Source organism: Sciurus vulgaris, assembly GCF_902686455.1.
Source record: "Sciurus vulgaris genome assembly, chromosome: 7".
In the NCBI taxonomy this organism is placed as follows: Eukaryota; Metazoa; Chordata; class Mammalia; order Rodentia; family Sciuridae; genus Sciurus; species Sciurus vulgaris.
In genome coordinates this window covers 46,655,400-46,943,757 of record NC_136467.1, presented here as the reverse complement: position 1 = coordinate 46,943,757, position 288,358 = coordinate 46,655,400, and the positions used below count along the sequence as shown (strand labels likewise).

The 288,358-nt window shown below is 35.7% G+C and overlaps 3 protein-coding genes and 1 pseudogene across 6 annotated transcripts; 3 read left to right on the top strand and 1 right to left on the bottom strand.

Moving 5' to 3' along the window:
• Positions 1–60,497: 60,497 nt before the first annotated feature.
• Positions 60,498–257,204, bottom strand: CEP85L (centrosomal protein 85L). 3 transcript variants are annotated; one of them, XM_079149012.1, is made up of 14 exons: positions 257,170–257,204; positions 214,736–214,855; positions 193,773–193,931; positions 167,229–168,016; positions 122,988–123,109; positions 114,625–114,742; positions 98,517–98,696; positions 87,450–87,602; positions 85,561–85,715; positions 82,087–82,204; positions 80,676–80,726; positions 68,145–68,252; positions 66,101–66,341; positions 60,498–62,636 (listed from the first exon to the last, which is right to left on the bottom strand). In XM_079149012.1, the coding sequence occupies exons 2-14, from the start codon at positions 214,803–214,805 to the stop codon at positions 62,473–62,475; spliced, it is 2,427 nt and encodes an 808-aa protein (XP_079005138.1). In that variant the 5' UTR covers positions 214,806–214,855; positions 257,170–257,204; the 3' UTR covers positions 60,498–62,472. The 3 variants fall into 3 exon arrangements, with proteins under 3 accessions (XP_079005138.1, XP_079005137.1, XP_079005136.1); XM_079149011.1 differs by lacking the exon at positions 257,170–257,204 and adding an exon at positions 217,263–217,429; XM_079149010.1 differs by lacking the exons at positions 214,736–214,855; positions 257,170–257,204 and adding an exon at positions 213,365–213,762 and having other exon boundaries at positions 60,499–62,636.
• Positions 117,873–119,880, top strand: LOC306666764 (T-complex protein 1 subunit zeta-like). Its single transcript, XM_079149016.1, is given in 3 exon segments — positions 117,873–117,998; positions 118,000–118,029; positions 118,032–119,880. Coding segments are annotated over 3 exon segments (1,593 nt in total). The 5' UTR covers positions 117,873–117,953; the 3' UTR covers positions 119,550–119,880.
• PLN (phospholamban) lies at positions 151,462–160,985 on the top strand. The gene is made up of 2 exons (XM_079149026.1): positions 151,462–151,618; positions 160,459–160,985. Exon 2 carries the CDS (start codon positions 160,555–160,557, stop codon positions 160,711–160,713), a length of 159 nt encoding a protein of 52 aa, XP_079005152.1. The 5' UTR covers positions 151,462–151,618; positions 160,459–160,554; the 3' UTR covers positions 160,714–160,985.
• Positions 170,479–182,830, top strand: LOC306666771 (mitochondrial import receptor subunit TOM22 homolog; annotated as a pseudogene). Its single transcript has one exon. The product of its transcript is annotated as a mitochondrial import receptor subunit TOM22 homolog (transcript).
• Positions 257,205–288,358: the final 31,154 nt, after the last annotated feature.

The following is a 288,358-nucleotide window of genomic DNA, read 5'->3' as shown; positions in this document are numbered from 1 at the left end:
GACTACATTTTCTAAGTTTCACTGAACAAAATAGGGTGACTATAAGTTCTTACTGGTGAAACACGCTGGGAGAGCAATGACCAGAGCAAGCTCAGGAGACAGATCTTGCGGAAAACAGAGCCACTGCCAATCCAGGGGTATGGGTGACACACAGAACAGAGAGCTATTCATCCTGAAATATCTCCCAACTGCTATAGGAGAGATGCATGTCTGGATTGTCAAGGCACACTATGGAGTCTCTTTGTTATAGAAACTAGTGTTACTGTCTCTGATACAGAAGTAGGTAAATGAAGTAGTGCTATCATAACAAAAATCTAATATGCATGGCAGTGATTTCATAGTCAGGCGTTGAGTAGTAAGAAAATGGATAATATAGGCTGGAAAGCTGGAAGCATTTGTATTTATGCAAAACATTTGCCTGCAACTACTGAGTCAACATCTCTAGGGAAAGTGCTTAAATGAAACTGGATATTTGTGTGTGCGGCCTGTTCCTTGCTGTTTTTAGCATTTCTTTATAAAAAAGAGAATTTAGTTAAATAAAGAAAAAAAAATGTTGGTTTACAACCAAGAATGGAAGGAAATAGAAAAAGTATGAAAATTTACATGCATATACATGCATTTGTTCATTCAACTAATGTTTCAGGCACTTGGACTGCATTAATGAACAAAGCACACATAGTTTATATTCCAGTTGGAGAGACATACAATAAGCCATACAGATAATAAATTATGTATGTAGCAAATATGCTTTAGAAAACAAAATCAAGGAAGATGGTAAGGATAAAAGTGAGGGATTTTGAGTAGGATGGTCCAGGTGACCCTAAATGTAAAAGGCAGTATTTGAGTAAAGACCTACAGATGCAGGAGCTAGATGTATAGATGTCTAAGGAAAGTGTGTTCCAGGTAGAGGGATCAGAAAGGCCATGAGGAAATGCCTAGGATATGCAAGGAAAACCAAGGAGGCCCAAGTGACGGGAGCTCAGTTAGCGAAGGGAGTTGGCAAGTAAGTTATGAGTCACAGAGGAAATGGGGCAAACCTCATGCCTTTGGTTTTTATTCTGGTGAAAAGAGAAGGCTTCCAGGGTGTGGGCAGAGCAACAACATTTCAAAAAACTCACTCTTGCTATGGGGGAGTTGGCAGAAACAGATGAGTAGAGATGGCAGAAACAGATGAGAGGGGGCGGTTCTAACCATAGCCCAGGCTGGAGACAATGGTGGCTTAGAGCAGGGTAATTGCACAGGAGGTCAAAAGAAGTGAATGCAGGTTAATTTTTGGTGAGATGATTTTGTGGAAAGAATTGGAAGTAGGTTGGGAAATAAGTGAAGAACAAATGACTCCAAAGTCCTTTAAAAAATAAAGTGAAATTATACAGATAAAATACAAAGACCACAGCCAAATGAAGGTCAGATTCTCCAGTTATTACAGGATTTTCACAAATCATGTCAGAACCATGGTTTAGGCCTAAGGCCACAACAGAGCTGCCCAGGGCCCCACAAATACCACAGTTCTCACCACTGAATTAAACTGGCCCTCCAGAAGCTGGAGAACTTAAGATTTTCTTTGATTTCTCATGAAGGGTACTTGCGGGGGGGGGGGGGGTGTTGCATAGCACATAGAGCTTGCAAGAGCCATGTGAGCCCAGTGTATGTAAGAACTAGTGATCCCTCAGAGCAGAAGAGGATCAGGGTCCATTCACCTTTCAACACATTCCTCTTCCCACAGTAGCCCACCAGATAGGGTGCTCTCACAATCTCCCAATTCCCACCTTCCTCCCTCCAGAAGAATGAGAATAAGGTGGAAAAGGGACTAGCAGATTTCCCTAGAATCAGAGAAAATGAGAAATGGGTCCCCCCCCCCCCCCATAACTATCAAGATTATTAAACTCTACTAATAGAAATATATTTAGTTTTAGAAGAGAATTAACCTTCAGGGTATGTCTTTAAAACATCATTTCTGAATGCATTATATGAAAGAATTAGGTTGTTCTTGTGTTCATAATATTCTTCCTTGCTTTGCCAATGAATTTCTCTGAGAAGCAGCAATGTTATAAAAACATTCTAAATCTGGGAGCAGACTTAATTCAGTTCATCTTGATCACTCCACCTCCGAGGTGTAGAGCCTTAAGCATGTTATTTAACAGCTTTAAGATTCAATTACCTGGCTCTAATAGAGGAGTAATGATACTGAATGAATGAGATTGCATGTGGAAGGTAAATTTCAAAGGGTCCACCTGTGGAATGCACCAACCAAGGTTAGTTTTTCCTTAATGCAGGAGTCTCAGAGGCGATGTGCAAAACCAGCTTTCTGACAGACTTGGGAAAGAGCTGTCCTCATTGAAACACTGACTTTCATCTATGAAACGCAGTTTGCCAAAGTCGAAAGGGGAAACTTTGCTTTCCATTCGATCGCCTTTGGCTTCCTTTTTGGACTTCTGAAAGTTTGTTGACTCCAGGCACAATGCTCCCGATGAAGAAGAACAGTCTGTGAGAATTCAGAACAATGATGAGAAGAATCATCTCAAGAAATAACTATTCTTGTGCTGCTGTCAGCCCTCTCTCAGTTGCCAGTACATCAAATAAGTGAAGCCTGCGGTAAAAAGGAAAGCTTCACAGAGGTTTGTTCATAGAAGCTGACTTGCTGGTAGGCTACATTTCTCCACGATTTTCCAGTCTGATATTTTTATTAGTGATATTTCAGTGATATGCAGTTGATTGCAAATTTTTCCACCAACACAATACTGGCTCAGAGCTCTTACTAATTATGAGAGATGTCATGGAGAAACATGATAAGGGGATTTCAAATACTTTGATTAAAATGACATTCACAGAATTGACATTTAAATAACCATTTGGTTCTTCTTTCATGCTGTAAGTTAACCCATATTTTGGGCTGTATCTGAAAGAAAATTTGGAGAATTCCAGGAACAAACTACTAGCAGCAGTAGCAATGTGGGCAGCAATCTATTTATAAAATAGTCCTTAGTGTTTAAAGAAAAAAATCCTGTTGCTATATAGGGAGCTTTATTTTTAAATGGGATGAACATACCAGGAGAGTAAATTGCTTCATAACATTTTTTGACATTCTTCAGTACTTCCCCACAGACATCTATACCTTTGTGTAATGTGATAGAGAACAAAAAAGTACTCTTTGGAGTTTAATAAAAGTTCTTGATTTTCTTCTCAAGTCAGCTGATTTTTGACTTGGGAAACAAATGCCTCAGTTTTCTCCATCATAACATAGGAATAAGTCATAAGATTATTCCACAGATCTAACAAGAAAAATGTTAGAAACTGTCTAGCATTAGGACTACTATCTAGCAGGCAATCAATAAATGGCAGCTATTACTTACACAAATAGTTATTAAAAATTGTTAATCTTATTTTGAAGGTCATTTCAAGGACAATGCTATGTAAAACCTGTACCAGACAATTTTGCCTATTTTGTTTACTACTCCATTTCTTGTTCCTAAAATAGCACTTGGCACATAGTAGGTACTTACACTTTTTTGTTGAATAAATGAGTTAGCCGATGCAAGTGAGTGTGGTAGCAATCGCTGATCCCTCCCTACTTCTTCACAAAGGCTCACCTGAATATCTATATGGGGAAAAGAAATCACAAGGTCATGGAAGTCTAGGCTTTTATGCTGCCAGTACTCAGGGATTCACCTCATTAACTCAGAAGAACTCTTATTAATGGTACATGTACACTTCTGCTTTATCCTCCAGGAGGCCTGGCTACACTCAAGTCCCCAGTCCCATAAAGGTATTACACTGCACCTTGCTAGGGCATTATAATGTGTCTAAATTCATCCACTCTAAAATCTCTGCTCTAAATTCATCCACTCTAAAATCTCTGCCGTGGTCCTAGTGTTACATCATTTCTAATGTAGAGTCAGAACCTCTTATGGTACAAATGGCCTCCTGACACACGGGTTCACTGTCTAATTCCCAGGACTTGGTCAAACTGGACTCCCTAAGCCAACCAGAGCAAAACAGAAGAAAAAAGGGAACAAGTTCATTTGACCACTGGTCTCTAGAACATGGGAGAATGCAGAATTTTCCATTCTCCTCTGAGATTACAGAGATGAATTCAGGGATCCCTTGTGGGTCATCTCCCTACACTCCTTCCACAGCTGGGTTGGCTCCCTGCTTCCTTTGCTCTGCCTAAACTTTTGTTTCCTATTCTCGGATTCACAAAGTAGGGAGCTCCTTTAACAAATGACAGTCCTATACTATCCCCAATGATCCCACTTCTTCCCTTGCTTTGTCCTGCTTTTTGAGCCCAAGGACCAGTAACTTCAATTCTGAGCTTACTGGAGTACAAAGCTCTCACCTGCAGTTGGCAAAAAGCACTATTTCCCCACCCTCACAGTGTTTCCAAGACTGACATCTGCAGACTTCAGTGAAATTTTGTTCAACATCTCATCACTCAGAGCTGAGACAAAAGCAAATAACTTCCATCCAGAAACATTCTTCTGAATGAGGATGCAAGGGAATGTATAAGGATGACATTTTCGTCTCAAAAACAGTCATCTTTCCTCTACACAATACCCTAATTTCTGCTGGGCACAGTGGCACATACCTGTAATCCCAGGGGCTAGGGAGGCTGAGGTAGGAGGATCATGAGTTCAAAACCAGCCTCAGTATCTTAGTGAGACTGTAAACAACTCAGCAAGACCCTGTCTCTAAATAAAATATAAAAATGTGCTGGGGATGTGGCTCAGTGGTTAAGTGCCCCTGGGGTTCAATCCCTAGAACCAAAAACAACAACAAAAACAAAAAACTAATTTCCCACCGATTTCTTACAGTTTATAATGAAGACCTAACAAACCATGTTTTTTTAAAAAATTTTAAAATTCATATTGTGGGAACTTCAGAGATGGGGAGCTTTATTACATATACTCTTGAAGCAGAAGAATTCATTTGAACACATGAAGCTAATCGTTTCCCTGTCGGAAGGGGGCCCCCTGTTTCATGAGCTGCCATTGTTACCGGTTCCTAAGATGGCATCTGAATTTAAAAGGAATTTTCTAATTTATGAGCCCTGTCTTTGTGTCCCTCCTGACTTAGATGAAGTCACTGAGCTATCTTTATAACTCCATCATCCTTTCCCAAGCAACACACTGAGCAGCTATAAACAGAACATTAGGGAAAGCCAAACCCACACAACTAAGGGGGAACTGGGTTAAACACTGGTCTACACAATCAAAAGTAACCCTAATGAGTTAATTAAAGAGAAGAAGCTCTGTTGTCTGTATTTCTATTGCCTGTGACATTATTCTGTTGCCCAGAGAACAAGTGTTCCAAGTATTAGCACTTGACTCCCAAGGTGAGATCATGATTTATACATTTTCTCTCTAAAGAAATCACTGGCTATGAACAGAGGGAAACCCCCACACTTTCTAGTTTATCTGTGAAAGTGATTTGGCGCAACTTGCAATTTGTGTGGGTGTCTCCAAAAGGTCAGAGATGAGAGTTGTCTTCTACCCCAGAGTATCTCTCATCCTCACTTTAGTTTCCTGTACACTCTAGATCCCAACACATATTCACTAAAAATAACTTACTTGGCAATCTGAGCTCTTCTTTCTCTGAGTGCTTTTAGCCTGTCCACTTGGGCTACAGGAATTCACAGCAGATGTTATCTCGGAGGTAGATCAAACACAAAATAAAATCTCTCTGACCTCTTTCTGGCCTCTTCCCTGGAAAAGGAAGAGAAGCTGCTTGTTAGTTAGCAAGTCTTTGAACTTGCACGCGTTCTTCCCTTGAATTTTGAAGAGTGGTTCCGCAGCAAGTTGCTTTGATTCCTTTTTTATTTCCATGTCTATATGGAAATCTTGATTTTAACTGGTGATTTGACTTTTCTTTTTGTTGCTGTTCCTTTAAAGTTTTATTTTATTAATTTAATAGTATGTAGTTTATCTACTTTTGGTGGGAATGTTTTATATGAAGTTTTTTTTAGTTTATCTAAAAGAATATTGGTAAATGATAAAGTTCTCTCCTCTTTCAGCAAAATCAACTACCAGTAGACCACCAAAGTGTTGTTATAAGTTAAGAAAATAGCTCTTAACTTTGTATTTAAAAATAGAACAGATGGAAAAGCACTTTGTCCTATCAAATATAGAACATGGATGATAATCAACATTACCTGCATCTGACTAGGCAAATATATAAAATACCAAAAGTAGGAAGTAACTGAAAGAGTGTAGATTTGAAATCAGAGGAGCTAGGCAACGACAGCCAAGGTATCAGAACCATTATTTTAGAAGTATATAGTATACACTTGCGATTTAACACATTATATGTAAAGAAAATGGAATATGTACTCAAACATCATCACTCCCTAATTATTTTTTTCAGTTATTTAAAGATTTATTTAATGCATTTTCCAAGGAGTGTTATTTTAGATTTATAGACAGTTGTCCTTTCAAAGATAGTACTGATATATGTTCTTCAAATAATGTTAATCCCTCTATGACTGCGGACAAAGGACTTTACCTTTTTAATTCAGTTTATGGTTCTATAATTCAAAGGAGATTAGACTGGGTGAATATAAAAATCTCTTCTAACTAGAACTTCCGAGACTCTGCTATTAATAGTTATTGAATGAACTGATGTTGGAGAACAAGAGGCAGCAGTGTTTGCTGCCTCAGGTTTGGGCTGGGCTATCTTGGCATTGGCAGGGTTACTAGTATGACAATATCATCCCTGCTCAGGTCAGGCTAGGAATTTATGAGAGGAGAAGGCAGATTCCCAACTACAACCATTTCCACTTCCCATTCATCTTTTTTTTAAAAATTGGTGCACACTAATTTTACAGAACTTCCTAGTTATTCTACTATATTCACCATTATCAATGCTCTACACTCGGTCTACATATGCATTGTATTGGTGTGGCAGAAATACCACACAGTGACGTATGTCTTACTGTGCGTCTCTTCTCAGGCCTTTGTGTGGTGATATGAGGTTGGCAGATTGAAATAGGAATGTTGGAATATTCACACCACAGAATTTAGCAAATACTACAAATTTTTCTCTCAACTTCTGGTTGTTTCCAACATTTACCAGTACACTGCTACCCAGCAGAATAATGCTCTTTCAAAGTGTAAATAGATTTCAAGGACCTATTCTGGAGGTGATGGCTTTGGACACTTCTTGGGTTTTTGTCTTCTAGCACCCTTCGCCCGCTTCATTGTCATCATTCTTTTCTCTATGATATGATGCTTCCTCATTCCATTTGGTTGGGCCAAAGGGCAGGAGTTCATGAAATCCATCCCTTCCTTGCCTCAGGAGTGGGCTCAAGATTTGAGTCTGATCAGCCCTAATACTCCATAACCATGGCTATTGGTTTAGTCATGTACACATGAGCCAAACTGGCACAGGATCCTCCTTGAGATGTGATAATCGTCGCCAACTAGGATGAAGAGCGGCAGATGCAGGCTTAAGGCTGTCACTGGCCATCTTTCCCTCTTTGGATGATACATGAAGGGAAGCAAGACCCTAGTGACATTATTTGAAAGCTTAATTGAAGCCAGATGCGGCTTAGAGTTCCCAGAAATAAGAGATCTCATTCCAACTAAACCTAAGCTTAACCATCTAAAGTTGTTCTTTAGAGGCTACCTGAGCCAATATAATCCCTTTCTTGCCTGACCAATAAGCATTTTTATCATGAGTCCCTCTGTTAAATGCTATAACTTATGATATGTTCATGTGGAAAGTATTGTTGGTTCTTCTTGGATTATAGTGACTGAGATGCATGGAGGGGTGTTGAGATCTGATCTATATCTATATCAGATCTGTAGACTAATAAGATGTTCTTTAAAAGACCTTTTATTATATTTATTAACAAGAATTTTGTGCACATGGAAAAGATTGTATTTTTTCAGAGAATAAATATTTTATTATTAAAATGGTATCAACTGTGAGATGCAGAATTATCTGTAGTATCTTTTGCATACACCTGACTCTCTGTGCCATATCCATGCATGCACATATGAAAGCTCAGTCAGATTCATTCCTCCTTCTCAATCCCCTTGATCTACTCTACTGATATTTCCTCGATTTTGATGAAATTCCCACTTCCTTTTTTAAAACCTTTCTCTAAAGACAATCTTATACATTTAATAATTTTTAAAACCTACTATGTATTTACCTGATACTCTGAAGTTTAAAACAATGTATTAGCTTTGCATTACCTTCAAGAAAAGCTGAGATAATTAATTTATAAAAGGTTTCATTTAACTCACTGTTCTGCAGGTTCTTGTCAAGATCAGGTGGACTCACTGCTTTGGGCCTGGGTTAAGGGTGCCAGTAGAAATAACAGAGAGTGTGTTGTGGAGAAAACCCACTTACCTTAATAACTAGGAAGTAAGGAGAATGGGGGCAGGATGGACCAAGGCCCAATGTTTTGGTTTCAATATTGGGTGTCCCCCAAAAACTCATGTGAGAAAGTGAAAGAAAGTTTAGAAGTGAAATGATTGAGTTGTGAGAGCCTTAATCTAATCAGTGAATTAATCCCCTGACAGGAATTAACTGGGTGGTAACTGTAGATACATAGGTTATGGTTGGAGGAGGTGGGTTGTTGGGGGCATGCCTTTGGGGTTTATATTTTGCTAGTGGTAAGGGGAGTCTGTATCTCTCCTTCTGCCTCTCCCTCTCTCTCTCTCTGTGCTTCCTGGTGCCATGTTCCCAGCTACCTTCCTCTACCATGTTGTTCTGCCTCACTTCAATCCCTAAGGGATAGACTCTGCAGTCTATGGACTGAGATCTCTGAAAATGTGAGCCTCCTATTAAACTTTTCCTTCTTAAAATTGTTCTTATTAGGTCTTTTGATCACAAACAATGAAAAAGCTGACTGAAATACCCTATGATCCCCTTCTAGGGCACACCTCCAATGATCTAAAAGATTTCCCATAAGACTCAAAATAAGGCTTCACCTCTTAATGTTACCACCACCTCCCTGGGGACCAAACCTTAATACATGGGTATTCAACATCCAAAGTACAGCAAAAGGTAAGGACAATGCAATACCTACCGTTGTATCCCCAGGACTCATTCCAGCATCATATGACTATAGTAAAAAAACTTGTTCAAGAAATCTTTGATGGTTGAAGAGCTGCCTTCTGAAGGCTGTGCATTCATCCATACCAATATGGTGATTCAGCAATTTTATGTAGCACCCCACAGTTTTCTTTGTGAGAAAGACATATGGACAATGTTGTTGGATGTGAGGCAGAGTAAACTGATTCAACAAAGTGTTCTAGCTCATCAGTATGCCATTTGACCTTGAGAGCTGAACTTGTGTCTCTGTATACCAGAAATCTCATTTCTAAGACTCTGGGTTCAAGGGAACCAACCAAGATAAATATCCTATCTTGCTTTAAAATAAGCTAGAAAAGGTTAATCCATTGGCTATTTACAAAAGAATTTAACAGCTAAACCTCTTAGGCTTTTGGAAGTTTCAAAACTACTTTTCTAATATATTTTACATCTACCCACAACAACATCCAATAAGAAGAGCACTGTCCTCATCTCTGTTGGAGATGAGAGACAATCTGTTGGGGGAACAATAGCCTCTCCTTTTATATTTCCATGGAGTAAACATATCTAGATCTTTTTTTTTCTGTCAATTTACTTGTTTTTCCTCATTGGAATAAAAACAAATCCATCTGGGAAGACAGAGAATGAGCTGACATGTATATAATGAGGTGACCAAGGTAAGAATAAATTCAGTAAACTCTGGTTTCCCCATATGAGGAACTAGAAAATATGTGTGCCCTGCGGGAATGACTCCCCCTACAGGAAGGGAACAAGGTCCAAATTGGGAAGAAACTAGGAGACACGAGACCTCATTCTAACTAAGCCTAAATTCAACTATCTAATACTATTTATTAGGGGCTACCAAGCCAACAAGGCTGAAACTACATATGGTATATTCCATATCCTTTTACTGTGTTGATTAGGAACCCTGAAGTTGAGTTATTGCTGGGTGATTAGCACCCTACCTACCAACATAAGGCATTTTGGCCTGGAAAATTCATACCTAGTCATAAGAAGTAGCATTTGAGTGGCAAAGAACTGCATGGGGAGCCAAGAATTTTAGTGTTTTCTACATCTGGTATCCTTGGAGTTTAAGTGATTAATTGGCATGACCCCACAAGATTTATATTTTCAGTATTAATTAAGCTTTGCCTGGTACCTTAAGGCTCAGAGTCCAGTCTGTTTAGAAAGGAAAGGATTCATTTTGGGATCAAGACAGAATTTTCTAGAACCTCAAACTGGGTGAGAAAAAAATATGTTCTTGTGTGGAGAAAGAACCATTCCTGGGTTTGAGAGGGGGTCTTTATGGAAGTTTTGAGCAAAATTGTAGCTTCTCTTCTTTACAAAACTCAGAGGACAAGGTCCCTGCTTGATAAAATTTATCTCAGGGCCATCAGAACATACAAAGATAGGCATAAGTGGAAGGAAAAATTCTTGATAAAATTCTTTTTAGAAGTTCCTTGTCAACAAAGACTATAGCTATAAAATGGACAGAAGATAATCAAAGTAGTGGTGGTGTAGTTCTTCTGACAGCTGTTCGAGACTTTTGTATTCCTATGCAAGGATCAAATTCTGCTCCATTCCATTTTTTTTTTAACTACAACAAGGGATGAAGATGAAATTTGAAGAAAGTAGTCTGAAATGGGTTGACAACAGGCATCTAGAATCATCTCTACCATGTTGCTTCAATTTGGATCTAAATTAATTATATATGTCCTGAACATGATTATAAACTTCCTGTGGTCAAGGAAAGTATATTTTATTTAAAAACAAATATACTAAGGAGAATAGTTCCTTTGTGGTACAGGATACATACCAACAATTTGAGTTGAAGTAGTAAAAAAATCTCAGTGGAGTTATCACATCCCAAAGAGGCTATTTTGGAAGCCTATTTTGGACAAATCTTATCTCTAGGCAGTTATTTTTTTCAGAACCAAAAAGAAATAAGAGCAGTGTAAAAAATCATGTTTGAATCTTAAACAATCGGGGTAAAAATGAGAAGAATACTATAACTCCTTAGGTGAAAAGTTAGTCTCAGAGGCTAGGCTAGTAAACTAGGATGGGAAAAAGGAGGTAAGCCCTTTGTTGGATGCTTTTAAAGGTAAAACCAGAAAGGAGAAGAGCACTGTTGTTACCAGATTAAGGAGTTGGTAAGTGTCTTTACAGTATCCCATCTACAGAGGTCTATTTGTATACCTGCTCCCCAGACCTCCTTGTCCCCACTCTCAATCCTACTGCTCCTATCTTCCTGATAATCAGACAAATCATTAGCTGCCAACATCAATCAGTAGAGAACTGCCTTTGTGGCCATTTTTCCCTCCAGTCAAAATGCAGAACCAGGTGAGGTTCTCGAAATTCTGCTCACTAGGATGATTTTCTACTACTCTCTTTCAGTATCATCCCATGGAGTGGAACGGGGATTGGTCCTATAGTGCCACACACATCATTTTGGTATGGTCATAATATCATTCACCATCATCTGCAAATCATACCCAGAATTTTTCTCTTCAGTTTTGGCCAGCCTTTGAAGCCATGTTGTGGGGGTTGAGAGAGAAGTTTACGTAGTAGGAGTGAGAGACCATGGCTTTTGGGATAATTGGGATAATTTGCATTGGGATAATTGTTCATGCAAATTAACTGTCCCCTTAGGACTTGCTTAAGCCCAGTGGCTAATATAACATTTTCATTTGACGTCAAAATGCTGCTGTGTCAAACTTTATGGTGGGTCAGAAAACATCCAGTTCATGTTCAGAAAATTAGGCCTCACAGAAATGTGTTGACCTGTGGCCAGGTACTCAGTCTCTACTAATGCCCAGTCACAAACTGGTTCTCAAGAGAAAATAGTTGTCTTCAGAGAATGGCTTACCTTTGCTCCAAATCTTAAAATCTGTGCTGTCATTCAACTAATACAGGTTTGCCAAAGTTTCTGCAGCGTCCCTATCATCCCTGAGGACAACACCATCAGATCTGGTGGCTCATTCTTAAATTTCTGTGGGATTTATTTCTTAACCTTTGTCACATGTTTACTTTTCCAAGATTTTTAGAGCAGTTGCTACAGTTTCTCACCAGATCCCATCAGTATAATACCATTAATGCAATTGAATAGCCATCATTCAATCCATTCATTCATTTCTGTGGCAAGGAATAATGAGCAAGGTCTGTATGGACCAGATTCAACTTAGAGCTGGAAAACTGATATGACCTGAAGGTCAAATAGTGAAAATAGAGAAATACCTGACTTACCATGGTTAGATTTATGATTTTTAGATTTTACAATGGTGTGAAAGCAACATGCATTCAGTAGAAACTTTACTTCTGATTTTAAGTTTTGGTCTTTTACTTCTGTAGCCATACACAAATAATATTCTCTTAAAATGCTGGCAGTGGTAGCAAGCAGCAGCTCCCAGACAGCCATGTGATTAAAGGGTAAACGACCAATGCTCCACAGAGCACTGCATTGCTGAGCCATTTATTCAACAGGTTGGGTACGCTAAATGAATTTTCAATTATGATATTTTCAACTATCAGGATGTGATCCCATCCCCATACAGAGGCGCATCCAAATAATGCCAGATTTGCCAGTTGAAAGCAAACTGCTCTGACAGTTTTACTAATTGATATAGCGGGAAATGGTCTCACCAGATCAATAGCTGCCTTCTAGGTGCTTAGGGGACAGGTTGATTTGCTCTAGAAATGAAGCAACATCTGGAACAGCAACTATAATTTGAGTTAGCATCTAATTAAATTTATGATAATCAACCATCATTCTCCAAGATCTATCCATCTTCTTTACAAACCAAATAAATAATGGAGATTTAATAGAACTCACCATGTGAATTTTCCAAAATCTGTATGGTGGCACTAATGTCTGAAACCTAAAAATAAAGTAGTATTGTTGTTCTATTACATGGGAAGGAGAAGTAGTTTTAATGGCATCCATTTAGCCTCTTCTCCCATCACAGCTTACTTTACAGGACACAGAACACATTTTGGGTCTCTGCCAGCTAATGAATATGTCTTCCAACAACAAATCTAGAACTGTAATGCTGGAATCCCTCCAAAAAATTTGAACTAAGACAAGGAATTCAAAAATCTTGTCCTGGTAAACCTACATCAATAAATCCCTTCCAAACAAACATTACATTCCTCCATCCTCATCCAACACCCTTAGGATCCATCCCCATAAATGTTTCTCAGATTTCTGGTGATATAAATGGGAAATTTTTGCTTTTGTAAAAACATGTGTGAATTGCATATCTTTGTAGGGCACATCTTATATCTTACTTGAGGCCTAGCAGAAACTATGTCTTCTTACATAGGTCAATAAACAATGAACTATGGTAGAGGTAAGTCCTGAGGAAGATTGCTTATCTCCTCAAAACAATTGCTACTTCTTTTGTCTTCTACAGCAGACAGTAGAGGAAAGGCTAATTTCTATTGGCAAAAGAGGCTTGGTGAAATTTAGGGGCTTAATGTCCTAATTTCAATAGAACCTTCCTATATGTCACAATCAAATTTTTAGGACCCCACTCCTTCCCAATCAGTGACCTAATTTAACATATTGGATAGGTTGATAATCCAATTTGTCTTATAATTCAGTCATTAACCAAGTTAAACTTTGGGTTTAGCTTTTAGAAATCTTGGCCTTGTGTTTATAAGAGGAATTTTTCTTAGGGCGTGATAAAAATCTTTCTACTTCCTTATGTATTCATATGGGAATTTAAAGCCTTTAACTCATCATTTTGTTTCTTCAAATTCCCTGTTGTGGTATTATAAGAACCAACTCAGAGAACTGAACCCTTTGGGTTTGTTCCTCTGAAAATACTTCCAGTACCAAATTCAGTATAAGTCAGGATTTGATTAGAGAAGAAGAACCACTCTGAGTGATGTAGAATAAAGGGTTTGTTGTAGGGAATGCACATTACACGTTGTGTCTGGTGGTGGATTTGATTAGTTACAGATCAGCAGGGCTGGCAGTTAGAGCTAGACATAAAGTGGATGAGAACAGGGACAAACTGAAGTGCACAAAGATGAAATGAAATCCTCGAGGAAAAACTAGAACCTGAGTCTGTTTCTAATTGCTTCCAAACTCTACAAAATAGATGACCTAGCAGGAGCAGCTGGTATCTTTGTTATGAAACTTCAACACACCTGGACCAGGTCTCGGAGACGTAAAAAAAGGCAGCAGGAGCTGGAGCGGCTGCAAGTCTGCATGCTGTTGGGCACCAGCAGGGCCAGTTGGCAGATGTGTGAGACACAGATGAACTGCCACAATGCCCAACACCCTGTACTACTTCAGAACACAAAAATGGATGCTTATTCACTCACACCTTCCAAATTTCTTGGAAATTTCCCTTGTTGGAAAGCACAACTCAAATCATACAGGAAAGAAAATACAGGGAACCATGTCCCCAGCTTAGCTGGTGACCAAGGACCAAGTCACCAGAAGGAAATTTGGAGGTGCTGGCAGTATATTTTTCTCTTTTCTCAGATGGGCAGGGTGTGGTTGGGGCTCCTTATTGACCTGTACACTCACAACTTATGCGATTTTGTTATTAGGTAATTTGAGTGTTTTTAAATGTTTTAAATCATTTACATATTATATCAAATGGTTTTAAATGTTATTTTTATAGATGTGAAATTTCTCCCCTTGTCCTCCTATTTCCACAAAGAGAAGAGCAGATGACTTCTGATTGAGTCTATGAGAGAACAACCACTGAAATCTACTCGGAAGGGACAGTAGTTTCTCTCCACCCCCTTCTTGCTCCCTCCCTGGGAGAGGTGACTAATTCAATTGGTCTATCACACCAGCAAAAACAGAAACAAGACACCTTTTGCTCAGTCTGTCCTTGGCCTTGACCTACTTATGACCAAACATGGTAGGGATTTATACTTCCAGATCCACACAGTAGGCCCCTGAGTTGGGTCCTCCTTTCTTTCACAGAAAGAGTAGCCATTGTGTGGTTTCTTAGCCTATCACTGGGGTGTAAGTCAGAGATACCCTCTCGATTGGCCCAATTGTCTTTAATTCACAAGGAAAACAGGAAACTCCATCCCATGTCAGCCTTAAGTCCAAACCTTCTTCTTTAATGCATTTTTATCACTATTAAAGCTGAAATTTCAGTTCCCCTTTGACTCACTGCTGTGCTTAAATTGAATCAGCAAGAATTCCACCAGCATTAGAATCTGGGATTCTGATATAAGATCCAGAGAAAGTCTCCAAATGGTGGAGCCCCACAGAATCAAATGGTAGCAACACTGAATACAAAGTTATCGATCTGGAAACAACTGGCATCTGATGACAGGATTTAGCCCTGATGAACTATTTGGGGCCAGGATCCTAAGACTCATAACTTCCTATCACTAAGATCTGACAAACAGAGTATACATCCAAATATCATAAGTCAAATAAGAAAGAGGATCATTTTTTCAAATCTGTGAAAGTCTCCTACAACCTCCAGAGCAGAGCACTCTGACAAAGTGGTGATTGAAATATAGCACATCCATTCCAGCCTGCACAGAATTCCCAGTATTGTACTGAATCCAGTTAATAGGATCCACACACTCTCAGACTTGCCTAAAGAAACAGGGGTGCATTTGAAGAGCAGATTTTTAATCCTTTTATCCAAGTCCCTGACAGGACTCTTCCAGGACCTTCGTCTTATCCAGGTATATTTACTGCTTGGGACAGAAAGCAGAAGTGTAACCCTTGTTCCTGGACCTGGAGGTGCAGGAAAGGAAGTGAAAGAAAATGGATGTCTGGAGCCTGAATCTTTCTTCTGGGCTCCAGTTATTCTCCCACCAGCAGTCTTCATCCAAATTCAATAGATTTCAAGTTCTGGCCAGATTGCCATCTTTATATCTATTAGGGAAGGAGAAAATAAAAGGGTAAAAAGAGGCAACATTTCCAGTTCTTGCATTTACCCCAATGAGGAAAAGGAACAAATCCAAAGGAAACAAAACCTCTAGTAAGAGTCTAGACTACAGAGTAGGATTTTAATTTGAGAGAATAAGATCAGAAAATGTAGGTTCAAATGTTTAATTAACATAGGAGAAACAGACTGGTGTGGTAGATCTAGGTAGCCTCTGGTCCTACCAAGTGAGCTATGCTTTACTAGCACTTCCATCTCAGGAGGGACCTAGATGCAGCCTCACCTTTGAAAGTCATTAGGACATGGCACATGGAGGCATGGGGTCACCACTAGAGCTTAGTACTGAATTCCTAAGCAGAACTTTCCTCAAGGCCATCCAACCCTCCTTTGTTGAAAATTAGAAAGCTAATCAGATATCATCCCAACTTCTAAAAATGTGGCCCCTTAGACAAATTTGCCCTGAAGTTGGTATTGTGCAGACCTGTGACAGTTAGGGGACAATGAGAGTCACAGGTAATTCTTTACAAACCTAATATATTTCTGCAGGAACTGTTCATGTGGTATTAAAAACCAGTGGAGGCTTTTAACTTTTATTTTCATTTCATTTTTATACATCCCAGAGTGCAAAAAATCCAGAAAGCACATTTCATGGTATAAAACCACAAATTCCTCTTTAGTTCAAGAAACCAAAAGACTGAGACCCCTGCCTTCTGATGGATGCAGAAACTAGTGCGGTCTCAGCTAAGACTAAAGCAGGTCCAGCAAACAACTCTTCTGGAGAGGACAGAAATCAGCCAAATTCTTGCCAAAAATTATTCTTTTAAATGCTAAATCCTAAGGTGGCAACTGCAATTTCATCTTTCCCTTTGTAAGTAGAACCTCCTTCTATTTCCTGAGAGGCCAAAGCACTACTCTTTGCAAGGTGATTGATTTTTTTTTTTTTTTTTTTTTTTGTCAGAAGCCAGAATTTAAAAGGGGCATCAAAATCCAGGCCTGAATCCAGGAAGAAGAAAGTAACACTGCCTATTTTTATCTAGAGATGAGACATTCAAATTTTCAGTATATTGATGGTATATTTGCCTAAGAACAAATTTAGGAAGTCTGATTGCATGATACCTCCTGTCTCATGATTATCACCTGCCTCTGTACATTTTGATGAGATGGTATTGGCAATTAAGGGAGCAGTCACCAGGGACTGCTTCCACCACAACAGTTCAGTTAAATTAAGCAGCACATCCATGGTATTCTTTCTCATGGTGACCTGGACTATGGCTATCTACTCCAGGATGATGAAATCTCTGGGAAGATCAAGCGCTTGTGGTAGGCCGTGGGGTGTTCCACATGACTGATCATGCTGAGATAGGGACTTGCCAAGGAAGAAGTGGAAAAGATTCTTGTTTGATGGGAGAAGTAGGGGGTGCAGCTGATGGGGGAGGTACAGATGAAATGTAAGATTTCTGAAACATTCTAGAGATCAAAATGGGACTTCTGAGTTTCAGAAGTTTGTTTGGGAATAACAAAAAATAATGGCACCTGTTCTTCATTGTAGAAGCCTTTCAAATTATGACTAAAATGAAAATATCTTCCCTTTGACGTATTTTCAAAGACTTCAGTATAAATATAGTTGCATCATTGGAAATTTCTCATGCTTAAAGGGAAGCATAAAACTATTAACATGGAAAAAGTGAAATCTAAACCACCAAGCATTCAAAAGATATGAAAATGATATTTAACTTTGAGATTTAACTTTGAATGGACTATCAAGTCTTCTTAAAAAGTGCTCTAATGATCATACACCCTGGTATGTTCATCATATCTCTGTAAAGAAGGTTATAGCTTTATAGGAATGCACACCAGTTTTTAACTTCAGCATTAGAAAGGAGAATTGATTATTAAAGGAGAATTGATTATTAAAGGAAAGAGAGCTGGAATTTTGGATGGAAATCCAGAAACGTAAATAAAGTACAGTCTGGGGAACACTTAAGACCACAGAACCTAAAATTATTCTGTGAAGCCCACTGTCTTTATTTTCTACTTATTCTTCATTACAAATCTCCATATTATCTAATTATACAATATGTAGCTTATTAAATATTCTATCTTAAAACTCCCCATCCCATCTCTTCCTTTACCAGAGAAAACTGGAGAACTAACTTTCAAATATAAAATGTCTACATGGTTGCTAAGAATATAACAAATATTCGTTTTCATCTTCATGAAAATCATTAAAAAAAAAAAAAAAGCCTTTGGACAATAAACTGCCGTAGTTGTTTTCCTTGTATCCTAAGAGCTTAGAATAGTGCCTAGCACATAGAAACTGCTGGTCTTAACCAGAAATCCCCAGAAAGCAAAACCAGAGATAAAGACTTTAAGTTCAATTACTTTGCAGTAAATGAAATCCCAGGGGAGAAAAAGTGAGGATAAGGGGCTTGTGAGGCAGAAGGGAGAGCCATTCTTTAAACTTCACAGCACTAAATATACACATTTGCTCCATCTCATGAGATCATCCTCTGCTATCCACAGAAAGTACAGCTCATGTCAATCCACAGGGGGATAAAAGAAGAGCTTATCCACCAGTCCCATCTCCTGCTGGTACCTCTTGCATTTCTGAGTTGTGCATGCTTGAGGGCTGCACAGGAACCCCCAGAGTCTCTGTGGTCAACAGAAGAGCAGCAAGCTCTTCTGAGTGGGCTCATTGTATGTGGGGGAGGAAGTAAGAGCCCACAGAGAAACAGGTGAGGAAGAGAGGAGCCGAAGTGGTAGATAAGAGGAATCTGATACAATATGTAATAAATATCTGCTGAAAGAATGTGGTTTTACTACCTAATCTTAGTTGTTGATTGAAGAGAAGTAAAAAGGCAACAGTAATCCATCATAATCATCTGTAGTTTAGTGAAGACACAGGCTTTGTTTGGGAGCTCATTGCATGGAAGAATTTTAGTATTTGCTTATTTCTAATCTCTTTCCAGTTGTCAGCTTAGTGTAACTAGAACTGATTAACTAGTAACAAAAAGTCATGGATGATGCACCTGCTCCTCAATTGAACTAGAGAAAAATTGTTCATAAAAGCATGAAGCACCTCATACATTTCCATGAGCATTGCTGTTAACAAATATGTGCTAGGTGAGCTTTTGTGCTTCTTCAAATTAACCACTCTCTCATGTGCTGATCCTTCCTCCATCCCCTTAGCATTTTATTACTACAACTCATCCTTCAAAGCTGAGTCAGGAAATCACAGCTTCTAAAAACACCTTCACACTCATTCATATTCTCCCTCTGCCTCTCTCTTCCTCTTTCCCCCCTGCTTTCTCCCTAATTTGTTCTAAGAGCTTTCATGCGACTCGGTTTTACTGCCATTGCTGTATCCCTTGTATTCTATAGTAAGATTGTCTATTTCCTCTCCAGATTGTCAGCTCATTCTGTGCTGGGACTTAACTTCCTAGGACCTTGCACGTAGGAAGCATCCAATAAATTTCAAGTGAATGAAAGAACAGACAGGTGGCTGAGTGAGTGCAGGGAATTTGGGGAAGAGAAAGGAAGCTGATTGCAATAGCTGGCTACCCAGGGAAACCTTGGAGGAGTGGGACACGGGACTAGACACAGAAGGAAAATGAAACCCATGAATGTGGAGAGAAGCAAAATGAGATTCCAGCTGGCTTCTGACTATGAGGCAGAACTGCACTCAGCTAACTCTCTGTAGTTAGGCTAGAGCAGAAAGATCGAGAGTAGGTCGTAGAGAAGAAAATTGGAAAGTCAGAGCCAGATTGCAGAGGGCACAAAATGCCAGGCTAAGCAGCTTTGTCTTTTCCCTCTATTTTAGGCTCTCAGGATTTGGGGGTCAGTAGACAAGACGACCACATGGAATTGTAAAATGGTTAGTAGAAACTAGGAGTAGGGGGTGTGCACCTTTAGTACCACCTACTCAGGAAGTTGAGGCAGGAGAATCACTTGTGTCCACAAATTCAAAACGAATATGGGCAACATAGTGAGACCTGCCACTCCTACCCCATCTCAAAACAACAGCAGCAACAAAGATGGCTGGTAGATGGGTGGAATTAGAATTGGGAGAGAGAAACCGATAATCTAGAAGAAAAAACTTCTCCTTGTCAAGCTATGAGCCAAAGAAGTAAGACAGAGTTTGGTTTTGGAAAAATAATTTCAGAGGGATTTAAGGACTATTTATAACTTTAGCAATTTCCTATCCCTTGCTTAGGGTAACATTCTCCAAGATGTGACCCAGCCTCCACAATCTACCCTTGTTTCTTCATCTCCTGCCAAATGGAACTGTTTACTGTCTTCATACATGGCCACTATTGCCTCATCTCTGGGAAAACTGTGGTGCCTGGAATATTCTCCTTCCACCCACTTCCTTCTGTCAAAAAAAAAAAAAAAAAAAAAAAAAAAAAAATGACCTGCATTTGACCTCTCTCTTCTAATACTACCTCATCCATGATAGAAAATATGTGTAAAAAAGTCACTCCCCAGTGACACATGTCACTTCTGCTTGGGCCTTCTGGAGACAAGCTGTCCCACTTCACACATCTGCTGTATATGTACAGGGGTCAAACAAATGACATCTCTCTTGATTTTTACGTATGGAGAAAGAATAAGATGTGGTGTAAACAAAGTATACATCAGAAGACCTGGATCACAATTCTGTTCTTTATGTACTGAGTCATTCACAACCACAGCTTTCTCATAGGCAAAATAGACAAGTTGGACAATATCATCTTGAAAGAACCAAATACAGCACTCTGTGAGTAATAATGAGAACTTCATACAGCACAGGGAGATAGATACACCCAAGGCTGACAGTGTGCCACCTACAGTGACTGGCACTGAGGATATGCCCAGTAAATATTTCTTGACTGATAAACTACCCCCTCCACACACTCTGACGACTCAGATGTCTATACTTGTCTCTATTTGGAATTGACTAAGTGTAATGCTGAAGAATCAGAGCTGACTGATGATATGGCAGTAACTATAGTATTTAAAGCAGCTTCTCAAACTCTGGTATCCATATGCATCACATAGGGATCTTGTTCAAATGCAGATCCTGGTTTAGTAAGTCTGAGTGACTCTGAGAGGCTGTATTTGTAACAAGTTCCCAGTGATACAAATGGATTGTTCCTGGGCCACATTCTGTTATTATTATAATTATTAACATATTAATCATACAAATGAATGGGTTTCACTATGACATTTTCATACATTATATATTGTGCTTTGGTCCTATCCACCCTCCTTTCTACCTTATTTTGCCCTCCACTCTCACTCCTGTCCCCAACCCCTTCCCCTCTCATAATGGTCCCTCTTCAACTTCCAAGTCATCTTTTCTTTTTTTAGTTTCCACATATGAAAGAAAATATGTGGTACTTTCTTTTGGTTTCTGACTTATTTCACGTGATGTGATATATTCCAGTTCTACCCATTTTCTCACAAGTGACATGACTTCATTCTTCTTTATGGTTGAATAATACACACACACACACACACATACAGATGGTTGAATAATACTTATGTATATACACATATATGTATACATATATATGAAGTATTTTTACATATACACGTATAAAATATTTTCTTTATCCACTCATCTGTTGACAGGCATAAAGGCCAATTCTATATCTTGGCTACAGTGAAGAGTGTCACAATGAACATGGGTATGCAGGTATCTCTTTTATGCTGCTTTAATTTTCTTCAGATACATAACCAGGAGTGGGATAGCTGGTTCATACGGTAGTTTTAGCTTTAGCTAATTTTAGCTTTTTGAGGATCTCTAAACTATTTCCATGGTGGCTGAACTAATTTTCATTCCCACCACCAGGATATATAGATTCCTCTTTCTCTACCTCATCAACATTTATTTTTTGCTTTATAGCCATTTCAACTGAGTTAAGATGAGATATCAATGTAGTCTTGATTTGCATTTCTTTGATGGAAAAGGATGCAGGGCATTTTTTCTTATATTTATTGGCCATTTGTATTTCTTTTAAAAAGCGTTCCCATTTTGGATTGGATTACTTTTTTGTTTTATGTTTTTTGAGTTCTTTGTATATTTGGGACATTAATCCTCTGTCAGATGAAGAGCTGGCAAAGATTGTTCTTCATTTCTGTAGGTGGTCTCCTCACTCTGTTGGTCTCCTTTGCTGTGCTTTTTAATTTGATCTAACACTATGGGTCAATTCTTGCTTCTCTTTGCTGAGCTATTGGATTCTTATTAAGGGAATTGTTGCCTGTGACAGTATCTTGAATTGTTTCTTCTTGTTTTCTTCCAGTAGTTTCAAATTTTCAATCTTACATAGGTCTTTTTTTCTTTTCTGTTTTTTTCCTATTTGGGTTCACTTATGTACAGGGTGAGAGATGAAATCTAGTTTCAATCTTCTACATGTAGATATCCTGTTCTCCAAGTAGAGGTTGGCTATCTTTTCTCTGTGTTTTTTAGCTGAGACATATGGGTTTATTTCTGGATCCTCTGTTCTAGTGCATTGGTCTATACATCTGTCTTTATGTCAATTATCAGTCTGTCTTTGTTACTATGGCTCAGTAGTACAATTTGCAATTGGGTATTGTGATACCTCTTTTTGTTCAGGATTGCTTTGTCTATTCAGGGTCTTTGGTGTTACCTTTGAATTTTAGGATTGTTTTTTCTACTTCTGTGAAGAATGTCATTGGTGATTTGGTGCAGATTGTATTGGATCTATAAATTGCTTTCTGAAATATGGTCATTTTAACAATATGAACTCCACCAATCCATGAACATGGGTGGTCATTCCCTCTTCTTCAATTTCTTTCTTCTGTGTTTGATAATTTTCATTGTAGAGGTCTTTTACCTCCACGTCTAGGTTTATTCCTAGGTGCTTTATTTTATTTTATTTTATTGACTTATCTGTGGTTATTTTGAATGGAATTGCTTTCCTGGTAGCCTTTCTTAGCAAGTTTATTATTGTTGTATAGTAAACCTACTAATTTTAACATATTGATTTTGTATCCTATTACAGGCATAGGAGTGCGGGCCTGGAAGCCCAGCTACCAATGAGAGGCAGAAGGCTAAGGAAAGGGGTTGACAAGTTCAAGCACAGCCTGGACAACATAATGAGACCCCATCTCAAAATAAATAAATAAATAAAAATGTAGTATTAAGCTGTGTGGTGCCATTCTGTGATTCCCAAAGTAAGGTCACAGTCAGAAATGGGAAGTGAGAGTCTTTTGAAGGACTGTTAACCTTTAAGAGCAAATGAAATATAATTCCATAGACTTCCATTTTTAAATACCAATAAGTACTGCTTAGTAGTAGAAGTTCCTACTGAGAAGGCTTGATTGTCTTGTAGTGGTTGGTAATTATGCAAAGTGCCTTCATTCACCCAGCAACTACTATAAAGCATTTCCTGTGTGCCAGGTACTGATCTAAGGATTGGGAGTACATTTAAACAGAACAAACAAAAACTCCCTGCTCTAACAGATCTTACATCTCAACAGGAGAAAATATAAAACAAGACACATACATACTTGGAATTCCCTACACCTTTAGGAAAATATACTTTATTGTATATCATCAGTATTAAACTGATTTCAATACTGCTATTTTTGCCTTTAAGTTATAAATTAACATTGGTTTGCCTGCAATTATCAAATTTAATGGTGGCCTCTTTTGTTGAATCCAGTGGAGAGTAGTTACACATGTTTGCACTGGTGACCTCTGCATTTCCATTAGCTAGACTTTCAGGTATGCATGCATTGGAGCTTCAAATATAAATTATCCACACCCTAATAATTTCTAAATCAGACAGACCTATTGTCTTGTGATATTCTGCTTGACCAGTAACATAACTGTAATCATTGGGTCCCCTTCCAACAGAAGGAAGAAATGAATAAGGTAAGTGCACCACAGTTGTACTCAATCCCAGAATGTTTATCAGGGAGAATCATTTGGAGGTTGAGATTTGTGAGGATGCCAGACATAAGCAAAGATAGCTGCCACCGGGAGTTTTCCAATTATTATTTTACGTATCATGATTTTTCTCTTTGGCTTATCCAGGTACCTCCTGAGTTTCTTTATCCCTATTCTCTCTTAGTATCAGGACATCTATTATTGGTTTCATTTTCTCCTTGCAGATTAGTTAAGGTTTCTTTTCAAGTCTGAATACCTAAAAATTTTGAATGTTACCTCTACTTTGTGCTTGGACCAAATTAAACAATATGACACATCATCCTAGTAGCAAGTCAGACTAATAAATGTCAATTGTCTTCTTTAACTTTGAAAATACATGGTCCTTTAAAAATCCTACATAGTAAAAAGATATAATTTATTTTCTTGGTATGTGGTATTGAACTCAGGGGCACTCAACCACTGAGCCACATCCCCAGCCCTATTTTGTATTTTATTTAGAGAGAGGGTCTCACTGAGTTGCTCAGCACCTCGTGATCCTCCTGTCTCAGCCTCCCGAGCCACTGGGATTACAGGCGTGCACCACCATGCCAGGCTGAAGATACAATTTTTATAAATTAAAAGTATTTTAAAAATAAATTACTGTTGTTGAGAACAATTGAATAAGTACAATCATTCTTTGTTATGAAATTAAATGAATGGTAAGGTAATGTTTTAAAAATATAACGTTCATTTCTTTTTTGGCTAAAGGAAGTGTTATGGTATACATATGAAGTGCCTCCCAAAAGCTCATATGTGGGACAATACAAGAATGTTCAGAGCTCAAATAACTACACAGCTGTAACCTAATAGTGAATTAATCCATGAATATGGATTATCTGGGTGGTAACTGTAGGCAGGTAGGGTGTGGCTGGAAGAGGCTGGTCACTGGAGTGTGCCTTGGGGTTAATATTTTATCCATGGTGAGTGGGGCTCTCACACTCTGCTTGGTGGTTGTTGTGTCCTAGGCCGCTTTCCTCTGCCATGCTCTGCAGTCTTGATGTTCTGCCTCACCCTAGACCCAGAGCTACGGAGGGGCTAACCATGGACAAAACTTCTGAAACCATGAACCAGGATAAACTTTTCCTCGTGTAAGTTCATGTCAGGTCTTTTGGTCACAGTAACAAAAAGCTAAATAAAACACAAAGACATAGTCATAATTTTTTTCAGAAAACTGAATAAGTACCCACTGCCCTGGGAAAAAAAGGTCAAATAATTCCAACCCATTTTCCTACAATCCCAAGTTAGTCTCTGGTAGAGTAACTCAGGCCAAGTCTGCTAGTTGGAGAGGACACCACAGACTTCCACATGCTATGGGAGGGACGTTGGTCAGTGGCTCCAACTCCACAGGGGCATAGGGGCCTGTGGGAGCGTCTGGCAGCCAGGAGTGATCCTTCTGCTGCAAGAACCCTAGGATCTGGGCAGCCTGTCAGTGTCCTGCATGGACACGGAGGCAGAATTTACTCCCCCTGAGCCCCACTATTTCCTAATTTCCAGAGGGGGAGGAGGGCTCAAATGAAAGATGCTCTACGCTGATAATGAGGTGGAATAGGAAAAAAGTATTAAAAAAGATAGAAAAGCCAGGTGTGGTGGATCATACCTGTGACTCCAGAGGCTGAGGAGGATCACAAGTTCAAAGTCAGTCTCAGCAATTCATCAAGGCCCTAAGCAACTTAGTGAAACCCTGTCTCAAAATAAAAAATAAAAAAAACTGTTGCAGATGTGGCTCAGTGGTTAAGTAGCCTTCAGCTCAATCCTTAGTACCAAAAAATAAATGATTAAATAAATAAATAATGGTAGAAAGGATGAGAAAAAAGGAAGGACTACAACTTTATTCAAAAGACCTTTTGCTGAAGGTCCTCATATCTTTACTCCCCAAGTCAGTTATCTTTCCCAGACCCAACATTCCTAAATTCTGGGAAACCTAGAAATCTGTACTTAAGGTCTTCAAGTTAACAAAGGAAGATATAGAACCTATAATATGGGGTACGTTTCCAGAAACCTATAATATAGGTCACTCTCCCAATGTATCAATAGATCAGATAATGGAGAAGATGTCAATCTAAGGATCCTGAGAACTGCCAGGTCACCATAAACCCTTCTCTGATCCCTAGACTGATGTCTTCCCATATACCTTCCCATGCACACCCCTCACCAAGTTTCCTTTAAGAGTCTAAGAACCCCAAAATTTCCTCTCCATCTTAAGATGGTCACATTCTCCCTTGAATGTATATTCCAAGATTTCTTAAATAAATCTCTTTTCCTCAATAATTGATTCATGATGAAATTCTTTTCAGGACCCCATGGTCCTAACTTGAGGTTCCCTCACCCCCGGGACCTCCTTGGACCCCCACTGTTAGTAGTGACACAAACATTTCATCATTAATTGAGAAAATGTAAATGGAGGGAAGACAAAATTTTACCTCCGCCTTCTTAGGATTTGATGTACTAGTGATTGAGTGTATTACCTCATCAAGGTGTAGGGAGGAACTCTTACATATTCATTGGTTAAGTATCAGATATACAAGCTCAAAAAACAGATCATAGGCTGCAAAACAATCAAGTCAATAATGAGAAAAACTTAAAGAGGCATACTTCAATAAAGTAGAAAATAAACCAGCCAAGTAAAGGTACCTTTCTTAGAGAAGCAATCTCAACATAACATGCTTATTACTGTATTTTACAAATCTATTCCTATCTGTCTCAGCCTTGTATTGTCTAATTTTCAGGAGCTGATGAGGAAATGTCACATTATCTGGCTTGCATTCTAGAAGAATTTATCAAAGTCTCCTATGCCCCTCAGCCTTAATAATGTCTGGTGATGCAAATGACTTATAACCTAAAGGAAAATACAAGCAGAGACAATTTTGCAAGGAAATTTGTAAAAAACAAAACAGGATACTGAGTATTTTCAATGAAAACTATGCATTATTTTGAGCACACTCTTCCAGGCTAGCAGATTTAATCCTTTTATTGCCTTTCAGCTATTTCACAACTTGTAAACTGTAGGTAACTGGTAACAAAATAATTGTCTACTGAAAATTTTTATTCATCAATCAACAAATTGTGTCTCCCGGCAGTTCAATTAACTTTCCTTCCCCCATGATAAAAAGTCAGTTTTACCATGTCCTACAAATTCATTTCAACATTCTTGATTTATAAATGTATTTGTTCTTTGGATTTTCTTTTGAATCAGTTGTAATTTTGTCCCCAGTTCCCTCATTTAATTAATGAGTTAAATAAAATCTTTGACATATGTTCATTTTATATTCATATGAGTCATGTTACTTTTCTTGGAAAATTACCCTTTCCGAGACGTATGAAGCAAAACATCATTTTCAAGTTGAAAAGAAGCCTTCAATTTTTACTTAAAATTGAATCTAACCATTAGATTAAATTTAAATCAATTTACATATTCCCGTTACGTATTCCTAGCATAGCACCCTTGAATGAAAGCATTATTCCTTGCATAGATGGAGTGACAGCCCAAGACCATTAAATGTGTTGTTTTTTTTCTCCACTTCCCCACTTTTGATAAGTTCTGGCTGTAAAGTTTTCCAGAACAGATCTATTCCATGGCAAAGGAAAAGCTGGGGTAGAATTATAGAAAATATAAATTCATTTGACTTGCTTTGCAAATCACCATATCGAAGTCAAGACTGACAACAATGTAATTCTAAAAATAATTAACTGCTTGCTGACAGGGAAATAGTTATCTCTGAACAATAATTTCACAATTTACATGTCACAGAGAAGTAAGGAAAAATAGGGAAGGGAATGAACCCTCTAGCCAATACAGAGAGAGAGAGACAGACAGACAGACAGACAGAGACAGACACCTAGGACAAACTATATACCCCAAATGCCCAAATGCATGCCCCCAGGGACCCACATCCAGTCACCCACACTACTTAGCGCAGCACTGATCAAGATTCTCGTAAGCCAATAATTTCACCTCTAAACTCTCTTACATTGATTTACACATGATCTTTTGGGAGACACCTATTTTCTAACCCATAACAAACTATTTCATTTTGAACTGAAAAATCAGATAAAGACACTTTCTAACCCACCATGCTCACCAATCCTTGGTGTCCCCATCATATTCCATCATATTCAAGTTACATATACTCCATTAATACACTGTCTATTCTCCACCACAACTCTTATTCTTTCCCCAGATCTGACCCGGGAGTACCTGAACTGTTACTTAACGTTTTGTAGACTGCCAACATTATTGAGGGCAACTGTTTAAAGATGCAAACTGAGCTTAACTATAGATTTGGATACTGTGCAAAGGATATTTATGGGAAGGCTTGAGAAGGTGGTTCCTCTTTCTATGCAATAAGAGATTGGACATTTTAGTCTAGTCCAAGAAATATTAAAATGCATGTGTTTTCAAATACACTAACTATAAACCTTCCTCTGGATTCCTAAATAACTCTCATGTATTTTTGAATATTCCTTCATAAAATTACCCATACCCTTTAGTTTAGATGACTTAATAAGACGTCTAAATGCCAAAAATTCTAGTATTCGCAGACAGTGGGTCACATGATTTACTTTGCCAATTAAATTATAATAGAAATTAGTGGATTCAAATTATTCAACTGTCTAAAACTCCTTTACAAAATCTTCCCATACCATATTGATGAGAGTCATTATTCAATGATTATTATCTTGGCTTCCTAATGCTAGAAATAACTTCATTAATCTTAGCAATTGCGTTTAGTAATGATCTGAACACTGGTGGAAGAAATAAAAACAAAAACACTGACAATGACAGAGAAAAATAGTCAATCTTTGTTTCTTTAAAAGAAATGTTGAGAAAGTGAAATTACTAAAAGGAAATATTGTGTTTATTTAATGCACACTACATGCAAGACACTCTCAGGTACATGAAGATAAGGAAGATATGGTTAAACATAATTCCATCTACATCGAATTTTGAAAAGTAGAAATATGAAGGAGTAACCAGGCATGGAGGTGAACACCTGTAATCCCAGTGACTTGGGAGGTTAAGGTAGGAGGATCACAAGTTCAAAGCCAGCCTCAGCAACTTACCGAGGCCCTAAGCAACTCAGTGAGACCCTGTCTTTAAATAAAATACAAAAAGGGTGGGGCGTGGGGGTGTGGCTCAGTGGTTAAGTGTTCTTGGGTTCAATCTCCAGTTCAAGAAAAAGAAAAGAAAAAGAGAAATAAGAATAAGGAAGTTCATTCTGAAAGAGAAAGAAGCATTAAATTGGCTAAAAATAATTTGGTATTTTTTGAGCAGAACTGAGGATTTGATTTGACCAGTGTCAGATTGGTGAGAAAGAAAAACTTGAAGATAGGACATTAAAAAATGGAGTGTCATATCAAGGTTTTCCTTACTGGAAAATGGGGCCTCCCTGAAGGAGTTGAGAGACTGGGTAGGGCTGTCATTTGAAGGTTATTCATAAGCAGAACCACAGATAAATTAGAAAGGGATGGACCTTAGTGAGGGAGACATGCTTTTGAAATGGTCTAGGAAGGAAGTCGTTCTTATGTGGTAATAAACAGTTCTTGTAAGTATAGGAGCCGATTCTAGAATAACTGCATCCTGCATCTCCATAGCAAAGCACTGGAAGAGGTTGAAGGTACCAAAAGACAATCCTTGGCAAATCACATTTTAACCAACAAAAGGGGCTGGTAGAGAGCCCATTTTTAAGCTAAATTTATTTGAAAACTTGAAAAAATGTCTTATAAGATATGATTACTAACGATTTTGGGATTTTAATAGGAATCATATTAAATCTTTAAAAAGCTTTTGGGAGTATGGCCATTTTGACAGTATTAACTGCCTATCCTGGAGCGTGGGAGGTCTTTCCATCTTCTAAGGTCTTCTTCAATTTATTTCTTTAGTGTTCTGTAGTTTTCATTGTAGAGGTCTTTCACCTCTTTTGTTAGATTGATTCCCAAGTATTTAAATTTTTTTGAGGCTATTGTGAATAGAGTAATTTTCCTAATTTCACTCAGTAGACTTATCACTGATATATAGGGATGTTTGATTTATGGGTCTTGATTTTATATCCTGCTAGAGATTCCTTGGAAAATTTGGAATGGAATCACCATTTGACCCAGCTATCCCACTCCTCAATTTTTACCTAAAGACCTCAAATTAGCATACAATAGTGATGCAGCCATTTCAACCTTTACAGCAGCTCAATTCACAATAGCTAAACTGTGGAACCAACCTAGATGCTCTTCAATGAATGAACAGATAAAGAAAATGTGGGTACATTTACACAATGGAATATTACTCAGCCTTAAAGAAGAATGAAAGGATGACATTTGGTGATAAATGGATGGAGCTGGAGAATATCATGCTAAGCAAATAAGCCAATCCCAAAGAATCAAATGCCATACATATGTTTTCTCTGATATGCAGATGCTAATTCACAGCAAGGGAGGGGCTGGGGAAGAATAGAGTTACTTTGAATTAGGAAGAGGAGAGTGTAGGGTGGAGAGGGGGCATGGAGTAGGAAGGATAGTAGAATGAATCAGGCAATATTATCCTATGTGCATATATGACTGCATGACCAGTGTGATTCTATATCATGTGCAACCAGAAGAATGAGAAGTTATACTCCATTTATGTATGATGTATCAAAATGCATTCCACTGGGATAAAGAAATTATGGTATATATACACAATGGAACATTACTCAGTCTTAAAGAAGAATGAAATTATGGTATTTGCCAGTAAATGGATGAAACTGGAGAATATTATGCTAAGCGAAATAAGCCAATCCCAAAGAACCAAAGGTCAAATGTTTTCTCTGATATGCGGATGTTAATTCACAATAAGGGGATAGGGGAGACTAGAGATATTTTGGACTAGGCAGAGAGGAGTGAAGGGAGAAGAGGAGGTATGGGGATAGCAATGATAGTAGAATGGAAAAAACGTTATTACCCTATGTATTGTATGATTACATGACCTGTGTAACTCTACATCATGGACAACCAGAAGAATGAGAAGTTATACTCCATGTATGTATAATGTGTCAAAATGCATTCTACTTTCATGTATAACTAATTAGAACAAATTTTTTAAAAGTCTAAAAAAAAAGATTTTGGCTTCTAGTTATAGCAAACTAGAAAATCAGCTCACCAATTCCAACAGAAAACAACCAGAAAATGCTAAAGACATCAGAAAGCTTATCATTTCGTTAAAAAAATTTAGTCAACTATTTAGTTGAAAAACCAAAAGAGGGTTTCTGGTTTTGGAGCATCCATGTCCCCTCTGCCTTTAGAGCTAACATTTCTGGAAGAAAGATCTCAGAGGAGAGCTTTCTTATATCTATGAAATTAGAGCATGGGTCAGCAATGTTTTCCTATGAAGGAGGAGATAACAATTTTGGCTTTGAAGGATATATGGTCTCTGTTACAATTACTAAATTCTACCACTGTAGCAAAAATGTAGACCTAGGCAATAGATAAATGAACAGGCCTATCTGATTCAATAAAATTTTATTTACAAACCTGGGTGGCAGACCAAATTTGGCTGGTGGGTCATAGTTCACTAATCCCTGAGCTATGAGCTAAAAATATTCATAGCTCTCTCAGGAAGGGAAGGCCTGGTAAAATCCTGGGACTCTGTTGGGTGAACTGCTTTCCCAGCAGCTCAGCTCAGATTCTTAATCTAAATCAACTGAATTTCCATTTTGATTAAGATGATTTGAATTCCTAGCACCCCTAGCCCTAGCAGAAGCAAACTTAAATCCTACCCAGAATAATGTAACATTATTTAAAGCCTCAAATTATGTCTATAATATTTTCATGTTCAACAATCCAATTGTGATTTAAAATAATCAGGCATATGAGGAAACAAAATTCTAGTTAAGAAAATGATGAGGAAGAACAGACAGTAGAAGCAGACTCATTGGGGGAACAGATAATGGGTTTTAAAGTAGTTAAGTTTCATATGCTGAAGAAATAGAAGAAAGTTGAGAACGTTACCAGGTGTTTTAGTCAGCGTTTTCCTCTGTTGTGATGAAAAGACCAACCAGAAAAATTTTAAGAATAAGTGTATTTGAGAACTCAGTCCATAGACACCTGGCTCCATTCCCTGGGGCTAGAAATGAGGGGGGGGGGGAAATGGCAGAAAATTATGGTAGAGGAAAGCAACTCACATGATAATCAGAAAGCAGAGAGAGACTCCCCTCACCAATTCAAAATATATACCCCAAAGTATACCTCCAATGACCACTTCTTCCAGTCACACCCTACCCACTTACAGTTACCGCTCAATTAATCCTGTCGGGGATTAATTCACTAATTGGGTTAAGGCTCTCATAACACAATAATTTCTCCTCTGATCATTTCTCCTCTTGCATTGTCTCACACAGGAGCTTTTGGGGTACATCTTACATCTAAGCCATAACATTCTGTCCCTGGCCCCAAAAAGCTCATGACTATCTCACATTGCAAAATGTATTTTGTTCATTTCCAAGAGTTCCCATAGTCTCAACAATTCCAAGATTGCCCAAAAGTTCAAGTCCAGTGTCTCCTCTGAGACTCAGGGCAAGCTCCCATCATGGGCTCCTATAAAAATCAAAACCAATTTACAAATAGCCAATATAAAAAGGTACAGAGTAAATATTTCCATTCAGAAAAAATAGGGGCATAGAAAGAAGGGGTGGGACCAAAGCAGACTGAAATCCAGTTGTGCAAACAAATCCTGTAGTTCTGTGTTCAGCATCTGGAATACATTGCATTATGATGTTCTCTCCAAAGGCCTTGTGTAGATCCAGCCCTATGGCCTTACTGGTAACAACAAAAGTGGCCTTTCTATTGGCTTGTCTTTGCTCAATTCCTGCAGTTTTCCTAGGACAATGTTCAATATTATTGGCATTTCTTAATCTTGGGGGTCTCCACAGCAACTTTGGCTCCCTCCTCATAGCTTCACAATTTGCCCTCTCAGCAGGTGCCTGCAGGGACTCTGACCCTACTGCACTTTGCCTGACTTCCTTTGAAATTTTGGCAGAATCCTACTCGATCCCCTAACTCCAGCGCTCTGCATTCCTGCAGAACCAGCACCACATGGTTGATGCCAAGGTTGCCCTCCATCTTGAGCAGTACTAAGCCTCCAAGGATCCTGGTTGCAGCAGCCTCTGAGTGCCTGGGTAGTTGAGCATGTTGAAAAACTTCCTAGGACCCCTGTGAAAGAATGGTACTCCGCTGTCTCTTCTCAAAGAATTTTTACTTTTACTTCCTTGAGTCTGATATGGATATGATCTTGCAAATTCCTGAGATGGCCTCAAGTCATCTTTCTTATTGTCTCTGGGCAGTCTTTAGCATTTCTGTAGTGGCAGTAATGTCTTTAACAACTTCACCTTCCTCAGGCCCAGTTTTACTCCTGCCTCTCAAGTTTTTCAAATATTTTTGCTCTACTTTCTGCTCCTGAATATCACAATAAATTTGACTAAAAGCTGCCAGCAGCATCCATGCCACTGCCTGAATGCTATGCTGCCTAGACATTTCTTCAGCCAGATTAAGAAGTCCATTATTTTTTAAATTGGCCTAATAGAAAGTCTCAGGACATGGGCAAACTGCAGACAACTTCTTAGAACATAGCATGAGTGGCCTCTACTCCAAATTTCAATAGAGTTCTCCTTCTCTGAACCCTCTTTTGGCCTATCTTCACTGTTCACAGTCCTATTGGCATTCTGATCTTCTGAGTTCCCACCAGAATTGGCCATTAAGCTCCACTTACAACAATCTAAAGTATTTTCATCTTGCACTACTACACATCTCAATATTCCTCCAACAGATTTAAAAAAGCTCCAAAAGCTTCTGAACCACATGGTCAAGTTAGTCCCTGCAAGGGCCCCACTCCTGGTACCAATTTCTGTTTTGGTCAGCTTTTATACTTCTGTGATTAAAGACCTGGCAATAATAATTTTAGAGGAGGAAAAGTTTATTTGGTGCTCATGGTTACAAAGGTCTCAGTCCATACGTAACAGGGGTTCACTTGATGCTTTGACTACATCCCTTGTTGCTTTGAAACTTCCATGGTATTTTCTTTTCCCCACCCTTTTCCCTGATTTTCTCCCTGATCCTCTTTTCCCTGATCTTCTCCTTCCTGATCTCTCCTCCTAATCTCATTTTCTCTGAATCGCCTCTTAAAAAAACCCTGTTCTCCATTATGGGCATAATCACAGCCTTTGGGACAGGAGTCCGCCATATTTCTCCCTTGCTAACAAAGCAATAAACCATCTTTTTCCTTTTTCTCAAAACTATGTCCTCCTTATTGGATTGGCATCAGGGACAAGGACCAAGATTTTGGCAACACATAGATAGCTAGCTCCATTCCTTGGGGCTTTAGACAAGACAGAGCAACATGGCAGAAGTGTATAGTGGAGGGAAGCAGCTCACATGATGGTCAGAAAGTAGAGAGAGGTTCCTCTTGCCAGATTCAAAATATATACCCCAAAGGCAAGACCCCAATGCCCCACCTCTTCTGGTTACACCCCACCTGCATTCGGTTACCACTCAGTTAATTCTGTGAGGGGATTAATTCATCCATTAATTGGGTTAAGACTCTCATAACCCAATCATTTCTCCTCTAAACCTTGCATTGACTCATACATGAGCTTTTGGGGTACACCTCACAACCAAACCATAACATCAGAAAACTAAAAATTCTAGAGAAGTGTCAAGTGGAAATTTTAGAAATAAAAGATACAATAATTTAATTTTGACATGGTGAATTAGAGGAAGATTGTCTTCCTAGTTGCTCCATGGTTTGGGATTCAAGCAGTGGGAATACTGCTGCTCTGTGAGATGGGTAGGTGAGGGATTTTACTAAAACTCAATACGGATCCATCAGAGTGTCTAAAAGACTTAGAAATTTGGGTACAATAAACAAAGAAGAAAGACAAAAATGGAGCCAAGCCAAGAAGCAGCAGTAGAAGGAGTAGAGGTGCTGGCTCACCACGGAGGGAGGGAGAACACAGAGAGAAAAACAATGGATAGATTTAGTGTGGAAAATCCTGAGATCAGAAAAGCAGCATGCCTTTAACTGGTATAGAGTCTATACTGTGCACTGGTGCTTGAAAAGTGCCCTGTCTTTCCCAACTGGCTTCAGAGAGTAGGGTGGAACCATCTTATATAGCAACACTGTCACACTATCCAGACAAATGCTTACCATGTGGCATAGGGTATACCTAAAAGATCATAAGTGAAATAGGTAGACAAGATTATACCCAGATGGATTCAAGTGAGAAGAGAGAAGGGGAGTCCAATTCTCTTCTTCTTTGAGGCTGGCAACTCACATGACCAGCTGAATCAGGTCAGGAATCTGAAGAGGTGGTGTAAGACACTCAGGGACTAAACCTTGGAAGGCTGTGTTCTTGGGCAACAAAGTGTGTGGAGCATTGGTTCCCCTGGCACATGAGTAGAATTCTTGGGAGGCTCCTGATACCCAGACTCCCAACAGAAATAAGCAACTGCCAGGCCCTAGGGGCATGGTGGTCTAATCTCCCAGAACAGACACCACTGAACAATGTCCCTGAGGTCTGATGAAACCTAAACCCCACCCACTAGAACTCCCTTTATAGAACTTGGCAGCAGCCTTCTCCTGAGAGTACATTGATCTGGTTTGTGCATACAAAATTCCAACCAACAGTACTTCCTATCCTATCCTACCTTATACCTATAAGAAGGAAAGTTGGAACTTATTTGAAAGAGCTTCAATCTTAGGCCTCTCCAACTGGCAGCTTGGTGAGCAACACAAAAAGAAGTAGTTAACAACCCTTAGCCCTTGCTTTCACTCTTAGTACCTAGCTCAAGAAGAAACTAAAAGAAATACATTCAGACACAGAAACCAACTATTTTTGTCAACTATTTTATTACCATAGTGGAAATAATTCTTTCATTTTTCACTAAGAATCTTTTTCCTTTTTTCTTTTGTTGGTGTGTGTGTGTGTGTGTGTGTGTGTGTATGTGTGTGCATGCACATGCAAGCAATTGATTTGTGGACATATATGCTCATACATATTTGTTTCTTTTTTTCTCATTTTTTAGCATTTTTAAAATGTAGTTATTTTTCTTTGTCTTGTCCTTTTGAGAATTAGGGTTTTGGTGTGCAAATTTTGGTTTGGTTTTTGTATTGTTTTCATTTGTCTCTTTCCCTTTTTTCTCTTTTTCACTTTTCTGCTCTTGCTAAGAGCCAAATTTTATTTTCTTTCTTTTATTCTCCCTTTACTTTGTTACCTCTTTTTTTTTTTTCACTTTCTACCTTATAACCATCACATGCTACATCTCTTCTTCATTCTCCCCATTCACTTTTTGAGACTATAAACTCTTTGCTACCTTCCTATTCCATTTTCTTTTCCTTTAATTAACTGTATTCTTATCATCTTTAGCATTAATTGGTTTATATAACTACTGTCCTCACAATTAGTGCTGTTACAATTATTACTGCTGTGGATGGCATAGTTGACACCTGTTTTATATTTTAATGCCAGATATGTTTCATGGTTACTAATTGTTTTTGTTGTTGGCTATTGCTAACTCCATGATTTATGGTTTTGTGTGACAGTTAACATTGTAGATGTCATAGTAGGAATCAGATATTTATTTTAATACTGTATATGGCTTGCATTTTTTGTTGCTATTGTTTGTTTCTAGCTATTCTATGAGGTATCTGGAAACTACAGGGACACAACAAGTTCACAGGGTAGAAACTCTCCTATTGAACAAAACTTAACCAAAAGGCAGCACACCTTGCTCCACACACAAATTAATGACACTCAATCTTCAGTTATACTTTAATACAAAGAATAGAAGAGAGAAGAACCCAAATTAATGAGTAGGCCCCAAGTAGAAATGGAGAGTGGTGGGCCCCCAGGTTCCATCTACAGACATCCACTGCTACAGCAAAAATGGAGAGAATTAACACAAAGGTCATGGATACCACACCTATGAGGGGGTCTCCATCTAGATCACCCTAGGAAGCTTTGGCAACTGAAGATTGTATCCTAAAATGGTCTACCCATGAGAGTAGAAGAGAAATGCTTCCCAACAGATGTACAAAACCCAACACAGGAATATAAGAAGTATGGAAATAAAGGTAAAATAAAACCTCCTAAAGTTCATAATTTATCAGCAAATGACCCCAAATATATGGAAATGGGTGAAATATCAGATAAGTAATAAAAAAAAAATCATTACGAAAATCATCAATGAATTCCAAGAGAATACAGAAAAACAACTGAATGAATTACAGAAGTCAGTATAGGATATAAATTAGAAATTCAATAAAGAGATAAAAATATTGTAAAAGAACCAAACAGAAATCTTGGAGATGAAAAACACAATAAATCAAATAAAATATTTAGTCGAAAGTCTCACTAATAGAGTAGATTATACTGAAGACAGAATCTCAAATCTGGAAGACCAAGTGGCCAGTCTTGAACATTCAGACAGCATTAAAGAAAAAAAAAAATAAGTAACCATGATAAGATTATACAAAAGTCTGGGACAATATGAAGAGATGAAATTGAAGAATTATTAGAATTCAGGATGGTTCTAAGATGTGGGCTAATAGAATGGATAAGCTTTTCAGGAAAATATTAGTAGAAAATTTCCCAAACCTTCAGAAGGAGATAGATAACCAGATACAGGATGCATTCAGAACACCAAACAGACAAAATCAATAAAATTCTGACAAATCACATACAAAAATATATTGAAAAAATAGTGAAACCACAATCAAGTGAGGTTCATCCCAGGAAGGCAAAGTTGGTTCAACATACCGAAATCAATAAATTTAATTCATCACATCGATAGACTTAAAGACAAGAATCATATGATCATCTCAATAGATGCAGAAAAAGCATTTGATGAAATACAGCATCACATCATGTTCAAAACACTAGAAAAACTAGGGGTAGCAGGAACATACCTCAACATTATAACAGTTATATATGCTAAACCCAAGGTCAGTATCATTCTAGGTGGAGAAAAATTGAAGGCATTCCCTCTTAGAACTGGAATAAGACAAGAATGCCCTCTTTCATCATCCATGAAACTGTAGCCAGAACAATTAGATACAAGAAAGAAAATAAAGGTATATGAATAGGAAAAGAACTTAAACTATCACTATTTGCTGATGACATGATTCTATATTTAGAAGACCCAAAAAATTATAACAGGAAAGTTCTAGAACTAATAAATGAAATCAGCAAAGTAGCAGGATATAAAATTAACAGCCATAAATCAGCTTACTACAGTGATGCAGCCACATCAATGTTTATACGTGCTCAATTCACAATAGCTAAACTATGGAACCAATCTAGGTGACCTTCAACAGATGAATAGATAAAGAAAATGTGGTACATATACACAATGAAATATTACTCAGCCTTAAAGAAAAATAAAATTATGGTATTTGGTGGTAAATGAATAGAGCTGGAAAATATCAGGCTAAGGAAAATAAGCAATCCTAAAAAACCAAAGGTTGAATGTTTTCTCTGATATGCAGATGCTAATTCACAATAAAGAGGGGTGGGGTTAAGGAAAAATAGAGTACTTTTGATTAGGCAGAGGAGACTGAAGGGAGGGGAGGGGCATGTGGATATAAGGATAGTGAAATGAATTGGATATTATTACCCTATGTACATATATGACCATATGACCAATGTGATTCTACATCATGCACAACCAGAAGAATGAGAAGTTATATTCCATTTATGTATGATGTGTCAAAATGCATTCTACTGTCATATATAACTAATTAAAACAAATAAAAATTATTTAAAAAATAAACCTCTCCGTGACACACTATAATTAAAATTCCTAACATACAAAACAAGGATAGAAGTTTAAAAGTCTCAGAAGAAAACTGTAAGAAACCAGTCAGAACCATTCCTGGTTTCACAGCATAAACTCTACAAGCCAGTGGCGCTTGGAACAATGTGTTCCAAGTCCTGAAAGAAAATCACTGTCGACCCAAACTGCTATATACATCAAAGCTAACATTCAAAATCAAAGCTGAAATAAAAACAGGTAAAGGAGAAACTAAAAGAATTCATGGCTATTAAACTGGCACTAGAGAACTTACTTAAAGAAATACTGCAGACAGAAAAAAATTCTTAGGTTCAAATGAGAATAGGGACACAACATAAAAGAACCTCTGAGATGCTGGGAAAGGCACTTCTAACAGGCAAGTTTTTAGTTATGGGTGCCTACATAAGAAAATCAGAGGGATCCCAAATAAACAACATAACCATGCATCTCAAGGTCCTGGAAAAAAGAACAAACCAATTCCAAAACCAAGAGAAGAAAGGGAATAAGATTAGAGATAAAAATCAATGAACTTGAGAATAAAAGAAAAAAAAATACAAAGGATCCATGAAAGAGTTGATTCTCTGAAGCGTTAAACAAGATTGATAAGCCCTTAAACAAACTAAAGAAAAGAAAAAGAGAAAACCAAATTAATAAAATTAGAGATGAAAAAGAAGAAATCATCACAGACATCTCAAAAATCCAGCAGATCACTAAGGACTATTGTGAAAAATCACACTCCAATAAATTGAAAAACCTAGAAGAAATGGATATATTTATAAACAAATATGATCTGGCAAAACTGAATCAAGAGGACATTGAAAATCTAAACAGATCAAGAACTTGTAATGGGATAGAAGCAATAACAAAAAGCCTTCCAACAAAATAAAGTACAGGACCAGATGGATTCTCAACTGAATTATACCACAACTTTAAAGAAGAACTAATGCCCTTACTCCTCAAATTATTACATGAAATAGAAAGGGACAGAACATTTCAATATTCATTGTATGAAGCCAGTATCACACTCATACCAAAATCAGATAATGATACAACAAGGCAAGAAAGCTGCATACCAACATCCCTGATGAACTTAGATGCAAAAATATTTTATAAACTCTTAGAAAATCAAGTTCAACAGCATATTAAGAGGATTGTACACCACAACAAAATTGGCTTTATTCCAGAGATTCAAGGATGGTTTAATATATATAAATCAGTAAGTGTAATTCATTACATGAACAGAATTAAGGACAAAACTCACCTAGTAAACTCAATAGATACAGAGAAAACCTTTAACAAAATTCAGCACCCATTCATGATAAAAACATTGACGAAACTAAGGAAGGAAGGAACCTACTTCAACATTATAAAGGCTATATTAAAAAAAATAAAAACCAACCTGATAGTAAATAGGGGAAAACTGAGAACATTTCTTTTAAAATCCAGGACAAAACAAGGATGTTCATTCTCACCACTTTTGTTGAATATAGTGCTAGAAATTCTATCCAGAGCCATTAGGCAAGAAAATGAAAAAATAGGATAAAAATAGAAAAGGAAGAAGTCAAATTATCACTGTTTTCAGATGATATAATCCTATATCTAGAAGATCCAAAAAATTCCACCAAAGACTGTTAGAGCTAGTACACATATTTGACAAAGTACCAGTTTACAAAATCAACATATGAAAAAGTCAATAGCTTTACTATATACATACCAACAATGAATCTGCTGGGAAAGAAATAATGAAAACAGTTTCCTTCACAATAGACTCAAAATAAATCTAGCAATAAATCTAACCAAGGAGGTGAAAGACCTCTACAATGAAAACTATAGAAAACTGAAGAAAGGTATTGAAGAAGACCTCAGAAGATAGAAAGTCCTCCCATGTTATGGATAGGCAGAATTAATATTGTTAAAATGGCCATACTATCAAAAGTAATATACAGATTTAACGCAATCCCTATCAAAATACCAATCACATTCTTCACAGAACTAGGAAAACCAGTCCTAAAATTCATTTGAAAAAATAAGAGACCTGGAATAGCCAAAGCAATTTTAAGACAAAAAAGAAATGCTAGAGGCATCACAATATCTGACTTCAAATTATACTACAGAGCTATAGTAACAAAAATTTTATAAAAATTTTTAAAATTCTAACATACAAAACAAGGATAGAAGTTTAAAAGCCTCAGAAGAAAACTGTAAGAAACCAATCAGAATCATTCCTGGTTTCACAGCATAAACTCTACAAGCCAGTAGGGCTTGTAGAGACCAGTGTTACTGAATAGAATACACAGAGAAAAACCATACTACTATAATAATCTGATCCTTAATGAAGGTGCCAAAAACATACATTGGAGAAAAGGTAGCCTTTTTAAGAAATGGTGCAGGGACAAGTGGTTATATAAATATGTAGAAAAATGAAACTAGAACCTTATCTCTCACCCTGCACATAAATCAACTCACAATGAATCAAAGTCCTTGTAATTAAACCAGAAACTTTACAATTTCTAGAAGAAAATGTAGGTTTAACTCTTCAGCATATAGCCACAGGTAACAACTTTCTCAGTAGGACCCTAAAGCACAGAATAATGCCATGAGTTAATAAATTGGATAACGACAAACTAAAAAGCTTCCGTATGGCAAAGGAAACAATTAGGAATGTGAAGAGAGAACCTACAGAATGGGAGAAAAATTTTTGCTAGCTCCTTTTCTGACAGAGGATTAGTATTTAGAATGTACAAAGAACTCAAAAAAATTAACACCAAAACCCCAAATAACCCAATTAATAAATGGCAAATGAATTAAACAGACACTTCTCAAAGGAAGAAATACAAATGGCCAACAAATACATGAAAAAAAAAGTTCAACATTATTAGGAAAATGCAAATTTACCAGGTAGGGAAATGCAAATTAAAATTACACTGAGACTTCAACTCACACCACTCAGAATGGCAATCATCAAGAATACAAATAATAAATGCTGAAAAGGGTGTGGAGAAAAAAGAGAACTTTACACTGTTAGTGGAACTGTACAACCACTATGGAAATTCATACGGAGGTCCCTCAAAAGACTAGTCATTGAAACACCATATGACCTAGTTATACCATTCCTCAGTATTCTGAAGAATTGAAGTCATCTTATAACCTGCTACTTTACTGAATTCACTTATGAGTTCTAAAAGCTTTCTGGTGGAATTTCCTGGTTCCTCTAAATATAGAATCATGTCATCAGCAAATAGGGATAGTTTGAGTTCTTCTTTTCCTATTTGTATCCCTTTAATTTCTTTGGTCTGTCTAATTGCTCTGGCTAGAGTTTCAAGGACAATGTTGAATAGAAGTGCAATGTTGAAAGAGGACATCCCTGCCTTGTTCCAATTTTTAGGGGGAATGCTTTCAGTTTTTCACCATTTAGAATGATATTGGCCGTGGGCTTAGCATGGATGGCCTTTACAAAGTTAAGGAATGTTTCCACTATCCCTATTTTTTCTAGTGTTTTGAGCATGAAGGAATGCTGTATTTTATCAAATGCTTTTTCTGCATTTATTGCAATAATCATGTAATTCTTGACTGACTTAATTCTTAAGTCTGTTGATGTGGTGAATTACATTTATTGATTTCTGGAAGTAGCAGGTTATAAGATCAATGCTCATAAATCTAATGCATTTTTATACATAAGCGATGAATCTTCAGAAAGAGAAGTTAAGAAAACTACCCCATTCACAACAGCCTTGAAAAAAATAAAATACTTGGGAATCAATCTAACAAAAGAGGTGAAAGACCTGTACCTGAGAACTACAGAACACTAAAGAAAGAAAATAAAGAAAACCTTAGAAGATGGAAAGATCTCCCATGTTCTTGGATAGGCAGAATTAATATTGTCAAAATGGTCATACTACCAAAAGTGCTATACAGATTCAATGCAATTCCAATTAAAATCCCAATGATGTACCTTACAGAAATAGAGCAAGCAATCATGAAATTCATCTGGAAGAATAAGAAACCCAGAATAGCTAAAGCAATCCTTAGCAGGAAGAGTGAAGCAGAGGTATTGCAATACCAGATCTTCAACTCTACTACAAAGCAATAGTAACAAAAACGACATGGTATTGGCACCAAAATAGACAGGTAGATCAATGGTACAGAATAGAGGACACAGACACAAACCCAAATAATTACCACTTTCTCATACTAGACAAAGGTGCCAAAAATATGCAATGGAGAAAAGATAGCCTCTTCAACAAATGGTGCTGGGAAAACTGGAAATCCATATGCAGAAGAATGAAACTAAACCCCTATCACTCACCCTGCACAAAACTCGACTCAAAATGGATTAAGGACCTCGGAGTCTTTTTTTTTTTTAAAGAAAAAGTAGGTCCAAATCTTCAACTTGTTGGCTTAGGATCCAACTTCCTTAACAGGACTCCCATAGCACAAGAAATAAAAGTAAGAATCAATAACTGGGATAGATTCAAACTAAATAGCTTTCTCTCAGCAAAGGAAACTATCAGCAATGCAAAGAGAGAGCCTACAGAGTGGGAGAAAATCTTTGCCACTCATACTTCAGATAGAGCACTAATTTCCAGAATATATAAAGAACTCAAAAAACTCTACACCAAGAATACAAATAATCCAATCAACAAATGGGCTAAGGAAATGAACAGACACTTCACAGAAGAAGATGTACAAGCGATCAACAGATATATGAAAAAATGTTCACCATCTTTAGTAATAAGAGAAATGCAAATCAAAACTACACTAAGATTCCATCTCGCCCCAATTAGAATGGCGATCATCAAGAATACAAGCAACAATAGGTGTTGGTGAGGATGTGGGAAAAAAGGTACACTCATACATTGCTGGTGGGGTTGAAAATTAGTGCAGCCACTGTGGAAAGCAGTATGGAGATTCCTCAGAAAGCTTGGAATGGAACCACCATTTGACCCAGCTATCCCACTCCTCGGCCTATACCCAAAGGACTTAAAATCAACATACTACAGAGATGCAGCCACATCAATGTTCATAGCTGCTCAATTCACAATAGCTAGATTGTGGAAACAACCTAGATGCCCTTCAATTGATGAATGGACAAAGAAACTGTGATATATATATATATATATATATATATATATATATATACACACACACACACACACAATGGAATATTACTCAGCCATAAAGAATAATAAAATTATGGCATTTTCAGGCAAATGGATGAAATTGGAGACTATTATGCTAAGTGAGTTAAGCCAATCTCAAAAAAACAAAGGACGAATGATCTCACTGATACGCAGATGATGACACATAATGGGGGATGGGGGGTGGGAGGAGGGCAAGAATGGAGGAAGGAGGGACTGTATAGAGGGTAAAGAGGGGTGGGAGGGGTGGGGGGGAGGAAAAAATAACAGAATGAATCAAACACCATTACCCGAGGTAAATTTATGATTACACAAATGGTATGCCTTTACTTCAAGTACAACCAGAGAAACAAAATGTATCCCATTTGTTTACAATAAAAAAAAAAAAAGAATTGAAGTCACCTTACTGCAGTGATACATACATACCCATGTTTATAGCAGCATAATTCACAGTAGCCAAACTGTGGAACCAACCTAGATGTCCATTAAGGAATGAATGGATAAGGAAAATGTGGTATATAGACACAATGGAATTTTACTTAGCCATAAAGAAAAATGAAATTATGTAATTTGCAGGAAAATAGAAGGATCTAGAGGTCATCATGTTAAGCAAAATAAGTCAAATTCAGAAGGTCAAGGGTTGTATGTTTTCTTTCATGGGGGAAACTAGAGTGGAGAAACAAACAAAAAAAGGTGGCAGCAAATCTCATGAAAATCAAAGGGAAGCCAGAAGAGGAAAGGGACCAAGAGTTGAGAGGTGGGAGGGAGGTGGGGAGTGCTGGGGATTGATATTGGCCAAATTAGATCATTGTATTCTGTTCAAGTACAAATATGTAGCAACAAATGCCATTATTATGTACCTCTATAATGCATAAATACAAAATGTGGAAAAAAAATACAATAAGTGATTTAAGAATTCAATATATGGATTTTACAGATAATTCAATATAGCTCAAATAAAAAAGAAAGAATAAATTGGAAGATCCATCAGAAGAGAACATTCAGAATGAAGAAAAGAAGATCAAAAGTATAGTAAAAAGGTAAGGACAAAAAATGGAAGGTGTACAGCCACAAGAATGGGTTCCTAATTAGAATAAGTTATACTCTATTTACAGTATGTCAAAATACACTCTATTGTCACATATATCTAAAAAGTACAAATGAAAAATTTTTAAAAATGGAAGCTACATATAATTGGAGTCATCAGGGAGAGGAAAAATTGAGACCAAAACAATATTTCAAGGAGTAATAACACAGACATTTCCAAAGTGAACGAAAGATATCAACCCACAAATTCAAAGAGCTGAACCGAATCTAAGCAAGAAAAACAAAAAATAAAAAAAAAAAAACAATACTAAGTATGGACTAGATGCATAGTAGTAAAATTCCTGTAAAGCAAATAAAAGAGAAAGTAATAAAAAGAGTCAGAAGGGGCCCCAACTAAAAACTAGCATACCATATTCAGTAACATTCTAAAGGGGTTATACATCATGGCTAAGTGGAATTTATTCCAATAAGTCAAGGATGGTTCAAAATACAAAAATCAAATAATAATCTTATTAACAGAAAGAAGAAAAAAGAATTCCCACATGGTCATCTTGGTTGATGAAGATTCAACAAAATCCAACACCTTTGAATGATGTAAACTTACTCAAAAAATCAAGAACTGAAGAAAACTACTCTCTTCCTTCACTCACTCTTACTCCCTATGGGGGAAGTTTACCAGATTAAAGTGCACTTGGTTTTAAGGTCATATTTGACCTTAAACTAAATAAACTAAATAGTATACCACTCCTTCAAGACTTCATCTGCTTTTTTCTCCAACACTCTTCTTGCTGATCATCTTTTCCTCCTTTATACATCTTTTGCTGCAGCTCATTCTTCAGGACTGCCATTGCATGCTCAATTCAAGAGGCTGCAGAAAAGTCTGCAAGTTCCAGTGTTCAGCTTTCTCAGTTGAGAAAAATGAATTTTCTACTTGACAATGTCCATGTAACCTGCCTGCACATCTGTTGCCTGGATAACATGGCCTTCCAAAGCTGAAGCAAAATGCTTGAGGTTTCTGAGTCTCTGCTTCTAGTGAATACAGACATGTAGCATCAGCAGCATGATAGGACTTGAGGAGTCCAGAGAGGTGTTCCCTGTAGGTAATGCTGTTGGTGCACAGTAACATGCAACCTGAACACTGCATCAGGAAATAGTACAGGCACAAGTCTTTCTCATCAGTCTACAATAGATCTTGGTCCTGTGAATATCTCCATTGTGACCTCATTCTTTGCGAGGGCAATGACCTTGGCCTTGCCCCATTATGCCTTTCTGCATGAGGAGGTCAGTCTTGGCAGTCTGTTTATTCTCTGTATGTTTCTTAAGAAGGATTCCAGCAGGAACTTGATGTACCAGGATCAGCATGGAAGAAAAAGCAAATATCTGCATCTTTGGGTTGTAATGGTAATCACCGAGCATCTCTAGCAACTGAAAGAACTCAACAAAATGGCCCAATTCAGCCATCTTTTCAGTGAGCTGAGCAGGTGAAGGCTGCACAAATGAAGGTGATTTTCTTTAGTTAACTCCTTCAGCCAGCCCAGAGTGGTGATCACAACCTCAGGCTGGGAATCAGCATCCTCTGCTGCTTTTGCATGATGTTCTACCAACTAAAATAGCAGTTTTAATTTCTGTAAGCTTGGCAATATCATCACTGAATTGTTTGATCTACATGGCAAGCTCTGAAATGGGAATCAGAACCAGCCCTGTCTGCCATAGTTGGCATGCCCCTCTGAAACTCATGTTCAAACTCACTCCCCAAATTCATATATGGATGGTATTTGGAGAGAGGGATATACTTGGGATTAGATAAATTCATCAGGGTCAGCACCTCATGATGGAACTGGTGCTTTTTTAAATGAGGAAGAGCCAGGAACTGACATGTTTGCTGTTTTGTTATGCAAAACCCCCTACCATTTTATGATGCAGCAAGAAGGCCCTCACTGCAGCTAAACAAGTGCCAAAGCCATTCTCAGCCTCTAGGCTATTAGTCAAGAAAACTTCCGTATACATTATCCAGTACCAGGTATTCTATGACGGTGAAAAACACAATCTAAGACGCCATCTAAACAGATGATGCTTTGGATATGCTTTACGGTGGTGACTTTGTCAACTCTTGTTTTAACTTGTTTTGTTTTTTTTTTTTTTAATCAAGTTTTCCTCCTTGTTCTCTGAGGACAGGCTTCTTTTTGATATGGGAAGAAAGCCTTTCACAAGCATCAACATCACAGAGCACACCTGGCTTGAGACAGTAGCTCTGTGCTCGGTTCTGGCTTGCGAGGTGGTGCTCAGACCTTAGCTTCAGTGTCCAGGGCAGGGCTTCGCTGGCTTCCTCTTGAGGCAATGCCCAGATTCCACTGGCCTAACTTAGTTATCCATCCTCAGTTCTAGTCTTGGTTCTGGGCTCTGGAGGTGGAACTTGGTTGTAACTGGAGCTGGGCAAGCTGCTTCATCTAGATCTTTTGAGGATTTTGGCTTTATACAGATGTTTTCATTCTAAATCCCTACCTCCCATAGATTGAGGCCTTACCACTTATTCTCCATTTGACTGTTAAAATCAAAGCTGTTTCAGATTCACCAAAATAAGGAAATTTATCCTCATCAATAATGGTAGATACCCAATATGATAAATGAGAAATAAAATACAGCATCCAGATAATTTTTTTTTTTTTGCTAAAAATGTTTAACCTGAACCTAATCATGACTTTTAGAAAATCAGACAAATCAGGATTGTACCTGACTATGTAAGGTAACATATGTCAATATTTAAAAAAAAAAAAAATTCTCCACAAAGACTTTTGTGCTTTTTTTTCTCCTTTCCTTTTCTTTTTGAAGAAGATAAATCAGGGGTATCACGAGTCTTTTTCCTGAGTGAAGTAAATACCGGACTCATCAATGATATAGTTTAAAATGTGGCTCTAGAGGCTCCAATTTAATTTTTAAACAGCTAAAAACCTTCAAATATCTGACATCTAATTTAAAGCAATTTGGGTCTCAGAGTAAGGGAAATGGAAATAATCAGGACAGATGTAAAAAATCAGTTAAGGTAGATTTTTTTAAAAAGTTGACAACTGTTCGAGGACATAGTATAGAAGATAGAATAATGGGTCCCAAGATGTCTACATTGCAATCCTCAGAAACTGTGAATACATTAAATTACATGGCAAAGGTATATTAAGGTTGCAGAGAGAACTAACATTAGTGCTAGAGTTTGGGTCTGAAATGTCTCCTAAAGGTCCTAAAGGCTTAGTCCGCAGCTTGGGGCTATTGAGAGATGGTGGAACCTTTAAGAGGTGGGGCCTCATGGGGGTATTTTAGTCATTGAGGGCATGCCATTGAAGGGGATATTGGAGGCTTGACCCATTTATCTCTCCCTTTTCCACTTCCCTGCCATGCTGCAAATGACTTGCTCCACTTCACACTTCTGCCATCTGTACTGCTTCACCATAGACCCAAAGCAATGGTGCCAATCAATCATGATCTGAAAACCCCAAAACTGTGAGCCAAAATAAACCTTTCATAAGTTGATCATCTCAGGTATTTCTTATAGTAATGGAAAATGGACTAAGTAGTTACCAATCAATTCACCTTGAAATATGGAGATTTTCCTGGATTATCTGGGTGGGCCTTAATGTAATCACAAGGTTCTTAAAAGGGAAAGAGGGAGGCAGAGGAGAACCAAAGAAATGGTAGTGTGGAGCACAGCGCTGGGTCTCGGAGCAACCACTGGGGCTCCGGCAGCTGCCCAGGGGAGGAGTGGCAAGGAGAGCTGTGTGCACTCAGAACACCGGGGCCTGCCCTGAGGAGGAGGAGGAGGAGCGTGGCCGCTTGGATTCAGAGTGACTGCACCAGAGCTACAGGCGATTGCCAGAGGAGGGGCTGCGTGGCGAGCTGTTTGGACTCAGACCACTTCTGAACACGGGGCCTGCCCGGAGGACTAGGAGGAGGAGGAGGAGGAGCGTGGTGGGTCGTTTGGACTCGCAGTGACTGCATTGGAGCTCCAGGTGGCTGCTCAGAGGAGAAGGCGAGTGGTGAGTTGTTTGGACTTAAAGTGACAGCTCCTGAACACAGGGGGGCTGCCTGGAGGGGAAGCACAGTGGGTCGCTTGGTCTCGAGTGGCCGCACCAGACCTCCAGGTGGTTGCCCAGAGGACGCGTGCAGCAGGTCACGTGGATTCAGAGCCACTCAGAGCGATCGCTCCTGAACACCCGGGGGGTTATTTGGAGAAGGAAGAGGAACGGGGAGGGTCACTTCGACTCGGAATGATTGATTGCCCAGGGCTACAGGTAGTTGGTGGGAGGAGGAGGCACACAGTGAGTTTCTTGGACTCCTAGTGACCGCACCGGAATACTGGGCGGCTGTCTGGAGGAAGAGGCGTGTGGCGGGTCTCTGGGTCTCAGAGCGATTGTACGGGGCCCCAGGTGGCTGCTCAGAGGAGGGGCCGCATAGCCAGGCGATTAGAAGCAGAGCAGGGTTCCAGGATCTAGGAGGCTTCTGGGTGGAAGAGTCGCACAGAGACAGGCTTAGGGGTGGAGCGAAGGTTCCAGGACTGCGGGCAGATTCTCTGAGGAGGGGCAGCCTAAGGAGATTCATCTGCGAAGGGTGAGGCTCCCAGGCCCAGGAGGTAGGGCCGGGCCCCTGGGAACTTTGCAGAGGAAGGCAGCCCAGCCCAGGCGGTAGCTGTAAATTGAGGGGAACCTCTAGGAGGGAATTGACCAGAGACACCTCCCAACCGGGTGAGTCTTCCCTGCCGGGTGAGGTTTCCCCACAAGGACGGTAAAACCAGACACTCAGGCCCAAACAGGCCTTGCCTCAGCCCGCAGCCTAGGTCCCCTTTGGATGACCATTGGTCAACAAGTGGAGGCACCTCTGCCCACTAGCAGGGATTATACCCCACCTGAAGGCCACCACTCCTAGAGAGCACCTAGGAGCTTCCTTGTGGAGCAGCTTCCTTGTGGAGCACCGCATTATCAACTTCCTCCAAGACTTCAGCCTACTGAAGGCTAAGAGGGGATATATATAGAAATCTTCAGGGACATTGTAAGTCAATAGAGGAAATCTGCAATATCTCAGCGGTCCACTGATACCTGAACAATATGAGAAAACAAGGAAAGAAAATGCTGCAAACAAATCTAGATGTTACATCAATAAAACCCAATGACAGCATGGCAGAAGAAATGATAGAAAAGGAGTTCAGAATGTTCATAATTAAAATGATCAGAGAAGCAAACGATGAGATGAAAGAGCAAATGCACGCACTGAATGATGAGATGAAAGAGCAAATGCAGGCATTGAATGATCGCACCAATTGACAATTAAAAGAGCAAATACAGGAAGCAAAAGATCATTTCAATAAAGAGTTAGAGATATTGAAAAAAAACCAAACAGAAATCCTTGACATGAAGGAAACAATAAACCAAATTAAGAACTCCATAGAAAGCATATCCAGTAGGATAGAACACCTGGAAGACAGAACCTCAGACATTGAAGACAAAATATTTAACCTTGAAAACAAAGTTGAACAAACAGAGAAGATGGTAAGAAATCATGAACAGATACTACAGGAATTATGGGATATCATGAAAAGGCCAAATTTAAGAATTATTGGGATTGAGGAAGGCCTAGAGAAACAAGACAAAGGAATGAACAATTTATTCAATGAAATAATATCAGAAAATTTCCCAAATCTGAAGAATGAAATGGAAAATCAAGTTCAAGAGGCTTATAGGACTCCAAATACACAAAATTACAACAGACCCACACCAAGGCACATTATAATGAAAATACCTAACATACAAAATAAAGACAGAATTTTAAAGGCCGTGAGGGAAAAGAACCAAATTACATTCAGGGGGAAACCAATACGGATTTCAGCAGATTTTTCAATCCAGACCCTAAAAGCTAGAAGGGCCTGGAACAACATTTTTCAAGCCCTGAAAGAAAATGGATGCCAACCAAGAATCTTATACCCAGCAAAACTTACCTTCAAATTTGACGATGAAATAAAATCCTTCCATGATAAACAAAAGCTAAAAGAATTTACAAAAAGAAAGCCAGCATTACAGAACATTCTCAGCAAAATATTCCATGAGGAAGAGATGAAAAACAAGGAAGCAAATCAGCAAAGGGAGGAATTATCCTAAAGGAATTGTCAAATAAAGGAGGAAACAAGTTGTGTCAAACAAATAAATAAATAAAATTTAAAAAATGAACCAAATGACCGGGAAACCAAATCATATCTCTATAATAACCCTGAATGTTAATGGCCTGAATTCATCAATCAAAAGACATAGACTGGCAGACTGGATTAAAAAGAAAGATCCAACAATATGTTGCCTGCAAGAGACTCACCTCATAGAAAAAGATACCCATAGACTAAAGGTGAAAGGATGGGGAAAAACATACCATGCACATGGACTCAGCAAAAAAGCTGGATTATCCATCCTCATTTCCGATAATGTGGACTTCAAGCCAAAGTTAGTCAGAAGGGATAAAGAAGGTCATTTCATACTGCTTAAGGGAAGCATAAATCAGCAAGATATAGCAATCATAAACATCTATGCCCCAAACAGTGGCTCATCCATGTATGTCAAACAAATCCTTCTCAATTTCAGAAACCAAATAGACAATAACACAATAATACTAGGTGATTTTAAAACGCCTCTCTCACTACTGGACAGATCTTCCAGACAAGAATTGAACAAAGAAACCATAGATCTCAATAACACAATCAATAATTTAGACTTAATGGACATTTATAGAATATACCATCCAACCAAGAGCGAATACACTTTCTTCTCAACAGCACATGGATCCTTCTCTAAAATAGACCATATATTATGCCACAAAGCTAATGTTAGCAAATACAAGAAGATAGAGACACTAGCATGTATTCTATCAGATCATAATGGGTTGAAGTTAGAAATAAATGAAAGAGTAAAACACAGAAACTATTCCAACATCTGGAGATTAAACAATATGCTATTATATGATGAATGGATAACAGAAGATATTAGGAAGGAAATTAAAAAATTCTTAGAGGTAAATGAGAACAAAGAAACATCATATCAAAATCTCTGGGACACTATGAAAGCAGTACTGAGAGGGAAATTTATTTCATGGAGCGCATTTTATAAAAGAAGTAAAACTCAACAAATAAACGACCTAACACTACAGCTCAAAGCCCTAGAAAAAGAACAGACCAGCACCAAAAGTAGTAGAAGACAGGAAATAGTTGAAATCAATGAAATTGAAACAAAAGAAACAATACAAAAAATTGACAAAATAAATAGTTGGTTCTTCGAAAAAATAAACAAAATTGATAAACCTTTAGCCACACTAACAAAGAGAAGACGAGAGAAAACCCAAATCACTAAAATTCAGAATGAACAAGGAAATATCACAACAGACAGGATGGAAATACAAAACATAATTAGAAGCTACTTTGAAAATCTATACTCCAAAAAAGTAGAAAATTTCGAAGACATCAACAGGTTTCTAGAGACATGTATTGCCTAAACTGAACGAGGAGGACATACACAATTTAAATAGACCAATTTCAAGTACTGAAATAGAAGAAGTCATCAAAAGCCTACCAACAAAGAAAAGTCCGGTACCAGATGGGTTCTCAGCCGAGTTCTACAAAACCTTTAAAGAAGAGCTCATTCCAATACTTCTCAAAGTATTCCATAAAATAGAAGAGGAGGGAACCCTCCCAAACTCATTCTATGAAGCCAATATCACACTGATACCTAAACCAGACAGAGACTCATCAAGGAAAGAAAATTTCAGACCAATATCCTTAATGAACATCGATGCAAAAATTCTCAACAAAATTTTAGCAAATCGCATACAAAAACATATTAAAAAGATAGTTCACCATGATCAAGTGGGTTTTATCCCAGGGATGCAAGGTTGGTTCAACATCAGGAAATCAATAAATGTCATTCACCATATCAATAGACTTAAAGTCAAGAATCACATGATTATTTCAATAGATGCAGAAAAAGCATTTGATAAAATACAGCACCCCTTCATGCTCAAAACACTAGAAAAAATTGGGGTAGTGGGAACATTCCTTAACATTGTAAAGGCCATCTACGCTAAGCCCATGGCCAATATCATTCTAAATGGTGAAAAACTGAAACATTCCCCCTAAAAACTGGAACAAGGCAGGGATGCCCTCTTTCACCACTTCTATTCAACATCGTTCTTGAGACTCTAGCCAGAGCAATTAGACAAACCAAAGAAATTAAAGTGATACGAATTGCAAAAGAAGAACTCAAACTATCCCTGTTCGCTGATGACATGATTATATATTTAGAGGAACCTGGAAATTCCACCAGAAAACTCTTAGAACTCATAAGTGAATTCAGTAAAGTAGCAGGTTACAAGATCAATGCCCATAAATCCAACGCATTTTTATACATAAGTGATGAACCTTCAGAAAGAGAAATTAGGAAAACTACCCCATTCACAATAGCATCAAAAAAAATAAAATACTTGGGAATCAATCTCACAAAAGAGGTGAAAGACCTCTACAATGAGAACTATACAACACTAAAGAAAGAAATTAAAGAACACCTTAGAAGATAGAAAGGTCTTCCATGTTCTTGGATAGGAAGAATTAATATTGTCAAAATGACTATACTACCAAAAGTGCTATACAAATTCAATGCAATTCCAATTAAAATCCCAATGACGTACCTTACAGAAATAGAGCAAGCAATCATGAAATTCATCTGGAAGAATAAGAAACCCAGAATAGCTAAAGCAATCCTTAGCAGGAAGAGTGAAACAGGGGGTATTGCAATACCAGATCTTCAACTCTACTACAAAGCAATAGTAACAAAAACGGCATGGTATTGGTACCAAAATAGAAAGGTAGATCAATGGTACAGAATAGAGGACACAGACACAAACCCAAATAAATACAATTTTCTCATACTAGACAAAGGTGCCAAAAATATGCAATGGAGAAAAGATAGCCTCTTCAACAAATGGTGCTGGGAGAATTGGAAATCCATATGCAACAGAATGAAACTAAACCCATATCTCTCACCATGCACGAAACTAAACTCAAAATGGATTAAGGACCTCAGAATCAGACCAGAGACCCTGCAGATTATAGAAGAAAAAGTAGGTCCAGATCTTCAACATGTCGGCCTAGGACCAGACTTCCTTAACATGACTCCCATAGCACAAGAAATAAAAGCAAGAATCAATAACTGGGATAGATTCAAACTAAAAAGCTTTCTCTCAGCAAAGGAAACTATCAGCAATGTGAAGAAAGAGCCTACAGAGTGGGAGAATATCTTTGCCAATCATACTTCAGATAGAGCACTAATCTCCAGAATCTATAAAGAACTCAAAAAACTCTACACCAAGAATTCAAATAATCCAGTCGACAAATGGACTAAGGAAATGAATAGACACTTCACAGAAGAAGATCTACAAGCAATCAACAAACATATGGAAAAATGTTCAACATCTCTAGTAATAAGAGAAATGCAAATCAAAACCACCCTAAGATTCCATCTCACCCCAATTAGAATGGCAATTATCAAGAATACGAGCAACAACAGGTGTTGGCGAGGATGTGGGGAGAAAGGTACACTCATACACTGCTGGTGGGGCTGCAAATTAGTGCAGCCACTCTGGAAAGCAGTGTGGAGATTCCTTAGAAAACTTGGAATGGACCCTCCATTTGACCCAGCTATCGCACTCCTTGGCCTATACCCAAAGGACTTAAAATCAGCATACTACAGAGATACAGCCACATCAATGTTCATAGCTGCTCAATTCACTATAGCCAGATTGTGGAACCAACCTAGATGCCCTTCAATTGATGAGTGGATAAAGAAACTGTGGTATATATATACAATGGAATATTACTCAGCCATAAAGAATGATAAAATTATGGCATTTGCAGGCAAATGGATGATATTGGGAATATCATGCTAAGTGAGATAAGCCGATCTCAAAAAGCCAAAGGACGAATGATATCGCTAATAAGTGGAGGATGACACATAATGGGGGGGAGGGAAGGGTTAGTATTAGGGTTAGAGTTAGGGTTAGGGAGGGGGGCAAGTATGGAGGAAGGAAGTACTGTATAGAGGGAAAAGAGGGGTGGGAGGGGTGGGGGGAAGGGAAAAAATAACAGAATGAATCAAACAACATTGTTCTATGTAAATTTATGATTACACAAATGGTATGCCTTTACGCCATGTACAGAGGAACAACATGTATCCCATTTGTTTACAATAAAAATAAATAAATAAATAAATAAATAAATAAATAACAACAACATCAAAAAAAAGAAATGGTAGTGTGAGAAGGACTCTGTCCAACATGACTTGTTTTGAAGACAGAAAAATGGAGCCTCGAGTCAAGGAATTTGATGGTCTCTACAAGCTAGAAAAGGCTTTTAGAAAAACAAATTCTCTCCCAGACAGTCCACAAAGGAACAGGGTGCCAATAACTTGATTTTAACTGACACCCACTTAAGATTTCTGACCTCTACAAATGTAAAATAAATTATGTAAAACTAATAATTTGTTGTAATTGGTTACAGAAGCATTAGAAAATGATTGGATGTGAGGGAGAAATCACTAGAAATGATTCTTGGAATGAAGGTGCAAGACATAGTGCAGCCCACTAAAGGAGCAGGTTTTGGATGGAGTGATAGGAGGCAGACTAGTGGGGATTAGAGAAACCTTGTTCTGCTTCTTACACGCTCTTCCAACTTAGTCAAGATGGGTCACCTCTCTGTGCCTCAATCTGAGGTGGGATAATAATAGCACCTACTTAATTGGATATCATATTTAGGGATAATTTATGCAAGGTCCTTTCACCTGGCATGTGCTCAAGTGCTGGCTAATAAAGAATAATGATGATGATATATAGAAGACACACTGTGGTGTATTTTAATCACCACGGGTCATTAAACAACTTTAACCACTTGTTTTATGACTAAATGCTTTTGTCAGTGTAGGAATGAGAATTAAATTAACTTGCTTCCTTGTTTAGATGGGATGGCTACTGTACTATTTATTATTTCCCAGGTTTGTGCATATATTTGTATTCTCAAATTTAGATGCAACTGCATTCATTTTTAAAATGGTAATTTGTCCCTCTTTTTTGCTAGACCTTAGATTTGTCCTTACCAAAGCCTACATAGCTGGAATAAAGTAGGATGAGAATGCTATGCTTTAGAATACCAGAGTTGCAAAAGAACCATGTCCCAGTCTATGGCCTGAATCCACAGATGTGGAGATTAATGAGATGAGATGGAGGAAAACGATTTCACAAAAAGCTCCATGCCCCTGTGTAAATAAGATGCCTGCTCTGTTACTGAAGTCTGGTTTGAGATGAATCCCTGAATAATTAACAAATAATGGCATAAAAATTTCAGCGTGAGGTCAAGTACTTCCCATGAGTTGTGGAGCCATGGAACAAGGTTGGCAGCATGACAAAGGACATTACCCCAGAGGGAGATGTAAACACGAGTGCCCCTGGTAAGCAGGTGGACTCAACTTTCCTCCTTTACCCAAGAAAGTATATAGAATGTGAATGACCTCACAACACACAGTTGTAAAATAAGTAACTAACTAAGTTATTTTCAACTCTTGGTCAAGAAATCTTAACACCTCGGGTTGTTTCCAATTTTTGTTATGGAAAAGTTGCCATAAACATATATTTAAATAAATTCTCTATGCATATTTTTTTTTATCTCAAGTGAACATCTGAATGAAGTTACAGGGTAAGTAAATGTTTAGCTCAAAGTTTCTTTTGGGGGGGTAATCAAGAGATACAACATTACGTTTAGAGAAACAAACAGGTTGGCTAAATTTGAAATTTTTTTTTTTTTTTTTTGGGTAGTCATACCAAATTTTTGGTCAAGGACAATTTAAAACTTCTTTTAAAGAAATCTTTTGTCACAATTTTATTTCTCAAACTGGAATTTCTCCTTGTTAACTATTTGCTTTACTCATTCAGTTCTTTGGCATTTGTGCCATTACTAACATTTCATACCGTATTTTAAACTGAGTCTCCGTTTTGAGATAGAATGAATCTATTTGGGGAAAGTTGACATTTTTTTCTTCTGGCAATTGTTATTACTTCATTGAAATATTGAAAGTAGACATTTTAAAAGCTCAAACTATTACCAAAATCAACGGGATGTGCCCCGCCAAAAATTTTTGTTGACTCCCCATTAAAATACTTAAAAAAAACCCACAAAAATAATAATTTCATTTTGAAGAAGAAACTCCTTTATTGACCAGTCTAGAAATATTCTAGATTTTATCTATTCTGCCCTGTTTATAACACTTGATTGCAACTCAGGTAGTCTGTGATGCAGGATTTCCAAAGTGATCCTTTTTCTGATAACTTAAAGAGATGCTTTATTAAAGACTCTGAGAGAGCAATGCCATATTAGCTGAACTGGAAAAAGATGCGGCTGATCTAAATATTAACCAGGAGCAAGGGTCCAGCCTGTATTTTCAGAACAAGGATCTTGGTGCCATCACAGGCCATCTCTGGGCCTAGACTGGCAAACATCAAGGTCGAGGTCAAGGCCTACACTAAGGCTTCATTTCAGTAAGGTTTCAACCCTTGATAAGAATGAGGAAAATCTTATTTTGACTAACCAATCCAACCTTTTAGTAATGTGGAGAATGGAAGTCCGAGTTTTTTGAAAAACTGATTTTTCAAAAATCAGACTAATTTAAATAAACATGAATTTTTAAAATTCATAAGGTGCACATAACGCTATTAACTGAAATGTATACAGGTGTGACTTTGTATTTATGACTCCTGTCATCAGAAAATCTTCATGCCTTTCATGGAAAAGCCCAAGAAAAAGCTTTAGTAATTGAAATTATAAGACAGACTTAAGAGGCAGAAGTCTCCATGTTCTAGTCAAAGGATCTCCTGTGTATTTATAGAAAGATTTTATCTAAAAGTCAAGTCAGCATATTCTTGTCATTGAGAATTCAGGACAGTAAGTCTGGAGTTTCGAATACATTCTTATATTAATAGTAAGCAGTAAGAATACATAAATCTTTTTATAAAAAAATTTATTTCTCTGTAAATACAAATTCCAACATCAACAAACAATAATCCAGTGGAAAAATACTAGCCATTAACATTGAAAACTTTTTTCTTAGTTTAATAAATAGAACTTTGGCATTCAAAATTCTAGCTGTAAACCTATTAAAAGATAAAACCAAAAACAACCCCTTCACAAAAAAGGAGGCAAAAGTGATAGTTCAGAAGGCATAGCCAGCCAGTGGCTTCACATTCTTTTTTACAATAACTGTATTTTGATTAAGTTATGAACACTGTATTTACACATGAGGTATTCTGGATGGTTCAAAAACTGAACCTAGTTTACAAAAACCACCAGTCACAGTGACTGATTATGCACTCTGCTGTGCTTTTAATGTAACCTTTACCTAGCACCTTACTACTTCTTGCCATCACACCAATGTGACACTGAATTTTACAATTATATATTTAAATAACTACTCATATATATCTATGTACATACATATACACACAAATGAACACAATCTATAGGAATTCCTCCCACTGTTCAGCGAGGCTGGGCTCCAAGAACGTGATACTCCCTCTCATGTTCACTAAGATATCCACCTCCTAACAATAAACGTTCTTTGCTTCAAAAAAATCCTTAATCAAGTCTATTTAAAGAACAAGGTGCAACAATCATCATCATTCTTATAGTTCATGTAAGACAGAAATGAACACTTGCTGCAGGCAAAAAGGCACAAAAGGTTCTCCCCGAACGCGGTTGCAACTGTGCTCTTAAAGACTTACTGATTTGAAACCATCTGTATTATAGTCAATATTTCTTTTTAATAAGAAAAATTCCAAAATCTTTCCCCTTCATGATTAAATGTATGATATAATCATATGGCAATTACTGTGAATGGCATTTTGGGGCAAAGTTGGAAAGTTTACTCTTTATAACAAATAGGAAATAGTTCCTCTTGTTTTGTGAACACCGACAAATGTTGAAAATGGAAATAGAACGAATTATCTTTAGCTCTGAGAGTTACAGCTATTGGCAGTCTGAGTGAGCATGGTTATAAGAATTGCTTATTTCTGTAATTACATATCTATGGTGACAGAAATCTAAATAACAGAATACCAATAATCCAAACTCAAGTTATGCCTGAGCTGAACTGTGCTATGTCAAAATATAGTCCAGATAGATGTTCAGTTACTGTGACTCAATGAACTATTACTGATATTTAAAGGACATTTTCCCTTTAAAGTTCCATTAAACATATTCTCTAAAAGATTTCTATTGAGTTTTTGCACAATGACAGAATTAATTTGAAAGCTTATTAGTAAGTCAGAAATGTACAATATTCATTTTAGCAACAATTTCCAGCCCTTGGGATTGTCTCTAACAAGCTACTGAAAGAAAGCCTATTTCAGTTAATAAACTGTCACAACCCAAATAAATTTCACTAACATAATACTGCTAAATTTAAATACTAAATCCTATTTCAAATATAAAATGGGGCCACATTCTTTAAAAATAAGTTCAGGCATATCTTACTTAGTCAATATTTAAACACTTTTTAAAATTAGAGGCCACTAAAAATTTAACAATTTAAAATCATTGTACTTTTCTGACATCAAATGAAGACAGTTATTGTGCCCTTGACTCAGCTAATGTTATGTGGACTGGCAATGTGGGTCTGTCATCGAGATAACTGTTGTTTCATCCCTGCTGCATGTGACTGAGTTAGAACAAGCTTTACTTAAAAACTCAAAAGACCAATAATAAAGTTTATGGCATACACTTCCTAAGAGGATAAGCATTTAATACACAAAAGCACAATGAAAAAGAGGTTTCATGATCTAAATAAATTTTCAAATAGACTTTAAAATTTAGATTAATTTTCATTTCAGGCATGTATCACTGTAATAACTTCTATGAACACCCTAGTAGTTCAAACTGGGGCAACATACAATAGAGTTGCTATTAGCCTATCTTAGTTGGTCTAATCATAACAATCTTTGTTTTTAATGTGGTAACAATATTATTACTGCTCTAACACAACAGGGTGTGGATGTCTTGAGGGAGGGGAGTTTTCTGAAAAATAAAAATAAAAAATAAAAAGCTGACTAAGAATATTACTAGTTTTTCTCTCAGAATGCCCTTTAAAATTTCTACTTATTTTCTAGGCCTCTTTCAAACTTCAGACTCTAGGAAATTATATTTTATTATAATCCAAGATTATATTTAAACTATCATATCTTCATGCCTTTTTAAAACACGAGCATACAATTCCCAAAATGAAATGCATCAGTAACAGTTTAATTTCCTGTTATATTATATTTTTTACCTTAAGATACGTGAGTTAAATTAAATTCTATTTCAGTTTTAGAAAGCAAATTTACTAAAACAAAAAAATCCCAGGCTAGGGAAAAAAAAAACAAAAACAAAAAACCTGCACCTTTAGGAGATTAAAACAAATGATCATAAGTTTCTTGAAACAATAATAAACTACAGAACATAAACTAAAAACTTAGGAGATATTTAAGTAAGAACCTATTGACCCAAATCAGTGATTGTTTGCTCATCTGTTCTATTAGAATGCCTTTATTTCTGAAATTATGGTAAAATGCTGTGAGTTCTACTCAAAGAAAATATAAAATTGCTATTTGTTGCACTTGTGGCTGATCTGTGGTAGATATTATGATCCACTTTTCTGTAAAGGGCCATCTTCACAGATATTAATCCTTGTAAGGCAGAATTCTTTGCATCCATATATATTCTTTTTGGTATAAATTTACTACTTCTTGATTGTCTTCAAAGAACTAACATTAAAAACCGAATGAATACATTAGAAAGCCAAGTTCTTACAAGTGACTAAGTCCCTTCTGAGGTCAGGAACCTTAGGATGCAGACACTATAATGCACTGATTTCTTAGTAGCCAAATCCTATGAAGAGGAGCAGCAAGGACTCAGGGGCACTGAACAGAAGGAAGATCCGTTGTCCTAAAGTGTATTATAGAAGTGTTGAACTATAATTATGTAACAATGTGGTTGAGAGCTGTAAATAAGCCAACATTGTAAACTGAGTTTTCCTGGATAGTCTACTTAAAGGCCTTGCTCTATTATCTTTCTCTGTTGAGAACAGGAAAAAAAAAGATTTCTAGAAGCAGCTTTTGTACAGTATATATGCCTGGCAAGAAAACAGGTATATGGTCGGCTCTCAATCAAACAATATCACCCTGACTGATCTATACACCTTATTCCCACTTCTTTAGTCTTGCCTAAGTGAAACTTGACAATATTGAAAAATCAAACCAATTTATAGGGGACAATGGTGTAACATAACTAAGTATACCCAAAAGAATATAATCAATGCTCTGAAGAACTAAAACATAGACAATGCTCATTTTGAAAGTTTAAAATGCTGCATGTCTGTTTAAAAATCAGTTTATTTCACACTAATACCCTGTCCTCCAGATGATGAACTAACTAAGCCAAGTTCATGGTTCTTAATGAAACCCTGTTCTTAATGAAATATATCTAATAAAGGGAATTAAAATACCAACTAGGTTTAGATTTTGTTTTATGTTAGTGTTAGTTCAGATATAAAGAGTAAGAGTTGGCTTTCTCTTAAAGTAGTAGTAAAATTAAAACAGGTACTAAACTGTTAACATGTAAATGCTGAGACTTTGATAAATAAACTATTATTCCAGAGTCAGATTGTCAATCTTTGTTTAACAATGATCTGAAAACTGGTTCGCATTAATTATATATGGCTTTGTTTATAATGGCATATACAAAATATAAACAAAAAATTGTAAATAGTAAGATATGATAAAATAAGTTCAAATTATGTTAAACTTTCTTATAATACATAAATTATAGTGTGGATGAAAAAGATCATTGCATCAGTATTTCACACTAACTCACAATAACTTTGGAGAAAAAGCTGACCTATCTACAGTACTAAAATCAAACCAACTCCAGAATTTTATCATCTCAGCACAATGATTATTCAAATCATAAATGTTTTTGCCTGCTGAACTTCTATTAGAACATGTGCCTACTGTTGGAACTCTTATTCAGCTAGCCCCTGAAAATACTGAAATACAATATAAGTTTCTATATGAAAGAAATACAAGAATAAATAGTATGTGTTACTCTTAGAAGGTTTGATTTGATATTTGAAATCCTTATGTGAACTTAAAAGCACTTATACACACACAAAACCCCAAATACATATGCATTTGCAAACACATAAAACCTACAGGAGTAAACAAAATCCTATCCCTTTATCTGAAGAGCACTATTCACAAGTTGGTCCTATAATCAGTAGTTTGAAAATATAGATTTGCTTTTTTTTTGTTGACTTCAACACATTTTTCAAATGACAAATTTTTTTTGCCTGATTGGATAAGCCCCTTAAAAATCTCCTCACATTCCCCTTTCCTCTCAATAAATCGACACACACACAAAAATAACCTATGTGCAAGTTATATGTCACTTGCAATTTTTCATTATAACTCCTAAAAAGAAATATGAAGAACTGTAACTCAGCAGCATTTAACAATGGGTCATTATTGCTGTGGGACCAACACTTGATCACTGGGTTATGCAGTTATCTCCCATGTCCTGAGCATAGCGGTCTGATATTGTAGTCCTTAATTCATCAATGTCCCTCCGTAACTGGCACACATCTGACAGTCTTTTAGAGAGTGTTTCTGAGCTGTGGTCACTTTCAGTCTCTTCAGCTGAACAGTTCATTGCTGTGTAAATAAAGCATGGAGAGAATGACTCATTTTGTTTTGAATAAAGACATTTTAGGATTTTCAACTTAATCATCATGGAAACATAATGCTATATGCACTGAATACTAATAAGGCTAAGATTTAAACTATGCATCATTTGATATTAAACAGATCTTTTCTATTTGGTTAAAATTTTTGTTAATTAAGATGTGTTAAATTCATACAGTGATACATACAATTCACATCAACATATATAATCGATGACAATGTTCCAAAAATGAAAAAGGACATACTCAAATGTCTCTTTCCAAATTCAACTAGAGAACCCAGTTTTTGCCATTTGTAAAATCTGAAAATCATTTGCAGAGGAAATAGCTTAACTTTTTATGCTTGAAAAATGGTTTTTATTGGCATGCAAATATTGGTTTTCAAAATACATAGAGGTTTGGGGCCCTACATTCCCAAATAACTGAACTGAGTTGACAGCCGGTTGCCCAATGTCTGAGTAACTAGTGGCGAATCAGCTAGTTTTTAATTATTTACACACTTTGTGAGTATGTCACAACATAAAACCAAGCAGAACCAGTAACTGTGAAATAAACCTTTCCTTCTATCTTATATTAGCCCTGGTAGTTTATTGGAGACATAAGGTCAGATAACTGTTATTTTAACAAACATTAATTGGACATTTCCCATGATTCAGGGGTCATTTTGAATATTGAGGTTAGTGGCTCTTTCTCAATGCTTTACACATGATTTCATAAACAAATGAGCACAGCTGAGTACTGTGGTAACCTGGCCTATAAGCTATAGAGGCACTAAAGGAAGAGAACAACCAGGCCTAACTGAAGAAGTATCAGATACTTATTCACTGAGTGGGCCAAGAAAGCAGAGTAATCAAAACAAAAGAGGCAGAAAATAAATAGTCTGAAATAATTTGAGAAATATCAGTAAAATTAGTGTCCAGCTCTAAAATGATAGAGCCCAAATTATAAGAGAGAAGAATGACAAGAAATAAGGCTTCTGAGGCAGGCAGTGCTATTTCTCTTACAGAGGAGAGTAAGTATTAGGAAACCAGATTCGAGGTTTAGAACACAGATCACTCTGGCAAAAACGTGAAAAATGGATTGGGCAAAGGACTGTGAGTAAAATGGGTGACAGACCAATTCAGGTGAAGGGCTATGAAAACTTGAATTAAAGCAATAGAACAATGGAGATATAATAGCAGGAATAAATGTTACACATAGGGAGGGGATGAAAGATCTTGTAAGGTATTTCAATTTGGGTGAGGGTCACAGCTTGGGCAGTTCACAGATGAAGGAAAAAGCAAGGTGGAGTATAAAATCTGGGCCGGGATGACAGTTGATTGGTGGCACTACTTATGCACTGCAAGGAGAAGGTTTAGATGGGTTCTGTTTAAGCCATGTTGAGAATAGCCAGTTCTCAAATACACACAGGTGAACTACAAGGAGCCCAGAAGAAATATTCTAGGCAGGGAAAGAGATAAACATCTGTTTGGCAGAAATGGTTTAGCAATTACAGAAAACAACAGGACATTTGATAAAAATTATTCAGAGAAAGTATCGAATAAAAAAAAAAAAAAGGGTAAAAACGAAAAACAAAAGAACAAAAAAACAAAAAAGGTTCCTGGAAGCCCCAATACACAAGTGGTAAGGAAATCCATAGAAGACTGAGACTGAGCAGTCACAAAGGCAGAAGCAGAATCTAGAGAATGATGTCATGGAAACCAAGGTAATATAGAATTTTAAGGGTGGGGTACAGTACCAACAGATAACCAAAGGAGTCATGAGATAAAAATTCAAAAGAATCTATTACTTCTGGAAAAATCGCCTGGCTGTTCAAATTTGCATAATACCAAATAAATACAAGGTAAGGATTCCACGTTTGAACTTTAATGACTGGAAGAAGTATACACTGGGTTGAGGGGTGAAAGAGGTTAAGATTCCTGAATCTCCCTTTTGTTCTTATTAGGATAGCTCTATTACTGTAGTATAGAAAACACTAACAAATGCTTTAGTAAAAAATGTAGGTTACAAAATAATTGAAGAGGGGGAACAGTTCTAAGATGGTAGACAAAAATGAGTCTTCTCTGGGTGAGCCTTTGTATCTCGCTTCCAAACGATCATTCCTAATTAAGCCACCCCATGTTCACCTGATAACCTCTTCCTTTTCCTCCTCAAAATACACACCAAAATCCAACTACTCCATAGAACATTCACAGCCATTCCCAAGTAGATTTAGTTGTTTTTCCTCCTTGCGCTCCTATTGTCCTTTGTCCGTGTCTCCATTACAACACTTAACAACAATGCTCTAATAATTTGGTTAATATATGGGCAAGGGCCGCATTCAGTTTGTCTGCAATACCAGTGCCTGGACCACTAAAAGCATCTGATAAGTATTTGCTGAGTAAGTGAATATATACAAAGTGCTTTTTACAAACCCACACTCATATATGTGAACATACATCTATCAAGTGGAAGAGAACATTCTGCTAACACTGCTAAGTACAGGTACATTTTTCATTTAACAAGTGATATACTTAAGAGCATTATTTGATTTGCCAAAATAATTATGAGACAAAATGCTGGAATCTTTTTAATGAAACTGGAAACAGAACTAGTCCTCTCTTCAGTCACATATGAACTATACTCTGAGGCAGTTACTCAATATAGCAAGTCCATTCATAAACATTATTTGAGGTTTTGGTCTGCACTTATCTTTTTTACTGAAGTTTATTTCTTTTCTATTTAAGATAACATGTCAGTATCTACTAATTTGGAACCATATGCAGAGAAAAGCATTCTTGCAAAAGTAGCACAAAAGGAAAGGCCCACACTAGGATTTTACTGTGGCAGTTCTTACAGTTATGTGGAGGAAGACAGAACTGAGGAAGAAAAGTGGGTGGGTGTTACATGGAGAAGGGCAAAGACAACAGATATAAATGCAACAGATCTGTAGGCTATGAAAGCTGGCTGATTTGAAAATACTGGCACTTGCATTAAGTAACTGCCATATAACATATACTGTACCAAGAAGAAAGTATTATCTTACAAACATTTTACCAGCAAATACATGGCTGGGTATTAGTCATACAAGTATCATATGAAAACAAACAATTATTACTTTTATAGAAGAGTACTTAGGAAGTCAGTCCTACTACTACTCCAGGTACATATTTACAGATTTGGCAAAAGAAAAATCTCCAGGCATTTTGCCAAGGTGAAGTTCATATCAACCATGACCTGCTCACTTTTTGTAAGTTATGTAATGAGGTCAATTATAGTAATGAAATAATAACAGGGTACCTAAACCTAAAGATTGAGTCAGAGATTTATAAATCTAAGTAGGAAAGAAGGTAACAAAAATAAACAGAGAAAATACAGTAAGAAGTTCCTGATTCATGAAGACACGTTTCTAACTGTTAAGCAATAAAATAAGGACAAGTGTCATCAGCCACTTACATCTGATTCCCAGTAATAATGAAAGATTAGGCTCCTTGCCCTGAGCTCGCTGATTAAGAATACTGCACAATGCTTTCAAGTCAAACAAACAATAGGACATTTCCTTGAACAGCTGATCAATAACAGTCAAATCAAATAGTGGCCGTTTGGAAAGAACTGTCTGCTGCCTAGATTGGTCTGCTTCCTGATTCTGATCCAATAAAGAGCATGTCTCTTCTGTCTGTCTTTGGTTCTGCAATGGCTAAAAAAAAAAAAAAAAAAAAAAAGTTGTTAGAGGAAAAGTACTCAAAAGTAATACAGGTTTAACATTTTCATTCAAGTCTATAAACAAGTCTATTATCATACTACATGTCCTATTATATGTACATCAACCAAATTCAACTGCATATATGTAGTGTGAAAAGAAATCTTAATTTATATAATGGACACAGTTCCTCTGATTCCTTAGGATAAACCTGAGAGAGAGGAAAAAATACATATCCATAACAGTCTCCAGTTCTAGGATTTCTTGCATAATGAAAATCTTGGTTGTATATGTATTTTTCTACAATGAAATTTATTCTAAGGACAAAAAGAACTACAAAGAAACATTAGATCTCATTCTATAGTTTTACTGTTAATAGCATTAGTTATTTAATTACATTGAAATGAATTTTTCTGTATTGAGAAAAAAGGCATGTTATTAATATTGACAGAAACCAAAAATTTCAGTTTAACAGAAAAAAATACAAATACAAAATTACAGATAGGAGAAAAACTCAGCAATTCTGAATTGTTAAAATAGAGTTGGAAACATTAATATGAACTCCTGACTTACTATACTCAGAATATACTATCCTTATCTCCAAAATTATCACCGTCTTATCCTGCATATTGTTAATTAGCTAGGCATGGTGCTGCATGCCTCTAATCCCAGCAGCGGCTCGGGGGCTAAGGCAGGAGGATTGCAAATTCAAAGCCAGACTCAGCAACTTATCAAGACTCTGTCTCAAAATTAAAAAAAAAAGGGCTGGGGATTTGGCTCAGTGGTTAAGAACCCCTGGGTTCAATCCCTGTTACCAAAAAAAAAAAGAAAATAAATAAATAAAAGACAAGTTTAAAGAGTTAAGGATTGCCTTGCATGTGTGCAAGTCTCTGGGTTTAATTCTTTGCACCACCAAAAAACAAAAACAATACAAAACAAAAACTAGAAGTAGTAGTAGTTTAATTAGCTGTTCACTTAGAACTGTTTTTCAGAATAACCAAATAGCCTGGGGTGATAGGAAGATCTTTTTCTTAATTTTTTTTAACAGATGAATGTCAACTAATAGGTGTAAAAAGGAAGCATGTAATTGGGGGAAAATACCATTAAACATCTCATACTTTAAACAATGATGGGTAAAGGGTGCTGGAAAATTGCATATTCACACAGTCCCACAGATTCCTTGCTATATGCAAGGCCTGTAACTTTACAATGCAAAAAGTCAGGCTGGGGCATAATTTTAACCCACAGAAATCAGTATCTGTATGTCACTTACAGTGATATAATCACACATTGCATATTCACAAGAAAAAATTTGACATGAATTTCGTATCTTTATTTTAACTTTTGGAAATGCATTCTTAAATATATAGGGATGAAATGTAATGATGACAGTTAAAATATGTATTTTATTGTGTAATATGTTCTTAAACACTGGTCAAGTACTTTACCTCAAACCTAAGTGAGAAAGCATGATCTGTTCCAATAATGAACTGCCAACAATTCACCTTCCTTAAGAATTTTCAAAGGTAAATTTGTTTATATTGAATTTATGCCTGATGTTTTTCACTTGGGACCAAATGTTTATATAGCATTTGACTTTGCTGTAGTTAACTATAAGAAAAATGAATGTCTTTAATTTTCATAAGAAACCTAATGAATGTAATTAACTGGCACATCATAGTCAAGACTCCTTGAAAATGTTTCATTAATTAATATGTACAAAATCTAAATAAGAATTGGCTTGAACTTAAATAGGCAGCGAATGATTCTTTCAAGGCAGTCAGAATTTCATCTACTCACTTCAAGCAGTGCTTTTGTTAATCTTTGCAGGTTTCTCTCTTTCCTCTCCAGTTCTTCCATCATCTTTTGTGTGTTTAATTTTTCATTAGAAAGTTTCCCCTGCATAGACTAGAATAACAACAACAAAAATTGTAAAGCAAAGCATGTTAACACATATACAGGTAACAAGGAAAACTGATTCTAAATAATTTAGATGTTTTTTTTTTTTCCATTCCTAGTTTCTGAGAAGATTAAACCTTCACTTTAAAACTGACACATTATTGGGGTTGAGGTTGTGGCTCAGTGGTACAGTGTTTGCCTGGCATGTGTGAGACTTTGGGTTCAATTCTCAGAACCATATATGAATAAATAAAGGTCCATCATTACTTATAGTGAATGGCTCCCAGAAAAAAAAAATCTTTACAAGGAAATTAATCTGTATAAAACACATCAAATGTAAAGTTGTTATTTAACGTTACATTACAAATAATTCTTATTTTTTGGAATGTTTTTTGGTAGATTGGAAGTATTATTAACATAGTCTCTCCCTTCTCTATGTTTACTATGTTAAGTAGTGAACATGGCATTGACCTCAAGCCAAAAAGTTTATTGAGGGACTTCAATAAATTAATCTCTTTCTTACTTCATTATAAAACTATAAATCATCTAGATATGATACTATTGTAAGAAAACCCTGGGTTGACCAAGACTACATAGAGGACATTTTTAGATTACTTTCATCATTTGAGCTGGTTAGTCTGATTTTTAACTATACACTAAAGAAAACATTGCCAAAAAGAGAGAGAGAGAGAGAGAGAGAGAGAGAGAGAGAGAGAGAGAGAGAGAGAGAGAGAGAAAGAAAAGAAATTAAGAAAAAAAAAAAAAAAAAAAAAAAAAACCTTGCATAAATTCTGTAGTTACTAGTGAATTCTAGGTATTTCTATTAATTTTCCCCCCTTTGGTTAGAAAACAAAAATCAATAAACAAATGACCAAGGAAGTATATCTCCCCCCCCCAAGTCTATTTATTCTCAACTCAAAATACTCCAGTATACTGACCACCCAAAACATACAATCTATTATGAAGGGCTTTTTTTTTTTTCCCCCATTATCTTTGGATGGAATAATAGAGAAAGCTATCACCAAGGACTGAAAAAAGGATAAATATAAAGCAGACTTCTTAGTAACAGATATTCAAACTTATTGCTTTTAAATTTCATTTACTAAATAATGAAAACTGTATTTACTAACTCAAAAGTTGGATAAAACACAATAAAACCAGGTAATAATACATTTCCTTTCAAGGAAAAATTGTTCTATATGTGACAAAAATGCAATTCACAGCACATAGAGTATGAGGCTCTCTGAATATATATATTTTTAGAAACTGAAATTCTTTTATAACTTCATTTGATTCAATGGCCTACAGAGAATTATTTACCATGCTGAAGATTTTTGGGCCTGATAAGATTATTTGGCTGTAATCCAAAATTCGAACTAAATTCTCTTAAATTTGTGACTGTTTATTAGAATTATAAAAGAAAAGCATCACAAACTACTCCAAAACTCACTTTTTTAAACATTTATGTATTTATTTATTTATTTATATGTAGTGCTGAGGATTGAACCCAGTGCCTTGCACATGCTAGGCAAGCCACTTTACCACTGAGCCACACCCCAACCCTAAAACTTACATCTTAACAATGAAAATTGACCTGAAAAGGGATGTGTTCATGATGTTGTAATATCTTTAAAAGCTTATAGTGTTTTACATTTTAGCTAATTTAGAGTCACTTTGAATGTGACTAATAATTAGCTAGTGACTCATGGTTCTATGTAAGGCTAAATTTAAATTGGTTATGGATGATGCCAGGCAACCTTCTTCATCAGAAAAGCAGAAATGTTTGGCAGTACTGCTATTTGTCACAAGAAGGAAAATTGGATTTGGGACATAACATCAAGCTTAACATGTAAAATTGGGTGTGTTTAAGGGTGCTTATCAGGAAGCCCCTTAACAGGGGAAAGAGCTCACAGATAGGCTTTTCCTAGAAGGCTCAAACTGTACCATTTCTAGGATAATACCAGGCATGAGTGCTGCAGCTGTTGGACAGTAACCTCTCACCTAAAATTTAATTACTTCTTTATCCTAAACTGTATGAAAAAACATATGTTTAATGGTTGGAAGAAAAAGGGAGAAAAAAAATTAAACTATTCTTATGGGCTCATCAGATTCAAATTAAGACAAAAGAGAATAAAGTCTGATTATTAAACTCCATCTCCAAAATGAAGCTCATGAAAAACATAATGCCATTTCTTATTTTATTTATTTACTACTTTATCGAATGAGCTACACACCTAGCACTTTTTCTATTTTTGAGATAGGGTCTTGCTAATTTGCCCAGGCTGGACCTGATCCTTCTTCCTCACCCTTTTTAAGTAACTGAGATTATAGGTATGCGGCTACCACACCTGGCTTTTGTTGGGGGGAGGGGGTGTTGTTATTGTTGTCGATTTTTTGTAACCATTCTATCCTTTAACAACAGAAGGAGGTTTTGGTAAGTAGTTCCTTTTGGGCATTTTAACCTGAAATCATATGTGCTTTTGAGACATGTTAGTTTTTATAAATGCAAAGACTTAATAACATATTCATTTTGACATATAAATCCATAATATCAAGCTTGTACTTTTTATGTGTAAAAAGCTCTACAGACGTTTTAGTTTTTAATTCTATCAAGAATGAATAATGTATGTTATTTCACAAAGAATTTTGCAAAGCAGTTTTTGAGATACCTTAAGATTTTAAAAGTATAATTGCTCAAAATGGTGGTACAATAACACTTAAATGAAATAACCTAAATTCTTTATACTGAAATAAATATTTGGCTTTGTGAAATTCAAAATAACAATTTTTATAATTCATTAGACACACAGGGGCTTAAAATTAAAAATTTGAATTAAGTTCAAATGTCTACAATCTCTTAAATTCCCAGTTTAATAATATTTTTAAAAATTATGCTAAGTTACTACCCTACTGGTATTTACTATGATCATTTCTGAAGCTGAAGATACTTCTAAGTACATACACTGCTTTGATGTTAAATATTTTGGGAATGCCCCATATGCAAAAAGTTTGAATGGAAGAAAGCCAGTTGTACCTTAGCTAACAGATTTTATCTACTCTATGAACACAAGAAATACTTAGGAAAAAAATAATATTAGTTCTATGACACACACAAACACATACACAAATATAAACTCATGTTCATGCATGCTCACATCTTACAGAATTACATAAATACATTCCTTTATGCAATTACTTATACAAACACTATTTTGTGAACAAAACAGGCAAAATTCTTGGCCTTCATGAATATTTTACTAGAAAGAAAAAGACCAAAGCAAATAAAGTAAATATATTTATATATTTTATATATTACAATTTGATTACTACTGTAGAGAACAAATACAGCATAGTAAAATCTTGAGGATAGAGAGCAAGGACTTATGGAAAAGTGACACTTAAGCAAAGGTCTGAAGTAAATGAGAGACTAGGTTTTCCAGATATCTGGAAAAGAGTGTTTCAGTCAGTGCAAAGGTTTTGGGGCAGATCAGTGTTTGATAAACAGCAAGACAGCCAGCATAATAACAACAGTGGAGCTATAGTAGGATCAGAGATGAAGGCAGCATGGAAACAGTGTGTAGGGTCTCCTAAGTCAGTATAATGACTTTGATTTTTTTACTCTGGAAAAAATAAGGAACCACTATAGAGTTCTGAGTAGACATGATATATTCCAATTTTTGTTCAATAGGATCACTCAGAGTTGAGAACAGACTATGGGCAGACAAGGATGGAAGCAGGAAGAAATAATAGAGATAAGAAACAAAAATGGCTTAGAGCAAGATGACAATGCGAGGAGGTGAATCTAGACGCAACTAGATTCCAGATATACTGTGAAGGTAAATGAATTTGCTGATAAATGTGAGGTAACAGAAAAGCTAAGGATAAGTCTAAGGTTTCTGAACTGAGCACAGAGAAGGGGCAGACTAGCCATTAATGAGTATCTTCCAAATTCAGCATAGTGGGTGAATTTTCTTGTGTGCAAAGGCTTTTGCCTGTTTGTTCTCTAGTTTACCCCCGAGAAAAGTGATCCATGGTACAATCTCAGTAAACAATTATTGAATAAGCTAAACTAATGAGTCAGTGCAAAAGTAACAAGTCAATGCCTAATTTGTTTTTTGCTTTAATAAAAGGCTATGTTCACTCACTCAACAAATATTTACTGAGCATCTTTTTCTGTGCAAGGTACTGTGCCAAATGCAAAATTGGATAAAGACTGTCCATTATAAAGCTCCTAAAACAAATGAATCAGAAAACACAACCAGGCATTTTATTTGAGCTCAAGGAGCTACTAATACCACCATCAGAGTACAGATTGCAATGTATTGAAAAATATATTTCACTTTGGAGACAAAATTTCATTATTATACTTCTAGGCAATTGAATGTAAGGTGTTTTCTACAGAAGATCCTGGTTTTCTGATGTGTTCCAGTTTAAAAATCATTATGGGAAAAGACCCTTCATTTAAAATGCTTTGTTCTTAGGGCCTCCATAAAGAAGGAATCAGATAATACTTTTTTGGTGCATTTTTGCCTTTCTCTTGGAATTTTTCACTTTGAGGAAGCCAAGAGTAATGCATAAACATTTGAAGTCAAAAGGACATGAATTAGAATACTAGTTGTAACCTTGAGTAAACCTAAGTTCAGCTCTTCCATGTATAAAAAAAAGATGTTTTCTTACTTGATGATTGAAGTTTAGACATTACAAATATTAGAGAGCAGAGTTCCTGAAACATGTAATATCATCATTACTTCACTGACACCTTAACAAACACTGTGCTTGGCATCAGAGGTTTTATTTCTCACTTTGACCTAGTGTGGGCAAATATCAAATCCTTTTTCCCACTGGCACAGTGGCATATGCCTGTAGTCCCAGCAACTTGGGAGACTTAAACAGGAGGATTACAAGTTCGAGTCAGTCTCAGACACTTAGCAAGGCCCTAAGCAACTTAGCAAGACCCTGTCACAAAATAAAAAGGGACTGGGGATGTGGCTCAGTGGTTAAGTGCCCCTTGGGTTCAATTCCCAGTACCGTGCCCGCCTCCCCCACCCAAAAGAAACCTTTTTCTCATTCCTCTGGACTCATTTAATAAGGGCAAATTTTCAAAATCCTTGTAAAAGCTTAAAAAACCAAAAACAATAAATATGTAAATACCATTTTTAGTTTCCTATTGATAAGAATCTAAGTCTACCACTCTAATTCCTTTCTACAGTTAGCTATCCTTCTACATTCCGACATCTTTGAAAACAATTTGCCTGTGAGTTCTGCTTTCAGCATGGTGGCATGAGAAACTGCAAGACTTGCCCCGCAACAAAATGGGTAAATATTAGAAAACATTGGAAGTTTCTGGAAATGGTCCTAAGAGCATACAGCAAATGAAGAAACATCTACTTAATAAAACTCAGGAAAGCAAGAGACTGTGATTTGCAAAACAAGACATATCCTATCTTTACCCTCTTTCACAGATTGAGATAGAACTTCCACCCCAGACTCAATAACACAGGGCTCCCCCTCTGCTCAGCTTTCAGGTGCAGAACTATCTTCCCAGAAGAGAAAGGACATCAGTGTTTATAATCTTGCCCCGAGCCACATGTTTCAGGCATGAGCATCCAATATGTGGGGGTTCCTTTCTTCCACCCAGATCATCACTTGCGATGGAGGCTTTAGCTTGGGTGTGGCACCATTAAGAATACTTGGGTCCTGATTATTCTTGCCCCAACTTGTGGGGTGGGGAGTGGGTTTAGGGGTGTTCCATACTGAGCCAGGCAAGTTAAGGAGATAAAAAGATGCTGTCCATTAGACCTCCACTGATAGTTCAGCTCCTAGAGTATGGGTGTCACTCAGAAGATTGCCATTGTCCCCACCCCCACTGATCTGGCTCAAAGATTTTGCCTGAGGAGAAGCAGGCCATAGAACAGGGAGTTCCTGATGTATCTATAAAGGAAATGATTTCAAAATTGCAACAGAGTATGTGGATAAGTAACTAGTCCTTCAAAGGAGCCAGAATAGATTAGTCTGTGAAGCAACTTATGCCACAGTGCATTACTGAAAGCAAAGTAGCAGTTGGCAATTAGTGGGGCTTACTAGCTGGATGTGGTCACAAAAAAATAGGAAAGACTATGGATACATCTACATGAAATGTTCAGAACAAGCAAATCTATAGAGATTTTTTTTCTATAGAATATAAAATATGTTCTAGAATTGATTGTGGTCTTCACTCCATGTATCTGTGAATATACTAAAAAGATTGAACTGTATACCTTAAATGTGTGAACAGTATGTTACGTGAATTATAGCATACATACAATTGTTACTAAAAATTAGCACAATATAAAGAAAAAATAATCTGCATGAATTCCTTTCCATCTAGCTTCTGATCTATGTTCTGGTTTGTAGGTGAGATCTACCAAAACAAGCTGTATTCAACTACATACCTAGGTGTATATGAAACTAAACCTTATTCTCATTTAAGCCTCAATTGCCTCATAGTTCCCACTTTGTGGTCCACCAAGCACGATGAGGATTGTAAAACTTTTTAAAGACTCTAAGAAGTAGAACCACTATCTGGCTATAGCCAAGGACTGCCTAGGGAACTTGTTAATAATGTATAATCCAAACTTTACCCCAGAGATAGTGAGTGATTCATTAGGTTCACAACTGGGACCCAGATAAATATATTTTAAAAAGCATCCCAAATAATTTGAATATCCATATAGATCTGCTGGCTACTCACATAGTGCAAACAAGTCCAAGTATATTTTTTCACAATTCAAGTGAGTTGTATCCCTCTCTGCTAATCCCCATTCCAAACAAAATATTTTTCAAAGGTTAGACACAACCTTTACACATTTTTTCTGATATAATTATGCAAAAACTATAACATGCATATGTCAGACCTGTAACAAATAAAGTTTTCTTCATAAGAACAAAGACTTGAGTAAGCATATTTGGTTGGTAGTTTCAAAAGTATTAATATCTAATGAGAATATTTTTAGTTTTTCATCCATCAAAAAGCTATTTCACACATGTAAAGTGTTGTAAAAATTAAACTTTAGGAAGAAACTTTACCTTAGGACACATTACAACAGTATAATTAACAAAATAAAGATAAACTTTATGCAATAATAAGATGACCTTAAAGAAACTGATATTTATTTAGGTAAGAGATATTATATATTTTAAAAATATTTTTAGTTGAAGATGGACACAATGCCTTTATTTACTTATCTTTATGTGGTGCTGAGGTTTGAACCTAGTGCCTCATACATGCTGTACAAGCACTCTACCACTGAGCCCAGTCTGAGATATTATATTTTATCCATAAGGCATTTTATTGGCTTATGATACATTCCCCTATTTCCACCAAGAAAATCTAGTAGATGAAGGCGTATGAGAGATGTGCTAAAAAATTGTAATAGAATCCTCTGAGAATGTGGAAACAACTTCTCTTAATATAAATAGAACAGACTGTTAACAGTTTTCAAATTACTGGTTGCAATCATTCCTATTAAGAATAACAAGTCTTAAAGACTCTGAACTATCATTCTGGTCTTTTGTGGTATCAAAATAATTCACTGATAACTGTCAATTCAGAAAGACCATTTAAATGTGTAAATGCTTATAATAAGGAAACATTTTAATGTTGGAGAAAACAAACATTTCTGAAATTTTTTAGCTCTATAAACTCCTCTGCCAGAAGATTACAAATATAAAAGACAGTGATAACAGCTAACAAGAAATAAGTTTAGGAAGGTGAAATGTGCTTTTGAGGAATAAATAGGAAGGAAGGTAATGCCCAATGTAGAACTCAATCACAATCTGAATGTAACATTTGTGGAAATGACAGAAGAGGTTCTACTGCAAAATGTCTTTTTTGTATTGTATATGAACAGAAAAAAAAAGGCTTTAGGAGAAGCCTCTAGCTATACTAGTTTCAAGAAAATAAAGAAAGGCACCATTTCTAAAAGATCAATGAGTAAATGAAGTATTCATGACTGGCAACAATTATTTCAACAATGAAAAAAATAGTAGATAAATTTGTATTTTATAGCACTCAACTCAAATTTAGCATATACTTCTATATAAAAAGCACTTTTTCTATATTCAACAACAAATATAGTATTACTGGCAGGAGACCAATTTCTCCTCAAATTACAAAGCTGTGAATCAAACTTATACCAGATAAGTATTCATTTGACTTCTGCTATGAGGTAGTTAAACTATAGCTATACTTTAAGCACAGCACTTTCACTATGAAACAATGTCCTTTTTTTTTTTTCATCTCCTACAAAATTGGACATAAAATGTACATGGCATGAGATTTTATTTTTCCCTTTTGGGATTAAATTTAAACTGCTAAGAACACTTGCTTATACCCAAAGCAATGCAGTATTCCGAATCACTTAAATGATCACTGAACAAATCTGATCTTCTCAGTAGTTTACAGAGAAGCTGTAAAAGGTGAAATTCAAATAATGCTAAGTAACTGGGCATAGTGGCATATGCCTATAATCCCAGTGACTGGGGAGCCTGAGGCAAGAGGATCACCAGTTCAAGGCCAGCCTGGGTAACTCAGCAAGATGAAACCCTGTCTTAAATATATGAAAAAGGTGCGGGATGTAGTTCAGTTTGTAGAATGTCCCTAGATTCAATCTCCAATAAAACACACACATGCACACACATAGGGAAAACAATAACAGCACTGTCTTCGTTTACTAAACACTAAAATGGAACAATGTCCAACCACAGGAAGCAAAGAGCATTCAAACTATAATGGCAGTGAACTTTTACAATGAATTTAATATTACAGTGATAGCTAAATGCAAAATTTATATTAAAAATAATTGAGAGACTCTCTGCTATTGTTAATTATTATTATTATTAATTATTAATAATAATTATTAATTATTAATTAGTTAATTAGTTAATTAGTTAATTAGTTAATTATTGCTATTATTAATTATTGTTATAGTATTTTGTTATCTTGGTTATATAGGAATTTGAAGCAATTAAAAATCAGTATTATAGCACATGGGAAGGACATCATAGTCTACATAGGTATAAAGTTGGCTATCCTTTAAGTAAGCAGATAAGGAAAATCTAGGCAGCTTCAAGAATTAGCTCCTGGGCTAGGGAGATAGTTCAGCTGGTAGAGCGCTTGCCTTGCAAGCACAAGGCCCTGAGTTCGATCCCCAGTACCACAAAAAAAAAAAAAAAAAAAAAAAAAGAATTAGCTACTGAAGGAAACTGCTCTAGGAGATTACCATGCTTATGAGTTATGCTCAATAAGAACATGCAACACAACAAATCTTTTTCAAGTCAAAGTGTTCTTTTTAGAATTTCCAGTGCCAGAGAAATAGTGTTCATTTTTTCAGAATAAACAATATTTTCAGGTTTTTACAATGCACACATGGTTTATAAAAAGATCATCACAAACAACCAAGTAAAAACAAATAAACAAAAACCTAGTTTTTCAACTGCGAGGGGCCAAAAAATAACATGAATTTAAACAAAATTAAGGAAAAAGATATGAGTCATGATTGTCTCCATCTATAATTCATAGTTCAAATACTATCTTGATAAATATAGCTATATTGGTCATAATCAACTTTATTGTCTGTCTCTGTAAGAAAACTATCATCTATTGAACATATTCTTCCTATGTTCATATATGAATACACAACCAGTGTACTACACATCATGTAGAACCAGAAAAAGTGGGACATTATACTCCATATATACATGATATATCAAAATACATTCTATTGTCATGTATAACTAAAAAGAACAAATTTAAAAATTCAAAATAAGGAAAGAAAACTATCACCCATAGATCTACATGGTCAAAATGGATAAATGAGATGGTAAGGTCAAAAAAGAAAAGTAAAAGAGAGAAAAGCAAATGCTACTGTTTCAAATAATAAGACAATAGAATTAATGAGTATATTGTCTGGGCCCAAATATTTGGAAATAAATAGACTCATTAATTTGATTTCAATTCTATAAGTAATTTGAAGAAATAAAGAAATAATTTCTCATTTTATGATCAAAGACTCAATGGCATAAAATTACATATTCTTCTACATATTCACTTACAAATAATCATGACATACATGTTAGTAAAGAAAATATACAGAAGTAAATTGTATTAAAATATCTCCACAAATGAGAAAAATACACATTTGAATTAATACAAATATATACTGAATAACATAAGGGATAGTATGTGATCAACATAATCTTACCAGTCTGGCTATCCAAGTTTCATGCCAAGGTTTATGTGTTGATTTTTCTTAATTTAGATTATGACAACTTCTATTAAATCTACTTCTTGGAAAATGTTACAAATGAAGTAGAAATTCATTTCTTTATGTACTATAAGAAGTCAGATAACTATGAGAGAAATTAATCTTGTGATTTTAATGGCTTATGGAATAACTGCAGTTATTGTTTGTAGGACTATAAAATAAAGGTCATAACCTCTATAAATTAGTCCATTGGGCTCATCATACACTTGCTGAACTGGACTGATATTTGATCAAATTGATAAATCATGTAATATAGTCAAAAGACAAAGCAGACTGTATGAAATTGTGACATACAAACCATTTACCTGTTTTACTTTCATTTAAAGACTAGTAGAATTAGAAGGTATAAAACTAAAAACTTACTCCATAAAATCTACCCAAAGGCCTTTATCACACTCAGAGTAAAATATAAAGTATATGCCCCACGTGATCTGATCCAGGTTACTTTTCAGCATTACCTCTCATCTCTCTGCCTCCATCCCTGCACTCCAGGCTCACAGCCTTCTTGCTGGTCTTGAAGCAAGCACATCAAGCAATATTCAGAACATCTGTTGCTCCCTTTGCCTAGCCTGCTGTTCCCCTGGATATCTTCAAATATTTCTGTTCAAATATTTCCTCCTTTGGAAAAACTTCATGTTCACATTATGAAATGTAACACTTTCTGTCATTGCCTTCTAGTCTACTTAATTTTTAAAAATAGTACTATTTTTTTTTTTCCTTTCCAGAGCTAGGGTTTAAACCTAAGGCCTTGTGCATGTGAGGCCTATCACTAAGTCACATCCCCAGTCCATTAAATACTAAGTTTTTAATAGAAATAATTTTAACAGCCCGTGATATCCTTTTCCATTTTCTCCAACTCATCCCACTAAAACTGATAAGGACTTGTTTTGTTCACTGATGAATTACAAGTGCCAGGTATTGTGCCTGGCAAATAGGCAGTAGCTCAGTAAATACCTGGCAAATGAGTACTTTGGGACTGTGTGTTATGTGTCAGACACTATGCTAAACTCTAAATCTCCAGATGAGCTACCACAGCCTCCATTCTCAAGAAACTTAGAAGGTAAAGACATAAATATGTAAATAAAGTATGATAGTTTGATACTACCAAAAGAGTGATATAAAGCATTATTGGGAAGGGAAGCAAAAGTTAAAAGGAGAGTTGATGGTGCCACTAAGAGGTAGTAAAGATCTGTCTGGGTTTTATAAAATAATGCTTCTGCAGAGTCCTGAAAGCTGAGTAGTTATTTGCCAGATGAGCATACCAAGAAGGCCAGAGGCACTGTCAGGTAACTATAAGAACTAAGATTTACTGGGTCATCAGACATATGTGCATATGCATGGTATGTATACCAGGCATAGGCAGGTAGGGAGGCACTATGAAAGTTGATTGTGGGAACCTCATGCTTAGAATTTAGTGTTCTGCCCATAGATATGAGAGCCACAAGTTACCAGATTATCTTTATCCTTGAGAAGTGTCACACACACCGCATCACAGGGCTGAGACAATGGTGATGGGGGAATGTAATAGAAAATATGGAAAGCCAATTGAAGGAGAGAGGGAGAGAGGGAGAGAGGGGGAGAGGGAGAGAGAGAGAGAGAGAGAGAGAGAGAGAGAGAGAGAGAATAATAAAAATGTTAGATAGTATCAATGGGATACCAGGGAGTAGAAAGAGAGATGCTTGCAGGATATCAATATTTAAGGATGGGGTAGAGAAAGGCAGCTCATTATAAAACTCTGAAGAAATTTTGATGGAGGAAAAGAGCGTAAGATGGATACAGTAGGGTTCTGTAAGCATTTTCAGGTGGCAATAATATAAGAAAATCATATAATTGATCTACAACTCTCCATAGTCTCTTAAGTACTTGATTATTGATGACCTAAATCAAATATGTTTACAGTATATGGAGATATACTATATCCAATTAAAAAGAGGGAGAGGTGAGGAACAGAACAATTTTGTAAGAACTGAATTATCAAATAATTTTCTTTCTAAAAAACTAAAAGATTAATATTAAAAAAATTAACCTTTTCTCAAGTACTATTATATTTCCATACAAACACACATATACTTTAATACTTTGGGGTCAGCATATAGCTAAATTTTAAAAAGTATAAAATATTCCTTACCTGAATTTCTAAAATCATTCTGTTAATTTCATCTTGTTGGCTGTCTATTATCTGAAACACAGGAAATAAATCCGTCTAAGTGAATGAAATCATTTTTTCCCCACTGCTTTTATTTATTTATTTATTTATTTTCCAATGCAAAAGCAAAAGGGTCTTTATTGCAAGCTCGAGCTCGGACTCACAGCGTTCACTGACACAGCAGGTACTGGCTGAGAGTCCCGAGTCTCAATTCAGTGGGATTTTTATGAGCTCCACAGTAGAGCGGGAAATTTGAACAAAGCAGAGTATTCAACTGGCTGATCTTTCAGCATGTGTGGTTTGGCATGTTTCCATTGGCTTAGGGTACCCAGGTCTTAACATTTTGACGTATATGGTTTGGAATGCTAGGCAATGGCTTGTTAGCTCCCGATTGGTTGTTTGCCAAAGGCCAGTCCTAATCTAGTAGCTTTCCTGGAATCGGCAATCTAGGCCTGAAATCTTTCATGCCCTAAATGCAGCCTGTCATGGCCATATGGCTGCGGTTTAGCTCCCTTTTCATTTTCCCCTTTCTCTTGTACCTAGGGGAGCCAATCATGGATCTTGGGTTGAAAATTCAGTTTCTGTCTCCTGTATTGGCCTACATTGAGTTATTGACCAATCTAATAAGGATACAGGAACTGAAGGTAAGCAAGATTAGTAAAATAATCAAGGGTTCCAGAGACAGATGACTTTAATGGCCTCCATTTCCTCGATTTGACCTGATCCCCTATTTCTACACTAACTGCCTGTCCCTAAATCTGGCTGCATTCCTCACCCCCCTCTAATTTAAGGAACTCCTTTCTGCTGTAGGGAAAGGGGGTGACAACCGTTCTGGCTGCTTCGAGTTGGAAGGGGGCAGCGTGGGGCAAGCAGTTTGGAGTTCCCTTTTAGTCAATCAAGGGGTCCAAGGTAGAAGTCTGGTTGTTCCCCACTGCTTTTTAAAAGTACCAATATTTCAAGATGAACAAAGCAAAGCACAGGAAATTATAAATTTATTTAAAAGGGGTTTTTATAAATTTTACAAAAGTATTCATAAGTATCCTTTAAATAGCAACATGACTTAAGATCACACATTTAAACTACAAGTCTTCCTGTAGTTCCCAATAAGATTCTTCTCTATGTAATTTGTAAAAATAACTCTGAGACAGACTTCGAACAGTTTAGAAAAGGAAAAGATATTCTTTTGCTTTGGCATTTATTTAAATTAAAATCATTTACACTTGCTTAAATAGCTATTCTCTTTCCAAATATAAACACTCAAACTCAAAATTTTATAAGGTATTAAATGTCAGCAAAATTACAACTCACATAAAATAGCTATAAATTATATAATCTATATTCCCATACCCATACAGTATTAATTTTGTGTTTACTATCAAAGGCCTCTACTAACCTTACTAGCAGTCTCATTCTGTTCCCTCAGATTATCATTTTCATTCTGAAGCTGTTTTGCATCCAACATGGGAAGGCGGATTCCATCTTCCAGACATCTTTCTACTTTTTGTTGCAAACTGTTTGAGAAAGACATAATTAGATGAAGAAAGTAAGCTCTATTTGCTGATTTGGGCTGATGGCTTCAACATAAATGCTGTCCATCTTAGAGTCTAATATTTTTTAATCAAGCAATAATCAAGACCACAGCAAGTATATGAGTATCCATATTTTTTACAAGTAAGAAAGGCCCATAATTAGCTAAGGGCTTATCATCTTTTCAAAAAGGCAAATCTGAGACCAGAGTTGCTTAGTATGTAACATCTTTAGGCCTCAGTAATGTTCTTCATTATCCAAATAGAAGCTCTCTAGATTAACACTCAGTTCTTTCTTTCTTCCCTAAAAGCAGAGCTCTCCAACTAAGATGATTGTGGCAGGGAGACGATGAATATGGATCTTTTGCCCTTTATTCTAAGTCCAGCAAAAGTTTGGTTGTAAAGATAGTTTTGTTGCCTAAACCTACAGAATTACATTCTCCTGCATTAACAAGAGCAGCACTCAGATATATTTGCAACTTGGTCAGTTTGTCATGTGATCTATGGCAAAGAGTGAACAACAGAAGGAAGCCCCTCTGGCACGTTTAAAAAAAAAGGTGAAAGGGGCAGCAGGGGAGATACTCGAGAAAGGAAGAATAGTAATTTCTGGGTTAAATGAAAACGTATCATTAACAGTAAAGACCAAAATCAAAAACAACTGTATGAAAGCTAGGAATAACTCTACTTCTAGCTTGTCATTTTCTAGTTGCAGAGTCCTAGAAGAGCAATTTCTTATAATTTAGGTTTTTGCATTTTCATTATTTTTCTTTTTTTCAAGCATTATGGCTATCCAAAGCTTTCTCCCTTCCAAAAGCAGAAAATGTCATATTTAGATTGTAGACAAAGATGGTATAATAAGTACTTCAAACATGTTTTATAAATAGTAGCAGCAAAGACATTTATATGTATCAGCATGTAGTCTACTACTTTGTAATACACTGTTATTTATAATAAAAGTACTTTTTTCAATCTGTAAATGAAAAATAATTTCTATTTCAGAGTAAGCTCTTATTCAGTTCAATGTCAAGACACTACCTTCCATCTACTTGTAACATTTCAAGAGTGATAAAATGCATTAAAAATATTGAAGTCTTTCAAATTAAAAAGTGAGCTAGGAATGAAGAAGGGGAAAAACATACTGTGTGATAGTAAATAAGTTTTTTTTTTTTCATGCATATATGTTCAGGAATGTAGATGCTGATTTCAGAAAGTAATAATTCTCTTGAACAGCAGAGAAAACTATTACCACATATTTTAATTTTAATCTCTATTAAAAATCTTTTCATTTAATTTGTAAATTCCAAAAATTCTTAATAATTAAAAAAGTTTAGAAATACTATATAAAAATAGATAAAAATGACATAATTCATGATCACATGAACATCTTGAAGTTCTTCTGAAATTTAAGGACTATTACACAGATGAGGAAACTGAGGGTCTATCCCTATACCCAAAGTCAAGTACACTACAACCATACAAGTATTGAAGAATATTAACAAACTTTGGTTCTTTATATCTACTTGAAAGCAAGAACAATTTTCTAGGATAATATTATCTCAGATAGTATAAAGTTAAAAAAATGGAAAAGGTTTTCTGAAATGCACTATACTACATCTTTCCAAATCAATGACTAATAGGTTCAGTGTTCTCCAAAAACCTAATAAAAGAGAAAGTCTTAAGTAAAAGAGAAGGCATAAAATCATATAAATATGTAAAAGTCACAAGGAACAATATTCAGTTATTTTCAGGTGCTGCTAATTCTGTTCTTAAACTGCCCAGCTTAAGTTAATGATCACAGTGCTTTGTACGTCAGCACAGCTACACTGCTTTCATTTTACCATATCAATGAAAGAAAAAGCTGTATGGTTGAATGAGTGAAGTTCATGAAGGTGTTTTGAGACTAAAGAAGAGGTCTAACATGAAGGGTCATAGAAAAGGAAAATTAAAGTGCAAAAAAGCAGCAAATTGGACAAAAATAAAGGTATGTGATTTGTTTTTTGAGCTGACATCAAGAATACTGAAGACTGAATTATCCCAACAATCAGGGATTTTCTGCTTTAAATTCAAGGAAAAATTAGGTCAGCTTACATTCAAGACTTTGAAAGGAGTAGCAAACCAATATTAACATGGAATTGATATGGAATCTGATTCATTTTGACTTAAAATCTGAAGGATTTTTGAGTTTGTACTTGATATAAATATGGACTGTTTTTCTTACATTTAATTTTTTATAGCTTTTTTATTTTATTCTTGAGGATGGCTTTATTTATTTATCTATTTATAGTGTTGTTATTTGAATGTGAGATGTTCCCCAAAAGCTCATATGAGACAATGCAAGAAGGTTCAGAGGAGAAATGGTTGGGTTGTGAGTCTTAACCTAATCAGTGAATTAATCCCTGAGTGGTGACTGGGGGCAGGTGCCGTGCAGCTGGAGGAAGTGGTTAATTTGGGCCATTCCTAAAGGGCATGCATTTTGTATCTGGAGAGTGGAGTCTTTCTCTGCTTCCAGTTCAACATGTGAGTTGCTTCCCTCTGCCACACTCTTCCACCATGTTGTTCCCACCTCATCTGGAGCCCTGAGGAATGGAGCTGGCTGTCTATGGACTGAGACCTCTGAAACTATGAGCCTTTAACTTTTCCTCTTCTATAATTGTTCTGGTCAGATCTTTTAGTCACAGCAGTGAAAAAGCTGACTAAAACATTTAAGGTTTAAGTTAAACAAGAAAGAGAATTATTTGTTAGGCATATCATAGTTCTCTAGGTGTTCTAGGAATCCAATATTATTTTCCAAGCTTAACTACGCAATCTGAATATGATATTCACTGTATTTCAATATGATATAAATGATATTCACTGTATTTCTAACTGTATTAGTTTAAAGAGTCACATGAGGCAAGAATTGGAAGGTACATGTCAAAACTACCATATCTGTTACCTGCATTAAGGCGAAATGGGAGCCCACTACTTCCTTTTGACATAGCCTATTAAGAGTGCAGTGTGAGTATTTTGCTGGCCCCCTTTTTTTTTGTTATTTAGAATTTTTACTTATGTTTTGACAAAGTCAACAGATGACTTGCATTAATATTCTCGGTCTTCAATTGTCTTTTTTTGTTTGTTCATTTTTTACTAATCTCATCTAAAACCTTTTGCAAGATGTTGGTATATTGCTTCAAAATGTTAAATCAAATCTGAAACAATCTGTTCCAAGGAAATTATACTTCTTATTCTTAACAAGGAGAATAATAAAGTAATAATTACAAATGAATGTATGTTAAGTGAAATTCCGGATAAACTCTGACTAACCTAAAAATAATGTAAAAAATTTTGGAAAGTTTTCTTACCTCTGAATGGAAGATACTAACTCCTTTTCTTTCTTTTTCTGGCAAATTAACTGTGCTTCCTTTTCTTGACATTGCTTTTTAATATCATCAAGCTTTTTTTCTGCATCTAGCAAAGTCTCTTGCAAATTCTTATTTTTTTCTTCTAGGACTTGTAGCTAAAGAGAATATTTTAAAGTTCATAACATGAAATATTAAATATTTATATTAGAAATTACTACTGTTTCTCAAGGATTAACATTGCTAAAATTATGCTATCTACATTTCATCTAGAGTTCTTAACACTATCTCTCCTCTGTGTGGAAGAGAGTTGGGAGAATGGGACTGTGAAGAAGAGAATGGGATTAGACATTTCTAGAAGACTGAAAGAGAAAGGTTTTTACTCAGAACTGTGGTAACATACATATAACAAAATATACCAGCTTAACCAATCCTAAGTGTATAGTTCAGGGTGTTAAGTATATTCACACTGTTGTTCAACCAATCTCTAGAACTCATCTTGCATAATTTAAGCTCTATACCCATTAAACAACTCCCCATCTATACCTCACCCCATCCCCTAGCAATCAGCTTTCTACTTTCTATGATTTGAATACTCTTAGACCACATATAAGTAGAATAGTATTTATCTTTTTGTGACTGGTTTATTTCATTTAGCAAAATATCCTCTGATTAATCCAGTTTGTAGTATGTTTCAGAATTTCCTTCATTCCTTTACAGGGATGAATAATTTTTCACTCTATGATACATAGTTTATAAACCACCTTTTGCTTACCTGCTCATCTACCCATGGGAACTTGCACTGGTTCCATCTTTTGACTACTGTGAATAATGCTGTTATAAACATGGGTGTACAAATACCTATTCAAGACCCTTGATAATAGCTATCCTAATGGTGTAAGGTAGTGCCATCTCATGTTCTTTAGTTTACAGTGCTCTGTTTCTGCTCATGCAACCTCCTCTGGTTCTTAAGTTACTTCCTGACTTTAATATCTTTTGGTTTTACAACTTACAAATTAATATAAAATAAACAAAAGACTACTCTATATATGAGAATATGCAGAATAATGGTACTCCATGGATTAGATCAATAATTCTCAACTGGGAGTGATGTTTACCTTCAGGGAACATTTGGATATGCCTGTTAACATTTTTGGATTTAGAGAGAGGGGAGGGAGCAGTGTTACTAGCACTCAGTAGGTAGAGAACAGAAGGACAAATGAAAGAAAATGTATATCCATCAATGCACAGGGCAGACCACTATAAGAAAATATTTTCTACCCCTGCCAATAGTGCTAAAGCTGAGAGGCCCTGCTTAGGAAGACTTTGAGGAAAAAACTGAAAAGGAGATTTTATGATTTATAAGTAAGATTTTAGGCAGGTGGCCTTCACCAGAATTGGTGGGAAGACTTTGGATTGAGGTATTGTTAAGAAAGGAAAACAGAAGTCAGAGGAGTGAATAGAGGTCAGATTAAGGTCTAAGGAATAATTTATGGAAAGATTAAGAAGAATGAGGAAAACAAATATCTAGGAAGATACCCAAAAGAAGGTCATGAAGAGTCCTGAATCTCAGAGAATACTGGAGAAATTCAGAACTTGGGTACATGCCTGAGTATGTTTGGGGGTAGGGTTATCAGATGGTTTAGAAACTACCGTTTAGAGTAGAACATTAAATGAGAAGATTACCACATAGGTTAATTAGGAATGTAACCACCTATTATTTAACAACTAGAGAGTTCTATGCATGCTTGAATGAACAAAGTTTCTGATCCAAGCTAAATCTTAAAACAGCAATTAAACACAAATTTAATTTGTGATTAGTGAAATTTCTAAAGATTCAAACTATCATGTTTTCATGGAATTTTAAACATGAGAATATTATTTCATGTTACCTGTAGACTCTGACTCTGTACATCATCTAGAGTTGGAAGATCAGCCAGATACTTTTCCAAGGTCTCAATTCTTCTCTGCTTTTCTTTGTTTTGTTCAGATTCCTTCTGGCATTTCTTTTTCAGGCTACTGATGTATCTATCTCTGGTTTTAAGCTAAACAAAAAGATTATGAATCTTCAGTAGTTTTGAGTCATTAACAAAACAGAACCAACATTACAGTCTTGGGCATCACTAAATTCATCCATAGTTTCATGTTATAGTGAAGACCACTACCACCTCAATTAAGATTTACCTTATTTCGTTATAAGAGTCACAATTTTATTTTCAAATTTTTATGTCACTGTAATCATGAATTTTGGGGGTACTTATTTGCTTTTACAAGTGTAGCATGCTATAAATTGCAATCAGGTGGCAGTGATGATATAGTCTTTATTGATAGAAATTTGGCCAAGATTGTTCACATCTTTGTAATTTCAATAGCGTAATAGTTGTCATTTCATAGTTCATGTTTAAACTATGTGTTGAGTCTAAAGGATATTTAAAATAACTTTGAAAACATCACAAACTTGGAATTTTAAAAAGTTATTGCATACCCAGAAAAACACGAAAACAAAACACAGAATATATTTGTTTCTGGAGTAATAATTCCAGTTTCTTATTTTCTGCAAAGTTATATCCACATGCTTTATGTGAACTAATGCAGGAAGACACCTAAAGTAATCAAAGATGTTTTATTACTAACAAACCTTCAAAAGAATTATCATGTTCTAAGCAATGCAACTAGAGCCAGGAGACCTTACCAAATATTAGGAACAGAGAAGACCCTAGTGTAAATAATATCACAACTCAATCAAGACTATTGCTAAGGCAGTGTATCATGACTGAATTTTTAGCACATTTTCTTTAAAAAATAAATAAATAAATAAAGGTGCCTTCCATTGATGTCACTCTAGCACTGATATATTGTGCTAATTAAACATCTACTATACACACATCGTCCATGATCCTAGGAAATCCCAACTTTTACAGGTTGAACTTCAAATTTTTGTGAAATAATTTTTTATCTTACAACCTGAAATACACCATCTTCAATTTTCACATCTCATATTCACACTTCAGATCAATTAAGACCAAATATGTACAAAAACTATTGCCTCAAAGGTGAACTCCAGACTCATATTTACCCATCTTCTATTTAATACTTTTATAGAAACTTAATAGGGTTCTGAAGCATTTTCATAAATGTTTCCATGTTCACCAGGGAAACTAAATGGCAGTAATTAGTAGTATAATATGTAACTTATTCAAATTTTGTCAAAGCTAACACACATGGTCTAGCTTCTTTTTCATGTCTTACCTAATTTATTTCAGGTCTAATGTAAAATACTTTTTATTAAAACAACTCCAATTGGAAAAATTAATCACAACTCATATGGTCTATTGATTTTATCTGTTATATTATGGTTCATTTATTACTTTGGGTAAGGAGGATCACTAATAAAACAGAAAACCCTTTCATTTACAGGGGCTTTCTTAGAATTAACGGTGAGAGTGCTGACGTGACAGTTTAACCTATGGTCTAAGAATAAATAAACCCATTCTAGATAAACTCACAGACTGCTGACCATTATATAATTCCCATTGAAAATATGAGGCCCAGAGAGCTTTAGTGACTTAATGACAAACCACTGAGTCAGTAGGGTTTAAATCTAGATCATCTGACTAAAAAACCATGAATTTACAATTCCTCCATATGACTCATTACCAGATACTATCTTAAATCCAATGTGTACTTGAATTCCCTATCAACAAAGTCTGCTCTTGCCTTCACGGATGACTGAATAAGTTCAGAAGTAAACATAATTTAGCAAGACTATTTTTATTATACATTCTCTGATTTACTTAGGTGTTTAAGTGACAATGCCTTAAAAAGCACTTACTGAAATAAGTCATCCATGCTGTCTGCATGCAGAGGCCCTAGTTTTCTTTTTATTTTGGTTAGCCAATAGTCTTTGCTGTCATATCAGCCTTGCTGTCTTTGATCACAAATTCCTACTAGTGCTCTCTGATGGGATATCATCTACGTTATCTGTTGATCACATATGAGCACGCATAATCAGTGGAGATTTTTTTCAGTCCTACCAACTGATTAGAAGCTTTTTTTTATGTGAGTGTGTTTTAAATGCCAAGTTTTATACTATTTCAGATTAACATAAAGTCTGAACTCCAGGTAAATGAAGTATCACTAATAAATCATTTTTTGGGGGGGAGAAGGAGTATACCAAGATTGAACCCTGGGGTACTTAACCACTGACACAACCCCAGCCCTTTATTTTTTGAGACAGGGTTTTGATAAGTTGCTTAGGGCCTCTCTAGATTGCTGAGGCTGACTTTGAACTTGTGATTCTCCTGCCACAGCCTCCTGAGCTGCTGGATTACAGGTGCGAGCCAACATGCCCAGCTAAATCTTAACTATTCTACTTTTAAAAGGCAAGTTTTTCCTTTTAAAGAGGTATGATCCAATACTGAAATCATTCCTAGGATATAACAGGAAGGTCATATTTTAGAGAGGTTTTAAAGTCTATTTTTCTTTAATTTATTAGAACTGAATAGGTTAATGAGAAAATGTTTTCCCATAAGTTGTTTTTTAATATAAATCATTATTATTAGAACCAACATATCAGTTGTAGAGTTAAACTGTCTTGGATTTTATTCATAGTTTTAAAAAAATTTAGATATAAGCATCTGGATAAATTATTAACCTTCTTTCAGTTTCAGTTACCTCATTTTTAACTTAGTTTAAGAATTTTTTTTTTTTTTTTTTTTCACTTTTGAGTGATGGAGACTAAACCCAGAGTAATGGGCATATGGAGCATAAGCTCAACCACTGAGCTATACCCACCCAAGTTACCTCATTTTAAAAAGGGGGCATAGTAGATACCTCATAAGGGTTTTTATAAAGATTAGAATTAAACAAAAAATGCATTAAATGTACATTTACATGCTCTCTGGCTCATGAAAGAAACCCCCCATCAAAGGGTTATTCCTATTATTATTATTATTATTACTGCTGTGTTGTTATTCACATTAAGTTTTTCTGTCATAAATAAGTCTTGATCATAGTTACAGAAAATAAATACAGAAGGAAATAATGTGATCCAATCTTATGTGGGCCAAAAGTGCTATTTAGCTGATTTTTTTTTTTTTTTTTTAACCAATAAGCCTACTTTCTAGCTTCCCTTCAAGAACTCCAGTCTTATTAAAAAAAAAAAAAAAAAAACCCTCAAAAGTCTTCTCATACAAACACTACGTTCTATACTCATCCCTTCTCTTTATGCTTCCCTGGTATATACATTTGCATTCTTAAGTGCCTCGCTTCACAGAGAAGGGATTCCTCCTTTTCTAAGAGTAACTCCTATCTTGGCATCTGTCATTGACCTTTCCCAATGTCTCTTGGGGACTTGGCTCCGTCATGTACCAACTCTGACACTTTGACACCACCCCACTGCTCTATCTATTCATAGTCCTTTATTTGAGGCTACCTTTTTCTTTTCTCCTTCTTGGTGAAACTTACTTTAGATAATTCATTCATTCATCCATATACCAGGCACTGCAGTAATACAGCATATGTTACAGAGATACATTCAGACACAATCCCTGCCTTCATGGTACTTAAAGAGAAAGATGGAAAAATAATGATTACAAGTTGTGCCTGCAATAAAAAAAACCAATTGCTATATACATATAAAAGAAGGGGTAGAGGTGGAAAACATTAAGCTGACACTTGAAAAATGATCAGGGTGACTTGAAAGTGAGAGAAGACAGTCAAGAATTTACCAGGAAAAAGATTACTTTGTGTAAAGAATCTGATGCCAGAAACAAACAAAAGCCTAATCTGTTTGACAACTATAAGACACAGTGTAACAAGCCACATTTTTCTAGAGCACAATTGGTAGAGCATAAAGTTATATAGTTAAGGACTCCTTTTAGGCCAGGGAAAAAAATTTTGATTTTGAAGATGAGAAGTGACATCAGCAAAATGGCAGAATAGGGAGTTCTGGGTTCTCTTTGCTTCCACCAATACATTGATTCAACAACAAAACAAAAACAAAACAACAACAACACACAGACAAGTTCTCTTCCTATGAAAGAGAAGTTGAGAAGCTTCAGAACTCTGGGTGATTGTGAAATCAGCTCCATCTAAAGCAGGTAGGGGAATTTGAGACATCATCTCCCCATAATCCCTGTCCTCAGGATAGCATAGTAAAATTAGAAGGAAAACTGCTGGAAGAGGAAATAGTTGACTAGACAGTCCACACCCCAATTTTTCTGGAAGCTGCTCAGATGACTGGCTTCAGTATCGCCTCTACTGGAGCACTAGTGGGACCCATTCTTCTCTAGTTGCCTGGGGACCAGGAAGATGAGACATTGTGGTTTAGGGTGGCAGCCCCATAGCCTATTCTTCCAGCTGGGTACACAGAAAATGGGTAAAAAAAAAAAAATTCAGATCCAAGCTTCTCTCTAAGAAGGGAAACACTGGGCAGAATATCTAAAAATTCAACTTTTTGGAAGGCTGCCCAAAAGACAGGCTACAGTCTTGCTTCTTTTAGATACATGAAGGGACCCCCCATAATCTTGAAAGCTTGGGGAATGATAAGAACAAAGAAAGCAGGTTGGACTAGCACAATGGTATGAAAAGCCTCCAAATCCCTGGCTAGGCTGATCGGAGGGTGTTTTCCCATATGAGGCCAATTCATGAAGAATGGAGGGGTAGTAGTTTTACTAATAACACAGTTACCAACCCAAAGAATAAAAAAAAAAAAAAAAACACAGGAATATATTAAAAAAAAAAGAAATCACATATCTTGAAACCACACCCAACGAAACCAAAATATATGAATTACCTATCAGAAAACAGACATACCAATAACAAAGTGTGTGGAAGAAAGACTAAACGTATTGAGATTCTTTTTGATGAGAATAAAGTTGTTATCAGCTTAAAAAGAACTATTAAAAATATAAGATATTTGAAGTGCAAATCCCTGGTAACCACAAAGAAAATATCTACAATGGATATAAAAAAAGGAATTAAAATATATCAGTGCAAAAACAAAATCAACAAAACATAGAGACAGCAAGAGAGAAAAAGGATGAAATAACTACAAAACAAAAAAAGTTAACAAAATGGTAATATTAAATCCTTACCTATCAACAATTACTTTAAATATAAATTTATTAAACTCTAAAATTAAGATATATAATAATTGAATGGGTTTTTAAAAAATTTCCAATTATAAGAAACAAAGTGTCTATCCAAAGTATCTTTTAGATGTAAGGACACATAGGTTGAATAGAGAAGAATATTCCATGCAACTAGCAACCCAAAGAGAGCAGCAGTATCTCCACTTGTAAAACATCTCCCAAGAGACAAAGGCTGTCATTATATAATGGTATGAAAGTCAATTCAACAGTATGGAAAAATACATGTATATAGTCAAAACACTTCAAAACACAATCTAGAAACACAGATATACATTGACAGATGTGAAGGGCAAAATAAACAGAAATACAGTACTATTACCAGACTTCAATAACCCATTCTCAATAATGGATACTACCAAATGAAAAAGAATAAGGAAATGGCAAAATTGAACAACACAATAATAGACCAAAGGAACTTAACAGTTATATATAAAAATGTAATCCAATGTCAGAATAATCATTCTCAAGTGCACATGGAACATTCTCCACAATACAGAATATAGTAGGTCACAAAACAAATCTTAAAAAATATAAATGACTGAGATCACCAGATGTGATGGTGCATGCCTGAAATTTCAGAAACCCAGGAGGATGAAGGAAGGAGGATCACAATTTTGAGGCCAGCCTCAGCAATTTAGTGAGACCCTTTCTCAAAATAAGATAACAGTTCAGTGATAAAGCACCCCTGGGTTTAACATTCCAGTACAGAAAAGAAAAATCTAGAAATCATTCAAAGTCTTTCCCAATCACAGTGCAATAAAACTAAAACGCAACATTAGAAAATGGGAAAATTAAGCAATAATGCAAAAATTAAACAAGTTTTTAAAGAAGAAATTAAAAATTAAATTAGAAAATATCTCCAAAAAAACAAAATGAAAGAACAATAAACCCAAACTTATGAATCAAAAGCAGTACTAAGAGGGAAGTTAATATTTTAAAATGCTTGCATTAAAGAAGAAAATCTAAAACAAAAAACCTACCTTTTTATCTCAATGAAATAAAGATGAAATTAACAGAAGGAAAGAAATAAAAATTAGAATGGAAGGAAATGAAATAGTTAATTCAAAAACAATAGAATAAAAACCAATGAGACCAGTTTAGTAGTTTTTTTTTTTTTTTTTTTTTTTTTTTTTTTTTTTTTTTTTTTGCGGTGCTGGGGATTGAACCCAGGGCCTTGTACATGCAAGGCAAACGCTCTACCAACTGAGCTATATATCCCCAGCCCTAGTTGGATTTTTGAAAGGAAAAAAGAATGAAAAAATCCTTAGACTAAGGGAATAAAAAGAAACTCAAATTAATAATATCAAAATGAAAGAGATGTTATACTGATGCTACAGAAAGAAAAGGGATCATAAGGTACTATTACAAGCATTATATACCAACAAACTGAACAACCTAGAAGAAATGACAATTTCTAGAACCATACAACCTACCAAAACTGAATCAAGAAGACATAGAGGAGGTGGCTCAGTGGCTAAATGCCTCTGAGTTCAATCCACAGTACTAAATAAATAAATAAATGAATGAATGAATATGAAAAAAAAAAAAAAAAAAAAAAAAGAAGACATAGAAAGCTTGAATGACCAAAGACAAACAAGGAATTTGTAGTAGTTAAAAAAAAAAAAAAAAAAAAATCTCCCAACAAACAAAGCCTTGGACAATTCTACCAAATATTTAAAGAAGAATAAATGCCAATCCTTCTTAAATTATTCCAATAAACAAAACAAAACAACAAACAGAAGGAGGAATTCTTCCAAACTCATGTTGAGGCCAGCATTAACAGAATAAAGATTAAAGATTAGCCAGATAAAGATACTACAAGAAAAGAAAATTACAAGTCAATATCCCTAAGAAGACCGATTCAAAAATCCTCAACAAAATACTATTAAACCAAATTATACAACCCATTAAAAGGATTATATACCATGACTAAGCAGGATTTATCCTTGGCATGCAATGATTGCTCAACATATGCCAACTAATGTGATATATATATCATCAAAATAAAAAAATGAAATTGATATGATCATTTCAATAGATGTATAAAATTTGATGAAATTAAACAACCTTTCATGATAAAAGCTCTCAAATTAGTTCAAACAGAACTTACCTCATCTCTCTCTCTCTCTCTCTCTCTCTCTCTCTCTCTCTCACACACACACACACACACACACACACACATACACACACACACACACACACACAAAGTCATTTATGAAAAGTCCCACAGCTGTTACCATACTAAATGGTGAAAAACTGAAAGCTTAGCTTAAAAAATCTGGAACAAGGCAAGGACACCCACTCATGCCTTTCCTATTAAACACAGTACTTCTAGAAGTTCCAGCCAGAGAATTAGGCAAAAGAAAGAAAAAATGCATCCAAATCAGAAAGAAGTTAAATTGCAAAACATCTGTCTGCACATGAGCTTCATCCTGAAGAATCCACCAAAAAAATTGTTAGAACTAAAAGTACACCAAAGATGCAGGGTTTGAAATCAACATACAAAAATCAGTTGCATTTGTGTATATAATAATGACCTATTGGAAGAAAAATTAAGGAAAAAAAATCTTGTTTACAATAACATCAATAATTAAAAAAATTAGAATAAAATTAATCAAGGATATTAAAGATTTATTCACTTAAAATTATAAAACACTGATAAAAAGATTAAAGCAGACATAAGTAAACGGAAAGACAACCTATGTTCATACACTGCAAGAATTATCATTACTTAAATGTTTATACAATCCAAAGTGGTCTACACATTTAATAAAATTCCTACAAAAAATCCCAATGGCACATTTCAGAGAAACAGAAATCAGAATAATTCAAAAATTTGTATGGAATTCTGAAAATGAAAGCAATTTGGAACAAGAACAAAGCTGGAGGTTATCATACTCCCTGATTCCATCACAAAATTCCATTACATTATTACAAAAAGCTTCAATATAGTAATGGCTTTAAAACAGACATATAAACCAAAGGGAGAGAACAGGGAATCAAGAAACAAACCCACTTATATATGGTCAACTGACCTTTGACAAAGATGCCAAGAATACAACAATGTGGAAAAGGTAGCTTCATCAATAGTGTTGAGAAAACTAAACATCCACATGCACAGGAATAAACTGGATCTTTTAATTGAACTACACAAAAAATAAAAAATAAACTCAAAATTGATTTAAAACTTTAAATTAAGACAAGACTCTGTGAAACTAGGAAAAAACACAGGAATTTCTTCTTAACATTGGACTTGGTAATGATTTCTTGAATACAACACCAAAAGTACATGCAACAAAAGCAAAAACAAACAAGATTATATTAAGCTAAAAAAGTTTCTGCACATCAACAAGATGAAAAGATGGCTTATAATATAGGAGGAAATATTTGTAAAATACATGTCTGATAAGGGACTAATACTAATAGCCAAAATGTAAAAGGAAGTCCTACTACTCACAAAAAACAACAAATAACTCAATTAAAAAATTAGCAAAGGACCTAACACATATTTCTCCAAAGATGAAATACAAATAATGAATACAGAAGAAAAATTGTATCACACCTAATAATTAGGGAAATGCAAATAAAAACCATAATGAGATTATCACCTCACACCTACAATGATGGCTCTTATCAAAAAGCAAAAGATTTTGATAAGATTATGAAAAAAAGTTAACCCTTATACACTGGTGGTGGAAATGTAAACTGTTATAGCTGCTCTGAAAAACAGTATGGAGGTTCTTCAAATAATTAAAAATAAAATATTCAATTCAAAACTCCTACTTTGGGATATTTATTGAAAAGAACAGACATGAGGAACTAAAAGTGATATTTGCACTCCCATTTTCATAGCACCATTATTCACAGTAATGATTTCTTGGATAAAACACCAAAAGCTGAGGCAACAAAAGCAAAACAAAAATGTGGGAACAACCTAAATATTTATTAATGAATGCAAAGAAAAATGATGTGTTTTGATGTAACAGTTAAAAATAAACTTCATTTAAATAAAATAAAATAAATGTGGTATGCTGTACACAATGGAATCTAATTCAACCTCAAGAAATTCTTTCATTTATAACAATACAGATAGATGATCTGGATAAAATCATGCTAAATGAAATAAGCCAGTCACAGATGGACAAATATTGTATGATTCTACTAATATGAGATGTCTAAACAAAAAAAAAAGCACAACCAATGGTTGTCTGGGATTTGGGGGAGGGAGAAATGTTTATAAAACTGAGTTCCATGAGATGAATAATACTGTATTGGATTCTAGGCTGCTAATGTTGGAAAGATTTTATATATATTCAGGAGGTAGGCTTCTTAATTAGAACTGGTAAAGTTTCTAGCACTAGTAAGTGAATAAACAAATGAACACTGAAGAAAATTTTGTTTTGTTTGAGAGAAGTAGGGTAGTCAGAAGGCAAATGAAGAACAGTGCTTTGGACATGAAAAGTTTGGAATACCTATGAGACATACAAATAGGAGATGTCAAATAGGTAGGAAGTAAATAAATTGATTTTATTAAGCACTGAGCACTAAGAGCAATAAAAGATGAGAAAGATAAAACCTAAAAAAGTCCTTAAAAATCTTTATCTATTGAATCATCATAACATTCATGACAATTTTTTTAATTAAAACTCTGAGGTAAGAGACTCTTTTAATTCCTCTCACATGTAAACCAGTAAATATTTCCTTTTTTCCTTGGATTGTGTTATATTCTATGATGTTCCTTCCCCAAATACAGAAAAGAAAAACAGAGGTATTTAAGTGAGATCACATAAATTTTTATCAGTTTAGGAAGATGAAAATCTCAACTCACATGTAAATGTGGACACACACAGACACATACACAAAGATATCAACTGAGTTCTCTATTAACAGTGTCAAGTCTGCCTGTATAAATCATGGGGGGCTCCAAGATCACTTGAATGGAACACTCATTTAATAAAATAATAATCTAGGAATATCAAGAATGAAGTCAAAAATAGTTCTGCCACTAAGGTGCTGCCCAAGAATCCATGCTGTTTCTTTTCAATAAATTAGGTATAGGGCTAGGGAGATAGCTCAATCGGTAGAGTGCTTGCCTTGCAAGCACAAAGCCCTGGGTTTGATCCCCGGCACCGCAAAAATAAATAAATAAATAAATAAATTAGGTATAACATGTGTCCTACCTGATCTTTAAATATATGATAATAGAATGTGATAAAATATGTGAATATACTTTTAATAAAGGCAGAAAGGTCAAATAAATACGTGTAGTGTATGTGCAGGTGTTTTGCTTTTAGTCTCCATCAGGGACTTCAGTTTTTTTAACTTGAAACAATGTCCTTATGAATGAAACATCAACTTCATTTCATTCTCTAATCCTTTATGTTCAACATGACAAAGAAAAAGGGAATATAATACTCACCAGAGAAAAGGAAGGCAGTACTGGCACAGGCAACTGACTTAAAAAAGATTTCACTATTAGAAAAGTATAATATACAGAGGATTTTTTAAAATATTTTTATTTGTAGATGGACGCTATACCTTTATTTTATTTATTATATGGTGCTAAGGATTGAACCCAGTGCCTCACACGATCTAGGCAAATGCCCTAACACTGAGCTACAACCCCTGCCCTACAGAGATATTTCTATCCCTCAAGAAAATAAATTTTTCCACAAGTAAACAGGGTTTCCAAAAAGTTGGTACAACAGTAAACACTTTAATATAAATGTAACCTTGCATGACAGACAAATACTCTATGGTGAAGGAATGTTGTTGATCTAATACAACTTTTTCAAAAATGCACACCTTTTCCTCCAGTTTCTTCTTCTCTTCACTGAATTGGTTTATTCTTTGTTTGAGAAACTCATTGAGTTGTAAAACCTCTTTTTCAGTAGATGCAAGCTTCTGCTCAAGTTCCTCTTGCTGGGGATGAGACATTGTCTGCTCTGAAAATGGAGTCTGGAGTGAAGTGTTCTCATATTGTGGCTATTGGGAAAGAAAAAAAAAGTAGGCAGGTAAGACTAGAAGGTTACTTGTCTTGGGGAATACTACTTCTCTGTAAGGTGGGTGAAAGAGGGATTTAGCTAAAACTCAATATTGGACAGTCAGAATGCCTGAGAGACTTAGACATTTTAGGAACATTAAACAAGGAAAAGGGACAACATTGGAGCTAAACTGCTTATAAGAGCAGTGGCATTAGCAGAGAAGGAAGGAAGGAAGTCATTGAAAAATACAAAGGACAGTCAGTATGGAAAATCTTGAGATTGGAGGGGCAGCTGGCCCAGGCTGATCCAGAGGTTGTACGGCACAATAAACTGGTACATGAAAGATGCTTTGTCTTTCCCATTGTCCACAGAGAGCTGAGGCAGGAACCATCCTGAGGCATCTGTACTACAGTGGCACCTACGGGAACAAGGAACTGGGATTCATGAGATTGGGGCTGGGACTATTACATGGGGCTGGCAGACACCTGCTACAAGACTTAGGCTATGCCTAAAAAATAGGCACAGAGAGTATTTTGCCCCAGGGGGAATACAAGTCTTGGGAGGCCAGGGAGAGCCCAGCTCCCTCCCGCATCTGCGTCTGGTAGCTCCATGGACTAGCTGAAATAGATTGGGAATTTGAATGGTGCTTGTGACCATGCTTGGGGCCTGAGCCCAGGAGGCCAGGAAGGGCCTATCCTCAGGCAACAGAAGCTGCGAAGGACTGGCTCCCCTACCCCACAGTGGAACTGTGGGGAAACTACTGGAGTACAGCATCCCAGCATAGAATAGCAGTAGGGTCCAAGAGGTGTACTGGTTTTTGATATCTCCAGATTGCTTGCCACTTCAATAAAGCACCTGGGGCCTCACTAGACATAGCCCCACCTTAAAGAGCTCCACTTATAGGAACTTATCCCATAGAACCCAGCAGTGACTTCATCCTGGGAATGAAGCTGACAATACTGCCCATTACACCCTACTTCATACCACCAAGAAGGGAAGCTGAGAATTTCTGAACTTTAACTGGTATCTTGGTGTGAAACACAAAATAAGGAAAGGATCTGACAGCCTGTAGCCCCTACTCTTGTGTTCAGTACATATCTCAAGAAGAAATGGAAAGCAGAGAGCTAACATATTTTCTCATTGACTATTTTGTCTACCATAATGGAAATAATTCCATAATTTTTCAAGATTCTCTTGTGTGTGCATGCGTACGTGTGTGTGTGTGTGTGTGTATGCTGAATAATTCATGGACATTTATATATATACACATATATATATATATATATATATATATACATATATATACATGTTTTTGTTTCTGTCTTCTCATTTCTAGAATTTTTTGAGAGTAGTTATTTTTCCTTCTTCTGTCCTTTGAGGGTCAGGAATTTTTCATTAATATATTATCTCTGTTTTAAATTGTTTTTCACTTGTATGTTTCCCTTGCTCCTCTTTCTCTTTTTTCTTTTGCTAATAGCCAAATTATATTGTTCTTTCAACCCTTCTTTTTTACTTCTATTTTCTCCTCGCGCCTCACAACCACCATGTCCAACATTTCCTCTGCCTTTTCCCTGTTCACCTTTTGAAACTGCAACTCTTTTCAACCTGCCTATCTCTTCTTTCCTAATTAGCAATATTCTTAAAATCTTTTAGCAATAATTGGTTTACATAATGCCTGCCCCACCACTACTGCTGTATGTAATAACGCTGCAGAAATATACCACCTCATTTAATTTTATGCCAGGCATAATACATGATTGCTTTGTGTTTTCAGTGTTGGAAATTGCTGATCCTACCATTTCTGTTCATTGTACCAATTAATATTGTCGATGTCACAGTAGGAATCAAGTATTGGTTAAATGCTGTATATTGTTTGCATAGTTTGTTGCTATTATTTGTCTCTCCCAATCTTTGGGGTACTGAAAACACACAGGACACTATAAGTTCTTAGGGTAGAAACTCTTCTGCTTCAGATTCATATGGATGGATAGACACACAAACAATATGAAAAAGGGGAAAAACAACCCAGAATGCCTCAACAATAAACTCCACTGACACCAGAGTGGGAGAATTGTTAGAAAAGGAATTTAGAAAGTTCATAATTAAACTGATCTACAAAGTAAAAGATAATATGAGGAGTAAAACAAAGAAAATACAAGAAGTGAAAAATCACTTCAAAAAGGACATAGAGATTCTGAAGAAGAATCAATTGGAGATTCTCAAAATGAAGAAATCAATAAACCAAATTAGAAGTTCAGGGAAAAGCATCACCAACAGACTAGACCACTTGGAAGACAGTTTCAGGTAACAAAGACAAAATATATAATCTTGAAAAGGAAGTTGATCATGGAGAAAAGACGTTAAGAGACCATGAACAGAATTTTCAAGAAATATGGAATATTAAAAGCCAAATTTAAGATTCATCAGGATAGATGAAGACTCTTAAGTACAAACCAAAGCAATGTACAATCTCTTCAATAAAATAATATCAGAAAATGCTTCAAATCTTAACAATGAAATAAAAAATCAAATATGAGGCATCTAGAACTCCAAACATACAAAATTAAAACAAACCCATTTCAAACATTTAACAAACAGAATAAGGATAGAATTTTAAAAGCTGCTGGAGAAAAATGACTGTTCATATTTAGAGGTAAAGCAATCCAGATTTCAGCTGATTTGTCAACCCAGACCCTAAAAGCTAGGAGGTCTTGGAATAATATACACCAAATTCTGAAAGAAAATGGATGCCAACCACGAATATTATACCCAGCAAAATTAAGCTACAGAATTGAAGATGAAGTAAAAATCTTTCATGATAAACAAAAGTAAAAAGAATTCATAATTAGAAAGCCTGCACTATAAAACACAGTCAACAAAATAGTTCATGATGGCAAAATGAAAAACAGTAGAGTAAGGAACTACATTACAAGAATAGTTAATCAAAGAAGTAACTAATTCAAATAAAAAACTAGAAATAAATCAAAATGACAAGGAATAAAATTCATCTCTCAATAATAACACTGAATGCAAACAGTCTAAACTCATCAATCAAAAGTCACAGGCTGGTAGAGTGGATTAAAAAACAAGTCCCAACAATATGTTGTCTCCAAGAGATTCACCGCATAGGCAAAGACATCCACAGACTGAAGGGGAAAGATGGGGAAAAAACATATCATTCACATGGATCTCATAAACAAGCAGGGGTTATTATTCTTTTATGGGGCAAAATGGACGTCAAGCTAAAGTTAATCAAAACAGACAAAAAAGGTCATTTCTTACTGCTTAAGGGAATCACACAAGAAGAAATATCATAAATATTTATGCCCTAAACAATGGAGCATCTTTACACATCAAACAAATCCTTTCCAAAATCAAGAAACAAAAGGCCACATCACAGTAATACTGGGTGACTTTAACACACCTCTCTCATCACTAAATAGACTTTTCAAACAAAAACTAAATAAAGACACTACAGAACTAAACTAATCAACAATTTAGACTTAACAGGCATATATAGAATATTTCAACTATCAATGATTTCAACTATCAATGACTGAACACACTTTCTTCTCAGATCAGAGAACATGAAACATTTTCTAAAATAGAACATATTTTAGGCCACAGAAAAACTCCTAGCAAATACAAAATAATAGAGAATAAATACCTTGCATTCTATCAGATCATAATGGAATGAAAATAGAAATCAATGGTAAGGTAAAAAATGGAAGTTACTCTTAACAACTGGAGAGTAAATAATACACTACTGAATGATGACTGGATAGCAGAAGAAATCAGAGGCAAAATAAAAATACTTAGAGGTAAATGAGAATACATATCATATGTTGTATCATATCAAAATCTCTGGGACACTATGAAGGCAGTTCAAAGAGGAAAATTCATAGCATTGAGATCATATACTAAAAGAATAGAAAGATATCAAATAAATAATCTAACATTACATCTCAAGGCCCTAGAAAAAGAACAAATCAACACCAAAATCAGCAGAAGACAGGAAATAATTAAAATCAGAGCTGAAATTAATGAATGAGATAAAAAACAATTACAAAACATTCATTCTTTGAAAGAATAAATAAAGATAAACCCTTAGCCAAGATAACTAAAGGAAAAAGAGAAAAAACTTGAACTATTAAAATCTGTGATGAAAAAGGAAATATCACCAGACACTATTAAAATACAGAAGATAAACAGAAAATATTTTGAAAATTTATTCTTAAGCTAGAAAATCTTGAAGATATCAACAAATTTCTAGACATATCACCTACCCAAATTGAACAATGAAGATAGAGAACATTTAAACAGATCAGTTTCAAGTAATGAAACTAAAGATGCCATCAGAAGCCTACCAACAAAGAAAAGTCCAGGACTGGATGGATTCTCAACTGAGTTCTACCAGATCTTTAAAGAACTAATACCAATCCTCCACAAATTATTCCATGAAATAGAAAAGGAGGGAACCATTCCAAACTCATTCTATGAAGCTAGTTATCACCCTAATGCCAAAACTGGACAAAGACACATCAAGGAAAGAAAATTTCAGACCAATAACCCTGATGAATATAGATGCAAAAGTTCTTAATAATACTGGCTAACTGCATACAAAAACACATTAAAAAGATAGTGCACCATGATCAAGTGTGTTTTATCCCAGGAATGCAAGGATGGTTCAACATATAGAAATCAATGAATGTAATTCATCACATAAAAAGACTTCCAGAGTAGAATCACATGATTATCTCCACAGATGCAGAAGAAACATTTGACAAAATACAGCATCCATTCATGTTTAAAACATTAAAAAATACAGTGACTGAAGGAACACACCTCGACAATGTAAAAGCTATATACAATAAACCCAAGCCATAATCATTCTAAATGAAGAAAAACTGAAAGTATTTCCTCTAAAAACAGGAAAACAAGGATGCTCATCTTTCATTTTCTATTCAACATAGGCCCCAAACTCTAGCCAGAGCAATTAGGCAAAAGAAAAAAATTAAAGGAAGAAATATAAATAGGAAAAGAAAAACTCAAACCATCTCTGCTGATGACATGATCCTATATTTAGAATATCAAAAGAAAAAAAAAAAAAAACCTCTACCAGAAAACTTCTAAAACTTATAAATGCATTTGGCAAAGTAATAAGATGTAAATTAATACCCAGAAATCAATTGCATTCCTATACTCCAACAACAAATCAGCTCAAAGAGAAATTAGGATAAGCATACCATTCACAATAGTCTCAAAAAAAATTGGAGAATGGATCTAACAAAAGAAGTGAAAGATCTCTATAATAAAAACTACAGAACACTAAAGATAGAACTGAAGAAGACCTTAGAAGATGGAAAGACCTCTCATGTTCTTAGATAGGTAGAATTCATATTGTCAAAACGGCCATACTTCCAGAAGCACTATATAAATTTAATGCAATTTCCTTTAAACTTTCGATATAATATAAATAGAAAAAGCAGTCATGAAATTCATTTGGAAAAATAAGAGGACCAGAATAAGCCAAAGCAATCCTTAGTGAGAAAGTGAAGCAAGATACATCAAAATACCACACCTTAAATTACTACAGAGCTATACCAACAAAAAAGGTATGATATGGGCAACAAAACAGGCATGAGACCAGTGGAATAGAATAGAAGACACAAAGCAACCCCCACATAAATACAGTACTCATACTGGACAAAAACACACATTGGAAAAAAATAGTCTATGGAACAAGAAGTGCTGGGAAAACTGGAAATCCATATGCAGTTGTAAAAAATATTTAACCCCTCTCTCTCACCCTGTACAAAATTCAAAGTGGATCAAAGACCTAGGTGTTAGACTAGAAACCCTTTACCTAATAGAAGAAAATGTAAGCCCAACACTCTTAACATATCAGTTCACAACTGACTTTCTTAATAACACTCCTAAAGCACAAGAAGTAAAATCAACAATCAATAAATGGAATGGCATCAAACTAAAAAGCTTATTTACAGCAAAGGAAACAAGTGTGAAGAGAGAGCCTACAGAATGGGAAAAAAATCTTTGAAGCTGCACATAAGATAGGGTATTAATTTTCAAGATACACAAAGAACTCAAAAATACCAAAAAAAAATAAATAACCCAATCAATAAATGGGCAAAAGAACTGAACAGACACTGCACAGAAGAAACACAAATTGCAAACAATATATGAAAAAATGTTCACTATCTCTAGAACAGAAATGTAAATTAAAACTACACTGAGATACCATCTCACTCCAGTCAGAATGGTAATTATCAAGAATATAAGTTAACAATAAATTAAATTATCAACTGTGACTGCCTGTCTAGAATGTTTGTTTGTTTGTTTTTCCAAGTCGCAGTTTTTCGGCAGTGGTCTAGTTTAAACTTGCATACATAGGTTTGCGTGAAACATCCCAATCCTCATTTTTCTATAAGACCTATGAATTTCAGTATATTGTTTTCCATGGTTTCCAGGTATGTTTATGTTGTATTACAATAGGAACATCTGTGTTAATTTTTAATTTATAAATATTTTTCAGATAGTTTAGGTTCACGGCAAAACTGGAAAGTGCAGATTTCCCATATCCAGCCCCGCTCCCCAGCACACACACAACAAAGACATCCTATACCTACCTCAGGGCACATTTGTTACAATCAAGACCTACATTAACGCATCATTATCACTGAGCATTAATAGTTTATATGCTGTATATCATTTTGGTTTTTGTCAAATTTATAATGACATGTATCCACCATATAATGTGAGATGTCAAAATATCATCACATATCCTGGCTGTATTCACTGTCATAGAACCATACAGGATAGTTTTACTCCCTAAGAATCTTCTATACTCTTCCTATTCAAATCCCTGTCTCCCTTAACCTGGCAACCATTGATCTTTTTATTGCCTCCATAACTTTGCCTTTCCCAGAATGTCACATAATTGGAAGCACAGAGTACATATTATTCAGTCAGTCTTTTTTTAAGAAGACAGTCATCTTCTTTCACTTAGTAATAGTAAAAGTTCCTCCATATGTTTTTATGGGTTGGTAGTTCATTTCTTTATAGTGCTGAGTAATATTCCACTGTCTGTTATGTTTTGTCAACTACAGGACATCTTGGTGGTTTGGCAATTATGAACAAAGATGCTGCCGTGATGTAGAAAAAAAACCAAAGTTCTTACTTTCTACCCTTCAAACAGTACAGTTACTTCTGATAGCACCTATATGGGGTTTGTTTCCCCACATACCACTCAAATGATTCTCCAGTTGTCATTAGCTAGGTATCTGTACTCTACACAATGTCTATGATGTCTATGTGGAGGTACTGAAGAAGGGGTGCAGAGTTACTGGAGGTATTCAGTTACCCCCCCAAGCACGCCACCCACCAGAAACCTCTTACATAGTCAGCTGTCTGGAAGCTCACTGGACTCAGTTCATTTGGGTTTATATGGAAGTTTCATTATGTAGATGTGATTGGTTGTTAAATCATTGGCTACTGATGATCAGTTCAATCTCTTTCCCCTCCTGGGAGGAACGGAGTGAGACTGAAAGTCCCAACCTTCTAATCATGCCTTGAACTTTTCATTGACCAGATTCCATCCTGAAGATGGAATCCACCAGCCACAGTTAATCTCATTATCATACAAAAGACGTTCTTAACATTCCAGAAATTTCAAGGGTTTTAAGAGAGCTATATGTCAGGAAATGGGGATGAAGACCAAATACATATTTCACCCTGTCACAGCTGCTATAACCATCTGTGTGCAAGTTTTTGTGCGGACATAGCTTTCAATTCTACAGAGCACAATTATTGGATTCCTTTGTAAGAGAGTGTTTAGTTTTTGTAAGAAATGGCCAAGCTTTCAAATTCATTTTGCCTTCCCACCAGAGTGAATGCGAGCCCTGTTGCTCCACTGCCTTATCATTATTGTCAGTATTTTGTATTTCAGCCATTATGATACACATATACAGGAGTCTCCTTGTTAATTCAATTCACAGTTCTTCAATGACAAGGTAGACATCTTTTCATATGCTTATCTGCCATTTGTGTGTCTCCATTAGTGAGGTACTTGTTCAAATCGTTTGCCCAGGTTTTAATTGGATTGTTTGGTTTTCTATTATTGAATTTTAAGAGTTCTTTGTATATTTTGTATAATACTTTTCTATCAGGTGCATTTTTTGCAGATATTTTCTTTTATCTGTGACTTGTCTTCTCATTCTCTTGCCATTGTTTTTCACAGAGCAGAAGTTTTTAGTTTTAAAGAAGTTCAGTTTATGTATTGTTTTCTTCATGGATCTTGTCTTTTGTTGTATATCTAGAAAGTCATCTCTTATAGCCAAGATCATTTGAGTTTTCTGCTATTTATTTTTAAAGAAGTTTTCTAGTATTATGGTTTAATATCAGGTATGTCCATTTTGAGTAAATTTTTGTAAAGTATGTAAGTTCTGTGTATGTGTCTTTATTTGGGTTTTTGTTTTTCTTTTTTGTATATAAAAGTCTGTTTGTTCCAGCACCATTTATTGAAAGGACTATTGCATTTTCTTTGGTCCTTTGTCAAAGATCAGGTGAGTATATTTATGTGGGTCTATTTCTCTGTTCTCTGTATTCTGTCCCATTGATCTGTTTGTTTATTCTATCACTGATACTATACTGTTTTGACTTCTATACCTTTATTATAAGTCTTGGGTCAGTTAGTGTCAGTCCTACAACTTTTTTGTTGTTGTTAATATTTTAGTGTTGAATGTTCTGAAAATTCCATATAAACTTTATGATTAGTTTGTTGATGTCCACCAAATAACTTGGTGAGATCTTGGTTGGGATTGTATGGAATCTATAAATCAGTTTGGGAAGAAATGACATAATTGCCAAAATAGTCTTCTTATCTATAAACACAGAATACCTCTATTTAGTTTTTATGTATCTTTCATCAGTTATTTTTAGGTTTCCTTGTGTAAATTTTGTACATATTTTTCAGGTTTACCTAAGTATTTTATCTTTTTTTGCTAATATAAATGGTAATAAGCTTTTAATTTTTATATTCCATTTGTTCACTGTTGACTAATTTGTGCATTTTATACTTTGTATCCTAAAGTTTTGCTAAAATCATCATGAGTTTCAGAAGTTTTTATTTTTTGTCAGTTCTTTCAGATACTCTAAATGGATGCTCATGTCATCCATGAACAAAGAAAATTCTATTTATTCTTTTCAAATCAGTATATCATTTAGTTTCCTTTTCATCTTATTTAATGAGTTAGGACTTTCAGTACAAAAAGCAGTGTGGAGAGGAAACATTCTTTCCTTGTTCCTGATCTTAGTGGGAAAGCTTTTAAGTTTCTTCCCACTAAATTTGATGTCAGCTGTAGATTTTTTTAATTGATTTCTTTAACAAGTTGAGGGATTTCCCTCTTATTCTTCATTTGCCGAGCTTTAATCCCACCTCCCCCCCACCCTGCCCTCCGCATCAGCTTCTTGAGTGCTGGGACTATAGGTGGGTACCAAAATGCCAGGTCTTTCTCGGAGTTTTTAATTATGAATGAACACTAGATTTTGTAAAATGCTTTCTCTGCATTTATTAATAGGTCATGTGATTTTTTTCTCTTTAGCCTATAGTGATGGAGTACATTAGTTGAACCAGCCCTGCATGCCTTAGATAAATCCCACTGGATCATGGTATAGAATTATTTTTATACACTATAGATTTGATTTTGCACCACTATGAGAGATATTGTATATAGTTTTCTAATGAAAAAGTTTAAATTCATTAAAACATAGATCAATGATACATTCTAAATAATGTAGAGCATTACATAATACCTGCAGTTAAATATAATCATCCTCATAAAACACTTTGTCTTTGGCTTTATTTTCTTGTAATGCTTGCATTATTTTTGTCTTATTTGGGTTTTGGGAATTGCTGTTCTCATAGAAAGAGAAAATAAGTACCTCTTTTTCTGTATTCTAGACAAAATTATAAAGAAATATATCATTAATTTGTTTCTTAAACTTTGGGGTGATGCTGCCAGGGATTGAACTTAGGAACTTGCACATTTGCTGTTGTACACTCTACCACTAAGCTACATCCCAACCTTTAAAAGTTTGAATTCATCACTGAACCCACTTGGGCCTGGTCCTTTCTCATCAGAAAAGTGATTACTTACTGATTTAATTTCTTCAATAAATAGTCCTACTCAAATTAACTCTTATGTGAGTTTAGCATTTGTGTCTTTCAAAGACTTATTCAATTTCATCAAGTTTAGCAAGTTTTATGTACATAATAGAATTCATAATAGTCCTTTTTTAATATCAATGGGATCTGTAGTTATGTTCCCTCTTTCATTTCTGACATTAGTAATATGTGTCTTCCTTTTTAGTTAGCCTTGCTAAAGGCTTATCAATTTTGAAAACTGAAACCATCTTTGATTTTTTAAAACTAAATTCATTCTTATTTATTTCTAGTTTCATGGCTTTCTGCTCCAATTTTATTTTTTCTGTTTCAGATTTAATTTTTCTACATTTTTTAATTCCCTAGGATGGATGGAGCCTTAACATGATTAATTTTATATCTCCTTATCTAATATATGCATTCAATCAATGCTATAAATTTCCTTCAAGTACTATTGTACTTGGATCTCACAAGTTTTGATAAATTATATTTTTGTTTTCATTTAGTTGAAAATATTTTTAATCATATCATTAAGAGTTCCTCTTTATCCCACTTATTATTTTGAGGTATATTTTATAATCTATAATATTAGAATTTCTCAGCTATCTTTCTATATTTTATTTCTAGTTTAATTCGGCTCAGTAGACCACAGTTAGATAACTTCTTATCTTCAAATATTGTTAAGGTGTGTTTTATGACTCAGAATGTTGTTTGTTTTAAATGAACTTGAGAAGAATGTGTGATGATACTGTTGAATGAGTAGTGACTAGATATCAATTCATCTAGTTGGTTAATGGATTGTTGAGATCAACTATATTCTCCAAATTTTTTTTCCCTTTTGGGTCTCTCCATTTCTTATAGAAAGTTGTTAAAATCTTCAACTACTACAATGGATTTATCTATTTCTTCTTGTAGTTCCATTAGTATTTTCTTTCATGTATTTTGACACCCTGTTGTTGATTACATATTCCTTAAGGATTGTTTCATCTTTTTAGATTACTGACCATTTATTTTTTTAATGCCTAATAACTTTCCTTGTTTTGAAGTCTGCTTTTTCTGAAATGAAAATCTTCAGAAAAGTAGTTACACAGGACATGTGGCTGGTTAGAAATGATGACCAAAGATTCCAATTTTACTTATTACTCTATTCTAAATCCTTTGGCTGAAAATAAAAAGTACATATTAACCAGAGACTTGAAAACTATACTGAGAGCATTCTATTTACCAGCGGTGTAAGAAAAACATCTGCACAACAAAAATGGGTTCTGTAGGCAAGACAAAAAATGGAAGCTTTACATGAAATTAATGATAAAGAAATCTGAGGTCAGAATGCTGTAATTTCTACATTAGTAACATCTTTTCAGCCTTTATCTGCTTTCTCTAAGTTTCATATATACAGTTACTTCCTCTCTATGGAGAAAGACTTTCTTTCCTTCAGGTCTACGGCAGCTCCCCAGTCACAGGCTCCTTCACAAGTTGTGCTCTTTTACCATCCTCTACACTACTGCTCTTCCCTGTCTTTAGTTTCAGATCGCATTTCTTCTCATTGCACAGATATTCCCCTAAATACATAATCATGCCCAAGCTTCACAAACTGTGACATCTAAATCTTTCACCTCTGGCTCAGACCTTTGGTCATGAAAATCAACCTCATTCTTCATCTCAACCCCAAATTGACAACATATAAGTTTAATTATTTTTCTTATCAAAACCTATTTCTAACATAATAGTCTCCACTGTGATCACTGATACTATAAAAAATTGTCACATTGGATACTAGGCAATCATTTGCTCTAACTCATCACATAAATAAGTCACTAAATCTAATTCATTTGACTGTATTTGATCATGTATGTTTAAGAAACACTCTTCCTTTTATCCTGACCACTGTTTTAAAATTTGGATGTTCATTTAACTTTTGGTTATACCTTCTTGACTGGTTGCCCTGTCTCCAGTACCGTCTATCTTAAATACAGTCTACATTATACTATCAAAGTAACCAAACTTGGATACTTGGGAGATATTTATTTATAAAATATTTATATTAATATCCAAACATAAATTGAGACTGCCTTAAGCAAACCTGAGAAAGGCCCTTCACTCTCTCAGTTCTTTGGTACCATGTGGCTCTCCACTTAATCTCTTCAACCCTTCTCTCATTTTAAACTTCATCCATTTAGACTAATTTGTAATTTTCCAAAGGTTTTATTTCCCCTCATTCCTCCGGGCCTCTTCACATCTTGCAGAGTATGCCTCAAACACTATTTTGCTACTCCTTTCGCCTGGCTAATTCATTTACTTCGCTGGTCTCAGGTTAGATATCACTTCCAAATATGAGACTAATCTGACTTTTGGAAGATTAATTTATACATTCTCAGTAGTGGTTCTCACAGAACTTCATATATAACCACTTTGGGGCCTTTCAACATTTGGTAATTATCTGTTGTTTGCCTTGTTTCCTTTTATACTATATATTCTTTCAAAGCAAAACCAAATTCATTCACATTTATATAACTAGAGATGAAATGATATCTTTTCCATAGTGAATACAAATAATTTTTATGTAAATGGATAAATTTTGTGTATAGTCTTCTATGGGCTTTGAGATCAATGAAGATATAAATTGTTCTTTGCTCTTATGGCCCCAACACTTAACACATTAGATGATTAATGGTTTGTTAAACAGGCTCGTCTGTAAAGGTGGAATTCACTTATTAAATGCTTATCAGAACCAAAGGACTTGGTGGCAAAAAAAAAAAAAAAAGAAGAAAAAAATAGAAGAAAATTATAAAAATGGAAAGAAAAGGATAAAAATGAAAGGAAAGAAAGAAAAGAACAATTCACTAACAAAGTTTAAAAAGTACATTTCATTCAGTTGATCTTTTCAAAGGGTACATGTATATGGAAAAAAAGAAGCCTCTTTCTTCAACTAACAAAAGAAAAAAGGGTCCTTCATATTTATTTATCCCATAAGACCTTCTAACTATAGATAGAAATTTCGATATAAACTATATTAAGTATAAGTCACTCATTAATGCTATTAATTACCACAAAAAATTATCTGGAACATTTTCAATTTTAGGAAAATACATGGTTCTTGTGTAATGTCTACTTTTAAGTATGTTTTCTATTAATTAATAAAAGACTTTTATTCTTATTTTACAAATGGACTTTATTTAGTCTAGAATACACAAAATAATAGAAGCCTAATTTTCTTTTTCAAATATACTGACTAAACTATGAAACAGAAAAATTTGTAAATAGAAAATTCTATACATAAAAAAATTAATGTTCAGATCCCAGATAAAATTATTTTGCTAAAGAAATGTTTTATTATCATCTTATTTCTTCTAACTTTTGCCATTTTATCAGATTTCTCTATTGAGTGATGAAAGTTTACCTTCTATATATTTATTATACCCACCTAGTATTTTTATTGTATTACATTTTACAAACTGTCCTGATATTTTTAAATCAACTTTTAATGATATTTCAATCCTCCACATGATTCAAAATTCTAATATTTTTAGCAATGCCTTTTCCATATCCTTCGGGATAGTTTTCTGACCTTGCAGACTGACATAGAGAGCCCTCTACTGGCCTAGTGTTGGATTAAAAAAAAATTTTTTTTTCTTTAGTTCTCAGATACCTATTTTGACATACTTTTGGTAATATAATTGTGTATTTCAAGAAAAGCACTTATTTAGAATGATGAGGTTATAAGGAGAAATTGATTCTACTAAAAATACCATTAGAAAAACAAATTAGATGAGTTACATAGCATATAAATATGGTTTTTCAAATATCTACACTATTAATCTCAGAACTATATCATAGAACCTTATTATGTGATTGAACTCATAGATGAGATCATATATTAATGAAGAATTTTGATTTATCAGTAATTAAAGTATGGGAAGTAAGATGGAATCTTTGTTTAATGCCTCTGCCTCAGGTAAATCCAACAGTTATTTGCTCTTCAATATTTTTGGATTCCATGTCTTTAATATTTATAAGTAACACACTGAAGATACAATGAAGGAAAAATTCTACTTCAAGTGATTTTTTTTTTAAATCTAGGAATAAGACCTTAACAAAGAGGACCAAAAAATTTTCCAAAAGATAGAAATATGTATCACCAGAAAGTTAAATCAGACCTCACTTTTGATCCCAATAAAAATGCCAACTTCTCCCTCCCTTTTGGGAATAAACCAATCAATATAGTTTATATAGAAAAATAAAAAGTGTTAAGGAAAACTCTCAAAAGTAACAATTGGAGAAAGTAGCCCTTCAGTCACATAAATTTTGTTACAAGGTCTCCTGGATTCTACTGCACTCTAATTACAGGGAAAACTAACCTTGCTTACATTTCTAGTCCCAAGGCCTAGACACTCGTTATCCTAGTGAATACAATATATTTAGAAAAAAATGGATAAATGTACTTTTGCATACAGTCTCTCCCTCTGTAAATTCTAAGATACATGAAAGCAGAAACTATTCTTCACTTTTGTCATCTCAGAATTTAACACAGTGGATGTTTAAAGATTTTTAAAAATTTTTTAAATTTTATTTGTTCTAATTAGTTGTACATGTCAGTAGAATGCATTTATACATTTTGATAGATCATACATAAATAGAGTATAACCTCTCATTTTTCTGATTACACATATTGCAGGATCTTGGGCTCATTTGTAAAAGTGGGACTCATTTATAAAATATTCATTAGAATTTGAGTTTACTGTAGAAAAAACTGGAGGAAAAAGAAATAAGATTATATAAATAGAAAATACGACAAATTTGGAAAAATATATTTTTCAAATGAAAGTATAAACAAAAGGCTAATTTCTTCTATATACTAATTTATTTTTACATATATTATTTATATAAAAACAGTAAGCAAAGCCTAACAAAAATAAGCAAAGAATATGAAAAGACAATTCAAAGAAAAAGATATATGAAGAAATCTTTAACATATAAAAGAAACTTGACATCACTCTTAAGAGAAATATATGTTGAAGCCATATGGAGGTAACTCCCTTCAACCCTGCCTTTTATATAAACATAATAGAAGGGCAAAAATCCCAAAGTTTAGTAACAGACTCTGTTAGTATGGCTGAGAGCTTGAGAAAGAAAGAGGGAAAGTCATATACAATGCTCTCCTGAATGGTGACTTGACAATATCAATAAAAATTACAAAATCATATAACACCTAGAAATTTTATTTCTAGGAATTTAATTTACAAAAATATTTGCACATGAGCAAAAGAATATTTATAAAAGGCTACTCGGAGTATCACTGATTATAGTTCAAATAGAAAATGACCCAAATTTTGGTGAATAGAAAACCGACTGACTAAAAGATGCTATTTCTCTATAATGAAAGTAGTGTTATCTATGTAGTGATATGAAAATAATGACAGCATTTTATATAACTTTGAAAAATATAAAGGAAAAAATGATATCAGTGAGCATATTGGTATCTTTTATATATGTAGAGGCATATTTATATTTGATTACATGGGTGAACTTTCAAACTATGCACTAGAAACTGGTAACAATAGCTTCTGATGTGTGTCAAAAGAACTGGACAGAAGGAAGATTATAGTTAAACACTTTTGCCATACATATAAATATGAACCATGTAAATACATTAATTCAAGATCTTCATTTAAAATGTCCTGATTTTATAAGCATATTATTAATACAATTTACTATTAAATAACAACTACGAAATCCTCTGTAGTCTTACCTGCAAATTAGCCACATAAGAATCTTCACAATTTACATAGTGTCCTAACATGGCATGTTGTGCCCGTAGTTCATTATCCCTTATCCTCTCATGTAGGTGGGTGATTTGTTGCTTTTGCCTGTAAATCATAAATTGAGATTATAAAGAGTATACCTTCTAAGAAATAGTTAAAAGGAGTTATTTTAGTATTCTAAAAACTTTACATGAGAGTTTAAAAGCATTATCAGTTTTAGAAATCATAAGAGGGAATTCTTTTAGACTAATAGTGAAATTAAAATTAATTTATTTATGCTTTGGAGTGTTTATAGTATACTACAGAATGTGGTCTTTAGTAGAAATCCTTTTAAAATTCTAATGTCATACTTTACTTTCTTCTTGCTACCTGACATAATGAAACCTCCTACTCTGGAATGCCATTATTTAAAATCATTATTTTCATTCATTCAAAACTCACACAATGGTTTATACCAACTGAAGTTACTGATAATTCTCATTGTTAGGGGAGAAAGCTATTTTTATAAAGCTCACCCAAACCAATTGCTGTTCTATGTTTGCATCTTCTATACAGCAACCTAGGTTGCATGGCCTACACACAAACATCACCAAAAACAGATTTGCATCTCAGCAGCATATGTGTATCTGGATAGCCCTGACACTTCATTTAGTAAAGTGACCTCACATTAGAATCAGATTCAATGAAGTGCAAATCTTCCTTTTATAGTTCATAATTTATTTAACTTCTAAAAACATGTATTCTTATATATCCCGAAACAGTTATGTGCCAGTACTTTTTAAAAATAACAATAGAGTGGGTAAACAAGAGTGTGGATAGATTGATATTTTCCAAAATTACATACAAGGTAACTTTTGGAACAAGTTGAGTTATATTTTTCAGACTAAAAATATCTTGTTCTACTCAGAGTCCTTTTTATTTTTTTAATTTGCTGTCCTTTAAAAAAATCCACATAGGAAATGTGAAATAGGTAAATTAAGAGGGCTGAGTCATATAACACATTTCAAATCATTTAAAGATTTACAAAGAAAACTTTCTTTCCTAGCTAAGATGTGGCAGCAGGGACTCATTTTGCCCTCCCACCTAAAACGATGAAAAAGCAGAACAAAATATAGGACATAAAGATTCTTAAGACATCAGACACTGGGCAGTAGTGGGGAAAAAATTAACCCTAGACTAAACACAACTCTGGTACCATCTTAAAAAATGAAAATCTACCCCTCAGTTCCATCTCCAGTACGAGAGAGAGAAAGCAAAAAATTTTAAAAAAAATAAATAAATAAAACTCAGAATCTACTGGAAAGCTAGGGGACTATTATAAGAGGCCAAATACATTATAACTGGAATCTCCCAAGGAAAGACTAAAAAGGGAGGCAGAAGCACCAAAAAAATATTCATGTATGTTGAATCAGAATTTTTCGGATTTGGTAAGAATCATACAAATTGATAGATTCAAGAAGGCAGATGAACCCAAAGCACAAACATGAAGAAAACTAAAACAAGGTACATCTTAATCAGATGGCTTAACATCAGTGGCAAACAACTCCCTTTTTTTCTCCCATTTAAGAGGAAATATCTGACCACTGATTTTCTGATTCTGGCTTATTTCACTTGGCATGATGTTCTCCTTCTCCATGTTAACCTACTTAATGGTAAATTAATTTCATTCTTTATGGCTAAGTAAAACTTCATTGTGCATATATACCACATTTTCTTAATCCATTCATTTATGGATAGGCATCTGGGCTGGTTCCATAACTTAGCTATTGTGAATTATGCTGCTAAAAGTATTATAGTTAGATAGTTAACTATAATATACTGATTTTAGCTCTTTTGGAAAATATCAAGGAGTGGAATAGCTGGGTTTTAATAGTGATTCTATTTCTAGTTCTTTGAGAAATTTCCTTACTTCTTTCCAGACTGGTTGTACTAATTTGCAATTCCACCAGCTATGTATGAGTGTAACTATTCCCCCACAAACTCACCAGCATTTATTGTCATTTATATTCTTGATAAATATCATTCTGACTAGAGTAAGGTGAAATCATAATGTAGTTTTGATTTTTATTTCCCTGATTGCTAAATATGTTGAACAGTTTTCAGAAGTTTATTGGTCATTTGCATTTCTTCTTTCGAGAAATGTGTGTTTAGTTCTTTTGACCATTTATTGAAATTAGGAGGGTAATAAGCTTTTTGAGTTCTTTATATATGCTAGCTATTAATCCCCTATCAGAGAATAGCTGGCAAAGATTTTCTCTCATTCTGTAGATTCTCTCTTCATGCTCTTAATCATCTTTTACTATGCATAAGCAAAACTTTGATGCCATCCCACTTACTGATTCTTGGTATTATTTCTTGATTTTTAGGGGTACTGTTAAGAAAATTGGTGACTGTGACAATATGTTGGAGTGTTGATCCTATGTTTTCTTCTCGCAGTTGCTAAGTTTCTGCTCTAATTCCTAAGTCTTTGAGCTGCTTTGATTTGACTTTTGTGCTGGGCTGAGACAGGGATCTAATTTCATCCTTCTACATATGAATATCTAATTTTCCCAGCATTATTTGCAAAAGAGGTTTTTCTCCAATACATATTTTGGCATGCATCTTTGTCAAGTATCAGATGACTATAAGTATGTGGGTTCATCTCTGTGTCTTCCATTGTATTCTACTGCTCTTCTTGTCCATTTTGATGGCAGTTCTATGCTGGATTTTTAATATAACTCTGTAGTATAATTTGAGATCAGGTATTGTGATCCCTCCAGCATTGTTCTTCTTGCTTAGGATTGCTTTGGATATTCCGAGTTGCTTATTCTTCCAAATGCATTTTAGAATTGTTCTTTTCTAGTTCTGTGAAGAATGTCAGTGTTTTTCTGATGGGAATTGCACTGGCTCTATATAGTGTTTTTGGTAAAATGGTCATTTTGACAATATTAATTCTGCCTTCCCATCTTATAAGGTCTTTTTCAATTTCTTTCTTCAGTGTTCTGTAACTTTCATTGTAAAGATCTTTCACCTCCATAATTAGCTTAATCCCAAATATATTTTTTGAGGTCATTGTGAATGGGAGATCTTTCCTGATTTCTTTCTCAGCAGAATCACTGCTGGAGTATAAACAAAACTATTGATTTATGAATGTTGAAAGAGGGCATCCCTGTCTTGTTCCAGTTCTTAAAGGGAAGGCTTTCAGTTTTTCTCCATTAAGAATGATGGGGCGGACCCGGCGCGCCCAACTTTTCCAGAAACCGCTGAAAGCGCCGCCCGGCCACGCGCTGCCGGCTCCGCGTTCTCTGCGCGCCAGTCTTCCTTTCGCCGGGCAGCTATGGCGGCCGTGAAGACGCTGAACCCCAAGGCCGAGGTGGCCCGCGGCGCAGGCGGCGCTGGCGGTGAACATCAGCGCGCGGCCTGCGGGCTGCAGGACGTGCTGCGGACCAACCTGGGGCCCAAAGGCACCATGAAGATGCTGGTGTCGGGCGCCAGGGACATCAAGCTCACCAAGGACGGCAACGTGCTGCTGCACGAAATGCAAATTCAGCACCCAACAGCCTCCTTGATAGCAAAAGTAGCAACAGCCCAGGATGACATCACTGGCGATGGCACTACGGAAGTCCTCATCATCGGAGAGCTGCTCAAACAGGCAGACCTCTACGTTTCTGAGGGTCTTCATCCTAGAATAATCACTGAAGGTTTTGAAACTGCAAAGGAAAAGGCCCTTCAGTTTTTGGAACAAATTAAAGTAAGCAGAGAGATGGACAGGGAGACACTTATAGATGTGGCCAGAACATCTCTTCGTAGGAAAGTTCATGCTGAACTTGCAGACGTCCTGACAGAGGCTGTAGTGGACTCCATTTTGGCCATTAAAAAAAAAGATGAGCCTATTGACCTATTCATGGTTGAGATCATGGAGATGAAACATAAATCGGAAACAGACACAAGCTTAATCAGAGGGCTTGTTTTGGACCATGGGGCCCGCCACCCTGACATGAAGAAGAGAGTGGAGAACGCTTACATCCTTACATGCAATGTGTCCCTGGAGTATGAGAAAACAGAAGTGAATTCTGGCTTTTTTTACAAGAGTGCAGAAGAGCGAGAGAAACTAGTAAAAGCTGAAAGAAAATTTATTGAAGATAGAGTGAAAAAAATAGTAGAACTGAAAAAGAAAGTCTGTGGTGATTCAGATAAAGGCTTTGTCGTTATTAATCAGAAGGGAATTGACCCCTTTTCTTTGGATGCACTTGCAAAAGAAGGCATAGTAGCCCTGCGCAGAGCAAAACGGAGAAATATGGAGAGGCTGACACTTGCTTGTGGTGGGGTAGCTCTGAATTCTCTTGATGACCTAAATCCTGACTGCTTGGGACATGCAGGACTTGTCTATGAGTATACATTGGGAGAAGAGAAGTTTACCTTTATTGAAAAGTGTAACAATCCCCGTTCTGTCACATTATTAGTCAAAGGACCAAATAAGCACACACTCACTCAGATCAAAGATGCAATACGAGATGGCCTGAGGGCAATCAAAAACGCCATCGACGATGGCTGTGTGGTTCCAGGAGCTGGTGCAGTGGAAGTGGCCATGGCAGAAGCTCTGATTAAATACAAGCCCAGTGTAAAGGGCAGGGCACAACTTGGAGTCCAGGCGTTTGCTGATGCATTACTCATTATCCCCAAGGTACTTGCTCAGAACTCTGGTTTTGACCTTCAAGAAACATTAGTTAAGATTCAAGCAGAACATTCAGAATCGGGTCAGCTTGTAGGCGTGGACTTGAACACAGGTGAGCCGATGGTTGCTGCAGAAGTGGGCGTGTGGGATAACTATTGTGTGAAGAAACAGCTTCTTCACTCCTGCACTGTGATTGCCACCAACATTCTCCTGGTTGATGAGATCATGCGAGCTGGAATGTCCTCTCTAAAAGGCTGAATTGAAGCCTCCCTTTGTCATCTGAATCTTGAAGACTGTGGAATGACACTGAAGGATATAGCAGTGGATTTTTGTTCAAGGCTCAAATGATTGTTCAAGGAATTTTCTTCTCCCATATGAAAAAAAAGATTGGGCATATATTGAAATTATGGTGTGAAATTATAATTACAGTATTTTTTTAATTGCACTGAGTGTACATGCATAAAGCAGGTCCTTTTTACCCAGTGAACAGGATGTTTTGTTTTACTTAGTGACATAAAATTACATGTTAGGTAAGCACGTTATCTTCCTTATTAAATATTCCTTGAAAAACAAAACAAAACAAAACAAAAAAAAAAAGAATGATGCTGGCCGTGGGCTTAGCATAAATAGCCTTTACAATGTTGAGGCTACTATCCCCTACTTTTACTACCATCCCCTATTTTTTCTAGTGTTTTGAGAATGAAGGGGTGTTGTATTTTGTTGAATGCTTTCTCTGCATCTATTGAAATCATCATATGATTCTTAACCTTAAGTCTATTGATGTAATGAATTACAATTATTGATTTCTGGATGTTGAACCAGCCTTGCATCCCTGGGATGAACCCCACTTGATTGTGCACTATCTTCTTAATATGTTGTTGTATGCAATTTGACAGAATTTTGTTGATCTTGTATCCTGCTACTCTGCCGAATTCATATATCAGGTAGCCTATTAGTTTTCCTTTAGATATATTCACTCATTTAATCATCATGCTATAAAACTGGATGGAGAGGGGAGCTGCCTAGAGCAACGATCTTCAAAAACTTCACGTTAAAGTGGTGAAACTCCTTTACTGAGGTAGATAAGTAGATCAAAGTGCAAGAGGTCAGGCATTTCACTTAGAATCACCTAAATAGTTACACAATGGTAAATATAATGAACAAGAAATTAGGTTTCCTGTTTTTCTGAGTTGTTTTTGAAATTAAACTACATGTTTTCTCAAGAGATGGGGCACATTTAGGATCACAGTTATTTTTCTCAGACTTTTACTCCACTTTGAATTATCCAATCATCTATTATAAAGGACATAAATAGAGTAAAAAAACATAATACATAAATGCAGGTAACCTGATATTTTCAAAAATAATATCCAGCATATAATTTTTAGGAAAGAGATTTGGAAGGTATGATCAACCACACCATATTTCAAAGTAGAAAGCTCAAGATCTTTACTCTGGTTTCCATCCCACTGGGTGCCAAATGCTATCGATTCTAACTAATAATATTTTGAGTCCATTAGTTTAACCTATTTCCTCAAAAAATAAATGTATCTTTGGTTCTACTTTAAGTACTATGTATGTTACAGAGATTATTACAAACATTTTTATTTTTAAATGCTAGTTATGTTGCTTTAGAATAAAAGTGGCTGATTGAGATTCTATTGTTTTATAGAACATCAAATGCAATTCTGTAATAAACTTGTTTTTAAAAAGCCCAAAGATTATTTAAAATACCGAGTGTAGTAGACTGTTACAAAAATGTCAACATGCCCCTTTACAGTGTGATGTTTTAAAAATTTTTTAGTATGTTCTTATTAGTTATACAAGATGGTAAAATGTATTTAGCATATTATACATATATGGAGTATAACTTCTCTTTCTTCTGGTTGTACATGATATAGAATTACATTGGTCACGTAATCACAAATGCACATAGGATAATATGTACAATTCATTCTACTATCTTTTCTATTTCCCTTCCCTTCATTCCCCTTTGTCTAACCTAAAGTACTTCTTCTATTTTTCCCTATCCCTGTCCCTTTAGTGTGAGTTAGTATTTTCCTGTCAGAGAAAACATTTTTGTTGCTCCTACTAGTCAGTCTACTATATTAGAGATCAACAGAATGTAGTGGAAGTGATTTGACGCCTACTCTGAGCCTAAGCCTCGAGAGTACTTATGCTCAATTCTCTTTCAGAACCCCAACCACCCACAACATGAACAAATCCAGGCTAGCTGGAGGATGACAGACAAGTTATTCTTCTAAGGCTATTCGAGGCCAAAGAGACCCTGACATGTAGATGCCAGAGATGCATGAAAAGTCTAGCTGAAGAAAGGGACAACTAAGCAACTTGAATTATTTTGATTATTCCTTATTTTCTTTCTACAATATATACAATTGAGAAATAAAGATTTCAATAAATTGTTAATAATTATTTGCAATTCCTACTGACATACATAATGGAATGGTAGGCAAAAAAATAATAAAAACTAATTTATTTTAATTGAGGGAAGGAAAATCCATATTAAATAAGTTCTGAATTTGGATCTCTTTAAAACAAATTTTAAGCAAGTCAGTGAATTACATTTAAGTGTTACAAATGCATGTAGTCGGGCTATAATTATTCATATGTAAATGTCATTTCTTCTAAAATAGTTAATATTTTAAGGGATTTTTCCTAAAATCAACTAAAACTCTTCTACAATCTTCATTCATGTATCAGACATGGATATATCAAGTTGTAAGCATATATGACCTCCCAGTATATGTTCTCGATGTTGGGAACATAATAGAGAACAACAAAGTCCAGAAGTCTCTGATCTTGTTTATATTGTAGTAGATGCTTATTAATATTGCTAAATTTCTAATCAATACCTCTTCAAATTTCAACTGCTAAATGTATTTAAAGATTGAATTAGAACTTAAGACTAAAATGTCTTCTACATCATCCCATCATATAAGCACATAAAAATGGACAATAATTAGAATTGATTAAAAAAATTCCTCCTCAAATTATTTCCCAATTGCCACAATACACATTTAATTATCCCAAAAGTATACATAAATGACGTAGAGTCAATATATGTCAAAGATAATAAAACCAAGTACCATTAAGGTCTACTGGTCAGAATAATCAGGAGACTAAGTATAAATTAATTTATTTTTCAGAGCTTTGGTACTCAAACATTCAAAAATTTTGGAATGTCCAAGAAAACTTCCATAATTCTTATTTATAAGTTATTTTAGTATTCATCATAATCATTCGTCAAAATCATTTTCATTGTTTATGTGGTTCAGATCTAACATACATTAAAGGAAATCATGACTTTAATAGCTTTCCAAACTGATAGTTCCTTAAAGGTTAAACAAAGACACTATTCTGTAGCTCTGATAATTCATTAGCTTTGCAACTAACCTGCTGTATATATAGAAAACACAGAGAGGACCTTCCAAATAATAACACTAAAGTGAATGAAGAAGATGATAGAAATCAGGCACACAGGCAGGAGACAAACAAACCTCTGTTCTGAGAGTTCCCGCTTTCCCCTTTATTGGAACTAGATAGAGACAGAGGTGCCATCAATGAATTTGTAAATCATAGTTCTCAAATTCTAAATAGTGGATACAAAGGTATTTGTTTTATTAATCTACATTTCTGTATACCTGCAATATTTAGTAAATAAAAAAACAGACTCACCGATCAATGACAATCTCTTTCTGCCTTAGAAGTCCTTCTTTTATTTTCAGCACTGATTCCCACTTACTGAAATCCTGAAAGCCAGAAGGTGAATAACTTTGTCGAGATGATCCAGTCAAAACCTGCACAAACATATTAATACTATTAGTGTGGTATTTCTAAAGGGAATATATATATGTGTGTGTGTATATAATCTAATATTTTCCCAATAATTTTCAATAAGAACTAGAGAGCTCTCTTTGATTTTTAAAGACTATCTGATATCACATCTGTGATTACAACATAATAAAGAATTTCAAGAAAGTTCCAAGTAAATGTACAAGTCTAATGAAGATTTGATGACAACAGGACATTTAATCTGGCTATAATTGTAATACCATAATGAGATCTGAGTCTCTATCTTATGAATGAATATAGAAGCTTTCTAAAAAGAGATTTTTAAAAGTAGTACAATAATGGCTCAACTAGACAAACATTACAAGGAAAATTACCACAAAGAAATAAATGCAATATTTATAATATTCTGACTTCTAATTGTCACGCATCATATATTATCTTTAATTAAATTAAAATTTCAAAATCAGAACTGTTGTAATAAGGTAGTAAATTATCCACAGAAAATATAATTATTACACAGATATAATTTGGATGATTACTAGTCTCCATTGTAAATTATAGAATTTAGAAAAAAATACTTAGAATTTAAGAAAATTTCAGATATTTAAAGTAAACAAACAACAATAAAAAGCAATATGGCAAACATCCTCAAATTTCTACCAGTGAAACGTTTTTTTCATATTGTTGCCATGTACTGTGTCCATCCTAAAAGATTATGTTGACATCCTAAACCAGAGACCTCAGAAAGTGAACTTATTTGGGTCCAGGCAAGTATAGTCAACTTAAGAAGAGGTCATTAGGATGAGCCATGACTGGCGTCCTTAGAAAAAGGTGAAATTTAGACATACACCCACAACAGGGGAGACTATGTGAAGAGACCCAGAAACGTCATGTGAAGAAAGAGGTCATTAGGATGAGCCATGACTGGTGTCCTTAGAAAAAGGTGAAATTTAGACATACACCCACAACAGGGGAGACTATGTGAAGAGACCCAGAAACGTCATGTGAAGAAAAAAGCAGAGATTGAAGTGATGCATCTACAAGTCAAGGAATAGCAGAGATTGCCAGGAAGCACCAGAAGCTGGGAAAGACACATGGGACAGATTTTTCTGCACAGCCCTCAGAAGGCAAACAAGTCTGCTAACACCTTGATTCATAACTTGTGACTTCCAGAATTGTGAGCAAGACAATAAATATCTGTTCGAGTTACCCCATATGTGATATTTTGTGTGGCTGCTCAAGAAACCTAATACAATTGGTTAAGTCAAATAAAAATAAGTTTCTTGGGAGGCTAAATGTTGGTGTATAAATACCACAAAGCAACTTTAGAAGAATTGAAATGCATGGTACTATTTTTTTAAATAGTACTGGGGACTGAACCCAGGGGTGTTTTACCACTGAGCTACATCTCAGTCTTTTTTTTTTTTTTTTTTGTAGGTTAACCACTAGAATGGGTTTTTATTTGTTTTCCATTTTAAAACCATTACCAACATAATTTATAAACCAAGGAGACATAAACACAAATACATAAACAGATACACAAGGATATGATATAAATAATGTCATGCAAGGTCATCTTAAAGTTCTAAGTATCTTTAGTCTTTTTATTTTTTATTTTGAGACAAGGTCTTGCTAAGTTGCTGGTGGTATCAGTAAATTGCTGAGACTGGTCTAAACTTGAGATCTTCTTGTCTCAGCCTCCCCAGTCGCTAGAGTTATGGGCATGTGACACTGCTACAGTAATATTTTTAACCTTTATTTTTCAGTAGACAAGATCTAATTCTGAGTAACTCACTAATAAGGTTATAACACTCAGTTCTACATTATTAACACTTTAAGATAACTATCAAGTAATATTGGGAAGGGATATTTCATGTAAGAGATAGGATAAAGAGACTAAGAAATCAGTTAATAACAGGACAGATGTTACATATTGCTGTCAAAAGGATATTTTGAGCATGACAGGTTTAGGGGCAGGTTAGTAGAAGATCTTGCTTCTAAATTTCATTCTTCTCCTTAATCTAATATATAACCAGTGCTGGTATCCAGCCAGCATGCGCCAGTATACCTATGTTAGTGAAGTACTTAGTACTTTCACTATGATTGGTAACTCATTGCTGCCTGAACCCCGCCACTGTCCTCGCCATACCCCATAATTTGAAAAAAAGAGCTACTTCCCAATATAAAACGTCCTTTAATACGCATCCCCAAATGGCATCCTTTATGACTGTCTAGTTCTCACACAAGTCAGCCCTCCAAAATCCTCCCATCCAAACACTATCTACAAGTTTGTTATTAAGTTGGCACAGCTAGGATTCAAAACCAGACAGCCCAACAAAGGAGAGCCTGCTCTAAAGTACCACATTGTTACTACTACTTCTATTACAGTCTAATTATCTTAGGTATTCCAAATTTTCTTTTATTACAAGGGCTGGAAAAAAATTTTGAAAGAAATTGTTCTTAGAAGTTAAGAGATAATTCAGTACTATAAACAAAATGGTTATTTGACATTAAAAGAAATCTACTTATCTAAATTCTATATTATCTAATGACTATCAATTTACTAGAAAGTTATTTGATGAAGTTTCATTCGCTGAACTATATGGTTCAAACAGAAATTTATTAAAGCTAGCAAAAACTAAGTATAACAAAGTATCAGCAATTTCAAAAACTCAACATGATATATGGAAATACTTAGAATAATATGGTAAGACATTTACTTCATTTATTTGGAAACTAAAAATAAGCTTATTTTATTTATGCCTATATTAATATATAAAGTATAAACTACATTATAAATTAACTTTAATTCAAATACCAATTTATACATATGTTTGAAGTGCTGGGTTTTGTATATTGTTATCATGCCTAACAAAAACTTCTGAAGTAGCTTAAGAATTTATGGTACCCTCCTTCCAAATATACAAAAACTTTTTCCTTCATTTCTGAATACTACCCTCCCAATCTGTACCATATTACTGAAAGATATGTTTCACCTCATCCATCTTATACCGATTTCAGTAAGGAAAGTACTTAGGTGGGTAGATGATCTCCTCAAGAAGGCATTGACACTACTTTCCACAAGTCACTGGCTAACAATTTTCCCACAGCTAACAACTCCCTTAAGAAAGACCTTTGTTTGTTTTGTTTTAAACGCTACTTGGCATCAAGAAAAAGAGGATTTAAACAGAAGAAACAAGTAGGTCTACAAGAGAAAAGCAGTTGACAACATGATTTGGTTTTAAGGCACTTAAATCACTGACAGGTTGCACTGCTAAAATTCCTGCCAAATACTTTCATGAATATACATAAAACAAAGGGTGAAAATGTATTCTGATTTGTCTTGATCCATACCCTTTAGAAATAAAAAGGATACAAAATGAACTATTAGAGAAGTCAAGATGGTGAACTAGAGGGAGGCTGCATTTCTTGTCACTCCAAAACTCCAGATTCAAGCAAAGGAAATACTGTTTCTTTGTGACACAGTTGTCACTGCTCACAGATCCCTTGCTGTTTACCCCATTCGTCAGCAGTGAGCACATGCCATCTGTCAGCATATCACCTGCCTTTTGAGTGTGGATCACTCACTGACCACTGCCTATCATCCGCCATTTGCCCACCTCTTGCCTGCTCATCACCTGCCTTTCACCTACCCATTGCCCATCTACAATTCATCAGCCATTAGCCTTCAGACTGCCCACAGACCCCCAGTGGATCTCCCACTGCTGCCTGTTAGTCCACTGCCACAGTACCTGCAGGACTGATTACATGTGGCTGCCACCATACTGGGACAACAGCCAGGACCTGCAATTTGCCATCATGGCCCCTGGCATCTCAAGAGAGTGGCCACCTCGGTTTGGGTACTTAGGCCAGGGCCTTAAGATATACTGGGGTACCTGCAGATCTGGTTTCACCTGAGGTCTTTCCTGCTCAGTGTGGTTGTGGCTGCCATCTGGCTGCACCTTTTCAGGGTTGCTCCTTTGTGTGCAAGCATCCCTGTTGGTCTCTCTGCAAGTTCAAAGTTGAGATCTTGGGACTACATCAAGGCAGTGCCTGGGGAAGCTGACGCCCAGGTCCATCAGAATGCAGTTGGGTTTGCGTGTTACAGTCTGGGTCTGGCAAGCCTGTGAAAAGTCAGAGACTAGGGGAAGTTCCCTGGGAGAAGCAGAGGTTGAAGAAACTGGAGAAAACTGGGCTCTCTCCAGATCAGTGAGTAGTGAGGTATGCAGGGAAGGAAGGGGCCAACTACAACTGGTGGGAAGACAGTAAGAGGGTGTGAGGGCATCTTGCTATTGGCTCACCCACCCAACCAGTCCAGCACCCACTGGACTGGAACTAACATTGAACTTCAAACAACCCCACTTATCCGCAGAGAAGGGAAGCTGAGAAAACTTTTGAAAGCCAACGAAGCAATCATTCACTTTTCTGTTGAGATTGATTTTTTTTTTCTTTTTTCACCCTCTCACATCTCTACCATCTTTGAATTCAAATATTTTTCATGCATCAGTTTATTGAGGAATGGGATGTCTGCATAGTACATGTCAGTTTTGTTGTGTAGTCTTATATTTTTGCTTTTTAAAAAAAAATCTGTACATATTTTTTCTCTCACCTACCTGTCTCCCTAGATTCTCTTTCTCACTTCTCTCAATACTAACAGCCAGACTGTTTTAATTCCTCCCTCCCACTAAAATTTTTACCTCTATCTTCTCTCCCTCAAAAACATTACATCTTATACTACTTCTGTTCCCTCCTCCATCATTTGAAACAGAAAACCCTTTTAGCAAACACTGTTTATATTGTAGACAATAACTGAATATTTCATTTCTGTTTATTGTGACAAAACTGTACATGCCTTAACAGGAGCCATTTGGTTTAAGGTGGTATATTGTTTGCATTGCGTATTGTTAATTCTGGTCTCCTCCTTAAAGGTGAGGTATGGGAAGACTTCAGGGACATTATAAAACTATAGGGTAGAATCTGTACTGCCTCAGTTCCATACCGCTAGATGAGAGTCTTCTCATGAAGACTTCACAAACAACATGAAAAAACAAGGAAACAAAGTGCCCCAAACAAACCAAGATGTTCCAACAACAGAATCCACAGACACAGTAGAGGAAATGTCAGAGAAGGAGTTTGGAAAATACATAGATTGACCTTTGAAATAAAGGATGATATTGGAGAGAAAATATAGGAAATGAAAGATTACTTCAATAAAGAGGCAGAGATTATAAAAAGGAATCAGGCAGAAATTCTTGAAATGGAGGAAACATATAAACCAAATTAAAAATTGAATGGGGAAGTATCACCAACAGACTAGACCACTTGGAAGACAGAACCTCAGACAATGATGACAAGATATATATATACTCTTGAAAATAAAGTTGACCACACAGTGAAGATGGTAAGGAACCATGAACAGAACTTCCAAGAAAAATGAGATAACATGAAAAGACCAAATTTAAGGTTTATCATAATAGATAAAGGCATGGAGATACAAACCAAAGGAATGCACAATCTTTTAAATGACATAATATCAGAAAAGTTCCCAAATCTAAAGAATGAAATGGAAAATCAACTACAAGAGGCTTATAGGGCCCCAAATATACAAAATTACAGCAGATCCACACCAAGGCGCATTATATTGAGAATGACTAACACAGAATAAGGATAGAATTTTAAAGTCTGCGAAACAAAAAAATAAACAAATAAACAAATAACAAATAAACAAATAGGGGGAAACCAATTCAGATCTCAGCTGATTTCTCAACCCAGACCCTCAACTCCAGGGAGTCCTGAATAACATATATCAACCTCTGAAAGAATATTGATGCCAACCAAGAATTTTGTATCCAGCAAAAGTAAGCTTCAGATTTGAAGACGAAATAAAAACCTTCCATGATAAACAAAAGTTAAAATAATTCACAACTAGAAAGCCTGCACTACAGAATATTCTCAGCAAAATATTACATGAGTAGGAAACAACAACAACAACAACAACAACAAAAAAAAACAATGAAAACCAGCAAAGGTAGGAGCTACACCAAAGGAAAGTCAATCAAAGGAGAAACTAAGTCAAATTAAAACTCAAAAATAAACCAAAATGACTGGGAATATTAATTATATCTCAATAATAAACCTCAATGTTAATAGTCTAAACTCACCAATCAAAAGATATAGACTAGCAGAATGGATTTAAAAAAAAAAAAAAAACCCAACAATATGGTGAGACTCACCTCTTAGGAAAAGACATCCACAGACTGAAGGTGAAAGGTTGGAAAAAAACATATCACTCACATGGACTGTGTCAACAAGCAGGGATTTCCATCCTGATATCAAAGTGAACTTCAAACCAAAGTTAGTCAAAAGGGATAAAGAAGAACATTTCATACTGTTTAAGGGAATCAGACACTAACAAGATATAATAATCATAAATATATATGCCCCAAACAATGGAGCATCTCTGTATATCAAACAAATCCTTCTCAATTCCAAGAATCAAATTGTTGTAGTCTTACAACAGAATAATACTGGGTGACCTTAACACACTTCTTTCACCACTGACTAGATCTTCCAAACAAAAACTAAAATAATAAACTATAGAATTAAATAATACAATCAATGATTTAGACTTAACAGACATATATAGAGTCTATCATCATTATCAACCAAATATACTTTCTTCTCAGCAGCACATGGATCCTTCTCTAAAATAGACCATATGTTATGCCATAAAACAACTCTCACCAAATACAAAAAATAGACATACTGCCCTGCATTCTATTAGATCATAGAATGAAGCTAGAAATCAATGATAAAATAAAAAGTAGAAGCTACTCCAACAACTGGAGATTAAACAGCATGCTACTGAATGATGAATGGATAAAAGAAGAAGTCAAGGTAGAAATAAAAAAATACTTTGAGGTAAATGAGAACACCAATACAACATACCAAAATCTCTGGAACTCTACATAGGCAGTTCTAAGAGGAAAGTTCATTGCATTGAGTTCAAATGCATAGTAAAAGAATAAAAAGTCAACAAATAAATGACCTAATGTTACATCTCCAAGCCCTAGAAAAAGAACAACAACTCAACACCAAAAGCAGCAGAAGACTGGGCGTAATTAAAATCAGAGTTGAAATCAATAAAATCAAAACAAAAAACAATTGAAAAAAGTGAGGTACCAAAAAGCTAGTTCTTTGAAAAAATAATCAACATTGATAAACCCTTAGTTTTACTAATGAAGAGGAGGAGAGCAAAAACTTAAATTACTAATATTTGTGATGAAAAAGGAAGCATTATCACAGATACCACTGAAATACAAAATATAATTGGAAATTATTTTGAAAATTTATACTCAAATAAAACAGAAAAACTTGAAGATATCTAAAAATTTCTAGAGACACATGATCCACCCAAACTGATGCAGGAGGACATATATAATTTAGACAGATTAATTTCAAGCAATGAAATAGAAGATGTCATCAGAAGACTACCAACCAAGAGAAGCCCAGGACCAGATGGATTCTCAACTGAGTTCTACGAGACATTCAAAGAAGAATTAACACCAATATTCCTTAAATTATTCCATGAAACTGAAAAGGAGGGAACCCTTCCAAACTCATTCTATGAGGCTAGTATCATCCTTACACAAAAACCAGACAAAGACACAACAAGGAAAGAAAACTTTAGACCAATATCCCTCATGAACACGGATGCAAAAATTCTCAATAAAATTCTGGCAAATCACATACAAAAAATATTAAAAAGAGAGTGCACCATGATCAAGGGGGGTTTGTTAAATGAATGCAAGATTGGTTCAACATATGGAAATCAATAAACGTAATAATCACATCAATAGACTTAAAGACAACAATTATCTCACTAGACCAGAAAAAGCATTTGACCAAATACAGCACCTCTTTATGTTAAAGACCCTAGAAAAAATAGGGATAGTAGGAACACACCTCAACACTGTAAAAAATCTATGCTAAGCCCATGGCCGACATCATCCTAAATGGAGAAAAACTGAAAGCATTCCCTCTAAATATTGGAACAAGACAGGGATGTCCTCTTTCACCACTTCTATTGAACATCATCCTTAAAATTCTAGCCAGAGCATTCAGATGAACCAAAAAAATTAAAGGGATAAGAAGAACTAAAATGATCACTATTTGGCAATAACATGATTCAATACTTAGAAGATCCAAAATATTCCACCAGAAAACTTCTAGAACTCATAAATGAATTCAGCAAAGTAGCATGATATAAAATCAATACCCATAAATCAAACACATTTCTATACATAAGCAATGATGCCACTGAAAGAGAAATTAGGAAAACTACCCCATTCACAATAGCCTAAAAAAAAAACCTTGGAATCAATCTAACAAAAGAGGTGAAATACCTCTACAATGAAAACTACAGAACACTAAAGAAAGAAGCTGAAGACAACTTTGGAAGATGGAAAGACCTCCCATGCTCTTGGATAGGCAGAATTAATATTGTCAAAATGCCCATACTTCCAAAAGTGCTATACAGATTCAATGCAATTCCTATTAAAATCCCAATGACATTCTTCATAGAAACTGAAAAAGCAATCATGAAATTCATTTGGAAAAATAACAGACCCAGAATAATCAAGGCAATCCTTAGTAAGAGTGAAGCAGGTGGCATCACAACACCAGACCTTAAACTATACTACAGGGCAATAGCAACAAAAATGGCATGGTATTGGCACCAAAACAGATACATAGACCAACAGTACAAAATAGAAGACACAGAGATAAACCCACATAAATATGGTTCTCTTACTAGACAAAGGTGCCAAAAATATATGTTGGAGAAAAGATAGCCTATTCAGCAAATAGTGCTGGGAAAACTAGAAATCCATGTGTAACAAAATGAAATTAAACCTCTGTCTCTCATCCTGCACAAAAAGCATCTCAGTGCATCAGAGACATAGGCAGTAGAACGGAGACCCTGAGCCCAATAGAAGAAAAAGTAGGCCCAAATCTTTATCATGTTGGCACAGGACTAGACTTTCTTGAGAAGACTCCTAAGGCACAAGTAAAATGAATAATCAATAAATGGGATGAATTCAAACTAAAAATCTTCTTCTCAGCAAAGGAAACAATAATGTGAAGAGAGAGCCTACAAAATGGGAAAATATCCTTACCACACACACCTCAGATAGAGCACTATTCTCCAGGATATATAAAGAACTCAAAAAACTTAACACCAAAAAAAGCAAATAAAAAATCAATAAAGGGGCTAGGGAACTGAACAGTCATTTCACAGAAGAAATACAATCTGTCAACAAACATATGAAATAATGTTTATCATCTCTAGCAATTAGAGAAATGCAAACCAAAACTAAGATTTCATCTTACTTCAGTCAGAATGGCAATTATCAAGAATACAAGCAGCCATAAGGGATGTGGGGAAAATGGTATGCTCATACAATGCTGATGGGACATAGATTGGTGCATTCACTTTGGAAAGCAGTATGGAGATTCCTAAGAAAATGTAGAGTGAAACCACCATTTGACTCATCTATCCCACTTCTAGGTTTATACCCAAAGGACTTAAAACCAGCATACTACAGTGATGCAGCCACATCAATGTTTATAGGTGCTCAATTCGCAATAGCTAAAATATGGAACCAACCTAGGTGCCCTTGGACAGATGAATGGATAAAGAAAATGTGGTACATAAACACAACTGAATATCACTTAGCTTTAAAGAAGAATATCACTATGGCATATGCAGGCAAAAATGCATGGAACTGGAGAATATCATGCTAAGTGAAATAAGTCAATTCTAAAAAACTAAAGACGAATATTTTCTCTGATAAGCGGATGCTGATCCATAGTGGGGGGTGGGTAGGAAAGAATGAAGGAATTTTGGATTATGGAGAGGGGAGTAAAGGGAGGGGTGGGGCAGCAGGAATGGGAAGGATGGTAGGATGAGACAGACATTATTACCCTATATACAAGTATAAAAAAATTTTTGTGGGACTGGGGATGTAGGGCCCTGGGTTCAATCTCCAGCACTGGAAAAAAAAAAAAAAAACTTATGAACTATGAAAATGAGCAACTAGGAATAAAGAAAAAGGCCTTTCCCTATCATTAGGAAGACAATAATACATAACTGCCAAAATTAGTAGTAATCTTCTTATGGTAGCCTTCTTTCTTACTAAAGTTCACCCTGATTCATAAGAATAATTACAAGAAAGAAGAACAAAGCCACATAGCCCAACACTGCAGGTGGACTTAAAGGCAAATTTTTAACACTTATATATCTATCTACCAACCTCTGAAAATGACAATAATGGGAACGTTTTACCTTCAAAGGAAAACAGGTTTTATGAGGCCATAGTCTGGACTCTATTAAATAAACTTGTAGAATACAATTTGAAGTACCTAGCAAAATAAAGTCAATGTGAAGTCTCAAAATGCAAGGCAACCATTGTTTCTTTATGATTTTTGCACAAATAAGAACAACTGCTACACTACTTAAGATATATCAAAGGAACCACTGATGGAAATTAATTTTTGTTATAATTTATAGTATTCGGTTCGGTCTGTTAACAGTCTTGACAAATGTAAGAGAATCTAATGGAACAGCACAAAATCACTTGAACTATGAGAAAAAATTAGGCATTGACACTGGAACTACTCATGTTTTGAAAGTTCTAACAAATTAAATTGTGTTCAAACTGTTTCTTCCTCACCTTTCCACATTAAAATCTTATGGAGAGGTTATTTTTCTATAAGTACCAATAATAAGTCAACAAATGTTAGAGGTTTCTTTCTATTTATAAAATAAACATGGTCTTTTCTTAATTACACATTTAGTAGGCTGAAGAGAACTTATAAAATAGTACTAGTATCAATTATCTATTAAGTTTCAAGTATTATGCCCAAAAAAAGAAGAAAATAATAATTTTCCCTTTGACAACAAGGCAATAAGAACTGAGTACACATAATACACTCTTTAAGGTTCTCCACAGCAATATCTTAGCTTTGGCACATCAATCTATGTGGAAAAGGAAGATAGTAAGCCATAAAACCTTCACACTAGAAGTTACTGAAAAGGAGGCCCAAATAAAAGTTAAGGTTTGTTTTCACAGTGGATCAGGAGCTATTGTTCCTGTACAGGACTGGTTAATACCAACAAAAGAGAAGTAGAAGTGGCAATATTACTCTTGGATATAATAATATCCAGTCCCTCAAAAAGTTCTTAAATGAAAATAAACTTTTATACTGATTAAAGATAAGAGTCAACAAAAAAAATAAAATAGTCACAAATCTTTATACATTTAAATACACTTCACAAAAGGAAAAATGATTTAAAAATAGAGAAGTAAATCCACAACATAATGACTACTTCAGTACATGTCTCTTTGAATTAGATTAGGTAGAAGCTGGTTTAGCAAATACAGTTCATTGTTCTGAAAATTAAAATTGAATTTTATATTTTTAAATCAAAGAAAAAATATTTGTAACATGAAAATTACACAAAATGAAAAATTTCGTGAATTTATACATACACACATATTTAAAAGACTAATCATATTTAAAACTAGTGCAAAGAATATTTCAAAACTGTATTGTGGTATATAGCATATCAAAATATCCAAAAATTGAGATGAAATGGACAACTAAGAAAATTTAAAATTGCCAAAATAAATGCTAGAATAATTATGATACCTAAATAATCATTAAGAAGGATTGGAAAAAATGAGTCTACACCTAAAAATTAAGTAAAAATTTTATGGATAGTTTCTATCTAAATCTAACAAGAAATAATGATAAAACCATAAAAAATAAAACTTTCAAGAAGGATAATAAGGCAGGGCTTGAATAACAATGAAACACATTATAAACTGAAATTTCAAAACAATAATACAACTTCAAGCAGATGCAGAAAACTCAATACCATTTTCTGGCATCACTGAAATTGAATAACATACTTCTAAGCAAAATGTGATTGAACTGAATAAAAATGAAAATATCAAAATGCATGGGATGCAACCAAAGCAGTACAGAAAGATAAATTTATAGCAATGAGTAGCTATATTAGATAAATGGAAAGCCTCAGTCTAAGCAGCTTCCATCTTTAGAAACTAGAGAATCTACTCAAAGTAAGCAGATGGGAGAAAATAAGGTTAGGAACAGAAATCAGTGATGTTTCAAACAAAAAGCAATAGGGAAAAATTAATGTGGGGAAAAAAAGCTAGTTCTCTGAGATCAGTAAAACTGACAAATTTCTGGCTTCATTGGAAGGTGGAAGGGGAATGAAAAATTACCAATATCAGGAAATGGAAGATATTACTACAGACCACCAGATGTTAAAAGAATGATAAGGAAATTACCAGGAATAACTATATACGCATAAATTCAATAACTTGGAATAATAAAATGGACAAACTTCTCAAAAAATACTAACTATGCAAACTCATCCAATATAAAATAAATAATCTGAATAGTCTTATAAGCTATTAAAATAAATTAAAAGGTGGTTTAAAACAAAACTCAAATGGTTTCACTGTGAAATTATATCAAATATTTAAAGAATTAACTGTCAATGGTTGATAAATTCAGAAAAGTTCCAAACTCCTATTAGGAGGTACTCTAATTCCCAAACCAGATAAAGAGGTAAGAAAAAATAAAAACCATAGGTCAATTTGTTTCATGAACAGAGACACACAAAAAAAACCCTGAATAAAATCATAAAAACAAATCCAGATATAAAGATGTAGATAGGATATTATGGAATAAGGTGTATCCTATGAATTCAAGTTCATTTTAGTATGTAAAAATGAATGCGGGTTCACCACATTAATAGAATAATTTTTAAAATATTACTGGAGTAGTAAGCAACTTTAGCAAAATTGTACGATTCAAGATCAATACTTTAATTTCAATCATATTGTTATATGCTTACAATAAAAATTGGTAATGTAAAATTTTTATCATCATTCACATTTTAAAAACATTAAATGCTCAGGAATAAAAAGTTAAGAAATTGTGTGCAAGATTTATACACTGATAAAACATATAAAACATCATTAAGGAATTATAGGGGCTGGGCAAAGTGGTGCATGCCTGGAATCCCAGCAGCTCTGGGGCCTGAGGCAGGAGGATTGGGAGTTCAAAGCCAGCCTCAGGAAAAGCGAGGCACTAAGCAAATCAGTGAGACCCTGTCTCTAAGTATAATACAAAATAGGGCTGGGGATGTGGCTCAGTAGTCGAGTGCCCCTGAGTTCAATCCCCAGTCCCCATCCCACCCCCCAAAAAAGAAATTTTAGGAAACCTTTTAAAAAGAAGAGATGTAATCAAATTCCATGCATGTATGATTTAGTCCTATCAAATGCATATATTTTATTAATAACTTAATAAAACTAATTCTTCCAAAGTAATTCCAGGTAAATATTTATATGTGTTCCATCTGACTATACTGGAAGCAAAACAAACTTGTCATAGTAACTTTGAAATAATCAAATGTGTATCAACAAAGTAATGGATAAGTTATTGTGGCAAATGTGCAAAATGGAATACTATACAGCAATAATACAGACCTATTACACTACATAATATGGATAAAATTTAGAGACATTATGCTAAGCAAAAGAATCCTGACAATCATATTTTCTTGATAATAAAAGTCAGAACAGGTGAAAACAGATGAGATGTAGGATGTTGCCATATGGACTAAGAGGCCCAAATTAAACTTAATGGACACTGGAAACTTTGTATCTTGAATAGTGGTTATCAGGTGTGTGTGTATGAAATAAAAATGATATTAATATTACATTTAAGATTAATAAAACTATGCCTTTTACAGTATGTATATTAGGCCTCAACAAAAAAAAAAACATATAATAACCACACGAAATCTACACTTTATTTTACTCTTATTTCCTAAAGGAAAACACTCAGGTACTCCAAGGTACACCACAGATGACAGAGTGAACTGTCCTGGAAATAATTTCCTATCTTGTCATCACTTTACTGCCTTCCTACATCTGCAAATATGCACGAGATATAAGGCAAGATAAAGTAACCTACATCAAGAATTAAAGAACAAAATGGCTAACAACCTATAAGTTGGCTCTTAAGGAGCTGTCAATACTGTAGGAATACCGAGACTTTCTATCAAGGCAGAGGATAATCTGCTCCCTAAAATGGAAATGAATAAAGTATTTTATATTCAAATAATCTCTGTCCTGTATCCCATTAGTAATATATTTCTTTCTCAAGTAAGAGAAAACAATTTCTATTCAATAAAATTTTACCTGACCAAGAAACATACCATTGTGCGGTATATATTGGTACTAAAATGCATATTTTTACCAAATTCCAGAAAATCTACCTTGTTTGATAGAAAAACGTATCAAATTCATATACTGATGAAATAGAAACTTCTTGTTATGCTGTTCTGAGAATTTCAAGTAGTCGGTCAGGTTTCTAATTGACAGTAGCCAATATAAATAATCAAGGAGAATGTAATTTAAACTTATGAATATATAATTTACATTTATAGCTCATGAATAATAAAACTTTTCACAAGAACATGAAATATACAAAGGTAATTATAAAGGCCTGTAATTGTCAGCAAATTAAAGAACAGGGAATTTCATAAAAGTAGCATTTCAAAATCTGTAAGGGTGAAACAAAGACACCTTTACAAGTGAACAGTTTACAGATGTGTTTGGTAGTTGCCAAACTCAGGGAAAGGAGATAATTCTTCATTTAGATGTTGTAGCTAAAAATGCACAAGACACACTGTTCTTCAGTGGTTAGAACAGAAAAGATTAGTTACTAGCCAAAAAAGAATCATAACTCTTCATGTGTCGACCCTAACCATATAAATGTATAGATCAAAGAGACATGTATAGGTACTTCTTAGTGGAAATTACATTCCACTCTTATAACTGAATAAGGATAGAGGCCATCTACAACAATCCCAAACACATGCTACTTAGATGAGACCCAGATGCTATGAAGAGTTGCCAAAATATGTCGCTTAATGGACAAACATGCTTCTAATAGAAGTTTACTATAGTGCAGCTGAAAATAGCTCAAAATTCTTTGGCACAGACAAATACTGTTAAATTTAGATGATCCACTGCTACCACACTTAACTGGAATACAACCTCTGCAATCCTTCAAGTTTGTTATCTCTCTCTCCTTCATTTGCCTTTGTCCCCAAGCTCATGCATCACTCACAACATGTCAAATAACACAGTAAATCTTCCTGTTTCCTGGAACAGTCTATCTGAAGAGATACTCTACAAGTACCTTTGGTAAAAGAATTATGGTACCTCATCTAAAAGTAAATAACTTTACAAAGTTCACTAATACAGATGAAAATAAAGCATGAATAATTTAGAACTTAAAATTTCATTAATCAAAAATATGAATTATATTATTAATAAAAGAACTATTTATTTAACAGAAAATATGTATCTTAAATAAGACCATGTAAGAAACAATTATTTGTGGAATACACTGGTAAATGTATTCTCTAAATAAAAAGAAAACAAAACAACAACAATAATACTTAAAAATTCTATCAGTAACCCCTTCCTCAGTGCTATATATTATAAATAGAAGTCTTAATCTGGATCCTTAAAAAGGACTGTTTTCAATAATCTCACTAAATTTATTTTTTTAACTAACTCCATAATATTCTCCTACCCTAATATGATTTACTAAAATAAAAAAAAAATCAATATATTGAGCTACTTCAAGGATAAAAGATCCTGAAAAAAATGATTAAAAGAAACTATTAAGAGAAATATATTTTCCTATATCAAAGTATGTTTTTATATGTACACGAAAATAAAGAGAACCTTACAATTAATTCTGATTTCTATCATGCAAAGCAACTCAATTATTAACTCTTTTTTTTGGGGGGGTGGATATTTTTCCTCTCAAAAATCAATTTAGTTTTGTCTATTAGCATTATCATGTTTTTAAAAAATGTTAAGAAAAGATCCATCCATGAAACATGATATTTTAGTCACAATGAAAAAGTAATGGAGGGAAATGATATATTCAAGATTGAGAACCTGGTGCAGTGAGTACTGTAGGTCTGTAATCCCTGTTACTCAGAAGGCTGAGGCAGGAGGATCACAAGTTCAAGGACTGTCTGGCAATTTAGCAAGACCCTGTCTCAGACAAAATTTAAAAGGGTTGTAGATGTATCTTAGTGGTAGAGCATTTGCCTAGCATGCGTGAAGCCCTGGGTCCTAAGTTTGATCCCCAGTACTAGCGAGGAGGAGGAAAAAAAAAAAAAAAAAAGGATTGAATAAATCACTTTCCTTAACCAAAACCATTAGAAATTAAGTAGAACAAATGAAACTTAAGCCTTCAAATTAGTTAATCATGAATTTTACTTGTAGTCTTTTCCACACCTTTCATTGGTCTAGTTTAGTTTTTAAACTTAAGATAAAATATATGAACAGTAGAATTTAATGATAAATGCCTTGTAAAGAATAAACTGAACAGCTATCAATGACTAGCAGTGAAACTGAAATAACGAAAGAAAAACCATTAAGGGTATATAATTGATTAAGTCATGAAATAGATTACTATGAAATCTATCACACTGAAGTACTTAATAAAACGTGGGTCTATTTTGCATCTTGCACAAGATTATAAATAACAAATGTACAAGATTACAGAACCAGCTTCTAACAAATCAGAGTTGTAACAGAGTGCTAATGTATTCATTTTAAAAATCAGTCTTTCAAAATGTTTTATCAACTTTTTTGCCATATTTGTCTATTGAGAGATAACAAAAAATTAATAAAAATGTTCTGGGATCAAAGTACTCCATACATTATTTAAATATGTATCAATTTTTCTGAAAGAATACAAAAGGAATTATTAATTATTATTTTTCATCACTGTAAGTATGATAGTCATTACTGTTTTCTTCTATATGTTAAAAATATTGTTTTAAAAATGTTTCAAAAGTCAAACAATGGAAAATCTTCTCAGGATAGAATGGTTGAGTAGAATTTAAATAGTTCCCTGTGTGGTTAGGATATAAAACACAAACAAGTTGATGGCTGATACTTAATGTTTTCTGTCTATGTGTGATGAAGGTACCAGTTTATTTCTGTGGTTCTACTTCTTTTAATTTTACTCTTTGAAAATAAGAGAGTTTATTTTAACTAGAAAAACTGCCAAAACAGCTCATACGTACTTGTTTTTTAATCCCTATCTAGTTCCTCACCTGGACCTTTACAATCAACAAAAACAGGACAAGTATACCTAGAATTCCCCAGGTATATTCTCAGTATTTAAGAAAATCCAAAACTGTTTCTAATTGCACAGACAGATATTATAATCAGAGTGATTTAATAATAAATGTAACAGCAGTTCCTTTCCCAGTTTGGTCTATATCACCATAAATTGTATCTTCCTCTTTTATATTCCCTGATACTCAAGCACAGTACCCTAAATATATTTACTAAATACCTATTTATTTAAAGTTGTGGAGATTTCTATAGAAGGTTAGCATCACCTAAAGTATCAGTACTTAAAATTTCTATTGTCATGTTATATTGTGTACACATACAAATATGTAATGAGTTTCACCATTATTAATAATTATAATGCACAAATACATGAAAAAAAATCTCTTGCCATTTTCACAGCAGTGATACAAACATAAAATATCTACACTTTGAAGATTATACTTCAAAGACCACTCCACAAAGTTTCATTTGGAAAACCATTATATTTTCAGGCTCTTGTGGTCTAGCCTCTTTTCCGTCAGATCTAGGGAATCTCAGATTAATCTATATAACTAATTTAATTTCAGTTTGTTATAAAGCAGATAAATTTGAAGAAGTCTTCAGTGATCATACTGTATTCTAGTTTGGAAGTATGAAGTTTCAAAAACACTTTTTGATTCTCTTAACATTCACTACATAGATTCATAATTATCCAAGACTAAATTTTTCAATATTTTTTCAAGTTAGATTTTTAAAAATCAATGTACTAAGGCAGGAGTCAACAATAAACATTTTGGGTATTCATGGCCCAAATTGAACAACAGACTTGCGAGGGGGGCGGGGGAACATTAATAGAGCAACCTAATAAATGGCTTTGCCAAAAGTATCATCTTGATCCTAATGCTCAGGCTGGTCCTGGAGCCCACTCTATACCCACTTCAATAGCAAATGAAAACAACAGATGATGATGTTTCGTGTCTGTTTACTATACCATATAAGTTTTTTAGTTTGTAGGTGGGTAAATGAGGAATACAACTTTATGGAAACTATCTAAACCATGTACAACTCCCAGTAGATTAACTAAGCTGCTGGTAGGAAGTTAAATGTTTGGTAGGTTTAGTAATCTTTTCCACCAGGACACTCTTTATAAGGTCTCTTGTTTTATAAGGTAAATATGAATTCCATATCTCAAATCTATTTGTATAACCTTTTCTGCTGAAAGATCAAGGGTCAGCTGCACTTCTATTTCACAAACCTGGTAGCTAAAGTATAGAAGCACTTATGGTTTAGAAGTTCTCACCTGAGGTAATCAGACTTAACTTACATGTGATATTATATATTAAAGGATTGATATTATATATTAAAGGATGACATTATCAAAGTCTTTAAATAAAAGCTCATACCTAAATTAAGGTACAATTACTTTCTCCATCCTTAGTGCAAGCACATATTTCAAAAGGCTCACTGATCTCAACTAAAAATATGACTGGCTGCTAGTGGTTCCATTTCGTTTCTGGTCGTTTATTGTCTGAGTCTAAACCTCACCCCCCAAAAAAACTACTTACTTCATTTTGTCAAAGAAGTTTTTCTAGCTGAAAGAAGATACAACCAACTAACCCTTGAATGTAGCTAAATTGAATTTCAAATACAAATATAATTCATTTAAGAGCCTCATCATTTAAATTCATTTAAGAGCTAACATTTAGGAAGGAAACTTCAGAAAGCCCAGAGGCAAAGACAGAAAATTGAACTTATTTACAATCATGTCCATCTCAGTGTTTTTTTTAGTTTATAATGGCAAAAATTACAATTACATAATACCTAATGAGAGTAATTCAACAAATTATAGTACATTTGACACTCTAAAGTAACATCTGTATACCAAAAATAAGTCACTACAATTTGTAATACATTTTTAATATATAATCACATGAAAATAGCCCAGACATATTAAGAAAAATCATTTTTCAATGCAAATACTGTTTTGGAGATTTTAAATAAGTTTTTTTAAATTTTAAATTACACAAAGGCAAGCATATATATCACTTACTCTAGTACACTATCTTGCAACCAGTAACTGGTAATTTGACTAAAGGAATCAACTATGAACTGATTTCTAGTGTTTATTTTAACAAAGCTCACTAAAATAGCTGCTTTTTTTTTTTTTGAGCTGTCATTTCTTTTTATTTATTTATTTATTTTAATTAAAAATCATAAATTTACATAGGGCAATCTTGTTTGATTCATTCTGTTATTTTTTCCCTTCCCCCCACCCCTCCCACCCCTCTTTTCCCTCTATACAGTCCTTCCTTCCTCCATTCTTACCTCCCTCCTTTCCTTATCCCTAACCCTAAACCCAACCCTAACCCTAACCCCAAAATAGCTGCTTTTTAAAAATGACATTTTTAAGCGAGTTTAGTATAATCAGAACATCTGAGCTTTAGTTATTTGTAAGAAAAATGGAATAAAGAAAGTTTCACATCATGAAAATCATAAAGGAAGGCAGGTGAGAGAAAAAGACAAGAATGACAATTGAAATTCAGTTCTTGATTAAAATGCTCTGAGGGACAAAAAAAACCATTCCACAAATTAGTAAGTTACTATTAAACAAAATTGTGTGAGTATAATTGTTTTCTCCTCAGTTCCTACAGTAGGCCAGAACAGACCAAATCAAACCAGGTGCCAGCAACTGAACTTTAAGATAGGTTTTCTAAGAAATGGGATATTCAGAACAACTAATTAGAAAGGGCCCATTCTACCTTAAACAGATTAAGCAAATTGCCTTTTTTTTTTTTTTTTAAACTTTCTAAGAAAAGGAACTTCAAGGACCAATCTGCTTTTTACACCATGTATCTGTTTTTTGCAGTCTTTTTCTACCTATAAAGCCTACCTCTACTCAATTCATCAGTGCTATTTTTATAGATGGGATATTACCTGATTCATGAATCATTAATAATATTAAAGCCAGTTAGACAATGAAACTCAATTTTTTGAAATTTTTTCTTTGACATCACACATGTCAAAGTGTGGACAAATTAAATAAACTAGGTGCAAGTAAAATCTCAAATTTTCAGGACCAATCATTAAAAGCAAAAGAATCCATTTATCTAAAATCTCTGAGGGACTTTATTCCCTTATCTCTATTTTTTCAACTTATCCTTTTAAGAGTTCACTTGTAATGGCAAATTAATACTCTTAAATAGTGATTGACTTTAAAAATAGAATTGTATGGGATAAGCAGTGCAGGAAGCTTAAAAAATAGTTTCTATTCCTGACATTTATGACAATGAAAATATATTATAAAATGCAGAAATGCAACTTAAGACTTTTCTGAATTATGAGATATTCACTTATTACTTATGTAATTAAAGTTAAGACCAAAAAAAAAAAAATCAGAATTCCTAGTTCTGAAAAATGAAAGAGTTCCAGAAGAATTTATAAAGGAAAAGATTCTAGATAGAAGAAATAACACATAACTGTAGATATCAAACCATTATAGTAGAAATGAAAGACAGTAGCCAGATGAGGAAAAGTCATTTGTATATAAAGTTAAGATATTTAATTCTGAAAAAGAAATTAATACAATGGAAAGTTCTCAGCATGTGAGTGGGAATCAAATTTGCATTTGAGAAAACCAACTTGCATATCAGGGTGAAGAATGACTGGAAAGTTAAGTCAGAAGGTGACTACTAGTTAACACCGCTTCTAGAAAAATTCAGAAGACAACTGATGAGGCTATGGGAACAAAGATTTATATTTGGTAATCTGCACTCGATTTCTTTTTGAATGGGGAGTCCAGTAACAGACAAAGGATAAAACCTAAAATTTCCATTTTGTATAATAAAATGTTATAGCGCCACCACAAAGAATGAGAATGCAAGGGCTAGAGAGAGTGCTTAGATGCCAAATGTAAAGATAATGTATTTAATGTTTGTAAGGACACAATAAAAATAACTGAACTGAGTTGGAATACTCTTTTTAATTTATTCATTTATTCAGGTACCCAATTAATTTATGTATGTATCAGGGATTGAACCCAGGGGTGCTTAACCACTGAACCATATCCCCAGCCCTTTTTTATCTTCTACTTTGAGACAGGGTCTCACTAAATTGTTTAGGGCCTCATCAAGTTGAGGCTGGCTTTAAACTTTCGATCATCTCAAGTCATTGAGATTACAGGTGTGCACCCCGCCCCCAATGAGTTGGAATATTCTTAATGAAAGAGAATCATGGTGTACAGAATTTTGGAGCAAATATCTAGAGACTTGAGTGTGAGTTGGTTTTTTGTTGTTAAATTAGTTTTGTGGGGTATGTATGTTTCTATTTCTAATTTTGGTTTTGGTTCTGTCAGCTTTCTTTGTGTAAAACATGCAGTTCTCTTAGAAGCCGTAAGTCATACTGCTTCTTACTGTATGTGCTCATTTAACTCAAGTCTGAATTTTCTTTTTCTGGTGTTAATCTGTACCAGTATTTAACTTCCAAATGTTAAATGTTTTATTGTATACTTGTATACAAATGTATATTGTATACTTGTATACTGATATACAAAAGTTCCAGTTTATAAAGCTATACTGTTTTTACTTTTTAGAATGTGTTTCTTACATTTTACAAAAATTGTCCAAAACTACATGAGCTCTCTTTTTAAATGAATGGCCTTTCTTGACATTTCTTCCCCATTCCTAACTAGAATAGTCAATAAGAAAAAAGAGTGACTAAAATTCAGTTCTGAAAAAATAAAATGTTTGGGTCTTCATTTGTATTTAATAGTACAATTCTAAAAGTAAACTTACCTCCTCCAAATAACCTAAAGGTCTAAGGTCTAAAGGTTATTTTAATTTATTTTCCCCACTTGAAAAACTCTTATTATCTCTTCCTCTTGCCCTAAGGAAAGAATTCCTATCCTCTCTGTCTTAGACCACTATTCTCATTCTCATTTTTGTTTAACTTTTCTCAACTAATCCTTTCTTAGACAGCTTTAAAATCTAAGGGAGTAATTCTCATATTTGGAATAGAAAAGGATCCTGAAGAGTTAGGTAACATCTTTCTTCCAGGTGTCTAGGAGGTCTGATCTGAAAGAAGCTCATTATCTTTGAAGTACTATGTAATATATCATCCCCCAAAAGAAATAATTTATATCCAAAAAAATCATTCAAAGCTCGCATGTTACTCTTATCTAAATATTAATATGATTTAATTTGGTTACCACTTAACTCAACCTGTTATCACAAAGGTTCCAGAAAAACTGGTTGACCTTAAAGCTTCCTTTGACCACTTGACATATCACTACAAATTAGAGTTCAATTATTCAATGCAAGAGACTAAATACATAATATTCTTTACATAAAGATAATAAACACTTTTAGGGAACACAAAAAATGTCCCAGAGCAATATAAAAGCAAAACAATAAAATAAATCCAGAAATCAAAATAATCATTTTCTTGAATGAGAACAGGGAAAACATGGCTGGCAAAATCATATGGTTACATAAAAATTATCGTCAGTCTACTGGCTTTAGGTGATGATTTCACAAGGGCTTGTTACTAAAATAACAAAAATTAAATTAAAATTATATAACTACAAAAGTAGGCTATTCACAGATCAATGTTGAAGCACGGATTTACAGTGTGATCTCCCTTCACATTTAGTTTTTAAATATGTTTATATTGTGATATAATAAGAAATAAAGAAATATTTTCCTGGTTATTCTACTTTTATGTGTCCTAATCATTCACACCCTCCTCCTCCTCACCAAACTAAGCTTAAAATTGAGAAGAATTTCTGAAGTGTCCCTAACACTCCTGCAGGATAATGCAGAACCACCTGGCAATCTTTTTCCATCCCTACTTTATTAACTTATTCAATCCTTCATTCAATGAATATTAAAAAATCACTATGGTTCAGGTCTGCATTAGGTACCATAAAAAACAAATTGAAGCACAAATGAGTTACTGAATTGCTTTCTCAGAGTTTATAGTTTGCCTAAGCAGATACACAAACAACAAAGAGAACACACAATATTAGAGGTATAAGCAACAGAAGAGATAAACTGAAACAACACTTTAATGGGAATAGGGGTAAGGAAGACATTCCTACAAAAAAAAAAAACCCAGGCATAAAGTAGAAGAGTAAACTGTTCAGAGGGTCACAGGGAGCTCTACAGAGCCAGAGTAAAGGACATAAAGGAATGTGATAACAGACAAATAAGAAAGAATATTTTAGCCTCAATCTAGATCTGTCCCATATAACTATAGAAAGATTCTCTAACACAGGAATTCTTTACTTTTTTGAGCCACAGACCTTTTTGGAAAACTGCTGAATCCTACTGATCTGTATGCAGAATGCTTATATGTACATAAAAGAAATAGGATTCCAAATAATTTTTTTAGATACTCCACCCTTAAGGTGGTGGATCATAAGCATGGTTTGTGGACAATGGCGCGTTTAGGACACACTACCCCCAAAACATGGTGCCCTGACATTTGGGAAAACAGGAGAATCACTCTCACCTTCCTCTCACCCATTTCCCCAGAAGTTAATCATATAACCAATCATTCTTGACCTTCTCCCACTCACACTTCCTTAAATAAATCTAAGATGCTCATTAGACAGATGTTCTCCCTATTCTGGAAGAAAAGGAACATCCTTTCTCTGAAGACGCAGAGAAGAACCTGAACAAGGCCTTGCTAAATTACCCTCAATTTATTATAAGACAACTGTCCTTTGTCCAAACATAATTCTCCATGACTATCTTGCCATCAAACCTAAATATAAGACACAAGTTTACCTGTTTCTTTGGGTCTTCATTTCTTTATGAAGGCTCCCTTGTCATGCAAAACTTCCATAAATTTTTATGTTTTTCTTTTGTTACTATGTCTTTTATCTTAGGGGAGCAGCCAAGAACCTAGCGATAGGTGAGGAAAAGAAATCTTTCTTCCCTTCCACTTCCAAAGAGTAAAATATAGAAAAGAAGAAGACTAAAGGCAACTTTACAATGGAGAAACCTGACAAACACCAGACATAGCTACCAGATAATCAAACATCAATAGGAGTAAGTCATGTTAATTTAATAGAATATACCCTTGATAAATAATGTGATGAAAATGGTACTTTCATTTTTCTGGTCTTCATCTCAAAAACATATTAACCAGTCTATCCATGAGAAGATCATCAGACAAATCCCAACCAGAAGATGTTCTAAAAAATATCTGACTAATATTCTTTAAAATTATTAGAGTCATCAAAATAGGAAGGTCTGAGAAATTGTCACAACCAAGGGGTCTGAAGGAGACAAGATTATTAAATATAATGTGATATTCCTGGATAGGATCTTGTTACTGAAAAAGGACATTATGGAAAACTAAGAGAATCTGAATTAAGTAGGACTTTAGATAAACCATAATGCTGGCATGATTTTTGAGAAAATGTACTATAATGATGTAGGATGTTAGCAACAGGAGAAATGGTGCAGCAGAGTATATAGAAACACTGTACTATCTTTGCAATAATTAAGTTTAAAACTGTTCTCAGATGAAACTTCTTTAAAAAAATTACCTGTACAGGACTAGAAAGGAAACAAATTACACTGAAATTTATTTGTGCGGTACTGAGGATTGAACCCAGGGCCTTGTACATGCTAAGCAAACATTCTCCCACTAGCTATATCCTTAGCGCTTTTTGTCTGTGTGGTACTGACAATGGAACCCAAAGGCCTTCTACCACTGAACCACACCCCCTGGGCTCCCTCGCTCTTTATTTTTAATTTCATTTTTGAGACAGGATCTCACTAAGTTGCTAATAAGACTGGCCTTGAACTTGTGATCCTCCTGCCTCAATCTCCCAAGTCACTGGGATTACAGTCATGTGCAAACATATGCAGTCCCAGTCCTTTTTAAATTTTATTTTGAGACAATGTCTTCCTAAGTTGCCCAGGCTAGCCTCAAACTTGTGATTCTCCTGCCTCAGCCTCACAAGTAGCTGGGACTAAATGCAAATGCCATCAAACCTGCCTGAAATTATTATTTTAGAATATAAATTTAATATATTAAATTAAAATATAAATAAAAATTGAAAATATAAAATAAATCTGTGATAAAATAATGTTTACTAATGCATTAAGTTATAATACCTATGTGTAGGTCTTATTATGGCAATTCTAAAGAAGAGATTAATGTCACAATATTTCAAGCTATCTGCAATAACCACAACACAGTTGTCCCTGGGTATCTGTGAACGAATTGGTTCCAGGACTCCCCTTGAATACAAAATGTGCAGATGCTCAAGTCTCTTATGTAAAATGGCACACTATTTGCATATGACCTACAAACATCCTCCCATATACTTTAAAGCATCTCTAGATTAGGAATATCTAAAATAATATGAATTCTATTAAATAGTTGTTAAACTAATATTCAGGGAATAACAAGAAAAATAAGTCTGTACATGTTCAGTATGGATGCAATATTTATTTTATATTTTCAATTTGTTATTGGTTATATCCATGGAAGTAGAACCCACAGATTTGGAGCACCAACTATATCTGAAATTAACTGAGATTTCCATGGTGAGTCATTTGTACTGCTAACACTTCTGCAGTTTGTGGTTTACTGTCAAAATGGAAGCAACACAATATCATTTAGAGATTACTAAAAATAAAGATGCAATTTTTTTTCCTTTCCAAGTTCAAAGAACCTTGAACTCTACCCATGAACCACAGGTTAAGGATCTGTCTTCTAAAGGGAATGACAGGATAGGTACTAATACCACATGTACACTGTATCACAGGATCTCTGATAATCATGATATATACTTTATGTCATTAAACCTTCAACAGTAACACCACCTCCACAGATTTGGTAGATGTGACTAAAAGTAAATTAAAATGATAGCACAATTCCAAATGAAGACTGACAAAACATCTCTAAAATATTTTCCATCCTCTAATTTTGAAGAACACCCTACTAATTACATTACAACTCACCAATGGTTCTATTAAACAATGTTCTGTTTGTGCAATCAGGTTAAAACTAAATACAACATTTCCTAGAGTTCCATAGGAAATCACTACCATCATTATCACCATCACCACCACCATCATTAGCTAACCTACAGAAAAAAGGTAAACGTAGAAGCTTCTCATCCTTATGCAAATCTAAAGAGTGAGTTTTTTATTCCATTTTCCAAGTAACATATGCACAGTTACTATCTAAGGTGTGTATGTGTCCACATACTTTTTAACATAAACTTGCAAGATGTGAGATAATTAGTACATATTTTATTCAGAATGTGGCAGTTTCTTAGTTGATCCAACTTAGTATTACCAATTCTATTTTCTTAGAATAAGTAGTTTCACAATGATCAATCTCCTAAGTTTCACTTTCAATTTCAATTGTAACTGGCAGACAAACTTAAAGTAGATTTTTGAAAAATAATTACAGTACTCAATAATTACTCTATGTTTATCTTAAGAATTTCCTAGTTGATACATACAGGCTTCTCTACGAAAGCTATATCCAAATTATAATTTCTCCTACAACTGCCTCTATATCAGGAATTATAACTAAACATATCTAGATCTGAATTCTCAGCCTGTCCTTTACCATCTATGTTATCTTTGAAAATTGTTAAAAGCCACTTTAGGCTTCTAGGTTTTATATTATAAGTCATCACTGATAACTGATAGTAATAAGAAATTCTTACTATGTAAAAACTGAAGGAAAAATGGTTGTCATATCACTGAGCAAAGTGTCAAACGTTATTCGTGCAATTACCTTAATTTGGGGTTCACTTTTAAGTTGTAAATTTTCCCTTAGCAATGTTTACAGAGGAGCTTTGCTGAAATATTATTTTTCAGTTAGTTTTAATTGATTCCTTAAATAACAAGAGTTTTGCTCAAGAGAAGGATTTTATCTTTCTTTGGAAGAAGCCAAGATCATCTCCATTTAAGGACACATAAGCAGCTGCTGCTACACATTTTAGTTACCCATAGGAAAGTAATGCAGGCTAAGTTCACTCTGCAAAAAACATTTAAAAAGTTTAAAAATGCACATAGTTTCTCCAAAGTTAAAGAAGAAACTTAAAAATTAGAATTTTCCAGTGTGCTGAGTTAGGTAAATCTAACATATAAAATAATAAAATTATATAAAAAGAATACAGGAGAATGATACCTGGCTCTTCAAAAGGGTTCTTTTCTCAGTTATAAGATAAACTGTCCTAGGAGGCATCATTATACTTAATAAAATTTCACATGTAATAATTTATTGGAAAGTAAGTCACATACAAATTTGTATCAATAAAGCCTTATTATCATGCACCCAATTAGAAATCTACATCTGTTTTTATTATATTTTGCTATAAAGTTACCCTTAATATTTTGTTAGCTTTAAAAAAAACAGTAGAAACTTGTGGTAATTTAATGCAATTATTTAAAAAATCTTAAATACTTAAATTTGTAAATTGCTATTTTTCTTGAGGTGATACCAGTTTAAATAAGAGAATTATTATTCATAAATATACTGTTAAACTTTAAAGAAAACATAATTTAAGTACATTTATTAGTTCTTACTTTAACTATAAGATAAAGCTGTGCTTTTGCTTTTGTTTTCTAACAGTTATTAGACTGGTTATCTTATATATATTCCCCTCCTGCATACACACAGATATGAGGCACAAACACAAAATAAGACAGGAAAAGGTATAAAATTTGATTCTGTGAAAACAGTATTGTCGTGTTAGAAGTCAACATTATGAAGCTGCAGTATTAAAGCAAAGCAGCCAAAAAAGGAAAGAAATCAATGAAAGCTGCCTCACAAGCCTGTGTTTTTATTCTCGCTCTATTACAATTCCTATTATAATAACTATTTAACTCTAAAAGTCATTACCATCAATATACAATTATCTCTAAGCCTGAAGATGCATACATCTTTAAGGAAAGTTTTCTATTGTCCCAAGCTTGCTTAATTTTTTTTCATGTATCTGCCACACACTTTTTTTTTAAAAGTGAAGCACTAAGTGTTAATGACCTTTCTATACCTAAAGTAAGATAAAGTTCTAAAGGTTGGGTTGTGATAAGACTATGGTTAACCAATCATAGCTTCGGAATCCCTGTGTGACATCATAAGACCTCCCTAGAACAGTTTTTCTCCTCCACCTACTGCAACCATTCCCATAAACCTGGTAACTGTCAGAAAACCTCCCAGCTAAACACCCATAAGACTTCACACAAGTTGATATTCTCTATTGTAAGGACCACAGAAGCCAAGGTAAGAAACAGATTTCACTGATTTTGATAATTCATACTTTCTAGAATTCATACTAGAGTTAATCATATTTTCTAAGTTTCAGTTTTAAGTTATAGTAAAATGTTTGCTATGACAAAATGCTTACTTTCTAAATAAATGCTTATCCATTTTGTGACAGTAAAAGTGAGAGTTAATTTTGAAAAGCATCACATTCATCTTTGATCCTGGTTATTGGTTTATTTTAACTTTCACTTATATTTTGGTTTTCAAGTGAATTTCTGCCAATTTAACAGTCTTCCAATTAGGTTACCATATTTGGCAGTAGGACGGTTTAATTTTTCTATACCAAAAAAATGGCTTAATTTGTTATATGTTACTCTGCTGAAACAGTGCAAAACTGGGCTATTTACAACATCTGGAATAATATCAATAGTTGTAGGACAATATGCACTTTATCATAATACCTCTTCCAATATTATGATTTCTTACAGCGACATTAATAAAATAGAGCACAGAAATACACAATACTTTTAAAATGGTCTTGAAGATTTTTCCTCTCTATAAAGTCTAGTCAACTGTTAATAAATAAAGATTTCTATAAATTTCATGCTTTTAATAAATTGAACTGTTTAATTCAATACTATATCATAAAGGACAAATTTTAAAAATTTAAAACACTTATCATAAACATATAAAAGTTTTTCTGAAGTTACAGAATAATAATTCAATACTTTAAAAATGTTTGGCACCTAAACATTCTTAAGTCTCATTTGAGAAAATCTGATAAAATGCTTATTTTGCCTACTAATGAATATACTTTTGTCAAGTTATTATACTCCAGTGTTCCTCAGTTTCCTCTCATAAATTTATAAAGAAAGAAAAGAAAAATACCTAGGAGTAGAGATGTTACAATAAATTTTATAGCTTCTGTTTGAATTCTACTCTTCACATTACAATCCTCAATCTAATGGATCAGTGTTTCCTCATTCTTAAATCTGTGACAGAGCATATGGAAAATTATATGCATTTTATTTTTATTTTCATATTTTATATATATGATAAAATAAAATCTACATTTAGAATTCTTAGTTCCTATGATGAATACAAACTTTGTAATCCCATAAGCAGCCTTAACACATGAAAACACATTCCTAATTTTTATCTACCACTGAAGCACTCTAATTGCCATTCAACATATTTATGTTCATAAAAATTGTCCTTTGATATAAGCATCTCAGCACAAATGTTGACATGCATATTTACTCACTTTTATTCAAATAGCAATTAAATTACATTCTCGAACTTCAATGGGGTATTTGTTGAATTCTTTCACTGTACCAGGATTTCACATCACATTACTCCAAAAAGTAGACAAGGAGCAGAAATTCTATTAAAGTTATTGTTAGCAAAATAGTGTGTTCAGGTTAATAGAAAACATTTTAAATACAAAGCCACAGTGCCAGACATCACGTCCAAACCTGTTCATTTCTAAGGCGTCATACTGTCTACATACTGTCATTGTTTATAAAAAGGTGTGCTAAAAATGTGTTAAATCAAATGGAAGAAATGTGAGAGATTTATAAATTATGAACATTAAGTGTTAAAAACTGGTGAAAGAGCTAAATTATTTTACTTTATGAAGAAGATGCACATCACTATCATTTCCTAAAATTCCCATATCAAAATTATTTTAACAGGATCTTAGATATAAAGGAAAACAACTGTATTTGGATCACATAGTGTTTATTAATCTCAGTGATTAGAGACAGCAGAATAGCTACAGAAATAAAATGATTCAAGGAAAATATTAGTATATTTAACAAACTATAGAAAGTATGGTCTTAAAATTTTAGTGTATTTTAAATGTACTATGTAATATATCAAACTACATAATGTATTAAAACTTTAATTGAAAATGAAGTATAGATTACCTCTATAAATAGTTGGTAATTCTAGAAGACAGTGAGTTTAAAAACTTTCTTTATTCTTGAAGAATTTCCTGGATGTACTTGTGGAAACATATTTCATTTAATCTTCTTAATTCTCTATGTGTTTTGTACTGCATCTCTCCTTCATAATTTAGGAAACAGATGCCAAACAGTGAACTATTCAAAATTCCCCTATTCACAGAGCTATGAATAGGGAAACCCTGGCAAGAGCCTAGGTTTCAACTCTAAACCATATGCACTATATACTGATTAACATGATAAAAATAAATCAAGACACTGACAAAACAAATAGAAAGTAATATATATTGCAAATGGCACTTTATAAGGCAAACTAAGAGAATGTGAATTTCTATTAATTTAAAACCATCCCATTTCATTTCCATTTAATTTATACAGAGCATTCTAGCTTTAACAAGCTAAATAATATTATGCAAATCATTTTTAAAGTCAGATGTAAGAAAATTATAGATATCCTTAGTAATTAAGGAATAAACACTAGTAGGAAAAAATTCAAAATCACCACATACATTTTAAAAAACAATAACATACCAAAATCAAATTAAAGTTTCCTATTATTTAATTTGTTTCAGTGATGAAAACATACCTTCAATCCATTTAGGCTTCATACCTATAACCCAGGTTAATTTCTCCTCAAAACTTTCCAAAAGTCTGGTGTAGTGGCACCCGTCTGTAAGGCCAGCAACTTGAAAAGCTGAGGCAGGAGGACTGCAAGTTTGAGGTTGATAAGCCTCAGCAACTTATCAAGACCCTGTCTCAACATAATAAATAAAAAGGGATGGAGATGTAGCTCAATTGTATAGTGCTCCTGGGTTCAATCCCAGTACCACAGAGAGGAAAAAAAAAAAAGGAAGGAAGAAAGAGAGGAAAGAGGAAGGAAGGGAAAAGAAACTTTCCACAGAAACCAAACTTTATAATTTATTCCACTCCTATTTATATATCCTTAGCTTCCCTCAATTTCATTTCTGTTCCAATTATTCTATCATGTAAATATTCAAAGTTCATTTGTTTTGAAGTACTTGAACAAAGGAATCTTACTTTTGGAGGGTGGGAGGTGGATACTGGATTGAACCCAGGGGCACTTAACCACTGAACCACATCCCCAACCCATTTTACCATTTTATTTTTTGAGATAAGGTCTCACTAAGTTGCTCAGGGCCTTGCTAAGTTGCTGAGTCTGGCTTTGAACATGAGATCCTCCTGCCATAAGCCTCCCAAGAGCTGGGATTGCTGATGTATGCCACCACAGCAGCAGAATCTTCCTTCTATATTTTTGCTATGGAAATCACTAACTTCCATCTGAAGTGTGAATTCACACAGTGCTGCTTATACTGGCAAAGGAGCAAAGTTGGAGGCAGGGAATCAAGAATATAATCCTTCTAAATTACAGTGGCATGTATTAGGTAAGATATAGTCTCTTTGGACATCTCCAGAAATAATTTATCAATATTCTTACCCTACATAATTCTGAAGTATGTATGACCAAAAAAACACATGAAAATAAAACCTGGGTGTACATCTCTACCTCAGTATACTCATAGTCAACTGAGGACCTCTAGTGCTTTGAAAAGTGTACTCCATCTTCAGGGCTTTAAAAAAAATGATTCATCCACATTAATTGGGATCTACTTATTAAATACCATTCATCATTCCTTAAGACTTTTTCCCAAACTCCTTCCCCAACTCTTTTTTTTAAAAAAGTCCCATATCTACATGGTTAAAAAAGAATATTTTAATGCAAGTAAATTAATTTTAAGTCATTATTTCAACATGTAAAGAAATGAACAGTAAAGAAGACAAAATAACAATATCCACATGCCAATTTCAGAGGGAACTATCTCTCTATGCTACTGCTTAATGAATTGTCCTCAAGGGAAAACTTAAAAGCTAGGCCATTTCATTTTGGAGTCAAGTTAGAAGTCAAGAATATATTGATTTTATGTTTATACAATTATTTTCATAACCCATTAGAAGTAGTCAATAGATTCAGAAAGCTAATATGTAACCAACAAAGCTATAAAATATTGCTGCCACAAAGTAACTTCAAACAGAATTTCCAAGTCTAGAATTAGGTAATCTCAAAAAGAAAATGATTATCATCAGAGTGTACTTTTGTAACTACACAGATTCATTATAAACAGAAGTTAGATAATTGTTCTAGCTTATTTCATTAGGTCAAAAACTGATGTAAACACAATCATTTCTGGCTTACAAGTGGAAATGGCAATGGGCAATAAGAAAAAAATGTCAGATGATCATAATATAGATAAGTCATGTTTATTCAAACTCAATCTGTAGAAAATTTTAATCTTTTAAATTAGTGAAATGGAAAAAATTACTGTATCATGTCTGTCAGTCTTGCATGTTTATTACCTGAATTTAATAGCAAATATACCTGTGCTTACTAAAAGAAATAAAGAAGCAGACAAAAATAAAGGGGGATAGCAAAATTTTCAAGTCCACAAAAAGAATCTCAGGAATTCTTCTTGACTTTGAACATAATACTTCAAAAGAATCAAAGTTCAGAAAGTTATAGAAAGCACTGAAAATGTTAAATTTGTATGTTATAGGTGGTGATTATTGCTCAACATATACATTTTTATGATATAATTATTTAGGAAGCCATAACACAGGCCACCAAAAGTTTTCAAAAGCCTATTGAGGTCCCTTTTGCACGAGAATAGTATGATATTATGTTGTTGAGATACAACTCACTATAGACAAAGTAAGAATTCCTGCAGGAATTGACATCCAGTACCCTCCACCCAACAAGCTGCCTAACATGGTACGTGATATTTGTTGAAAGACTGGGGTTTCCTGTGGTTTTTCTCTTTCTTTCTTCCAATTTAAAAAAAAAAAAATCATAATATTATCTATCTTCAACTTGATTTTTTCTCAGTTTCCATACCTTCTTTGAGCAACAGAGAACAAAAGTCCTTACAAATCCCTCAGAGAAGAATAAAGTTAGTTATATCCTTCCCATACTTACAAAAATTAGAATAATGGATTCCACATACAAATAACATACTCTATTGGTACTTTTCTGTTTCTTACATGCAGCTCAGAGACAAGGATGTGGGTATTCCTATAAACTAACTTCTATTAAGCAACTCACATATTTTCAGTACTCAATACTAAGACCTGGATTTCTTTTTTTGGTGGGGGGAGAGGAATTACCAATTATAGAACCCAGAGGCACTTAACCAGTGAGCACATGCCCAGTCCTTTAATTTTTTTTTTTTTTTTTTTTTTTTTTTTTTTAGACAAGGTCTCATTAAGTTGCTTAGGGGGCCTCACTAAGTTACTGTGGCTGGCTTTAAACTTGTGAACCTCCTGCCTCAGCCTCCTGAGCTGTTGGGATTACAAGCATGTGCTATTACACCCGGCTTGGATAATTAATTTTTAAATTCACCTGCAAATATTCTTCCTCTCACAAAACACTCAATATACACCCACAGTCATTCTTTTAATAAAGGAAGGGAACAGGGCTAAATTAAGTTCCACGCATGTTTAAAATAAAGGAGATGAAGGACTAAATTCAATCTCCTAAACTGTTTAAGCCAGATGCAAGTTCAGAATATCCCACCAGAATCTGATTATCCAAAAGGGATGCTTTAAAAAGATAATATAAAATTAAACTATGTTCTACATTTCCCATCAAATATTACATTATTAACAACTTGGTTATAATTAGGGGGGAAAAAAAGAACTGCAAAGAAGTACCAGGGCAGAAAGGAGAATGATAAACACAACGATGTCATAAATTGCAAAGTAGGGAAGGTAACAGATAATTCAAAAATGCAAATATACTGTTCTCATACACAGCTTTTCAATTCTTGAGATATGTAAGGAAGGCCCATCTTCCAGGAATGAAAAGTGGCTTAAGTATTATCATGCAGATTTTAGAAGTTAAGCAGCGTTAGAACTCAACATATCAGACTATAACTCTATAAAATAAATTAAACCCTCCAAATAAAATATGTACCACTAATATTTCAGCAGGTAAAGCAAATTCACTTTTAACTATAGCATAAGATTATAAAGTTACCACAAATCACTTTAGAATTATGACATATTTCTAAGTTCAACAAATGTTACTAAACCCAATTTGTTTCCAGGAACAAACTCTTCTTCTATAACAGTTGGCTGTTATAGTACCATGAAATCATTTAAAATATATTAATTAAGGGCTGAGTATGTGGCTCAGGGTAGAGCATTTGCTTCATAAGCATGAGGCCCTGAGTTTGATCCCCAGCCCTGCAAAAAAATAAATAAAATAAAATATGTTAATTATACTTTTTGACAGTAGAGAGCTCATCTCTTTAGGGCATACCTCTCTGTATTTCACAAATACCAAAAACTCATTTATACAAAGCCTAGTTCAGGTTAATACTGTGTTAATCAGAAGACCATAAACTTAGGTAAATCCTCTAAGTCTCGTTTTCTTCATCTGTGATAGGAATAGACTTGAGAAACATATTTAGGAGCTTACATGTTCAACTATTGAATTCTGTTTTTCTAACTGGTTAATCTGATCATTAACAATCTTCTAAAATTTCTAGTCATAGAAATCTTGAACTTTATTGATTTAATCAAATGATGCCAATTATGCATTGAGTGCTAAGATACAAAATGAACCCATGGTTCCTTTAGTTATAAACTACAAGTCTAATTGAGGACACTGAAATGTAAATTGAATTTATAGACACAACCTGACAAATATTTGAAAATAGTAACACTGAAGTCCTATTTAAAAAAACAGCAGAGGTGATTACCAATTCTACCTTAATGACTAATGAAAGGTTTTATTAGGAAGTGATATTTAAACTGGGCCTTAAGTATCAACTGGAGTTTGGCTGAAAATCAAAAGTTGTTGTAAAGGGGTGGGGTGGGGAACGTTACAGGCAGAGGGAGAACAACATGTGCAAAGAACAGAAATCCTTAAAGGGAATAGAATATTTATGGAAACATGACATCTTTCATGTGACTAAAGTACCATTCCTCAGTCAGGACAGGGAATGACTCCTGTACACGCTTTATGAAGAACTGCTGCTGGTTAGCTCCCTCCTTTTCCATATTTTTCATCTTAAAATAATTTTTAAAAATTGACATTTTATGATAAAGTCCTGAAACTTCACAAAAATGTGAATTCAAATAGAAATTATCAGTGCTAATTATTCTCTTTTAACTATATTCTGCTATATACATGCTAATATATAGGGATTAGTCAAATACATAAAGGAATAAAGAAAATTCTCCCATGATTTCCTAATAGTATAATTTTACTAGGTCTAGAGTAATTCACTACAATAAATTCACTAGATCTTAAAATAAATATAACAGAAACAATATAAAAATACATTTTCTTAACGAACAAAATACCTCTAATTCTGCTTTTATCTGAAAAATTCAAACAAAAGTAATTAAATATATGCCAAGTTTAAGCTGTCATTTTCTAAAGGTGAAATGCCACAGATAAGTTTAGCCACCTATATTGAACAATAAAGAACATACGCTAGACAAATACAAGTTGTTGCCAACTCTTTAAGAGAATGAAGTTTGATAAATGTTGGCTGTGTGTAACTCCTTATTGTGGGCCTGTACTATAATGGAGGACAGAGACTCATATGGAAACCCATTCTGTTATACTATTTAAAATAAAACTGAGCTAAGATGAAGTACTGAAGATTACAGAATCTAACCACCTTATATCACATGGTTTCTTTGAAAAAACAATGCCAAAGTCTAAAAAGTTATATGTTTGATACATGTCCTCCCTTGTCCCATTCTCCTCTCATTTGCTCTCTTTAGCATTTGCCCCTATCAGGTACAGGATGGCAATCTAAGGCAGATTTTCATGGAGTGTATAGAAAGCAGATGAAAATGAAACCTAGCAGTCAGAACAATATAGTAAAAACTTGTTAACAATAATATAACAAATTTATTGTTAACCACTATCACTTCTGGGCAGTTTAGCTACATTTTTTAAAATTCCATTTTTAATGTTTCCTCCTTCAAAATTGATATAGAAGGATTCTGAATGAAAACAGAAAATTCCCAAATGTTATTACTCATTACCTCTGGCCAATTAATTTATACTTAATTTTTAATCTAACTCACTCTATGATGTATTTTTACTTTGTTTTATTTATTAATTATCTAAGCTTAGGACCCCCAAAGCAGTAAGAGATTGTGGGATTTTTGAAAGAAGGCTTGACATAAACCACTGCTCATAAATACAAGACATTTGTAAACAGAATTGTCCGTGGTAGAGAGTAAGATAATAATAATTACTACACCTATTGAGCTTGACAGTCTTCAGTACATAATATCAAATCTTCTTAAAATTATATTTAAAATAACATTCTATAAAGCTATAAAACCATAAAGAGGAATGCCAAACAACTGAAATCTATTTCTCATTTACTTTATTTTGAACTAAAATTAAGATCTGAGGAATAACTTTTAAATGCACTTCTCTTCCCTGAGATTGGTTCTGGGGTTATTAATATACTAAATGTTCATACCGATTATGTTTACAGAGAAACAAACTTAAGGAAAGTATACATAAGAATTTTTGCCCAAAGGAATAGCTCAAAACAAGTTGTACAATAAACCAAATACTTGCAATCAATTTGGAAGAAAGTAAAGACTAAAGTTACTATACCCCAAACACAAGACAAATGAGATTGTAATGATACGTCCCACCAAAAAAGACAGAAACACATGCAGGTGCGCGCGCGCACACACACACACACATTACAGACATCTGATGTTATAAATATAAAACAAATAACATTGAGAAAGAACAATTAACGCAAAACTGTGTTTTACCTATTTCAGAGAACAGGTTATACATATGATCCTAATCCATTTACTATTTTTACGTTCCAGGCTACCTAAAAGGAAGAAGGTTATCTCACATTGGCTGCCAGCTTTTTATCTTTCTCTTGACCACTTAAAACTTCAGACTTCCTGCTTCCTGGCATCATGGAGAAAGTCCAATACCTCACTCGCTCTGCTATAAGAAGAGCCTCAACTATTGAAATGCCTCAACAAGCACGTCAGAATCTCCAGAACCTATTTATCAATTTCTGTCTCATCTTAATATGTCTCTTGCTGATTTGCATCATTGTGATGCTTCTCTGAAGTTCTGCAGCAATCTCCAGATTTGCAACTTACTGTATTGGATTAAAATGTCATCCCATGAACGGGAAAACAATACAGCCCACTTCCCGAGTAGAAGAATTTCTTTATGAAAAGGTCAAGATTAAAACAAATTGTTAGTAAATGTAACTGCTAGATCTTGTAAACACGAAAAGGGCTTCATTTTCAAAATTAATTCTGCGATGACTATACATGTGTACAATGTAACTGTTGATTTCCTGAAAATGGCTTATAAATTTCTTTCCTAAATCTTTTCTGAGGATGAAGTAGGAGTTTAATTTTGAAATGGCCCTGCTAACAAATTCACTTCATATATAAAATATTAGCTTCACAATTTGAGGCAAATGTTATTTATATTGCACTGTAAAAGCTTCTTTGATAATTAGTTACTAAGTAGTTTTCGGGTCTTCACAAGTACCAAAATAATAACTCAAATGAAGTATTATTATTCAAAATAGCCCACTGATTCCTCACATTTATTATTATTATTATTATTATTATTATTATTATTATTATTCAGAAGTCTTGGTAGTAACTCCTTATCAAAACCTATATTCTAAAATAAAATTACATTCTTTTTCTATACCATATTAACATTTTTTTAAGTTCAGGAGAATCAAATAGGGAAAAGATCATAATCTTATATAAATAAAATTCCTCTTAATGAATGTTTTCAAAAATTATACAATTCTACTACATGTAAGTAAGTCAGCTGTTCTTTCTAGAACATCATGATTAACACATAGGAACTGGTGATCAGCTTAACATCTGACATTGTCCTTACCATAATTACTAATACTAATAAAGTCTAACTAATTTAAAGCTGTAGCGCATTATTTGAGCTAGAATATCTAATTTGTCATAGTATTTCCTTGAAATCATGAGAGCTTAAGATTTCAGAATGATTTTATAAGTTATCTTCTATTCCAACCTCATACCCAGTATAGACAAGGAAAAGAATTAAAGATTTCTAATGAGAGAAAAATATATCATTTCAATCATTAAAAATTAAAAACTTGAATTTTCACTCCAAATATTAGTAATTCTAGGGATGGGGATATAGCTCAATGGTAGATCACTCTCCCAGCAAGTACAAAGCCCTGAGTCCAATCCTTAGTATTGAAAAAAACGTATTAATTCTTATGCTATATTTTAAAATGAACTTTTTGTCCATCTACTATTTATAATATAGAATGATATTGCTTTTTCCCTTAATCTATCAACTCAATATAAACACTTATTTTGTAGGTTACTCTACTGAGTTAAATAGAAAATCCAGTAAGTTTAATCTGTAATTATCTTCTTGTTGAATACATTTTCAACTTCCCCTCTGACCATTTTAAAAACATTTTACAAAAACAAATAATACATTTGAAGGACAAATTGGTGTTGGAAAATGTATTTGCTAAAATTGAGTAATTTAAGTTGATTCAAGTATAAAAATGGTTTACACCTAGACTGTATAATTCAACAATTTAAACTTCAGTTTAAGGCATGTTATTAACGTAGCAATTACTAAGGTGTATAGAATGTGCAATTACTCATTTTCCAAAATACAGTTACTAAAAGAATTTGAAACACCAAGATAATGACCATGGTTTTTAATGCAAGTGTTGTTAACTGAATAGTGAAGGAGACACTGCTTTTAAATTCTTGGAATCCCTGAGAAGTACAGGAGATGGATAGGGGAACAGTTTGGGTTTATGGATATCTAAGGAGGAGAAGGTAAAAGGGTATCATTCTACCCAGAAAACATGTAAATCACGGATTGGACCTCAACCTCACTGGTCTTAGAATTTACCTATGCAACAATATACAAGTTCTCTAATTAGCAGTACTGATATCAAAAGACGACAGGAAAACTTGAACAGATAAGTCCAATGTTCCTTATACATTGCTCATTACAACATCAATTTCAAACTATTAACTGTGAAGTGTAGGGATTTTCCTCAGTAAAACAGAAATAAAGATTTTTTTTATTCTTCATTCTGTCTTTGAAAAAATTTAAATCTCATATTGTGAAGATTTCAGAATACTATAATTCAGAATACAATGTAGAACAAAAATCCCATTATTTAAATGAAACTCATTTTATCATGTTGTATAAAGAGCAAGCTATAAGAAAACAATGTACTTAAAAATTTTTTAAATACTAAATGTTCAAACACTTTCTCCTTTGGAATGAATTCTAATATTAATTAATTAACCTTTCTTATTTTCATTGGTTAAAATTTCATTTTAATGCAAATAATCAGAATCACCTATATTAAAATGAATGTTCTTGAACTCAGTAAAACTGCTCCATTATACATGACTGATGTTGCCTATAAAATGTTCTAATTATAGTTTTGATACTGTACAGGGTTTTTGAGGGGACTTCCCCCAAGTAAAATAAAAACAAGATTTCCTAGTACAAACACAAGAGGGCAGACCTATATCAGGCAATGAATTGCCATGACCTAGAGATTATTCATCCTCTGATTATTTTTGAGTCTTCTCAAAGTGGGAATATGATAAATCTCAGAATAGATCTGCTCATATGCTAAGTAGCTGCACATTTTAAAATGTCTATAAACTATATATCAAATTATATAGAAAAAGTGACAAATAGTCAAATACACAACTAATTATACTAAAACATGTATGTGAAAATCAGTTATATGCTTTCTAGCTAATGTGTCATAATGTAATATCCCATCTACAGAGAATGCCCTAGTACCCACCTAGATTATATCAAACATTAAAAAAATTAAGCATAAAACAGCATACAAAGATAAAAATAAAAATAAAAAACTCAGGAATGTAATGAAATACATAAAATACTCCCAGATGAGAAGTAAAATTTTTTTCATTCTTATTGCATGTTAGACAAAAACAAAGTCCTTTAGGTCATTTTATCAAATTCTTTCGTTTATATAAGAGAAACTCCATTAAAATATGTTGAAAACAGGTATCAATACTTTGGTGTAAGTCCCTTTATGATTTAAATAGATACAAAATTTCACTTTCCTCTTTTTAAACATTTCAAGTTTAAAATATCTCAGGAAATATAAAGAGAAAAAAGGATAAACAACTTTGTCAATAATTTTTTAGTCAGTTTTTTCACCGCTGTGACCAAAAGACCTGACCAGAACAATTTAAGAGGAGGAAGTTTATTTGGGGCTCACAATTCTGGAGGTCTTAGCCCATAGACAGTTGGCTCCGTTATTCAGTGAGGTAGAATATCATGGCAGAAGAGTACTGATAAAGGAAAGCAACTGGAACATGGCACCCAAGAAGCAGAGAGAGAGAGAGAGAGAGAGAGAGAGAGAGAGAGAGACTCCACTTGCCAGATACAAAATATACATCCCAAAGACATGCCTTTAGGAACCCACATCTTCCAGCCATACCCAACCTGCCTTCAGTTACCACACTGATTGGGAAGAGGATCTCATATCCCAATCATTTCACCTCTAAACCTTCGATTGTCTCACACATGAGCTTTTGGGGAACACCTAATATCTAAACACCACTACTTCACTACTGTTGGGGAGGATCCACTGCCGGCTTATGGGAAACCAACATATACTGCTGTGTTTAGAAGTACACATTCTCCACCCCTCTATCTTCAAACTAAGGAATGCACTGGGGAGGAAAGGGAAGCCTTTTTCCCCTAAAAGAAGACAAGATTTTGTTTTTTATTCCGTCACAATGCTGAGTCAAACATTTGGGGGCTGAGGGATGGGGGTTCTGTAGTAAAGAGGAAAAGAACCAAAGACTAGAGATGGAAGTTGCACATGGAGTCCTATATTCTAACCCAAATGGGGGCACATATGGCTTCTCTTAATTCACAAAGGGAAATGTTTCAGAGTACTATACCACCTCAACTCTAAGATGACTTAGCAGAAATCAAGAAAATCAATGAACACTATGCACTTAAGTCTGTGTGGTTGACACAGTAATTTTTTTGGATCTAGTCCTAAGGAGAGCAAACCTTCCTTATTACAAATTAACTTTTTGGGGATGGCGGACCTGTGAGGATCACTTGAGAGCCACAAAGTTCTATATAGATCCATTGTGTTATTAGATCATGACTTTAAGTCAAATTCCTTTTCTTTGATATAGAAGATTGTTTTTCCCATGGTGAGAGTTGAACAGTTTTGACTGAAAAAAATCATAAGTATCAGATGGACCGATTCTTATTAAAGTTGTTCTATTTATGTAAAAACTAAACTAAAAGGAAGTCAATGCTTCAAAGAGACTTTTAAGAAACAATCATGAGGAGAAAATAAAGACAATACTTCTAAAATAAAGACAATACTTGAAGACTCCAAGGAGAAGTTAATTAATAATCTTTTTCTGTAGTAGTCCATGAAAGAAATTTAGAAGGGAAACAGTGATTCAAAGATTGTAACTGAAGGGCCAAGAGTGTAGCTGCAATGGGGGAGCACTTGACTAGTATGCACGAGGCCATTTTGATGCCCAGTATCCCTTTCCCCAACCCACACCCCCCCCCCAATAAACTGCACCTGAAATATCTAGTTTTCCTTACCTAGATTCATCATTCTACTCCCAAATTTAAAAGTACTATATAAAGAGTTCATTCCAAAAAAGGTTAATCAAGAAATAGGGCACTTTAGGGCACATACATATCTCTTCCAATAGTAGCTTCATTTTTCCACTATGCATAAGGAAGATTTAAAAAGTAAGTTTTTCCCCACAATACACCTCCAATCTCCCTAACCTCTCTACATTGCTTCAATATAAGGGAAAACCTGGGGTAGAGCAGAAGTTCCTTCAAGCAGAATAAAAGAATAAGCAAATTAGTATCCATTCCTTTAAATTAGCCCAATTCTCTTAGTTACATTTCTTTTTATCATTCCTGTTTCAGTTTGTAGTAGTATACTCATCCCCATGGACAGCTCCAATTCTGTATAAAGACACCTGCTAGAGAAAAAACTGTCTGATCCCTGTTCTGAGATAATCAGAAGTGTTTAAAAAAACATTATAGTATGTGAACAGTAAGGTATTCTATCTTTAAATCACAAATAAATCTGGTTAAAGCAGTCTTTTTAAAAATGTGTGATTTAAACATTGAAATGGTACATTTGTTTATGTGATTTAAATATACATAATCAAGATTATAAAAACTGGGCTGGGGATGTAGCTCAGTTGGTAGAGTGCTTGCCTTGCAAGCACAAGGCCCTGGGTTCAATCCGAAGGAAGGAAGGAAGGAAGGAAGGAAGGAAGGAAGGAAGGAAGGAAAGATTATAAAAACTTGTCTACCAGGTACAAGGACCTGAGTTCACTCTTCAATACAGAAAAACAAACAAACAAAACTAAAAGGAAAAAAATAAAAATAAAAAGAACTATGTCCAGTAAGAGTAAAGAAGGCACATTAGACATAGTAAGAGTTCTATGAATGTAGCATATTAGGTTGCGTGTATGTTTGGGGGCTATATTCAGATTTATGAGGTTCCTGGATAAGTGATCTCCTTACATGGACTTTCGTCTTCATTTTTTATTGTTAGTAGTAATGAATAATAATTTAAATTATTTACTCTATGGAAATTCTGTAATTTTTGATAGAATTCATTTCAGAAAATTCTGGTAATAAAAAATAGATGACAAGATTTATGTTAGAAAATTGGTTTCCCAGTTAAGTTGCACAGTAGAAAATTTCTTGAAATAAAGACATTTCTAGATTAAGAAATTTCTATATTTATATAATATTCTCTAGACCCTTCAGGGGCTCTGCACTACTTTTTATTTCTATATTATCATAAAGTCTTTTCCTAAACTGATTAGAAACACTGACACTTGATTTTTTTAAAAGATAAGCACATCTGATTTATAAACCTAAACATATATCATCTGTAACCAAAACTTTAAAAATGACTTTAGTTCTACTTTCTCATTTTATAGATGAAGGTCCAGAGAAATTAATAGGTTAAAAATCATCCAGGTTCTAAATCTAAGAAAACCAGAAACAAAATCTAAGATCTAGTAATCCCAAGTTAACTTTCTATCATACCATGTCAGTTTCTTTGTTTCTAAGTTTCTTTTTTTTTTTTTTTTTGGGGGGGGGGGGCAGTGCTGGGGGTCCAACCCAGGGCCTTGTGCTTAAAAGACAAGCACTCTACCAACTGAGCTATCTCCCCAGCCCCTGTTTCTAAGTTTCTTAAGATTTTTTTTTTGCTTTATTTATTTTCATGCCTAATTAACAAATGAAAGAGAAAAGTAAATACTAAGATAGAAGTTTTAAGTTTTTCATGTTAGTTTCAATCGTTTATTAAGTTGTGTTTATCAATGCAAAACTTTTCAAATTTATAACATCTATGCTTGCAGAAGATAGAAAAAGCAAAACAATCTGATTGTGATGCTTCCTGCAAAGTGCACAATATCCACTGTGTCTGTTTGCAGAAGAGAAAAAACCACAACAATCTGTGATTGTAATGCTTCCTGCAAAATGCACAACATCCACTGGAGGGAAGCAAATACTAGGTTTTGAGCCTTACCTGCACTGGTGTTTCACTTCCTTGTCGAAATTCTTCAATCTGCTGTTGTTGCCAAGGAGTTAAATTGTACGAGTCCTCTGTAGTTCTATCTTCCAAAGGGTTTGTCCGTAACTGCTCTGTAAGCCACATCTGAGTCCTCACAGAAGGCTGAATGGGAACTCCACTAACTGCCTGTTGACCAAGCATTAAATATTTTGGAGATTCAAAAGCCTCTGAGCTCGTCATAATGGGCTTGCTCTCAGGTAAGGCACTGTATGTCATGTCTAAGGTCTGTCTCTTAAGAGTAGAAGAAGAGGTTCTGAAGTTATCTTTGCTACAGCTCTCAAATTTATACTTGCAGTCAAAAGTTGATGACCGTTTTTTATTTATTTCCTTGTCCTCTAGCTTAAGCATCTCCATACTGTCATGTAAGCAACTAGGTCCAATAGTCCTTAATTGTGATGTTAAAGCCTTGCTCCTCCCTGTCTTTTCCAAACCATTCCTCAATTCTTCCATGTGTACAGTGCCACCTTGTCTGCAGTTTTCTGAGGCAGTGAGTCTGGATAAAGATGACCATTTCCGAAGAGGTCGGAAGTCCTTCATATCTAGTGAAGAGTCCTGCTCCCCCCTATTGTGGTCTCCCAATGTCTGCATGAAGCTTGTACTCCATTTTGAGCCATCTGATGTTAATGATTCCCTATGTTTGGAAATTGAAGCACTGGAGTTAGACGGCATCACATGGGCAGTGGGAAGAGTAACCAGTGATCGACTAGGCTTAAAAGATAACGGTCCACTTGAAGTTGAATGATCTGAAAGAGAAAAGATTGCCAAATTAGTTACAATTAACAAATAAAAGGAATGAGATAAAAGGCAAAATGCCAAAAGAGAAATCTGAACATGGCTTTCCACCATGTTTTTTCAGAGGTACTGTCATGGGAGAAGAGAGGTCTCTGGAGAAGGTCCAAGGAGTTTCCAGAAGAGAGGGAACTTAGCTCAGGACCAGTGGGGTTCTTGGCATAGATAATGGAAAAGAATTTCAGTACAAGCCAAAGGCATAGAAAGAGGTTTATTTAGGAAGGTAGATATATTAAACGGAGAATGCAGGCTATCTCAAGAGTAAGAAGCCCTGACTTGGGCTGGGGGTACAATATTTATAGAAGGTATGTATCAGAGGCTATACTGGAGGTGAAGCTGGGGTGGAACTGCACAATTTCACATACGTTTTCAGTGTGCTTATGTGTTTCCCTCATTTTATGAGAGCATTGACCAAGGACATAAGCTAAAGGCATGTTGCTCAAGATTTACAACTGTACCTTTAAAAGAAAAAAGTCCATGTCCACATTGAGAGTTTTTACTCATACTCTAATACTGAAGTCACAGACACAACTCTAGGTGAAAGCGTATTTTTCAGTCTTTCCTAAACTGTAGAACTATATGGCAAATCTGAACTTTTCAGCACCTCCTCCAAATCTAATTCCGAAATGTGAATAAAGGAGCTCCTACAATAGTAAGAAAGGGTCTAGTAATTTATTTGCAGAGACAGAGTAGTTTCTACATTTCCAGTATCACCTAATTGCATCATCAATGATACATATCCCAAGCTAGAAAGCATCTACTCCAATGCCTTTCTCTTTATGTTCATTAAATGCCAAGTTATAAATTTTTACTTTCAAAATCTCTGAATATCTACTGCCTTAGTTAAGTCCCTACATCATACTATTTACACATACGAATGGTTTTACTATTGAAAGACCAAAAGACCAATAGGGCCTCTACACTCAATGAGCCAAATCATCATTATATATACCACATTAAAATCAAAGATTATAATGTTACCAGAGAATATTTACAAATGGGATAGCAATTCGAATTTGTGACATGAATGGTGAAAGGCAACTTTCACATTTTATTCTATATCTTTCCACACTGTTTATCTCCTATACACCAGAGTATATCTAAATACCACTTATGTGTCATGATACTGTCTTAAAGAAACAAAGGGAAAATAAATATAATGTTATAAGAAAATTCAGATGAGTATGAGCCACTCAGACTAATTTTTAAAGTGATATTCCAATTGGTCTTTGCACAGAAATTGTTCATCTGGAGATGAAAAAGGAAAAATATTACAGATGGAGGGATATGAGCAAAAGTATCAATCAATTTATCATGTGTAAAGGCTACCTATCAGATTCTGCAGTCTATTTTTAGTAAAGTTCTCACATTTTGAGTCCAAACTCCCAAAGTAAATTTTAGAACTCACAGTCCCAATACATCCTGCAACTACAACGAAGACCCTTCAGAAGCACCTCCAAAAGATTTCACTTTGAAAAAATGGATCTACGTAGAGTTAGCATTTTGTAGCTGGTATAGGCCAACAGCAAAGGCATCAGTTTTCCACAAAGGCAGCACCAGAGGAGGCCCCCTAGTAGGTGCAAAATCAAGTTTCTAGACAATATGTGGCAGCAGTTGGGCAGCACTATTGGTTTCCACCAGTTTTTAGTCGGCAGTAAGGTAACAGTTCTCTGGTGTGATTTGAGGCAGGTTTTCAGAAGTTTAACCTAAAGTATCATTATTCAGTCCTCCCCCAAATTCTGTAAAGTACCCAACTACCCGTAAATAAATTCCTCATCTGTTCAATCAGCCACTTAGCTTCCTCTGCTGATTATGAACAATAAATGATACAAGTATGAAGCCAGGAGAATATGGCTCTAAAAGAAGAAAAACAAATTATCCCACTTATCTACAATATGGAATAAGATTCAAGGAAAGTTGCTCAAGGTAATTCTTGAAAGGTAAAGATGAAGTAGAATTGTACAAATTCTCAAATGCTCTGGTAGGAAAAAAGCCTTTGTTCAGCAAGAAATGTGATATCACTGAAAGTTTCCAAACAAAGGAATGAATGCCATGATTAAAGTTATACTAAAGATGATTATCCCTGTAGTAAAGAATCAATTAAAGTAAAACAATTGACAACCAGATTAACAGAATATTATGGTATAATCAGAACAAAAAAATAGGAATATGCTGAGGATTGGTTCTAAATAGAAATAGGACAAACGTCCCCCAAAGTCTATGGTATAATGTAAAGAGAAAAAGTCTATGGCAAATTTGTATTAATAGATTAAAGTACTATATGTATTTTTACAAATATGTTTGTATTAGCATTACTAAAGGAATACTGGTATTAAAATCACCATAGCCTCTTAAAAAATCTAAAGTTTTTAACAAAAAATAAAAAAATGTTCAAATTCACTAACAGCAAAAGCACTTTCCCACAACAGTCTTAAATTATTAAAGGCTGCTAATATACTATGATGATAGGAAAATGTAACTGTTATAAACTTTGGATAAGAGGGACAATATGTATATACCAATATTTAAAAGATAAACAGATACATGTGAATGCACATGTACATTTGCATAGTATATATAAACACACATATATTTATGAGCAGAGAAAAGGTCTGGAAGAGTATACCCAAAACTTAATAAACAAAATTAACCCTTACATGGTGGAAGGATACAAAAAGAGAAAGATATATTCATGTTACTTTTTACGATGTCTTATTTTAATTTCTATAAAACATAATTTTACCATTTGGTCAAACTTCTGCAAAGATGATTTGTAGTTTTGTGATTTCAAAGCAAAGAGTTTGAAATATCTCAAAGAACACTGTTACTAAAGAAAGAATAATGCATCAAGGGACTGTCTCATTTTCCATGTCACAGCTGAAAGCACTGAGGCCATAATCACCAGGCTTGGCTGCTACTTGGATGTGATAATGCACTACTTTGCCATCTGCCTTCAGTAGTTCAATATTTCCCAACTGCACAGAAAATTAACAGTTAGCAATAGAAATAAATTCCACATCAGACGAATTTATTCCCAATAAATGTGAATGCTATTGATTGATGCTATTCATAGACTTGAGCACAGAATTTACTCCTTTGAAGTTCCTTATTAAAGATTCTCAAACTTTACCATACAAAAAGCTACCTGGGATCTGGTGCCCTACATTAAGAAATTCAAATTCAGTGTAATAGAAAAGGGTCCCAAGAAATACCACTTTTATGTGATTCTGCTATTCCATCTACTATAACATCATTCATCTAGGTCTCATTCCAGTTTTTGAAATCTTCAAATTCAAATATCCCAAGCTCAACCATAACCAGTATCTGAGTTCTACAGTAAAATGAGATTTACGGAGGCATTCAGAATTCATGACTGTCAAAACTAAGGATGGAAGCTTAGTCTATTCACAAATAGGCACACACATACAAAAACACACATAACACAAGAATAAATGAACAAGGAATTAAGAATTTGACAGCGTGAATGTCTGGAAAAAAGACACCATTATATCTTAGAGATGAGCCCAGAAAATGTAAATTTTAACACTTTGAAATATTATTTTGCTCTAAGAAAAGAGAGGTAGATACAATGCAATTCGTAAAGTGCTTTAAGTTACCTAGTTGCAGTAAAAAAAAATTCCAAATGAAAGTTATTAGGATGGCATCTAGCCCACATCTAAGTAATAACACTGAAATCTCAAATGAGCCCAGAATAGTCCTTTTAAAAACCAAAGAACAGGGTTTGTAGTATTCACTAGGGGGAGTGAAGAGCTAATAGTTTCAGGCAGATTTAAGCTAATATGGAAAGAATATAAGAAAAGAACATCTATCACTATAACCTACTAATACAAATGAACTATTTTTAAGAACTAATGAACTATTTTTAACATATTTCAGAACTCCAAACAAAATCCCAACCTTTTGTTTTACTTGTCATATTCACAAATTCTTATTTGAACAAGAATGTATTGTGAATACATTGATTCTATCTTAAGTATTGGGATTCAGCTTCTTTCTATTCTTCCATCTTTCTTTCCCACCTTTTCTCATCTTTATCCTTTCTCTTGTAAAAAGGAATTAAATGCAAAAAAAGCTACTACAGATCTATATGATAACAATAATCATGAGTTTTTGCAGTTAAAAAATAATTAGGAAACTATGCAAAACATTCTGTATCAAAACATTCTCATTTAAAATTTAACAGCCTGGGCTGAGATTGTGGCTCAGTGGTAGAGTGCTTGCCTAGCACATGTGGGGCACTGGGTTCAAATCTCAGCACCACAAATAAATAAATAAATGAATAAATAAATAAAAACAAAAAAATTATTTTAACAGCTTAATATATTTATCATTCAATATGAAATGTTATAACAAATATTTTACTTTTTAAAGAAACATGTTAACCCTAACCACAAAGATAATAATTAAGTTTTATCTAATTCCATGAAACATTTTTTCCCTTTCCTGCTAAGGCCATGATCATATTGTATCTCATGGGAAAAAAACATACCACATGTAACTCCCTGCTTTTTATTAACAAATTCACATTTCAAAGAATTCTCTATATCTTTAGGTATTTAAAATACTATAAATCAAATTCTGGCAGGAAAAGAGCTATCAAAAATAATTTGACAATAATTCAACTAAAGACTCTCCTAAGAATGTATTAAATATACAGCACTGTACTATGTAAAAAAAGAACATAAACATATTATTTGCAATAAAACTTATATTTTCACTATTATACACCCGCAAAGCAGGACTGAAGTTTATCAAAAAGAAGCCAGGTACAATGGTGCACACCTATTGTCCCAGCAACGCAAGAGGCTGGAGCAGGAGAATCACAAGTGTAAGGCCAGCCTTAGCAACTTAGTGAGACCCTGCTCAGAATAATAAATAAAAAGGGATAGAGATGTGGCTCAGAGGTCAAGTACCTCTGAGTTAAATCCCAAGTACCCCCTTATCCCCACCCCCCAAAAAACCCACATCCACATTATAAAGAAACCAAAAAACATCAGCTAATGAAGTGAATGTAGAAAAAAGGCAGACTATTTCATAAAACAACAATCAAAATGATAGCCAACATCTCAGCAACAATAACAGAATCCAGAACACAAAAGGCTAATATCTTCAAAGGGATTAAGAGCAAACACCTGACCTCCCAAATTGCTTTTCCAGGAAAATCACCTTTCAAGATTGAGGTCAAAATCTATTTTCAGCTAAGCAAAAACAGAACTAACTACCAACAAACTCACTAAAGAACTGCTAAAGTTTCTTCAGTTTCTTTCTAAAATAACAATAATAATGATTGCATAAAACAGTAAAAAGAACAACTAATTTTTAAGTTAAGAAAACAGAACCTAAATAGTTAGCAACTATGTCATGCATATAACTCAAAAACTGATATGATTAGCATTAAGGATTATAATTACCATTATACACAGTAGGGTACATTATTTATACAGATTTCTACATTAACAACTAAAGGACAAATAGTACAACTGAAAAATCAAAGGAAAAATTAAAAAACTGAATTCCCTACCTCATAGTCCACAAGTATGAATTAAAAGGAATCATAGGCCTAAATATAATACTTAAAACTTAGAAGAAACCATGCATATAAATCTTCAGAACCTTGAGTTAGGCAATGGTTTCTTAGATACAATACCAAAGGCCCAAGCAACAACAGCAAAAATAAAGGTAAGCTGAACTTCATCAAAATTTAATTTTGTCTTTTGCCCAAATGATACCAAGTTAAAAAAAAAAATCTACAGAATGGGAGAAAATTTCAGCAAGTCATGTATCTAATAAGGATTTTTATCTACGTTACTTAAAGAACTCCTATAACTCAAAAAAATACAAATGACTCAATTAAAAATGGTATAAAGTTTGAATAGACATAATCCAAAAAGACACACAAATGGCTTATTAAAGCACATGAAAACATCATTTTTTTTATCACGGAAATACAAATCAAACCATAATGCAACAGCACTTAATACCTCCTAGGATGGCCAGAATCAAAATAACAGATAATAACAAGAATATAGAGAAACTGGTACCCTCACAGACTACTGGTGAGAATGTAAATGGTGCTGCTCCCCTTAGAAGACAGACATCTCCCCAAAATGGTAGTGTCACCATATAACCCCTAGCAATACCATATCTAGGTATATACCCGAGAGCAATGAAAATGTCCTCACAAAAACATGCTAAGCATATTCATACAGGCATTATTCTTAAGAGCCGAGAAACAGAAATAACACAAATTTCTTTTAACTCATGAATGAATAAATGTATTACCCATACAATGAATAATTTGGCAATAAAAAGAAATGAAGTCCTGATACATGAAACAACATGGATGAAGACAGAAAACACTATGTTAAGTAAGAAATCAGTCATAAAGGAATACATCAGGATAGTGACAAGCCTAGAACAAAGAAATCTATAGAGACATATTTGGTGGTTATTTCGGGCTAGGAGAAGGGCATGAGAAATGAGTTATGGGTTTCTTATGGAGGTGATACAAATGTTCTAAAATCAGATTGTAGTGATGACTGCCCAATCCAAGAACATATTTTATAAAACACTAAATTGTGTCCCTTAGGTAGGTGAACTGTATGGTGTGTGAAGTATATCTCAAAAAAGTCTCTTTAAAAAATTGGAATAGTTTTGTAATATGTAACTGACAAACCAGAAGGAAAATGACATGAAGAAAAACAAGAAGGCAAGAAAAGGCAGGAAGAAAAGCCTAAGACAAGATGAACAGAAAGCATAAAATTCAGGCAGTTTCAAGATGGCGGTATAGAGCAGATCACTTTCCTGGCTGCTCTGTGGCATAAAACCAAGAAAGCAGGCAGGCAGCTTCTCAGAAAGGTGGTGAATGAAAACCAAAGTAGGGAGACTTTACTGAAATTTAATACTAGACGCTCCAAGCAGATCAGGGACTCAGGAGGTTGGATATAATAAAATAAGAAATATCCAGCACCACAGCCATTGCCATGGCTAGAGGCACCACCGAGAGCTGTCCCTCCTTGAGCACAGTGGAGGAATACGGAAATTAAAGGAACCCGCATTTTCAGAAGAATTAAGGCATGTCTGACTACAGAGAGTTTAGAGATCATAAACCCTGCCTGAAAACTGAAAGATGGGCTGCACAACAGTCTTGTACAGGAAAGAAACTGCATCTCTCCCTGCGGTGTGTGGAGGAGAGAGGAAAGAACCATTTTGAAGCCATGGCCTGGGGGCAGGCAGCTGAGGAAGTCGAATCCTGGCAAACCTAAGTCTGGCCTGAAATACAGGCCTGGCAAACCCACACTGCACGAGAGTGTGCCTAAGTGACCAGAAGAAAATAAAACGTGGAGAGAGGTTTACACAGGATATAACTGGTCATGGAAACCCCTCCAGCTCTTTCCCTCCCACTCTAATCTGGCTGCTTACAAGGACCGGCTAGGACAGACTTACCTGGCTGGGAATTCGAACGGGCAGAGGTGGAAGAAACTGAGTTTGGACACTGAATCCAAAACTAGGAAACTTGGGGTCCGCAGGTTACACGGTGGACTAAGAATTGGCTCCTCTACCACATGAGAGGAATGCAGGGGAGATGCTGTGGTGCAGTTTTACAGAGTAGACTGGTAATTGCTGGGCCCTGGAGGTGTGCTGATTTAGAATCTCCAGACCAAATGGCATTCAGTGAAGAGTCTGGAGCCCATTGAAGCCTAAACCCTCACTCCAGGAGTTCCACCAATAAGATCACCTCTCCAACCCTAGCAACCCTATCCTGACAGTGGAGCAAGCATCAAACTCAAGACAACCCCACCTAACTGCTGAGAAGGGAAACTGAGAAACTTTTGAACTATAATGGAAAAAAATTCTTTAACTTTTCCTTGAGACCCTTTTTTTTTCCTTTTTTCTTTTTCCTGCTTGGTTGTGACCTAAATGGTTCATGGATATTTATACATACTCATATTTGCTTTTTATCTTTTCTCATTTCTAGCATTTTTGAAACTACTTATTTTTCATGGATCAGTTTTATGAGGACAAAGAAGTTTGATTAATATATTTATTTTGTTCTATATTCTTTTATAATTTCATTTTTGGAATTTTTACTTTGTATATTTTTTCCTCTCATTTTTCTTCTAACAATCAATCTCTACTACTCTCTATGTCATTCTTCCTTTATTTTTTTACATCTATCCTCTCCTCCTCATAATCATCACATCCTACACATCACTTCTGTTCTCTCCCTCTCCCATTTGAAATTGCAAATTTTTGTTTTTATTGTAAATAATAGCTGATCATATCATTTCTGTTTATTGTGACAACATTGTAGACATCATAGCAGGAACTATTTGGTTGAATGCTTTATAGTGTTGGAATTGGCTGCTGTTATTATTTGTCTCCCCCTAAACAACGAAGTACCAGAAATTTTCAGAGAAACTATAAGTCTACAGGGTAGAAATGCTACTGCCTCAGATCTATACTGTTAGATGAGTAAACACAACATGAAAAAGCAAGGGAACAAACCACCCCAAACAAATTACCCCAACCAAGGTATTTCAATAACAGAATCCACCACCAGTGGAAGAAATGTCAGAGAAGGAGTTTAGATTGTACATAGTTAAACTAATCTGTGAGGTAAAGGATGAGATAAGGAGTGATATCAAAGAGAAAAGACAGGAATTGAAAGATCATTTCAATAAACAGAGATTCTAACAAACAAAAACCCGAATGACCTAAAAATCCTTACATACCTTGTTGGATTGAAGAATTTTAATGTTTTTCATTTATCATTATAAAACCAAAGATATTTTAGGACTTTTTTTTATGTAGCTGTTACATGGAGGGCAATCTGTCTTTAAGTAGGAATAAATTACTCTTAAGGGAAAAAAAAAAAATTCCTAGTTTTCCCTTCAAGTCAAGCATCTTGTTGCTTAAATAAAAATTTTTTAAGAGAGAGAGAGAGAGAGAGAGAGATTCTGAAAAAATGTCAAGCAGAAATTCTCCAAATGGAATCAATAAACCAAATTAAAAATTCAATGGAAAGTATCACAAACAAATTAGACAACTTGGAAGACAATGTTTCAAGCAATAAAGATAAAATACATAATCTTGAAAATAAAGTTGACCATGAAGAAAAGATGTTAAGAGACCATGAACACAACATCCAAGAAATATAGAATAAATAGAAAAGAATTTAATGAGAGAGATAAAGGCTCAGAGATATAAACCAAAGGAATACACAAACTTTTCAATAAAATTGAATCAGAAAATTTCCTAAACCTAAAGAATAAAATGGAAAATCAGATACAGAAGACTTACAAGATCTCAAATACACAAAATTACAACAGATCCACATCAAGACACATTATTATGAAAATGCCTAACTTACAAAATAAGGACAGAATTTTTAAAACTGCAAGAGAAAAGTGAAAAGTCACATTTAGAGGAAAAACAATTCTGGATCTCAGCTGATTTCTCATCCCATACACTTAAAGGTAGGTGGTCTTGGAAGAATATGTACCAAGCTCTGAAAGAAAATGGATGCCAGCCAAGAATACTATACTCACCAAAATTAAGCTTCAGAATTGACAATGATATAAAAACCTTCCATGATAAACAAGTGAAAAAAACTCACAACTAGAAAGCTTGCTCTACAAAACATGCTCTATTTCATGAAGCAGAAATGAAAAATAAAAGAGAAAACCAGCAAAGGGAGGTACTACACTAGAAGAATAGTCAATCAAAGGACAAACAAATTCAAATTAAAAACCAGAAATAAATCAAAATGACAGGGAATGAAAATCATATCAATAATAACACTGAGGGCTAGAGCTGTGGCTCAGTGGTAGAACACTTGCCTCACGTGTGAGGAACTGGATCAATTCTCCACACCACATATAAATAAATGAATAAAAGTCTGTCAACAACTAAAAAGAATATTTAAAAAAATAAATATTAACATTGAATGTAAATGGTCTAAAATCATCAACCAAAATACATGAATGGCAGACTGGATTAAAAAACAGGAGGCAGGCTTCCGGTGTCCATTATAACCATGGCTGCCGCCGCCGGGGAACCTCTGTTCTCCGATAAATTGATCCCGAAAGGCGACGCGGAGAAAACCAAAGAAGAGATGGAAGAGGACGACGAGGAGCTAGATGAGACCCTGTTGGAGACACTCTAGGATCTGACGGAGATGTTCCCGGAGAGGGTACCGTCCGCGGCCAGAGCCACTTTTGATCTCTCCCTCTTTGTGGCTCAAAAAATGTACAGGTTTTCCAGGGCGGCCTTGTGGATTGGGACCACTTCCTTTATGATACTGGTTCTTCCTGTTGTCATTGAGACTGAGAAGTTACAAATGGAGCAACAGCAGCAACTGCAGCAGCTGCAGATACTTCTAGGGCCTAACAGGGCTGTCAGGAGGAATGCCAGGGGGCTCTGCCTTCACTTCCTGGAAAGAAGTAGGTTGTTACCTGCTATATGTGAGCTGTCTTGATGGAAGAAATTTGAAATTCAGTTGTGTTTGAACTGCTATCTGGGTTTTGTTTTTTTTTAACTGTGGCATATTGATCCAAACCTGGTAGAAAGAATTCTCCCCCCATTGTCTCATGGAGAGACTTCCAACTTTTAACTGTGCCCTCCACGCTGTCCTCAATGTTTCTTCTGTCCTCACTCTGACACCAGAGTGCAGCTATGCAGTGGTTATTCCAGCTCTGACCACCTTACCCCTTCTAGTAAATCGCTCCTAACTGGAAGATCCCTCACTGTCCTATTGTGGGGTAGAAACTGATGCCCCACCATAGGAGAGAAGGATCCTTGACCATTAATTCCTTTTTTTTTATTTTAAAGAATGGATATATTGGGAAGGGACATGCACATATTATGAAACTGACAAAGTACACGGTACCTGTCTGGTAAAGCACCAGGAAGCCCCATGGATACTGGAGAGAAGAGAAGCTGGTTGCAGCTTCACCCACAAAATGGGGACAATGAGTGTGGAGGACAGCGCAGAGGCTCATTTCCTCCGCACATTTTGGCTATTAGACCTGTGTGTTAGTAAAAAGTCAGTGCTCACTTTTTGTATTTAAATATTAAAAATTATTCCAATTCAAAAAACAGGACCCAACAATATGCTGTCCCCAAGAGACTCACCTTTAGGCAAAGACATCCACAGACTGAAGGTCTGATGGAAAAAAACACATCATTCACATGGATCTTGTAAACAAATGGGTTTCTATCCTTATATCAGATCAAGTGGACTTCAAGTCAAAGTTAACCAAAAGAGACAAACAAGGATATTTCATACTGCTTAAGGAAATTATATATCAAATCAAGATGTAACAATCATAAATATTTCTGCCACAATAATGGAGCATCTACATATATCAAACAAATCCCTCTCAATTTCAAGAATAAAACACAATAATACTGGGTGACTTTTAACACACCGCTCTCACCACTGGATACAACTGTAAATGAAAGCTAAATAAATAAGTTATAGAACTAAAAAAATACAATTAATAATTTAGACATAAAAGACATATACAGAATATGTCATCCATCAAGAACTGAAATCATGTTCTCAGCAGCACATGGATCTGTCTCTAAAATAGACCATATTTTATGCCACAAAGCAATTCTCAGAAAATACAAAAAAAATAGAGATAATGCTCTGTATTCTATCAGATCATAATGAATTAAATTAGAAATCAAAGATAACATAAAAAATAGGAGCTACTCTACTATCTGGAGACTAAGTAATATGCTATTGAATGACCAATGGGGAGCAGAAGAAATCAGGAATGAAATAAAAAAATACTTAGAAGTCAGTGAGAATAGAGACACAACACATTAAATTCTAAGACAATATGAAGATTGTGCTAAAAGGAAAGTTCATTACATTGAGCTCATTCCATAAAAGAACAGAAAGTCAACAAATAAATAACATAACATTACATCTCAAAGCACTATAAAAAAGAACAAATCAACACCAAAAGCAGAAGACAGGAAATAATTAAAATCAGAACTGAAATCAATGAAAATGAGAAAAAAGAAACAATCCAAAAAAATCAACAAAACAGAAAGTTGGTTCTTTGAAAAAAATTAATAAAATTAATTATTTTACTCATTAATTTGCTTAGCCATGCAAACAGAGAAAATACAAATTACTAACATTTGCGATGAACAAGGAAATATCACAATGGACACTACTGAAATACAAAAGATAATCAAACTATTTTGAAAATTTATGCTCTAATAAAACAGAAAACCTTGAAGACATCAACAAATTGGTAGACATAACCTACCCAAATTGAACCCAGAGGACACTGAAAATTTAAACAGAGCAATTAAAAGTAATGAAATTAAAGACACCATCAAAAGACTACCAAGAAAGAAAAGCACAGAACCAGATAGATTCTCAGCTGAGTTCTACCAGACCTACAAAGAACACCAATCCTCCTCAAATTATTCCATGAAATAGAAGAGGGAACCCTTTCAAACTCATTCTATGAAGCTAGTACACCCGAATACAAAAGTCAGACAGACACAATAAGGAAATAAAAATTTCAGACCAACATCCCTCATGAACATACATGTAAAAATTCTTAATAAAATAATGGCAAATCACATCCAAAAACATTAAAAAGAGAGTGCAACATGATCAAGTGTGTTTTATCCCAGGAATGCACGATGGTTCAACATACAAAAATCAATCAATAGACTTAAAGAGAAGAATTGCATTATTATCTCCATAGATGCATAAAAAGCATTTGACAAAATACATCATCCATTCATGTTCAAAACATTAGAAAAACAAGGGATAGTAGGAACACATCTCAACACTCTAAAAGCTATCTATGCTAAGCCCAAGGCCAACATCATTCTAAATGGAGAAATATTGAAAGCAATCCCTTTAAAACCTGGAACAAGACAGGGATGCGATGCCCACTTTCACCACTTCTATCAACATCAGCCTTTAAACTCTATCCAGAATAATTAGACAGAAGAAAGAAATTAAAGGATGCAAATAGAAAAAGAAGAATTCAAACTATCCCTATTTGCTGATGACATGATTCTATATTTAAAACACCCCAAAAAAACTCCACTAAAAAACATCTAGAATGAATTTAGCAAAGTAGAAGGATATAAAATTAACACCCATGTATCAATTGCACTAATATACACCAATGTTGAATCAACTGAAAGAGAAATTAGGAAAACTACCCCATTCACAATAGGATCAAAAAAATATATACTTGGCAATCAATCTAACAAAAGAGGTAAAAGACCTCTTCAATGAAAACTACAGAACACTAAAGAAAGAATCTGAAGATGACCTTGGCAGATGGAAAGATCTCCCATATTCTTGGATAGGTAGAATTAATATTGTCAAAATGGTCATACCACTGAAAGTGCTACACAGATTTAATGCAACTCCTATTATGGTTCTGATGATGCTCTTCATAGAAATACAAAAAGCTGTCATGAAATTCATTTGGAAAAATAAATAAGAGGCCAAGAACAGCCAAAACAATCCTCAGTGAGACAAATGGAGCAGGAGGCATCACAATACCAGACCTTAAATTATACAACAGAGCTATAATTATTAAAACAAAAAAACAAAACAACAACAACAACAACAAAACAACAGCATGCATGGTATTGGCACCAAAATAGAATTGTAGACCAACGGTACAGAACAGAAGACACAGAGACACACCCACATATTTTAAGAGAGAGTAAAATATAAAACAAACATGAGACCTAAAGGTTGAAGAAAAGGCACACCACCATTATGGGACCTTAGGAAGCAAGGAACAAAAACATGGTGAGTTCTCCAACCTTTTTGTCTCACACTTCCATGACATGGGGGGTTGAAGACACCAGGACCATATAACCAAGGGGAACTTCCAAAAAAAGTCCAACAAAAGCCTCCTCCTACTAGCCAAAGAACAAAGAACAAGAAAGACTAACAAGACACAAAGCTTCAAATACTAACTACTCTTCGTCAGCCAAACATCACAAAAAACACTGTGGCCCTACCTCCATCCATACCAACAAAAGCCAGGGAGAGCCTAGACTTGCAACTTTGTCAAGCTAAAATAAAGTATCCCAAGAAAACATAGTGCTTTCAAAGGCCATGTAGGAAGACAGAACTTTCATCCCTGTCCATCAGTATGGTAGCACACACACACATTCTCAAGTAGTATCAAAGGAGGACAAATAGACACTGTAGACTTCCATCATGTCCCAACAGAAAAGGCAAACCACATTGGGGTGTCAGTGGTTTAATATGGGAAACCTAGACTTCTATCCCCACCCAGCAGTAAGAAAAGTATTGTCTTCTACCACTTGAAGTATCAACTGAGTCCAAGTATGGAACTTGGTCTTCTATCTCCATCTAGCAATAAAGAGCCTATAACTCTATTTCCTACCACTATAAGAACAGTGCCTAATAAAGTCACTTAATAAAAAACACTTAACTAAATAAGATCTATTTATAATACAGATCTTTAAGAAGGTCAGTAAAATTGACAAATTGGTACACTAAAACTAAAGAAGACACAAATTATCAATTTCAGAAATCAAACAGAATATCACCAGAGACTACAGGTATCAAAAGGATAACAAAAGAATGCTGTGGGGAATAAAAAAAGACAAATAAACAACTCTGCACACATAAATTTGAAATTCAGATGAAATGAACCAGTGCACCACTTTCTTCCAAGAAAACAAACTAACACAGTTCACCCAATTTGAAACAGATCATCTTAATCACTATCTGTAACAGGGGTTCAAGTGATTCTTTGACTATATCCCTTCTCACTAAGAAACTTACATGGTTTTCTCTTTTTCCCAACCTTTTCGCTGACCTTTTCCCTGATCTTGTTTTCCCTATACTTCTCTCTGACCTTCTCTGATCTTCTATTCACTAACCTTCTCCTCTCTGATCTTCTCCTACCTGATCTCTCCTCCCTAATCTCATTTTCTCTGACTCACCTCTTTAAAAAATCCCATTCCCCATAATGGACACAATCAGGCTTTGGAACAGAAGTTCCCTGTGTTTCTCCTTTGCTAGCAAAGCAATAAACCTACTTTTCCTTTTTTCTCAAAATCATGTCCTCATAATTGGATTGGCATGGCATCAGGGACAAGGACAGAGATTTCCACAGCAAATCTGGCAACCCAAGAGAAGTCCCTGCTCCAGTTTTCTTGGGCAGGTAGGCACTCCAAGTGACCCCCAGTTCCATAATGAGGATATGTGGTGACTGGTGAGTTTGTTGAGAGTAGTCCCTGGAGAAACTGGGAAAGGGTGTGAGTTTGTCTCAGACCCAACCAGAGGAATTATTCCTGTGAGTAAAGGGAGGGACTGAGGGACCGTGCCAGCAGCTGCTGAATTTCTTTTTGCTTCAGGGAACTCCTCCCTTTATGCCCTGAACTGTACAAGTTGTTTCATCAGTTGCTCTGCTTAGAGAAAAAAGAAACTGAACTCATGAAAGTCATGACACCTTGGCCATTTGGTAAGTCCCCCGGTGGACAAGCCCAGACCCTTGATTGCACACACTTAGTTTCTCTCTGTGGGAAAATCTGATCCCTCTTTCTGGAGACAGCTGTGGCACCACTGGTGTAGGAGTCATGGTTAAGTGGAACTCAAGAACCTAGGGAGGGGTGGGAGGGGTGGGGGGAAGGGAAAAAATAACAGAATGAATCAAACAACATTACTCTATGTAAATTTATGATTACACAAATGGTATGCCTTTACGCCATGTACAGAGAAACAACATGTATCCCATTTGTTTACAATAAAAAAAAAATTGTGATAAAATATGTATAACATAAAATATGTCACTTAAGCAGGGCTCAGTAGCACACACCTGTAATCCCAGCTTCTTGGGAGGCTGAGGCAAGAGGACCTCAGGTTTAAGGTCAACAAAAGCAACTTAGTGAGACCCTGTTTCAAAATAAAAATTTTAAAAATGGGCTGTGGATGAGCTCAGTGGCAAGTACTGCTTAGCATGCAAGGCCCTGGTTTCAATTCCCAATACTGAAAATAAATAAATAAATAAATAAACAAATAAATAAATAAATAAATAAACAAACAAATAAATAAAGTTATTTTAACCTTCTTAAAAAAAAAAGAAAAAAGAACCTAGGGATATGTACTCCCTTCTGATCTGTTCTAGGTTCTCATCTGTTTGTTGAGCTTGGGACTGAGAATTCCCTCTGGTTGTCTGCTTTGTTTGTTTCTGCTACTGCCCCTTTTAAGACATTGCCAGTACTGCATTGACTCTATGGGTAGTCTCTGGGGAAAGATCTTGGCTGGTCAATTTAAAGGTTCCCATTTGTCTACCATGGTTCTGGGTCTCCTCTCTGGTTGCCTTTCTGGTTTTTTTTTGTTTTGTTTTTGTTTTTTGTACAATCGTGCAATTGCAGTTGGTCTGTCAAAGGTAAAGTAAGTGGAAGAAATCTATATGTGCATGTCTGTCTGTTGTAAAGGTTCCCTTCTGTCAGCCCTAGTTTCGGTGATCCTCTCTCGTTTATTTATTTTTTTCTGTTGCTGACCTTTTAAAACATGGGCCACGCTGCATTGATCTTACTGGTAGTCTCCTGAGCAAAGAGAACTTGGCTGAATGGGTCACCTATAGTCATAAGCCTGTCTTAGAGAAAGAGAGTTTACTATAACACAATCTGGCTTTTAAGTGGTTTTTCTGGATTACTATATAATCTTGACACTGAAGTTGGTCTGTCAAGGGTAAAGCATATGAAAGAGATTCTGCCTGTACAGGCATTTATGAAGGTGCATGAGAGGGGTCTGAACCGTCAGGAATTAAGCTCAAGGTGCCAAAAGGCACTGCCTCTGGTGTGCAAGGATATCAGGACACCAGAAGCAAGGGTTAAAAGAGATTTCAATCTCTTAAAACTAGGGCTGGCAGTCCCAGCACTGATTCTCAGTCTGCCCCAGCAGCCCACAGCAGATCATCTCACGGTGGTCAAGGACACCAGCCCTAAAATGGGGGGCAAAAATCCCAGAAAAGCTTACTGGGTTGTTTAAAAAAAAAAAAAAAAAAAAAAAAAAGGCCAAAGAGAACCTAGCCTCTGCCTGCCTTCCAGCCCCAGTTGCCCCTGGTGAGTGGAGGCTGCTGGCCACAAAGGATGTGGCAGTAGGTTTCAGCTCTGTCAGTTTATGACTTGGGGGCAGGAATAGTCTCCCCTTTTAAGATCTGAAAAGAGACCCCATTTGGCCAGAGGATATTCATCACTGGGGCAAAGCAAGTCTTGCTATATTTAGTATCCTATCCAACAAAATGCCTGGAGAGACTGGCAGAATAAAGAACTGAACCCAGAAACAAAAAAGAAACTAAGGCCAACCTGTGTTTTGTAAGTAGCCTTTGCAAAGGGCTCTCAAGGAAACCTACAGAAAAGGATAAAAAGGGCCTCCTCCATTGCATATCAATATTCCGAGTATAAGAAAAAGGCCCAAAAGGAGTCTCTGGGTACAACTGACAGTGGGGAAATCACTTAAAGTTGATAGCACAGTGATAATGATAATGGAGACAGGTCAGACTCACAAATATCCTGTGCTCCAATCCTTTCAATGCAACCTGGGAGAAATAATATTACGGCACAGTTTTTGTATATGTTGGATTGTCCCACCCTCACCTGGGATAAAATTTGTTGTATAGATTAAATGCACTGATAACATTCATAAGGTCTGTTTCAGAGTATAAATTTAAAAAAGGATCCAAAACTAGAAAAGATAAAAGAAAGTTATAGGCATGGAAATATGTTCTAGTATGGAAAATGGGAAGGTAAAAAAATGTTTCTGGATGAGAAAGTATTTTCTCTGGTAAACTAATATTCTTAGGCTGAAGTCCAAGATGAAAGAGGACAAAAGTAAGGATGTAAAATTGTGAGTGTTTAATTAAGCTGCAGAAGGTTTGTGAAAGGTAAATCTCAAAAAGTTTGTGTTTGTGATTAAATAGGCTATAATTAGCACAGTCATAGTTATTTGAACTTTAATATACTGATAAGAAGCAGAATCTCAAACATTGATCTGCTCTTGCCTATTGAGATAATTTTCTTGTATTTTTTAGGTTTCATTACGTGAGGAAATTAAGTCTTAAAGGAATTGAAGTTTGTACCTGCTCTGAAGTCTTAAATGATTACTTTGTAACTTGTTAAACAACTGTTACTTTGGTTATAACAATATAGTTGACATTCTAAATATATGTGAGTACCTATATGTATGCATCTGAGAACTTTATCTCTCTAAGCCTTGTCTACATTTTCTATGAAAGTTTATAAAATGAAAGTTTATGTAAGTTTACAGAAAAGATAAACCAGAAGTGCTCTTTTTTTATACATTGTATCTGACACAGAAGAGCCATGATACCGTTTGAATACCTGTCTTATAAATATTAGCTTTGACTAAGTCAATTTCTGATCATTAACACTGTTTTCTAAATGTATAAGAGATTTAAGGCTATTCTTTGATTGTTGTTAACCCATGCAGACCTGTGATAATTATTACTGTAATGCTAGATTCTAAATTTTACTTTAATAGTTAAACTTAGTTAAATATAAAGCTTAAAAGAGCACATTGCCAAGTTGGTGTTATCAAAACTAAAATTATCTATAGCAAAACTCTTGAATTTGTATAAATATAACAAATTTGATTGGTATTTATTTCATGTCATTTGATGTTTTATACCTGCGTAAAGTAACCTGTTGTTAAATAAGTTATACATACAATTTTGTGTTACTCTTCACACTGAAATTGGAATTTAAATGCATTTTTGGAAGATAAGGAGATCCTGATCTGTTTAAAGGTGACACTGTAAAACACAGAAGCATTCTGCCACTTTTTCCACAAAAAGAAAGTCAAAACCTTCTAAGCCTTCCTTTCATTCATGTTCCAGGTATAATGTTGTATTGTGTTAGTTAAGAGCCCCACCTTACCTGAAATAAGGCTCTGCCTCCCACCTTACTCCATATTAGAATGACTCCAAAATAGGATAGATGTCCGCTCATTTAAAGTTGTGTTCAAAAGATTAATTTTGTTGTAAAGATTACTGTGATCTCAGATAGGAAATATAGTACTAAAAGTTCAAGATCCTAAAAGTTATTTTTCTTGGTTCGTAGCTATTACACAAACTGATTTTTTTTTTTTGGGCTCTGTTAATTTCATTTTGTATTTTCCTTATAAACTATAACTGTTGCCTGTTAGTGTTTTACAGAGGTACTGCTTCTAAAAAGAAAAAACAAACTAATCTTGGTTAATTTGAGATAATAATCCATCACCTACAGAACAGATAGTATATAATGCTGACTTCCACTACTAACACTAACCCCAATTAAATGAAAGGAGTATTTGTAAAATTACAGATATTGAAGTTATTACCTGTTACTCCCACGTTAAAACTGGTGAAACCGACTTGCTGGGTGTTTAAAACCAAAAACTTGTAGTCCAAAGCCAAGCAAGTAAAAGGGTCAAGAAAAAAAAGCAACCAACATTTTGGCCCTTAACCTCTTAGATCAGCCAGGATACAGAGAACAATGGGACCCCTTCTCTGGGCCCTGCAGCTCTGGTGAGGCACCCGATCTGCTAATCAGCAAGATTGAGAGGACCCTAGAAAACAGGAAGCCAACCACTGCACATTCTGCAAAGAGGAGGGTCATTGGAGATGGAAATGTCCCTGATGCCTCCAAGAGAAGGCACATGTGGTCAGCTAGACCCTGACCCATCCTGGCAAGTGGCACCACTGGTACAGGAAAGTTAAAGGAACCAAGAGGCTTCACATGTGTCCCCAAGAGTGATCTCTGAGGAATCTCAGCTGAGTCTTAAGAATAAATAGGAACAAGGTCAGTTTTGACCAACTCGGTATAAAACACCTGGCAAGAGAGTATAGCCTAAACGCACAGTCTTACATGGACATTTAAAAGGAAAAATAATGATTTTTAATGTAACTTCAGATGTATACTTGTGTCAGCCCTACGGAAAGTTGGAGGCTGTAACAGAAGGGTTCTTATGTGAGAATGCCTAATCATAATGACAAGACTCACAAATTTGTCCTGAGTTAATCTGTCTGATTTCATAGACTTACAAATCTTCCTAGCCTCCTAAAATGAACTTGATCTGTTTCCTCATGGTTTTCAGAAACTAGTTGAAATAAAAATTGTTTTTGTGCTAATTATTTATAAAAAGTAATGCTTACTGTCTTGTTTTTTGTTGTCTTCGCATAACCCCTGCCCTATATGTGCCTTGTCCATTCACCTGCCTGTGCCACTGTGGACCTCTGGACTACTCTGATGCTGAATGCCCTTAACTGTCCAAGCCCCACCTGATAGAGAACAAGGACTTTGGGTTGCTTCCCCAAATTTTGCCCCCTTTCAGCAGGAAATAGCTTGGAGATGTCACCCACTTTCCATAGAAATGGAAGCTAGAAATTGGGGAAATGTAACAGGTTCACTTGATGCTTTGACTATATCCCTTGTCACTTTGAACCTTACATTTGTTTTCGTTTCCCCAACCTTTTTCCCTGAACTTCTCTCTGATTTTCTTATCCCTAAACTTCTCCCTGACCTTCTCTGATCTTCTTTTCACTATCCTTCTCCTCCCTGATCTTCTCCTTCCTGATCTCTCCTCCCTAACCTCATTTTCTCTGATTCATTTCTTTAAAAAAAAAAAACCCATTCCCCACAAAGGACAGAATTGCAGCCTATGGGACAGAAGTTCACTGTTTCTCCTTTGCTAACAAAGCAATAAACCATCTTTTCCCTTTTTCTCAAAACCAGGTCCTTGTTATTTGATTGGCATCAGGGACAAGGACCAAGCTTTTAGCAACATATCTATGAAAGAAATTCATAATTTAAAGATTTTTATAAAAGAAAAAAAAAATAAATCTTTAGTCATTCCAAATGGTTTCACTGAAGAAATCTACCGAATACTTTTTTGAAAAATCAACATTTTTTTACAATCTCTTCCCCAAAATAGGAAGGAATACTTTAACCAATTCGCTTTAAAGACTAGTATTAACCCTGATATCAAAACAAGACAGAAAGCCAGGTATAATGGCCACACCCACAATCACAGTGATTCAGGAGGCTGAGGCAGGAGGTTCACAGGTTCAAGGCCACCCTCAACTACTTAGTGAGGCCCCAAGCAACTTAGCAAGACCCTGTCTCAATAACTTTAAAAAATAAAAAGGGCTAAGAATGTAGCTCAATGGTAAGGCACTCCTGGGGGTTTGATCTCCTGCACCAAAAAATGGGAAAATTACAGGAGAGTGTTCTCATGGATACATAAGATAAATGCATAACAAAATGTAAAAATGAATGGAATTCAGCAATATATTTTAAAAAATTATACACAATGACCAATGGAAGTTTGCTCTATGGATGTAAAGTTGGTAACATTTTAAAACATCAAGCAATGAAATCCACCACCATATCAATAAGCTAAAGATAAAATAAAATAAAAATCATACATCAATTTATGCAGAAAAAACATCTGAAAAAATCCAAAACCTATTCATTATTTTAAAAAGCATTAGGAAATTACAAATAGAGGCAAACTTCCTCAAAATGACAGATGGTACACTATAAAAATTCCACAGTTAAAAACTATATTAGCAATAGAAGATCAAATGCTATATCTTATATCTGTACAACTAAGAACAAGACAAGGATACATACTAATATTCAACATGCTGTTCGATATTCTAGCAACTATAATAAGTAAAGAAAAGGAAATAAAAGTCACACAACTCAGAAAGGAAAATTATCCTTACTTAAAGATGATATACAATGTATATATACCATGTTAGGCACAGTGGCGCATGCCTGTAGTCCCAGCTACTTGGAAGGTAAAGGCAGAACTGCTTGAATCCTGGAATTCAAGGCCAGCCTGGGCAACATAGCAGGACCTCATCTCAAATTAAAAAAAAAAAAAAAGAAAAAGAAAAGAAAAAGACAATCTCATAATCTGCTAAAAGATCCTAGAATAATGGTAACAGAGTACACATAAAAATTTAAAAATCAGATGTATTTGTACATTGTAAAGGTGTTCCTAAATGTATTTCTCTGTGTTCTATAACACTGTCAACAAAATTGGATATACAATTCCATCTACAATTGCTCTTAAAAAAAACGAAATATTTAGGTGAAAATAAAATCTATACAGGATGTCTCTGTTGAAACTATACAACACAGTGAACAAAATCAAAGATTTAAATGAAATGGAGAAACATATAATGTTCATAAGGCAGGAAAACTCAAAGATATCAATTTTCCTCCAACAAAAAGGTTTTTTGTATCCTATTTTGTACATTATTCCAGAGCTTAAGTAGAAAAATAAAATAACCAGAAAGGATAAAATAATTTTGAAAAATAAAGTGGCAGTAATCAGTCTACACAAAGATTAATTATACAGCTGGGCATGGGGGCACATGCCTGTAATCCCAGCCAATGAGGAGCCAGATGATCACAAACTCAAGTCAACCTCAGCAACTTAGTGAGGCCATAAGCAACTTAGCGAGGCCATAAGCAACTTAGCGAGACCCTATCTCAAAATAAAATATGAAAACAGGCTGGGGATGTGAGTCAGTGGTTAAGCCCTCAGGTTCGACCCTTGGTACCAAAAAACAAAAACAGAAAGAGTATGAAAAACCTGAAGTTTATGCCTCATACTGTAAAGTTTAAGCAAATCTGAGTATTCCACACACACTGCACATACCAACAAAGTTTTGGCTCTTGCCCAGCTCTTGGGAGGTTATTTCTAAACCCTTGGAATATTCTGTGTAGTAAGTACGTCTTTGTGTTCCTGGAGGTCTTAAGCCACTCCACACAGTTTATGCGAATAATGGGATTTATGGCATCAGCATGACTTCTATAGAGCTGGTGATCAAGGTCATGCATGCAGGGAGTCAACCATGCCCTATATAACCAACTCACCATAAAAAGAAAACCCTGGACGCAAAGGCTGAGTGAATCTATTGGTCAGCAATATTCCACATGTGTCACACATTATTGCTAGGAGAAATGAACACTGTCAATATAACTCCATACTGAGAAGATATTTAGAACCACAAGTATAACAATTTTTTCTGTTCTGATTTCTTCTGGCAAATTAGTTGAGTGTAAAGGGGACCTGAGGACTCTTTTACACACACACACACACACACACACACACAAAGGTATCAGACATGAATATAAAACACAAAACAAACTAGAAAACTTCCAGTAAAAAACTGAATTGACTTTGTCTATAAAAATGACATTTTAGGGCTGGAGAGATAGCTCAGCTGGTAGAGTGCTTGCCTCGCAAGCGCAAGGCCCTGAGTTCCATCCCCAGTACTGCAAAAAAAAAAAAAAAAAAAAGACATTTGAAATTATGTCTTTGAGACATGTTCCACAAAAGAAATAATTAATAAGCTGGACTTCATTAAAATTAAAAACTTCTGCTAGGCAAAAGACAATGGCAAGAATATAAGAAGACAAGCCACAAGATAGGAGAAAATGTTTGCAAAAGACACATTTGATGAGGGACTGTTAACAAAAATGTAAAAAGAACCCTTCAAACTTGGTAAGAAAATAGTCAGATGTGGTAGAGCACACCTGAATCCCAGTGGCTCAGGAGGCAGGAGGATCATGAGTTCAAAGCCAGCTGCAGCAAAAGTGAGACTCTAAGCAACTCAGTGAGACCCTGCCTCTAAATAAAATACAAAATAGGACTGGGGATATGACTCAGTGATGAGAGTCCCTGAATTCAATCCCCAATACCAAAAAAAAAAAAAAAAACTTAGTAAGAAAACAAATAATACAATTTAAAAATGGGCTAAAGACCTTAACAGAAGCCTCACCAACAAAGATATAGAGATGACAGATAAACAGATGATAAGGTGTTCCAAATTCATATTTTAAAAAAAAATTCTACTATACAACTATGAGAATGGTAAAATCCAGAACACTGAAACACTAAACTCTAGCAAGGATATAAAGCAACAGAACTCTCATTTATTGTTGGTGGGAATGCAAAATGACACAGTCACTCTGAAAGATAGTTTCTTACAAAACTAAATACACTCATACTGATCCAGCAATCCTGCTCTTTGGTACTGACCCAAAGGAGTTGAAAACTGATATTTACACAAGAACATGTATATAGATATTTATAGCACCTTTACTCATAACTGCCAAAATCTGGAAGCAACCAAGATATCCTTTAGTAGGTGAGTGGATAAACAAACTGTGGTACTTTCAGATAATGGAATATTATTCAGAAGTTAAGGTTAATGTCTTAACCTTAAATGCATATTACTAAATGAATGAAGCCAATCTGAAAAGGCTATATATTGTACAATTTCAACTATGTGACATTCTGGAGAAAGCAAAACTATGGATATAGTTTTTTTAAAAAAAAGTGACTGCTAGGGTTAGGCAGGGAACGCTTAAGGCAATCAAACTATTTTGTATTATATATAATGGTGGACACATGTTTTTATAAACTTGTCCAAACTCAGAGAAAATATGCCAAGTGTAAACCCTTATCTAAACTACAGATTCTGGGTGATAACACATCGATGTAGGTTTGTCAATTTAATAAATGTACCACTCTGGTGGGAGATGATGATATTTGGGGAGGCTGTATGTGTGTGAAGATGGGAGTATATAGAAAATCTCTGTACCTTCAACAAATTTTTATACTGCTCTAAAAAAAAGTGCTCTAAAAATAAGTATTTTTTAGAAAATGATATCTCACTACCATAATGACATATCACTATCCTATCAGAATGGCTAAAATTTTAAAAACATCAAATTCTAGAAAGGATATAAAGGAAACTGGATCAACACATTGTTGATGAAAATGATCGTGACTATAAAACAAGGTGATCTGTAATTTCAATACTAAACCTACAAATACTACACAACCTAGTAACTGCACTTATAAGCACGTCCCACAGAGAAATGACGTTTCATCACAAAACCTCCATGAACAAGTTTACAGCAAGCAACTTCTCATAATAGTCCAAAACTGCAAAGAACTCAGATGTTTTTCAATGGGTTAATAGTTAAAGTGTAGTCTCTCCAATACCATCCAACACTGGTAAATATTACTCATCAATAAAAAGGAATGAATCATTGATACACATAACCTAGATAAATCTCCAGAGAAAAAGGTCAAAGGGCCAATTCCAAAAGATTATTGTTACACGTATGATTCCAATTACATACAGTATTATTGAAATTACAAAATTACAGAAATGGAAAATTGGTTAGTGCTTTCCAAGAGTTAAATGGTAATGAAGGGGGTAGAGAGAGAAGTGATTGTGAGCAACATAAGGTATATAGAAACATTCTGTATCTTGATTGTATCAGTGTCATTATCCTGGTTATTATACTATAACTTAATTTTGTAAGAAAATCCATAATGAAAAATGGAGAATGGATGGGTATATGAAATCTCTCTGTATTATTTCTTATTATTCCTTAAAATTCATATAATCCTAAATTATATAAGAATAAAATATTAAGAAAATGAAGGAAAATGTGTAATATGATGATGATTTAATATGATACATAGCAACCATGAATATTATTCAACACACTATTATTTTAGTTTGGAACAATAAAATATATCCCTTGAATAGTTTCAATCTGCAATCAATCTCCCCAAATATCTGAATACTAAGAATTTTAGCTTACCTTCCACACTGTCAGAACAGGAAGTTCCAATGCCAGTGTCTCCACTGTCAGAAGCTATACTGTGTCTCCTGATATGGTTATTTCGATGGTTAGATGGAACAGTTGTGGCCTGCCACAATGATTCATTACCAGGTAACCATGCTGATGAATAATCTGGGCCTATACAGGAAAAAATACACAATTAACACATGTAATTATCATGTCTAAGAGATAGCACAAGTTTTGTTTTACCTTGTGAAAAATACCCATAAGATATAAAAGGTTATTTTGTGTTCAAACTAAAAATAATCAATGAGCTCTAAATTTGCCAAACAAACTTTACATATCACACACATATCAATTCACAGGGACTAAAACCAGGGGCACTTAGCCACTGAGCCACACATCCCCAGCCCATTTTAATTTTTTTTTTTTTTTTTTTTTTTTTAACTTTGAGACAGGGTCTTGCTAAGTTGCTTAGAACCTCACTAAGTTGCTGAGACTGGTTTTGGGATCCTCCGGCCTCAGTTGCCCAAGCCGCTGGGATTACAGGCATGCACCACCATACCTGGTCTATGTATTGAACTTCTAACAATACATAGCTGTCTTTTAAAAATGTTAAATCTATCTATATCCAGGTATTGAACTTTCAAACAAGTATAACTGTCCTAAGAGAAAATGTTAAATCTATATATCTTCAAATGTCAGCACTCTGATCAGGATTATTTGATAGGGAGACATCGGTGATTTCATATACAGGCACTGGCTATGAATTGGTGTTCAGGGAGAGTCTAATTAAATCATATTACATGACAGTAAAAGTACAAATGTGCTCATCATGGAAGATAAAAAATAAGTTTTTTCCTACTATAACATAATCATTTAAAATTTAAAATTATTTTGTACCCCTGTAATTGATTTTATCTTTTGCTAAAAGATTAACAGCACAGCATTTTCCTACTCTTAATTTGTCCATTTGCATTACACTGAATCTTTATTTTTTAGCTTATTTATGTCTTTTCAATGTCCTTTCAATGTTTATTTTCATTTTTCTACACTTTTAACTTTTTATTTGCCTTTTTTTGTTTAATCTGGTAAATTCTTCTATTTATTTAATTCTTCTATTGTTTTCTATAATACTCAAAGCATATCCATGTACCAATGCCAGTACAAAGTATTTGTTGCAAGTTAGGTGCAGAAATAGGAACAGCTGGGTATGGAGGCACATATTTGAAATCCCAGTGACTCAGGAGGCTGAGAAAGGAGGATGGAAAATTTAAGGCCAGCCTGGGCAACTTAGTGAAACCCTCAGTAACTTAGAAAGGGATCCTGTCTAAAAATAAAAAGGATTATGTAGTTCAGTAAAGTGTACCTGGCTTCAATCTCCAGGAAAGAGAGAGAAAGGAGGTGGGGAGGGGAGGGGAGGGAAAAGAAAAGAAAATAAGGAACAAGTATACAAAAGTATATAAGTTTTTGTAGTAATTAGAGCAATTTTAAATGTTGTAGAAGCACATATCTTTGTTGATAACTAAACAGTGATTCTCAAATTGGAGCTACAGACTTATTCCAGGAAGTTAACAAGTTCTCTGTTAGGTTTTCATTTCAATGACGACTCTTAAAAATCCTAATAAACACATTACAGATTATATGAATAGCTACCTTTAAACACATCTTAACCACATAATTTCTATGCCACTTTTTCAGTATAGCTACTTTAAAACAGACTTATTATAATCTATCTTAACGCTCCCGTTCGTGTTTTATGTTCTCAATTGTGTGTACATAAAGGGCAAATGATATCACTGGGCACTTATTTTTTTTTTTTTCCCAGCCCTATCACTGGGCACTTTTAATTTGAAACGAAAGTTTTACAGAATTATCAAGAAATATGTTTTAGATATTGGTACAAAAGGAATGCCTTCTAGCAGTTTAAATAAAAGGATCACAAAATAACAATGTCATGTGCATAAAATTAATTACACTATCTTTTTCACCACACTTTTAGAAATAGTCATTTTCTAATATTAAAATCAAAATACAAAAACAAATTAAAAACAAAACTAGACTTGGTGCTACTTCTATCATATTCTTCCCAACAGTAATAATTTAGTTTTAATAAAAATTATACCATGTAAATATTATCTTGAAGTTTTATTCAAATACAATTTGTAAATAAATTTGGGTTTTATAGATTTCTTAAGTACATGACCAAAAAGCTGTATACATTTAAAATAAGAACTCAAAATTGGCTGAAGAGATATTTACACCCACTTTATGTTCCAGAACAGTCACTTTAAACTTTGTACAGATTCTAGGCCTTTCTCAGAATGAGACAATTTATCTGAGTAAATATTACCATTAAAAAAAAAAAAAAAAAAAGTATTCTGTCACCAGATCTGTTCTAACTCTGATCTGGGGCCTATAATCTATTCCAAAAAGTTTACTTCAACCAGGTAATATTTCATCTAAATTAACTTTCAGTCCTATCTACATTTGCAAAAGAGACAACCAGTCTACTACTTCTCTGGCAAGGGAAAATCTATTAGTTGAAGAAATAGCTTTTCAGGGACATACCTGACAAACAGTATTATGCAGGCTAGTATACATGTAAATGGAAAATAAAGTTAAGAAAAACTGTTCAGTCTCACTAATAATGTAATAAGTAGAAAAGATGATAATGTTTTTAAATTATCACAATGGCAAATATTTGAAAGACAGGTGTTAACAAAGAGATAGACTTGTGGCCACATCAATGGTACAACCTTTCTAAAGGGCAATCTGGAAATGGGTAACTAAATTTCAACATAATCAAGGCCTTCTATTAGGAATTTATCCTAAAGACATAAAGTAAGTACAAAAAAATAAGAGTCCAAGGACATTCCCAACAGCATTGCCTAAAATAGATGCCTAAAAACTATATATTTACCTTTGAATTGGTTCATAATGGTCAAGTGCTAAAAATAAGTTGACAAACCTATTTTTTAATTTGTTCTTTTTAGATGTATGACAGTAGGGTGTACCAACCTATTTTTTTAGCACGAAAGGATATCCAAATAAATAAAGTATATTCATGGGAAAAAAAAAACATTTGGCATGGCTGTGAATATACAAGAAGATTCTATGGTTGGAGAAGAGGCTGTACATTTACATACACTAATTGAAAAAAGGAGCCTTCAGCGTCAACCTAAATGTTAACACTGACTACAAGGATTTGCTAAAGAAACAAATATATTTTGGGGACATCCATTCAATCACTAGTTATTATTACTATTAATAGTCTTCATTCTATTAGTTATGTGGGGAAATGTTGAAAATTATGTATTTTAATTATGTATTTTCCAATTATATCAACATTTAATTGAGATTAGGAAACAGCTATAGATCAAGATATATTCAATTGATTCCTAGTACAAATTTTTACAAAAGTTGCATAAAACACTAAATAAAAATTCTTTTTTAAACAATGTTACTTCTTTTGAGCAATATAAAGTAGTGCTACATTTTAACCCACAACACATCTTCACCTCATTTATCAGCATGATATGAAACTCTTGGACAATGTCAAATATGAGTCACAGTTTATTTTATGTGCCAGCTTGACTGAGCCATGGAGAGCCCAAATATTTGGACAAACATTTCTATAAGGGTGTTCTTGGATGAGATTAATGCTTAAATTGTAGACTGGGTAAAACAGACTCCCCCGATTCATAATGATGTTGCTTCCTCCCATCAGCTGAAGGCCTGAGTAGAACAAAAACTGCCTAATGGCCTGTGAATTAAAACACTGGCTTTTCCTGCATTCAGGCTTGAACTGAAACATAGGCTTTTACTTCTCAGTCTTCAGACCAGAACTATACCATGACAAAATCTAAGCCATCTTGCCAATTTTGTTCACTTTCATAATCTCACAAGCTACTTCCTTAGAATTATATCCTATTGGTTCTGTTTCTCAAGAGAACCCTAAATACAACAATGGGGAAAACTAGGCAAATTCAAATTTTACCTACAGATATGGAAGTGGGGATGGAGCTTTCTCTGTAGAAGAGAACAATGATCAGATCCCTCTATTTTCCTCATAGTAGCTCAATATCATCTACTTGATATGACACCTACACAAAAGATTTCCAGAGTACTATTCTCAATTATCTGTCATCTAGCTCCTACCAAAAAGCTATCTAAAAGAAATCACAGATAATAAAAGGTCTACCACTGTACCTCTCTAGAAACTCAATTCTTTATCTTTGGATCACAGAATATAGGTGCTTCTTGACTTGTGATAGGGTTGCATCCTGATAAACTCATCACAAACGGAAAATATCACAAATTTACAAATGTGTTTAATACACTTAAACTTACCAACACAGCATAGCTTAGCAACACAGTACATTATGGAATATCAGTTGCTTACAACCCTGTAAATACATGGCTACTAGGAGCTACAGCTCACTGTTGCTACACATTATCACAACCGAGTAAAGAATAGCTTATCATTAGTTTGGGAAAAGATCAAAATTCAAAGTATGGTTTCTACTACATGGGTATCACTTACAAACCATCATAAAGTTGAAATATCTTAATTGAAGCATTATAAACTGGGACTATCTGTATATACTTTGAACCTATTTACTTAGCGACTCAGGAAAATAGCCTCAGGATTCCCTTCAGTGGCCTGCCACCTTATAAGCTTGTACTTCCCACTTTAATAAGAGGACACAAAAATAAGCAACCAAATTAATACCTGAAGTCATCAATCTGTTGTCTACATATTAAGAGTCAGAAACACTAGAAGTATTTGTCAATATAGTATATAAAGTCTTAATATAAAATGTATAAAGAACTTAAGCAAATTTCAAAACAAGCAAAAAGACCATGGACAAAGAAGGAGAAACCCCAAGGAGAAAAACATGGATATATAAAAAATTATGAAAAAAATCCAAACTCACTGGTAAATAAGTAATCCAAGTTCAAAAGACATGCTCTTTTTTAGCTACAAACCTAGCAAAGAGAGACAAAGAACTATGCAACATTTCTATAATACATCCAAGTATTCCTAAAGATAATGTTAACTTGTTCAGAAAATTGCTAGGCACTGTGGCATAGTCTTTAATCCCAGATACTCTGGAGGCTGAGGCAGAAGGATCACAAATTCTAGGTCAGCCTGGAAAACTTAGTGAGACTCTATCCATAGAAAATGAAATTTTTAAAATGGCTGGGGAATGTTACTCAGTGGTAAAGCCCTTCCCCAACATGCATGAGGCCCTGGGTTCAATCCTTGATACCAGGAAAAAAAGAAAAAAAACTAATAGACAATAAATCTTTAAGTGAATTATATTCATTCCATTAATACTACCCTTAAAGAAAGAATCCAACATTTCTAGGAGTGGAAATTGAGACAAAACAGGCTGCTCCTTAAGTATTATTTTTAATAAGGAACAATTAAAAAAAAACCCAAAAGGTAAAAGGGAATAAAATTTGGGCCATTAAAATGTTATTCTCATGTGTATAAGAAAGTTATATCAGATTCTTTGCACTGTTTTTCCTATTCCTATCCCCTCTCTATTCCCTTCATTCCCCTTTGTCTAATCCTCTGAACTTCTATTCTTCCCTTCCTCAAGCCCACCGTATTATGGGTCAGTTTCTACACATCAGAGAGAACATTCACCCTTCAGTGTTTGGGAATTGGCTGATTTCACTTAGTATGATAAGTTCCATCTACTTACTAGACATGTCATAATAGGAAAGACAGTGAAAACAATGTGACATAACTTTCCTATGTACATACATGAATATACCACAGTGTATCCCACCATCATGTACATCCACAAGACTGAGGCCCTAATTAGAATAAGATATATTCCATGCATGCATAATTACATCAAAATGGACTCTGTCATGTATAACAAAAATAAATAAATAAATAAAAATAATTTTTTTGATTTTTAAAGAGGATCCCCTATAAAATGTTTATACTGTCAAACTAAATAGTAAGATATAAAATCCAATATAAAAAATTTATAAATAACCTCAGATTCTCATATAATCTAAGAATTCTGAATTCTTCTTTGCCTCTACCTCAGAACCCACCACCTGAAATTGAATTTCTCTGTTTATGTATCTGTTCTTCTAGGTTACTACAATAACCTCTGAGAGCAAAAGCCATGTGCCCCACTCAGTTTTTACTTTAGTGCTAAAGGCAGCATACAGTGTAGATTCAAACAAAGAAGGCATAAAGCAAACACAAAGAAATGCAATAAAATACTGCTAGTAGTTTCCTCTAGATGGTAAGATTACTGGTGATTTCTTTGACTTTCATGCTTCTATTTTCCTTTTAATCAATTAGTTTACTTTGATAACCAGGAAAAATAGCTTTATCTTTTGAAAATGCCTACCCACCATTGATAAGCCCATAATTTACTTATTATCTAAGTACCACTTAACTGAAGTCTCAGGAGCTACTTTCTCCTGGAATGGGAATACATCCTTAACCTTAAATGACCTAGTCTGGTTTTAATGGATACATTCTAACATATAAATCAAACAACTTTTAAAAATGTTTATTAGAAACAAAAAACTATACATTAATGTACACAAAATAATTTTGTCTATAAATAAAAGTGGGGAAAAAGTCTATGAATTCAAAATAAAAACCTTGCAATAAACTGTTTATTTTGGTTGAGAAAGCTTCAAGTCTTTCAATAATATCATAATTAGCTTAATTTGTAAGAAGAAAAAAATGCTAAACTTTTTAAAGCTGTAGAAGGTTCCACTGGGGAAGCATGGCAACTCATACACCTTGACAAAAGAACAGTATGTCCTCCTTTTCCTAGAATGGTAATCTCATCACAAGAGCTCTAATGGAAGGAAGCAGATCTCTAGTCCACTCACAGCAGACAAGTCATCAGATCAATCGGTGGGGAAAACATGTCCCATCTAGAACAGTAAATTAAATGGTTTAATTTACTCATGAAAATATCATTATGATCATGTTTTTGCTGAACTTTTAAGGCAAGTAGAACAATCTACTCAGGCTTCCCAAAATGACAGAAACAGGATTATCTGTACAAGTTGATTTTATCCAGCTTGAACTCATTTGTCTTAACTTTTAAGTATAATCACTTTTTTAAAAAGAAACCCCAATGTTATATGCCTAGAACTTAAGATGATTGACAAACACAAACAAAATAACATTCTAATCTTTTAGTGTAGGCTGAATGAATTCAGTTTGAGAATAATGCCTTGTCTCTAGATAAGTCGATCCAAAACCCACAAACAAAACAGGAAAAACTATATGAGAAATATTCTTATCAATGATTTAATAAAGAACATTTTTCTCACAGACTCATTATAAGACTAGACTCTTTAAATAGGAACACTCAGTTGCTAGATATGTGCTATGCACTTTAAAAAAAGAAAAAAACTTAAAACAAGGCTCAGTGATCTCAGGCAATAAAGTCTTCCACCAGGTCATACCATATTAAAGTAACTGGGTAACTATAAAACTGTTATCTCTAGAAAAAGACAGAAGCATTGCTATAAGAACAACAAAGATATCTGCCTAGAAAATTAAATGTTTTTTTTTTTTCCATTTGTACTGGGGTAACACACTGCATTAAATATGGAAGGTCTATCTACATAGGTTTGATTACCAAAACTAATATTCTCTAAATAAGGAAAAAAATTTAAAAAACAGCAAAAATCTCAAGATCATACAAGAGAATTCTCTTTGGAAGACAGAACATTAGACTTTTCAATAACAATTTCAACTGTTTTAAGTAGAATACTGAATACCCAGGAATAATATTTTAAAATCAGTCCTTCTCACATTTGAAATAGGAAAACTGGCATCAAAGGAAGAGATAATTTTTTTTTCTTCTGAAGTTTATTTTACTGGAAGCAAAAATGTATATAGTATCAAGTACTCCACAATATATATCTGTAACTACATTTAGAATAATAACTACTTTTCTCATTGAATAGTTTATGACAGCTTTAAGCCAGAAAAAATAACAACACTGTCAGTGTTGATTTATAATTTTACATAAAAGCTGAATATAAAATATAAAAATCATAAAAAGAAATCATGTTTTTCAAAGTAGTTACCATCAATTAATAGGTCTTAAAATCAACTTAGTAACCAAAAATTTTAAATAAAATACAACAGAATAATATTGAAAAGATCAAATCACATTTGCCATTTATCACAGTTTGAAAATACTTTACATTTTAACATCTCTGAAGTATTAACAAGTACTAACTACTTTGACACAAAATTCAGACAGCAGCATTCAACTCTCCCATTTCTACATGTGAGTATATGGCCTAGAGGCAAAGAAATAATCTAAAGAATACAACAAAAGTCCTTAATCCATATATTTAATCAGTCTCTGAAACTCTTCATTCTACTGCAGATGTACTAACTGGATTAGATCTCTCCTCTCTACCAGCACTATCTCAGGTGGTATAGTGTATATTCTGGGGGGAACAGCTACAATGATCTACTGGAAGCAATCCTCCTACTGAAGTGACTCCACCCAAACCAGGCTCTAACCTATCAAAATTATCCTCTTAAGAATCAAGTATGCTTTTATCAGTCTCCTGTTTCTATATTCTATGGGTTCCTTAGAGCACATTAAGTAAAATTCAAACTCATGAAGTCTGGCAAAGTTCTTCACCAATTGAAAACCTCATTTTCTAACACTTTTGCAACTCCTACCTCCCTCATCCAACTCCCTACGAAGACTAATGTCTAAGCAAACTTACCTAATCACTGCCTTGGAACAGTTCAGGCTCCTTCATGATTCCAAGCTGTTTTCTTTCTCTAATTCTTCTATCAGGCATTAAATAACTACTTATTTGATCATTCCCAGTATATCACTCAAAATGTCATCAAAGCATTTACTAAGTTATATAAACTATAGCTGGGAACAGTGAAAGACAACTTCTGTGTGTGTGTGTGTGTGTGCGCGCGCATGTGCACGCGCGCGCGTACATACAGCACCTAGCACAGAGCTGCTCACTAAGGCAGGGTCTTAATAAATGTTGTCATTTTTACCACTGAGTACCCAATAAACATTCATAGAACAAAATTAGAATTCTGTATGCCTTACAATAAGAGTTACAAAAATATCCTTCCCTTCAGAAGGATTAAAACAAGGGTTTTGTTTGAAGGTTGTTTGTTTATTTTAAAATCCAGGATATTTTAAACTATTCCTTGAGCCAGTATACATTTAAGTATCTATTTAAAGACCAGTAAATATTTACCAAAGCAACTTTTTAAAAAGTAATTTCAAATGGTTTGAAGAGCCAATGGCCAGAGTCCCTAACAAATATAGCAACTAATATTTCAGTTGGAACAACTTGGAATCATGAAGGAGCTTGAACTGTTTGGAAGCATTGAATTAGGTAAGTTTGCTTAGAAACTAGTGTTTGTAGGGAGCTGGACAAAGGAGGTAGGAGTTGCAAAAGTTCCTAATAAATATAGTCCCCAAGAGGTCGTGTAAGACATGGAAAAGTCTCTCTCTCTCTCTCTCTCTCTCTCTCTCACGTAGACATTAAACCACAAAGAAAATATTCATATTAATGGTAGCCAGAAAGGAAAAAAAAGCAGAAAATCTTGTCTTACACTGGAGAGTATTCTAGCTAAAATGACAGAAACATACTATTATAATAATATTTAAATTCTTCATCCCAGTTCTTCACTTCATCTTAGTACTATTTATCTCCAGGGAAAGTGACTCCAATCATTTTAATTTTCTCTTTTCATAGAATTAACAGTATAGCTTAGTGGAAATGGATATACAGATTGTGAAACCAGGCTACCTGAGTTCTCTCTTCATAACAGTGAGAATGGCAAGTAGACCATAGCCTCTCTATGCCTTAGTTTCTTATAGAGGAGAAAAATTATGTTTAATTACTATCTTATAGGATTGTTGTGATACATGGATACATAAAGATATTTTAAAAGTGCCAGGCATATAGTTAAAGCCTCAATAAATATTCATTATTTTTATTATTATATATGTATAAAAATTTTCCAGAAAGAAAACTATGTAAAAAGTGAAGACTAACAAGAAGAAAAGATGGAAAGGCTTCCCTTCACTTTAAGCCTTTATGTATAGTCAATTTATATAACTTTAACAAGTAGAAAAGAAAAAAATCATCTGACAAATACTAAGTAACTTAATTCTTTTGTTACTCATGAGGTATACTAAATACACCTCCCTGAAAAGTTACCATTGCTCTTTTCCCTTCATACATAAGCCTTTTTGTTATATTGAGAAAGTGCATTACTAAATTGCCCAGATGGGTCTTAAACTTGTAGTGTGTGCTACCACCCCCAACTTCCCTTCTATTCAATCAAGGACTATCGCCAGCTTCTCTGGCTAAAAATTTTTCTCATTAAAAACTTATATTATCTCCCTGAAAACACAAATCCAATGCCCATGTCTCTGATATTTACCACTTTAACATCTGTATTCCAGGAAATAAAGCATACCAATTTTCTACCACAATGATCTCCAAAGTGAATACATGTGTACCAGGGAAATCCACCACCAGGCTGACAGAAGAACTTCTATTTATACTTCAGAATTATTTTTAGTAAAATGTAATGTATTAAAATTTTACTAATAGTTAACATACAGATTAACACTGGTGCCCTCCACTTGAATTATCAGAGTATGATGTGCATACATATAAGGTAAACCAAGATAGTAAGGCAAAGTTTTTCTCACAAAGGGCTTTACAGTGCAAGCCTCCTTCACTAATCTGATTACTTATTGCAATGCTTTGCAGTTTGTGCCTGGTTAAGATTTAAATATTATGTTATGTAGCTGTATCCAAACTAACCTTCACAGAATGAATTAGAGGCTTAAAAATATTACTACAGGAAAAGCTGAAACTGAAAAACCTGAATATTGAAAATATCAATAATCAATACTAACATTGAAAACATAAATACAAATAAACAAGAAAATAGCCAGGCTGATGCACTCTTCATCAGTCCCTTTGCAAAAGGAAAGAAGTGATTCAAATCAGATCTGATAGTAATATTTCACCTAGTGCTTCCATTTGAAAAAATAACAATCAATTCCCTTAAAAGTAAAGATAATGCTTTTCAAATAAAGCTAATATGGAGAGTGCATACTGGGAGTCAAAATGATTCACACACTTCCAAAGGCAAACAAAGAATTTTTTAGATGTATTATTTATATGTGCCACTAAATAAAAAGAGTATCAATTAAATGACACTATAAATTATATGATGATACACCCAGATATGCATGATAAATGTTAAACTACTTTTTAAAGGCACATCTAAAAATCAATAAACTACACAAATATTGCACACACGCACAATAGGAGCATTTAGTTGAAGTTTTTCCATTTATTTAAAAAATGAGGAGTCCCTTGGTTTTCTATACTGTCAAAAACATTCACTAAATACCTGACCCTTTTATAAAGGACAGTCATAATGTATCAAGAAAAACAGTCAAACAATAGGTAGCACAAACAACAGGGGCTTGGAAAGCTTGTGATTCCCCAATCCAATAGAGATCCAAAGACCATCTCAGACATGAAATATTAGGTTCTAACCAGAGTTAAAACTCTAGATCAGAAGAAAGAAAAAAAACAGTAAAACAGATCAGGTTCCAACAATGGAAATTAACATTAAGTAATCTTTGAATATGACTCCACTCAGTGAAAAATAAGGTTAGCAGCAACAAATGTGTTCACAAGTGTGAACAAATCACACTTGTTCACATAAACACAAAAATAACTATGTTAAAATCTAGCTCAAACTAAGCTAATTAGTTTTCTTATATTTAAGAACTCAAATCAAATTTTAAGTAATCAGTAACCAGAGGTTGTGGCTTTCTAAATATAAAAGGTTAGAGAAAGGGATAAAGAAAAAGAAGATATTGGTCAAAGGTACAAAGTTTCAGTTACACTGGAGGAGTATGTTTTCTACTCCATCAAGATCTATTGCACTTCATGGTAACCACAGTTAATAATAATGTATAGCATATTTCAAACACTACTTTAAAAAAAATAGATTTTTAAATTCTCGTCACAAAATATAAGTTGGTGAGGTGAAGGATATGTTAACCAGCTTGACTGAATCGTTCTACTCTGTATAATAAATATAATATTGTGCCTCATAAATGTATACAATATTACTTCCCAACTTAAAAAATAAAAATTAAATAAAGCAATACAAAAAGTATAAAAATAGATTCTTCAGATATGATTCTGAATTTCCTTACTTTCAACTCTACTATCACAAGGGCCTTAAAGTAGGTTGGTTCAGCATGATTAAAATTATCTCAATTAAGAAGAATGATCAGATTAAAATAGACAGTTTATCTTTATAGAAAATGTATGTATTCAAACCAACAAATATTCACCAGGTACTTCTTAAATTTAACAAAAAACTCAAGAAAGTTAACAGTAGCAACCAACATAGATAAGACTACCTTCTTCTATGAAAAAGTTACATGCCTGCTCATTTCAGTGGACCCCTAACTACTAGTTATATAAAATACCACATTCAAGAAAGTCTTTTGGTAGCTATTCAAATTTAGAACTACAAATTTAACTTTTTATAATCTTTTGTTTCTACTTAGAAACTGTTAAAATAAGATACAGTAAAAACTAATGAGATGTTTTTAATAAAACCACTATAAATGTAAGGGAGTACACCAAGTAGTATTCCAGAGGGGTTTACCTTTGTCTTGGAATGTAACTATTTCATAACATCACCTTGTACAGAAAATATTCTTCATGATAGCAAATTATGCCAACACTAGGAAGGATCATCAGCACCAAGAAGAAAATAAATACCCAGATCAGAATGAATTTTCCCAAATAACAAAAATTGCTAATGAATGCTATGAATGCTACTTTTATGTATGAAGCCATTAACCTCCAAAGCAGAATAGGATAATTTCCCCTCAATAACCCATTTACTTCCTAATACTTAGGAACATAAGTACCACACACAATACATTTCAATACAAAATTAAGAAAAAATTAAAATATTTCATAGAAAATTTATAAGTAGCTGGGATTTTTCTGTTACCCAAATTAAATCACTTAATTTTTAGTTGAGTTTTTCATTGCATTATTGCCAAAGTGTACATTAACATTCTCATTGTCTTAACATTCTTTAAAAATTTTGCTGAACACCTGCCCCTTTTATGAAGGACAATCAAAATGTATTAAGAAAAACAGTCAAACAACAGGTAACATAAAGGGTAGAAGCTCAGAAAGGCTGCACTCCTCCAATCTCATAGAAATCCCAAAATCAGTTCAGACCTGAAATGTTAAGTTCTAACCAGATTCTAACCAGAGGTGAAACTCTAGGTCAGCTGGAGAAAAAAAAAAGAGAGAGAGAGAGAATCCACAGGAAAATGTTGAAAAGGCTTTGGAAATGCCATAACAAGACCATATATACGTAATTTCTTGTGGCCAATAAGCACACAATCTCTGCCTCTACAAAAGCAACATAATCAGTGTAAAAAATTTAAACTACATGAAACATAGTCCAAAGCTTTCATTCCTGGCTCTTCCTAAGGAATAACTAGAAACTGCAGTTAATGTTAAAGCTCTAAACTTTAATATAGAAAAATATTTTTTTGGAAAAATATTTTTAAAGTAGTATCAACAGAGCAATCAAATTTTATTCACTAGACATGTACTATGTAAAGAAGGACATAGAACAAAGTTTCTGAGTTTATCCTCTTTAACTTAAAATCCTATGAACCACTAGAATTAATTTAGCACTACCTAATAAGTCAGGTTATCGCTGAAAATAAGCAAAAACAGGTAGAGAGATTCTCAATCTACTGGGAACTTAATAAGAGTGTGAAATAAAACTAGATAAAAGTCTGGTCCTCTGATTGAGATAATCTTCTATTCTGATAGGAGAGGACACTGTTAATGCCATTTCAGATGCTCTGGGCAAGAGCACTCTGGTCAAGGATTGGACACTGTTCTACCTAAGGCATCCCAGGAAACCCTTCAGCCCTGGACAAACCCAGGACACTTCTAGTTTTTAAACTTAAAGTCATAAGCAAACCCTGGCAGTTGGTCACTACAGAGAGATGTGGTAAAAGAGAAAGCAGTTAAAATGGGGGGCGGGGAGAAAGTAATTAAAACATTTATTGAGCACCTATGTATTGATCTCTATGGAATGAAGTGAGCTCTCTAATCTCTGCCAATATAATACTTTTAAACCTCTTGCTGAAGTTGGCCAGTGGCATTGCATTGATCCATTTCCTCTGACTCATCTTACATTGCCTCTCGGAAGCATGAGAACTTATAGTGATCATTCCTGTCTTTAGGCACCTCTCTTTTGGAACACATTCTCTGGGTTTTACTCCTAACCCCTGGCTGCTCCATTCCAGTCTAGATGGTTCCTCTTCCTCTACCTAAAAGAATAGTTCTTCACTTAGAACTATTAGTTCTTCACTTTCTTATATTCTCTGCTGTCTTCTCTATAATCTCGCCATATGATGCATCCAGTTCCAAGATCTTTAGACACCGTTTATACACAAGTAACTTTTTAAATTCCTATCTCTTCCCCACCCTCTAGGAATCTCCCCACCGAATCCAAACATGTATAACCAATTTTCTATTCAATGTCTCACCTGAACCTAAAGGATCTAAAACTTCACAGGACCAAAACAATAAAACAGAATCCTTGATTCTACTTATCTTCCTCACACACACACCCCACCAATTCTACTTTCCCAGTCTCAGGAAATGGCACCACCAATCATTATATAATTACTGAAGTCAAAGTTAAGATGTTTTTGATTCCTCATTCCCTTACTTGCCATATCCAAACCATCAGTAAATCCCATCAGTTTTATTTCTCATGTAAACTTCAAACTAAATCTCCTCTCCAAATCTAATCAAACCACTCTAATCCAAGAATTACCTCTCACCTAATAAATGCAATGCACATTAACTGGCTTCTCTATGGCTCTTCATGCCCCCCCACCCACAATTTCTTTCCCCACAGAATAGCTAGGAGTGATCTATAAACACCAAGGGACATGAAACACTGTTCATGTCCCCAGTGCACAAAACACTGCCTGTCTCTTGGTAGACACCCAATGTGCTGAGTGAAACAATGGGTCATCTCCCCTACCCTTTCATAGCCAGCTTCCTCTCTCAGGATAAAAGCCACTTCTTACAATGCCTTAAACTATTATCAGGCCTTCCTCACCTCACATTCCTGCTCAACCTCTAGACTCACTAGCTTTGATATTCCTCAAACTCTCCAAATTCATTTCCACCTTGGAGCCCTTTCACTCCTCCCTTTATGACCGACACCTTCTCATCACTCAGGTTTCAGCCCAGTATCACCTCCTCAGAGTGGTCTTCCCTGACCAGCTTATCAAAAGCAGCTCTGTCTAGAAATTCTATGTCACATCAACCAGTTTCCTTTTCTTCACAGTACTTAAAACTAACTGGACTATTCTCATTATCTGTTTACTATTTCTCCTCCACTAGAATGTGAGTTCCCTTAAAACATATCTTTCTGATTCAGATGTATCCCTGGCGCCTGGTACAAAGCCTGGCATACAATTAATATTTTTTTTTTTTTTTTACAATTAATATTTATTAACAGAATAATTCACTAGCTCTATACTAGTAACAATAATTTTTGTTAATTAAAGAAAAATAGAAAGTCGAAGCAAAATACCAGTATGAAAAAAAAACAATATGATGTTCTTTTTATGCAAATCATTCTATTCTTAAAATAAAGGAGTGAAATAGGTCAAATTATATTGTGTGCATGTATGAATACGTAATGACAAATATCATTTTGTACAACTATAATGTACCAATAAGACTTTCTATAAGAAATTGCTTTTTAGAATACTGCTTTAATATTCTAAAATTATTAAAATTATCTTTAATACAGAAATAATATATTGGAGTTTAAAAGTGTTCTGGATGATGTCATTCTTTTTTTTAATGCACAATTTGTGGAAACTAATTGAACCACAATCAGTAAAATACTGTCAGACTTCAAGCCTTCATTGTCTTCTCAGAATACGTCATACACACATTTCTTTCAGTACAAAAACCATGAAACCATGACTCTCATGTACCTTTCTGTTCATAATATACATGAATATTTACAACATGACAACAGAGATTATCAACTCACCATTTATTGCTTGGCCTCAGATTAACTTACTAGCTTCCTTCAAGCAAAAAGTGATCAAATTTCAGTTATTAATCAAGTTCATTTCATAAAAGACATCACTGAAGTTGAAATTCATGCCTCACCCCAATGCCTATTATGAAAGAACATTTCCAGTTGAGTTTAGGCTAAAAAGTTATGTTTCATTGTTACCATAGTACTCTTAGGTCCATCTATTTCAGAACCATAGCAGCAAAACTTATTATTGGATGTAATCTTAACAGTTATTACCACTATCATTATGACATCACTAAATACCTATGGCAGTGCATCAACTACAAAAAAGCAGATTTAAAGCTCCAAGCAATGAATGACATTTTTTTAAAGCTCAAGTAAGCCCTTCCTGTTAACATTTTACTTTTAGCACACTTTAAAAGTATATTATTCTACCCCAAAATGTTTTAAGGATTGAATATATTAATAGTTTTTAAGTCACTTATAGAAAGGAACATAATTCAGCACTAGATGTTAGTAAGTACTCAAAATAGCACCATATCATACTGGATTTCAAAAACCTAAGGGAAATACATGTACCCTTCATCCACATTTGAAACTAGAAAAAATTTTGAACAACAGAGTAAATTCAAAATACTCATTCAAATGCACAAAAGATATAACCACTTCTACTCAAAATTAGCCTCTCAGACATATTTGCCAACAGAATAAAAGGAGGGCTTTTATGTGATCTTTGTATGGAATATAAGAAAATATTCATTTTATTGTTTTATAATATGGTTAATCTATAAAACTGAAAAACCACGGGTAAAGCCAAAACAAAATTAAAACAAAGGCCAAAAGTTCAGTATTTTCCAAACCACAATTAGTATTCCTATTTATTCTTTTACAGTCATTTCCTTAAAAAGAAAGTTTCCTTCATTTAGAAAGCTGGTTCTGGATTCTTTGGGTTTTCCTGTTAGTCTAATTATCTGTATAAACAAACCAACCAATTTCAGGATACCTAGAATTAACCCACAAATTGAAATAAATTCATTTTAATACCAGAAAATATTTACTTATCACTGTCTTTCACAATGGCCCTCAGGACCAAATAGATTACTGATAAATTCAATCATAAGACTGGTTCCCTTAGTTTTCAGATAAGCCCTAAAATTGTTCAAGTTGGTCAAAAGATATACTGAACAATTTTTCAAAAACATAAATTTTCTTCAGATTCTCAGAAAAGAAAAAGGATCTGCATCAATCAACTGGGAAGTCATATCTTGACTTTTACAGTCTGCTCATTTGATAAAAAACAAAAATTGCTCATGTAAGGTATAAATTTTTAAAACCAATTTTAATCAATTTCAAGTGTATGTTTCTTCAAGAATAAACAAACAATAATTGCATAACTAATTCTGTAAAGATAATCCATTCTTGGCATATAGTTGAAAAATTTTTCATTGGAAAGGCATGCCTTGATTTACCAACAGTTTATCACTGTCAAAGCTGAGATAAAATATACAAGCTTTTGTAAATATATAGTGTCCAAATTTCTGAAATTTGGATAATAATCCTCTTCCACTATATTCTATGCCACAGTAAATGTCTAGAGTTGCAATATTACATCACTCCTTCATTACTTAACTTCTAAACACTAAGATGTTTTCTTAGTAGAAAACAATGGGAAACTGATACAATGCTTCAGTGATATACCTTCAAACAACTTATTATTATCACAAATAAATTTTAAGAGATTAGGTTACAAAGATATTACAGATAACATATGACATATATGGATAAATGGAAACTACTCTCTCCAGCCCCTAGAGATAATGAAATCTCTTCATCACTCAAGTCACTTAGATGACAGGATTTGTGAATACCTGGGTAAGCATCAGAAATGTCAACTACTCTCTCCTCTTCTTAAGACAAATGGCATACATTTTAGAAAAAAATTCCCTACATATTTTGATGCTGTTTGTTTTCACATCTATATTAAATTCTATTCTTTCTTTAAAAGGGTCATAGGAGCCTGGGGTTGCAGCTCAATGGTAGAGTGCTTGCCTAGCATGTGTGAGAGGCACTGGGTTCAATTCTCAGCACCACATATAAATAAATAAAAAGGTCCATCGACAACTAAAAAACAATTTTAGAAAACTATTCGTCTAAACTTGAGAATTATTTCAAATATAACTGTTCTTTTTAAAAAATGCATATTACATGTCTTTATTTAAAACCACATCCCAAATACCTAAACTATCATAGAATCGCATTATTTAAACTTCAATAGCAATGTACCTGCTATTTTTTAAAATAGCAGTAAATATCTTCTAAAGACTCCTTCCAAATGCTGCTTTGCTTTATGGTTTTGTCAATAATTGTTCTGAAAATGTATACAATAAATATGTCTCTAAGTTACCCAAGTCAAGCTCAAACGTTTTGTGGAACAAGGTTACTTAACTGGAGTCCCAAAACCCATAAAAGAAATTTTGTGTATGTACATATGGCTTTTTAAATTTTTTTCTGGACAAAAAGTCCGTATAACTTTCAGCTTTTCAAAGGCGTTCATAACTCCGTTAAGATTAAAGTGCCTGAAGGGACTGTCATCGTTAGATAGCTTGTCACAGGCAAACCAAGTCTTATTTTTTATCCCAAATTAGGGGAGGATTTATTCTAATTTAGTGGCTCCAATACAACTTCTGGGCGATGCAGGCATGAAATGGCTGTCCGATCCAAACAGCCCCCTACACACAGAACCCACCAAATCCCTAATTTTTCAGGAAGGGGCCTCAAGAGTCAAACCGATTAACAGCCCCATTGCTCAAAGATCCACTGGATCTCGCAGGAAGCGCCCTCCCCGTTCACCAGACGGGGCTGCAGGCGGTGACCAGGTTCTTTGGAGGGGCCGAAGTCCCCTCGGGGGTCGCTCACCACGCCCGCAGCACAGCAGCCTCCACCCGCCCCGAAGGCGCTCTCAAGTAGCGGCTGCAGGCGTGGGCACAGCAGAGCCGCCCGCGCCCCGGCCGCCGCAGCACGGTCGCAGCGACCTTCCAGTCCCGGTCCCTCTGAACCGAGAGCAAGCCCCGTTATCACGCCGGTCACACAGCCCACGAGGGAACCGGAGGAGGAAAGCAGGACAACAAAGCCCAACCCGAGGGGCCCAAGCGAGCTGGAAGTTGCGGGTGGGGGCTGCGGCCCGAGAAGGTGCTGTGCCTACTCGCGGCAGCGGCGGGGCTGGTCAGCCAAGATGCGGGGCTGGGGCCCGCCAGATGTCAGCCCGCAGGGCCCGGTGCAGACAGCCGGAGAAAACGCGGAGGGCGGGCGCGCGCCGGCGTCGGGCAGGCGGCGGGGGGAAGGCCTGAGCAGGCAAGGGAGCGGCGGCGGGGTCCCGAGGCGCCGTGGGCTGCTGCGACCCCCACCCCACCCAGCCGGGGTCTGTGCCGTTCCTTACCCGCCGGGAAGCTACGGGCCCCGCCAGGGCTGTCCCGACCGCTGGCTTCGGGGGCCAGGAAACGGCCCCACATTGCGGGCGTGTGGGCCGGGGGCGTCCTACACCCTGCGTCCGTCCTCTCCCGCTTTCGCCTTCTGTTTCTTCGAGGGGGAAACTTGTGCCGAACCTGGGCCGCGGCGGCTCCAGGCAGTAGGGTGGGCTGGCGGCTTAACGGCTGCTCAGCGACGGGCGGAGAGCACAAGGGTCAGATTCACCGCAGTGGCGGCAGCTGCCATGGCCAAGCCGGTTGGGCTGAGGCCGGGGCCGGGGAAGTCGCGGCTCCGCGGTGACGGCAGCTCGATCCCCGGCTGCGCCCGGGCTCAAAGGCTCCCAGCGAAGTTGCAGCTGCGGCTTCTCTCCGCCCCCTCCTCCCGCTGAGCCAGAGCCAGGCCCGGACCAGGGCTGGGGAGGGGGCGGGGCCTGTCGGGGGCGGGGCCTCGGAAGCTTATTTAAGGCGCGCGCGGCGTGGGGCGGGGTCTAGGAACAGTCGGGTGTCCTTCCCCAGCTTTTCGTATTGCACCGCGAATAGCGGGTTCCGCAGCTCATCCCTATACCATCTTCTCAGTCTCTGTTCAGTGCAAGATGAGAGGAGGGCCTTAAATTGGCCCCGGGCTCCATCTTGTGATTCACACCCCCTCCCTTGGTAATTTCTCACGCCCTTCTGAAAGAGACGTGGTCCCACCCTTGCATCACCTCTGCGGGAGATTTAATTCAAAAGATGAGAAGAGAAAGAGATGTAAGACAGTTATCAAAATACCTACCACACAGGAATGTATGTATAAAAACGGTAGGGAAGTTGAAAAGGACCCGAGGGTAATTAGGATCAGAGGATGGATTTCAAGAGAAACTATAATAATAATCTAGTCGCCCAGCATTTCAGATAAGCAATCAAAGTTAAAACGGCACCAAAGTATCAATGATAGTCTTCCTTCTTGCCTCCTACACCCTAGCATCTGCCTGCTCCTGATCAATTTTCACCTTTCTCCTGAACAGTTCCTAAAAAAGGACCAAAAAATGCAGCATTCTATCATTTTTAAGTCTTCTCATTGAAAATAATGGTGATCCTACCAATATTTAGGTACAAAAGAGTTCATTTAAGATATACTGCTCAAGCGCCACCACCCTTTTTGCCTTGGGGGGATCAATCAGCGATAAACCTGGACCCAAGTCCCTGACCTCCAGAAGCTTGGAGTCCAGTGATTCTTTTCCTGTTTTGAAAGTTTGCTTGCAAAGTCCTCATATTTGTAGTTTTTCCTTAAAGACTCTGCAATTGGGAAATATTGCTTTAAACTTAATAGAGATTAAATTATCTTTGAATGTATATTCTCTTACCACACCTGTGTTGCAGTTTATCTGATTGCCAGTGCACATTTAGTCGCCCTTCAGTAAGTTTACAAATCATGAGATGTTGTCCAAGGGTCAAATGTTGTTGCGGAGAGAAAGTGACAAAAACTGAAAAAAAAAAAAATGTGGTTGGTTCCTTTTTCTGATTAAAATATGCACTAGCTCACTTAATATGACACTCGAATAAGACAGGTTAAAAAGCTAAAAAAAAAGTAAGCAGTAGCTATAACACTATATCAAGTATACATTTTTTTGCATAGTGTATGGTTAACAGTCTTATATTAGCCACAGCATTTAGTAAATACCAAACACTTTTATACAGTTTGAAGAAATGTATAAATATTGTAAGTTTAAAATACATTTATTTGCTAATTCAAAAATTGCCACTAGATTCTAATTTCTACTAGATTCTAAACTGTAGTTAGTGAAAAACCATTCATTCAGGTTTTCTACATGTTTTATCAATGTGAAAGGCATATCACTACACACAAAAAAAAGTACATGTGAAGCTGAGGCGAAGTAAAATATGTCAATACCTATTACAGGGGAAGAGCAAAAAGTAAAAATATGTTGCTCTTGTGGCACTTAGTACCCAAGATAAAATTTTTCCTTTAATTAAATTTTGGAGGATAAAGAGCTAATACAATTAAGATCATTGAAATACTAAGTAAGAATATTATATAGATAAAGTAATCTATAACTATAATCTTTAACTCAAATGAATTCTGAGTACCAAACTAATGCTTTCCCCACATATATGCAGGATGTATATATAAAGTGATATGCTTCTCAGAATTCCATGATTAAAATTTATTATAGCACAAGACAGATAACTTAAGGACTACCTAACTATTATTAAGCCTGTTATTGTAAACTGGCATGTTTTTGTTTTGTCGTGATACTATTTTAAGACTACAAGGAGAATCTTACAAGCAAAGATTATTGTTGGAACTTCCATCAACCTCAATCTTGGTAACAGTTCTACTGAGGAGAAGTAGTACAAAAAATGAAAATAATGTATTTATATGTGTATATAGATCTACATACATATGATTTATATAAAACTGCATATTTGTATGTGTGTATCTAAATATGTGTAAGTATGGTTGTGCCATTGAAATTTAGGTACTTAATGTTTTGGGAGGAGACTTTTTAAAGACATAAACTAGATTGCAAGAGGAAAATACTACTAAAAATATCATATTTAAGACCAAACTATATTAAACACTCCATTAAAAATATTGCACCCAAAAAAGACATTATTTTAAAGTGAAAAAATGAATGTTGCATTTATAAGTCTTAAATGTAGATTTTAATCTCTGGTCAAATTAAATTGAATTCTTACATTTATTTTTCTGATTCAAATTTATCAGATTAGGCAAACAACAACCAGAGAGCTGTAACAACGTATATAGGCAACATTTTTAAATTAGAAGAAAAATTCCATGCATAATATGGAAAATCTCAAGAGAGTTTTACATTTACAAAAATATAAAAGATCAACAAACCACAAACAATATATAGAAAAATTAAACCAAGCATAACAATTGAAATGATTCCTAAAAAATAATTGCCACTAGATAGAAAAATATTTATGAAGAATTCTAAAAATTCCAACAACTAGATAATTCTGGTATGTAAGTACAATGATTTCAAACCTTTTCCAGATCAGAAAAAAAATGGCATTACTCCAATTTATTTGGATTTGCTATAATTCCAAATGATCATAATAATGAAAAAATAACACTTTTTTTGAAGATGGATTTGAAAATCTTAATTGAATTCCTGGCAAATATAATTTAGCTGTTCTATAGTGACTAGGAAACAAGTAGGTTATTTAGCCTGTCTGGGGTTCAATTCCTTCATCTGTAATTTAGGATTATAACACTGACTACCTCATAGAACTAATATGGGATTAAATGAATTAATATTTGTAAAATACATCGAACAGTACATACGTGTACCCTATATTAGGGATACTGATTACGATATAATCAAGTAATGGAACTCTGTTACATACACCAAGAAAAAAATAACAATTTGTATAGGCCAGATCAGTTGTAGATCATATTTTCTAAACATGTATCAAAGGGACTGGGGAGATAGCTCAGTCGGTAGAGTGCTTGCCTTGTAAGCACAAGGCCCTGGGTTCGATCCCAAAAAAAAGCACCCAAAAAAAAAAAAAAAAGAAAAACATGTATCAAAATGGAGTAAAGTACTATTTACTATCTTTTCCTGACCCTTCAGGATTACTAATTAGTCCAGGGAAGTATGGTGAAATAGTAAACTGTTGAGAAATCTTTACCAAATTGTTTGGGGCACAGTTAATAGAAGTCCTCACTCTAGGTTGTATGCCAAACTCCCTGTGTGGATGCCTGGTTAGCTACTGGGTTTGGTGTCCTACCCAGTACTACCAAAATGAAGGGAGGAAAATTAGGGGAAAGTGGCTGGCTGATATGGCCAAGCCAAGAAGATAAGACTCTGATTCCTATGAGGTATAGAAAATGAGTCTTACCTGTACATTTTTCTCCAGAGTTGGGTTGCAATGACCAGTGAGAAAGTAGGTAAGATATGGAGCATTAAAAAGCAGTCTCTCAGTGCGTAGGAAGTTGTGGTAGAAAGAATAGAATTCAACCAGCACGCAAAGTCTTCAAGGGACCATCAATGTTTACGGGAACTGCTTTATCAATAGAACTTGAGGTCACCCACTAGTCAAAACAAGCCTATGAAAAGAAGCAAGATCCATTACAGTGAAAGGACATAAATTCTTCCCTGCCTGCCCTTCCTTTGCAGATACAGGAAAGTAAGGGTAAGGATGAAGGTAAGAAGCTCAAGAAAGCAAATCGTGTCTTCTCCACACTTATACATACACAGGAAGCCTCCTATCTGACCTGCAGTGATGGAGAAGGGAACAGTTTAATAACTGAAAATCCAAAATGTTGTGAATTAGATAGAGATGTACTCAGTGGAAAATGAGGTTATCAATAGAATACAGTGTTAGTAGTTATTGACGGAAACAGATCTTCAAATATATATGTTCAGGAACTTGAGACTTTTCACTAAACCAGTTGTTTATTTTATGTAATCTTCACTGTCATAAAGAGTGAGTATTGGCTCCAGTTTAGAGACTGGGAATAAAGACCCAGAGCAGTGAAATGAGGCTATATAGGAAGTAAAGAACTTGACCTCAAATCTGATTCACGTGATTCCAAAACCCATGCTTTTCCCACCATGCTTTTTAACATGTTGTAAATAAAAATTACAAGATTTTTCTGCAGATGCCATGTGAGAAGTAGTTCCTAATTCTACAATGTAGTTGTTTAGGGTTCAGCTAAGATTGGAAACTGTGATATTAATCTGTGGCACTGTATGCTTTCCTTTAGTTGCACCCAGCAGTTTGAGTATGAAGGAGAAAGGAAGATAGATGAACAGAGTTTTGCAGTGTAGGCATTTAGGAAAGGGGGCAAGGTGCTTAAGGATAATGGCAAGAAAAGGATTGAAGTGATGGGGACCTGAAGTGTAGCCTATCTGGAAAAAGTGATGAAATCAAGAGCAGGCTGAAATGCCAAGAGGAAGTGGAGGAAATGAGAGAGTAGACGTTTTCTATCAAAGAATAAATATAATCAGATTAAGGGAGGGAACTTGGAATGATATGACTTTAGGGTAAAAGTTGGTGCATGATATTGGACAAATTATATTGTTTTACTGTGGGCACATATCAATATTTAACAACAAATCTCATCATTATATACAACTAAACCAAAGGCCGAATGTTTTCCCTGATAATTGGATGATGATATATAATGGGGATGGGGAGGTGGGGAGTGATAGAAGAATGGAGGAACGTTAGATTATGTAGAAGGAAATGAGAGGGAGGGAGCATGAAAAATGGTGGAATGAGACAGACAGCATTACCCTATGTATATGTATGATTACACAAATGATATGAATCTACATCTTGTACAACCATAGAAATGAAATGATGTACCCCGTTTGTGTACAGTGAATCAAAATGCAGTCTGTAAAAAATAAATAAATAAATATTTTTTAAAAATGTAGAATAAATAAAGATTTTTAAAAAACATAGTTTGGAGGTGGGGCAGTGGCAACATTGGAGATGTCTGTCTGAATTGCCTTTAAGAAAGACCTGATGTTCAAAGAGTACAGTTGGCTGACAGCCTCCAGCTACTACTGCCCAAAGGATCTGCTTCAGCTGCTGAGTGGAGGCTGTGCCGTTCCCAGAGATCCCCAACCAATGACAGAGCATGGTGCAGAGAGCAGGCCTGGCCATTCTCCCAGTGCAGAACCTTATAATCCTCAGTCTTTGTTCTCTCCCTCCTTGGGTTGCCTGAGACCTTGTTGCATCTCTCTTGTAGTCTGAGTCTGTCCTTTTCAATCCTGCTTCCTGCCCCTGTGGTCTTTCACTGGTTACCCTCCAATAAACCTCTCACACTCCTCACTCCATTCTAGCATCTGCTTCCTGCAGAACCCAACTGGCACAATCTGTGAAGAAGATAAAGACATAAAAGAGTTGGGGGGGGTTTTGTATTTGTTTTAAATAGGATGAAAATGTTCCTGAGAAAGGACAGTATACAAGGATAAGTTCCCAGGAAGGGAGCATATGGCAACATAGACTGAGACCATACAAGTGCAAACATAATAAGTACCTTAAATTTTGTACAGAAGTAGGCAGGATTTTCAAGGAATACTAGGTTTAAGAGGACGCAGAACCCCATTCAGGCACACATAAAACTCCTAGGAAAAGGTCCTCAAAGCTCCTGACTGGACTGGGCCTGGCAGCTGCTGCCCCAATTAGAAAAATTTGCCACTATCCAAAGTACTTCCAAGAGCAAATTATGAACCTTGTAAAACTTATTGAATTCTTTGAGGTCAACAAGATTTTAATTAGTTAGTTAAAAGTAATTAATTGGTTACAACTTCACTAAAATAATTTTAAATCATTAAAACATATTTCATGATAAAAAGCTTACTCTTCTAGGCAGTAGAAGAGAATTAATGCAATACATTCTGTTAACTTTGGTGAGTTTTCTTTCCAAAGAATTTTCAGCATATTGCCTACACAGTGGAAGAATGTAGGGATCTCTGGAACTGTAAATAGAATTAACCTCACTAAAATAATCCCTAGAGAGATCTGGGCTAATTTAAGGAGTAGGTTCTTTTACTAAGATAAAACTGGAGGTCTGGAATTTTTATAAGTATGACAATATATTCAGAAAACTAAATACAAGTCTAGTATAATTTTCAGGCTTATGAGGAAAGTCATTTCTTTGGAGTTTTTTCGACTCAAAATAATGTGTAAAAAAACAGAATGATGTTATAGAAAGTGCTCATTAACTATTCATCTAGCAATTTTTTATGGATAACCTAAGTCGCATAGGAAAATTAAAACTTGAGCTGTGTGAAAGATGAACTATTTCACTGTAACCCTTTATAGCTATTTAATTTTCTGTTATGTGAATAGATGGATAGTATGCTTTGTTAGTTTATTTTAACCCACGTTATTCAGAAAAGATAGATTTACTTTATACTTCAGTTCTTACAATCTCTTTAGTATTTGGGGTAATTATCTTCATTATTTTAATCAACACTGTACTGATTAAAGAAGTCACTTAACCTGACATAAATTTAATCTATAAAATCTAGTGCCTATATTTAAAAATAAACTTTTAAAAGATCACCTTAAAATGTTATACACTACTTATGACATTTTATGATCCTAAATTTTTGTTAAATACAAAAGTAGGGAAAAGCAATATATCAGTATATTTAATAAATGTTATAAGTAAGTTAATAAATATTATAATTTGATATTTAACTAATCATTTATACTTTAAAAATTTAACATTGAGCTTTCCGAAACACATTTTTGAAGATATGTTTTAGAAAAAATTGTGGATTGCCTTATTTGAACATATCTAGACTAAATTAAAATTAACATAAATTGGTCTTTAGGCAGATGTGGTTGCAAGTGCCTGTAATCCCAGCACTCAGGAGCCTGAGGCAAGAGAATCTCAAGTTCAAGGCCAGGCTGGGCAACTTAGCAAGACCCTATCTCAAAAAAAAAAAAGAGAGAGAGAAAGAAAAATGGCCTTTGTTTTTCCTCTACTGTGAGCCATAGAGAAGCTATTTCTTAAAAATGTCTAATATTTTCTAATGTTATGTTAGTGTATCAATTTTCCAACTTCCTAAAATTGAGTTCAGAAAGAATAACATATTTCACATTTTTTTCTACAACTGCAAAGATTTAATTTTTTTTAAACCTGATAGAATAACCAATCTGTAGGTTCATTATAGTAATTGAGTTTGTTTTTTTTTTAACAATTGGTGCACCTCCTCAAATCACCAGTTACTGAACTGGAAAATGAAAGCACAAAAAGCCACCTGACTATCAAATACGTTCATTATCATAAGTGCCCACAGAGGATGAGATGAATTAACAAGGAACAAAGCATCTAAAATTAATTCACACATTCATATACTGTAAATGATAACAAAATAAATTACAAAAGATCTATATATAACGTATGTATGAATATGTATGTAACACTTCCCTAACAAGCATATTCTAAAAATCTTTAGTCTTTAAGTTAATTAATTATCGAGATATTTTTTGCCATTGTACATAATCTCCTCATAAAATTATACAACAAACTTTAGCTTTTGTAAAGTTAGGCAAGTTATTTATACTGTGAAAGCTAAAGAATAACTTTTGAACTAAACCCAAAAAGCATGGTGGTGAGCATGTTATTTTCAGAATCTAAGGAAGGTCTATTATTTCAGCAGGAGGGAGCTATAGTGACCCTAGGGACAAGGGGAACATTTAATCAGCATTGTTGGGGCACGGAGTGAAAAGGCAGTAGCAAGAGAATTTCTCTCTGCAGTTGTGTGGGTGCTGCTGCCTACTTCGCTCTCCCTTGAAGGTCAGTCTGGTGCTGGCTCATGCCCAACATCTAAGTTTCAGATCATGGCAGGCTTAGGAGAACAGTGCAGGCTGGAACATCTAATCCCACCCTGGCTTGCCCTAAAATGGCCCCGAATTTGCTTGGCTCCTGAATCTGCTACAGGATTAACTCCCTGAAGCTGTTTTCCAGAAAATTATAGAAGAGCAATGCTGCATTTGCTTCAGTTTTGATTGGGGTTTTAACACATTATTTTTTTTTTAAGAATTTTCCATCTTCCCACATACCAAGTTTTAGAACAGATGGCTTCAAATGTCTTAGAGGAAATGAGTTGTAGCCAGCAGATGAGCATGTGCATCTCCATGTTTCCGTGGCAGAGGTAATTAACACCCCTTAAGTATCTACCTGCTAACATGAAGCCGGCTCCAGCCACAGGAGCTTTTCTTTGCCTTTTCATCCAGGGAGTAATGATGAATTTCCTTAAGAAGATTTGACTGATATATATATATATATATATATATATATATATATGCATTTGGTTGTGGGTATAACCCCTGATAAGAGGGAAACTTTGTAGACTGCAAGGTGACTTTCTGCTGAGGTGACCATCAACTTCCCTGGAGAAGGTGTCAGCTGAAGGAGACCTCAAGTGAAAGCCACCATGGAGTTCATATGCCTTGATCCCCTTTCAGGTGGTGGAAAAAGGCCAGGCCCAGAGTATTGCTACAGGGAGTGGCTAAGTGATTTGGCAAATTGCCAAAAGAAGGGCTGTACTGATATCTATAAGGCAATGGTTTGTGTGGAGTCCTAGTAACCCATCCTACCACTTACCCAAAACTCAGGGTTTCTGAGGGCAAAGAGAGCCAGATTGCTCTCCTATTAGGGGAAAAGAAAAAAAAAACCCTAAAACAAACACTGGACTTAAATTTGTGGGATTTATATGGAATGTCTTTCTGAAATACTTCAGTGTCTATTTCAGCATAGCCTTTGCATGATTGCGTTGTCCACAGTCCACATTTTTTCTGAGCCTTGGGAGATTCAGCTGCCCATGTTTCCTTTCAGGGTCCCATACCTGAGGCTGTCTATAACTGCCTCATTAACTCCCACCATGGGTCCTCTGAATCTAGTTTTCTTAAATATCAAGAGAATATCACTTAATGTGAGAGGTGTCAAAATATTCAAGTAAAAAATGAATTTTGATAAACTGAGTAAAATATAATCACTATAATATCATCTTCAAATCTCCTTATAGTTTAATATTTATATAAACAAAGTTTATATTTATTGATGTGGTCTATTAACTCATGGAAGAATAGATTATAATTTATATCCAGAGTACTTTTTCTTTGCCTTAAGTAAACAATTTTAAAAAGGTATCCTAAAATATGGTTTACAAGTACATTTTGATAAGGTTTATTATTAATTTTCTTTTAAAGTTAAAAGGGATGTTATTTATGTAATGAAGTCAGCTGATTTATGATTTATAACCTTTTAATGCTACTCCAGAAAATTATTAATAAATATCGAGAATCATTATGAGGTTGCTTATTTTTAGTTAAAATGTTTAGGATTGATACATTAATGGACTGAAATTTGGATGCAGAAATTACTTTAGATCTTTACTTTGCTTTATTAAAAAGCAAAAAGTAATACTAACTATGAGATTCTAAATATCTAACAATATAAATATGATGTTATTAATGGTACCCACTATTCGTTGACTTAAAAAGTATATTTAGTTTTATAGAAGCAATAAAATCTTTTTATACACAATATGCAGTAAAAAATAGAGAAGGAAAACAATTCTAAGTGAGAAAGACACTGGGATCTCTCCCCAATGACTACCTCATCAACCAGGGATATTGTACCACGAAGTGACTTGTTAAATTCAAAGTTAACAGAACAAAAAATAAGTGCAAAGGATGAAGTGCTGGTACCAGAGACTCAGGATTGAACATCACATGGCTCATTGCTGTGTAAGTTCATATAGCCACAGTGTTTGTGGGCTGTTTTGTTTTGTTTTGTACCACGGGTTGAACCCAGGGGCACTTTTACCACTGAGCATCATCCCCAGAACTTTTTAGTTTTCATTTCTGAGACAAGACCTTGATAAGTTGCTTAGGACCTCACTAAGTTGCTGAGACTGCCCTTTAATTTGTGATCCTCCTGCCTCAGCTTCCTGATCATACAACCATCGTGAGGATTAAATATGATCACGTTTGAGAATGCTTCAAATAATTCAGGTAATCTCATCTTTCTATGAAGGACAAGGAGCAAGTAATTCGCACAAGGAACTAGAATAAATAATAAGGTAGTATTGAATGTTGAGCACTATGCCAAGAATTTTGCATGCACTAACACATTTCTTTATCATAACAACCTGACAAAGAACAGTAGGAGAGCTAGGCATACACCTGTAATCCCAGAAACTCGGGAGGCTGAGGCAGGAGGATCACAAGTTTGAGGTCAGACTCAGCAAATTAGCAAGACCCAAAGCAACTTAGACCCCCCTCTCAAAATAATAATTAAATAATGAATAAAGAAATAAATTTTTAAAAGGGCTGGGGATGTGGCTCAGTTTTGGTACCAGCTCCCCTAGTACCAAAAAGCAAAATAAAACAAACAAACAAACAAACAAACAAACAAAAAAGAATGGTAGGAATTGTTACTATCTTCATTTTATAGATGAAGAAACTGAGGCACAGAGAAGCCAAAGAGATACGGTTAGCAAATAGCAGAGCAGAAGTTCAAAGATAATTCTACCTGACTCTAGAACCTAAGCACTTTAATCTTAGCTAAACTATGGGGGGGGATCAATTTCATTAACAAGCACAGATTTAATAACATGGAAATGAGAATGCAAAAGAATGACAAACATCAAATTCCTGCTGTCTCTGTACAGGAAGTTAAAGAGGACAGTGAAATTGAAGGGAGTGTGCAGATTTCAATATATGCAATGTTTTATTTTAATTAAATTAATGAAAATTTGGCAATTTGTTAAGATTTGGTAAACCAGAATTATGAGTTATATAATTTTTTCCTCAATACTTTCCTGTATGCTTAAAATAGTCATACTAAAAAAATTAAAGTAAACTAATATCATGCCATTTCATTTATATGAAAGTTTAAAATTTTAGGAAATAATTCTGGTGAAGGTTTGGAAAAACTGACACACTCATATATTTTTTATGATATGAACTCGTTCAACTCTTTTGGAAAGCAATTTGACAATATGTACCATTTAAAACCACAAAAAAATTACATTATTTGCTTCAGTAAATTTCCTTTTGGAGTTCTATCTGAAGGAAAAAAAATTAAAATATAATACACATACTCACAGAAGTACACTGAAAAAACTATATTGAATATGCATGAAGATGTCAAATACAATGTTATACTAGTGTATGTAATATAATAATCTAAGAATTTAACTATAGAGAAAGTTAATATTTCATAGCCTTTATTATTGTCAGTCTTTATAGTAATTTGAATGATGGTTGTGATGTAACATTAACTGAAAAAAAAAATCCAAATATGAAATTGTATATCCTCTAGGATTAAATCAATGAAAAAGTAAGCATAGAAAAGTTTATGAAGAAATACCCTAAAGTTAGAAGTCCATTATTTATATTAAGATGATAAGATAATTTTTTTTCTTCTCTCTTTCAGATCTTTGATAATATTGATCTACTATATTGTTTTTGTCATGTAAAATTATCACACAGTACAAATCTACCTTTGGAAATAGACACATCTGAAAGGAAACTCAAATTTAAACTTAGAATTCAAAGAGTTTAAGAGAAGTTGTAAACAATACGAAATCACTGCCAAAGTGAGAGGAAGATCCATCAAGCTGGGGGCAACAAGAATGCTTCATGAGGAGAGGACATGGGTGTGCTTCAACAGCTGGCAGAGCTGTTGGACTAGGGTAAGGACTAGGTGGAGACTAGGACAGGGGTGACAGAAGGAGGCCTGCAAGCTGCAAAGTGGAAAGATCTGAGATGTTCTCAGGTAACAGCACTGCGTGTCATGGAATATGTTATTTCCAGTTTTTATCTTCTGATTTTTTTTTTTTTTCAGAAAATGTAATGACTAAAGTTTTCACAGTTGAATTAATTCTACAAAACAACTGCTTGTAGAATCATAGCAACATAATTATGAGTTGTGCTTCTGACTCTAAATCTTTCATCTAAAAATAATTGCAATGACTACATCTTGGGAAAACAAAGCCATTACCTATTCTTGTGCTCCAGCTATCTTGGTAATCACTATTTTTTTAGAACACTGCTTGTCACTCTTACCTTAAATGAGTTGATTAATGAAAAATTTAAAACTTTCAGCCTATAGGCACTCTCTAAAATGTGAATTTAGACAAAATTCTTTACCATCACACAAGCCTGCCTGTGCTCCCCACAAGGCACAGCCCCAGCACTTCCGGAAACCTAGACGTTCCTTCTGGGAGTATGTTTTCTTCTACCAAAAGGAGAAGCAGGCAGGTCCCAGAGATGTTGGGGAGGTAGAGGAAGGATGTTAGGTAAGTCTCAGCCTTGATATACTTCACTGTCTCCACCATGTACTATCTGCTCATAGTTCAGCTTCCTTAGGTTAGATAAATTTTTTTTGAATAATATATGAATTAACAGGATGAATGATGATGGCTGTCATTTATCAAATAACCACTCTATGCTGGGAGTTTACATCCATTAACTTCAGTTGTCATTAAGAATCCTGCTGAAAAAAATAAAAAAGAATCCTGAGTCTGTAACTCAAATGTCAGGGTACTCAGGTTCTTCAATTGACTCTGGTTTTTTATTCTTTAAGATCAGTATAAAATATAACTTTCTGGTTGTCATCTCACCTGCTGGTGAAAAATCTACTGTTCCTCCCACTTGTCTGGCTTTCTTTCTTTGCTTCGCATTCTTTTTACTTAGCAGGTCAAATTCTCCATTTGTCTTCACCTCTCTTGCTTTCTCTTTTGTTGTTATCACCTCACATAAGACTATAAAGCATCACCCCGATTTCTTTACTCCCAAAATATCACCCACATATGACTACTTGGGAAAAAACAACTCTTTAACTTTGGGGAAAAAGTAAACAATGGTTCATTTTACTGCCAACTAACAAATAACTTAATATTGGGTATTAAGACTATTGCTGTGGACAGAGCTCCAAACTCTGGGCTGTTTTGTTAAACTTCCTGGTGTTGCTTTCATCTTCAGCTCTGGGATGCTCATAATTCTTACTTTATTATGCAAAGCAATTTATTCTCTGCCTGGGGCTTCCTCCTTCATACCCATAAAGGTGTTTTCCTAAATTTGAGAGTCCTGGAAATCAGAAGCCTATAGTCTGCAATACTTTAAACAGCATTTTGTTCCACTGCTATGTTATTATCCACATTCTACACAGGACCAAACAAGTTTAGTGAAATTAAAGAAAAAGATCCAGGGCCTGAATTAAAAGCCTGACTTGCCTAATGCAAAACTTGTGTTCTTTCACTACATCAGAATGAATGCGTAAGAGTCAATACTTACTGAATATTTTCAACATGCTTAGCTCTTAAGAGCCTTAGGGCTTTAATTCATGAAATCTTCACATTAACTAATATCTATTTTATAGATAAAAAGCTAGTAAATTGCTCAGGGTCACATAGCTAACAAGTGACTGTCTCTGCAGTTCTCATCTAGATTTACTCAGTGACAAATCAAGTGATAAATTTTGTAATGGCTGCTTTCAGAAACAATCACGTTATTCAGTTCTTCCCATTGAATGAGTGGCCACAAATTCACTCAATTCATTTTGCCAGTCAGTCATTCAAGACTGTGTGTTTTCTGAATGTCAGGTACTAATAGGCATAGAGCAAAGATGAATCTTTCAGATCCATGTTTTGTCCTGAGTAGTCCTGAAGCTTGTGAGGACCTTGCAGTCCAGAACATGCTATGACAGGACTCATTTACCAGATAGTTATTCATTTGATGATATTTGAAACTACAGAGAGTCAGATCTTTAAATCAGTGGATGGAAGAAATGTCTAAGAATTACTATTTTGGAAAAAGAGAAATAGCTTTATCTCCAAGGGTGACAAACTGACATGGGAAGTGGACAAGTGAAGTCTGGGTGACTACCTGGCCAGGATTCTGTAAAAACACTTACATCTCTGATAACTCATAGAGAGACCATGATCCCTATCCTGAATTCCAGAGAAGAATGAGGTCAATAGGAGTGTGGAATTCTATAAGAGGCATAAATAGGCAAGTTAAAGGGTGAGATTTTGGCAAGTATTTAGATTCTCTCCCAGTTTCTTTTATTTATTTATTTATTATTTTTTATTTATTTATTTTTTTTAGTACCAGGGATTGAATCCAGGGGCTCTATACCAGTGAGCTATATCCCCAGTCCTTTTAAAGTTTTTATTCTGAGACAGCGTCTTGCAAAGTTGCCCAGGTTGAGCTCAAACTTGTGATCCTCCTGACTCAGCCTCCTGCAAAGCCGGGATTACAGGTCTGCACCACCACACCCAACTCTGGCCCAGTTCTCTAGAGAAAAAAAATTAATAACATGAAGAAGGGCATTAAATTAGGTCATGATTGCTTGATGGAACTACTTCTTGTGAACACAGAACTAGCTTTGATTTCTTTTATACTCCAAGTTCCCTTGAAGTTTCTATTTCCTTAGGGGACTTGTACATGAGGGCAAGATGTCCTGTGTAGATGACAACCAGCAATATTTGGGCAGGAACATCTCTCACTTTAATAAGACATCTTTATGTAGAACTGAATCTTGAGCATGAACTAACTCGGTTGTTTTTAAGTTGTACTTCTGGGGCCTCATTTGTACCCAATGAATATTTTAAACGGCATGTGAAAACTGCATTGTTTTTGGTATCTGATTTATATTTTGGATGTCTGCAATCCAACTTCATTTAAGGAAAAAAAAAAAAAAGAGCCAGGGCCCCATTACAAAAAGTGAACACCTCTGAGACTTTAATTCATTTCTCAATTCACAAGGGACTAAGGCCCAGAGAGGTTAGCTGATTCACAGAAATGACAGGAGTAAATCTTAAACCCAGATCACCTCTCCCAGCTCTGTTCATAGTTCAGACCTCTCACTTCCTGTCCATAGCCCATGATCAGCCTGGAGAGCATGGTAGTCACTCAGGTCAAATGGGAAAATTCTATGAAAATATTGATGGGCCAGCCAACATTTATTATTTTAAATGATTAAGTGCTATGCATTCTAATTTATACTCACAGTGATATGCTGACTTGAGTTAAACAAGTATCTCACCAACCTCATTTCTAATTTTATGAAAGGTAAAATGGTCTCAAAGAAGTTGAGTTCTTCAAGAATTATATTAATAGATCATCAAAAAAGGCTCCAAGTCCCATGTTCTGAGTTTTAGAAAGACTAGGCTCCATTCATTATAACATGTCCTGTTTGCGGTGCCCATGTAGACAGGAGAGCAAATGATAAAATTAAGTGGGACAACTCTCCAAATTGACAGGCACAAGATGAAAGACAAAGTTTAGAACAAACCTACAGTACTGGAATCTATAGAGCTATAGAGCTTTATAGTCCCAAGAGGTATGCTTATCTGTACCCTACACAAGGTGGCTTGCATCCATATGTACCCCCAGTCTTAAAACAAATATAGATGTTCTTTTGGTCAATAAATTATGATTTTAATAAAAAGCATTACTGAGTTTTGGGTAATTATTTTGCCCTTATATATTTTCTTAGTCAATTTCTACAAAAAGTACAACTACAATTATGTTAGGCTCTGTGAAATGTTTTTATGTTAAAAATGAGATCATAGTTGGAAATTGGGGGACCATCTGTTCAGGCTAAAATAAAGGGAACACAAAAATATGAAGATAGGAAATAATTATTGTAAAACATATTTTACATCTTTTTCTGTATTTCTATTTTAAAATCGTGTATCTAAATTATTGTTCTGTTTCATGTTGAATGGTTGCTAATTATCTGGCTCCATTTATTGCGTGTGGTCAGATCATTGATTCTCAGAAAAACTACCCTGTAGCCTAGCCCTACATTCTTCCAAGATAATATCATCTGCAGGAGTCAAGTTTCTTGCCAGGAGAGCTGATTTGCAGAAGTAAACAAACTGAAAGTAAAAGCATGAAATGTTAAAGAAACTTTCAATTTTGGACAAGACATTAATAACAAATAATATCTTAGCTATTAAATGTCTCTTTAAAAAATATAATATCCGGTCACACCGACCTAGGAATTAGAACAGTAAACAGAGCTGAACAAGGGCTGTCAGCAATACCATCTAGGAACACTGAGGTAATGGAGAGGCTCCCTGTCTGCTGGGGAGCTCCAGAGAACAGCTGCTCCCTTCTCTCAAAACAGTCCATCCTCCAGTGCTGTCAGTTTGCTAAGCAGCTCAGATCTGCTTTTGAGGAGCAAGCCAAACACATTGCCACTGATGATTAGGAAACTTAAAAAACACAGAAGTCAGCCCTATTTTATATCTTTCCTTCATCTCTGGCAATCCTCCACTCTCATTCAACCTACCCACCCCTTGCCCTTCCTTACATTTGATTCTTTGTTAGGTGAAATGTGGGAACAATGGAAAGCAACTGAGAAACAAACCAAACATTTCCTTCTGGAAATATTACCTATTTAAAAATAACACCTCAGAGTCTGTAAATTTTTTTTTAAGAAATTCACCCCCCCCACACACACACACAGTCATTCTTTGAAAAAAAAAATTTTTTTTTTCTAAGTCAGAACCTAGATTTTAAAGTCCCCCCTGCCTCACTGTACTACTAAAGGTCTTCATATACACAGCCAACCCAGGCTTATACTCTGGAGATTGAAGCCCAGAACTGTACATATTTATCTCTCAAACTAAACTAAGAATTCCATGTTCAATGTTTGGAGGTAGACTGTAGAAGAAAAGTTAAAGTTATAGCATTTAGTTCAGCATAGAAGAACTTTAAACTTATTGTGTGATCTTAGCCCACTCCCATAATCTCTATGGGCCCCTGGATAATTCATCTGTAAAATGAAATAATCACCCTAGACCACCTGCAATTTCCTTATAACTCCATCTTAGAAATAGTCATGTGCAGCACAGCAGTGTTTCAGTCAATGTGAACCACATGTACATCAGTGATTCCACAAAGATCATAACAGAGCAGGAAAACTCACCCAGTGACATCATAACCATCCTGACATGGTAGACAACACATCTCTCATGTGTTTGTGGTGGTGCTGGTACCACCACACCCTACCCACTTTCAGTTACCACCCAGTTAATCCCAATCGGGATTAACTTTTATTGTGGTTGTTTGTTTGGGTTTTTTGTTTGTTTGTTTGTTTGCTTTGTTTTGTTTTTGTGGTACTGGGGATTGAACCCAGGGCCTTGTGCTTGCAAGGCAAGCACTCTACCAACTGAGCTAGATCCCCAGCCCAGGATTAACTTTTGGAGAACACCTCACATCTAAACCATAACACGGAGCAATACCCCATGGACTCCCCAGACAGCATACTAACTAGTGTCTTACTGACAAAGACACCTAGAATCTGAATTTATTAAAAGTAACTAAGGCTAGGTATAGCGGCACATGCCTGTAATCCCAGAGGCTAGGGAAGCTGAGGCAGGAGGATCTCAAGTTCAAAGCCATCCTCAGCAAAAGTGAGGTGCTAGGCAACTCGGTGAGATCCTGTCTCTAAATAAAATACAAAATAGGGCTGGGGATGTGATTCAGTGGTTGAGTGACCCCTGAGTTCAATTCCTGGTACCAAAACAAACCAAAAAGGGAACTGTGGTAAATCTTTAAAATTTCCCTTCTCCCACGGACTGCACCTAACCTTTGAATAAGACCCTCAAACAATTCTGATATTAACTGTGAACTCCATCCTTGGACATGAATGCCATAAGTAAATAGATAAACCATCTTTTTGATTAAAAAAGTCAATTTGAGCCTATAAAAGGAGAATTAACCAAAGGAATGAATTTAAGTGTTCACCCATGAAATGGTTAATAACAACAAAAAAACAACTTTAGAAAAATTTCTAAATGCCAAATACTGGAAAGATACCAGGTTATCAATAAGATTCAAAAGAACATGATACCATATGCACTCTGTTTGCAAACTTTAACATAAAATGGATCACAGACCTGATTGTAAGCACTAAAACTGTAAAACTCTTTAAAAAAATATATGGGGATAAATATTCGTGACCTTGGACTAGGCAGCAGCTTCTTATATAAGACACCAAAGTACAAATAATAAGAGAAAAAGTAAATAAATTGAACTTCGTAAAATCAAAATCTTTGTTCTTCAAAGAAAACCCATGGAATGAGAGAAGATATTTGAAAATCATATAACTAAAAGATTTTGTTTTGTTTCTAGGAATTTGACAACTCAACAATAAAAAGATAATCCAATTTTTAAATAATCCAGAGACATTACTTCCAAGAAAATATACTCATGTCCAATAAGCATAGAAAAAGATGCTCAACATTTTTTGTAAGTGCAGATCAAAACCATAGTGAGATGCTACTTCATATTTAGTAGAATGATTATAATAAAAAGTATAGACAATTATAAGTATTGTCAAGGATGAAAAATTAGGACCCGCATACATTGCTGGTGGAAATATAAAATGGCACAGTCTCTTTGGCAGATGGTTTGGCAGTTCCTCAAAAAGTTAAACAGAGTTTCCCTATGACCCAGCAATTCTATTCCTAAGTATTTAAGGAGAAATGAAAACATGTTTACACCATAACGTATACACCAGTACTCATTCAAGCGTTATTCATAATAACCAAAAAGTTGGAAATAACCTAAATGTCCATCAACTTATAATTGGATAAACAAAATGTGACACACTCAGGGATATATCATTCAGCAATAAAAAAGGCTGAAGTATGGATACAAGCTATAACACAGATTTATTTTGAAAACATAATACTAAGTGAAAGAAACCAAACACAAAAGACTACATGTTTTATTATTCTACATGAAATGTCATATATCTAGGAAATTCCATAGAAATAGTAGATTAGTTGTCTCCAGGGGTTGAAGAGCAGGGGAAATAGGGAATGACTGCTAATGAGTATGGGGTTTCCTTTGGAGATCATGAAAATGTTCTGTAATTAGTGTTGATGGTTGCACAACTCTGATATATGAAAACCACAGGATTGTTCATTTCAAGAGAGTAAACCTTGTAGTATGTTAATTTTATTTTAATAAACCTGTCAAAAAATAACATGGTGGGCTGTGGTTGTGGCTCAGTGGTAGAGTGCTTTCCTAGCATGTGTGAGGCACTGGGTTAGATTCTCAGCACTGTATGTAAGTAAACAAATAAAGTCCACTGACAACTAAAAAAATATTTTAAAAAATTTTTAGAAACATGGTATTTTAAAATAGGAGCAATTTGATATTAGAAAAGATTGCTTTAGATATAAGAATATGATACTACAACCTTTTAAAAAACAAAATGGAAGCAGCAAAGAGCAAAATTAGAAAATGCCAAAAATCAGATCAATGAATTTGAAGACAAGCTCAAAAATCCTTTAGAATTCTGAGGAAAATTTTAAAGGAGTGAATAAGATGAGAAAAGCAATGATGTATTAGATCTGGGGTATCTAATTTAAAAAAGAAAGGAAAGAATAATAAATAATTTTTTTCAAGATCCAGAGAATCAGAAGAAAAGAGTTCTTTCTTATTTAATTTTTTTTTACTATTTTAAGTAATCTCAAAAGTTTTTATTTTTATCAAACTAATAATTGTATGTATATATGGAGTACAGCATGGTGTTTGATCTATGTAGGCATTAGGGAATAATAAAATCATGGCAACTAACACATCCATCACCTCACCTACTTATTTTCTTGTATGTGTGGTAAAAGCATTTAAAACTACTCTTTTAGTGATTTTGAAATATACATTATTATTAACAATAGACATCTAGTGTGCAAATAGATCACTAAAACTTATTCTTCCTGTCCAACAAATTTTGTACACTTTGACCAATATTTTCTCTTTCCCCAAGCCTCTCCTCACCTCTGGTAACCCCCACTCTGTGCATTTATGTGTGTGACTTTTTAGATTTGCATATGAGTATTTATCTTTCTGTGCCTGGTTTATTTAGCTTAGCATAATGTCTTCCAGGTTCATCCATATTGTAGCTAATGATAGAATATCCTTCTTTTAAGGCAGTAGAGTATTCCATTGTGTACATATACTATATTTTTATGCATTCATTCAGTGAAATGCACTTAGGTTGTCTCTGTATCTTGGCTATTATGAAAAATGCTGCAATGAATGTGGGAGTATAGATACCTCTTTAAAATAAGGATTTCAATTCCTGTGGATATATACTCAGAAGTGGGATTGCTAAATCACACAATTCTATTTTTAGTTTTTTAAGTAATTTCCTTACTGTTTTGGCTGTACTAATTATATTCCCACCAAAAGTGCACCAGGGTTCATTTTACTCCCTACCCACATGAAGAGTTGTTATCTTTCACCCTTTTATAATACCCATTCTAATGGATGTAAGGTGATATATCATTATGGTTTTAATTTGTGTTTCCCTGATGATTACAGATGTTGAACATTTCCTCATATGTCTGTTGATCATTTGCATGTCTCTATTTGAGAAATGTCTGTTAACTTGAAATATGTTGCCCAGAGAACCGTGGAGCCTCTACTCCATGTTTCATTGCAGTAGAGTATTACCTCATGATCCTGGAAATGTGGCTCTCAGCTCTGTTGCTTGCCAGGATTGTGACTCTGGGCAAATCATTTAGCCTCTTTGAGCCTCAAGTTCCTCATTTGATTGGGCCGGGGGCGGGGAGGGAAAGGAAAAGAAAAGTTTGAACCAGATGGTTTTAGCACAGTTACCTCAAGCAATAGATATGGGCCAAGAAAGAAATAGGAAGGAAGGCATAAAAGCTCAACAGGGGAAGATAATGGAACCACCTAATGGGGGTGGGCTGAGGAGGGGGTGGGAATATACAGGCAACCCTGCCACTGTCCATAGTGCTGAACCATCATTGTTTTGTCTGAATGACATTTGAAGGAGTTAGAAATTGCTTTATTAAGCAATATGGAGATCTGACCATTTTAGAGCAGAACAGTGACCCCTGAGCTCTTTCACAACTATGTATTTAACTACCACATATATGCTGATGATTCCCTAACCTTTATCTCTAGCATTGACCTTCCTTCTGTTATCTCAATAAATATTTTCAACTATCTGTCAAGTATCACCTGATTTTACTGCATTGACTTGGCCAGAAGTGAACTTGTCATATTCATTGATGACCCTGTTTCTTCTCCTGTGTTTTCTATCTTGATTAGTGGCACCAACATTCATTCTCTCCGCCAAGCCAAAGACATAGGACACCTAGATAATTTAACCATGCCAACCACCTATAATTGATCACCAGATCTTGATAATATTGCCCCTAAATACATCCATATTGCATTCATCTCTTTTTCCCACCCTACTGTTACTGACTTTATTTATATTCCTGCTTGGATGACTACAACATCCTTCTAATTAATCTCCTTATCTTGGATTTTGCTCCCCTACACTTACACAGACAATCATGTTGTTTCCTTACTAAATACCTTCTCTGGCTCTATTTAATTACAGCACAAAATCCAAGTTACATAGAATAACACTTCGGAATCTGTACAGGAAAGAAAATTCTAAAACACAATATTTATTAGGGAGTTCCCCGTGAATCAATACTATGAAAGAATGGAGGAGACATGACTGGGCAGAGATACAAGCTAAGCTGTGATCCAGCCCCAACAAAGGCCTCTCAGCTCACCCCATATGTAGCTCTGCAGCTGGAATGGCCATCCAGAGTTGTTCCAGGTTGGACCAAGTGGGGCAGGGATTTATTGATCAGGCATTGGATGCAATGTGCCTCTGGAAAAGGAAGCATGACTTTGGGCAGTACTATAATATGAGGGTTATTTTCTGGCAGCACACCTAGAAACTGAGTGAACAAGTCCTTCATTCCAAAAGGTAGAATTTAACAGCATACCAGAAATTCTACACACACTTGTCTCTCTCTACCCATTCTCCTCTGCTTCCTTGACCCCCTGCATTATTTTATCATAACACTCACCACACTTTATTTTATTGCCTCCTTACTTCTCTGTATTTCTCATTAGACTGTGAAATCTGTGTAATAAAAGCTGCAAATATGTAAATTGTTGTATCTTTAATGCTTAAAACTTGTTAGTTATTAGACAAATGAGTCATTAAACCAATAAATGTGTATTTCATTTCTCCCCATTCTTTATTCTCTCGTCCACCAATCAAACCAAACTATTTGAACTTCCCAGAATTTTCCAAGTCTTCCTTTGAATCCACATTTTGTATTTGCTCTTCTTTTGACTTGAAGTGCTTTTCTCTGACATGTTCACCAGCTGAGTGTCTATTTTTCTCTCAAGAATCAGTTCCATTGTCACTTTTGGAAAACTTTCCCCCAGGCACAATCCCAATCTTCATCCTCTGCTTTCCAAACAACTTTTTTTGTGTCAACTATCACACTCCTGCTTTAAATTACATGTCAGCACACTTTCAGGGGATACAATATCTTTAGCCTTATCCATTTTTGTTTCCTTAGCACTTGAAGTGGCCTGGCACACAGTTAAGAAAAAAAAAAAATGATGAAAATTGTGTGACTAAAGTTAGGATCCAGGAATGTTAACTAAGATCATTTCTAGAATGGACTAAAAAGGAAGTTATAAGAGAGAAAACTATTAGGTTATACACAAGGCTTGTGGCTGTGGATTCTGAATTACCTGTGGTTCCTCATTCCTGATACACTCGTTTTTTCCAAGTGTGAGATGAAGAGCAGAATAACAGCCTTAGTGTGATGTTTGTTTTGCCTGACATATCTTAGTCATACCATGTCAGTTTACTTGTTACCCAATGCCAGGTATTTGCATTAAAATCAAATACCTTCAGGGGCCACAAAGATTAACTGAATGTGGGGTGAGTCAGTGGGGAACTAAGAGTCCACTGGAAAGGCATTTAATTTCAATTTAAATAATATGGTCATCAAGTAGAACACAGACATGGGCTTGATGTGGCCTGCAAACCAGCTTTCTACACATTTTGAAATCTCATTTTCTAAACTATATCAGAACTGAGCAGAGAAAGATATAACATTTTCATCCTTGCAGAAAAAGAGGCACTTTCTATATATCTAATAAGAAGTAAAATTCTTTCTGAAGTAGTTTCATAATCCAACAGTAAAGTAGATCAGAAATTTCACTGGCATCGATAATACCTGTCACTCTTTGGCACTGGTATTTTTTTTTTCAAGTTTATTTTCTTCCTAAAAAATAATGCAAACTCTTTATAAATTATTTAAAACATAGAGAAAAGAAAAAGTTAGGAAGTAATCTATCAAAATTCTACCTCCAAGGAGCAAACTCTACTAGAATTTTAGTTTATGTGTCAGGTACTAGGAGGGGTTGTGGAATGGTCATGCATACTCAGAACTAGGTAGCAGGTAGGCAGGGAAATAATTTTCTCCTGAATAGTTAGGTTTCTGTAAGAACTTATGATCCTACAGAGCTAATAAGAATGTCTGAGATGACTCTAAAATGTCTGACTAAAACCAGATGTCCACAGCACAGGACTGGACAAGGAAGAGTTTACCGCTGCATAACTGTTGTTGAAATGGAGCTTGGTTCTTTATCCACAACAGAAGTATTGTGCAAATGACATTTGCTTTGAGAAATGAATACTGGTTTGACAGTACACAAGAGCTTTTGAGTCTAGTCCATAAAGAACTTTCACTTGGTTGCCAGCATCTTACCAGTAATTCAACATAGAAAACTACAGTTTTTGACCTTAAAAAACTGAATGCGGTCAATGTTAAAATTAAAAGATGTGAACTTAATAGATATCACTTGAGAAGAAAATTACAATGAACAGAGCCATATTTCTTTAAATCAGGAACCATGTTGTGGTTTTATTTAGAGCTTATGGTGCCGAGGTGTTCTCTGGCTCATCTGTAAAATTGTGAGGGAGACAGGAATTGATAAAGAAAGAATTAGATAGGTCAGAATACTAATTATCAGGGATCTGGAATAAAAATAAACTCCACATGTTCATTATGAATAGAAATAAGACCTAATGCTAATATTTTCAAGAAAAAGAAACAGATTTCAAAATAGCTCAAGTTGCTGAATTTTTACATTCTTGTAATTTTTCTTTTAATAGTACTTTGTATACTCCTTGAAATTTTCCTGCAACATAATGGGTATATTGGGAATAGAGTTTTAAGAATATCTCAGATGAGGGATTAGAAAATTTAGTCCATTACAAATACCTTTGAAATATAGATCTATCTTACTTTAATTATCATTTTACTATAATTACTTCTAATCACAATCACAATATTTCTTACTTTACAGGCCACTTCATATTCAGATGATTTGTTCACATGTAATTAAGATATAAAAACTTGCACTTCTTTTGGTAGTACTGGGAATTGAACCCAGGGTTATGTTATCACCAAGCTACACCTGCAACCCTTATTTTTTATTTTGAGACAGGATCTCACTAAGTTCAATATCCCATGTCACAGAGGTTATGGGCATATACCATCATGCCTGACTCTGTATTTCACTTATTTATTTATGTATTTATTTAAAATGTTTTTACCTACATTAATATTCATTTCAAAATTATTGCTCTTAGGAAACCAAAAACAATCAAGGAAGAATAGTGTGTTGAATCTAAGGGTTTAGATATTCAAAATCAGAGCAGCTTTTCTTTAAAGCTAAATATCACAAATTGAATAAGACTTTCACTTCAAAGTTACAGCAGTTTCTAAACCCAGGTTTATTAATTCATTGATTCCTTTTATTCCTTCTATTCCCCAGCCATGGGTTACGTACTCTATGAACCCGGGTTTACTAGACATTGGAATTCAGAAACGTGGTTCTCTCTGTGGGTAGACACGGGCTTTCTCTCCAGGATCCATAAAGAAATTTTAAAGAAGGGATGCTTCACCATGGATTAAGGAAACATGTAACTTGACATCTAAAGTGCAAGGAACACAGTGTCCCCTCTACTGCTAAATTAACCATATATTCTTGGTTTGCGCTTCTGATAAATTTCAAATAATATGTCCTAAAACTTCCAACCAGAATAAAAATCCTCCTACCCCTCAAGACACACGCGCACGCACACACACACATACACACACACACACACATTTGGCTTGCTCTAAAATGTTGCTCTTGAGTAGCAAGTAATTAGTACCAAAATGTTATTTTTAGACTTCAGTGTTCCAGTACAGAACTATATCTAGAGCCTGAAGTTTATGTCTTTCTTAAAGTTCCAGAGTGCTAATAATAACCACCGTGAATGCAAGGAAAACAGAACAATCAAAACTGGGAGATACTGTTGCATTTTAAAGAGTACCAGTTTTTATCAGACATAAAGATTAAGGAAGTTGGAGCCACGGAGTGGCTACCAAGAGAAGTCGTGGACTAGTTCTTCCTGGAGGCCTCCAAGGAGTCATGAGTCCTAAATCACAAAAGTATGCATTTTCCTGAAGAATCCAGGCAAGATGATTCTGAGAGATCTTATACTATGGCTATAAAAATCTGAAAACTACTTTTTAATATAGTGCATTGTGGTTTTGCCACTTAAAATGGCAGCAATTTCATCAGATGGCTTTCTTTGGGGGAAGGTATCCAAACCAATGTCTAGAGAAGAATCTAACCTTTTTTCATGCCAAGGTGGTGGAGTTTTCTTTCCCCGCTTTGAACATTTTTATGAAAAGATCTGAACCATAAACATTTTTACATGAATCCCTTTTTGCCAAGCTACATTGCAAGGAAGCATTTGACCCAGGGGGGCAGGAAAAGCAACATTCCCCAAGGCAGACAGCAACAAATCTTCCCTTTCCTTTCTCAACTCCAGCAGTAAAGCATCCTGGTCAGTTCCCAATGTGGTTTGACAATGGTAACACATTCTGGTCAACATATGGTGACAGATCAATGTCCATCAGTACATTCAGTTTTTTTTTTTTTTTCCTTAGTGAAATAAGAAGGGATGAATCTGGGTGTAGTCTTCTACAGCTGCCTAGTTTCATAACCCTTGTACTAGTTAATTAAAGGGCAGGATTCAAAAACATAATCAATGCCGTAAATGCCCTGAACTTAATCAGCTGTTTCTTGCAAATGTCAGCTGCAGAGAACAGAGGCATTTGTTGGCTCCTAGGCTGCTTAGCACTGGAGAAGGATCTTTCTAAAACCTGGGCCCTGTTTTGAGGAAGCCCCCATGGAGGACTCGGAGCAACCTATTTACCAGAGTCCCCTTTTGCCTTGCCAAACTGTCTTTCCTTTCAAAACACTGAGTGGAAAATAAATGTTTGACTTTTCATAATAACAAATTCTTTTTGTTTGGTGTTCCCCAATGATTTCATATCTATACTAAACATCCATCCCAAAGGACTTACACAGGAAGTGGAGACCAAAGCTAAAACAAACTCACACCCTTGTAAAAAAAAAAAATAGAGCAATTAAAAATCAAAACAAAATCCTTTCTAGTGAGATACAGTTCCCCTAGACTACATTTATTAATTCCACCCCACGTTTATATGGAATTTTTGTTCCTGATGATCTTTGTTTTCATTATTGTGACTTTAACAAGTACGTATAAAGCTTAAAGATTTTTGAAGCTACAAAGAATATCAAAAATTATGAGTGCACTCATAATGAAGGAAATGAAGTTTCAGTATTATTTCTTCCTACACTTATCCTGATAGGGCTGAAGTTTCTTCACACCCTGAATGACATGTCTGTGTATATTCATCTCCCTTAAGACAGGAATAATAGTAACCCACAGCCTCATAAATCACATAGTAGGGCAATATGATGTACCCTACTCCTTATTTCCTTTCGGATAATTTTTAAGGAATTTAAAATCTCATTCTTTCACATTTTTTGAAACCAAGAAATCAATATACTTGAGGATAAATATATTTTGGTTTTGAGTTGCTTCAGCTTTTTGGCTATGATGAACAATGTTGCTAAGAACACTTATGTGGTCTTTGTGTGGACGCCTACGTGCATTTCGTGCACATTGTTGACCAAAAGCTCTGTCTGTTCACAGCACATACAAAGACTTTTTTTGTATTCCACAATTCCAGGGACCACAACTGCACATACACACTTTCCACACAGCAGCCAGAGCAGACGATTAAAACATAACATAGGATCACATCCCTCCTCTGATTAACATTTCTCAGTGGCTTCCCATCACACTGAGAATAAAGCCTTCACTCCTTGACATAGCCTTCAGGGTTATGTTTCATTTCACCTCTTTCCATTTCTCTTCTCCTGTTCAACTTCATTTGTATTAAGCTTATTGCTCCCCAAACATTAGGGCTTACTTTAACCTCAGGGTACTTAGATAGGTTATTCCCTTGGCCTGTAATGCCCTTTCCTAATGTTCATTGGGCTAACTGCTTTTCATTCAGTTATCTTCAGAAATGTCGTTCATGTAGAGAAATCTTCAATGACTACCCTATCTAAAGTAGTAGCCATATTTTTCTATTACTTTACCCTGTTCTGTTTGCCAACTAAAAAATTCTGAAATTACTTATTGTTTGCTATCTCCCAACCAGAGTACAATCTAAAGACATGTACTTTTATCTTTTTTTTGTTAATGAATCTCCAGAACCTAGCATGTGATTCAAGTTTCTTAAATTTGTTGCATTAATGCACAAATTAAAAGCAGAATTAGCAGGGCATGGTGGCACATGCCTGGAATCCCAGCAGCTTGGGAAGCTGAGGCTGGGGATGTGACTCAGTGGTTAAGCACCCCTGGGTTCAATCTCTGGTGCCAATAAATAAATAAAGAAATAAAAGCAGAATTACCCCCTCTTTTAAACATTTCTATGCTCTATCCCTAAAGTCTCCAAAAAATAAAATCAGTTAGATCATGCTATGAATTCAGTGTGAACTGCTAAGCTAATGGACCACAGGTCAAATAATAACAAGTCATGTGCCAGATTTAGCCCTCAAGTATGTTTGTGTGATGTAGCAGATAACTCTGGGACCACATACCTAATCCTTTAAACCACTTCTGTTTTAGCTGCAGCTTCAGTGGAGAGTTCCTGCTTTAGTTAGCTTGTCACCACTGTGAACAAAATACCTGACAAGAAAATTTAGAAGAAGAAAAGTTTATTTTGGCTCATGATTTCAGAGGTTCAGGCTATAGTTGGCCAAATCCCATAGCCCTGGACCAGAGGTGATACAGTACATTACAGCAGAAGGTGTGACCAAAGAAAGCAGCTCAGAACATGGCAACCAAAAGGCAGACAGAGAGCTCTGCTTGCCAAGGACAAAATATAAACAACAAAGGTACATCCCCAGTGATCTACTTTCTTCAGTCACACTTCACCTGCCTATAATTAGCACTCAGTTACTCCATATCAGTAGGTTAATCCACTGATTAGTTTCCATCTCTCATCAGTCAATCATTTTATCTCTGAAAACTCTTGCATTACCTCACACACAAGCTTTTGGGAGACACCTCAGATCTAAACCATAACAGTTCCTAAGAGCTCAAAATCACCTCCTCATTGACAGTATTCCACCTCTTGCAGGTACAGAATTATTTCTGCTTTCTACCTTGGGGCATCTCCTGTCTTCTGAAACTAGCAGCGTGAGTGTGGTAGTGGGAATGGGAGGCTCTTCAGGGCCATGTTTATGTTCCCTGGGACAAATGTCAGTCATCAACCAACATGGAAGCCGTGCTTCATCTACTTTTCCTTCAAACAAAACCTCTGTGTGCAGACATGCCTGAAGCAAGCAAGAGCTGTATTTTCAGCTATCTTATCCAAAGAATTATATATCTTTCTTAATCAAACTTGAGATAAAATGTCACCCATGCTTGTAAGAGACCTAATGCTTGATAGAGCACTCAGAGTAGGGCTGACTGGGTTAGGCTGTGCCACGGTAGATGCCCTTTCCTTCCCCCTTGAAGCTTGTGGTTATGACCAGAATTAATCATCTGGAGAGGAGGGAGGCCCTCAGGTACAACCCAGGGTTGAGGGGCAGGCTGGAGCTGGATGGGAGCTCCTATCCCATGTGCTTGTGGAAATGGACCTCAAGAGAAGAAGGAAAGAGCCCTGCAATGGGTTAAAGCTGAAAGATAGTAAATTATAAAATATAGTTAGATTATTTAGTTTTATGGTCCTATCCTTAGTACCTACTGCCATTTTGTCAGATTCTAACCTTTAGTAAAACTTAACTAGGGCACTAAGTGTGTCTCAGTTGAACTAAATGGTGTGCAAGGAAGAGCCATGTGCTCATATAAGGGGAAAAAGAGTTGAAAGCAGAGAATCAGTCTTTGCTCTCCAAAGCCAGCAGGTGATACAATCATTAAAATAATCTCTAAGAACAGTGTTCAGAACTAAGGGTTGAGAATATAAAGTACAATCTCCCCTACCAAGAGGAGATTCATTCTCATTGACTACTTTGAAGCATCTGGATTTTATTTCTTTAAGAAAGTCATTTATTTATTACACCAATTACATGAAAGCATAAAACTAGATGTCCGAAGAGAAAAAAAAAAAAAAAATATGTTAACCTTCTAAATAGAAAAGGCAACAATTCCCAAGTTCATTTACAGGCCTATTAAAACTTCCCACCGTACTTCCAGACTCAGGGTACAGCTGGCAGTGAGCTAGACCACTTCAGAGGAAATGAGATAAAATGGAGCTACCCTGATAGTAGGGGGCATGTGGGACTTTTGCTTGGAGGCAGGGACAGAAATAATTGGGGAAGAGTCTCCAATAAAGTTTGATCTTTGTCTTTTTTTGTATACTAGTGCATCCTTAGAACACATGCTAGACACATGCCCAGCTCATAGTATACCAAATTGTGAGAGTAGAGCTATTTATACACTTTTTAATTCTATTTGGATTGGGTCTAATGAATAGGCATAAACAGATTTTGAAGGTAGGAATCATGTGGCTCCAACTGTTGAGATGAGGTGGAAGGAAAACAGAGACCTCTACAGGGATGGTTGGAAAAACAGCTGAAATTACTACATTCCATTCAATGCTAGTTCAATGATAAATTTTGAAATCCCTCTTAAAAAAAAAAAGAGTTTCTCTTATTTGCTCCTTTGTAGCAATAAAAAGTCAGGGCTAGCACCACAACTAATATGAAAGGCATTGCCTTTCTTTTCCATTTATAAATCTGATATTTAGTTTTCATAAAGTCAAATAAATTTTTAAAAAATTCTATACTTTGAAAAAGAGCTGTTTTCCTCTTTAATTATTTGTACCAGCTGGAGATTGACCCAAACAACATTACTAGTAGGTGGAAAAACATTTGTCTTCCTAACTTTTAATATCATCAAAAAGTAAAATTTCCAATTCTGAAAATAGTGTTATTGCTATGAAAAAGCAACTTTTTTTTTCTTTTGGAACAACATCCCATAATTTGATACAGAGGATCAATGTTAGCCAGGGAGTTCATTGCAAATAATAGAACTTGGCTCTGACTGATTTGGTCAGAAAAGGGATTTATTGGAAATATATTGGTTAGCTCAAAAATTGTCAAAAATAGGGCTTGGGTATATAATTCAGTTGATAGAGTGCTTGCTTTGCACACACAAGGCCCTGGGTTCAATTCCCCAGCACCACCAAAAGAAAATCGTCAAAGATAGCAACTTCACTCAGAGGTCATGCACCTGGGAGTACAACCAAAATCACATCACAAAACTGGTCCTCTGTTGACATTGCTGCTGCTGCCACTTAGTGTCAGACATCACAGCTTACACAGTTGACATTGTTGGTGCTATACCTTGGCTACCACGGTGAATGTGGCTGGCAATGCTATCCTTGAAAACTAGACATTGTTACCACAATCATCACAAGCAGAGGTGTTCCCTCTCTCCTTATTTGCAAAACTTGCTCCCAATTCAAAGTCCATGGGTTTGAGTCTAGAGCATATGCCCATGTTCTAAGGAGACCTGGAAAGCAAGTACCCAACATTTTGTGCTTCTGCAGTTAGTAGTAAGCTCTGACTCCCAAAGACCCACAAAATGAGGAAATGCCCAAACAGAAGCAAGAAAACAACCTATGGCCAGTATAGTCCACACCTTTGATGGCCCAGCTACATACATTCTTTATTTAAATTAATTTATATGTCTGCCTAATATGATGCAGATATATCTTAAATAGCAAAACATATATTCCCCAAAGATAAACCAAAATGTAATCAATTACTGCATCCAGCATTGAGTTCAAAATTTTTAGGTAACTTGATTTCTACTCACTTTCCAGTTCTGTCTTAATCCCATTGTGATATAAACTATGAATTACTTTGTTCAAGTTCTTTACCACCACTCAGTATAAAAGAATGGAGAGGAAGAAGATATTTAAAACTTAGCTAAAATAAAAATATGAATCATATTTTACCAATCTGAAGATATATATTTTCCTCATAATTTACCATGTCTGAAGTCAATCAATGGCATCTTATAATTGCTGTCAACTGAGTGGCAATTATTGTGCCTTAGTAGTATCTTAATTGATTTTTAAAAATACTTTCATTTTAACCTGTTCTAGAGTAATATATGATGGAAATTGTGTCTAAAAACATCTAAAATAACTCTCTTAAGAAGTATGAATGTGGCTCAGTGGTGGAGCGCTCACCTAGCATGTGTGAGGCCCTGGATTCGATCCTCAGCACCACATAAAAATAAAATAAAGGTATTGTGTCCACCTACAACTAAATATATATATATACATATATATATATATGTATATATATATATTTAAAAGAAAAAAGAATATGAAGTGAAAATTCTAAGTGAAAAGCAGGAATTAAATAATAGTGTAGTAGGTGGTATGTATGAAAGTGTGTGTGTGTGTGTGTGTGTGTGTGCACGCGTGTGTGTGAACACTGGTACATAAGTGTACATCTTATGATCTATGCCCTTGTGGAGTCAATGAAATATAGTACATAACAAAAAAAAAATAGGAGTAGATACTATATGTATTCTGCAATATTTAAATATTTGTAGTTGTTATGGTGATAGGTTTCTTATTTTGCCACTCATTTCAGGTTGCTGTTGCTTCCAGCAACACCTGGAAGTGTTTTTAACCTGGTAGAGTGGCCCAGATCTTTATTCCTGAGGAATCAGAGCCCAATAGCTGGTCCTGTGTATGGAGGGTTGTTTTAGTTTTGCATTACAGTGAAATAAGCTCTATTGAGCTTATAATCCATGTCTTATCATATGTCCATTAACCAGAAACAGAAGAAATTATGAGATAAATGGCAATCTTGTGACACTGCCCTAAAGTGTTTGTTTCACATGACAGGGTGGAGATGTCCTAAGAGACCCTCTTTGTTCCATTCATACTCTTACCTTTTCCAAATCTTTATAGGAGCCCCACTTGCTGTCTATAGACAGTGTCAATTGTTTAAGCCAACAGCATAAAACATTTTTCCTATTTACTGAGTGATAAGAGGGTACAAACATGGCCAAATGACATTTTCAGTTTCTAATTCAATGGACCACTGTTCACACTTAAAAGCATCCTTCTCTTTAAAATAGCAGGGTTTTTAGTTAGCGAATAACAAATAGACATATAGTAAACTATTGCAACTTGATCATTAGAAGCAATAATGGGAAGTATTCTACAACTTGATTTGTGGGTATATTGTACCTATGGGGTGGGAGAGTGGAACATTTATTAGTTGAAATTTAAGAGTAGACGTTCTCAAATTTTAGTGTGCATCAGAATTTCCTGAGGGTTTAACCCTTGATTATTATGCTCACTCCAAGAGTTTCCAGTTCAATGGTCCTAGGAAGTGGCCATCTAATTTGCATTTCTAACAAGTACCCAGGTAATGCTGAAAATCCTGGTTTTGGGATCACATTCTGAAAACCATTGATTCAGAAAATATGTTACATTCTATGGGACAGAATCACAATTTTACAATTTGTCCCAGAGTTACCTCTTTCTGGTGAATAGACATATGGTAAGTCATAAGCATAAGCTTTGCTGCTTATTCCACTATAAAATGGGTTTTCAGATCAGAAGCAATGTTTGCAAGATACTATGTTGGTGTGTGAATAAGGGAAGTTTATAATTTGTCATCAAAATTGGAACATTTTTTAGAGCAATTGGGCTATTAACTATACCAGAACAATGGCAGTAGACTGGGACTGTCTTGGGTAAATTGAAATGAGCACCAATTGTATGAGATATTTAATATGTCCAGGATGGTTGGACTAGCAAGTGTCAGGTAGGAATGTTAGACAGAAAAAGAAAATTCAAACCCCTCACAAATGTCTGATACAAGGAGGACAAATTTCTGACTTTTCTATGATTATGGCTTGCTAATAAATTAACCTGCTACCCTATGGCTCTCTGGTTGGTCCCCTGGGGTGTAATACCATATTAAAAGTTCAGGATTCAGGGTTGGGGAGGTAGCTCAGTGGCAGAACACTTGTCTAGCATGTGTGAGGTCCTGTGTTTGATCCCCAGTACCCCCACCAACAAAAAATTCAGGATTCCCTGTTGCCTATAGCAAGTTGGGCATTCAGCAGTGGCAGTCAGCACTGGTGATGGAATGTCCATATCACTGAGTCTGTGCATAATCTGTATCTATGTTGCTATGGAAAGTTTTATTCAAAAGTCTACAGAGTGAACACTGGAATAGATGGAATAGGACACTGGCTAACACATACAAGGTGAATTATCTTCTCCACCTGATTATTGAGTCTCTTCCACTGGAGTGTTTTTTATTGAGTGTTATCAATTTTTGGCCACAAAGAAATTAAAACCTTGGATAGTTGGTATAAACAATAAAGAATGTGCTATTTCACATATATTAATAAGTTCTAAAATATAGTAGCTCAAGAGTTGGTTGATTAGATTGTTCAGCAACATCATCAAGGATCCAAGTCCTTTCCATCTTTTTGATTTGCCATCCTGAATATATTACCTTGATTTCTTTCATGGTTTTAAGAAGGCTACAGCTACTCTAAGCAAAAGATCTTCACCCACTAACATCTAGAGTCTGTCGAAAGGATGATTCCTATTTTTATTTTGATAAATAAACTCACAGAACTAATCCCATAGTAAACTTCTTCAATATCTCATTGGCCAAAATTGGATCTCATGCCCTTTCTAAGCCAACCACTAGTAAGGAGAATAGAACCACCATGATTACTTAGATGTAGTCATTCCTCCCTAGAGCATGAAGTCACATGGAGGTTCTTGACTACCTATACAAAACTAAAGTTCTGTTCACAAGGAAGGGTAATGGCTATTGGATTGACAATGCAGCAAAAGGTCTTTATGTCATGGGCCCGTTTTTGTTGATGCACGCAAATACTTCTCAAACCCACTTGTTACCAATCCTTTCTGGTCTCGTTCTTTCATCTTTTAATACAACTTAATTAAACCATTTGTGTTTATTAGGCTCTATATTTCCAGAAAAAGGCAAAGATGATATGTCACTCAAAGTTCTAACCCACTGGGAGAATTTTACTTCTCCACTCTCTGGTGGGACTGAATGGAACTGAATGGACTGCTGCAATCTATTTTGTAGGCTTATTTTGTATGGTGCCCACTCACTATTCAAATCTAAAACTATGCTAAAATTTTCTTTTTATCCCATTAACCAAAGGAGACGATAGGGAAATATTTACAAAAGTATACTTGTTGGTATTGGAGAGGTGGCAGTGTGGCATGACCAGAAATACTAGGAAGATGAGCCATCAGCACATGAAACTTGAGCTCTCAGGACCTGCTCAGATGCACTCACTTATATACTATTTCCACTTGGATGCATCTGACTTTGTAACTCGGTAGATCAGGTAACTTCCAGTTCATGATAAACAGCTTGCATTTCATAGTCACCTGGTTTCCTTCAGGTCCCACTAGCAAATCAAGTGCTATTCTTCCAAAGAAGAATGATTGCTCATTAAAGAAGGTATAGTTTTGCCCTAAAACATTGATGTTTTTGGTATGAACTTCATATTCAGTCTTTCCACAAACTTTGAGAACCAGTGGTCCTACTAGGTCTTAAGAGCCAAGTTGGACATTTGCAGCCTGGACCAGCTGCACAACCTTCCTCTGAGCCCTACTTAATGTTGTCAGCTTTTCAAGTCACTCAGGAGCAGGAGATGAGGATCCTGTAAAATGTGGTATATGTTGCCTCTAAAATTCAAAGAGCAATATCAATTATTGGACATTTTTCTAGAGGTAGGAAACCAATAATAATAATAGTAATACTATAATTATTAATTATAGTAATATTATAATTATTAATTATAATAATGCAATTTAAGCTATAATGTAGTTTAAATGGAGAACATGGGTAAAAATAGTAATATGTGTAGTTCTTTAAGTATACCTTTTGATTTACCTATACTTTCTAAAGCAGGTTAACATTTTCCAAATCTGATGGATTAAAAATAGTTCCATAATTGTTTTCAATTCCTTATATCAAGAGGTGAATTCTATTTCCTTATGCCTTATATTTGAGCTGGACTTTTTACTTGCTTTGACCAAGAGAATGCTGCAGAGGTGACATTTTATGAATTATAAACAGACCTCAAGAGCCTATAAGCAACTTCTGCTCTGCCCTTTTGGGGATCTGTACACTGAAGAAACCTGAGTCCATCTGCTGGAGAGACCACATAGAGGAGAACTGATGTAGCCTGGTCTTTAACCCCAGCTAAGTGCCACCTGCCTGCAATGCAGGTAAACCCAGTCAACTCCATCTGAATCAGAGACGAGTCATCTTATCTGAGTCCTACACAAAGTGCTGCCTCAATAACTATGAACAAATAAATGGCTTTTATAACAGACCCGTAAGGTTTGAGGTAGATTTCACGCTGTAATAGATAACGGATACAAGAAGACTTTCACGATCATCATTGTTTCTTCATGTTGTTTTATATGCAGAAAAACAGGACTAAATTTTAGAACCGTAGGGAAGTTGATAACAAGTAACTCCACACGTCCCTATGAAATGTGACGTGACAGCCCAGAGTTGAGACTGGGAAAATGCCATTCCAGTCCAGATTACTATAATACCTAATGAGCCCCTACTCCATGCTCTTGTAGGATGTCTTATGGTAGGCACTTTAGGCTGAGGGTTGGTTGGGAAAGGAATAGTGAAGATGGAGAGGTGAAGGTTCCATTAATGAACAAAGCCTTGAAACAGGGATATAAAATTTAAAATATATTTTTAATCATATCTTTATTCCATCATTCCTAATATGTCTTTCATATTCTATCAACCTATGTTTCATTAGGTACTTCATGTATATAATTATGAATAAAAATGTGCATATGTTAAGCAAATGCTCGAATTTTAAAAGTTTACACATGTGAATGATCAAAACATGTGGAGGATGGGCCAGGAAGCATGGCTGGCCTTTTAAGAGACAAATATAGAAGAGAACTGTACCTGCCATGGAATATAAATAAACTCACTCATGCCTACAAGATATCATGTAACCACCATACAAAGGCACTGGGGAGATGTCAAGGCACATCTATCCATAGTAAATATTTATTGACCTGCTCTGTGCTATGACACTGCAATATCTGGAAAAATCAAAGATGAAATTAGAAGTTTTCTTGCCTAAAGTATATCCAGTTCTCCTGGGGTTTCCCTTTTGGGTCAGACCTGATGTAGTGGTCTAAAAATCTTAAAGTTATTTTAGGGTCACTCAAAGGGTTCATACCTATTATAAAATGTTATAAAAATATCCCTGGAGCTACCCTGTCTCCTGAGTCACTCTCTAAGTGGCCTAATCAGACTTTAGTGTGGAGTTTGCTCTGGCCACCTTGTTTCAGGTCCACCCTGGTGTGACCTCAAACACCAGGAAAAGCCTGGTTTCAAGTGGAGTGTTCAATGTACTAGGGCACTTTATCCCACCATCTTCCTGGCAGCTTCCACTGCAGATGTTCTTACCCTGCTGGCTATTTTCACCTTTCTTTCAGCTACTTTTTTTTCCCAACTATTTTTAATTCACAGTCTTGTTTTTTAAATACCTACCACATTCATTTTCATGCTTTTTCCCCTCACTGCTGTGCTTCACACTCTCCTCTTAACCTCTCTTATCAGTGCATTGGCTTTCCTCCCTTTCATTTTTCCCTCATTCATGTATTTCCTGCTGTCCTCTTTTCCTTTGTTCAATTCAGAATATCAGCCGGAAGCTTCCCTGTTGCTAAGAAACCGCATCACCCACACACACCCTTTCCCTCTCTTATTTCTTCTTCTGATATTTAAAAAAAAAAAAAAAAAAGGAGAGGAAAGGAAAGGGAAAAAACCTCATGGGGCCAAACAGTTTCTAAAAGAAATTGAAGGGTGCTGCTATTCTATCTTCATACCTCGGGGATGTGCACCCTACCACACCCTGTCTCCTCTTATTAGATTTTGGCTTCTTGATTTATTGATAACATGCCCCAGGCTGTGAGATAAAGCACAAAATGCCCTTTGAGTTTTCACAAATTATGGAAGGAGGGAAGAAATGTAATTCCTACCAAAGGAAGAATGAAAGAGAAAACATTTAAAATTTAGTTTCATGGCCTGGCATGGGCTCATTAAGGGCTCTTGTGTAGATTTCTGAATCAAATCCAGCCCTCCTCAGTAAGAGGCTTCCATTAGGGATGGAGTTAGCTGACAAGTTCCTCTTATAGACCTCCATCTTGTCAAGTTGTGAGGAAGCCGCTAACAGCATGTTGAGTGTGGTCTACACAAAAGAAAGGATAAAAACAATACAGGAATTCATTGTGCAGTTTTCCAAATCTAAATCTTTTTCCAGACATCAATCTGACATGGTGCTTGTGTTGGAGGCATAATTGGAGGTGTGGCAGCCCGTCTTACAACATGTTCTTAATGGATTCCAAGTCTGCTGGCACACTTTAATACTTTAATGGGAATGGTAGCTCCATATGTCCAAACACTAGGGCAGAGTAACAGATACCACAGATTTGAAGAAATCTCCTTTCACCCTTGCAATACCATAAATAATTTCCCTCCCTGGTGTGAATTCTTTCTGTGTCTTTGTGCATGGATGCCATGCCTGAGAGGCCTTCCCTGCTAAGCCTGCCCCCACACTGTTGCTCTCAGCTCTTTGCCCACTGTTAGCACTGCACTAATTGGGTGGTGTTAGAGGAGTCCCTTTGCTGATAGTATCACAGCCTTTCATGTACATGTGTTTGTTGGCTTCTGAGTACTGATCCCTGGGAAAGAAGGACTCAGATCCTGCATGTAACAAATAATCAATAAACTGCCTTAAATGTAGAACAGATACTCAGACAAGGAGGATATTTTTAGTTTCATTTTCTAGAGAGGAGAAGGAACAGTAGTTTTCTTCATGTTAAGGACCAGCTCATCAGCGAAGTAAGGGAAATGAAACATATATTTTCAGACAGAGCATTTCAGTAGAGAAAATGTTACAGAACTTTATTTGTCAGAATCTACTGATATTCCGAAAGTGAAATCCCTGTGAGACTAAGACCCACTCCAAGGTATTCTAAGAATGCCTGACCAGAACTGGATCTGGCAAGCTACCACTATTTTCCTTCTAGAATCCAACCCCTAAGAGACTTTAGGTCTTCTGAGAGATTCAGAAAGTTCTAATATGATTTTACAGTTTTTATCTCAACTATTGAAACATGTATACGATCTTCCTGAAATTTATATTTTATGTACTGCTTACTCTAAAAAACTGAGACTGATAGAAAATTTTCACTTTCATGTTCACTTCTCAACTCTTATCTCCAACTTGAAGCCCACTGCCAAGTTATGCTAATTTCTTCTTTTTTTTTTTTTCACATTCCTTTACATTGAATTCCTTTTTCCTCTTCCATCCCATGGTATCAATATGGTCTATAGTCTCTTAGTGCCGCCTGTCACTGCAAACTATGGCATCTGTCCCAGAAAACAGACTAATCTTCCACCTGAAACCTCTACTGGTAATATAACCAGTGCCCTAGAGGCCTCTCATTTTTCTTGGCCTCTCAGAGCAAATAACCCTTGCATCCCTCCTCCAACCTCTGTCAGCCCCTCCTCTCCTGGGTCTGCTTCACTCTGAATCCTATAGGTCAATGATTTTCTCTCCATCACAGTCTGCTGCTCTCCAGCTCTCAGCTACTCTGCACACCCTCTGCAGACTCTGCTTGATGAGTCCAGTCCATGAGTTCTTTCCCTGTTTGTCTCCCCTCTCTTTGTTCCTTCCCCCACCATTTGCACACCCATGACCCATCATCACCTCTCTCTTAGTATCTCAATCCCCTTGCCCCTGATTGGCCAGGAAAATCCCCACTTTTGAGTGAATTTATCTTCACAGCGTCCTGTCTATGCCCAGGCTATTGAAGTCTCCTGGAGAGATAGTGCCACTTTGCCATGGATGATCTGCCAACTCTATGTCAGCAAGCACTGGTTCCTCCAGGCTGCCCAGCAACCCTCCTGTGTTTCACTATCATATTCCTCCTCACCTACTTTTTACAAAGTATCACTCATCACTCATTCATTCCCCAAGTACTTATTGAATGCCCACTCTAGCAGCATGTGGGTCCTGGGTGGTCACTATAGCAAGGCAAGTCCAAGTCCTTATAGACCTGACAGTTCAGCCTGGAAAAGTGAAACTAAAGCTTAAATTCCAGCAATTGAACGGGAGCCAAAAACCTGTAACCTTGTATATTGTTCTAGGAGATATATAAAATATCAGTTTTTGATAAAGTCTAGTTATTTTCTTTTTAATATTACACAAGTAATGAAAACATTCTTTTTAAAAAAAAAAAAATTCAAACATTACAGAAGTACTAGGAATAGAGGAAGATTCTCCCAACTCCCTCTTTGCCAGACCCTCTCCCTGCATATAAGCCGTTAGAAGTTGTTTTTTTTTTTTTATTGTAAACAAATAGGGTTAGTGTTAGCGTTAGAAGTTTTATGTGCATTTGTAGAAACCTTATTACTGTGGATTTACATTCATCAAAATGTTTGCAAACATGTGCATTCACATCCAAATAGTGGAAAATGCATAATAAATCATCTATTTGAGGGGGGGATATAAATAGTAGGAGGTGTGTCTTCCTTTAAATTTAAGTAAACTTAGTTCCCTAGGAAACAAATCACCTGGACCTAAACTTAAGTTTTAAATTCAGGTAGTATGTATAAACTGAGAAGAAAACTAAATGGTAGAGAATGTTAAGATCCAGGAACAAAACAAAGAACCTAATTGCTGGCTCATCAGGTTGAGTGAGGATTTCAAAAAGTCAAATTTTGTTATATACTTTGGTAACATTTTATTGAAAGTTAGAAAACACGACAGATACAAAGATAACAACTTTAAAATGCTTTCACTACAAACTCAGTAATTTGCCTATCCCAAGTGTAAACTATTTTGGGCTATTGATGTCAGGGTTTTCAAAACATATTTTAAATAATGTAGAAAGGCATAACAGAAGATGAATACAGATAGGATCAATAGATAATAAATTGCACCTCAGTTCAGAAATAGCTGAACCCATGGGGAATTAACTTGCTGGATTTTCTTTCTTTTCTGCTTTGAGCTAAACTCATTTAAATCCCACATTATAAAAATTAGGTGCATTTTTAAGAATTTGACCTAGCTTTTATAATTGTCACTTTCTTGCAGTCAGTCAAATAATAGTTTGTAAGATTAAAGACAAACACAAAGTCCCTTTCTTCCACAGTATATAGATATACATACTGTAATCTTGGGTAGGAATTTGCATTACATATTCTAAGACTTGCTTTTTTCATTTAATGATATGCTGAGATCTTTTCATGTAATACATGTAGACTTATCTCATTCTTTTTAACTTCTTATTCTATTCTACATTAAAGAATTGCCATAACTTACTAAACTATGTTATCGAACTTCTTTTTTGTTATTATAAACAATTTCCAAATGGGATGATTATGCATTTATTTTCATTTACATACCTACATATTTCCATAGAACACACACCTGGAGTTGGAATTTTTAGGCTAAAAAAAAGCTTTATACTTTTTGGCATTATAAATATTGAAAGAAATATGAACTTTTATGTGTCAAAATAAGCCAAGCATATAAAAAGTTAATTAGTTAACTCACAAAAAAGCAAATCTAAACCAGCAAACATTCATAAAGACACTCAATCTCAATAAAGACCAGGAAAATAATTAAACAATGAAATTTTAATTTATAGCTATTGAACTGGCAAAATTTTAAAAGATCAGCAAAACCTGTTACTGGTAGGAATACGGGAGAGAGCTGTGAAAAGCAATCTGTGAACATCTATGAAAATTTAAAATACATTTAGATTTCAACCAAAGAACCTGGTAACTCAGACTCCAATGGCATAGAAATAGGAATAAAAAAAATTAGAATACGTAAACAAGGATATGTCAACATGGATTTTGCCTAAACAAAATGGGACTATTTACTAAGTCCCATGTTGCCATCATTTCAGGGATGGACAGAGCACAGGCCCTGCCTTCAGGTACGTGCACAAGCAATTTGAGTTCACAGGAGAGTTCTAGGGAAGCAAGCTGGGTAGAGGGTCACTGAGTTCATTGGAAAGCAGATATACATGACTACAAAATAAAGCACACTTCCAAGGCCTCGGATTAAGCTGTGTCATCCAGGAAAACTGAACATCTGGTAAAAACATCACCCATAAACTTGCCATGAAACCATTGTGTTAATTAAAGTTATAGGTACTCTGTTTGTTTGTTTGTTTGTTTTTGTTTTTGTTTTTTTCTGGTACCAGGGATTGAACCCAGGGAGCTTGAGCACCAAGCCACATCTCTAGCCCTTTTTATTTTATGTTTTGAGACAGGGTCTAGTTAAGCTACTTAGGATCTCACTAAATTGCTGAGGCTGGCCTCAAACTTGTAAACCTCTTGCCTCAGCCTCCCAAGTTACTGGGATTACAGTATGAACTCTAATTTTTCTAATGGCAGTAAAATCAGAATATGAGATGCACTATGAAAAAATGGTCTGCTTTTTTACAAACAGAATAACAGACCAAATGCTGGTTTGTTTATATGCCTGGTGTGGAGTACATTCTTGAAAGACATTTGCTGAATCAATAAAGACATGAGAATAGCATTATAAAAGTTTAGCTCAGATAAACTGGATGTAGTCAATAATCTCACCTGTTCAAGACTTCCAGGAATAATGAATAATTTTTTCCTTTCATCCTCCTCCCTCGATTCTCTCTTTTTCCTTTCTCCCTCTCTCCCTCCCCTCCTTCCATTCATTTCCTCCACTATTTTTCAGGAAAATGAAAGACTCCAGTAAAATTAAAGTTCTAAATCCTGTTAACCTCACTTTGACCCCATTATTTCACTATTTAACAATGAAGTGAAACCACTGGATCTTAAATAATGGACTTGAAGTGCCAAAATAGAGTACTGAGCAATTTTAAAAGCACAAATGTTATATGGGAAAAGCATGGCTAACATTAAAAACAAACAAAACATAACAGCTCATTAGAAACTGATAATGTACAACCCCCCTTTGGTTACAGATCCCCAGAAGGGATTGCTGGCCCATAGAGAAGCAAGGGCAGTCCATCTACAAGGTCCCCTTGCTCCCTAACTATTGTCATTTAAGGGAAATCCATTAGCAAGCATTCTCTCACGGAAAGGCTGGGACCTCCACAGAATAATGAAAATGTTCCCAGAGTCTAAGTGCTGCCTGGCATTGCTCCCGTATCAACAGCAAAACAACTGCATAGCAACCTGCATTTGTCCAGTCCCTTACTCATGACTGCTCCAAAAGGGATGATACCCCTGCTACTCCCTGTCTGCTGTGTACAGTGTGTCAAGCAGGAGTTGAATCTATATGCCAAATTGAGGAGCGATGCAGGCTGGCATTTCCCAGCACACGCTGTTCACCACGTGGTCCCTGGAGCTTTGCCTCTTGGCTCACTGAGGAGCCAGGGCTCCTCTCCCCTCCCCCACCTTCTCTCACAAAGACAACATGGAACAACCATTAGCAGGTACGTGTGTGCAAGCTCCCAACTGTCCAAGTACCCCTCAGATCCAGTGACCTGTTTTTGAATAATAGGGAAGAGTTTCCAGCCTGTGTTCTGCATTCTCGGAGTACGCAGAGTTCACAGTGAGAGAACTGTCACTCCTAAAACAAAGAATAGCCACTCTAAGTGCTGCTTAGCAAGGAGCATCTGCCATCTGTTCATGTCCTGTGGCAGTGCTGCTGATCTGGACTCGAGCAATGGCACCATCCTACCAATCCAGACCAGGGCACTTTTCCTCCGTCCCAGAGGGTGTTTCCTTGAACTTTCCCATCTGTTTCTAAGTACAGAAAATATTATTTATAAAATAAGACTAGCAAGTGACTCACAGCACATAAAAATAAGTCAGGGTGCAATTTGTCATCATCTTTAGCAGAAAAAATAAAAAAGTAAAATGCTCCAGAATTGGAGAAACAACTTACTTTTTAAAACCTTCTCAAGGAGCGTCTTCAAATGATAGGCAGGAAGTGGACTTGTGGGGTTGAAGTTAAGCTCAAGCAAACTCGAGTGGCAAGCGCACCAGCCCCATCATGCATATTCATAAGAGGCAACCTGAGCGCCTGTGTAAAACCACAGTGTGGCTGTGTTTCCTGCACATACTTTGCATCCATACTGCCAGGAAACACAGCAGCCCTGAAGAGACCCAGTGCTTTGCTCTGTAACATGATTCAGAAGAATGATCATTGTTCTTTGGAGATTTAACCCACACATCAACTGGATTTTCTCCATAGGCCTGTGACAACCCAAGAAGTGCCCATCTGTCGGATGCCATTTTAGAATCATCATTGTACAAATGTGAATTTTAAGGCTTTGCTAACAAGAAGCAAAAACGAATAAGGAGGTTGACTTTCAGTGAAGGCTTGGGTATTCATTATTAATACACTAATGGAGAAATAGGTCAGTGTAGCACACAGGAAGATAATTGCACCCACTCCTCTGCTTCTCTTCTCAACAGACTTTCTACAAACAAAATGCCCAGAGTTGGTTTCAGCTGCCAGAAAACATAAACCAAGAGCTTTGTTTCACGGGGCTTTGGAGTGCATTGGTGGTCTAGTTATAAGCAATATTTGTGAAGTATGTATTGGGTTTTTTATTCATTCACTCTACAAATATTTGTTGAGTGCCACTGTGTGCCAGGTACTGTCCTAGGCACTTGAAAAACCACAATGAACAAAACAGACAAAAGTTTCTTCATCATGAGACCTACAACCACCTGAGTGCTTCATATTACAATGCTTTTCTACAGAGAATGAACCATGTACCTGTCATTGAAGGGTCTGGACATTTTTGTCAAATTTCTCTCAAACGTCCTCCATGACTGTGTAAATAAAGAAGTTGATATGTGTACCCAGATGCACTGTGTGAGGAAGAGAGAGAGAAAAACAACAACAACAACAACAACAACAATAATGCTGAAGCACAGAGAATGAACTGAGAGGGAGATTATCCAAAAAGTGATAAAAAGCTTTATCTTTATGATCTAGTAAAAATGGAAGACACTAGTATTGGGAAACACAGAAGAACACTAGTACTGATGGAAAAATCTAAGAAGAACACAATATATTATCAAGAAGTCAATTCCTCAATTTAATCTATAAATTTTATATAAAATAATAAATTTTATAATTATGATTTGAACTAAATAAGCTGATTTAAAAATACGAAGAAAAATCTGAGAGGAGAAATGTAATGAGGGAGGAATTAGTCCTACAAGAGGCTGAGATATAAAGTTTCAATAACTAAAATAATTGAGGTACTAGCCCATATATAAATAGACAAAACAATGGAACTGGATTAAATACCCAGAAATAGTTGGAGACCCATTTGGGAATTTAATATCTGGTCAAGGTGGCACATTTCCAGTGGGTCTGCTGACTTCACTAGCATCAGCCATGATGTATGGCCTCCTTCTTATTAGGAGGCTGGGTGCTAACCACAGGTCCTAGGCATGGAACACCTCCAGAGGAAGAAACTGCACAGGGCTTGAATGGTACAATGTCCAGGCACCAATCCTGCTCTAATAATTGAAGCTTGATGACTTTGAACACAGCTTAACCATGCTGAGCATTCATTTCACCATCTGTAAGAAGAGGGTAATAAAATCCATCTTGAAGATTATTCTAAGGATAAGTTGATATACAAGTAGTATCAACAAGTAGCAAGTACTTGCCTAACAAGTAAGTTATAAGTAGTAAGTACTTATAAAAATAAACATTTCCTAGTTGAACGACTTAACAGGCATCTTAACTATAGGTCGATATTTCACAACCTGTCACCTGCAGACAAATTTCTTTACAAAAATCTCAAATCCCTCTTTGCCACACCACATGCAAACAAGGCTTAGAAAAAAAGGAATAATCATTTTTAAACACAACTTTCAGAATTAATGATTTTTCCCGAAAGAAAACTCTTTAAGAATGAGATCATTCTTAAAGATTATTCATTGATGTTTGGGATTGATGAAATCCTGCAAGAGAAGTTTTCATTGCATATCACAGGAAAGAATCTTCTGTTGCTGGTGTTTGGAAGAAAGAGGAGGAGCTTTTCAAAGGCCCTGAACAGAGCATGACATTGCTGGAAACTTGCCCTGTGTTTGGCACCACCTGAGGCCTGGGTGAGGTGTTGAAATGGAGATATGACTTTTGCACAAAAGAAGTTTGAAAAATTTATGGAGAAGGGCAGAAACACAAACAAAATTCCAGGTAAATTTTTAATTTCCACCCCTGGTGGTAATGTATCATTCAGTGCCCAAGGAACAAAAGGATGTTGAAGACGTTTGTTAAACAAGGGGGTCACATCTACTCTTGGGAAACTGTACACAGTGAACAACCCGGAGCAGTGTTGGAAGGGGGTGGAACGTGCCAGGGGGATGCCTCAGAAGTAGAAGGCAGTCAAAGGAAGAAATAGCAAAGGGTCTGCAGTAAGGCAAACAAGATACTGAGCAAGTAATACCCTGGTAGGTATTACCCTGGTTTAACCCATTCTTCAGATGCATACATTCGGAACCTGTGGGACTGGAGACATTCCATGACTTTGAGAAACACTATAGAGCAAGGAATCATGGCATTGGTGATTTTTTGGACAAAATGATAGAAGGAAAAGTTTTGGCAAGTTTGGGAACATAGGAAGTTGGCAAAATATATAGCCATTGACAACAGAAACCTTCAGATTTGGAAAGGTTTATAAGCAGGACAAGGATGAAAATAAACCAATTTTGTGTACATTTAACTATGGGCAACAATAAACCAACATATGACCCAAACTCCACCAGAGATGGAATCAAAGCTGGTTTAATTAAATTCAGAACTTGGAGCAAAAGAGTATTGTGCTATTTTTCATCATGAAGCTGTGTTCTCCATTTATAATAGGCACTAAATACTCTTATGAAGGTTGTGCTTATCCCTGACCTATATCTTTTGTAAAGAACGCATATGTTATAGACACCAACAAAAGAATCTTTCCTCCCTGCCCTTCCTTGACAGAGAAAATAGCAGAAGAGCACATTTTGACAGTCTTGTTAACAGAGAGAAACATTTCATGAAGCATCATCAGCTCCACCATCTGTTTTACTCCAAAGTTCACCAGCTGCTGAATTAATGAATTTCCTTTATGTCATCATTTTGGTACTTTTTTGAACACCGATCATTAAAAAGGTGAGATGTTACTAGGTCATCATGGGGACTCCCAGATGGATGTCAGAGATGGGACCATGGCTGGTTGTGATGAGAATACAGGGCATATGTGGCTGGTGTATATCACAATGTCACCTAAGAAAGTTGACATCATTACTTATCATTCACACCTTGTTTTTTTAATAACCAGATTAATCATTCATTCAATTTACTGGGTTTGCTTTGAATAATCCTTAGACCCCCATTCCCCCTTCCCATGCCAAGGCAGGTCTTCAAAATTTTTCCAAAAAATTTGAGAATTTTCAGAAGAATGTATTATATTTTCAAACATTTTTTTGCAGCAGAAATCATATTTTCCTAATGAGAACCCCAATGTACATTATAGTCAACAATCAGGAAGGTCTTTTTTTATCTCATTTAAATTTTTAGGGATTAATGGAAAATGTCACTTTTTTGTGAATCTTTGAAGTACCTTTGAAAATGAAGGAAACTCCAAAAGAGACCCCAGCATGTTTTGAGCATCAACAGAAGGGCGTGGCTACCTGACTGCATACAAAGCCAATATTAAATCTGGTCTGACGTGCGTTCTTTTTTAATTTTAATTTATTTTTATTGTAAACAAATGGGATACATGTTGTTTCTAATTGTACATGGAGTAACAGCATACCATTTGCGTAATCATACATTTACATAGGGTAATATGTTTGATTCATTCTGTTATTTTTTCCTTCCCCCTCACCCCTCCCACCCCTCTTTTCCCTCTATACAGTCCCTCCTTCCTCCATTCTTGCCCCCCTCCTACTCCCCATTATGTGTCATCATCCGCTTATCAGCTTATTATTCGTCCTTTGGTTTTTTAACATTGGTTTACCTCACTTAGCATGATATTCTCCAATTTCATCCATTTGCCTGCAAATGCCATAATTTTATTATTCTTTATGGCTGAGTAATATTCCATTGTATATATATACCACAGTTTCTTTATCCATTCATCGATTGAAGGACATCTAGGTTGGTTCCACAGTCTGGCTATTGTGAATTGAGCAGCTATGAACATTGATGTGGCTATATCTCTGTAGTATGCTGATTTTAAGTCCTTTGGGTTTAGGCCGAGGAGTGGAATAGCTGGGTCCTGATGTGAATTTTTTAAAAATATTTTTTTAGTTATCAATGGACCTTTATTTTATTTATTTATATGCAGTGCTAAGAATCAAACCCAGTGCCTCACATATGCTAGGCAAGCGCTCTACCACTCAGCCACAACCCCAGTCCCTGATCTGAATTTTTAAAAAAGCATTAGCCATACCTTATAGTACATCAAAGCACACAGGCTTTAGACTCAGACAGAATTGGCTCTGAATCCCACTAAATGATCCCCAACAGGTTACTTAGCCCTTCCTAGACTCTGTTTAAACATCTCTGAACTCGCCATAATAATATTTTTTAAAAAGGTGTTATGAGAAAAAAAGGGGGCAATGTGTATTAAAAAGTAGCACAGTGCCTAATGCAGAGTGAGTACTCAAATATGGTAAGTAATAATAATTATAATGTTACTACTACTAATAATATTTACCTTATTTTGTGGGTTTAATCAACAGAGTACATAAGGCTGCACTGTGGTTTAATAATAAATTCATACCTGGCCAGTTTGACCTAAAATGGAATTTCTATCTCACCTAAGATAAATAACATTGGCAAATAAGACACTGAGGAATCAAAATATCACCTGTGTGCAAGGCTCACCAACAGATTCTTTGAGCAGAGTACCTGTGATTCTAGTTAGAAGACCTTGTCTGCTAAACCAAGTCTCTTCCTTCTGGATCCTGGATTCTCCATCTATAGAATAGTCATTATCTTATTTGACTTTGCTCTAAGATTTAAGAACCTCTAGGAAAACATCACACCATTTCTCTTAATAACCGATTTCAGTGTTAGTAACTGTGCCTCAATAAATCTGAAGAGCCACTCTGAATCCTTTGTGCTCTAGTTTAAGGCCAGTCATCTCATGTTTAATTTAGTATTGATACCTGGATTGGTACTGAAGCAAATTATAGCTGCAAACAGAGACGAATGTGTGAGTTTTCCACTTGAGCATGAGCCCTTGATAATCACCTAAGATGAGCTAACCTGTGGTAAAGTGTGACATTGTTAATGTAATCAGAGACATTGTTTTAGTCAGCTTTTTCATTGCTGATCAAAAGGCCTGACAAGAACAATTCCAGAGGAGGAAAAGTTTATTTGTTCCTCACGATTTCAGAGGTCTCAGTCCAGAGATGGCTGAGTCCATTGCTCTGGGTACATGGTGAGGCAGAACACCATGGTGAAAGTGTATGGAGGACGAAAGCAGCTCAGAATCAGGACAATCAGGAGCAGAGCGAGAGATTTCTCCTCTCACCAGGAACAAAATATACCCCAAAGGCAAGCACCCAGGGACCCACCTCCTCCAGTCATACCTTACCCGCCTACAGTTACCACCCAGCTAATCCCTATCAGTGGATTAATGTACTGATCAGGTTAAGGCTCTCAAAATCCAATCTTTCCCCTCCAGATGTTTTTGTATTGCTTCACATATGAGCTTTTGTGGGACACTCATATCTAAACCATTAACAGAAATATTAGCAGTGTTTGTTAAAAGCATAGCCCCAAGCTCATCCTTGACAATTGTAGCACACCAATTTGTGTGATATGAATCAGAAATGAATAGCATTTTAAAAGCTAACAAGATGAAAGGAATTGACATTGAATCTGTTTTCTGCTCCTCGAGTCAGCTGCATCCCAGAGATTTGGTTTTCAGTGTGTGTAAAACCAACCTTCTACCAGCAGTGGAAGGTACTGCTTCCTGATTTACCTTCTAGCATGTGTCAGGCTTCTGCATAGTGTACAAGGTTAAGCAAACAGAAACAAAACCAACAAATCCCCGCAAGCCAACACCATGGTACAGGTGAATGGCCTTCTTTTTTTATTGTTAAAGTGCCAGATAAACATCAGTCCAAGTGCCATAGCTTTGTTCATTATATTTAAAAAGCAGTGTTAAAAAGGATCTCAAGATGGAAGATATTAGGTGCCCAGGCTATCTTCCTGGAGGAGATAGGCTGGCTGCTAAAGTTCCTAAAAACCTTCTTGTAGATTTGGGCAGAATTCTTGAAGTGTATTTTTTTGAAACATGATCCCTTCTGTACTGCCCTCCTCCACAGGAAAAAAAAATGGTTAAAAAAAAAATGTATGGTGGTAGATAATTGACCATGACTTTAAGAAGACATTTGTGTCTCATCCAGAGCCTTATACCTAATTTATATTCATGATTGTGTGTTCCTTAGACCACAGATCCCTGGACTGCTCTGGACCCACATTACTGATCTTGTCCACACCCCAGAACAGAATCATGCTGGGAGGTAGAGACATGGAGGACCTAGGCAGAAATGATGGTTAGTGCAATTTCCCTATGTGATTGCATAGCTCAGTCTCCTCAAATTTGCTTTTGAAAAGCAGAAGTCCCTGTATTGGTGGAAAGAGTCCTATGGGGCAGTCCGAAGGTATCTGGAGTCAGTTCTGCCACTTACTGATGACTCCTTTGAGACCCGGGCTCCTCCTGCAGGGAACCAGATCTGCATTCCATGCTCCATGCTGTGATACCTGAGCTCCTGATGAGTGCTAGTCTGGATCAAGAACATGGGTGCTCAGCAAGGCTTAAACACAAATCGCCGTGGGGGCTGTGCACGGTCATTCCACCTCCCTGCACACCACTCAGACCAAGTCCTGTCAGTTTTGCTTCCTCCTGCTCTGGTTTCACAGCACAGGGCAGCTGGAGGTCACGCCTGTACACCAGCAAGCCCCAGCCACCCAGCCACCATGCATGTGCTCTTTCCACATTGCCTGCAATGGCCAGGGCCTGCTGGAGGTTTGACTTAGGATGTGCACTGGGTTCAGTGTTATCTGGGTTCGGGGTTTGGGTTTTCTCCCCTTGGTTCTTTCAAGCAGGGAAGCAGTGGAGTCGCAGCTTTCACTTTTTGTTCTTGTCTAACGGGACTGATGTTCTTAATTTCCTTTCACTTTCTGTTTTCCCTTGAACTCTCATCTCTCGCTTTTCTGCTCTGATCTCCTTTCTTCACATTTCCATCTCTCCTTCCTTTGCAGTCCTTGAAGGTCCTTTTGAAAGCTTCTGCACAGGTAAGCAGATTCACTTTTCTCAGTACTGATGGGGCAGTCTTCTGTGGGGGAAATTTCTCCATGCAAACTCTGCAGCTGCCCTATGGAGCCTCCAGCCCAGACTGTTTCACTGTGGAAATATGCCTTACATCATAAGCCAGTGCTCATATGTGAATAGAACTGCAAGAACATGTGACCCATATTGATATTTTTCTATTCCATACTATTTAATTTCTTTTTTGTTTTTTCCTTGCTTCCTTTTTTCTTTCCTTCTGTCCTGTCTCTATTTCTCTCAGGCTGTTCCTACTTACTAAACTGATCTCAGTACTCATTACTGTCTTTAATAAATTGAGACTCATAATTCGAAAACCACTGATAGAGGAACACTGTCCACTTGCCCTGAAGAAGAGGCCCTTTCCTTCATTTTCTGAAACACACATTATCTGTATATAATAAGAATCCACTCCCTACTGAATAGATAAAATTTAGTTATAGGGTGAAGGTAAGAGATAAGGACAACTGCTCTCTATAGCATAGGAGGGTCATCTTGGGGTTCAAAAAATGGGGGTGACCACTTGATGCTTTGAGCTCCTCTGGTTCCTCTCATCATCCTTCTTTTTGCCTTCCCCTCTCTTCTCTCTCAACATCCACTCACCAAAACAACAATAAAAGTTCTGAGGAAGGATCTTGTGGTAGGCAGAAAAATGGCCACCCAATGATGTCCATTTCCTAGTCCTTCAAACCTGTGAATATATTTGAGATGTTAATGGCAAGGGGAAATTAAGGTTGCAGATAGAAGCCAGGAGAGGGCATAAACCTAAAATCACTGCTATTCCGAAGGTTGAGGCAGGAGGGTCACAAGTTCAAAGTCAGCTTGGGCAACTTGGTGAGACTTGTCTTAAAACAAAAAAACCAAAAAGCCTGGAGAATGTAGCTCAGTGGCAGAGTGTTCCAGAGTTTGCAACCCCAGTACCACCACCAAAAAAAGAAAGAAAAAAAGAGCTGCAGATGAAATTAAGGCTGTTAATAGTGATCCTATGAGTAATGTAATCACAAGAGTTTCCACTCCCTCCCCAGTGCTGGGGATTGAACCCAAGGCCTCTTGCATACTAGGCAAGCACTCTACCACTGAGCTGCATCCCCAACCTCTCACAAATGTTCTTATCTGTGAAAGAAGGACAGTCAGAGTTGGAGTTAGAGTCACTGTGGATGAGACTCCACCCCACAGACCACAGTTGGCACCGAAGATGGATATGCGTAGCCTCTGGAAGCCTCTAGAAGCTGGATAAAGTAAGAAAACAGATTCTCAAGTGTTCAGGAAGGGAACTAACTGGTCCTGCCAGCATCTTGACTCCAGCTGATCAAGACTCATGTCAGACTTCTGACCTCTAGAACTGTAAATTCATAAATTCAAATTGTTTTAAGCCACTGAATTTACAGTAATATGTTACTACAGCAATAGGAAACTAACACAGATGTGCTCTTGGTTAATTACAACACACTATGAGTTACAGTATTTCTGTTTGCAGGGTTTTAAAATAATGATTTAAAATAAAAGATTTTTCTTTCTTTTTGCATTATGGAGATTGAACCCAGGGCCTCGTTCTTGCTGAGCAAATGATTTACCACTGAGATTCACCACTAGCCCTCGTTAAATTAAACTTATTTTTTTAACTGATAAAGAGCATAAAAATTGTACACACTAGTGGGGTACTGTGTGATGGTTCAAGACATTGTGTAATGTCTAAATCAAATTAAACATATCTATCTCCTCAAACATTTACCATTTCCTTATGGCGAATATAGTCAAAATCTTTTCTTCTCACTTTTTGAAATGTATGTTACATTTGCGGCACAATAACACACCAGAATTTCTTGTTCCTTCATTATTGTAACTTGGTAACCATTGATCGACTTTTCATTCCTCCCTTCCCTCTTACTCTCCCTGGTTTCTGATCGACAGCATTCTACTCCCGCTTCTGTGAGATTGACATTTTACTTTCCATTTTAGTTTTCCATTACTGTAACAAAATGCCTGAACTGATTCACTTAAAGAAGGACAGGATTATTTTGATTCGTGGTTTTGGAGGTTTCCATCCACGATTGCTTTGGGGACTGTGGCAAGGCATACATGATATTAAGAGAGCACTAGGAGGAGGAAGCTGGTCTCCTTGTGACAGCTGAGAAACAAAGAGAGAAAGAGAAGGGAAAAGTTCCAATATCCCCTTCAAGGGCATACCTCCATATGACCAGAAAACTTGCAGCTAGGCTGGATGTCTGTAAGGTTCCATCACCTTCCAAGTCCACAGGTTGAGAGCTAAGCCCTTAACACAAGGACCTTTGGAGGATACTTATCCAAATCATAGTACCACACGTGAGAGAGATCATATAGTGTTTATCTTTCTATGCCAGGTCTGAATATCCAGGGACGTAATATAGAACATAATGATCTCCAGTTCCATCTACGTTTTCACAAATAACAGGATTTTATTCTTTTTCTTTAATAACTGAACAGTATTCTATTGTATAAATGTACCACATTTTCTTCATCCATTCACTCATTGATAGACACTTAAGCTGCTTCCATTTCTTGGATCTTGTGAATAGTCTACAATGAAAGTATGAGTACAGATGTCTCTTTAACATTCTAATTTTTATTTCCTTTGTATATATATTTTATTTCCTTTGCATATATACCCAGCAGTGGGATTACTGGATCATACTGTAGTTCCACTTTATTTGAGTTAGTTCTGTACTGATTTTTTTTCTTGCAAGGCTTATTCATGATATTGTCTTGGGAAAAGAAGAACAGTCAGAGATCTTTCCTCTTGAACAATTCTTCAGCCTGACAACCTGCAGAGCTACGACAGGCTACCGAGTCCTGGGTCACTGTCTGAACACAGGAGATTTGGGGGGTGGTTGTGATACTGAGAAAAGCAGCAGGTGCTTGGGGAATGAGTTCTTCCTCCTAGTTCTCAGCAAAGATCACAAGTCTCTCTCAACCTGTGTGTTGTAATTTTAGCTTATTTTAAAAATAGGAATAAAGACAGTAATCACTGGGAGACCCCACAACTGCAATGCCAGAGTAAAGATTTCCTGGAGCAGATGACTTTGAGAAGGGCTGAAAAGGTCACTAGGATGAGCACTCTTGTGAGCTCCTCCCAGGCTGCATCTGGGTCCTCCAGTTCTCTCCTCTTCACAGTTGGATTCTCTCAGGACTGCTATTGCTTGGCTCAGTCACTGTGTTGAATTCCTCAGTCACTTGAGGTTCAAGGCACTCCCATGCTCTTGCCAATCTCCCTTCTGGGTATACTATCCAACTATAAATTACTAACATCCTTCCTCAATATATTCTGCCTGCCTAAGTTCTTATTGAAACCTGTATTGGGACACCCTGCAACCTTGTGCTCAACCACTCAAGACTCATTGCTGACCTACAGAGCAGCCCGCCCTGTAACTTTCTGCTAACTCCATTTTCCCTTGAAACTTATTCCCTGGTGCCTGTTTCTCACCAGCCTCTGCCAGGCTGCATGTCCCACTGTAGCTAACTGGGTTATGCCTGGCCAGATCCCAAGATATGTCAACATTTGATGGATCAACATTTTAGGAGCTAGAACATTTTATTAGAGTGAAATGTTAATTAGAGCAGGAATTCTTGGAACGTAGCAGCAAGCAGCCATCCGGTTTGGGCAGTGAAGAATGTGTAAGCATTACATTAAGGAATTACTGCCTAAGCAAAATGCAAAATTAGTTGCTTCAAACTGAGGAGAAAACACATGGTTGCTGATTTTACAAAACCTGGAAAATTTTTTTAGAAAAGTTTTTGTTTGTCAATTTTTAAATATTTTGAAAATTATTTTTAATTGTGATAAAATGTGCACAACATGAAGTTGACCATGCTAACTGCTTTTAAGGGTACGATTCAGTGGCATTAAGTACATTCGCATTGCTGTGCAACCACCAACCATTTCGAGAACGCTTCTCATCTTGTAAAACTGGACCTCTCACCTGTTAAACAATAAACTTCCCTCTTCTTCCCACCCTCAGCCCTGGAATCCATTATGATACTTGTTCTCTATGAATCTGTCTATTCTAGGTACCTCATATAAATAGAATAATACCATAATGACCCTTTTGTGACTGCTTTATTCCATTTAACTTAATGTCCTGAAGAAGATTTATCTATGTTGTAGCATATGTCAGAATTTCCTTCCATTTTAAAGGCTGAATAATATCCCATATATATATATATATATATATATATATGCGCCATATTTCAACATATATATATTATGTGACACACACACATATTGTGAATTCACTCCTCTATCAATGGACACTTGGGTGGCTTCCACTTTCAAGATGTTGTGAACAATGCTACTATGAACCTTAATGTACAAATATTTTTTTGACTCTCTGCTTTCAATTCTTTGGGCCATATATCCCGAAGTGTGATTACTCCGGGTCATATGATAATTCTAATTCTAATTTTTTGAAGAACTCTAATACCACTTTTCTTAGCAGCAGCACCACTTTCTGTTCCTACCAATAGTGTACAAGAGTTCCAATTCCTCCAAATCCTCTGAAACACCTGATATTTTCCTTTCTGTTTTTTTCTTTTTCTTTATTTCTTTCTATTCTTTCTTTCTTACTTTCCTCCTCCTCCTCCTCCTCCTCCTCCTTCTTCTTCTTCTTCTTCTTCTTCTTTTTGTTTTTTGTTTTTCTTTTAGTAACCAACCCAACAGGCATAGGTGATATCTTTTTGTTTTCATAAATCATCTGTAAGCTTTTATTCTAAAAAATATTTCCAAGTAAAATTTTGTCTCTCCACAGATGAACATGGTACAACTTACATATCATCCCTTTGTCCTCATTAATTTGTAAACTGTTAGTATTTTTAACAACAATGTTTTTTACCTACACAGTCTGTAGTTTAGCAAGGGCTTCATCAATAGCTATTATTAATTGCCTTCAATGTGAATATTTGATTTTATTTGTTCTGATAATTTTGTAGTTTCTCATGCATGTTATGCAAGCCTACTAGCTACATCCCCAGCACTGATTATTTTATTTATTTGAAAGTAGTTATGAGTTCATTTTGCCTTCCTGTAGAATCCCAGAAAATTAATTTTCAAAGGCAATGGAATATGGAATATCTCATATTCCACAGGGATACAATTTTTTTTAAAAATAAAGTTTTTGAGTCTTTAAGGAATAATAAAGTCCTTAACAATGTGAAAGAGATCATAATTATTCACAATAATCGTTACTTGAATAATTATTCCCCTGGTAAAACATTAAGGAATAAACACATGTTAAAAAAAATTACCAGGGCTGGTGTTGTAGCTCAGTGATAGAGCATTTACCTAGCATTTGCAAAGCCCTGGGTTTGATACCCAGAACTGCAAGAAAAAAAGTAAAATATAAAAGAAGAGAAAAGGAAAACTTATTATTGAACATATGTAAATAATTTTATTTGCATATATAACCCCGTAAGAATTTAGTGATTAAGATAGTCTATACCATTGTTTTCAATCATTGATTAATAGCATCCATGTTAATTGCATGCCACATAATCCAAAAAAATTTTTACTGTGATTTTGGTTTTAAAAATAGTTCTTAATTACATGGTGGTTAAGTAAATTATATTCCTGAACTAACTTTGCCATTATTTTATTCTTGGTGCTCTTCTGGTTTCATATGAAACAAACTCTATTTCCTATGCTAAGAATGCTCTTCCTTCTATAATTGTTTAAATTCTATTGATGCTTCAAAACTCAAGTTTTCCCCCACTAGATCATAATCTTTAGGAAGGCAGAGTTTTTGCCAGTTTTGTTTAAGGCTGTATGATCATTATGGAGAAAAGTACCTTGGATTAAGAGGTGCTTTATAGCTATAAATAATGAAAAAAAAGCAAATGAATGAATCAGTTAATAAACATCCAAGATCTAATTTCTCTAAACTTCTGCAGCATGAGAACTCAGTGTCTGTGTAACTTATTTGACTCTTAGCATGTACATTTGGAGCCAGACATGGTGACACATGTGTGTAATTCCAGCTACTTAAGAGACTGAGGCAGGAGAATCTTAAGTTTGAGACCAGCCTGGGATACTTAGTGAGACCCTATCTCAAAATAAAAAATAAATAGGGCTGGGAATGTAGCTTATTGGTTGAGCACCCCTAGGTTTAATCCCTAGTACCACATACACACAAATGTAAATTTTGTGGTAGGTGTTTGTGTTACTCATCAAATATTTGCAGTTTACCTTCCAACATAAGGTAGAATCACACTTTCCTCTCATTTTGTAGTTAGGAGTGGGCATGAATTTGCTTTAGACAATGACATATGAGTGATAATGACAAGTGTACCATCTAGGAGGAAACTCTAAGAACCACTGGGTGATTCCTCACCTACCCCTTCTCCTGCCTCCATGATTGTAGAACCAAGTGTCAGTAGCTTCCTTTAGTTCCTGAGACTCTAGTATTAGTGAAATCTCCACGCCAACCCGTGATGGCTTGTTACAATCCTCTGCAATGTGGGGGTTATTTATTTCTGCAACATAATTTTGTTGTTCCAGATTTGTGCATACTTTGTACCTGTATTTGTGTTAATTTGTGTTCTCTCTCTCTCAACAACTCGATCCTAAGTTTCTTTAAAAGAAGTAACTATGGGGCTGCTGTTGTGGCTCAGTGGTAGAGCACTTACCTAGCACGTGAGGCCCTGGGATCGACCTCAGCACCACATAAAAATAAATATATAAAATAAAGGTGCTGTGTCCATTTACAACTAAAACATAAAAAAAATAAGTAACTATGTCTTGTAGTACTTTGATTTCCCTTTTCCCAGTCCAGTGCCTTAAACATTGCAGACATTTTCTAAATGTTTATTGGTGGTGAGAACTGTGGCAGGTGGGGGTGATGAAGATGGTGATGATGATGACAATTACATGAAGTCCTTATTGGGTGCACTTAGATTTTCAAACAACCACTTTGATCTCAGTATTCTTGACTTAAAAAAAAGAAAGTCCAGCCAGGCATGGTGGCATACACCTGCAATTCCAGTGGCTCAGGTGGCCGAGGCAGGAAGATCTCAAGTTCAAATCAGCCTCAGCAATGGCAAGGCACTAAGTAACTCAGTGAGACCCCGTCTCTAAATAATATACACATGGGGATGTGACTCAGGGGTTGAGCACCCCTGAGTTCAATCCCTGGTTAAAAAAAAAAAAAAATCCAGATAGAGGTAGGAGCAGATTCAAATTTGCTATGATTTTTGAATTCATAAAATATAAACATTTGATCTTATTTCCGCTGTACCCTCAGAAGTTTGTTCAAACAGATACTTGTATGTAAATATTCTGAGATCCTGTCATCTTAATTTTCATGTTAAATTTGATCATTAGATGCAAATCATCACCTGAGATTGTGGTTAAGAAGGCATCCCTTGCTTGAACATGCTTTTACTCTGTTCACCTGGTTTGAGACATATTTCCTTCTTTGTCTTTTTTTGCACTGCCTAGCATACTGCTGGATATTTGGCAGTTTCTGGAAAAGCTTCAAAGCTGTGCCTGCTCCATTTGCAATAACTGCCCACTTAAGAAACAGTTTTTTAGAAAATAAAAACCAAAACCATCTTTGAAGTTTGGCTTAGGGTGACCCAGGATGGCTTGAAACTACCATGGATAATTTACCCCTGGAAATGAAGAAGGATTTCCTATATCATGTCATTCATATGTCCTTGGTCAGGAATTATGGCAACATTTGCCATGTTTTCCCATGAGAACAACTGGGCCCAGATCTAATTTATAATAAGATCTTGAAAATATGACAATTCTGTTGAGGCTACTTCCTCAAGACTACTTCATCCTAACAACTCTTGGGACTCCAAATATGTAAGAGTGAAAGAGAAATAAGATCAGTCCTGTTTATTCTTCCCCAGCAGGAACTGGCATTATTGCCCGCTAGCCTCTGGTCCATTTCAGTCATCTTCCTATCCTCTTACTCTTTCTCTACTACAACTCTATTTTCACTCTTTGCAGTCCCAGTCTTTGGGATTTCTCCTGCCCCTGACCTTGATCACCCTTCCATTCTTTCTCCAATTACATTGCATATCTTCAACATTGATTCTGTATCCCTGCTCTCATTTTCTCTCTCCCTGAGTGCTTTTGAGAGAGAAGATAATTGAGGTATGTCAATTGGAGATCATTATCTTCTGCTGACACTGAATATCTCCCCCCAAAGTTCAATGGGTAATGCTCAGAATAAAGACAGGGACTCGGTAAATCAAATAGGGAAGAGATGCATTCTGTAAAGTCTGATGAAAACAGAGAGAAAATTAATTACAATCATGCAAAGAGATGGTCATATGAAGGTTGGAGTAAAGAAAAAGCTAAGTCCCACTTCTTACCCAGCCTCCTGAACTCTGCACAGGATTCTGTAATTCCCAGGCCAATCCCCTCTCTTTCTATACTCATCATCCTGACTTCTCTCTTTTTCCTCATTCATAATACACCAGCACATCCAAGCCTCACTACTTTAAAAATACACTTTAGACTAATACACATCTTAGCATGCCACCCCTGCCCAAGCCCCAGCAGCCACAAGATCTTGCCTGGATTATTGTTATAATCTTCAAACTTGTCTTTTTGCTTCTCCACCTTTGCTTTTGTTTTGCTTTGCAAAAGAGTCAGGATGGTCTTTTTAACAGAGGAGTCACATAATGTCCCTTCTTTGCTCAAACAGAGCATTCATAGTTCATAAGAATAAAATTCCAAGCCCTGAAGGATGTTTCAAGGCCTTCTATAAGCTGGCCTTCAAGGCTTTTCTGAGCTCATCCACTATTACTCCACTCCAAACTCACTGACCTCATGGGACCTTCCAGGCAAATTCCTACTTCAAGCCTTTGCAGGCCCTATACTCTCTGCTTAGAAAGGGGCTTCCTAGATATCCTTATTGCTTGTTCTCTGAATAAGCTAAGATACTGTAACAAAAGACAGCAGTTTAATATAAGAATAGAATTTTACATCTCCAGCACATAAAAGTGCAGAGATGGAAGGTCAACTCTACTGTTCTCAATATGTAGTCTCCAAGGTTGTTCCAGTGGTGACCATTCTCCCAGTTAGTAGGGAAAAGGCAAATGTCTTCGAGGGGATGCCCTGGAAGTTGTGCACATCCCTTTTGCTCACATCCAATCGACTCAAATGTAGTGTGTGGCACAGGGAGCTTCAAGAAAGGCTGCGGAACATAGGAGCTGTCACCCACTTGCTTAGTAAAAACGAAGCTTCTATCAATAAAAGCAGTAAGAGGACAAAGGATACTAGAAGATAACTAGCAGTATCTGTCATACTCCTTCCTTTGATTTGGGATTCTGCTGTAATATGTCTTTGTCAGAAAAACTACCCTTTCTTCCTTTCTGAAAATGTCCTCTCACTGTAACTTTTCATCCTTTCATTGTATCATTAAATTCCTTCTTATCAGGTATCATTATTTACTTATTCATAGCATCCCCTCACCGGAAGGTAAACATCAAACTCCCTGAGAAAAGAAACTTTTCTTACTTACTGCTTTATCTCCAGTGCCTAGAGCAGTGCTTGATGTATAGTAGGCATTTAAAAATAGTCAGTGAATGAATCCCGTGCCAATCACATTTGGGGTATAATAAGTATGAAATAGAGCATGGCAGAAACAACTTTAATTTTGAAAGTTGTTAAAACACCCGTGAAATCTGTCTCCATAACACATTTCCTCTCGTTGGAAATAAATTAATAGAATGAGTCATTTATTTATTACAAATATGTGGCAAAAATTTTACACATTGTTTTGGGGAAAATGCAAAATCATAGTTAAACTAAGGATATTGCAACTTGAATTGTTAATTCTGAATCCCAATAAAACTAAGGATGCATTTTATAAGACTGCCCTTATCAAGTTGAAGAAGGGTGTTAGCAAATTTGGGATTAAATTGGATGACCTTGAAGATTCCAGTTGCATCTTGAAGTTCTTCATGTGTCTTTATTCCAAATGTGTTCCCACAGAGGTTGTGCAACTTAAGATACAGCACGAGAGAGAAGTAACCTGATCACTCCTTGACCTTAAGCTGAGAGTTGAAGAGACCATGAGGAGTGGGCCAGTCTTGTACCAGACTCCAGATTTCACAATTGATGTCCAAGGGATTGTTCAGGATTGTGAAACATACAACCAATGTTTTGAATGCTTTCTCTGGGAGATGGGGCCTAACTGAGCGTGGGGGTTAAGAATTCTCTAAAGAAATGGGTTTCCAACCAGGTGTGGTGGTAAAAACTATAATTCCAGCTACTGAGGAGGCTGAGGCAGGAGGATCACAAGTCTGAAACCAGCCTCAGCAATTTAGAAGACCCCATCTCAAAATAAAAGATTTTAAAAGGGCTGAGGATATAGCTCAGTGGTAGGATCCCCTTGGGTTCAATCCCAGTACGAGAGAGAAGAGAAGGGAAGGAGAGGGAAGGGAAGGAGAGGGAAGGGAAGGGAAGGGAAGGGAAGGGAAGGGAAGGGAAGGGAAGAGAAGGGAAGGGAAGGGAAGGGAAGGGAAGGGAAGGGAAGGGAAAAGGTAAAGAAAAGAAAATGGATATTCCATTGTCACCACCCAATATGGGAATAAGATGCTCTAGGAAAGAGGAGGGAAGGAACTCCTCTTTCTAAGACTGAACTCCTAGGTAGGAAGATGCCCAGGTATGTTTTTTTTTTGGGATTTAGCCTCTCCACTTGGAAGTCTGATGGAACTTTCCTTTAATATTCCCTTTCTCTGAGACTGGGTCAGGGTGCATGACCCTTGGGAGAACCTTCTAGAACCAGTGTTTGATACTCTCCATACTCAGGGTTTGTTCATTCCCAACATAACCTAGTCTTGGCTGGACTGTGAAAGATAAAGGGAGTAACTAGAGACTCTGCTTAGAGCAAAAGGCACGGGGATACCAGAGCAGTCTGAGGAACCCAGATGCAGGTGGGACGGGAGGGCTCTTGGAGTTCCAGAAAGCACACCTTCCTCCAGAAACCACTTGAGAGGTGAAGCCACAGAAAAATGGTTTTTCTGTCATTCATGAAATGGGACTTCATTCTGAAAGGAGAACATTCTTGTTTATAAGTCCCAAGCTGATGAGATCTGGGGCTCTATCAATCACGTCTAATTGGAAATATCAAGAGACGGAATCATATCTTCCCAAAGTTTTTCTAATTATCCTTAAGCAGGATCACAGCTGTTTCAAACATTTCTCAGGAAAAAAAAAAAATCACTCTAAAACCTGATATCACACAGTACCTATTAGAAGAAAGGAGACTGATCAGCAAACTAGAGTGTACCACCAAACAAGCCCTCCTCAGACATGGATTTCATTGTTTCGCTCTTAAAGTGCCAACGCCTCCCTATTCTAATATCAAGTTGATATTATGCAAAGGAAACTTTCTATCCACTGAACTTGTTCCCACTTTCTCCCTTTGCATGCCATTCAGCCCAAGGGTTTGCCCTGACTCCTGCCTCTGACCTGCCTTGTTCACTCTGATCTCTGCTTTTGTTAATTTGTTCACATCACCTAGAACTGTGTGCTGAGCAGTCATCCTTGGATTTAGCCATTACCTTGAATTTGTGCCAAAGGTTTGACATCTTTTAAATTCTTCAGCTAGATGATGAGCCCCTCCAGAGGAGAAGAAGTTTCCCTTATTGCACCTACTGCCAGGTACTCAACATCATTCAGTCCCAGTACCACAAAAAAACACAATGATACATTTTTGTTAAATATGTCAAGAAAAGTCAGGGAATCTCAAACTTATTCTTAAAACAATATGTCCTTCTTCCTCAGGGAAAAGTCAAAGTTAATTTCCTAATGTCACTGTAACAAATTCTCACAAACTTCATGGTTTAACATAACAAAAAATTGTTCTCTTACAGTTTTAGAACCAAATTCAGTTTCACTGAGCAAAAATAAGGTGTCCAGGGCCACACTTCATCTGCAGCTCTAGGAGAGAATCCATTCCATGATTCTTCAGCTTCTAGGGGCTATCACATTTCCCAGGCTTGGGGCTGTGTTCCTCCATCTGCCACTGTGATCACAGTGTCTTGTCATCTGTGTGTCAAATCTCTCTGCCTCTCTTCTTTAAGGACACTTGTGATTATATTTAGGTCTTTCCTGGATCATCTAAGATAATCTCCTCATCTTAAAATCCATAATCACATCTGCAAAGACCTTTTATCCATACCAGGTAACATGTATAGGTTTCAGGGATTAAGACTTGATATCTTTGGGGATCATTGTTCAGTCTACTACAAGTTATAACCTAAATAACATCCTTAACATTTGGCTAAAAAACATAATGTTAATGGGAAAAAAATAATGTTAAACTAGAAATTAAGAAATGTGGTTTCCAATGAGGTGGCGATCAACTCTTTCTCTCTCTCTCTCTCTCTCTCTCTCTCTCTCTCTCTCTCTCTCACATACACACACACACACACATATGCCTACACACACAAAAAGCTGTGTGTCAGTAGAAATATTTTCTTTTTCAGTAGAAGAATTTTCTATTGCATCTTAATTTCTCTGTGGACCAAGGTCTTATTCATAAAAGAAGAATGAAAACCATATTTTAAGACATTCAACTGAGACTGCCAAAATAATGAAAAATGGTTTGGCCTCTATGTAAGGAGAAATTTGTTTATAACTGAAGCATTTTGAAACTTCAAAGGATAGCTTTTAAGGTTAATGTGGGTTAAACAATTATTTGAACAGGTAGCCTGAGAGATAAGACATAACTGAATTTGCAAATGTTTCCATGAAATTATAATCTCATTTCACTGCTTCCTTCAACATCACATGAGAAATTAAGGAAAAATGTGGGTTATAGTTATAGTACCCCACATTTGTATAACAATTTATAGTTTACAGAGCTCTAGACATATCGCATCCATATTTGATTTGGTCCATAATCTGGTGAAATAGGCAGGATCGTATTATTACTCTTGGTTTTCAGATGAGTAAGCAAATTCAGAGAAAGTTAATCATTTGTTCAATAAAACCTAGCAAATAATTGTCAGACCTTAACGATAATGGAGGCTTCCTACTTCTCAATTCAGTACACTTTTATGTACAGTGTTGAATTCAAGATAAGAAAAATAGTAATGAATTTAATTGATAATTAAGAAATTTGCAAATCAACATCTGAAGGAGAGAGAATTCTTGGCTGATGAACTGTTTGTCCTGCTGGAGCCCTGGCAGCTACTCACTCTACCAATCTGGATCCTCCATATTTGTCTGGGTCTATCTCTAATCTGGCCTCAAACATAATCCAAATATGGGGATATTCCTGACATACAAAAATACTGGGAGCAAGACCAACAATCTGGTTTTTATTTTGACTCTGTAGCTTAGTTTAATGAGCATATCTTGGAACCTAACTTTTAATTAATCAAACAGTATTATTGATCCCAAAATATGTATAAGATACTACATCAGGTACTGTGGAGAACCCTAGAAAAGCATCTGTCTTCCACCCACTCATCCAACCACCCATTCGTTTATTCACTTAATAACTGCTCATGTATTATGGTCAGACCCTAGAACCAAAGATGAATGAAATACAGGCTACCATCAAGATGCTCACAGTTCAATGAGGAGAAAAGACATTAATGGATCATAAAATAAAATGTGAAAAATCCAACGTTGGCTATATACAAAGCATTCCTGGGGTCAGGAAAACATTCCTGAAGTGCACCGAAAATATGCCTTTTAAGAACATGTGAAGTTAGCAGGGTGGAGGAAGATAAGAGAGGAAAACAGACGACACATAAGCCTAGGCACAGAGCCAAGATACACCAAGGTATGTGTTAGCTGTGCTCTGCTTCATCAGGGTCAAGGCACCTGAAACCTGGAATCACATTTTTCATCCAACTTCCACCATAAGCTCCCAAACGAACATTACAGTCACAGGAAATATTCTGGACAAAGCCACTTTCTTAGCAGCACAGGCCACTCGTGCAGTTTTAAGTTGATGATCTGAGCAGGACCATGCATTTGAGTGGGCAGCTCTGCTGAAAGCAGAAAGAAAGGAAATAGGAGTGATCGTGGCAGCACCCGCCTATAATCTCAGGAATGTGGGAGACTGATCCAGGAGGATCACAAATTCAAGGTCAGCCTGGTCAATTTAACAAGATCCTGTCTCCAAAAGAGGAGGGCAGGGGCTGTGGAAGTAGCTCAGGGGGAAAGCACCCCTAAGTTCCATTCCCAGTACTCCAATGAAAAAAGAAAGGGAATAAGGCATCTGGGTTCTCAAACTCCGTGAGCCTCCAGGGTAAGTGGGTGATTTAAAAGCATCAATGACAATCCAAAGGAAGAATCATAAACTAAAGGGGATATCCAGAAAGACCCTTCAGGAGGAAGCAAAAATTTTTGATGCCCAACATTTTCACCCCGCTACCCTGACCCCTAGTGGTTGCAGTGTGACACCAATTGATGGGGTATCAGGGCTTGGAGGAACAGGATCACTGTAGTGGTCCTGCAGATAGACATGTGGTAGTCCTGCTATGTGTACGCATACACACTCACACACACACACACACACACACACACAGACCATTTCATATATATGTGTGTATATACACCCCATACACATATCTTTTTTAAAAACTATTTTTTTAGTCATCAATGGACTTTATTTTATTTATTTGTATGTGGTGCAGAGAATCGAACCCAGTGCTAGGCAAGTGCTCTACTATTGAGCCATGACTCCAGCCCCCCATACACATATCTTTATTTGCAGGGACAAACACAGGGCACAGGGTTAGTAAGTGAGGCTAGTGGAGGTAGCAGGGGGAAGATTGAGAGGACTTATGTGCCATTTAAAGTAGTCTAGAAAAATGCTGCCCCAAAGAAATAGAATCTAAACCAGAAACACATTTTCAAATTTTGTAATAGCCACATTAAAACAAGAAGAAGAAACAGGTTAAATTAATTTTAACAATATATTTTATTAAACCCTATATATCTAAAATTGTATTTATAATATGTATTTATAATATCCATTTGTAATATATATTAAAATAATTAATGATGCAAATCTTTTTTATAATAAGTGTTCCAAGTCCACTGAGTATTTTATACTTACAGCACATCTCAATTCTGAGTGGCCACATTTCAAGTGCTCGATAACCATGTGCCACTAGTGGCTGCCCTAACATGATATAGATGTAGAATTTTCCCCTAATGCTCATGGAGTCATGGAGTGATTCTAAGCAGGGAAGTAGAAAGGTGAGGTTTGTATTCCAGACACATCGCTATGGTAGATTTGAAGAGGGTGGATTGAAAGGAGAGAGGACGAGAGGCAGGAAGATGAGTTATAAGATGATGATACACGAACAGCTGGGGATGCCCAGGGTCCAAATTAGCAATCGGGAGGATGATGGGACACATAAGAGCGGAGCGTTAGGATCTGGTAAAAACAAGACAAAAAACACCCTAGATTTCTCTTTCAAAAAGAGAAAATTTAAGAAGTTGAACTGATTATCTAGTGACAAAACTGATGAAAATTCTACAAAAAGACAATAAGGTAATTTGGAGGTTATCAACAGCAGGCTTTGCCAGTGACCAGGTGGATGGGGTGTTAGAAATGGAGACAAGAAAGAGCATGTCTGGGGACAAAACCGAAGGCTTGGTGTTAGAAATGTTGCTTTTGAGACAATTATAGAACACAGTAGATATTTGGGTATTTGAGCAGAAATTCAGGTGAGAGGTTATATTTGAAGACATAATTTGGGAATCCTCCAGGTACAGGAGGAGCTAGAATTTAGAAATGATGAGCTCACTCAGATGACAAGAGATGCAAATGAGGAAGAAACAAACTGTTGTGAGAAAAAGTGTCCATGAAGGAGGCCCAGGAGGATGGTCAGAGAGGAGAATAAAGAGGGTGCTGAGTCCCTGAAGCCCAGCAGTAGACTCTATAGTGAGTCATCAGTTCATTTACTTAATAAACACCTATTGAGTGCCTGCCGCATGCCAGACACCATTCCAGATACTATGGATATAACACTGAATGAAGCAAACAAAAATCCCCTGTCTAGATATGATTTATACTGTGGTGTGACTGCAGCAAAGCGGTCCAGATAGATAAAAAGTGAATAGGGTCCACTGGATTGAAAATAGCTTTGGTGAAAAATGAGAGCAATTCCAACAATGATAAGTTCAGAAAATAGATCACTGGAAGCTGGCCAGATGGGAGGTGAAGAAATAGAGATAGGGTACAAAAAGTATTCTTTTGAGAAGTTGTATTTTAAAAAGAGCAAAGGTTCACTTGCTAGAGTTAGCACAAATTCAAATGAATGTTTGTTTTTCTTTGTCTGAAAGCCTTGTATGCATTCTTGCATGGATATATGGGCCAGCTGCTAGGGGAAAAGAGCCAAAAAAAGATGAGGAAGCTGAAATTTTGAAAGGAGGAGACTTGGTGGAGCCAGGTTCTGAAGCAGTTGGGAGGTGAAGTCCTCAGTCTTGCATGTTAAGAACAGTTTGATGGGTATGCTTTAAAAGCAAACATTTTCTTTTCTTTTTTTTTTTTTTACTGACCACTAAACCAGTGTCCTAGTTCAAAACAAACCTAGGAGTAGGACGTGTGTTTCACTGAATGAGAAAAGAAGCTGTTTTCACTCCTCCTTCACCCGCTTCGCATCATCCCTCTGATTTCGCCTCAATAGTATCTTAGTAGCTAAGACAGGACCCAGAGTAGCCTCCCCAGCCCATTCAGAGCTCTGCTTGAACAACTCACTTCATTAGGCCCTCATTCAGGAGCCGTAAAATTTTCCAGGCCGCAGAAGTACTCAAGATTCTGGCAATGGCTAGTCCTGAGAGGTCAGTGTGCAGAGGTGGGTGGGGATACCAGGGAGCATCTGAACACCAGTGAGTGCAGATGGTGTGTTTCCCAGCCTGGGCTGCTCAGGGACAAAGGATTTTCCTCAGGCTCTGGGAAGCCTACAGAGAGCTCTCCAGCTAGTATGGGCAGATTCATATGGAACAGAGGCTGCAACCCCAGCTCTGCCCACTCCTTTTCATTGTTTCACTACATCTTTCTAAATGAAGACAGGACTGACCTTCAAGATCTGCAGTGAGTTGAGTTTATCTGTAATGATGCACTAAAGTCCCTCCTGCCAGGCCCAGCTGAGAAGTATTGGTTTTCTGACTCATTCCCTATGTTCTTCTGCCTTGCCCCCTCACCCTGACCCGGGACGGAGAGACACTGGGTAGGGCACTTCCCTTTCTCGCTTCCCCAGGACCAACACACCACTGTGTGCTCCATGCAAGTTCAGTATCACACGCACTCGCTGAGTTTTCCAGGACATGTTTACGTAACACCTTCCTTCCTGATATAGTCGTCAAAACAAACCCCAGCTTCCCGTGATGTCACCCTCTTCCCACACACCTATGGTCACAGGCCAAGTTCTGAAATTGACAGTAAAAAAAAAAAAAAAAAAAAAGGAAATAATAACAAAAATGTCTCTAAAGGGCCCATCAAGGAAAAGCGAGGGTGTATGCTTGTTACATATGTATATGTCTACGTATATATTGATGGATCCATGCAGATATATTCACAAACACATCCCCCTAAGTGATGCATATGCACAAACAATAATTCATTTCATTCAGAAATTATTTCAGAAAATAATTTCATTCAAATGCTCACCTACCTAAAACAACAGAAAATGAGAGTTTGGTTTTTTTTGTTTTTTTTTTTTTTTTAAATGACTTCTAATGCAGTTTGTTTGTGATTATAAAACAACCAGATGGAAAGCAGTCTGGGGAAAAAATCTGTTTCATTACTGGAGTGAACAAACACAATTAGCATGCTAACAACATTAGGTCTCAGGGAACTGAGCAGAGCAAGAACTTTTACGCTTGCACCATGATTGGCTGAATTACAGCCACACGAACTCCAGTAACCTCTGGAGACTTGATATCCCTTACAGCATCATCTGCAGGCAAGACAGGAAGAGACAGCTAACTTGAAATCAATCCTTCATATTCATTTTTATCTTGCTACACTGTAGCAACAGTGGTAGGTCTTCCTTGCCTTCCTTGCTGCCTTGCATTTTTATTTTCTTTTTTTTGAGCAAAGCAGAATTGGCAGGCTTTCCTCACTCGCTTACTCATTCATTCATTCATTCATTCACTCATTTTCCTCTTAAAAGAAAAATCCCTAGAGCTTTCTTCAAGTGCCTTTTGAGTAATCTGAGCTGAAACAATCAGAAGTTCATTTATTATTAATGTGCAAGTATCAAAGAAGGAAACCATAGGATAATTTGTGCCATCAGTTTCAATGGAAAAGAAATCTAGATTTAAGGCAAAACACAGAACAAAAACGTGGCCAAACTCTTTTGAAATACAGTAGCAGAGAAGGAAAGGTAAATCTCTATGTGCCTCCTTATATTTAGCACCAAAAGCACATGATCAACTACTTAGCCATGTTCTTGCCCTAAAAATGTAAAGTCAAGGTTGCATGATATAAAAGTGAAGTGTAAAAGGATTTTAAAATAAAGTGGTAAACTGTTTGGCTGCCCTGTTTTTTTTTTTTCTTTATCAACTTCCATTTATAATAAATGAACATTTTTTCTTTCTTCTTTAACCAAATCATACTTTTATTATCAAATTCATTTTTAATAAATGTATTTTATTTAAAATGGAAAATATTCACTATTCTGCCATAAATGTTTACATAATCACATGTAATATTTCAATTTTTTTCATTTTGCATAGATTCCTACTAGTTATTATTACAATGTATTACTTGTTTTATTGTTTTTTATATTCAGTGTTCACTCCCTGATATTTTTCATTTCTCTTTTTAAAGTTTTTATTAGTGAATTATAGTTACATATAATAGTGGGGTTCGTTTTGACATAATCATACATGCATGGAACATAATTGTCTCCATTTCAGTCTCCAGTACTTCCTCTTTCCTTTCCCTCCTCCCTGCCCCTCCCTGATGTTTTTCCTATGATGCTGTTCAGCATTATTAACAATCACTGTAAATGATTGTGCAGTACTATTGAATATAAATATATATGCTTATATATATTTATGTGCATATATATGTGTTTTATATATATAATAATTTTTCTAATTATAACCATTTTGTTAAATATTTAGTTTTTCTACTACAGGTGTTTTTCTACTACAAACAATACTGTAACAAACATTAAGCAGTATACTTTTTCCATATTTTAGATGATTTCCCTTGGGTCTATTCCCATAATTAGAATTATAGGGTTTCATTGAATAAATATTTGTTGTAATTGATTTATTCTGCTTCAATAATTATCCTTATTAGACATTGATTTTAATTGAAATCATTGGTAGGATCATTGTAGGAATTTGCTTCTTTCTTTCACTTTATTATATCACCAACCAATATATCATACTTAGAATAATCTGAATAAAACACTAATTTCATTAAGGTTTTCTTGATACTACCACCAGAATTTCTCTTCAAAGCACAAAATTCTTGAAATTGATCCTTATTATTCATAGATTCTGTGTTTGCAAAATTGCCTACTCAACAAAATTTATTTGCGTCTCCACTATCAATACTTGCTGTGATTTTGTGGTCACTCACAGGTGTAATGTAGGTCAGTGAAATAAGCAAGGCGATACTCTGCCTTCTTTCATGCTTTCTCATAATGGTTTATTTCATGTCATGGTTTTTCTTTTTTCTTTATTGGTGATTTCACTGTTTAAAATGACCCACAAGCACAGAATTGAAGGGCTGCCTTGTGTTCCTGAGAATACAAAGACTGTGATGTGCCAGGTGGAGAAAATAACTTGTTAGATAAGCTAGGGCATGAGTCACAGTGTTGTTGGTCATGAATTCAATGTTAGTGAACCAACTATATATATTAAATAAGATCTCTAAAAAGAGAAACACAAGATAAAAGAAAATTATATATTGATTAACTGATAAAAACGCTATGATCAGAGACTCATAGTAACCCAGTTCTGTAGTGGAGAAACAATTTAGTATTTGCCAATTCAGTGTTTGAGGTGGCTTTCTAGTCCATAACTACACTGAATCACAAAAATCAACTATCTCTGAGTGCTTTGTTTATAAGCTTTTAAAAACCCCATTATTACAGAATAATTTATATTCCAAAGCCTGCCATCCTACACTTTATGCCCCAAACTAATTCTTTAACTTTATTATTGACTGGTCTCCAGTATAAATTTTTGTTGCTGAGATTCATGTATGATTGTAAAAGATTTAGTGTAAACAAACATCTCCAATTCTGCCAACAGAAAACAATCAGATATAAATGCAATGCTGCTTTAGGATAAAATTCTGTAGACATGAAAGCCTTTCCTTTCAGACATTTCAAAAAGGGCACTTGCCTATTTACTTGTGGCAGCAAGCTCTCAGGACCCATTGTTTCTAGAAAACTGTTTCATGGCTACCATGCTGCTGACTGTGCACGGTCCCATAGCCAAGTCCTGCTGTATGTATGCCATGCCATGTGAGCTCCTGTCTCAAGGGAGCAAGAGTTTGCACGCTGCACTGATGTGCACTCTGACATTCTTTTAAGACATACATAGTATTGTAGCCAGAAACTATCCTGGGAAGCATAATTAAATACTGACATCATAAAGCAGAGCCTTTATGGGTGGGTACATACATTTTTTATCAGCCTGCAGAAATTTTTGGCATGAATAATTGCAGATCATAGAATTCGAATACATTTTAAATTCAGGTAGGTTTTTTTGCTGAAATGTCATCCTTTACCATCACTCCAGATCATTAATAGCCTGGTATGTCTTTACAGCCTTGTGTGACAGTGTATCAGGGAAAATAATAAGAGTATAGCCACACATTCTCCTTTCTGCAGATGAGAATGCAGAGGTAGCAACACGGTGTTGAGCAGCTCAGGGGCCCAGGGGTTCTAGGCAATGACCAACCATGCAGCAGGCAGCACTGAGGAGTGAGAGTGGCAAGAGAAGCACCTGCACTGTGGACAGGCTCAGAAGGCAGGTGTTTCCCCAAACATTCTTTGGAGGGAGGCAAAGATCTAGGTTTTATGCTATGTGTGGGCATGTCACTCTAATAGACCCCCATTGCCTGTGTGATTAATTACAAATTCTTCAGCTTCAAAATCATAAGCTCCTGCCAGACTCCCTTACCACATCATCTCCTTCTGCTCACCACAACTGTGGGGACTGCCCTTCTCATTTTCTGCACATTAGTTCCCATTAACCTAATGTCTCCTCTGAGCAGCCTTCCCCAGCCTGCTCAGGATGACAGAGTTGCTCCTTCCATCCAGTGTGCTCCCATAAGCACCTTCTAATCCTGCATGCCAGAACTACTCAGATTATAGTTATTCCTTTTCATGTCTGCTTACTCAGCTAGGCTTTGGAGCTCACAGGGACTGCTTCTTGCTGCTCTTTGAGTCTCAGACGTCAGCTCAGTGCCTGCCATGAATAGGTGCCCAGCTGTCCTGATGGTTAAGTAAATGAATACAGGGATGTGTTTTGGAAATATACTTTGGTTCTAAAACCTTTCTGGTTCTTGGCTGTCTTGTGTTCCCTGTTAACAGTTAAGCTTGGCTGGCTCAGAGGGTAGAGCTCCTTCTAAAGTTAAAGAAAGATAAAGGGGCATGACTTGCTGCTCTAGGAAGAAAGGACATGACAAAATAGAAGCTTCAACCAGACACTAAGAGGAAGAAAGAGATCTGTCCCCACCCTCCTAGTGCACAGAGAGAAGGAGAAAAGAGATGGAGACCAGGGAAGCAAGCAGTCAAATACACTCTGACTTCATATCAGACAAAATTCCAAACAAGTGTTGGTTTTCTTGGAATTCTCTTTTGGATGCCAGCCAGTGTTGAGATGTCAGCACTGGCTAACATAGGAGACACAAATAGAATAAAGGCTCCGTGACTGCTCTCAGTGAGTTCAGTAACCTAGCTAAGGGGGCAGACATAAAAAGGACTCTTTCTAATCCACTCTGCGTAGTTCCCGCATGCAGAATCAGAAGGTGCCATGGGAACCCACCGGATGTAGTGAGCAACTCAGCCTTGGCCAGAGCAGGCTGGGAAGGCTGTGCAGAGGTGATGATAGATTAGAAAGACTAACATGCAGAACTGGGGGTGCTGTTAGGTGAAGGGAAGCTGAAAGTGAGGGAGCTTATGCTGCACTTTCTGGTTAGAACTCTGGGAGGAAAAGACAGGATGAATACAAGTAAGACAGACATTGTGCCACTGTAGTTAAAATACCTGACAAGAATAAGTTCGGGCAGGGAAAATTTATTTGGGGTACATGATCTCAGAGGTCTCAGTCAATAGATGGCCAAGTTCTGGGCCCAAGGTGAGACAGCACATCATGGTCAAAGGGAACAGTGCAGAAAAGCTGCTCACCTCACGACTGGCTAGAAAGCAGTCAGAGAGAAGGGGAAGGGGCCTCGGGGAAGATGAACTCTTCTAGAAAATGCCCCCAGGGACAAACCTTCTCCACCTCACCTGCCTACAGCTACCACCAGTCCATTCAAGCTGGGATGGACTGATTCATGCGTAATGTTTTCATTTTGTGATCGAATCATGCCACCTCTGAATATTCTTGCATCCACACAGAAGCTTTGGGGGGATAGTTCATATCTACCCAATAACAGGCACCTAATGCTGAGAGAATGTCTGGTGCTCCTGAGCCCCTTTTCTTCCTCTGTGGTGTGAGAGGGATACAGACAGTCTCACAAGCCCCTGAGGGATGCAGCAGGTAGCTGAAAGGTGACTGCCGTGATAATGGTATAAGGAACAGTGAGGTGACTTATGTGCAGAGGCTGTGGCATAGATGATTTAAACCAAAGTCTAAATGCAAAACCTGACCAGGACTTAGAGCGACACTCAGTAACAGCAAGGGCAGCGACAAGGCTGGTGAGCAAGGGAGGAACAGGCCTCCACTAAGAGAACAAAACTCAGACCACCAACCTGAGGCTTCAGTTATAGGTTCTGGCAGAGCTCCCTGGTGATCAGGAAGACAGGGACAATATTTGTGGGGACACAAAGGCTCATGAGACCTCTGGATGTGGGTCCGAGTATTTTACCCCTCATTAAGTCATAGCCATATTCATATCCATAATCACTACTTAGGAAGAAATTTAAAAGATGGATTATTCACATGTAAAAGAACAGGTTAAGCCAAGAACAACTAGGATACACATTTAACCGGTCAGTTAGGACTTCCCACCTCACCCTATCCACAGAGGGGAAATCTCAAAAGAAAAAATCCACCCACTAAACAGAAAGGAAACTCCATGTGTTACCTTTTCAACTTCACTGGAAATGAAACAAAAAAGACACAATAGAAAGGGTCGGATCTGTATATATTTAATGAAAAAGCTCCAGGCAGTGAAACAGAGCTGCTGTTCTGAGGACTCGTCTGCTATTTTGCACAGAAATCTGCCTCCTGCCTATATTTTCAGACCTTCTGCTGAGATCTTTGCTTCCTCAAAACCCAGGAGGAGGAACCAAGTCACACAAACACGGACTCTGGCTTCAGAAGTCAGCTGTTGTTCCAGCTGCTGCTGCTGCAGCTGGCAGTTAGAATTTGCCTCTTGGCTGCCCCTTGCTGAAATGTGCAGAGGCACTGTGGGTGGGTGGGTGTGCACATGTGTGCACGCACACACACACACACACACACACACACACACACACACACACACTGCTTGTTCTTCTTATTCCTTTCTGAGCTGAGGTGCCTTAGGGAACCAAGTTCAAAAGTCATGTCTTAGAGATGAAGAAATGGTGGTCTTGCCCTTGCCCCCACCTTTTTGACACCATATACTCTCACTTCTGGGT

Coding starts and splice junctions, on each gene's coding strand:
- PLN (XM_079149026.1), top strand. CDS start 160,555: ATGGAGAAAGTCCAATACCTCACTCGCTCTGCTATAAGAAGAGCCTCA.
- CEP85L (XM_079149010.1), bottom strand. CDS start 213,437: ATGTGGGGCCGTTTCCTGGCCCCCGAAGCCAGCGGTCGGGACAGCCCT. Junction 193,932..213,364: donor GGCCCGTAGCTTCCCGGCGG/GTAAGGAACGGC, acceptor TTTCCTGTATAG/GCCCAGATTATTCATCAGCA. Junction 62,637..66,100: donor ATTATTACTGGGAATCAGAT/GTAAGTGGCTGA, acceptor TTATTTACACAG/CAATGAACTGTTCAGCTGAA.